This window comes from Phaethon aethereus, assembly GCF_964289735.1.
Source record: "Phaethon aethereus genome assembly, chromosome: 3".
Lineage (NCBI taxonomy): Eukaryota > Metazoa > Chordata > Aves > Phaethontiformes > Phaethontidae > Phaethon > Phaethon aethereus.
The window spans coordinates 96,793,746-97,082,103 of record NC_138576.1 but is presented as its reverse complement, the minus strand read 5'-3'; the positions used below and the strand labels follow the sequence as shown (position 1 = coordinate 97,082,103).

The 288,358-nt window shown below is 41.2% G+C and overlaps 2 protein-coding genes across 3 annotated transcripts; one reads left to right on the top strand and one right to left on the bottom strand.

Annotated features, from left to right (window-relative positions):
• Window positions 1-113,633: 113,633 nt before the first annotated feature.
• MOCS1 (molybdenum cofactor synthesis 1) lies at window positions 113,634-144,088 on the top strand (the record flags this gene model as incomplete). The annotated part of the gene is made up of 11 exons (XM_081997962.1): window positions 113,634-113,753; window positions 122,958-123,090; window positions 123,738-123,905; window positions 128,774-128,938; window positions 133,894-133,955; window positions 135,247-135,358; window positions 135,681-135,793; window positions 136,584-136,694; window positions 137,507-137,627; window positions 139,068-139,115; window positions 143,217-144,088. The coding sequence occupies 11 exons, from the start codon at window positions 113,634-113,636 to the stop codon at window positions 144,086-144,088; spliced, it is 2,025 nt and encodes a 674-aa protein (XP_081854088.1).
• A 20,924-nt stretch (window positions 144,089-165,012) lies between these two features.
• On the bottom strand, window positions 165,013-284,134 carry DAAM2 (dishevelled associated activator of morphogenesis 2; the record flags this gene model as incomplete). 2 transcript variants are annotated; one of them, XM_081998231.1, is made up of 25 exons in its annotated part: window positions 283,383-283,585; window positions 260,342-260,431; window positions 239,738-239,812; window positions 233,166-233,260; window positions 226,131-226,464; window positions 218,102-218,212; window positions 216,999-217,102; window positions 214,944-215,010; window positions 213,902-214,019; window positions 212,236-212,374; window positions 210,763-210,821; window positions 210,162-210,346; window positions 208,895-209,212; window positions 201,863-201,970; window positions 199,160-199,192; window positions 195,615-195,721; window positions 186,721-186,805; window positions 185,028-185,134; window positions 184,228-184,316; window positions 183,290-183,458; window positions 181,385-181,492; window positions 179,872-179,932; window positions 175,547-175,678; window positions 167,234-167,404; window positions 165,013-165,228 (listed from the first exon to the last, which is right to left on the bottom strand). In XM_081998231.1, exons 1-25 carry the CDS (start codon window positions 283,554-283,556, stop codon window positions 165,013-165,015), a joined length of 3,255 nt encoding a protein of 1,084 aa, XP_081854357.1. In that variant the 5' UTR covers window positions 283,557-283,585. The 2 variants fall into 2 exon arrangements, with proteins under 2 accessions (XP_081854357.1, XP_081854356.1); XM_081998230.1 differs by lacking the exon at window positions 199,160-199,192 and having other exon boundaries at window positions 283,383-284,134.
• Between the last annotated feature and the right edge of the window lie 4,224 nt (window positions 284,135-288,358).

Here is a 288,358-nt window from a genome sequence, read left to right as displayed (position 1 = left end):
TCACTGCTTTGCCTCTCAAGAAAAGAAAGTCTTGTGACCAAACTGAAGTTCTCATGAGAAATTTTGAACCATATTCTGAAGAATTCTCATCCAACATTTTTGTAAGTAAATTGGGAAGATTCACAGTTAATTCTACTTAAAACTCTTGCTTTATTGCCTTATGTTCTACTATTTTTATCTTCATAATAAAATGAACATCATAGAGTACTTGAAAACTATGTTATTTTTTACCTTTCATAAAAAAGGACCCACAGGACACTTACAAGAAATAAGAAGTCAGAATTCAATTCAAAATATTCTGCTAATTTCAGTTGCTGCTAATTTTGCTCAATTTCAATTCTGTTTATTATTTATTTTAAAAAAAAAAACAGATTATGACACTTAATACACATCACATTACCATAGCTGGTAAATGGGAGAAGGGCTGCAAGAGTGAGCAGCAATGGACTTTCATGTGGATGCTGTGTAGTCTTTTACAAAAGATGCTTTAAGAATTTTATCTAAATCCTGCAGAGAACTTTACCCAAACCTCAGGTAAAAAGGAAAGAAGAAAAAAAAGTGTTATATACGCTCATATATAAAAAACAGTCTGTCAGCCTTTCTCTGAGTAAAACTCCTGCATTACTAAATCTGTCAAAAAAATCTGTCACATTTTTGTAAAAAACAATATTTTAAATTTTTTGTCCAGTTCCTTAGCCCTATATCTTTTTCCAACCCCTTTATCGCTAGGGGGAGAATATGGAGACTTTTCCCAGCTGCTGACTTGCAGTAAATGCAGTCCTTTACAACACAGCTCAGGTGTTTACCTGTTACAGTTATGCCTCTACTGTTTGTTTATCTGGGGTCAGTGCAAAATCCTGAATGATCTGCTACCAGAGGAAAAAAGCAAGAGTAAAAGTACCTTTTATCCTTTGTTTCTTTCAAACTCTTGCAAACCTTGGGCAGTCAGAAATTCAGCTAGGAATAGTACTTGCTTGGATCAGCCAATACGTAATCCCAATATCCTTGCAAAAAACCAGTCAAGTAGTAAGATATAACTCTCCCATGCCTGAAAGACAGGACTAACGCTCTGCACCAAATGTCTTTCTAGCACTAGTTCTTTAGGTTTTTTAGGGCTGCTGCTGACACGTAAGTGCAACGCAGGATCAGCCAACATAGTACTGGGAACCAATTTGTGTACAGTAATGCAATAGTCCTATTGCTCATTTTATTGACAAAGCGAACACGAGGATCTTTCCATCTCCCAGTAGGTTATTCCTGACCTCATCAAAAAATATTTTGAAAGCCTAGTTCTCCAGGACAACAATTCTTCACTATGTTTTCATCACAGTAGTTTTTCTGATCTTCTGTGCTTTAGAGTTGCTCCTCAGCCTAACCATTTCTCCCTAAACCTCTGACAGCTGTAAGACTACATCTCTCTTTTCCTCCACCCTGTTTTCTTTCAGCTTTTCCAAGACCATCTCCCTGTCCTTCAGTTCTTATCTGTTCTGGATAACTATTCAATATATCTAGATATCTATTCAACATCCAACCAACACCTTTGTCTTCTTCCACACTAAGTTTTTGATTACAGATGAAAAAATTTCACTATAACTTCTTTTGAAAATCAGCATTTTCCTTAAAGCACTAAAAATTTGTACTTTGTCCCATAGACCAGCATCAGGAATTTTCTGACAATCAGAACATTTAAGCATGTGAAAAATAAGTCATTTAGTCCTCACTGTTGACCAACACTTTGTTGTGTACCCTCACCCCCAAACATGACCCCTTGAAAACATGAACTGTAAGATTAAAAATATAGATAAAGAGTAAGACTAACCATTTTATCTACTATAATAAAATGTTGTTGTTTTGAAACTAATCCCACAAATTCTGATGCCCAGAGAGTCATTTTTTAAAAACACTCTGGCCAAGACCAACATTTTTCATTCCCTGGAAATACCCTGTCACTCCCGCTTCTCTTTCAGGTTAGAGGGGCCCCTGCTAAGTGCCCCAGCTGCACCTGGTAGCAGCACTGGAACAGACTCACAGGTGGCAGCTCTGTTTTATCACTTATATGATCCCACAGTGATCCCATGGCAGCAAAGCCTGGAGCCCAGCTGAACATCTGCAAGTGAGTGCCTTCCCCTAAGGGAAGCTGAACCTTTTCCCAGCCTCTAGCTTCAGCCCAGCTGGAGAGAGAGAGAGGCTGGCTGACAGCTCTTCTTGCTGCCAGTGCCAGCTGTACCTGCCTCAACAAATCTCAGTGCTACAGAAAACAGTTGTGATGTGCTTCAGTACCAGTAGCGGTGTTGTCGTGACTCTGCCCAAGCCGACACCACTGCAAGGCACAAGCATCTGCTACAGATCTTCTAGCTTTTCTCTGCTGTTTGATGCCACAAGTGTTTGTCTTGTATGAGAATCACGTGGCAGATTGAAGTTTATCATTAGCAGCTCTAAGCTTCTAAGTCTGAACTTTCTGCTCCTTCAATCTACAACCCCAAGCTGCCTTGCTGACAAAAAGTGATGAGGGAACATGTGAGTTCTTTTCCATTTTAGCTACAATAAATTCTCAGCAATTCTGATTTCTAGGCACTGCATACAGCACCATGACAACGTCTCTTCACAAAGGCATGTCTTCTTGGGCTGGAAGCTTGTGTCCTTAATAAGACATGTTGAGGTGGATGTCATTTTTGTCATAAGGGGAAAAGATTCTTTGTCCAGATAAAGACAACTGCATCATCTTTGAGAAAGGCTGTGTCTCAGAAGCAGAGTCAAACTGAACTCTAGTGCTCTTAATGACATTCCTGTTTTCAGCATCAATGTGGCTGTCATCATTATCTTTGGCTTTTTAAGCCCTTGGGTCCTCGTGCTAAGCTGCTTCTCCTGTGGCCAGGGCTGGAGGGCAATTAGACCAGCAGTCAGTGGCGAACAAAGCCCAAAGTTCTCTACTGAAAGGTTCAGTTGCTTGAGATCCTTTACACAAAGTAGCAAGTGGAGAAATTAACCAGCAGGAAAGCAGAGCTCGGTGATGCTTTTTCCCTTTACTAAGTAGCAAATAACATGTAGAGATATCAGCTATCTCCTTTTTTCTTTTTTTTTTTTTTTTTTTTTATTGCCAGCTCCACAAATTTTTGGAGTCTTGAACAGATTTACAAAGCAAGGGTTAGATTCTAACCCAGCAGGGAAGCACCTGGCTCCAGGTGCAACATGAGAAAGTCAGCAAGGTGTTTCTCACACATCTGTGTTGAGTGACCAGAATCCCAAACTCTTGTCTCTCCTCACCCACGTGACGAAGGATGAGTAGAGGCAGCTTGTTTTTCTCACAGGGGTCGCTTGCCTTCCCTCACATACATATACCCTTTAACAATGCCCGAAAGTGCTCAAGTCCTGAAAAAGGAAAGCCCAGCAGCAGTTCTGATTTCATTAGTGGAATGGTGCCAGTTTCTCTGTGGCACTTTCATAACTCTCCTAGTGCATCTAAGGCACCCAAGACAGAACCTAGCTGTGAGTGAAACCACATGGATTTCACCACAAAAATGCAGTCAGCCCTGAGATGGTACAAAGCAAGACTACATGTCTTTGATTGTATGGAGCTTAATGATGATGACAATAGGGTTGAGTGTTTATGGGTAAGAATCAGGGGGAAGGCAAACAAGGCAGATATCATGGTGGGAGTCTGTTATGAATCACCCGAACAAGATGAAGAGGCAGACAAAATATTCTATAAGCAGCTGGGAGAAGTCTCACAATCGCTAGCACTTGTTCTTGTGGGGGACTTCAACTTACCAGACGTCTGCTGGAAATACAACACAGCAGAGAGGAAACGGTCTAGGAGGTTCCCGGAGTGTATGGGAGATAACTTCCTGACACAGCTGGTGAGTGAGCCAGCTAGGGAAGGCGCCCTGCTGGACCTGTTTTTAATGAATGACTTGTGGGTGATGTGACAATTGGAGGCTGTTTTGGTCACAGTGACCACAAAATGATAGAGTTTTCAATTCTTGGAGAAGTAAGGAGAGGGGTCAGCAAAACTGCTACCTTGGACTTCCAGAGGGCAGACTTGGTCCTGTTCAGGAGCCTGGTTGACAGAGTCCCTTGGGAGGCAGTCCTGAAGGGCAAAGGAGTCTAGGAAGGCTGGACGCTCTTCAAGATGGAAATCTTAAAGGTGCAGGAGCAAACTGTCCCCATGTGCTGAAAAACGGTCTGGCGAGGAAGAAAACTGGCCTGGCTGAACAGAGAGTTTGGCTGGAACTCAGGAAAAAAAGGAGAGTTTATGACCTTTGGAAGAAGGGGCAGGCATCTCAGAAGGTCTGCAAGTATGTCATGAGGTTATGCAGGGAGAAAATTAGAAGGGCCGAAGCCCAACCAGAATTTAATCTAGCTATTGCCACAAAAGACAATAAAAAATTTTTTTATAAATACATTAGCAACAGGAGAATCTCCATCCTTTATTGGATGAAGGGGGAACTATAGTGACAAGGGATGAGGAAAAAGCTGAGGTACTTAATGCCTTCTTTGTGTGTTCAGAGAAGGAAAATGAAGCTGGTGAGGGATCTGAAGAACAACTCTTATGAGGAGCAGCTGAGGGAACTGGGGTTGTTTAACATGGAGAAAAGGTGGCTGAAGGGAAACCTTATCACTCTCTACAACTACCTGAAAGGGGGTTGTAGCAAGGCGGATGTTGGTCTCTTCTCCCCAGTACTAGCGATAGAATGAGAGGAAATGGCCTCAGGTTGCTCCAGGGGAGGTTTAGATTGGATATTAAGGAGAAACTTCTTTACTGAAAGAGTTGTCAAGCATTGGAACAGGCTGCCCAGGGAAGTGGTTGAGTCACCATCTCTGGAAGTATTTAAAAGACCTGTAGATGTGGTGCTTAGGGACAGAGTTTAGTGGTGGAGTTGGCAGTGCTAGGTTAGCGGTTGGACTGGATGATCTTAAAGGTCTTTTGCAACCTAAACGATTCTATGATTCTATGTCCATTTAGGGTAAATACAAACATGGACTTCACAAATGAAAATGCTGGACAAATTATGTGGGTACAATGGAATGCTATGTTATATTCACGATTTTGCCAGGACACCAGAATTTATTCCTCAGTCGTGTTTTTTACGTCCATAACAGTAAGGAATTAATACCAATACATCTTTTATGAAAGATGGTGCTATCATTTTCTGTTCGTCATTCTGTAATGCCATATTTTAGACCTGGTAAGATATAAACTGTTCTCAGTTTATATTTAGTCCTCTATCATTTTTAGTCCTCTATCAAGACAATTAAAGAGCTGAGAGTAAGAACAAAAGCTGTCTGCATTTGCCCGTTCTGACGCATTTGCTTTCTAAGCTTATCACAATGTTGTTCTTAGCATGGAAGACATTTGTAGGATTTACCAGGGTTGAAGCCATTGAAGTTTTATAGAAATTAAAACCAGTTCTGTATTTTTATGGAATCAACAGAGAACTGCATATTCCCTGCCAGAGAATTACATAGCATCAAGGTTTTGATGACATTTCTGTCAGATTGTTAAGAAGAGTATCAACAAGTTCTCATTCTTCACTGCTATCTGTGAGTACTGCTCTGGGCAAAAACATATGGCAAAGGAGAGATCTGAACACAGGGGCATGGCTGTTTGGGACAACACACTGAATAAACATACAGATAAAGGTATATCCTAGAAGATCTCCATGCAGGCTTCCCCCTGAAGCTTTTTATTGTCCCCAGTGAACATGTCCTTACAGATGATCCTACGATCCTCGTCTATGAATGAAGTGAAAGAGTCTGTTCCATATGTTCCTTTGATTTTGCAGAACCCTTGGTAAGAGAGTATTGTGTGGGTTAACTCTCACCTGAGGCAGCCTGCAGTTATGTTTCAAAAATCTTTGAAAAACAAAAATATTTTTTACATAAAGAATCCAAAGCCACAAGCAAAAATTATTAAACAAACTTCATCACATAAATTTTCATACACAAACTAGGGTTGTCTACATATTAAATATCCTCCTAAAATCCAGTGTGGACAAATTTTGTTATAAGCATGACTTCTTAGGTCTTTGGTTTGTACTAACTGTGTCTAGGTTCTTGCAAAGAAGAGGTGTTTCCCTTCTCTCCTACTCTCCTTGCTGATTACAGAAAGTTTAGGGAGAACAGCTAACTTCTAAGTGCTTTCCAAATTCATTGTTGAGGTAAGTCTTGTCTACTGAAAAAAAAATCCCTATAGCCACATCCATTTCAATCCACCAGACAGACACTTGGAGCTAGTGTCACATGGAGGGAGAATTAGGGATGTTAATAGTCAGTATGGTACTATGTGACTTCTAGAGTCCCTTCTCAAGCAAAATTCCCAAACTCAGACTCTGCTTTACACAAAGAGTCTGTGAGGAGGCACCAGGACTCAGAATACCCCACACAACAGGTTTCTGCAATCCCTCTGGAAGGCTCTGCATTAAAATCCCTGTCCTAAAACAGATTGAAGAGGTATATGAACCTGTATCTCACAAACTGCAGGTAAATGCGTGCTCCAACAACTGGGCTTTTGTGTAAGAGACAGGAAGGCATTTCTTGCTACTGATTGTTCCTTCAGCATGCTCAAAGCACATCCACAAGATCAGTCCCAGAAGCTAAGGGAGGCAAAAGGATATCCAAACACTTACTGAAATCATAAACGTAAGTGTAAAGGTATGAATAGCTGCGTGCACAGTGGAAATGACAGAAATGTAGGCACCTAGAGACTTCGGTGTTAGGTTGCAAGTAACCACCAGAAATTATTAGAGTTCAGCAGATGGTTCAATTAGTAACATAACTTCCCCCATCACCTTTCTTCTTCTTATATGAGGAAGGGTTTTTAATACTTTGCCAGCTGCAGAGGGTTTAGAATAATACTATAATAACCATGTCTACTGCTGTGGTGATCATTATAAAATTAAGATACATAGCCAGAAAAACTGCTAGCTGTGAGCTATGCATAGGTGAACTATTGCTCTTTTATTTCTCATTTCTGCATAATATGGGGCTTTTTTTGTTTTTCACACTCCAGAATATAATAACACGGTAGAATCAGATACCCATCATAAGAATTTACCTGCAGGCTTATGAGGTGGCTACAACATGAGGACAAATAGAATGCCACCAATAGCAAGAAAAATTAATACACGAGCTAAGCCATTGCCTACAACAATAGATGCCATTCTGCTTTGTTAAGAATTCCCTCATTTCACTTTCCTTGCTTTTTCTTTGCTTTCTCCCAGTACAACATAAAAACATTTCAGAATGTGAAATAGAGAGAGGTGGTGTTTCGGGTTTTTTTTCATTCTCACTGGCAGTCAGTCTTCGGTTTACATAAGCCAGAACTGGATGATCTCTTTTGATCTCTTTCAGAGATCAACGGCCTCACTACAGGTGGCTGGATGAAAACAGTAAACATGCCTGAAAACTTCAATATAAGCCCTGATTTTAGCTAACTACAATTCACCTACACGCTGTTTGGCCACCAGTTCCTGGGTCATTTTAACGTTGTCCACTTTCAAGGTAATTTTTTTTTAATAGCCACCCAGCTCAGCTTGTTCCATTCTATTTCCATTTCAGATTCTACTCAAAATCAGCCCATAAGATTTTCTCAAATACCCAGTAGCTGAGGTCCAAAATTCACACCAACCTGTTGTTTGTATATCAGTCCCTTTCCTCCCCTACTTCTTTAATTTCTGGTCTGTAATCTCATAGTTGACAGATCCCCATTGCTTAACGAGCACTGCCTCTAGTCTTATATTTCTGAGTTTTATTGAGCTACCACTTAAGTGAAAATTTCCACTTCAGAGTAAGAAGTTAAATTAAACCCTGGTATAATTCTCAGCAAGTTTGGAAAAGTAGAATACATGGTCTAAACACACATGCTCCATGGTCCTCATGTGCTAGCTCTGCATTACCAGATAGTCACTTGGTCATGTTGCACTGGGAAAAAGTGATATTGACGAAAAAAGGAATATTTATTTGTAGAATCATTTCTTAAAAATAGCAACCTTTATCCCCTCATTATTTTCTTAATAATGATTAGATACAACATGAAAAGAATGCAAAATATAGAACTGGAGAAAAGTGTCCCATAATTTTCCTGATTTGAGTGCATGACATTCACCCATCCTACTGTGCAAAATGACAACTAAGTCCATTAGTACTAGTATATGTTCCTTTCAAATCACCTGTCTGGTACCCCTATGGCAAAGAACACAGACCACATTTACGCTTTGGTTCCCTCTTGTCCTCCTATAGATATTTGAGGAGATAACATTCACAGCATCATTTAATTATACATTATATTAATAATTGTATACCTCCTTTATTACTCAAACCTAAAGAAAACAAAACAACAAAAAAATACAGGAAAACCTGACTTTTATTTTTTATAGCAGAGATAATCAAGATTTGCACTTCTGAGGACAGGAAGATTGCAACAGTATAAATCAATGAAATAAGTACTAACATCTTTCAGGGCATCTGAGAGAGAATAACTTTAAAGTTGTACATATATTTTGAGATAAGAAATCGTTCTCTTACAAGAATTTGCTGAGAGTATTTTCACCTTGGCATGACTTTCCTCCATCTTCTGGAGGACCACATCTTCTGTATTTCCCTTTATACAAAGATTGTTATTAGATCAGTGGATTCAGAGGATGAGCATAATATACTGAAGAACTCAGCAGGTATTTTCCTCTGCAGTTGCTCTGTTATATACAACAGTTCAGCAATGCTGTTTACAGGATCTCTGTACACAGTCATTAGTAGATGCATTCTACCTGTATAACCTGTAAGTATTCAGGAGTCTATTTAAGACTTTTGTATTTAGATAGACCTTGTTCATATCAGTGTTGTCCTATAATATTCAGAATTATGCAGAGATAAATAGTCACATGGTAGAAATCAGGTTAGCTTTGAGAGGTTACACCAGACAGGGATGCAGGCCAAAATATATTATATCCTATATGCAGCAAGCCTTCAAAACTCTGTATGAGTCATTGCTATTTTAAACCCTCTCTCTAAAAGAAGGTATTGTTTTTACAGGAACTCAGTGTTAGCCAGTAGAACTTACACAGCACAGTAGGAAATATTCAAGCTGCAACAGGTTTTAAAACTTGGTAAAGCAGACATGGTTCACTCCACACTTGTCTGGTACATAATATGTGTGTTCTCCCAACACAATTGTCTGGATCCATCCACACTGCAGCTGTATTCTGTCTGGATGGAGCTGCTTCACACCCCAGTAAAACAGGTGTCTTATGAGTAGCTGTACCTGGTCCATCTGGCAGTAATTTAGGAATTATAACTTTTATTATTAGCAGTCTATAATCAGCTCATTGTGTGATTGCCAGTCTGTTCCCCCTGCCATTTTCTTGTGTGTGTGTTCGCATGTTTTCATATTTTCAATAAGAAACCAGTCTTTTGTACCTTATGACTAGCACACACAACTGAGATTTAGAGAATGGAGGCACACACAATGGGCCAAACAGCTGGCTTTGTGCTGCCTTAGTAGAAAATGTCTAATTACAGCAGACTATACACACCACCACTGATGGCAACACATTTGTATTAAAATGCCTTTGTTCTGCATAGAGTCCTTTCGTTTATCTAAATGACTATTATTTTCCATTTCTCCTCAGAGCTTTTATTAAATCTCTGAGCAATTTCAAGCTATTAGCCTACAGATACAGGCTTTATTCCACAGGAATGCATTACTAGGAGAAAGGCTGTCTGCCTAGCTGCGTCTGGCACTAGCTAGTCATGTCAGGAGTCCCAGAGCCAAGGGGCATGGCTCATCTCATTTTGATTGATGCTCCACTCCCCTAGTGTTCCTGCCAAGCGAGGTTGTAATTCATGCCCGGATGATTCTGCTGTCACTTATTTCTGCATACAGTCTGCCTTTTTCTGGGTGAATTTTAATTTCACAGAATCATAGAATCTTTAGGTTGGAAGGAACCTTTAAAAGTCATCTAGTCCAATCCCTCTCCAATGAGCAGGGACATCTTCAAATAGATCAGGTTGCTCAGAGCCCTGTCCAACCTGACCTTGGATGTTTCCAGGGACGAGGCATCTACCACTTCTCTGGGCAACCTGAGCCAGTGTTTCACCACCCGCATTGTGAAAATTTCTTCCTTATATCTAGTCTAAATCTACCCTCTTTCAGTTTAAAACCATTACCCTTGTCCTGTTGCAAGAGGCCCTGTTAAAAATTCTGTCCCCATCTTTCTTATAAGCCCCCTTTATGTACTGGAAGGCTGCAATGAGGTCTCCCTGGAGGGACTTTTCTGGGGTTTATTTCCATTACTGCCAAAATCTGCTTCATGCTGGAGAGGCTGTTTCCCAATGCAAACTAATTGGGAGAAATGTCTAGGTGGAGAAGGATCAGTGTGAGGAAGAAACTGGTGCAGCTGTCCCTTATACACGCCTCTGCTCTTCATCCTGTGACTGATGGTGAACAGGGCACATTTGCAGTCATTTCTTCTCCAGTCTTTGCTCTTGTCAGCCTGCCTTAACAGATAAGATCAATTGTATCATCTGTTTTTCTTGTCTACTTAAACTATTTGGGCTAGGGACTGCTTTTACCTGCCTGTATATACTGTACCAGGTATAGTAGGGCAAGCATAATGACACTGTTAAAATGCAAATATTCACTAACATTTTATCTCATTAAAGATCTCCTAGAATGTTTTGAAAAATGGCTGCAGCTGGGTCTACATTGCAGGGTCAAATACCACTGCCTCCAAGAGAGGTTAGCATGAGAGTTTTGAGAAAACCAGGTAAGACTTTCACACTGGGGACAATAGGTCCTCTAGAATGCATCTAGAATTCTTCTTTCAGCAATGCAGAGTATGGATACACAGACAGGACACTGCCAGAACCTAGTATTAGGGTTTGTGTTAGGGGAAGGGGTTAGCTGAAGGGAAGAAAATACTGAGAGGAAAAGGGTGCTCAAAAGGGTTTGTAGAAGTAAATAAGGGCACATCGGTATAATTATCCTGCTAGGAATAATTTGGGAATGCACACAAACTCAGTAGCAGCTGGGGATTATGTCTCCAACAAGGGTTAGGATTTGGAGAATGAGAAAGCCAGGACACCTGATAGGAACAGGGTTTGAACAGCCAGGAAGAGTAAGATTTAAATACGAATCCTTTGATGCTTCCGGACTATTTTTTTTTGCTCTAGGTAGAAAACCTAGCAGTAGCTTCTAGCGTACTGTGACAGGTTGCATTCTCAGTATAGCTCTGGGCTGTTTTCTTGTCAGAAGCTCCACTGTTACTTTAACTCTTCCTGTGAACTGAGACATAGCCCAGGACTCCTGACAAACACCTGTACTATTTAATGTTTGGAGGGGAAATGTCATGGTTTCCTAGGTGTAGGGTTAAGTTCAGGCTTGGGTCAGCATTCAGCGGAAGTGAAATCTAGCAGAGACAATCAGGTCTGCTTCCCAGCTTACTGGAGGTCTGATGCCACAATTCTCTGTTGTACAGTACTTTGAAGGATTTAGGGGAGACTGCCCTCTCCTAAATATCAATTTTTCTTAGGATTATGCTTCTGAGAAGACAGGCAGGACCTGTGGTAAAAGGAAACTAACTGATTTTTCAGTTGTCCTCCAAGCATCATCATCAGTCTTTTAAGATCTGTACACCTCGCTCTCAGACAAGGGATTAGGGTGTTGAGAAACACCTAAGCAAGAGACAGAGTAAAAATAGAGTTGAAAAGGGCTCATCAAAGTGGTATTTTGGTCTTTGACTCAGACACCCCTCCCAACCGTACATCATCCAGGCACTTCAAGATAGTCGGGCCTGAATCTCTGCTTCTTTTCCAGGTTCAGGTAACAGTGAGGGTTCTAAAAAAGGGAAATCCCTGAGCAACACCAGGAGCACAGTTGGCTGAAAAGGGACTGGCAAAGTGAAGGGCTGCAGCAGGAATTCACCTCCCAGCAGTATGTGCTCTCAAGACCTAGAAGAATTCCTAGCCCTGTTTTAGCTGAGGGCTAAGGTTCACATTAAGATCACTGTAGGAGAGACAGCAAGAACAACATTCAAAAAGTGCCTGGTAACTAAACCAAGAGCTTGTTAATGTCTCTTCCAGCCAGAATACTCAGGTATTGTGTCAGGGAGTAGTCTACCATGTCACAGTCTCCGTCCACTGTGGAATTTTTGTCTACACACTGATACCTGAGCTGTTGCTAACCCTTCTAGCCCCAGACAACTTCTTTCCTTAGTTCCACCTTCCTACAATGCAGTTACCAAAATTACATGTTCTTATAACCACTGCACGGACAAGCCACCCTGTTCTTCAAGAGCCTTCACATCTTTCCTATAATTTTTTTATTTACCCTGCTTACCCTCAGGCTTTGCAGAGTTCTCTCACACTGCTGCTACTTCTCTTATGCACCCAAATCCTCTGCCCTTTCCTCAGCTTATTTTCCTACTCTGCAGATACTCTCATCATGGTATCTCTGCTCACTTTCATTCGCAACTTATAACTCCAGAAGACAGATCTCCTGTCTAAAGAAACTGCTGGGAACATTTTCTTCACACCTGAAAGAGTGTGAAGTTTTATGGTGTGTCAGAGCTCTGATTCAAAAAGCTCTGACAATGGTGACCATGCTTGCTCACCATTGCTACACAGAACAACATGCACCAGAAGAGGATCTACTACCAATATATTCCACTGATTTTCATTAGTCATACCTCTATCTCTGTAAATGCAATGGAAAACTTAATTAGCTATGTTATATTTACTTACCTGTCCCCAAAAAAGATAATTTAAAAAAACCATGCACTGAAACACATTGAAAAATATTTGTACTTAATTTTCTGCAAGAGACTTGGATTTATAAACAAAGCCAGATTCCTTTCTCAGTCTTGCACGTGTTTGCTGTTCTTCCTGGACCTGCAAATATGGGATGGGCAAGTGGTCAAAGAGATATACTGGAGCTCAGAAGTCCAAGGCTGAGATTTGTGCAGTGTCATAGATGCCCTGTGTGACCTTTCACCCTCATAGATGAAATGGATAAAACAAAAATATACTTCTCTCTCCGAGATGACATGGTACATCAAGTACAAATGCAACAAGGGCCACAAAAGCACCTAGCAGAATGGTAAATTAAAGAAAAACATGCTGACTCATCCTTTCCTTTGACCTGTTTTACAAGATTAAAGCAGTTATCTTTCATAAATCTAAAGGGAAAATAAGACACACATAGGAGTAGGTTTTGCATCTGTAGTGACACTAGCTAGAATGAGATTATAATGGATGTAAATCATAGATACTCCAAAATCAGAGATACAAAAGATTACTTTATAGGTCATCCAGTTCATCCAATGGCAGGATTTCCCATGGAAACTATTCTCCAATATCTTTATCCAGCCTACTTCTAGTCTTGACAGAAGGTGATCTCCAGATGAGGTGATAAATAATTTTTTCCCTGTGGCACAATACAATTTCCTGAGCATGTCTAAATCAATTTATTAATTTCCAACAAGAGACTTTTCCATTTTTTTCCCACCAATTTGAAGCAGATGGCTTGAAAGCTAGTGACCTGAAGATAAGCATTTTTTTCCACTCACAGTTCAACTACTCATCAGTGACCTTGAAGAGAAAAAAATCCGAAGCTGAAAGAATTTGCTTTGCTAAAGGAAAACTGAAAACATTTCAAGTGACTGGTTCAAACGATCATTGTAAAACTACCCTGTGAATGAATTAAGCACTTAATAATGAAACAATGCTTTGTGTTATCATTTGTTACAAGGGATTTCAGCCCACAAGCCATCTGTAAGCCTTATGTGACAGTTAAAGCAGGCTGTAGCCTACTTCTGGATTCCCTTTCAGAGGTCTCAGTCTGAGCCAACAGCAGTTTGCAAAGGAGGATGTATTTTTCTGAAGGCAAGAGGCTACCTTCTCCCAAGCATCTTTTCCTACACCACATTAAGTGTTTGTGTGATTATACAATGCAAGAAGGATTGAGGGGACTGAGGTAAAAGAGCTCCTAGGCATAGACTGTTCTTGCATTCCGCTGCCTACTCCCTGTCCTAGTCCCAAAAGCAATCAAGAAATGTTGCAGCTGTGGGTGGGCTGTATGAATTACTTTACTCATGACATCCTGCACATGGAAACCATCTTTCCAGGTCACTTCTCAAGCCCTACTAACCATAGACAGGTCTAAATACAGTAGTTGATCTGCACATCAGCAGTACAACTGGCACCTCTCTCAATTTACTTTCTCCAAAATGCAAGGCAAAATCAGGTGCAATTTTCCTTTTTCTATTCATAGGACAATATTTTTGCCTTGAAATCCCTGCCTACAACTCATTTGTGTTGTTTTACCATCTTGCGCTGAATCCCTCTGCAGTGCTGATGGACTTCACTTTCATATCTATTTTCCATTTGCCGTGTGTGGTGTTGTTGCTAAGGAGCTGGGGGGTTTTATTTCTGATTTATTCTAGGCTACTGGTGCAGATTCTCAGCTTCCTGAAAAATCCAAAAGCACATGACAGTCTCTCACTGAACTATTTAGTCCCAGCTGGTCTGATTTCCAGAACAGTTTATCCAACTGTTTGTTGGAAGATACATTACCACAGGGCATAAGAAGAGACCTTCTCATGAGAGCACAAGATGGGAAAGAAGTAGGTATAAATGGTTAATTTTCACAATGGAAAGATATCAAAAGTGGTCCTAGTGTTTTTCAAGGTATTCGTATATGATGTGGCACAATTATTCAGAGCAGTGAAAACTAGAATTGACAGCTAAGAGTTTGCAGAGGGCTCTTAATGCTAAGTAACTGAGCAATAAAGCATTAGATGAAATTTAATATTAATAAATATAAACTGAGGCACATGGAGAACAACATTAATTAGATGTGTAAAGTGTCAACCTGTAAGTTAACTCTTACTTCTCAAAAAATGAACCTCTCATTCAATGAAAGCATCAGTCCAGTACTCAGCATCAGCCAAAGAGGGAAACAGAATATTAGAAAGAGGTGAGAGAGAAATACTGGGGAAAAGAAATGAGAAAGTGCAATATGCCGTGCTATAATGTCTTGGAGCAGTTAAATGAGGCCAATGAAAAAATAAGGAGCAGATTTCAGATGAGGAAAAATTAAAAGATAAGGGATCTTAACAGTGGAGATGAGACAGAAGAAAGGGATACTACAGGCAACAGCAAAATCATTACTGACGTGGAGAAGGTGAACAGGGAAAAATTTTTTGCCATTTCACATAACACAAGAGCTAGAGGGAACCCCATACAATGACTGAGCAGTAGTCTTAAACTAAAGTCAGTATTCTCTTCACACGCATTGCTTCGAGACAATACAGGGGTCAAAAGTATAAATGGTTAAAAAGGTAACTAGAGTTATTCATGCAAGAAAATTCTTCAAGGGTTTTTAACACAAAAATGAGGTTATAGCACCTGTCTCAGGAAATCCTTACACCACAGATTTCCAGGATCTGGATATAAGAATGGGAGAAAATATAATTTTGTACTGTTTTGTTCATATACTTTTTCATATTCGTTGTCTACTGGACACCATGAAGAACAGTGTACTGAGCTAAACGGACTGTTAAAGGACTTGATATGGTTCATTTACTAGTATAGCTATTCTTAGGTCTGAACACCTTAAATCTCATCCACCCCATTATGATTTCATGTTTAGCAGAGGAGATTTATCAATCAAGGGCTTTCATGCTAAGGCAGAATGCCTTTTTGTGGTCCCATGCAGCATGGGCCAGGAGTTCAGCCTACATAAATCCACAGGCATGAAGTTATATACCATATTCTTGAATTAAGATTGGGTACAGATTAAGTGGCATCTCTCCATGGCAAACAAATTGTTTTGGAATAGTTTCATAGTCTTATTAATAAATCTCACTCTCAGTAGGTAACACTCTCCACATGAGAATTCTTATTGTCTGTTCAAGTAAGGAAGTGCTATTACAAACCATCAAAAGCAGTAAAATCTGACTCAGAATAACTAGTAATGGCACTTTAGAAAATAAAAGAAAGTAAGCATATAGATCACTAAGTACTTCACTAAGTACAAATCCAGAATAGTGTTTCAATCTAAAGAAGGTAAATACAAACTGTTTTGCAAACTTCAAGAATGGTAAACAGACCTGTTTCAACTGTTTATGTATTTAGTTTGTCATCTCTGTTGATTTCAGTATGTGAGTTTGTTGGATTAAAGATAAGCTCTAGGCAACTGCTGCAGAGTGTCTTCAGAGTTGACTTTAATTTCATTAAGACCTGAAGACAAAGAGCTGTTAGCCCATAGTACTTCATGGAAAGTTATATCATTACATATTCTTGTAAGGAGTAGGAAAAAAAAATATATGTGTCAAGTTACTTTAGATGTTATTTGCTCACTTCTAAAATATATATAAATAATATGTAACTGAAGGGGAATATCACTCTGAAATAAAGAACTAATTCTAGATACCATCCTCAAAAGGTGTAAATCCATACTAGAATCAATACCACAGATCAGTGCTCCAACGTAAGTCACGTTTCCATTGCCGTCAATAGGCCAAATTATCTGCTGACAAAACATGAAGTAGCTCCATAAGGAAGAACATACATGTAAGGATTTTCTCCATCTATGGGTCTCCACAAGTGGAAAAAAGAAAAAGGAAAGAAAAAGAAGAAAAAAAAGAGATGCAAAAAGAAATATTTCACATTTCATTTCACACCAACCAGAGAACTGCACAGTACCACACCCTCCATCTGCTGTTACCAAACACTGGGGAGAGAAACACATTGTGTTGCTGACCTTAGAGGCCGCGATTCACCCACTCACTTTTCTTGCAGCATTCCCCATGACAGGTAGGTCACTGATTTACTAAAGCAGTGGTAACTCTCTCACTAGCAGGCATTGCCTTCAAACAAGCTGATTATTTATGAGCGCAGTATGCCCCTCAGTGCTAGTACTTGACCTCTTATTTGTTCCTTTCCTCCTGTATCTGGACCAATTTAGGCTCATAAAATTACTTTGGGCCTTTTCTATCCTCCAGGCTTGTACATTTCCATTGCATGATTACTTCCTTACATAATGGGATAGTAATCAGTAACTGATGACTTAAGATTTCCCTTTTCTAGCTAATTAGCTTCCTGATCACAGTGCTGTCATCAGGAACATTCAGGTGCCATAGATTATGATAGCAATCATGGCGCTCAGCCAGGAAATATCCAATGTTTTTAGTGTTCATATGTGTCATGTTTGCTGGAGGTGTGCTTTTCTGATTTACTTGCAAAATTTTATTTGCAGGTTTGACTAAATAGACCTGACATTTGAATCTAACACATGATATTCTTCCTTATCTAAGCTAGTATAAAGAATTGGTATGCGGTACAAACTTATATTCTGTGCTACAGAAGGGATTCAACAGAGGCTAAAGTGATTTTTGTTCAGAAAGTTTGCAATCTATCTCAAATGTTCTGTGATCTTCAGCTGACAGGTACTCAATTTTAGGCACTGTTAATATATTACAAAATTTAGACAATGAATATGAGTGAAACAAGAAGGAATCTAGAAAGTCCTTGTTAGTGACTGTCATAGAAGGTGTGGCAGAGAGGACACCCATGTTAATGTTACTGGTACAAACTTTGTAACTTCATCTACCAACTCCAAATTCTATGTTCCTGAACATGCCCCACCCTTCATACTTACTTATGTCTACATATGTACATTTAGTTTATGTTAAAGAAAGAAAAAGACAAGAAGTGGCATATTCCAGAAGTGGACTGCTCAACCTGGATTTTCCTGAGCAGAGAACAAGTTTCTACAATTAATATTTATGTGCAGGTCTTATGTATCACAAATTTATATTCTAGTGCAGATAGGTGGAAGATTTTGTCAGGAAGCACAACTAGAGAAAAAAGAACGAACTTTGCTGACTACTGACATATTGCTACAGGATTGGCAAACACCATATTTTCCAAGTAAATTATTCGATTGATCTATTTATTTCCAAGAATTTCCCATTTATGCAGTCTGACTATGGTACTCATTCTGATTGATGGGCCACTGATAGTAGAAGAGATGTTTTCAAAATTCAGGATTGAAACTGATCCTTGTAGAACTATCCTTGATGTGTCAGACTTGGCACAAATACTGGGCAAAATTCATTTCGTTGGGTCTGCATCAATTTTTGTGTGTGTTGGCTTTCATTTATGAAGGGAACTTGTCATTAATAAAATGTCTACGATCAAAACTGATATAATTATTCTATTTTTGATCAATGGTAATTTTATTTTCCCTAAATATAAAGATCCTAGTTCTGAAACACTTAATTTTCATGACAGCTTTGATAACACCGATGTTGATGGATTGTCTTTAAAATCATGGTCATTTATCTCCAAAATATACCCTAATACAAATTATTATGGCATTAGAAAGAAAGTTTTTTCCCATGAGAGCTGGTCAATATCCTTGATAATTTTCTTTGTAAACTATTGTTCAGAAAACTTTAAGCACAATAGCCTGGAAAAGTAGAAGACTGCACTAAGGAGGCTGTGCTCTATCTTCTACTTGAAGTCCTCTCACTAGTTACTTGGCAGAAGAGACCAACACCCATGTCACCACAACCCCCTTTCAGGTAGGGTAGTTGTAGAGCGCGATAATTTCATGTCTGTCTTTGTCTATTTTACTTGAAAAAGAAGGTGTTCAGGGCACCTGAACATTATCGTTTGCTGCCAGAAGCACATTTTATCAATAGAAAATAATGGGAATGAGTATTGGTAGAAATAATATTCTAGTCAGTGAATATAGCTTGCTCCAATAGGGAATTAATTTACTCAGTAAGACTCTTTCCATCTGAATCTGGCATCAATTAATTACTTCCTAGTATTCTTGTTTCTTTTGTCATGCTGGCAAATCCTCAGTCATAGCAGAGTTGATTTGAGAGTTCAGTCAAGGTAGAGAACCTGCCACAAAAAATATTCAACACACAGGTAGAAGACTGGAGTGTTTCTAGCTGAAACTGGTAGTGCTGACCAACAGTGCCTTTTCACCTCCACTCTGAAGTAAATCAAACATAGAAAGAGGATATCCATAGATTTTGTGAATGGAATAACACTTTTCCCACTTTGGAGCTTTATTTAAAGTTATCCAAAAGAGGTTAGAGGCAGAAAACTGCACTCTGAAAAGGAGGCTGTTCTGAGCTCAGAGCAGAGATGTAACTGCCACAAAAATATTCCTGAGAAATATATTATGCAAATAAAATAAAACAGGATCACCTGCCCATAAACCTGGGCAGAGACCATCAGTACAATCTCTTCCATTTTAAGTCCATTCATCTATGAAAATAACAGGTGCTACAGCTTCTGATCATGTTTTGCACCATTGTCAACAGTTTCCTCCACTGTTTGGAGAGGGATGGAATGAGTTTGGAACAACCAGACACCAGTACATGCTCTCACCATGGGAGAAGTGGCCAGTTCCAGCCTTCTGTGATCATGAAGCTATGATCTTGCACCTCAAATCGTTTTACAGACTCAGTTGTCTTTTCATAGTAAATCTCAAAGCTCCTTAGTCACATCAACTCCTCACCCCTGCCTTGGAGAGTCCCCTCAAGAAGCTTGATGGCACGTGTGACACAATCCCTGCTCCTCATTCCATCATCCCTTTTATAAATGTAGGAAGATGGGAGAACCCAGACAAAAGGAAAACTTTAATAATGCCAAACTTCATATATTAGATTGCAAGAACATTTTAAATTGCATTATCTCTGAAAGCACATTTCTATAGAGAGCAAGGAGCTACGTCTGCAGCCAGCAAAACTGAGTTTAGGATGAGTGGTGTGTACTCTGTGCCTCACAGCACAGCAGCTGGATGTACCCAGGGCGGAGAGCAGCACAGGACCTGATTAATCCACAACCTGAATGAAAAACTACAGAATCATGGTTAGTAACCTGCATGCCTCGGTGCAGGATACAAGATACATAACAAGAGGAACCAGCAGATATGCTGCTGGTGTGAATGCATTCTAGCTTCATGTCCTGACTCAAAAAAAAGGAAAAAAGTTGTTAATACCTATTACAAAACTGCATCTACCAAAAATATATGTACTTTCACCTCAGTCTTTTTTGTGACTGAGGCTGACTGGAAGCAGCAGAGGTTCCTTGGAAATGTTTATTCTTGGGGAAAGAGAAAAAAGTCCACTATAAAAATTTCTACCCCACTTTCAACCTGTCTGTGAAGAACAAGGGATAGGCCCCTTTCTTACTCCCAATGCAAACCCAGGACAGCAGAAGCAGCCTCTTTCAGGTACCTAAGCCTTGTCATGCCATCATGTCTCTTTGTATGCCTCCGATTTTCCTTTTGTGCAGGTGTATGAACAAAACCTTACACATGCAAATGTTTATGGAAAAGAAGACAGAGAAAATATTTGTCCTCAGCTGACTCAAAGTTGGTTTATTCTCGAATGGACTATTTATAGAGTATTTTTCCACTTTGCTCTGAGCTCCAATTTTAAGCAAAGCAGTGTGCCTAGCACTTTTATCTGAACATTTCTAGCAGTATAAGCACTGAATGCCTCCTATGACAGGATGAACAAGATGAATGAATTCATCATGTCTCCATCATTAATCCCAGTGATTTCAATGCAGCCAGACAGCTATTCGCCAGTGGTGGCAGCATCTCCGTGATGTGTTAGTTTCTCTGACTTAATGTTTTCCTTAATAGAAACATTAGAGGGAACTGAGCAGAGATGTGGAGCTGTTAAAGCAGAATGAAATTATGTCTGGGAAAAAGTTTAATCAAAATCCCCTCAGTTTGTGCATTAAGAGTTCATGGGAATCTTGTTAAATTCAACCAAAGGCCAAAAGAATTAAATAAACAAACAAACAAATTAATAAAAGCAAGAACAAAGACACACAGCTCTAGTTCTCTACTTCTCTAGTTCCTACAAAGTTTAATTGTTACACTACTGTCATTCAGACAAGTCACAGGAGACTGAAACTACAGATTTTGCCTGAGACATACCTGTGGATAAATTTAGCTAATGTAGTTTCTGGCTTTCTAATAAATCCTTTGTGTTTTCCATGGATCCCTACCCACTGGTGACTGGGAGGAAGGAAATTTAACCAGGAAATTTGTCATCTGTAGAAGTGTTTCAATATAAACCAATTAAAGATGTTATATAGCCAATTTCTGCTCTCTCTCCAGATGCGCAGACTGAGACTTCAGTGATACCGACAAAGGTATCCCGGTAAAGATTCCTACTGATATGGAGTCTTGCCAGTGGAGAACAGCAACATGAGATATCAACATGGGGCATTTTAGCGGTTCAGGGAGATGTGGACTGATCATGAATGTACCCAGAAAGTAAACATTTCCTTATTTTGTATGACAAAAAGGAACATTTTGATTCCCATCAGTCTGATGAAAAATTCTAAATGTAGTTATTATCCTGCTAGTACACCAGAGGAAGATTACAAGGCAGAAAAAGATATCACAGCATAGCAGCATTCGAATATCATTTAATGGAAACTGTAAAGGATTTCTAACAAGGGGGAAATAAACTACATTGCTCCATACGTGGGAGAACTAAAGAGATACCAACTCTCATACTCTCGTGCTCTCTGTTGGCTATTACACCCAGTGCCTTCCTTTACCCCTATGACCTTGAAAATCTTACCTTTCTCTGAAATACCTCCATGTGCCTCATTTCCTTCATCCCAACACAAAGATGAACAGCCTCTCCACACTCAGTCTAATCCCTATATGAGCTGCCCTCTAATAGACTGGGCACATGTGCTCAAACATCTTCCAGGCTTTGTGTGCAGTATTTTGCCAGAGGCAAGCCAAGCAGAACAGTTAACCATTGAGTTTACACTGCAGTCCTTGCCTCTGTGGGAGCTCTAATTCGGGCCTCACTCCTCTCCTCACCCACTGCTTTTCACAAAGCATATATGAATGCAATTACCTTTGATGCCTCTGCTTCCTTGCAAATTGTAGTTGAAACTGGCCAACATGTTTGACAGTTACTTAGGTAAGGATTGGGAGACAAACAGATGAACAAACAGGTGGAGAGCCAACATGATCACATAACCTTTGCTTCCAGCCAAGAAAATAAAAAATTGTGGAAAAAAATTGCATTTGTTGCTACAGAAAGGGTTTTGTGAGAACTCTTCCATGGGAATGTAATCGATTCCTCTACCAGCACTGGGTAGCATCTTAAACTCTTGAAAAACAGCTTTACTGAGCCCATGTCATGCAGGTAGAATTGAAGAATCTGATACTGCAGTCATGTTCTTGCTGATGAAGCACAGTGCATTAATGAAAGAACAGCCTAACAACATGGACCTAACAGAACTACTCCCTTCCCAAGACTAAACTGAGGCCCACTGTGGTGGATAAATGGATGCAATCCTGGATGTACTCAAAGCTGTTGCTCTTCCAACTACAACACTCATCCACATTATGTTAATTTGCAAGATGGAAAATTCAAGGGATTTCCTTTCAATTTTAACTTCTACACATTCCACTGTAAGCAAAATAAAGTGGTAAATGCATAGGAAAACCAGTAAGACAAATATTATTGTGTATTGAAAACTTCGTGGATCAAAATTTCATGATCATTATTCCTCGATCTAGCACTGACGTGCAGATTTAAAACATTTGCACTGGACTTTTACTATGCACCTTTCATTAGTGCTTACGGAAGGCTGATTAAGTGCTCCCTTGACATTCAGAGAGAATGCAGCATATTATTTTCTTTGGCACCAAGATTTTTCACAATTGTTGGGGTTTTAATTGCTTTCTCATACAAAATTTTATCTGCTTTCTTCGACTTTCACTAAAGTCGTCATCAACTTGCAACACTGTCTTCACATTAGGGAAATTCTATCACCTCTGAAAAGTGAAGGGTATTAAACTCTCTCTCCCCCAAGGTGAAATGAGATTCTTGACTTTGACTTTTGCATTTTCATTAATACCCTCTGTAGCTCTAAGCAGGAGTGTTTTTTCAGGTCTGAATGCTGACATGGAGAACTGAAATAATGGTCATTATTATAGTCATCAGTCACTTTATTCTGAGCTATGCCTTGGGGATGCTTCACACAGTATATGCAACTGTCCCTTGCAGTACATCTGAGTCTGTGCTGAATTCTAATCAGGGTTTCTAATATCTTTTTTATTTTCTTTTTAATTGCTGAAGATTAATTTCTCAATACCTCTCCATCCTTACATATACCTGTTCTCCTCATTCACCTTTTCAACTTATTACAAATCTTTACAAAGTACCTTCATTATTTCTTAGAAGGCTTTCACATTTGCACATTTCTCTTCTATATGGACTGTCTTCTGTTTCCTGCGTGGGTTTCTTCTCTTCTTTGTAATCACAGAAACAAGAAGGAGAGCAGACTGACTGAATTGCTCCATTGCCCTAGGTCAAGGGTGGGACTGAGCTTTACGATACACTTTCAAGATTTGTTTCTGGAGGCAAACAGCAGGTAAAGGTTATGCAAAGTGTGTGTTGCATCCGACATGCTAGGAGTTGTACACAAACCAGGCCGGACTGGTGCATGCAGATTGCTCTGTCTCTGTTAGCTGCAGTGGGAACTTCCTCCTTTACACAAACTGAGATTTTGCTCTACTTTGGTCCACTGTCCTCTCTCCTCACCCTGCCTGCTTGCATACTTCAACCACACCTTAGATACTGTCTTCTCAATCGTACATTCACTAAGTTATAGATAAGCATATGCTTACACATCTCGTACTAGCAAAAGACCTCACATAGTTTTATATTTTCTTCAAAACCCCCAGAATCAGGGGAATATATCACCCTTATACCTTGATAATATAAGGTTTGGGTTTTTTGATGGGAGAATAACATTGGACCCAGATCCACTTTAATCTCAAAAAAAAAAAAGGAGGTAAAATAATAAAGCCCTAAGGCATGTTATTATTATAATTTTTTAATTCATTATTTTTAACATTATCTCGTGATTTTCAAGGGCGTGACTCATCATTCTAGAATGCCTGGAATTAACAATAACCGAGTGACAGTAAAAACAAGGCTCCATCATAGCATAAGCTCTTAGGCAATACTGTAGCAATAAAACAAACACTATTTTATAGCTAGAAAGGTATTTCTAGGTCCCCCTGGGTGTCAGCAGGACTTAAGCGGAGCATAAAGAGAAGTGAATTTCACAATGTGTCTAAGCCTTTGTGATAAAACAGCACAGATTCTGTGGAATTAATTCTACTCACAAGGAGAAGTTTCCACCTCCACAGTACAGCAGATATCCAATTAAGAGTTTTATTACAAAGCCACTATCAGGTGGATTTCTATGCAGTGTTTATACCCTTCCTGTCACTATTGTGGCTATAGGCATCCCCTTCCCAAAGAATACATTGGTGTTTTCTGTATCTTTATGAATGGTGAATTGTAATGGAAAGCAGTTTTGTTGCTTGATAAACTAAGCATCATTGGAAGCTCTTACACTTTCACTTAAAAACTCATAAACACGTGTTTGTTTTGCTAGGACAATGAAATGCCATTTAGCTACTGAAATCCCAATTAACTAAAATTCTGTGCTGATGCTACTGTTGTAAATCAGGCTATTAGACAGGCAGTGCAAATGAAGGTGCAGAACTGGTTCCAACCATTTAGCTGCTGCTAATTGAGATGAAAGGGAAGGCAACACATTGAATTTAACATTGTCTGTATAGAAAGTTCAGTAGTCTTTTTTCATTGCAAAAATTTATGGACTGTGCAACGATAGCACCAGTGAAAACATGACAATGCAATAGCATGACGCATTGTAATGCCTTATCCTTTATTGTAAAACAACCGGGAAATATGGAGGTGATGGAACATTACCTCCCACATTTTCCAATGAACCTTTCCATATTACTGTATCTCATGGGACTGCTGAAGCTAAAAACAGTAGAAGACTTACCAGGGGAATCTGGTCACGCGGAAGAGGTCATACTATAGTCACTAATAAAAGCACCTCAAGAGTACAGATTTCCACAGAGGAATCTCCATGAATCTCCAACAGTAGTTTGTAAATGGCTTGCCATTTAGGTGCAGATCAGAACAAAAAGGCCTAAAAAATACATAGAGAAAGAAAAGTACCTAAAATTTAATTCAAGGAAGTTGATAGCTCAGCTGAGGAAAGGCAGAACTGAGCTGAGGAAAATGATTAGGGAAGAAGTAACTTAGACTCTGCATCTCAAAGAGATTTTTAACATCTGTGCTGACAGTACTTCCCCTGACTTTTTAGAGATGTAATGTCCAGCCTGTCCCTGTCCAGGGCCTAAACGCAGTCAGTCTCTAATTTTAAATAAGAAATCAACAACATCCACCATAAAAGAAACTTCCCTATTTTTTATACATATATATATATGCCACCATGTGCAGTTTGAAGTACAGCTTTCTCCTTCCCTCCCACAGAAGCCTTCCCATTTCGTATTAACAATATAAAGTGTTGTGTTAATGGCAGCATATATATGACTGAGAAGACCAGTAGTTAGGATCATAGGTAGTTCAGGTCCTGTTTCAGTGAATAGTTAGGTATTTCCAGTAGAAGAGTTTTAACGGGAGAGGTTCAGAGCACTTGACATCAGAGTGTCTAATAACCCATCACACTGGAGTGCTTTAGGGTTAAAACACTTCTCAGAACAGTAGAACATCAAAGCAGGATGAAGAAATTGTTGAACCAAACTGACTACATAGTGTAAACAGCTGGTCACAAGGACCTATGCTGATCACACAGATTATTATTTTTCTTTTGTTTTACTATTTTCACCAAGAATCTGAATTATGTTAAGAAAAACTGTTCTCCTAGGATTCTTTGAAGAGACAAAAAAGTAGATCTCCACAAGTATCTGGGGGTAAGATTAAATTTTATGCTAAGCAACTTGGTTGCTATTTTAGGTGTCCCTGGATGCCTAAACTTAGCTGTTCCCTGGCTGAGGTTTATGAAGTTAGGTCCTTCTACAGCTCAGGAAGTGTCCCATTTCTAGACCATGGATTCTTTTTTGAGGTTGGGTAAGGGGTTTGAGGACAGGAAAAGGAGCCAAGGAAAGGCATGACCTCTCAATATGTCTAGCTGAAGCTATACCATTCTGCGTAAAACAGTTGGCTCAGACAAAGAAATATGAAATAACTTATAAATCTTAGGAGATTGGTCAGTCATTGAAGATAAGAAGAGAAACCTAAATCTATTATCCATTCCAATAAAGAAAGCTTTTCATCAGAAAATTATTCTGCCAAAAACTGAGATGCTTAAAGATTTTAGGTTGTAACTGAGAAGGCCTTTGGAGAATCATAATTTTCAGTGTAGTACCTGTAAGTTCATATCAATGCACTTGTCTTCTGTGATCATTTCCCATAAGCATTTCTATGATTGAGTTTCTCTGAAATAAATATTCATACAAAATATATGTATGAGCCTGCATATCTGAATGCTTGTGCGAAAAAAATTCAAAATGTACTTTCTGCAAGCATTTACATCTGAAATTAATTACAGTCAGCCAACTATAAAGTGAAAGCCCGGTGGTATGAGTCATGTGATCAGACACATGAAGGTGACATGGTTTCTTCTGAAATCTGTGTCAGAAGTAGTGTGGCCAGCAGGAGCAGGGAAGTGATTGTGCCCCTGTGCTCAGCACTGGTGAGGCCGCAGCTTGAATACTGTGTTCAGTTTTGGGTCCCTCACTACAAAAAGGACATTGAGGTGCTCAAGTATGTCCAAAGAAGGGCAACGAAGCTGGTGAGGGGTCTGGAGCACAAGTCTTATGAGGAACAGCTAAGGGAACTGGCGTTGTTCAGTCTCGAGAAGAGGAGGCTGAGGGGAGACCTTATCGCTCTCTACAACTACCTGAAAGGGGGTTGTGGCGACGAGGGTGTTGGCCTCTTCTCCCAAGTAACTAGCGATAGGACAAGAGGAAATGGCCTCAAGCTGCGACAGGGGAAGTTTAGATTAGATATTAGGAAAAATTTCTTTATGGAGAGAGTGGTCAAGCATTGGAACAGGCTGCCCAGGGAGGTGGTGGAGTCACCATCCCTGGAAGTATTCAAAAAAGTGTGGACGTGGCACTTCAAGACATGGTTTAGTGGGCATGATGGTGTTGGGTTAACGGTTGGACTTGATGATCTTGAAGGTCCTTTCCAACCTCAATGATTCTGTGATTCTGTGACATTCTCTGATTCTGTGAATTGCAAGCTGGCATAAGTCAAATGGTTGAACTGCAGAAAAACACAGGACATTCAAGACACCTGGACAATTCACAAGTCTATGGGGCCAGATGGGATCTACCCAAGAGTACTGAGGGAACTGGCGGAGGAGCTTGCCAAGCCACTGTCCATCATTTATCAGCAGTCCTGGTTAACAGGAGAGGTCCCAGATGACTGGAGGCTTGCCAATGTGACGCCCATCTACAAGAAGGGCCGGAAGGAGGATCCGGGGAACTACAGGCTTGTCAGCCTGACCTCAGTACCAGGGAAGATTATGGAATGGTTCATCTTGAGGGTGCTCACAGGGCATGTGCAGGACAAACAAGGGATCAGGCCCAGCCAGCATGGGTTCATGAAAGGCAGGTCCTGATTGACCAACCTGATCTCCTTCTATGACCAAGTGACCCGCCCACTGGATAAAGGAAAGGCTGTGGATGTTGTCTGTCTGGACTTTAGCAAAGCCTTTGACAGCGTCTCCCACAGCACTCTTCTGGAGAAGCTGGCAGCTCATGGCTTAGACAGGTGTACTCTTCACTGGGTAAAAAAACGGCTGGACATCCAAGCCGAGAAAGCTGTGGTGAATGGACTTAAATCCAGTTGGTGGCCAGTTACAAGCGGTGTTCCCCAGGGCTCAGTTTTGGGGCCAGTCTTGTTTAATATCTTTATTGATGATCTGGATGAGAGGATCAAGTGCTCCCTCAGTAAGTTTGCAGATGACACCAACTTGGGTGGGAGCGTTGATCTGCTGGAGGGCAGGAAGGCTTTGCAGACCTGGACAGGCTGGATCGATGGGCCAATTGTATGAGGTTTAATAAGGCCAAGTGCCAGGTCCTGCATTTGGGTCACAACAACCCCATGCAATGCTACAGGCTTGGGGAAGAGTGGCTAGAGAGCTGCCTGGCAGAAAAGGACCTGGGGGTGCTGGTTGACAGCCGGCTGAACATGAGCCGGCAGTGTGCCCAGGTGGCCAAGAAGGCCAACAGTGTCCTGGCCTGTATCAGAAATAGTGTGGCCAGCAGGAGTAGGGAAGTGATCGTGCCCCTGTACTCGGCACTGGTGAGGCTGCACCTCGAATCCAGTGTTCAGTTTTGGGTCCCTGACTACAAGAAGGATATTGAGTTGCTCTGAGTGTGTTCAGAGAAGGGCAATGAAGCTGGTGCGGGGTCTGGAGAACAAGTCTTATGAGGAGTGGCTGAAGGATGTTTAGTTTGGAGAAGAGGAGGCTGAGGGGAGACCTTATCACTCTCTACAACTACCTGAAAGGGGGTTGTGGTGAGGTAGGTGTTGGTCTCCTCTCCCAACTAACTAGCGATAGGACAAGAGGAAATGGCCTCAAATTGCACCAGGGGAGGTTCACATTGGGTATTAGGAAAAATTTCTTTACTGAAAGAGTGGTCAAATATTGGAACAGGCTGCGCAGGGAAGTAGTGGAGTCACTATCACTGGAGGTGTTCAAAAAACATGTAGACATGGCACTTCTGGACATGGTTTAGTGCACATGGTAGTGTTGGGTTGATGGTTGGACTTGATGATCTTAGCAGTCTTTTCCAACCTTAATGATTCTGTGGTTCTAAGAACATTCTCAGATGAATAATGTCTAATGTATTTGTATTCACTTCTTATATATTATGATGCTTATTCCTTCAACAAGAATTTTTAAAGAGTGAAAATATCCTTGTGACAAAATTAATTTGGCCTTGCCAGGAGCCTGGCCCCACCTATACTTATGTGTTCCTCTTGGGCAGAAGTACCAGAAATTAAAATGTTATGGGGCTCATACAACAGGATGATGAGACTTTTGGCTGAAATAGGTGTTTTATGAAAAGGGATGCTTTCTTCTCTTTTATGTGTGTTGCCATGAAGAGTTGGAAACAGGATTCTGGAGGTTTACAAGATGTCTGTAGTTTAAGAATAAGGACTTAGGATAATGGATGCCTCAGTCTGAAGAAAATAGCACTCAGAAAACTGAGGAGCATGCCTTTACAACTTTTGGAGATGCCTGTTTTTTTCTTCTGGTCTCAAGACTGGAGTAAACAAACTTCCATATAACCTTTCCCATATCTTACTGTTAAATATCAGGTGTTCAGCATTAGGAACCAGAATCCAGTATAATTATAAAAAAAGTTTAAAAATCATGAAGGTTGTTTACATTTTAAATACGTCAGCTCACACTGAGTCTGAGACTTTACAGTCAGGTTTTCAGCTTTTCTAAACTAGAAAACTACTCTACGTGCGAATCTCAAGGCAGAGATTGGCTTGTCAGTTTTTTTGCCTATATTATATGTTTCCAGGTGCAGGTAGGAGCCTTAACAAGAAAAGCTAAATGTCAGTGATTCAACAGGTGGTAGTGCGCTGGTCACATAAACTAGGGAAAGGAGCGAAAAAGGCTTACAGTAAAACCTCATAGTAAGGAAGATTGTCCCACTAGCAGCAGAGGTGGCAGCTCTGGAAAAGAATGGTGAGGGAAAGTAGAAAAAGCTGACATGTGTATCTGGGCACCAGGACAATTACTGTGATTTCTGTTAATGTAGTTTCTAGAGATACTTGAAACAAGATTTTATAAACATGTCTTCATATTTTGGGTGGGGTACGATTGGTGTTACCTGAGTAGAGCATACAAACAGGCAGTGATGCACTTGTAGCTCAATCCTATCAACATCAAATTTTGAATACCCCATTGACTGCAGTGGAATCTGAACCTGGTTCTCTGAAGGTTACTGATCTTCTGTACCTTGTCTTGAACTACATAGCACACTGTTGAGTGACCCTTCAAAGAAACAATGGCAGGACCTCAGGAGGAGATTACATTTGTTCTTAAAATACTTGTAGGTTACTTTTGAAGTAAGGAAGAAAGAAGAAGAAAGCTTTAATGACTCAAAGACCTGTACATTGAAAGAACTTGAGAAGAAAATATGGCAGACTTCATGTCTGAAACTGTCTTACAGAAAAACTCTTTGAAAAGTCAAATATTTCTTTGTACCTCAATTTCTTTTTACTTTAATGAAGAGGGTACATATGCTGAAAGCACAGGGATAAGCTGTAATACCCCAAAAGAACAATACCAGAGAAGCTAAAGGTATTTGAAGTTTTCCTTAAAAGGTGACCTGGAATATGAGAGAACATCTCAATGAACCAACAGTGAAAAGTGCCTTTCTAATTTTCTCCTTCTTGTCTCTTGAATGATGTCCCTGATGCCTCAAATCAGTTACTGTTGCCTTCATGGGAAAATTCGCGTTTGCGTATAGCTGGAGTTCTATATGGGCCTGGATTTTATAAGACATGAATACTCTAAATTTTTGACATATGTTACCTTTGTGAGTTGAAGATGCTCAGAAAATTGACAGACAGGAATTGATAGAAGGACAAAATGGGCTATAGACACTTTTGAACTTCATTACCTGCAAACCTTGCAGAGTCTAGAACAATGAGATAAGAGAATTGTGATCATCTTTGTTTCAAAAATAGCAGAGTCTGCTGGTAAAAATTCACTTTGTTTTGTATGTCCTTATCAAGCAGATACAGAAAATGAACAGATGAACCATTTGCAAATATATCCTTGCTTTGTTCTGCTCAGCACTTTCTTTTACCCACCTTTCCATCCTTCTGCACTCAAATATCTATGCCAGTTCCAGTGATAGGAGCAAGCTAGGAAAGTGAGGGTAAGGATGGCAAGACAAAGCCTGTATCCATTTTTGCTAATCATGTGTGGTTTTGTAAAGTAAGGGCTCAAGCAGTGACAGAAATGGTGAATAGAAACTGGATTAACTGAATCCTACATAAAGACAAAAAGCAAAAAATTACAAAGAAACAAAATTAAGTAGAGGGGACCTGGGCAGATATATTGAAGAAACTATGTAAAAGCAGAGGACACTTAAGGAAGGTGATGTTAAAAAGGAAGAAAAAAGAGGCAGACTGTTTTAAAATGGATAGGTATGTATAACAAAACCTCACTAAGACTTTCTGGAGCTTCACAAGACAGCCCTGTTCTTGAACTGTGAAGTTCACCACCCTTGCAATCTGCAGGAGCAGCTATCCTGTTGTCATGGTTTAACCCCAGCTGGCAACTAAGCACCACGCAGCCACTTGCTCACTCCCCCATGGTGGGATGGGGGAGAGAATCAGCAGAGTAAAAGTGAGGAAACTCCTGGTTTGAGATAAAGACAGTTTAATAGGTAAAGCAAAAGCCTCACATGCAAGCAGAGCAAAACAAGGAATCCATTCACCACTCCCCATGAGCTGGCAGGTGTTCAGCCATCTCCAGGGAAGCAGGGCTCCATCACATGTAATGGTTTCTTGGGAAGACAGACGCCATCACTCTGAATGTCCCTCCACTCCTTCCTTCTTTTTCGTTCCAGCTTTATACACGCATCATGATGTCATATGGTAGGGAATATCCCTCTGGCCAGCCTGGATCAGCTGTCCTGGCTGTGCTCCCTCCCAGCTCCCCAGGCACTCCCAAGCCTTCTTGCTAGCAGGGCAGCATGAGAAGCTGGACTGTCCTTGACTGCTTAGCAGCAACTCAAAACATCAGCAAGTTCTCAAGATTTTCTCATCTCAAATCCAAAACATGGCCTCACACTAGCTTCTGTGAAGAAAATTAACTCTATCCTCATTGAAACCAGGACACCTGTCCAAGCATGTTTGATATAGTATCGCCCATGATGATAAAATCCCTTGCATTTGTGTTTAAAAAACCTTCATTAATTGTCACATAATACAAATGATCTCAGCAAAACAGCTTGAAGTAGAGGTAGAAACAGATCGAAGGAGTCCACTCAAAATACACACCATTGCAATACCCACTAAAACCTGGTGTTATCTTGTACATAGCAAATAGCAATGTGATTTTAATAGATTGGGAAATGATAAGGTTAGTGTGTGAGCTTGTGACTCCTTAAGATAACCATTTTCTATGTTTATTGAAGATAGAGTAACTTAAGAAGATATCTTCTTAAGAATTGCAGTTCATTTTTGTTCAATGCTTAAGTTGAAAAAATACCAGGTAAAAAATTTCCTGGACAAAAATAAATTATTAGTTTCAAAAGCAAAAAGCACAATAAAGGTGAGACAGATTCCATTTTAACATTCAAGAACATTCAATATTTTAATTTAAAAACTCACCAAGTCAGAGACTCATTCATCTGTTTGTGGTATGCTTTCCCTCCCCTTTCCACAGTTGGATGCTTAAGTACTGCTGTGCTTGAAGTATCTAAAATAGGATGCCTTGGGATCCCAGGTTTAATCTTTCTAAAATGAAACATTTTGTGCTGTTTTCAGATGTTTTCAGAAACTTTTCCAAGCCTGTAAGAAGAAGGTTTTGGAAGAAAACTTTGGAAAAATATTTATTTTCAGTTATTCTAGTTCTTGCCAACTGGAGAAACCATTTTCTTAATACAATAGAGTTTCCATTTCAGAGAAGATCCTTACTTTTTATTTCCCAGAGGTTGCATTACCAAGAGCCAGCATGCCAACAGATATGGTTCGTTGCGAGCGTATAGAGATGTCATTGGGTTCACTTGGCTACAGAGGAGCTTCCTGGAGCTGAGGCTAAGACATTGTAAGGAGCGATTTTGGATCCATTCTTTAATCTGAGTCAAATATTTCAAGATTCTTTTTTCCTTTTTTCCTCACAATAAATTTCTGGAGATGCAGATCAGATAAAGAAAGTCAATGCACTGAATATTAATACACATAGTTTTAATGGTATTATCTTAGGCTATATTTATTTGGAAGGTTGATTCATTACTGGTTGAAATGTTAATATAGGAATATTAACCAAGAGGCTTCAAGAGTGATAATATTATTTCTGATTAATAAAAGTGCTACTAATGTGCCTTAATTAACTACAATATGTGGTTCCTATAGCTCGAAGGTCTGACTCTTATAAGCAATTTATTACCAGTAAGGTGCAAGGCAGTGCCCATTATAAATTTAACTCAGTAAAATGCTACACTTAATGAGAAAAAAGTTATTCTACGGAACTCAGTCCAGGTGCATATATTACCTTTAGCACCTGATAGCCCTTTTCTAATCTTGCAACAACTTTTTAACATTAAATTCTCTGCAATACTTTCCTTCTCCCTGTAGTTTCAATCAAATAAAAACACACAGGCAAATCAGAATTAAATCACAAACACAAATGTGAGTCTGCCTCTTCTGCTAGAGGGTCTCTAGAAGGCCTCCTTGAAAGTAGTAATATATATGGTTTGGCAGGAGGAAGAAGTGATACTGTCCTCCTATTGTTTATTTGATCATCTAGATGATAAGATATGTATGTGTATAGTTTTCAGCGGGAAAATTAATAGTGTTATAGAGTATAAAATAATGTTGTAGAGCATAAAAGAACATGTAAAATTGAAAGCCAGGAACTACTGAACTGTATATTCAGGCCAGACAAGACAATCATCTAATTCATCTAATCCCCTGCATAATACACATCATAGAATTTGACCCAGCAATTTCTGGATCAAACTCACAAGTTTTTCTTTGGTTCTGTGGGGCTAACTGAGATGTCTTCTGAATCATAGACAATCCATGTCATGTGGTAACTCACCTTGCATCAGCAGATAGTTGAAAGACAGACTAAAAGATCTCAGCATCTTCCCTCTCTCTTCCTCCCAGTATGTCAACTGCCACAATTTTCCTTTAGTTTTTGAAAAGCTTATTTTCAAATAAGACTAATTAGACCAAATGAAAGATAAATCTGTCCCATTTACCAGAGAAGACACTGAGGCGCAAAGAAATGAAGCAAATTGTGCTACAAAGGGAATCTCTAACAGAGACAGCATTTGCAGGAGGGAAGAGCATTTATGGGAAAATACAGGGCTACTTAACTTTTGCGAGCCTGATTATAGGTTTGATACTGTTTTGAATGCTTGACACATAGGAGGAGCCTGGTCCTCCAGTCCCTGACACCACCACAGTTCTGGTAGGCTGTAGCCAATACGAGTTTTCTTACTCCTAAATGAGAGTTGGTCTTATATGTAGTTTCATTATCATGCCATGACAAGGATCAATGTCTTGAGATTAACTTGTGTGTGGAGCCAATGGGATGCATGAAGTGCTCAGCAAATATACTTCCAACCAGTGATATAGCTCCAGGAGAGGTCTAGTCTGTTCTGGACCAGTTGGAGTTTTATGATTCGTGTGTGCTTTCCAATACAGAATGAATTAATTGGATCAGTAAAATGGCCAGAGAGTGAGGTACAGGGTCTCTTTCCCAATCACAGATGGAAAAATGCCTTTCTGGCATCAGAATAAATTTGTGCATCAAGAATCAAAGGAGTCCAGAAATGTTCTCAGGCTATGAACCAATTTGACTTTTGGGAGCAGAAACTGTCAATGCATACAAATGTGACAACACCATCAAAACACTGCCTGCCTTCCTATCTCTGGTATTCCTTTGGATGGATTTAGGCTTAGCCAGTTTCTTCACAACCACTTGCTGATTTTAGCCAGACAGTGAAAAAATTGAATAACAGAGCGCTGGGTTCTGCCATATTAGATTTTCACTCAGACAGCCAACAGACCCAGGTGGTGAGACCTTGAACTGGGCAGCAGAAACATGTCTCTAGTTCCTCAAACTTCCTGGATTCTGACCACAATTACATAAGACCTAAATTGCTGTCCAAATGGCTTCCTTACAGTAGCACTACATGCATGCACTTGTTGAAGGAGACAAGGAGAAACTAAAATCCATATGTACCTAGGTAAATGTACAAGTTTATGCAACTTTTAAACATATGGTGTCTGCTGATCTTCATGCACAGCTCAGTACTGGCACCTGTGAGACTAGCTCTGAAGCCATAGGAAAGCCAGTAACAGTAGAAGATAGACAAAGTAATGTTCTACCATGTCTCCCTGCTCAACTGATTGCAAAATTAGAGGTTAGCCTTTTATTTCCTTCGTGCTATCAACCAGACCTTAGCCACTGTCACTATATCGCCAGACTTTTTAATATTTAAATGGGGTTTACAAGAAAGATGGAGACAAACTTTTTAGCAGGGCCTGTTGCGATAGGACAAGGGGTAATGGAATCTACCCTCTAAAAGAGGGTAGATTCAGACTAGATATAAGGAATAAATTTTTTACAATGAGGGTGGTGAAAACACTGGCACAGGTTGCCCAGAGAGGTGGTAGATACCCCATCCTTGGAAACATTCAAGGTCAGGCTGGATAGAGCTCTGAGCAGCCTCATCTAGTTGAAGATGTCCCAGCTCATTGCTGGGGATGGTGAGACTAGCTGACCTTTAAAGGTCCCTTCCAACCCAAACTATTCTATGATTCTATTTCTCAGATGTCCTTATATCAGGTCTGAGTGGAGCATGGGAAATAGACAAATGTTAACTTAATTGCCTTTACATGAGATATTGATTAAATTGGTGACTCATTTCACATTAGAAAACAGCTTCCTGACACTTCTACAGAGTAACTGGTTGTATTTTAAAAATATATTCCAGTGTCCACAATTGCAATATTTGCACCCCTGTGCATCACTTCTAGTTCCAGTGGAAAATAAAGATATGTTTCTGAAAATCTTACTGGCACCTAAATACCTTGAGAAACCTGGCTTTTCTGCATCAATAAACATTATCTCTGTTTCTTCCACTACACAATTAGCAACATGCAATGCCAGTAGTTGACAAGGAACACAGTCTCTGAAACAGATGGCCTGCTTATTGTGTTGTTGCTTTTCTCCTAGTCAGGCGAATTTGAGCCCGCTGTCTTTTTAAGAGACTTTTTGAGAGGTGCCTACTTTCCTGTTCAAACTCCAAAAGTTTTCTAAGAAAGTGAAAAGTCTGGGATAGAGTGTGAGTCAGATTTCCCCTTGGGTACAGGTAGAAACTGACAAAACTGTTGCTTTTAGTTAGTCTACAGCTCGGTCTTATTGAGCATGGAGAGAACAACCTCCTGACTCATCAGCTCACTCGATGTTAGGTTCCCCTGTCCCTCTTTTTTCCCCTCTCACCTTTCAGCAAGCATTGTACAGGTTGTGCATGTTATACTGAAGGACCTAAGAAGAGTAAACCAACCCTGGCACTTGATATGTTGAACAACTCAATAATATGAAGGAAAATGATTGACAGTTGGGTTGTGATTAGAGACAACTGTGGGCAGGGAGAGACTTGAGAAAAGAGAGGAAGTTTTAAAACAATGTTTAAATTCCTGTTTTCTATAGCACTAGGACAGCGTTAAGAGGAGGGCTAAAATTTGTTGATGTTCCCTCAGTCATGTGCTCTTTCCTGTGGCCACATCCCCTTGCTTCCTCAGAGTCCTCGAAAGATAATGTACTCTCATGTGGTGGAGAGTTAGGTTGCAACTAATCATTTTTGTGGGTATAAATTCATAAGTGAGGAACAGCAAGACAGGTGGCAATAGAGCATGTACACAAAAAAGGATGTTTATGCAGGCAGTTTTATCAGATTACATACCCTTCTAAGCAGAATTCAGATAGATAGAAAAAATGTGGTAGGTAAGAGAAAATGTGTCTGTGTATTATAGCATTCTCTCAAATCAAACTGAGAATTGCAATAAATTAAAAACAAACTTTCCAAAGACCTTCATCAGACACTGAGCAGAATTTTTTAAATGACTGATAAACAGTTATAAAGCTGCTGTCACACCTCCAGCATCATAATTCAAGTTGTGTGCCTAGAGTACTGTTTAAATTACTGGTTTGCGTCAAGAAAAATAAGTAAGTCTTGATTCTCATATGGCATTGAATTTTCCTCCTTTGCTTCATTTCTACCCAGAGTGTTTTCCCTCAGCTATTTGAACACTGGCTAACAAGTCAAGCAAGTTTCTCACCTACAAGCTAGAAAGAAATGGCTGGAAACCTCTCGGCATGCTCTCAGGATGGGCTGCTTAATTGTTGTTCACAGGTGTGAATACCCTAGGGAAATCCTTACCACTGAAGAGAATTTAGAACCAGCCTCCTGATGAAAATATTGACAGCTTCTTCCAGAGAAGCATGCAAAGAAACATGACATTTTGGGACTAATATTTATTGCTCAACAGCAGCTGGCAAATTGTTCTCCTCTCATTTGTCTGGCTGCTTTGCCTTGGAAATCAACAGCAGATTGGAGATATTTCACTCCATCTATTAGGTGCAATAAAAAAATATATATAACCATCATTAAAGTCAGAGATTGCATAAAAACCTCATTTAAATGTGGGTGGTATTCTATAAGCCAAGTTACAGCCCAAACACTACATGTCTGTAATGCTTGTCTAGCTGCTACAATAGGGAATGAAGTATATTCAGTCATCCAGCTGTGCAGCTGCTGCTGTAATTCTGGAAACTATTGAGGATTTAATTGTAGTAGTTTGTTAATGTATTGTCAGATTACAGCATGTCATAGCATAGCTACCACACACAGGCATCAGGGGGCAGCACCAATGAAAAGACCACACCAAGAACATGCCATGACTGAGCTGTCACACGTTCCAGGGAGGTGCATTATGGAAGCGATGGGATCCTAATACTCTTTAAACAAATTTACCCAGAGCTCAGAAAATCTAGTATTTGAATCTAGTAAAAAAGAGAGGGTTTGAGGCTGAGAGATGGAGGTTCTTCTTTCTAATTAAAAAAAAAAATCTGGTAGAGCTGTTTCATAGAAAAGTTGTGATCTAATCAACAGCCCTAGGGTCTAGCTTCCCAAAATTCAGAAGACCACTGTTTTGATGATGGCATTACCACAGAGTTTCTGCATACATAGTACTCCAGAATATGGTGAATGGAAAAGAAGAGGTTTCACAACCGACTTCTGCTTAAATAGCCAAAGAAACTTTTATTTCCGCTCAGAAGGGAGATAAGAGCACGGGAAAAGAAATTTATCCAAAGCAGGTGTATCTTATGCCTTCATTAAGTTAAATCCCTGTGATCTCCTTGTCTAAGCAGGAGGTTGGGAGTCAGGGCTGAAGTTCTCCTCAATCTTCAGCTACTTTGCCATTTGATCGATTCCTCTAGGAATCTACTTTGTGCCAAAATAAACAGGATTTAAGAGCTGTGTTCACCCTTAATGCCACAATTGTCTTGGACATCAATTAGAGGGGGAGGGCTGCTTCTGATTTATCTTGATCTTAATTCACTCACTGTGAATTCAGTCAATGAGATTAAAGCCAGCCCTTATACCTGTCCTTTGTTTCTTTATAGAACAGTTTTCCTGCAGAAACATCAAACTTACAAAGGTCTGAGACTTAGACAACAGTAACTCATCCAAGTTATTAGGAACCTCAGACACATTTCTTTCAGGGAGCTTTGAGAAGCAGTTCCTCAGATCTTAGCAGAGCGAAAATAGTGAATGCCACAGTGGTAACCAAGGATTAGGCTTGACAGCAAGAAAACAAGCTGCCGTACTGACAACTGTGAGTTAACTCAGTATGTAAACTGCACTCCTCTGGTGCAAAGATTTGATCACTTGGAATAGCCTTGTCTTGAGTTCTGTTTGCATTTCAATATAAAGTAGATGCAGACTGAGTGTTTGTCAGTGAGTTTGTATAATAGGTCATTTGTCTGTTTCCTTCCTCTTGGAGCCTCATATTTTTTCAATGATAAATGTATTAAATCTTTCCTGAAATGAGCAAAAGAAATATTGAAATGGGAAATAGAAAAAAGCTTGAATGAAAGAGGCTGTCATTCTTTTTCACATTCAATTGCCATAAAGATATACTGGATGTTAGGTTGCCAATTTTATATATGTTCTGACATGCTATTAAAAATATATGACTAAAACCTGCATTGGGTAAAACAACATATGGGTGTGACCTTACCATAAATTCAGTAAGTTCAACTTACCATCAAAAACAGCTAAATAAGTCATGTGCTGTGGTGGAGAAGTGCCCATAGTTCAGAGAAGTCTCCTATGCTGTCAACTGTCCATTCTGCTCTCTTCCAGTCTGGATTCAAATCAATGAAAAAGTAGCTTTGAAGGAACCTTTTATCCCTTCACACATTTCAGTCAGTCCTGGCATTATAATACTGAGTCTTAACTCTGTTGTCGAAGCTCATTGATTGCACTCCTTCAGCTGACAAATGAGGCAACCTTCTAGACACTGAATCTGCCTTACTTAGGCATTATCTAGTATTTTTACCTGCACATCTACAGTCTCCACAGTGATGCCTTTTAGAGCCCTCTTCTGAGTCTGAGCACAATTTCAGAGTAGAGCTTGTATGCTTGAGCAGAGCCTTTGGGCACTTTGTGCATATTTTGGTAAACACAATTAGAATGGATTTTCAAAATTAGTTTGAAAATTTTTTTTTCAGAATAGGAAACCTTAAAAAGTCCCTGTGGGATGTTTTATTGGCTGAAAAGAGGCAATTACAAACAATAACTGGAATCTAAATTGGAAAACACACAAGTTTGCAAGTACTTCCTATTTTTTAAGTGGAAAGAAAGGGAAAACATCTGGAAAGATTGAAACTGATGAGAGAGGATGTCATCAAACTCAGTGGAGAGACTCTAGGTTAAGTATCTTTTTACTGCTTCTGTGGCTCTAAAGGATGTAAAATGGTATTACAAGTGTCTGTCTTTGCTATCAGATAGTCATATAACTTATTCAGAGGTGAGATGAATCCAAAACAGTCTGTCTTCAAAAAGTGTTCAATGTCATTATGCTGTTTTGGATTTAAAAAAAAAAAAAAAAAGTGTGAGGAATGGGTAGAGAAAGGGTAAGAGGAACAAGAAGCAGAAGGGGATTTCACAGAGCAACTCATCATCTTCCAAAAGACCCAGTCACAGAGAGGTTCTGAAACTCTGGCATGAGTTGTATTCATTTGCGGTTCATGTGGTGAAGCTTGGCTGTGGATCCGAGAAACTGCGGGGTTTGCTCTGAAAGTTGTGAAGTCCTTTTCACTAGTCCAACTCATCAAATTCTACTGACAAAATTTTGCTTGTGTTCTGGACTAGCAATAGGGGAAGGCTTGACTCCAGCTTCTAAGCCTCTGGAAAACTTTTGGTTTTGCTCTGTTAATCTTCTTACTGCTATTGTGGCAGTAAATCAAGTACCCCTGGCAGAAATCAGCAGTACACTCAACAACTGTGCTAGTCACAGCTCTAAAAAGAATGTGGCTTATTATTGAGATGATTCACAACAGCATATTCACACTTAGCTCGTAAGCATTTTGAGATGTACACCATCTGTTCCTGCATGCCTTGTCCACACTTGAGAAATTATTGTCATAATAATAGTTTTAACAATAATAGATAATTAAATGGGCTAAGCTAGACCTTTCAACAGTGTCAGTCAAAACAATAAAGTCCCAAAGAAAGAGCAGCTTTCAGCCTCCTTCATGCCTCAAAGATTTCAGATTGCTGCTCACAGTGGTTCTCAGAATAATAGTCCTGCCTGTCACCATATTTGTTCCATTAGTTTTAGATCTCTGACAAGTGGTCTTGTCTTAGACGAAAGTCTAAGAGTGTTTTAAATATTCAGCTAGCAAGTAGAGTTATTTCATTTTCCAAGCCACTTTGTCTCTTTCACAACTCCAGATCATGAGGCTTTACAGCTGCAAAGATATCACAGGTTTCAGCTGGGCATGAGGAAAGTACCTCACTATCCACCAGAGTCCAGTTTCATTAAGTCTTACAATATCATTGTCACCATTTGGTGTTGTGTGGGTCTTCTAGAAACACCTCTCTCCCCCAACAGATCTTGACAGTTTTAGAATTAAAATTTTAATGGGACTTACATTTCCTAGGCAACTGTACTTTGGCAGCCCTTGGGTGCAAACAAAAAACCCAAACCCACAAACAAACAAAAAAAGAAATTTGCATTTAGATGGTGAAATTCTTTTTTCTCTTTTGTTTTGTTTTGTTTTGAAGAGTGTAACAAGCAGCAAACCATGATAACTTCCAATTTTTGAGATAATACCCTCTTGGAATTATGCCAGCCCTGATCAAATTAGGGGTCTGCCTCTTATTTAAATACATTCTCCCTTCCCAGGCACAATATGTTCCTTTTTTTTCCACTTTATTCTTTGCCTGTAGCATGTGGCAATAGAAACAAATCAAATCAGCTCACTTTGTGCCAAATCAAAAGAATTAATTGCTTTCAGTAATACACCCACACTTTCACACTTAAAAAAAAAAGTAAATTGTTGGCCCCATGACTTTTAAAGCTCTAGAACATTTATTTTGTTCATTAAGAAGCAGTCAGACCTATAAAGACACTCAAACTGTATTGTAAAGAAAAAACACACTTAGTTGCTAAATGATGCAGCTGTAAGTGAAATTATTACATAGACTGACAGTTAAATGCTTCAAAACTGGCTGTCCCAGGAGGTATGTCTGTTGTACAGATTTTGAGAGTCAGGGTAGAATGAACTGAAAACTCCTGCCCACTCTGAAACCACACCTTCACTTGCAGTGCAGACATATACTGAGTTTCATATCCATACCTGACAAGATTCTTGAGGTGTACAATCCAAACACAACACAAAGGCATTACGTACAGCAGAAAAGAGCTGATAAAGATTCCCCACATTGGCAAATTCTGGTAGAGAACATGAACGATGACCTGAGCTGGGGCAGTTAGCAAAACTGGGAAGGGGTCAGAAATGCAAATTCTGTGATCTTCTGCCCACAGACTACTCTAGCTGATCTCTAAACCAGAAATTAGTTTCCTCAAATGGCAATTTCCCTTCCTTGACTAGCTCAGGAGTAGGGGAAATGTAAAATGTAACAGAACCACCACAACCTCCCTTCACCCGATTGTGCCAAAGAGTAAGTGAGGGACAGCATAGCTCAGGCTGTGTTCAGACTGAGTACGGTAATTTCCAGCAGCAGTTTGCCTGGCACTGATACTTAGATAAAAGGGAGCAAAGTGCCAAAGGACAGTCTCTGGGTAAGTCTCAGAACACAGTCAATAGAAGCTGCATCTGAAACAACAGCACACTCAGTTTCACTGGGTGCTTCTGCACAAGCTTCAGTCCTGTGATGTCTTCTGCCTTTTCCAAACAACTAGTTCAGAAGGTAAAGGATTATTACAGTAAATGGCTAAAAAGCATTGTATTTTTTTAACTGTACTAAAAGAAGAAGAGATTAAAAGTGTTCCTAGCACAAAAATAATTATTTATAGCAACTCCTTAATCCTGCAGTTTATTTCAATTTCCTCCACTTATCCTAAAAATAAAGCATTTTCTCTGAAAATTGTATTCTTGGCACTGATTATTCTCTTTCCACCCTGCTCTAACCTCAGCTCTAAATTTGACTTAGGTCAAATATAATACTTAGTGCTTAAAAAATCATTTCTGTTTGATGGCTCAATTTGCTTTGCAAACATTAACAAACTCAGTCCATGTTATTTTTGAAAGTCAGGTACTTGTAGAGGAGTTAAGGAACTTAGCCACAGAGCCTGGAAAAGAAAACTGCTGTCCTCGCTTCCAGGACTCATATCTTAAACAAGAGACAATCTAGTTCTGTTTTTGTGTGGTTTGTTTTTTGGTTTTGTTTTAAAGGGTAGAAGATATATTGTGCTATACAGGAACAAAACTGAGCTAAATCATCTGTCATGCTGTTCTTGTAACTGAAGTGAAACTGCATACCAGTGCTAATCAGAAAGAGTTCAATAGTATTTCACTGGTAAAATGCTGTCTTGTCTGTTCTAAAATGTTTTGATTTTTATTTAATTTGTTCTATAGAAAGAATTTGGAAATTATTTGATGTGAAAATGTGGTATTTAATTTTTATTTTCTCATTTGGTTTTCTTCTGACTTTTTGGGGACAAAAGTGAATCTGTTTAAAATAGATGTTACCTCAGAACTATAAATTATTAAGATTTAGTAGTTAACTGGTTTTAATATAGAACTTTTGACATTTCAGGTTTTTTTTTCCTAAATTTTATAACTTCAAAATTTGTAATTTATGCAAACCAGGAAAACATCACTGCAGAATTGGAATTTTCTTTGGAACACAAGGTCTATTTTTGTGAAGACCATATGCTCATTTAATTTTAAGAGACCCTTGTAGTCAGGTCCAATAACAAGGTTGTAAGTGCTTTGCCTATCGTGATTCTAAACACATTGGTTACAATCTTGTACACACTGTCTCCATTCCAGACAGAATGTCTACAGTCTGAATAGCCTTTATGACATCCCCAACACAAAAGGATTAGGACAGGACAGGAAGAGGTTGAAAACAAAATGGAAAGTGTATATTTTTCATCTTCCAAGTTAATGAAACTTGCCTTCTACAGACCAAATAAGGATTTGCTGATGGTATGGACTGGATGATATGTGATCCTATGCAGAGAACCACTACAGAATGTAATGCACATGCAAGTATTATGTTTCCATAGGCATATGCTAAAACTCTGTAAGCTGCTATCAAGAAAATTTTCTTTCTATGTATTTTTGAGGCTTCCAGTAGAGTTGCTTCCAAATATAAACTTCTATTCATATTAATTCTATTTAAAAAATATTTGTACAATTGTTACCTGACAGTGTTTGGTTTTATAGAGATTTGTCAGCTGCACATGATTTTAACAGTTAAAGTATATGCAATGAACCAGGCTAGTACAGGCCTAACCCTAGTCTACAGGTGCTAAAAAAACATTGAAATGGGGTCCTATTTGGAAAAAGTATTCAGTCTCCACTACTCTTCCTACCTTTGTAGGAATTATGGTGTTCCATTCTCTTACAATTCCTACAAAACTGAAATCTTGAGTACTGTGTCAAAGACTGTGTCAAAATAACAGTTACTAAAAAGGAGGCTATTAAAGGCTATTAAAAAGGAGCTATTAAAAATTTCATATTGAAATATAATGAGCTGGTTGGTAGAAAAGGCAGATAGCACATTTGCTCATTCAAAAATCAGTAAATGAACACCAAGGGCACACTGACTTAAAAAAAAGAAAATGGCTTGAGAATGCAACTAGTAAATATGTAAATAAACAGGGTTGTCAGCCAGTTGAGACATTTTTGGAAGCAAGTGGGTCAGACAGCACCAAAACATATGGAATCAGTCTTAAGCATGAGGTATTTATAATCAAGTAAGAGATGAGCTTTCACAGCACCTCCCGTGTTCACCAGGGATCACAGCATGACTGGAACTGACACACTGATTCTTAACAGTTGGATAATACACAGTGCACCAAAATACAGCAGGTACAGATATGTGTGGGGAGACTAAACGCAAACCTAAATGGTGTGATTTTTTTCCAAAGTGCTGAATACTCACAGATGTCCTGAGAGTCAATGATGTTGAAAAACTTGGATCAGATAATAAAGGCACCTGGCTTTGCAGGCAGAGGAGTGGATGCCAGTTCTCTAAAAATTTATCTGATACTTCTGCTGACATATTTGGAAAACAAAAAATACACGGGGGGTGTTCCCTTGCAGATACTTAAAAAGATTTGCACATCAGAGTATGTCAGAGACTACTTTTCTACGATCATACTTCCTATAGTTTATTTTCTTTTACAACAACAGCTTTAAAATCAGAATAGGTTTTTCTCATTTAAATTCTTATCCAGTGTGGAACTATTGCAAAGTTAATTTTTAAAGGTCATGGTTTATCAGAGTAGTATCATGTGGACACAGTCAGCCACGAGGTATCCATAGAAGCAGCATCACTCAGGAAAGGTGACAGTTTCCTTTTTAATCCTGACTCTGACATCTCCTATTAATCCCAGCTAGAGACCAACTAATGCTCAGGTAGGGAGGAGCAGAAGCCATGAAAGTGCACAGACTTGACAGAACCTATGGTTCAATACAACACTCATTTTAGTGATGAAACACTGTTTTTCCACAATAAAGTAAAGCCTAAAAAAGAAAAGTGAGGAGTCATGGTAGGAGAATAAACAATGTTTACTTTGCAGCTAGAAGACCACAAACAGGGGTTTTGTATTCAGGTAGTAAAAAGGAATAGAAGAAATTCTAAACAACAAATAAGAAAACAAATGTGACTATTTCCTTTTTGCGTTGTCCTGTGACACAGCAATAGACATATACACTGAGCTCATCACCCTACAGGATGATTGGTAACTTGTATGCCAGTTTAGAATTTGAGAGCTTATACGGTCAGTATAAATCCCTGTGCAAGTAGTCAATCCTGTTTATAATGCCCTTTAATATCTGTCAGTTTTTGTTCAGATGTTGGGGTAGTGATATGAATACCTGAGGGTCTCTTTTGGGTGCTCTCACTTTGAGAGCAATAAAGCATGGAACGATAGCACACATTAGCTGCAGGTATGCCTGAGGTCTTCGCGAGCAGATCATTAACATAGCCTGGAAGAAACAGAGCTTCCCTTTGCAGAACATAACGCTACTGATGGAGGTAAACTTCTGGTTTGTTTTTGTCTCTGGAACTCTTCTGTACTCTCAAAACACTATTCCTTGGCCTGTCAACACTGTTAATAGTGTTCCCATATAATTGACAGAGGAAGATTACCTAAAGATGAAAAATAGCATTCCCAGACATTTTATTCATGTTGTCTTGAATAGACAGTTTTTAAAGACTTTGGTTCTTTCTCTATTGGATCTTAGTATTGGCTTTCTCGGAGGTGATCTTAATTTGAAGGACGGTATGAATGCTTTGAGAGATATCCAGATAATTTCAGCCTCCAAGAGAAAAATTCCTTGGTATCAACACAGCATGAATAAAATGTCTGGGGAAGAGGGGAAGCCCCATTAGAAGAGTTTGATTTTAATAAGAGGATGATGAAGTTAATTAAAGCTCAGTGCCCATGGGCAAAGAGAAGAAGAGAGCACTTTGGGGTTTTTCCTTTTGCTTTGCTCCAGCTGTTCCTATCTCCAAGCCAAATACATGAGCCAAAAATGATACGAGCTGGCAGCTTTTTATAGCAAGGGGATCATCTGTTAAATGGTTAGGTTGGTTTTGTTTTGCCATAAGAGGACAGGGAGTATAGTTTCAAAGTTTTCAGCAGGAATTTAGCCAAGCAGTTCTCATCGCTTTTTTAGCCTCTCTTTTCATTTTACTGCCCATAAATTATACAATGAAATCCCTCTCCCTCAGAGCACTTCTCATGTCTGGAGTTAGTCATCAGTTTTTCCTTTGCCTGTACCAACTTTAACCTTTCTAAGCATTTTGTGAGTTCTGTGCTTTCATTAATAAGGTCATTATGCATTAAAAAAAAAAACTGTTTGTGTCCTAGAAATTAGGCATTTGTGCATGCAAATTAGCTAATAATTGGCCAAGCCCTTAAAGATACTAAGATCCAAAATTCAATGGGAACATAATAAATCTTTCATTATTTCACCTATTATTAATACTTTCCAGGCTACCCACTTTCTAAAGATTCAGAACAGGAGCCTCAAAGCACAGGGTTTAACTCTTGTCTAAAGCGTAAACTAATCAGACTAGTGAATTTGCGCTTAGGCCCAAACTCTCCCAGGCAACCTTAGAGTCCCTTTTGGTTCTCAAACTTGGCTTGTTTCTGAAATATGTACCTTGGAGAATTAGTTCACAGTAGGACTTGTTCCTGTGGATAGTGAGAACGCAACACATGTGACTCTCTCAACAGCCAGGTCAGGTAGCCACATACTGTCCCTTTAACTAAATCACATCACAAACAGGCTGGCATTGCCTGGAAGTTTCAAATTACTCTATATAAAAGATCTGGTTCTCCAAAGTGTTGAGAATCTCTTGAAAAAGGTTGAATGTGCTGAGACTTACTTAAGAGAATCAGTATATTTACTCTCATGCTGCATGCACTTGGCCCCATAAACTGATTTGATGCTAAAATAAATTCCTGATATCAAGTGGGTTTGATGCTGTTTCACTTCAAACTATATAAGGTAAATCAGGTCTGTGATCTGTTCTGCTGCCTTTTCTCTCTTAATGAATATTCCTCTCCATCTATGTTTTGTTTGACCAAGACAGTTCCATCATAAGTTGGAATTCAGAGTCAGCACCTCACTTGCCCATGTTTGCCTTTTCTGCTGATTCACCTCATTCTCATACACTCAAAACTGAGGAGTTTCAAGTGCTGGGACACCAACCTATAGCCTCCAACAACTGCTGGGAGAAACACTTCCACTGGGCTGTACCTTCAAATAGAAACCATTCAACCAACAGCTGTACAACAAAGAAATTAATTTGTTTACAGTGGCAACATGACAGGATCTTTAAGGATTGCACAGTGAGGCACCTAATTCAGTCTTGACTAGGAGTATTCCCCAAGTTAATAACAGGAAAGGGGACAATCAAGAATTCCACTAAATTCTCTTCCTGGCAGTCCTCAGCTCCAATAGAACTCAAAGTGGAAAATAAATCTCAGACTAAGAAGCTGGTTGGGGAAATCTATAGGGATAAGATGATTCCAAAAGGATGGCAATCGAGAAAGGCAACTTCTTGTACACCCAGCTGTAAACAACCTAGCTAGCAGATTATCTTGCAGTACAACACAGAAAATCAAGCAGTTTCTTAATGCCTCTTTAAATATCAGAGTTGCTAATATTTGAAAGCAATTAATGCTGATATTGTGTAGGAAACTAGAAGATACCTTTAACTCCCATAAACTACGTTGGTATCCATTAGGTTTCTGGGAGAGGAATGACTAGCCAGCATGGGTGAAATGGCAAAAAGACAGTCTGTGCACTAAGTTCTCAAAACATTTGGAGCTCTAAAGAAAGTCAGTAGAAGTACTACTAAAGAAGAAGTAGTACTTTGCAGTGCTCAAATTACAAAGCAAACAAACAAACAAACAAACCAACAACAAACAGTAAACAAAAACCAAACAAACAACAAACTAGGCAGTATCCCGAGCATGCTTAAACAAGAAGTTGTGACAAAGTGCTGGAAGACAAGGGTATAAATAAGAAAGCCAGTGTTCTTTCCACACAATCTTCACTCTGAGATTTTAGATAAACCTCCTAGTTACCCTGTTGTTTTGTTTCCACTTCTGTAAAACAGACAGAGAGATCAATGAGACATGGATTATGGAAGGCTTCATCTCTGAGAGTTAATGAAGAGTCTGAAAAATAAGACATAATATCAGCGAAAGTGCAATATCTCATAAAAAGCAGTCTCAACTTTCAGACAAGCCTCCACTTCACCTCACAAATTGAAAATAACTAAAGTTTGAGTTAATTTTATCTCACTCGGGACATTGCTGAAAACATGGCCCATTCTGGAAAGTAAAGCAGGGAGGTTCTGGGTGCTTCTTTGGATACTTTTTTCTGGATAGTGAATGAAAGTTTGAATAATGTGAGAAGAAAACCCAATGTCAGGAACTCATCGGCCTCCACATAAATATTTACAGTATTTTAATAAGCCTATCCCCTTTTTGATTTTACATCAATGTTCAACCTTTTCAGTGATAAATTAATCATCTACCCTGAAGTACTGCAGATTATTCCAGGCAGTTATAAATAACTCTCTGCATGAGATTCTCAGATCATACGACATCACCAGGACCAGTAGAATCATGCCAACATTGGATTTGCCTGGTAATCCCTGCCCCAAAGAACACACAAATTCATTTCCATGATATAGCAAAAGACTGATCAAGGAGATCAGGACAGAGAAAGTCAGATGAGAGTATAAATAACCGAATTATAAATAAGTGGATTGGTTCGTCTCGTTTTTCTGTCACAATTATTAATGATTCCTTAATCCTAACATTATGACAATTGAGGGTTTCACTCCATATCAATCTAATGTGCTATATAGCTAATAATATTATTTGAGAACTAGTAATCCAAAAGCAGGAAGGCAACACCTGTTGGCATAGCTTTCCATTCTATGTTACCCGTTCTTATTTTGACAGCTGTATGAGAGAAATTGTAAGCCTCCTTTTCTCCATATCCCCAGATTTGGATAATTTTCTGTCATAGTTCCAAATGTGTAGGGCTGCAAGATCAAATGGTGTTGCAATCCCACAACTCATTTTTTGCAAGGTTGCCCTTGACCTATAATACATAAGCTATGTTCAGTTTACTTGAAGGAAAGTAAGACAGTTTTATTACTACAGAGGACTATATTTACAAACTTTCAGCCATGGATCCTCTAAATGGCTGACTGTTTCTATACAGAATATACAATTGAAACAAGGATCTAAAACAATTACAAGGTTTTAGCATGTGTCACTAAAAAACTCTAAGTTTTGCAAATTCCTTAATATATGGAAGGTTATCGATTACATGATTAGTTTGACTTTAGTATAGAATTCTTTAGCCTAATAACTATGTGATTATGTTTAATGACCTACTCTCATAGTTCTTAGGCTGTATTTCCTCAATGCTAACATTGTAACTATGTGTAAATGGTCAATCACAAGGAAAGCAGGCCTCATGAAAATTAAAACAAAGAAGAGTTAAGAGCAAAGACTGAGAGATTAAAGAGAACAGAGAAGATATCTTAACCTTGAGTGTAGAGACAGGCTGGCAGGAGTGCTCTAACAAGGATGATAAGAAGGAACCGCTTGGCTGGACAACAGAAGGGGCAAACATCCAAGGAGAAGAAATTATCCTCAAGAGACCTGTGACCATAAAAGGGAAAAAGGAGTAGGGGGCTAACTCCCCAAATGACCACCAACAACCACCCGAGACCGCCGCACATGCGTAGTGTAGTTTTGCAACGCCAGAATTATGTAAATGTAATAGATAAGCAAGGAGGCGGTGATTTCACAGAATCACAGAATCACTAGGTTGGAAAGGACCTTCAAGATCATCAAGTCCAACCATTAATCCAGCACCACCATGTTCCCTAAACCATGACCTGAAGTGCCACATCCACACGTTTTTTGAACACTTCCAGAGATGGCAACTCCACCACCTCCCTGGGCAGCCTGTTCCAATGCCTGACCACTCTCTCAGTGAAGAAATTTTTCCTAATACCCAATCTAAACCTCCCCTGGCGCAACTTGAGGCCATTTCCTCTTGTCCTATCGCTAGTTACTTGGGAGAAGAGGCCAACACCCTCATCGCCACAACCCCCTTTCAGGTAATTGTAGAGAGCGATAAGGTCTCCCCTCAGCCTCCTCTTCTCCAGACTGAACAACCCCAGTTCCCTTGGCCGCTCCTCATAAGACTTGTGCTCCACATCCCTCACCAGCTTCGTTGCCCTTCTCTGGACACGCTCCAGCACCTCAACATCCTTCTTGTAGTGAGGGGCTCAAAACTGAACACAGTATTCAAAGTGCGGCCTCACCAATGCTGAGTACAGGGGCAAATTTTCTTGGAAAATGTGTGAATATTCATGTCTTTAAGGTATATAAAGGATGAACTTTTGTTTCAGCGCACGCATGTTAGGAGGAGATATCCCCCATGCATCCAGTGCTGTAATAAACATACCTGCTTTATAACTCTTTTGAGTTGTGAAGTTTGTTTCCGCACATCACAATCTCAAAAAAATCTGTCAGAATGCAGGTTATCAACTCATCGGTTACCAAGAAAACAAAGCAATATCAACATTGCCATTAACAAGTTATATTTATACAGGTTATCAGTATTCTGAGTACAGCAAATGATGAAGCAGGTACAAGCTCTACTTTGTTACATGGATTTCTTCCCTCTATGCAGCTGAAGCAGCTAATAGCTAATGACAGTCACTACAGTGGCATCCCTTTTGAAGGTCTTCAAGTAAATAGTACTCAAAGGTAATAAAAGAGGCAAATAGTCTGTGTGATGAGGGAGCAGTGCTATCAACCAGAAAACATGGAGGGCTATATGTAGAGTGGTTAAAATGCTGACCAAGGAAACAGAATAAGGCACAAGGACCCAAAACCAGTCATAAGGATTCAGAATAGGGTATTTGCTTGTTCTGTGACCTTGTGCTTCCCACCGTTTACTTGTCATTATCTCTTTTGGGATAAGAATTGTCTTTCACTATCTTTTCACATCAGAGAGCACCAAGCACAATGGTGTTCCTCTTTCACGTGTGATCTCTTAACATCAATATAATATAAGGAGTAAGAAGCTTCAAGTCTTCTTGTAGGTCCTGCATCCAAGTTATAGGAAAAGCTTGCCCTGACATTGCTCACAATGTATATTTCCTGGAGACAGACAGACTATCTTTCATCATAATTATTTTTATTCTGGGAAAATGTAATAACCACCTCTTTCAAAGATGAAGTGAAATGACTGACCATCCTTTGAGAGCAGTGTAATTGATCCATGGAATGAAAGATGTAGTAGGGGGAAGACTTCAACAGTGATGAAAGAAGGGAGAGCCTAAGCATCAAACATGAAACCAGCAGAAGAAATACAAGGTCAGAACAACATGCAGATTACTCTGATGAGGTTTGTAACTCAACCCATAAATTTAAAAGATGGTGTACACCAATTATTTTGATTTTGAAATCAAACTGCTTTTTAAATGAAACAGCTAAGAACTGATAAAGGTGTAAACTCCACCCACTGCTGGTTGCAGAAGCATTTAATCAATGTTTTACTAATATTCCCACTCCAAACTGAATGCAGTTTGACTTTTCACAGTAAAATCAATGGAACACTTCTAACCTCTAATACTGACTCTCTTCCTGGAGTGAAATATTTGGAGATACAATTATGGTCGGGATTTCACTTTTCAATTTATGGTTTCTTCTTTAATGACTAGAAGATTTTAAGTTTGTACCAGTGGCCAAAGACAAGGACAGGACAAAACCACATAACAGAATACTTTATCTGGAAATTGGTCTGTCTACAAGTGTTGTCCCATAATCTAATCTTGACACAATATTATAATATCTGTAACAATATTATAAAATCTGCCAAAATCTTTGGAGTTCAATTAGACTCACCTCTGTCTTGACGTATGTGAAAAGACTTTCTGGTTAATTCTGTCCAGTGGAAGACAGATATTCCTTCTCCTCACTCTGCATTAAGGGGAATGTTGGTTTGGGTTTTTTTAATACTTTGACTAAATGTTTTGGAGCTTTGTATCAGTGGTCCCAAACCCCAGACATAAAAAGGTCCAGAGCCAGCAATGTGGAATGTGCTGATTCAAGGCAATTTGCTTTCAAATAATTAACTCTGGAAAAATGCAAATAACAGGAATTGAAAGGTCTTTTTAATCTTCCCACCTCCCTTTCCCTCAGGGTATTGACTGGCTACATCACTTTCCAGGTACCTTCTCTTGTACTTGATTAAACTATTACAAAACCTTTTAATCCTTTGCACGTTTAAGCTCCTTCTCAAAGTTATGACAACATGCAAATCCCAGACTGGTTTTCCTGTTACACTAGAAGTTGCATTTCAGATCAAACTGTCAGCTGATCTCATGAGTTAATAAAAGGGTATGAAATGAATAATTATTTTCACTTATTATGAATTCTTGATTGCGATCTGCCTGACTGAGTTTGAGGTGACTGAAAACTGCTACCACTTTGAAAATTACCATGCTGTTTGCCACGTGAAGGCAAAACCCACAAGAACCTTCAAGGCAAAGTTTATAATGTCAGGCTGATTACATTTCATCCAAAAATCCTTCATCTGGGATGTCCTCTGACCACACAGACTGGGAGACTTGCAGGAGTATCCTTGTTTTCTTCCTATCTATGCAAAGTATCTTTTTTTCCCAAAAGAAATATATGAAGACAGAGGCCCTGAACCTAGGAGCTGGGAAGTATTCCTGCACCCCACAGTTTAGCTGTAAGCTGTCTAAGCCAGTTTGATATGTAATAGCAACCCCAGCAGTGAGTCACCAGCTACTTTTGAAACAAAACTCTGACCAAGATTATAACGTTTGGAATAAGAAATAAAGGTCAGTGTTACTCCTGTTCATCACATTTACATTACCTACACAGGCACAATGAGATCATCAATGAGATTCAAAGTCTAGCATGAAAGGCATAAATCCTCACCATTTGACCTGAAGGAGCAACTCTACTGGATGCACTAATAGCAGGCTTTTATAATTCACTAGGCCAGCCTTTGGAAGTAAACAAAATCACATGCACTAAATCAGAGAAACAAATAATCAGAGAAACAAGCAAGCTCTGCTGAGGCATTCGCACTAGGCATTGCAGACTCACAGATCTTGCTCTGAAGATTCAGATTTAATACAGAATTAACGATGCCCACTCTAAGGGACAGAACTAGGATCTTTGTGGTTCCTTCAATGTTTAGGTGCTTTGGGAGTGCTTTGCTCTCCCTGATCAGACAAGAACCCCACAGGAACTGTACATTTTGTCTTTCACAAGGTGGAATATATGAGGTTTTCAGAACTTACATGAATAACAACAGTTATGAAACACAAATCACTGTTGAAGACAGCCAGAGCATCGCTCCGGTCTCTGTATAGATCCTCTGGCAACTAGTAGGATTTGAGCTCAGACTGGAATACTTTTCCCTTGGTAAGGAAAGGAGTGGAAATGCAGTGTCTTTGAGGCCTTCAGCAGCCTGTCAAATATGTTCAAAACTGAACTGCAAGTTTGAAAGTTATTGAGAAGGGAGATGATGCTGGACATATCTGTGTGCAATGGCACTTTTCTGGTTCCCAGGGCTAGCTCATAATAGTGTCACCAAGCTGATGGCCTCTAACTAAAAGTTTATGTGTATTCCTCTCAACCCCTCTGTCTTTGGAGGTCCAAGCCTTTAATACATGTATTTCTTTTCAATGAACAAACACTAGAGAAGTAGCCTTCAACTCTCTAAAATTAAGTATCACATAACATTTCCTCTGCTCAGCATCCCTCAGCACTTTTCTCATCCCAGAACTAAATCTGTTCTTGATCAGAGGTCACTGTTTTTGGCAGAAGTAATGCATTGCGCCCACTGAACCCCTTTGACACAATGCAGGGTTACCATGGAACATGTGGAGCCCATTTGCAGCAATGCTGATGCAGCCATAATAAATAGGTAATTCTTGATCAACACAGATGGGCCTCAGGAGCTTTCTCTCCACAAAACTTCAGTGTTGGCCACTCCATCCATTAAACAGAAAGAGTTAATGTAGTGTCCTCTCTGAAGAAGTGAGAGAATGCAAAACAGCTGTTACCTTCTTTCTCAAGACGCATATCTGGTCAACTCACTGTTCTTGGAAGAACATTCTTTAATCTCTTGGTGGATCTTATGGTCTTATTACTGAGCTATAACACCCTAGGCTACATTTTCTATGTCCTCCGCTGACAGAAACCACTGCTTCAGCAATCAAACCCTTGTTTTTATTTCCATTGCACCTATTTTGTGACTGTATAGTGAACACAAAGCAGAGATCAGACACTAATTCTGCAAGTTAAGAAACTTGAATTCCATTCTCCACTCTGCCACTAGTTTACCTCCTGCAAGTTATGCTTGTTCCTTAGCCACTCTCATCACTATTCCCATAAAAGTCAGCTTCTGTGTCACAAAGTTGAGAGCAAGCCTGCCCAGCACTCTAAGTCCACACAGACAGATTGTGAATAACTGGAGAAATGACACTTTGAGTTCATTAAACATTGGTGAGAGCTATTTAGCTCCCACCTTCTATATCTGTGACCAAGGACAGATTTAAACTGACATAAACAGTTCTTCCACTTTCTAGTATCATTTAACTTATGACACATTAACATTGGCTTTACATGCATGGCCCTTCTTTAGCATGAATAATTCCACCAGCTTAATGACACAGGGAAGGGGAAGATATCCACATGCAACCTGCTGCTTGCTTTTCAACAGTCACACATACCTGATATTTTAGGAAGTCAACTGATTTCGTATCTTTATTCTGGAAAAGATCTGTCTGAGTTTATTTACAACTGCCATAAGTAATGTGTTGCTTTTCAGTCCAAATCCTGTTTATACAAGCATGAAATACAGAGACACACATAAAGAAAGATTAGAAGTTCACATTTCTAAGTTATCTGAAGGTCTTATTACAACTGAAAAAAAGCCAGGAAACTGACAACTAAGAGTTGACACTCCATGTGTCATGTTCTGTCAGGTTTTATTTTGTGTGTGCACATGTGTGTATATGGGAGAGTGACTTTTCCTTTCTGGGCTTCTTTAAGGTTAATTTTAAAAATGGACTTATATGCTGGAACAAACTTGAGAGACAAGAACATGAACACAAACAGACAGTGTCCTTATAAACAATAAAGACAACACCATCAGGCACCATCCACTGTAATTATCTTGACATGATGCTGTGCATCTGTCTTTCAGGGCTACTTAAAATGACCTTTTTAAACACAGTGCCAAAGGCTTTCTCTTGCATTTCCCTGCTGCATTGGTACGACACCGTTCTGCCTTCACCCCACCTTGGGAAACGTGGCTGTTTCAGAACAGAGTGATCACAGACCACAGGAGACAACAGAAGATTATTTGGCACATCATGAGACAGAGAGAGCACAGAACACTCTTGTCCTGGTTTCAGCAAGGATAGTGTTAATTTTCTTCACAGAAGCTAGAGTGAGGCTATGTTTTGGATTTGGGATGAGAAAATGTAGATAACATGCTGATGTTTTAAGCTGTTGCTAAGTAGTCAAGGACAGTCCAGCTTCTCATGCTGGCCTGCTAGCAAGAAGGCTGGGGGTGCACAGGAAGCTGGGAGGGGACACAGCCAGGACAGCTGACCCAGGCTGGCCAAAGAGATATTCCATACCATATAACGTCATGCTCGGGATATAAAGCTGGGACGACAAAGAAGGAAGGGGTGGAGGGACATTCGGAGTGATGGCGTCTGTCTTCCCAAGAAACCATTACACGTGATGGAGCCCTGCTTCCCTGGAGATGGCTGAACACCTGCCTGCCCGTGGGGAGTGGTGAATGGATTCCTTATTTTGCTCTGTTTGCCTGCATAGTTTTTGCTCTACCTATTAAACTGTCTTTATCTCAAACCATGAGTTTCCCCACTTGCACTCTCCCGATTCTCCCCCCCGTCCCACCATGGGGGAGTGAGCAAGTGGCTGCGTGGGGCTTTGTCGTTGGCTGGGGCTAAACCACAACTCTTCACTGCTTCCTGTGAAGATCCTCACCCAAAGGCATCAGAATGCTTCACAAATACTATTAATTAAACATCAGAGGAACCTCTAATAATAAAGGGATTCTTTTGTACAGGTCCACAGTGCTGCCATATCAGTATAATTCCTCCCCCAACAGGAAGCTATGCTCCACAGGGAAGGTGGGGTTCCCACTGGCAGGGTGGGAGCTGTGAGAACAGGGGATAAGACCAGCATTGGCTCCTCTGGCAAGAGGACTCCCTTTCTAAGGAGTGTCAATGACTTACAATCTTACAGCTTCCAGAGCAACGTCCCAGTGTCCAAGGGCTTACACACACCATTAATGGTAAAACAGCCAGTGAACAATGAAGAAATTACTGTTTAAGAATACCCGTACTGCCACGGGTGATACAGCCTCCTAGTAATGACCCTCTTTTTTGTGTCTTATTAGGCACTTAACTTCAGGCTGCCTGGATATCTGTGGATAGGAAGATTTAACTAAGGCATAGATTTAAGAGTGAATAAAGCAGAAGAAGATCGACGGACTTGAAGTGATTCAATATCTCTGCTTATTCTTTCTTATTCTTTTTCCAGTCTGCTGATGTTTTTCTGATATTCCCAGGTTTAGAATTGAAAACAAGGTGGGACTTAACTGTTTCACAAGTGCTGAACAGCAAACAGCAGGCAAGGATTGATCTGAGAATTCAGCTTACCCTTTCTTTCTCCCTTTTTCTCCAAACACATTGATTCTTAATGCCATTGTGTTTCATTACAAAGTAATTTAATTTGTTTTCTATGGCCACCTCTAGGATTCTTTCAGCCTTGCTTCTTTTTCACTTATCTGTCTTCACTTGAATAGCATGGATTTAAAACATTATTATCCAGATAATTTAGTTTGCATGTTATTTTCTGCCCATATTTTAACCTGTAGATCCCTTTTTGTTATATCTGAGCCCTGACTGGCATTTATAATATTTTCCAATACATTTTCACATGTAAATTAAGATGTGAGGGATTTCTTTTCACTTTTTCTAGGCAGCACAGAAGTGGCCCTGGAATTAGATATGATGAATGGCACACAGGAGTATGGCCTCAGGAAGCTACAGGTGCAAGTAACAAAGAATCTGTTTTCAGATAATACTCCTTCTACATCTGTAAATATCTGCATCTTCTTTTATTTTGCCAAAAAGCAACGTCCACTATACAAAGGACACTGTGATACTTCAGATGTGCTTAGGTCCATTCATGTCAGCATTCTTTACAAAGTGTTTAAAATCTTTTCATCCTCCTCACACCTTTCCTGAAGTCTGGCCCAAAGTATCTGGAAATGATCACTTTTTTGGATCCCAACTCCCAAAGACTATTTAAAGGCATGGCAATTGCCTTACAATCCATCTGATAAACTTACTCATCCACTGTGCTACAGGAAGCAAGTGCTTGAAGTCCTGCCAGAGGACCTAATAACTCTTGCTCTGGCTCTCACGATGTTACAGTGGAACTAGCAACATCTAGAGTAAGGTGTGCCAGTAATCTCTATGCAGGGAGTATAGTAAATTTAGCAGCTACTTGATGAATATGGAATTTGGACATAGAGGAGGCATAAATGACTATCATATATAAACATCTTCAAACCAGAATACAAAACTAGTTTTTCAACATGAGTTTTCCCTGTTAATTAAAAAAAAAGATAATTGCAAAAGACGAATGCAAAACAGACGTGCAGAATAAAATCTACTCTTGACAAGAAAGAAAGTGAGAGGGTGGTCAGGCATTGGAACAGGCTGCCCAGGGAGGTGGTGGAGTTGCCATCTCTGGAAGTGTTCAAAAAACGTGTGGATGTGGCGCTTCATGGTTTAGGGGACATGGTGGCGCTGGATTAATGGTTGGACTTGATGATCTTGAAGGTCCTTTCCAACCTAGTGATTCTGTGATTCTGTGAAAAATATCTTTATGTGTACTTTTCAGTATTGCAAAAGGTAATTGAAAAAAAATGAATAGAACTTTCCAATAATTCAAAGACTGAAGTAGCTGAGTGATTTCAGTAATGTATTTTCAAATAATTTTTCCTTTTTCTCTGTTTGTGAGTAATCCTTGAGGAAATCACTGTTTTCTTGAGTATGTTGTTCATTTAAAATTACTGGTCCATTGTACTCCTTGCATGCATCCCACATTAAGTTTTTGTTCTTGCACTGGATGAATACCAGTCTTGGAATCATATTTTATCACCCCAAAAAGTTCATTAACATTTATTTAATTAATAAGGTCTTCAGAAATATTCCTTATCTGAGGTACCTATTTTTAAGAGGGAAGCAAATCCAAATGAACTACCTGATCAAATCACTTAAAATATTAATTTATTTTCCTGCAATTAAATTTTTTCCCCAGGTTTTCAAAAATATTTTATTGCACTAAAAGGAATAAGCAGCAGATTTTTTAATATTTCATGGGTGAAACTCATAGTAAATTATTTCACTGAAATTGGTGTTATTCAGTGGTATTGAATGCTTGGTAGTCTAGCATAGAGTGGATAGTGTAGTGCACCCTATATTAAAGAAGGATTCAAGTGATACCTATACAATTTTGTGAAGATCCCTGAAATCATTTCATGTAGGTTACAAAAGCAGTCAGGGTGAGCTATTTTTTCCTTATCTGCTACCTTTAATCTAGGAACAGAAATGTGATTGCAACACACTGGCTTATTTCTTTCAGTTCAATTCTTCTAGCATCTTCCTTGCTTAACTACATCTTGTTATTTCATCACGGCCAGTGGCATTTGTTCATTGCGTAAAGTTGGTCTGAGTGGTACTTTAGATCAAGTGGCATCTCTATGCTGTGATAGAGTTGTGGCTGAGAATTCTCATTTGCGAAAATCTTTTGGATTTCTGAGTGTGTCCTTGTTCATACCTGAAACAAAAATGAAACCTTCCATAAGTCATTGGTTGTTGTTTGCTTTTCAAAAACAGGGAAGTTGTATCAAAGTTTCTAGTTCCATACAGAAGCTTCGGGTCTGATTAGAGAAGAGCTGCTCAAAATGTCCAGACATGGATTACCTAGTAGCTAACACACCCTGCTGAGGATGTGACATCAATTCCAGACCTTCTTCTTCCTGAATCAAAGCAGCATTAAATCTAGTTAACATTTGAAACTGGGTGCCTTGTATCTCATAGATATTTTTAACTGCCAGATGCAGAGCAGGCAATTCAGGTTCTAATAAGAATAATTTTACTGAAGTTTATTCAGGAAAAAACAAAATGCGAGGCCAACCAGACACTCAAGTAGAGCACCTAGGAGCTATGTTATTGCACAGCATCCATTCCTTGAGTAAAGAAAGATATATGGCATCTTCTACAAGATGCTGGAGAGGTCACACATTTGGGTGCTCTGTAAAACACAGCCAAAATTTACTTGTTTTTTTCAGAGTGATAGATCTGGATCCGTCAGGATGAGAATTCACTATTTTCAGATGTCTTATGTGAAGATATGAACATCTCTTTTTCTTGCTCACTCTCTTTTTATATCTTAAACAAAGGAAAAAAACCTTTGATGTTTGGCTTCAAAATGGAAATGAAACTTCAGAAATAGCTAAGAAAGGAAAGAGAACTTAGGCTGTAGGTCACCCTATGGATCTTCTTTTAGCGAAAACAAAAGCAGAAATTGCAAAAAGGAACGTGTTTACCCTTTTGGCGCTAGTGTGATGTGTGTTTTGGGGCTAGCAAAGGTTACTGTCTTCTTCCAGAGATCAGTTTTGAGTCCTGGCATAAATCATTCAGTTTACCCCAGCTGAGTTAACGATTGGTTTTTTGGGTTGTTTTTTTTTTTTATTACTATGTGAATGTGTCAATCTTCATTTGGAGAACAAAGTTCCACTTTCTTCCTGACTGCTTTAATACTTGTCTCTCTGCTGGCCCTCACTCAGCTTTCAGCAGTATCTTCTCTTTTTATTCTGTGTGCACCAGCCATTGGAAGACCTGCTTTCTATCTGCGGAGAAATGTTAAAAGCATGAACTTCTTTGCACAGCTATGTGGTCAGAGGTGCAAGCTGGTTCATAAATGCCCAAAACAGACACATGCAGGCTATTGCTTTAGTACAAAGTCCTGTAAAAAATAGCATGTGGCAGAACAGCCACAGGGAGGCACAAATAGTACCCAGAGGACCTGCGGCATAACAAGATCAAGTAAAAAAGGTCATGCCAATTCAAGCAAGATTCATAAACTTCTCTTATAAAGTAAGAAGCTGAACTGTTGAGTCTCCTGGGGTTTCATGATGATTTGACTGGTAGTGGTCAGGCATGTTTCAAAAAGATAAACTTCTATCAGAAAAATGTCAGTCCATTGAAAGTGAAATGTTTTGCAGGAATGTGTCAACTTGAACAAGTTTGCTAACAAAATTCACCAATTCTCTGCCTCTTCTCTTCTTCACTCATCCACCCAGCTTCTCAGATGCTCCCTGAAGGACTGCCAAACAGCTCAGATACCCAGGGCTTTTAAACTTCTGGGATATCTGCTTCCCAGAATTGCTGCCCACTTTTTATGCTTGGGAAATCAGTCTTCATCAGCAGTGAGAAGAATTTGTTGCACAGGTTTTCCAGTCTTTCTGCCACATTGTTCAGAGCCCAAGTCTGGGATTGGCTCCTTGTCCCCCTGCAAGCCACCATCCAGAATGAAGTGCGAGGAACCCCATGTTTCCATTCCTCAGCCTGGCTACTGGCCTAGGGCTAGTGGCCTCACATGGCCCTGACTATGTGATCACAGCAGCTTGGGGAGCCAATTACCCCGAAAATATAGCAGTCATCTGCCCCTATAACTTTATGTTGTAGCACCATGAAATTGGCCAGAAATAGCCCCATTTTGAGTCAGTAAGCTTCGAGAACTTGGAGAAGCATATCTTATTTTAGGCATATCAATATGCAGCATTTCTGAAACAAAATACTTCAGAATTTTATTTTAACAAACATCTTCAAATTTTCAGTCTTTCTCTCTTTCTGAAGATGAAAAGGTGTCAGATAATACAAAATTTATGAAGAATGGGAATGTAGTTTTCTGACCTACTATAGTCTTTTCTAAAGGGATAGCTCAATATGTTGTAGAAATAATGAGTTACTTTACTGCTTTATTGCTACCCCCTAGCCCACTGCCAGTTGCTAAGGGAATGAAAACTCAGCCTTAAAGAGAATGAATGAATGCAAATAAAGGCTCCTACTACAAACAGAAGTCTTGGTTCTCTTCCCCTTACGTCAGTAAGACTCTCCTAAGCCAGTCCTCAGCCACTGACCACGCAAGATGAAGATGTGACTTGCATCAGCTCCCAGAGGAATTCACAGTGGTGGTAACAGACAAGAATTTCAAGGTTCATATGTTCCCCTCCTGGAAAACTATGTAAAGGACATGGAGTTAAAATGAAGATAGCTCTAATGATAGATTAGACAAATGTGACAATGTCTCAGGTGATTTTTCAGAAATATTAGCAGAGATATATTTTGCCCTCTTTACTTCATCTAAAAATACAATATGTTCCTTGAGTTGTGTGGGATCCTCCCTTGCTAACTTTCGATCTCTTCCTTTGTGCAAAGGAGAGCACCTTTCCTCTTTCTGGTCTGTAAAAAAAAATGAGATTACCACAGAACCAGATGATTTGGGAACAGTCTGACCACCGCATAATTCCAGGATGACCTTGGAAGGATATTCTGTGGTTGTTATTAACTAGGCAAAATGTTCTGCCTTTGCTCAGCCTGTTTCATAGAATCACAGAATCATTTAGGTTGGAAGAGACCCTTAAGAACCTTGACTCCAACTGTTAAACTAACATTGCCAAGTCCACCAGTAAACCATGTCCCTAAGGACCACATCCACACATCTTTTAAATACCTCCAGGGATGGTGACTCAACCACTTCCCTGGGCAGCCTGTTCCAATGCTTGACAACCCTTTCAGTGAATAAATTTTTCTTAATATCCAATCTAAACCTCCCCTGGTGCAACTTGAAGCCATTTCATCTTGCCCTATCACTTGTCACTTGAGAGAAAAGACCAACATCCACCTCACTACAACCTCCTTTCAGGTAGTTGTAGAGAGCAATAAGGTCTCCCCTGAGCCTCCTTTTCTCCAGGAGAAGAGAGTTTCTGGTTTCATTTCTACCATATTGCATTATTTTACTTTACTTCTATAAATGCTAAACCTTGAGGAAAAGGCATACTGATTCTACAACAATGCATATGTATTACCACTGAATCCTCTTTCTTCTCCCAGCAATAATCAGTCCCCAAAGTCTCTGAATTAGCTACTTCCTTCAGTCTTTCATTGTGCTCAACTTCAGCACAGCCTTGATGTTGTCTGGTTCAATTTGCAAAAATACAGAGGGAAACTCTTCCAGGAAGAACTGCATTAGGCTAAATATGAGTAGAAAACCCAGATGAAAAGAATCTGTCAAAAAATGCTGAAAATGTCAATGACATTTTTGTCAACATTGTGAATTGCTGTCTCCAAAAAAGGATTATTTCTTTTCAAAAGATATGGGGTTTTTCTACCAGACAAACTTCTGACATTTTGAGTGGTTTTATTTAAGTACACTGTCCAAATGGTATTTGAATAGAGGTTCATTCTATTCCTGGAATCTCTTCAGACCTAGAACATGGCTCTGATTGCCACAGCTTGAATCTCTCTGCTCACCTGAAAAACTGACATCGTTCTCACCATCATTATACACTATTTTGCAACTGATAGGCAACAGCTCTGTTTAATTTCAAAGTATATTACTATTTGAAACTTGGAGCCATGCCAAAGGATATAACAACAGTTATTCATTGACAGCTATCGTTCAACAACAACCAAGCCCAAGACAAACTGAACCAGAAACTTCAATTGTGAATTCCCTACATAAAAACATCTGTGAAATAAAGCAAGCAGCTCTTTCCAACAAACAGAATACAAATATTTCACCAGCGTTCTTGAGGGATTTTTAAGTAAAGTTTATATTGCCACAGAACAGTAAACATGATGATGGTGATATACATATCATACGTATGGTCTTAATGCTAACAGCTTCATTATTTATGAATTTCTCATATGGTCATACAGCAGGACGCCATATAGTTTCTTTTTCTACCTTGCCACTGAAGGTGAAGGTGCCCTAATGGAATTGACTCATTCAGTCAGGTGGCAAAATGTTAATTAGTTTTCATAATAGATTAATCCATTGAATTCTAAGTGAGAGAATTTATTCCAGAGTGCTGAAAAAGCATACTGTGATACACTTTGAATTAGCAAACCACATCTTTGGAAAACTCCACAAAGTAGTATGATTTCCTGGGCATACTGTTTTACATATGTCCCAGCAGTTAAAAGGCTAAAACACAAGGAGGTATCACAAGGAGAAAAGGATGCGATGTTACTGTTTTGGTGTAATTTGAACAGAAACCACATTCATACAGCTAATTATAATCAAAATCTAATCCAACAGTTTTTCTGAACTCCTAGTCTCTGTTATGGTGGTATTTCAGAGAATCACAGAATGGTAGGGGTTGGAAGTGACCTCTGAAGATCATCTGGTCCAACCCCCCTGCCAAGGCAGGATCACCTTAGGGCAGGTTGCACAGGAATGCGTCCAGTCGGGTTTTGAAGGTCTCCGGAGAAGGAGACTCCACAACCTCTCTGGGCAGCCTGTTCCAGTGCTCCGTCACCCTCACAGTAAAGAAGTTTTTCCTCATGTTGAGGTGGAATTTTCTGTGCTGCAGTTTGTGCCCATTGCCCCTCATCCTGTCACTGGGCACTACTGAAAAGAGACTGGCTCCATCCTCCTAACAGCCACCCTTCAGGTTTATATAGACAGTTATAAGGTCTCCTCTCAGCCTTCTCTTCTCCAGACTAATCAGCCCCAGGTCTCTCAGCCTTTCCTCATATGAGAGATGTTCCAGTCCCTTAATCATCCTCGTAGCCCTCTGTTGGACTGTCTCCAAAATTCCCTGTCTCTCTTGAACTGAGGAGCCCAGAACTGGACACAGTTTCTGATGACAACAGCTTAAAAGAAATTAAAAACAGTCTAACACAGAGAAAGGGGCTACAAAGATGAAATGAATACAGGAAAAAAAAAAAAAGAAAAGTTGATAGCAATTAATAAAACTCAGATATTAGCAATTACAGAAAATTGTTAGGGGGAGGAAAAGGATACCCAGGGAATAATCTGTAGCCTAAGAAATTTAGCAGATAAGAAAGAGCTTTTAACAACAAAAAGAACATGAATATAGTCCTGGCTTATTCCTACCCAGAAAAAAATAAAACTATTGATAAAAAGGTGCAAGGGACATATGCATTCAGTAAATATTTCTGTTCTCAGCTTGAAAAAAACTACTAATGTATTCTCAGCACCTAATGGTCTTTCAATACCTTCCTTTCTGTCAGTAATACAAAAGGCTGTAAAAAGAGCTGCTACTACTAAATATATTTAAATCAGCAGAGTTATATAATTAGTATGCACAGGTGTTTAAAATTAAGAAGTTCTTTTTGACATAAATGTTGATGTTCAACGAATCTTGGAAAATCAGCAGATTTCCAAAGGATACTTAACCAAAATGACTTGAGTCATTGTCAGTCTGACACTGATCACAAACACAGCCTGCTAGAAAACTGATACAGGTCTAGATTAAAACAGAATTAAAGGAGGAAGATGTAATTAACTCCAATCAACATGGGTTTATAAAAAACAGATCCCATCAAGATAACATCAGAACTTACTTTGAAAAAATTAAAAGCTCATAAATACACTAGATGAGATGTATTTCAATTTTATTTCAAAAGGTATGATATGACATGGAAGTTTTAAAATCAAATTACTGCTATATAAAATCAAGAAGGCATGTTTCACAAGAATTAAGAATTGGCTAATTGGCAAGCTTCAAAAGGTACTTATGAATTACATTTTTGTAAAAGACCAGCCATCAGTGCCATCCAGTCAGGACTCATTCTGTTTCCTAAGTTATCTGCCTGATGTAGTTGCAGACTCTGAAAGACTTATGATTATGGAGATGGGAGTAAACTGAGGGAAGATCATTTTATACATAACCTATTCCTTATAAGTTTTCCTTAAAAACTTTTTGTTGGCCACTGTTGGAGATGAGGCAATGGACTAGATGGTCTGTCCTTAACAGCTGCTCTAATGTAGTAATTCATTTTAACTGGTGGCTCAGAAGTAAACACAGAATTACTAATGTTCAGGTTTTCAGGTAACACAAATGTTGTTAAGGAATTGAAATACAAGTGAATAAAATGGCTAATTAGACCATTGTACATATAAACACATCAAGCAGTAGTAGAGCAGTTGTATTGCTTCTATCTACACTAAGCATCCTTATAGCACCGCCTGCAACACCATGTTCAGCTCGGGATTCTGTAAGGATGTAGGATATAGAATAGGACAAAGCTCAGAGAGTAACCCTAAGAACAGTTACATAAATGAAAACATGCTCTTCTAAAAAGGATTCCAAGACCCCCTCAAAAGAACGTTTACTGCATAGCAGTCTGTAAGTATCTTCTTACATCAGAAAAAGGGACTACAGGGAAAGTGTATTTTAAACAGTAGGTTATGTAAATACAGGTTAAATTTTATTTGGGCTGTTATAGAGTCCCCACCTCTGGCATTATTTGACTTTCAATTATGCTTGTTTTCTTAAACTTTGTGTCATAATTCCCCAAGACATTATAGAAAACAGAGAGAAGTTTAAGAAAGAAATGTTACAAAAGACTTATGAAGTATTTAGGCTTAAGAAATTCTATCTATTTCCATAGGGGGTTGCATGAAGACTGATGATCAAAAAGGGAGTTAAACTTTCAAAACATTTAGGAAATAAGTAATTAGCTCCAGAAATCCTTAAGGCCTATTACAGGCAGAAGATCAGGTGAGACGATCATAATGTCCTTTCAGTTCTTGTAATTTATTTATCTATTAATTAGACATTTGTAAGTGGTGATTTGATTGCTCCAAGGCACCAAGCTGGGAGCTTAATTTACCGGGTCTGCATGGACTTACTGTACCAGACATACATGAAATTGAACTTAGAGATTTAAATACATGTCAGTGACCCAGCAGACAGGTTGACAAATGGCAGGGAAGTAATAAGGCTTTATAAAAAGCAGATCTATCTATGATACAGATATTTTTGCACGTATGAGTCAGGATTTATGCCAACTGAGAATCGATTTCAAGCCTGCATGGGACAATACCTTCTGCTGTCGTAAATATGGTAGAGGTTGTAACATAATTAAGAATGGCTTCTGCAAGTTTAACATGCTCTCTAATGTTTATCTAAGTCTTTTGGACTGCATTCTAGCCCCTATGCGGCTGCAGAAAGTAGTGATGTTCTTTGAAATAGTTGTGTTCATTATAACATCATCAGTTTAGCAGCAATGGCTCAAATATGTATGGTGTAACTGGGAATACATGTTTAGTCTAATAATTCAGTAAGAAGGAAAGAAACAATGGATAGGGGTTTTTTCTGGAGGATGAAAAACACATAGAGTAAGTATTCATTTTAATAATTCAGCATTTGTTTTACTATTTCTTAAATATCTAGTTAGCATTTATATTATTATTTATAATGATCTAATCTGCAAGGGCTACTCAGTCCTCTGTTTTTCATGCCATAGCAAGTAATGGCTCCCACTGCTCCTTTAAACTAGGATTAGTTTAGTAAAACAACCAAGGGAGAAAAAATGCTCAATCTCCCATTATCTTGGCCATCTGTGTGTTTTCCTCATGGCTTCTCTCCAAATGCTTTAAAAAAAAGACAGGTAAAGTGTTAATCACTAATGAAAATACACAATAGACCCTGCTCCCCTATTCTTTATCTTCTCCTTGACCTTCGCTTTTTGTCCTTCTCCAAAAAATGAAATACAGAATAATTTACCTGAGGAAATGCAGTGTGACATTTCACACTGCTAAATCTGCTCAGTACTGAAAGCAACCAAAAATAAAATCCTAATGTCTGCTTTTCCTACCAAAATCATGTTTACCTTGCTTATGGATTGACATAAACCTACAGGTAATCCCTCCTGTTCCATGGTGGTGAGGTTAGCAAGGATGACCAGGTGGAGAGTGCTTGGAGGGCAGGAGACTGGCTGGGCTTGTAAGGGTTCTTGTGTTGGACCAGGAATCCAATCCACAAGGAAGATGGCTTTCAATATTCCCATTTCTGGAAAAAAGGAAGGAAAGGAGACTTTAGACTTGTCCCTCTTTAACTTTTCCCATTAGGTCTCACCTTCACCATGGGTTCTTTACACAACCTGGAAGAATAAGATGAGCCCCCACTTCTCTCCAGCAGATCCCTACACACTTGTCCTTAGGGTGCAGAGGCAAGCTGCAAGCCACTTCCTCCGGAAGCAGAACAACTGGTTGTATCATAAATAAACTTATGATAAAATAAAACTAATCAAATTATAATAAAGGAATAATGATGCACTGTGATGCATCCTGGATGTGAACAGACTATGCCTGCTAGAGATGTGTGCTAAATCTCTGGCGAGCATGCTATCCACTTCCAAAGAGATGGTTTCAAATGACACTTTTTTCCCCCATGTATCTTCCTCAGTATGTTTATTCACCTCCTTTTGAAGTCTATGAAGAGTTTTACCCCCAGCTGATGGAGGTCAGGTTAAGGGCTTTGCCTGGATGATTCTTGGGAGCAAGAACTTCATCCTCCTGTCCGCCCATAAAAGATCATGCACACGGGGTTAACCACAGAAGTGTCAGATCAGCGAATAGTTAAATTGTTTTTCACTAACATCATAGACTCTGATGATTTCCAAATGCAAGGCTTTGCACTTGTAAGCTTATTTTTGGAAACAAGAAACAGTAAACACAGTATGTTTTTTGTATGTATGTCCTTTTGTAAACACTTGATCATGGCAAGCTTCTCACTTTGTTACTTCTTCTTTACCTAATTTTATCTGAGTGAGGCTTCCCTCCACCACTGCCCTTCGCACAAAAATGAATTTGCCGTTGCACTTGACTAAAGTCATGGTTAGTTTTGCTGTGGTCATTCTGCAATGATTTGTCATTCTATAGACAAACCTTGTCCTGCAACTACCATAAAATCAAATGAAGATAAAGGAAATCCTCCAATCACGTAGGACGGATCAAGAAGGATTTAACCACATCTGAAATTACTAGCTTGTTGAAGGTAAACAGCATGCTGGAATGTGTAGAATTTAGCTCATTTCTCTTTTTTTAGTCTTAATTTTTATGTTTTGAAATCACTGACATCTCTTAATTTGGTATGTTTTGAGGTTAACATTAGTCTATTAAAAAAAAAGATAAAAATTGTAAAATGTTTTCTGACCAGATTTACATTTTTCAAGCTTTCCAAATTGAAATAGAGAAGCACACAAGTCCAGATTGTCCTCAGATAATTCTGTAACTCTTCTTCCCTCTTGCATGTGGATTTATTATCATGTGACATTGACTTTTATGGGACGGAAGTGTTATTGCTTTGATTTAGAGTCTTTCCAAATATCACAGTCTATTAGCACCAGTTCATCAAAGTCCACAGTATTAATTTACCAGGAATATCCCCACAGGATTTTTAAAAATAATTTTGTATAATGAAATCATGCTTCAAACTGAACTAACAGAAATCTAATTATAAATGGGAGCACAGTGCTAATTAAACCACCCACTCCAGCATTAAGGCCAACTTGGGGGTATTCACTTTGGTAAATTACCAATTTAAGCTAAATTGCAGGATATGATATCTCAGTATTGGCTAGCCCTACCTTTCTGCTTTCTTTCTCTCCTTTGGCCTGCTCTATAATAATAAAGTGTAGAAGGCAAGAAATCCAACCATTTTTCAACCCTGGAAATATTTTTCTGTGAATAACAATAGCTGCTGTAGTAGAAAGGGTCAATCTAAAACATAAGAGTTCCCAAGCCTGACTCTTCACATGGTTAAAAGTAACCTGACATGCTCTCTAACACGCCTGGCCTGTCCCAGTTGCTGCCCCAGATCATCTCGTTTGCCCAAGCCATGCCAAAGGACTGAGGAAGGCAGCTGTGTGCTAATCCATGCTTAGAGCTTTGCCATTTCCCAGCAGAAAGTCTCATTTCAGGAGAAAAGGGTCATCAACGCACAGTGGCCCCAGCCACAGCACTGATATGGCCCATCTAGCTTCTCTGCCTTGAGTCTTCATGATAGAAGGGAGGTTCTCCAGCAGAACAGACATAACAAACCTCTAAAATCTGTATGATTTACAGGCTCTGATAGTACAAAAGCCAAGTGCCATCTAGGCCAGGTAGCCCTGACCTTGTTTGATGTCGTTTAGACTGAAGGTCACCTACGTGACAAGCAGCCTGTGTATGATAAAATCACCTGCTCTGCTCTGATACTTTGTTCAGAGAGAGAGATATACATTAAAATTAGTGCTCAGAGCATTCATTTTAATGAGAAGGGAGATGACTTGATTCCCAGTAAGGCAGCATTCTGAAGAGAGATGCCAAGAAAGTGACATGACTTACTCAAGGTTTTGATTCCAGAGTAAGGATAGCGGCTCATATCTTTTGCTCTGAGAGAAAGGAAACTAGGTGATAGATGCTTTACCACTCTGATTAGACAGAGAGTAGGATGGATGGAGAAGTGTCATGGCAATCAGCCATTATTAAATAATGATAAACTGGCATCTAGGACAAAATAAGAGTAGAAGGAGAAATCTTAATAGGTCACATTTAGGACTACATATGCATGATATCTATTATCTTTCCAATAAAACTTGTTTTTCTATTTATTGCATTGAAATGTTTGGCTTCTTAGATACTACCTGGATGTTATCATCAAACATTAATGGGAATTTCACCACTTTAGTGGACAGACCCATAGTCACACTGGGAGCTTTCTGACCCACTGGCAATGTTTGCTTCCAATCATGTATGTCTGGAAAGATCCCATGGGTACTTTTGAAAGGCTTGTGTGATGTATCAGGAGAAAGACACATGGGACTATGATTTCATACAATAATTTACCAACTAAATGGTGTCAAGCTTGTTCACAATTTGGCTGACAAATCTCTGAAGACAGCCTAAGGAAGGAAGTAGCACTTTGCAGGTAGAAATGCCCAATACACAAAGAGCACTGAAGAACTGTTTAGTGCACTGGGACTCTAACCCAGCAAGAGGTAGGTTGTGTGACTGATATATAACATTTTTTTTATATTGGCTGTTAGATGTGGTAGTCATCACCTTTTCTTATGTATTTCTGTATCCTTTTAATCCCCTATGCTACTCTATGTTATTAACTGCCATAATTCATACCAGATTTTTGTCTTGTACGGAAAAAATTCCATTTCTTCTTTGTGAAGCTCTATTGTTTTGAAAGATGCTATTTTCTCACGTGCCTGCAATGGAATTCCTAGGTGACATGAAGTAAAAACAAGCATGTCTGGCCATGCCTTATAGAATTAGATTTGCTTGATGCTAAGACCCAGTTCTCAATTTCTTACAATTTTTCTGATCTTTGACAGTCCAGGCTGAGATTTTACATCCTGAACTTTATCACTGACCTGGAGGAGGTAGGGGGCACACCATCATGAATTTTGCAGATGACACCAAGTTGGTGAGAACAGTCAATATGCATGAGGGCAGGACTGCCATTCACAGGGACCTAAAGAGTCTGGAGGAATGGCCAGACATGAAATTCAACAAGGACTGTATCTAGACTACTGCATCCAGTTTTGGGGCCCCAATACAGAAAAGGTAACAACGAACTGGAGCAAGTTCACTGAGGCCACCAAGATGTTCAGGAGCAGGAGCAATTGTCCTGTGAGGAGAGACTGAGGGAAGAGGGCTTGTTCATCCTGGAGAAGACATGACTTTGTGGGCAGGTAACAGCAGCCTCCTAGTACCTATGAGGAGGTTATCAGGAAGGAAGCCAACCTTTTCACAGTGGTGCATGGTGAAAGGATGAGAGACCATAAGTACGAATTGAAACAAGAGAGATCCAGACTGGACATATGGAAAAACTTTTTCAACATGAGTACAGTCAAACAGAGATGTTATGCAATCTCTGTCCTTGGAGATGTTCAAAGCCACATTGAATAAAACCCTGAGCAATCTAGCCTGATCTAATGGCTTATTCTCCTTTGAGGAGGATGTCAGACTAGAGATCTCCTGAAGTCCCTTCTAACCTGAATTCTATGATTTTAAGCTCATTTTTTTAAAGTTTCAGTCAGGTGACTTCAACCACTTCCAAGAATGCATTTTTATACACATTAGAATACTACCTGCAGAATATTGTTTTGGAAACTCTAGTGCCCCAGGCTGTAGAAAGGTGACTTCCTTCGTATTTTCATTTGCAATGATCTCTGTGTTGGATATGTTCTTTTTGCAGGTCCATTAAAATCCATTCAGGCCAGAAAACTTTGTAAACCTCTTTTCAGCAACAAAGCAGTGGGAACAGGTTAGAAGTTGCCAAGAAAGTTACCTGAAAATGTCCTTCTCTCTTTGCACTGATTGCACAGGAATACTAGCATTGAGATTCACCTTGTCTACATTTAGAAGTCTACAGTGTAGGTGTTCGCTTCTAAGCTAGTCAGCCCATGCTTCTTTTATAGCACAGTGTAGGAGTTAACAGCTGGTTAGCTGAGTCCTGCCCTAGATGACTAGCCTAGACACAGAACTTTTAGAAGATTTAATTTAAATGAGATGAATCGCATTACTAACAAGCAGCTATTTAGTCTGTATTTGATTTTTTCCTCATTTCTGCCCCCCCCTTACATGACCAGAAAGCAGTATTATATTACTCATCAGGTGGTTTTCTGTAGTACCCAAATGCTTCAAACACAGGCAATGTTAATTTAATCTTGGTTTGAGTCCATTATTATTCCTACTTTATAGGTGGAGCACTGCACCATCTGCAATGACAGATATCCACAGATGTATTTGTCCAAAGACACCTTATATCCAAATCCCTGTCCTTGTTGGTTTGAGTTGATTTTATATGACCTTATAGGAGACCTTCACACCTCCTGAAATATGATTTCTGCAAATTTTCACTAAAGCAGTGCTTGACACATATAATGCATTGCACTTCTCTCTCTAACTTTACTCATGCACTGATCACAAAATGTTCCACAAATGATGGTCAGCAGTGTTATCCCCATTTACCAACAGATAAACTGAGACACTAAGAGTTTGTAGTGTGGCTTGTAGAAGGGTTCAAATTGTCATGTTAATACTTTTATGTGAATTGACCTCACAATTTTTTCTCAGCTGAGAGAGAAAATGCACTTGGAATCCTGGAAAGTGATCCTGGGGGCTAATTAATTTCTTAATAAAAAGGTAGAAATAAGCTGTAGGAGGAGAACTGAATCATTATTAAATATCTTTCTTTTTTACTTCCAGAAAAAAAATTAATCTTGAGAAAGATGCAGGGAGGATCCAATGGGAAGTGAATGGCATGATGCATCCTACAATGCAGTGTTAGTGAAATAGTCACAATCCACTGTGTATGCCATTTTCTTTCAGATCTCTGATCTGGTTTCTTCTCTGTCATACATCTGCATGAAAACCTAAGTCACGTCCTTGTTCTCATGCTTTTAGAACAGATGTGTCTCTGACCACATTGCTGTAAAAAGATGAATCTTAAAAATAGATAAAAACACAGATGTGGTTCCTTAAATTACAGCTTGCTGAAGTCTTCCACTGAAGCTTACTGAGTTTGTCCAAAGCTATCTTACTCTTGCTTCCTGATGTGTTGTTTTTGGGTTTTTTTTCCTGTGAGCCTAAAAACAGAGGAAAAGGTAACTTAAATGCAGGTGCTCAATACTGAGTGCCTTGTTAGTACTACTGGGAGATGCTGGAACCATGTCAGTTCTCCGGGGCAGAATATTCAGTAGCTGTTTACAGCATGTTTTGTTGTTGTCCATTTTTATCAGTTAGTTCCTGGAAACTCAGACAATGCAGCAAGTAACATTGTTACTTATTTGATGTTTAAAGGAGCTGCCTGTTTCACTGCTCTGGATGTCTGATGGAGATTTCGAGTGTGTGTAATTGCAATTTAAACCTCTTTAGAACATAAGGATAACCACGTGTTCCTGAAGTCCGCTGTCCTGTCACCAAGAGTGGCAAGTTACACCTGCAAAAGCAGAGCATGCCTATGGTAATAGTGCCTATGGTAATCATTCCTCCATTACATCTTTCCATCCCAGCATTACAGTTTAAAGAATTCCTGAGTCAGAGATCGCAACTCAACCTTTGTGTTGAATAGCTACCAAAAGACTTGGACAGCTTTCTGCAGTTTCCAGGCAGTGTAAAAAGAAAAAAGCATACGTAAAAATTACTTCAGCCATCTTTCAAGCAATATGGTGTGTCCAGACACCTGCAAGGTGATGGTGAAAGATACCTGGAATGGTTGTTGTTCATTCTTACTTGTAATCTGCAGTGGAGACACAGCAGAATTCCAAAGGCAGCTGCTGCTATTCCCCAGGCTCTGACAGGAGATGGTCTCACTTTTGGTTCATTTTAGGCTGAAAGTGTGTCACAGACTTCCCTACACAATTTCAAAACTTATTCCCTTAGGAATTCCAGCAATTCAAAAAGAGGAGGTGGGGGGTGAGTACATAGGGGTATCTTTCTTCCCTGAGTAACATGTATTGTATTAATGGTGAAGGGGGACATTTTTTCAAACTGCTGTAAATATGTAACATTTACTCATTGCCAGTCAGAAACATATGTTGTTTAGAGATAATAGATGTAAAGGTATTATATAAAGGAAATGGTAAAGGAAATGTAAAGGAAAGGTTTACAGGAATGAGCACAATTTATAGATAGTGAACAGAAGTGTGTAGAAAGGAAAAGCAGTCTCAAAGGATGTTTTATGTCCTTTGGAAAACCGTCAGTCCTAAGCACTGTATTTTCCCAACACAGTATACAAGGAAAATCACTAGGTCCAGGACCTGAACCTCTGTGCCTTCATAAATCACTCAGGTAATGGTCGATAGAATTAGGTCTTGTTACTTTCAGGCAGAGTGAATATTTAATGATTTATGCAAAGTGCAGCGTTTCCATACATGTAGAGACATACAGACATGTTCATATGTCTAAATGGACATATAGAGACATGAGGACATAGTAATGGTCAGTCAACCATTACTAATGAGTAAAACGTAAATTCAAAATCCTGTTTCTGATCAAGCAGTTCTGTAATTTAAACACTTTGTAGGTGGGTATAAGACTTCAGCAAAACAGCAGTTAGGGATGTCTCACCTGATCCAGTTGAAGATTACAAAGCCCCTTGTAACAGCAACTCCTTTTGCTGTCTGGATAGGAACTGACTGTCCTGTCCAAGAGCTCTGATCCCTCACATGAATGTTACATCCAAAAAATCCAACAGATTAGATCTGGTTTTGTTTTGTGTTTTAAATAAACACTCTGTTCACAAGTGTCTGTGCAACACTTACATATGTCCAGTTTATCAAAAAGACTCCTAAACAGATCATTCTCTGCCATGGGTAGTATATCCCACCAAACACTGCTATTATGTGCTACCACCATTTATGAACACTCATTTTCTAAACCGAGTTGGAGCTTTGATTTTGACTTGCATTGGTCGGGGGGAGGGGAGTAGAAGGTGGTGAACAAGTGGCTGAACAAGAAGAATGTAGAAGTTGTTAAGTTAAAAAAATGTCATTCTGTTCTTGCAGATATGTTTCTTCATCTACTCACTACTTTTTGCATATGCATGTGTGTGTGTAATGTAGGTTTCACTGCGTATATAAGTTTCTGGTTAATATACTTTAAAAGCTTCATGAAGAACATCATCATTTGAATTATTTATCATTACAGATGCTTTTAAGGCACTTATCACCATGATATCTGGATGCACTTTTTATAGTTTGTATTAGGCCATTAATAGCTAAAAAGAGAGAGAAAAATCCACCATCCTGCTCTGCCGTACCCTGAAAGGCAAGGGAGGTGGTTTTGGCCAGTCAGCTAAAAAAGCAGAAGCTTGTTATTTCAGATCAGGCCACACATAGAGGTACAATTGCAGTCCTTTAGCACACCCAGATATGCTCCAAAGTATTTCTGATAGAAGCTATTTGCAGAGGCAGGCCTACTGGCTGCAGAATGCCTTCACTCCAGATCCAATAGCCCTCATTCTGGTTCTACAGATCTTAGCATTTTACATGAGTAGAGGCCACATAATCAGGATAACTGAATCCCATTCCTTGGACATGAGATTGATGGGAATGGTAGAGCTCACAATAGCTGCGTCTCTGTTCTTGTGAGACCTATTGCCCAGCTCCAGGCTGTGAGTGGAATGTGTGGGTGTTATGGGTGGAATATGGAACAGGCTTGCTGCACGAAGTTATCTTCTGGTGTTGGATGGAGTTATTTTATCTATATTTCACTGAGATCTAAGCTAAGTTGAATTATTTTGCACCTGCTTCAGGCTAAGAGGATGCAGAGGCAATTACTGCAGACTAGTTGATGCACAATAACCTGTTAGCTATGTTACTCTGTTCATACATCTAAACCATTAGACAATTCTAATAGGAAGCAAGATAACCTGAGGTAATTCTCAACTGCCATCGGCTAAAAATAAAAACACAAGTGTCTTCCACAACTATACTGCTATGCTCTTGCATGTTACCCTAGAACAACATGTCCACACGTCTAAACCATAACTAAGATTTTCTTAACCATTAGAGAAATCAGTCTTTTATGGGCAAGCAGAGCAGGGTTCAAACCCCACATCTTGTGAAAAATGCATGTGTTCCTTTGTCCTATCTGATTCTGAATTTTGGCAACAGACCTTCAAAGCCACTGCTAAGCAGACTCTATGTTTTTCAGAGCATCAGGAATCAGACTGTCTAATGCAGCACTTTGCACTTTGCCTGTGTCTCTCTCATCTTATATACTGGATTTATTATGCACATCATGAAGCTTCCCCCGCAACTTGCTGGACTTGCTGCTGCTTCTGGTGAGTATTTCACTGATGCTTTCTTTTTTTTTTTTTTTTTTTTTAGAAAGCTTTCACTAGTTTTATCTTGTAGACACCCTTGTCAATCCTGCTCACTCTTCACAAAAGAATATGGTATTTCCCATTCTTAAACCACAGTAGAGTATTACCCCAGCTAGACTGAATACACTTGTAAAAAAAATCACACTTCTTGTATTGTTTCAGAAAATAAAAATACCAGAATAGCCATACTGAACCAGAACCTATCAGTAGGCAAGAGTAGAAACTTGGGGAAAAATATAAGATTAGGGTAAGTCTAAGTGACTCTTCCTCATTACATCATCCAAGATTTTAGCAATCACTAGTTTACAGATGTCCTGAGCCAGAGATTGTACGTGCATCTTCACACTTCATAGTCCTCAGTGGACTTGTCTTCCATAAATATGTCTATTTTTTTCTGAACCCACTTATACTTTGGAGCCCTGAAACAATCTGAAGTAGCAAATTCTTCAGTTTAATTCTATGAAAAATACTCTCCTTTTCATTTCTTAATTTAAAAACACCCACCTGATTCTTTCACTTGTACACTACTTCCTCTACACTATTTGAGAATGTATAGAGCTCTATCACATTCCTCTTTGACCATCTCTTCTACAAGCTGAAAAACCTACTGTGTTTAACCTTTCTTCACACAGAAGCCTCTATTCCAGCTTATTTTTCACACCTCATCTTTCCTTAGACTACACCTGGACTTGACATAGCATCTTTACCTCGCTATTGTAAAGGTTGGAGGCCAAATTTAGTTCTCCCAGCATTCAAGAAACTTGACATGTGGATGTAAGACAAATGTCTTAGACCTCAAAATTTGCTGAGAAAGCCTCAAAGAAGAAAAACACAAATATGTTTATAACATCCATGCCATGTTCCACTGCAGCAGTAGGTTTACACGAAAAAGAAAAAAATTTCTGCCAGTGGTTCCAGATTTTATTCCTTGAGATAAAGTAGTGAAGTTCTTTTGCTAGTGTAGAAATCCCTTCTTCAAAGGCATACTTCAAATTAACATGGAATTCCTTCTCAAAATTGCAAATGCAGATTCCATGATAGTATAAACTAAAGGGACTAAACCAAAAAACTCCCATAAGATCAGTGCTCTTCTATCATGTTGTAGACCCACGGCTGAAGTACCTATGGTGTAAATAACTTAAGTTACTTGGAAGCTAGTAACTACAATGAGGTAAGGCATTGGCATACATTTCCAGCTCTGGGCCAGAGGAAGAAGAGCTGCAATACTCATTCTTGTACAATGATCATAGAATCATAGAACAGTTTGGGTTGGAAGGGACCTTTAAAGGTCATCCAGTCCCAACCCTCCCCCCGCAATGAGCAGGGACATCCCCCCCCCGCCAATGAGCTGGGACATCATCAACTAGATCAGGTTGCTCAGAGCCCCGTCCAACCTGACCTGGAATGTTTCTATCTACCACCTCTCTGGGAAACCTGTGCCAGTGTTTCACTGAATGTGAAAAATTTCTTCCTTATATCTTGTCTAAATCTGTCCTCTTTTAGTTTAAAACCATTACCCCTTGTCCTATCACAACAGGCCCAGCTAAAAAGTCTGTCCCCATCTTTCTAATAAGCCCCTTTAAGTACTGTAAGGCTGCAATAAGGTCTCCTCAGAGCCTCCTCTTCTCCAGGTTGAACAATCCCAACTTTCTCAGCCTGTCCTCATAGGAGAGGTGTTCCAGCCCTCTAGTCATTTTTGATATCTGATGAAAAAGGAGAAATACTGAATTCTCTGATTTATCAATATCTTTGTTCACCTTCAGCCATCAAATCAGGACCCTCATTCTAGGAGTTACTTAATTGCAGTCAAATGCAGTTGTAAAGTACCTATCTAGTTAGCCTTTCCAAATACCTCTATTAGGTAATTTAAGGAGTTAACATCCTTACATGTTAGTACTGATGAAAAAACTATTTCAGGAGCATCGTATATGATTACATCATGTCATTCTTGCAAATGGATATTCTCTCCAAACACCAAACAGAAATATTTGAACACATTTGTGTTTTCCTGTATAACTGGACATTGTTTCCATCTATTCAAATCTATCACTTTCCTCTATTCAGCTCTAGTAAATTGATAAGGAAAGCCAAAGTGTATAAAGAAGTACAATACTTGGTCAACAGAGTTATATTAAGTATTTTAAGGAAAAAAAAGATTTCTAACAATGCATCAACCCGTGATGAAATTGTCAATAGTGATATAGAAAAATTTATTGTGCAACAAACACTATATTCTGTTTTGGGAAAACAGAATATGGATTTATGTGATATGAAGCTTTGACATGAGAGCTGAAGATGTATTTTTTCCCAGATTCAAATTGTGCAAAATTAACAGATTCAAGACAATATGAGTACTTCAAAACTTGGAAACTTAGCATAATGCAGCAATCCAACAGAGAAAATGCGAACTTTAGGCTCACGAGCATTGCTGGATAAAGCTCTATCAGGTAGGAAGAGGAGGAAAACTGACACCAACTAAAGTGTGATTTCTTTCTTTTTAATTTAAAATTAGTACAGAATATGTCTATTCTAGGCAGCTTGGGCTGCCTATCAAATCATGTAAAATCTTTTGCAATTGGCATCCAATGCGCTAAACCTTGGTGCTGAGTCTTCAGACAAAATTAAAAGCCAGGGAAATGTCATTCCATCAGAGATTCTTAAAATCTAAAAATTTGCATTTCCTTACTGAAAGTAATGTTTCAGTAGAACCAGAGAGGTTGTTGAAGGGTGGTACCTTTAACACCTATGATGTCTGTGTTGAGAGTATCCAGGTGCAGCACCAACTGGAGGAAACTTAGGAGTAACTTTTTAAGTGTGCAGTAAGAGGAAAAAACAGATGTAACTGCTCACCAAATAAAAAGTAATTATTTCTGAAGAAACCTCACTGTGAGGTCATGGAGACAATCCAAGACTGAAAATTTTATATCCATAAAAGCCAAGTCAGACAAAGAAAGGAATACACATTTCCTGCTTCCAGTTACAAGCTACTAGCTCTTACATTGCAGAAAACAACAAACTATTGTATGGAACTGGCAGGTCTTATGCTGAGTTTTGGCTAAAGTTTAACCCATAGAGGAGTTAATAGTCTGATCCATTTTTTAATAAAGCCTGGTTGGTAATTTGTGAGTCATTACCAAATTATTTAAATACAAAATACAGGAAGCTTGTGGAGACTGGAAATAAGAGGAACAATCAGAAAAGAAGCCAGAGAAGTCCTTATTTACAATCAGCCCTTCAAAAGCATCATCTTTGTCATGAGCCTTTAGGCAATAGTTATTCCAAACCACAGAGAATGTAGCTGGTGGAGAAATAGTATAAATAGAGAAAATAAAATAGAACACATTTGTGCATCAGTTATAACCAGAAAAATGGCTGCAAGAAGGGAAAAACTATGAGTAAGGAGAAAAGTCATAAAAACTGGGAGGTGGGACAGGCCTGACAACGATACTGCACATCATTGCTTTAGCAGGAAATCCCTCTGTCCCTCCTTTCTGATGACAGCCCTGACTTCTGAGTCATGGATGAATCCTGTCCTCACCCTCAATGATACCTCTAAAATTATCTCGCACCATTGAAATACTTTATATCTCAAGCAGGAGTTATAGAATTGATACAGAATTTCACTAGTGAACCGTATGGCTTGTGCTGTGCAAAAAGTTACATCAGATGGACCTAGCAAGTCTCGCTTCCAACTTTAATATCCTCAAGATCAGCTTCTCCAACAGCTTTATCTTAAAATAGGAAAGTGAAGTTGATTTTATGTTAGAGGATGGCTGAGAACCTGGCCGAGTCTCGTGACATACTGATTCCTCAGGATTCCACAGTTATGCAGTCTCACAGGATTGGGGAAAACTATCGGTTTGTTGTATGGACCATTGAATCTTAAAAGAAGTTATATGCAGTGCACCTGCAGGTTCAGATTTTACACTTGACACGTTGAGTGTTTAGTTTTCTCATCTTAAATTGTCTTTACGCTTCATTGGGAGTGGGGAGGAGGAGTTGGAGAGCTTTCACCTGCTAAAGTCTGTAGGTGTCAGGGCTATCCATTCTATCAACTCCCTCCTCTTGATGCTCTTAGCAGCTTAAAAATAGCACTTTGATCTGTTTAGGTAATGCATAAACGCAGGGATGTTCAAATCACAGATATCTCTCATAGTAAATACAAATTGCCAGAGGGGGAAAAAAAAAGTTAACTTCAAACTTAGTTTACAAGGGGAAAATGATTCTGCAATACATCCCTGGTCTTCAGGAAAAGCAGCAGAAGAGGGCTTTGAAGGACAAAATTGCCTCTTCTGTTATCATCTGTTTGTATTTGATCTAGACAATATAGACCAGGCTTCTGTATTTAAGAAATAAAGCCAGGTGGCTCAAAAGAGGACAACAACATTATAAAGTAGTTGTATCAGCTTCTCACATTTTCCCTGAATTATAGGGGGGGAAAAAAGCACAGGTAAAGACATCTGAGGATATTAGATCTTGTACTTTCCATGATCAAGCTTATATGACCCCTCCTCTGTAGCATTTTCCAGTAGCCAGCATGCTTTCCATGGACATCTCATTAATGGTTTGATACTGCAAATATTCATGGCCCTGGTGAAGGCATATATAGACTGATATCTCTTTAGCTGTACTATTTCTTTTCTAGACTTAAAATAGAATAAACTTAGGTCCGTGTGTCTCATCCCTCAATCCTTGAATAATTTTTGTGCTTTTCTTCATATTTTTTTAATCTTACTAATAGTTTACTTATTATCACAGCAATCTTTTGCTTCTTTCTGCACTTCTTTCTTCCTGACAAGCCACCTAAATCTCTGGGTCCCAATATGCTATTCAGTTTGACCACTTAGGCTTTGTTTTTTGCTGCCCTGCCAACATGCCTGATCCCAGACTCACTGCCATCATTGCAACAGCTGACAGACAGTTAATCATTCATGACCACTTAATCATCAGCTTCACTGCTGAAGCTGATGACAGGGGTGACAATTAGAGTGAATTACAGTGGACACTTGCTTGAAAAAAGAAATAATTGTCTTGGAAGAAATTTTCAACCAACATGATTTGGGGACAAAAAAAAGCAGCATCTGAAAAACTGCAGTGTGTCTAGCCCATGAGAACAAATAGATGTGTAAGACATACATTCTGTTCCTGCTCTAGAAAATATATTCATCACTACAGCACCCAAAGGAAATACAATTTAATGAAGGACACATTTGAGTCATTGCAACAAAGTGTTTGGATTTAGAAATATTGAAGCATCTTGTTCCTAGAGAGAACTGAAAACGAAACACTACACTGCATCTGAACTAAAAATGCAATGAAGTTTTGGTCATGTGGGAAAAGTTCAGTATTTCATCTTTTTATATATCCAGGAACACAAGAAGTACCAGAATTTAGTACAGGACTGAAGCCCTGATTTTTGTAAGAACTCTCCTGCCTCAACTAAGAGCTTCCCAGGAGTTCATTTCACCGAATAATTGCACAGGCATTAGTTAGATCAGCATGCCAGCACTCCACTGGCCTAAACTGAGAATCTATGATGGAGAAGGATTCTGCAAATTTATTCTTGCACCAGTAGTTCCTGGAAGATGCTCTGGACTTTTGATTAATACAGGGAAACATTCTTATCAAAAAATAACATATGATGTAGTAAAGGCAAAAACTTCTTGTAGAAAAAGGTTTTAAAATAAACTAAAGTTAATCTGTAAAACCTGCTACACCATGAAAATCCACAAAACCTAAGATTTTATCAGCACTGAAGAAAGAACTGGATTTTTACATAGATAATGAGGACATCCATATGCTGATTTGATAGCCTACATAAATTAAAAGAGGTCTATATAGCTTACATAAATTAAAAGACATAGAAAGCTTTATGGCTTTATTACCAGTTCTGAGCATGGGATAATGCTGTCTTGAAGACAAGTTGTTTACAACTGTCCATCATTCAGACACTTATTACACCGCTCACTGCAGAATCCTGTTTTACAGATAACACACAGTGTTAAATGGACTGACAAAATGATCAGGCAATGGTCTTCCTCCATTCAGAGAGATCATCTAGCTGGCATACCTCTGGATGTGTATGTGAGGACTTTCTCAACAGGTAGCTTCGGTCTCCCTGTAGATTTACCTAACAGATGACTGTAAAGGTCTGTTAATGAAGACCAGACTCAGTCAGGTAGCACAGAGTGGCTATAAAAATTGCTGTGCTTTCCTGGCAATTCCTTACATCCACAGCTGCACTATTCCTTTTCTGGTACTGACTAGGATATTAAAGAGAAGACATCTAGCAACCTTATACGATCAAGCCAGAGGAATGGCTTCAAACCAGGCATGCTGACTCCTGCTATGCCTTGCTGCCATGCAGCATGGATCCACCCTCCCGCAGAGCAGTAGGCTGACAAGCGCTCTCCTGGCTGACACCTCTGGTTAATGCAGAAGTCTACTCATGTCTACTCAACAAGTGATTTAAGCTTCCTGGAGGATCAGTGTAACTAACCCACTGGAAGCTGCTCCCTAGAGCTTTACCCTGTAAAGGTCTACACCTCTCTGACAGTGACTCTCTGGAAGGATTCCTGCAGCTGTGAAATACAGATACATAACTATCACTGTCAGGAAAACTGTTGCAAGTGCAGTCCCGTAAACACTACAGTGATGTTCCCTTGTGTTCATCACTTCTTCACAGAACTCACTTTTGTGAAGTTCTCAAAAAGGCAAAAAGAAAAGGAGTAGCCAGCGTTTCTGCTCTTCCATTGAGGCTGATCTTGTGAGGGCTGCACACAGTTAAGACATTCAGTAGTTTGCAGTTTTAGGCCCCAAGATGTGCCTGAAAACTCTACTGAATCCACAGTTCACCAGACAGAAGATATTTCTGGTGTTTAGACTAAATTTTCCTTATCTAGATGTTTCCTAGGTACCACCCAAACAGTGCTTTTCCCTCTTGCCTACTGCATAGTGTAGCCTGCAGATTGGCTTTACAGGATTATCTCAGGGAAGGTAGAGAAAGTAAGAAGGGAAATATATGGTAAAATTAATTTAGTTTCAGGCAGGAGCAGCACATACTACATTTTGTATAGCACGCTTATTCCTCCACAGAACTGTTCAAATACCATTGTGAAGGACTAGCATAAGAAGCCAGATCATACACATTAGGACATGCAGACAGAGAGATGAGAAAATCCATTTAGATCAGTTCAGACAGTCCCTTAATTCACAGTGACTGAATCTGAAAGCTCTGTATCACCTATTGACATTTTTTTAAAAAAAACTAAGAACCATTGTCCTTACCAGAAGCTCTTATTAAATCCATTTTGTAAACAGGCTGTACCAATTTCAGTGCCCCATGTTGCAATGGGAACCAGGCTATAGCAGGAGCTGCCAAGACAGATTTAGGTTGTAACAAAAGGAAATTGACTGGTTTTCATGATATTTAAAGTGCATAGCGAACCATCATAAATCCTGCGCTCTGTGTATATATATTGCCAGACAGGGCACCAGCAGCACATATTTTAAATAGCTCAGAAATTGGCCTATTTGTAATGTATTTAATTTATTGACTGTACTACAGATTCTATTTTTTTCGTTACCATGCAGGTGGGAAGTAATGTTGCTTAGTCCACAAGGAACCTGAGACCATATGTGCTAAAAGGAGTTGCATAGTAGAGTGGGTATATCTGAATGATGGGGGTCCTTAAAGCTGCAGGATCTGGTGCAAAGGATTTATGTAAAACCAAGACTATCTTCCACAGAGAAGTAAGTGTTAGTCAGGTGTTTTTTACCTCCAGCTCTCCTCCTTTTGCTCTGTCACTCAAGCAAATTAAAAGGGAATTAAAAATGGAGGTTCAAGAAAGACAATGGCTAAGAGAAAAGTGTAAGGAAAAAATCTGAAAAATTAAAAATTAACCTGCATGCTGGAAAATCTTTTTCCCTATAAAACATGATTGCAGCTTCCCCTGTTGCTCTAGTAAATGAAATTTAAATATTTAACTGGAGTACTGGCATCACAACGCCTGCAGCATGTGCCATCCCCTGCCCAGGAGAGGCACAGCAAATCTTGCAGAACTGAAGTAGTCCTGCTGCTCTCCGCTCCATGGGGCTGCTTGGCTCTGCAACGTGCCTACCTCTTCTGCTCATGGCAGCTCTACTAGCCCCAGGCATCTGCAGATGGTGGCTCAAATGCCATACAGATGAGGCAGGTGGTACCAGGTGCTTCTGCTGGTGCACTTTATTTTACCTCAGATATAAGCAAAAGCCAGTGGGACACCAACCCTTCAAAAGGAGTGCCATAGTCTATTGCAGACAGGAAAAGTCATGAATCTTCTGCACGTTGCATGACTAAAAAAATCCAACACAGCTTTCATGACCACAAAAATAGGAATGAAGTCATTGATGATCAATAACCTGATATTTTCTTGAAGAATCCAACACCCAGAAGTCTTGCTAAAGTCAGTGTTAGAAATAGCCACATGATACATTTAGAAAATCAGGCCATTAACCAGGTAACAGTCAGGCTGCCTGCAGAGACAGGATGGTTCCTTGGAGTATACTCAATAGCACTCGGTCTAGTCTGCTTTTTCAAATGGCCTATGTAACAGAGCCTCCATCACATCCCTTGGTAACTATCCCATAACCTAAAAGCTCTCATTTCTTGCTCTTCTGCTAAAGTGTTCCCTCTTAATGTATTCATCTTCAACCTACCCTCTTGTACTCTAAAATCACTCCTTTGTGAAACTATCTGGGACTCCCAAATACTCCAAGATTGTTTTTCCTACATTTGTTTAAGGATTAATTACTTCCCTTTTGTAGTGACCAGAAAGAGAGGCATCATTGTTCTCTCCTCTGTGCTTTTGCCATCCAGAAGGGATCAGGGTTGTGCTATACTTGGCTAAGGAACAGGCAAAAAAGACGGGCAGTATGCTTTACGCAGTGTATGTTACTGTGGACATTACAACTGCATCACAACAGTGCCTACTCCAGGCTTCTTCCAGGTAAGGGGTCCTGATCTCTGATTCTCAACTAACATTAAAGTTTGGACTCTGTCCTTTTATTTACTGATAGCAGACTTACCAATGCATCCTAAAGGAAGGACAAATACATGTAAAAATTGCAGCTATTTGTAGCTGAGAAAAACTTCTGTCTGAGCAAACCTCAATCAGGAAACACAAAACAGCATGCTCTAGGATGAGTTAAATGCCAATGGAAAAAAAGCTTTTTCTGAAGCCTGAGTGACACCTTTGAGAAGAAAATCAGATCACATGATGGCATAGTTTACTCTGATTCTGGCATTGCCTCACATTAGAGCAGAAGCCCAAACCCTCTGTGGTTTGGGACACAGAAAGACATGCAGAGCAACTATTACAGTCCATTCTGGTATTAAAACCTCTGAGAAGCTAAGGTCTGAGGTTCCATCTCCTTCTTCACAAGTGAAAATTATAAACATTGACCACTCTCACAAGGAAAGAGCTACAGTAATAAACCAAACCTTTCCTTCCTAGTGGTAAAGTGTATCAAGCAAAATTTTCCTCACTTTTGCTTCAAGTATCTGTCTGTCTGTCTGATGCAGAAAGCACCCTCTAACTCTGAAAGAGCCAATGCCTTTACCTTTGCTCTTATAAAATCAGGTGTCCATAGTTAAATGAAACCCCAAAGAGGGAACACCTGAGTTCACATGGTCTCTGCTCACCAGAACTATTAAATATATTATGTGGTCCTCTATGAGCAGCAACAGATTTTACAAGGTGATTTACATGAGGACATCAATATGATTTTCTATAGTGCCACATGAGTGAGAGATTCTGGAATAAGGTGAGTCTTTGTTTGCTTTTCTTGGTTGGAACTGCTAAGACTTTACTGCAGTGGCTATGAACAGAGGTAATCCTTTAGCTAAAGGTAGAAGGTATTTGGGGCTTAAGACCCTATCTGTGGTTCTTGCTGATGGTTCCACTTACAGAGCAATGACTTCGGTACAATGCTATTTGAGAACAAAGCTGCTAGTGCCTTGTAGCTCCCTTAAACTTCTATAGGAATTGAGTAATTTAAAAAGGAAAAAAATAAAAGGGAGCACACTAGTAAAGCTGGAGGAAGAAGTTGACAGTAGGATGGGGAGGGTTGCAAACAGTTGGCCTAAATACCTAACTGAGTATGAGGAAATGAGTGGGTCCGAAGAAGAGCAGCAAAGCTGATGAAGGGTCTAGAGAACAAGTCTCATAAGGAGTGGCTGCAAGAACTGAGGTTGCTTAGCCTGAACAAAAGGAGGCTCAAGGGAGACCTTATCGCTCTCTACAACTACCTGAAAGGGGGTTGTAGCAAGGTGGGTGTTGGTCTCTTCTCCCAAGTAACAAGTGATAAGACAAGAGGAAATGGCTTCAAGCTGTGCTGGGGGAGGTTTAGGTTGGATATTAGGAAAAATTTCTTCGCTGAAAGGGTTGTCAAGCATTGGATCAGGCTGTCCAGGGAAGTGGTTGAGTCACCATCCCTGGAGGTATTTAAAAGATGTGTGGACATGGTGCTTAGGGACATGGTTTAGTGGTGGACTTGGCAGTGTTAGGTTTACAGCTGGAGTCAAGGTTCTTAAGGGTGTTTTTCAACCTAAATGATTCTATGAAATAGAGTTTATCCAGTCCCTGTATGTGACAAGTATAAGGCCTCAATTTAGCAAGCTTTTCAGGGTATTTGTATTCAGGACTGAAGAACTCTTTAGGAAATAGGCAACATCTGTGCATCCAAAGCAACTTCTAAATTAGCTAATCACTCTCTGTCAAGTCCAATTTCAATATAACACTTCTCAAAGGGACAGTACATTCTGAGTCATACTGAAAATATACAGTTTTCAGGTCGCTAAGCTGCTTTCACCTCTCACACTCAGAAAGGTCAGACTTTGAGAAGAATCCAGGTGGGTGGGTGCATAATGTATAAACTCACAAGTGTAAGTCTGATTACAGTGATTATACAACAACATTGTGCCTGGCTGAGTTTTTTCTCTGTGTTAGCTAATTGTAAGACCCACTTACCTAGTGATTTATTGTTGGAGTTCCCTAGGAAAGTGAGGCCCCTGAAGCTGCAGCCTAGATCAAATGGATTCTAATACTAGAAAAATCAGAGAGGAGGAGAGGTGGTGCCTTAAAGCTTGGCACAGGTAAGCCTGTCTCAACATCTGTTTTTTACAATAGGAGACAAAGCTGCTTCCTATATGATGATTACTTTTGTAGAAATGAGGAACAACTGTTCAGATGAGAGCAGTTTTACCTGTTTTATCAGAAGAGTTTTATTCTGTAGTGGGGATCCCCCAAGCTGTTTCATAGAGCTCTTCAGAGAACCCAGCGAATAAAATGAGGTGATCTTTTGCAGGCATACTAATGTAGCAGGGTCATGTAGCACTCAAAGCAAAAAAGTAGGAGTCCAGATAGCTTTGCTATTTCTCCACCTCTAGTACTAATTTGCTGGGTATCTTTGAGCAGCAGAAGTGATTGGTGCAAGCCCCGCTTTTTTAAAAACAGGCTTCCCAATATTTTCTTACTATGTGAAAACTGCTGAAATTCTTGAGTAGAAGCACCTGTATTATGAAAGATGAATGCCCCCTCATTAAGTAGAGTGCCCAGATCATGGAAAAGCCAAGGGAAGTCCAGGAAGCTCTGTCAGCTTACATTAGTTCAGGCAGAACCCTCTAACCTGAGATGAAGGTGCATATAACAAATACAGAACCATAGAATCGTAGAACAGTTTGAGTTGGAAGGGACCTTTAAAGGTCATCTAGTCCAACCCCCCTGCAATGAGCAGGGATATCAGGGATGCGGCATCTACCACCTCTCTGGGAAACCTGTGCCAGTGTTTTCACCACCTTCGTTGTAAAAAAATTTCTCCCTTGTATCTAGTCTAAATCTGATTCTTAAATCTCTTTTCGTTTAAAACCATTACCCGTTGTCCTATTGCAACAGGCCCTGCTAAAAATGTTTGGCCCCATCTTTCTTGTAAGTGCCCTTGAAGTACTGAAAGGCTGCAGTAAGGACTCCCCAGAGCCTTCTCTCCAGGCTGAACAACCCCACTTCTCTCAGCCTGTCCTCATAGGAGATGTGTTCCATCTCTATGATCATTTTTGTGGCTCTCCTCTGGACCCTCTCCAACAGGTCCGTGTCTTTGCTGTGCCAAGGGCTCCAGAGTGCCGAGGGCTCCAGAGCTAGATGCAGTACTTCAGATGGGGTCTCACCAGAGCGGAGTAGAGGGGCAGAATCACCTCCCTCAACCTGCTGGCCACGCTGCTTTTGGTGCAGCCCAGAATATGGTTGGCCTTCAGGGCTGTGAGTGCGCATTGCTGGCTCATGTCCAGTTTTTCATCCACCAGTACCCCTAAGTCCTTCTCAGCAGGGCTGCTCTCCATCCCTTCATCCCCCAGCCTGTATTGATACTGGGGGTTGCCCCAACCCAGGTGCAGGACCCTGCACTTGGCCTTGTTGAACCTCATGAGGTTCACACAGGTCCATTCCTCGAGCTTGTCCAGGTCCCTCTGGATGGCATCTCATCCCTCAGGCATGTCAAGCATACCACTCAGCTTGGTGTCATCTGCAAAATTGCTGAGGGTACACTCAATCCCACTATGTCATTGATGAGGATATTAAACAGGACTGGTCCCAATACGGACCTCTGAGGGACACCGCTTGTCACTGATCTCCATCTAGACATTGAGCCATTGACCACCACCCTCTGGATGTGACCACCCAACCAATTCCTCATCCACCCAACAGTCCACCCTTCAAATCCACATCTTGCCAATTTAGAGAGAAGGATGTTGTGGGGGACTGTGTCAAAGGCCTTACAGAAGTCCAGAGAGTTGACATCCATAGATCTTCCCTTGTCCACTGATGTGGTCACTCCGTCATAGAAGGCGACTAGGTTGGTCAACCAAGACTTTCCCTTGGTGAAGCCATGTTGACTGTCTCGAATCACCTCCCTGTCCTCCACGTGCCTTAGCACAGCTTCTAGGAGGACCTGTTCCATGATCTTCCCACTCACAGAGATGAGGCTGACAGGTTGGTAGTTCCCAGGGTCCTCTTTCCAACCCTTTTTAAACATGGGTGCAATGTTTCCCTTTTTCCAGTCACCAGGGACTTTACCTGACCACCAGATGAAGTGATTTATCTGCAATCTTTAAATGCCTTGAGAAATAAATGATGTCTGATCTTTACCTTGCTCAAATCTACCCCAAGGTGCCTATTGAGTATATCAAGGATGAATAACTTAGTTTTGTCTCAGCTGTAGGACAGTCATGCTGCATGGTAGCTACTGATCGTCTAGATTTGGCTGTTTGGCAAGGCAGGCAGGGCCTGCTCGCTGAATCACAGCTCTTTCACAATTAGTGCTGCTGTGTGCTGAAGGGCTTGGTCATGTCAGAGTAAAGCTCATGCATGCTTAAGTAGAAGGGTACTCCTGCCACAGTCAGCAAGGTCCTCCCTGCAAAGAATTAAAGGCTAGCATGTACTTAAGAGCTTTGCTATATCTGGGTAAAGATACCCCATGCCTTGAGGGCTTGAGTTCTGATCCAGCACAAATCTAGTACTTGGAATCATATTCTGTTTTCACTGATGTGCTAGAATACTAGAATAACTCCACTGAGATTAGTGGCATTAGCTTAACTTACACCACTGTGCCATAATACCAGAATTTGACTGTATTGTCTCTTACTGTGTTCTGCACTTCTGAGGATACCTTTGCCAGAGATGCTAAATTTCTGCAGAACTGCCTATTTGGGGCAATTAAGAGATTTCCATCTCTGTAATATTAATTTCTTCACTTCTATCATCATGGCCCTGAGGAACCATCTTTCAATCTCTTTCAACAGATATTGATAAATTCCCTAATATGTATACTGCTTTCCTTTTCAGTGCTTGAACTGCATATATTTATAAAGCAGATGTTACTTTAATCTGGAAAACATTCCCCACCAGCGAACATGTTATTGTTTTCATGGCTTAGCTGGAATGCTGTTCCTTTCTTCTCCCCAGTACAGTTTTGGTTGGTGAAAGAAATGTTGAACCAAAGAGATCTCAGGGCATCTAGTGGTTCACAGGGAAAACTGCATCTTCATGCCAGCGGTTGAGGATGAACAGGCAGCATTAACAAGTGAGGACAGGATAAGGAGTGCTAGAGGTGAGGAGTGTCACCTATTCCAACCTCGGCCAGCAGCGAGCCTTTGGCCTCAGTCGTGGAAGTTCAGTCTCTTAAAAGCTCTGCATGTGTCGCTGCCCAACCTTCATCACCACGATCAAATGACAGTGACAGGTACCGGGCAGGCTGGAGGAATACAGGAATGGGATCGTTTGCCCTCTGCATCCTTTCACAGACCGTGATAGAACAGGCCCATCCTAACTGGGCAGTAAAAATGCAGGACTAGCCTTGTGATTAATGGCATACAAAGCCAAACATGGATTTCTGCATCAGTGTTCCTTGCATGATTAATGGCACATATTAAAAATTGAGTGTTTACGATATGGAAATGTTGTTTTCTCCCACAAGAACTGTCTCTCTAAGTACAGAAGCACAGGAGATAGAGTGTAGCTGCCATAGCCACATATGTATCATTCAAATCCTTATTCTTGTCCGTGTAAGTACAAATAGCTTGGCTAACAGTGATCATTTTGCAGACTATTAAACACTTTTCTAAGGGTATTGTTTGTGTGGCCTAAAGCTAGACTACAAGGGGCTTCTTTCTAAACTCTGCATCTTGCAGGCAACAGTTACAAAATGTAAGTTTCCAGGGGGCCCAGCTGAGATCAGAGCTTTGCTGTGCCAAGCATTGAATAAAAATTTAAGAGCGACTCAAGTCCAAATTAAAATTCTGAAAGAAACTGAGGTGAAAGGAAAGGAAATTCCTATGTAGAACCAGACATTTTAGTACAAGGAAATAACAGGACAGAGATGAGCAGGGAGGACAAATAAATAATTGGAAACCAATTGTCACTTCTATGTCCATCATCTCTCCCAAAGGCCTCTCCAGAGTTCCCCATGCTTGAACTATTGCCCTGTGTTTTTTGTAGCACAAGATAAAGCACAGGCTCTCTGATTTAAATGCCATAGCTGGGAAAGCAACAAGTACACTTCTCTCTTGATTGTAAATTAAGTTATATTAATTTTTATATAATCTTTGTTATATATAATATATCCCTTATATATAGAATATATAATCATATATTCACTATAAGAAGTGAAAGGCATTTTATTAAGGTTGCAACTTTGCAGTGCAAAGTTAGAAAGCGGCAGAATGATGGAAATACACATAATGTCGGTTCAGTCCTCTTGTGTCTCTATTACAGCACACTTCAGCTCCTTGATTATACACTATTTTTCTCAGCAGCCCCCTGACATATGTTGCAGACCTGGGCTGAACTGATCATCAAAATTCTGCATGACAACTAGCAGGAAAGCTATGAGCTACATTCTACAATGAATTCAGTAACACCAGTGAAAACGAGATGCCTGTAGTTCATTTGACCAAGGTTAGAGTTATGATCAGTGTATATGCACAATTTTCCAAAACTGCATTTGTGTGTCAGAAGTCCTCTAAAGCTAAACAAGGAAAAACCTATGCCAAATACATGATCAATGTGCTTATCAGACAGTGGATAGTCTAATATGTAAATATACTTAGAGCTCCTTAGCAAATGCATCATGCATTGACAGAACATATGTTTCTGTGTAAAGGAAGCCATGGGTAGTGCATATTGGATTCTAGCTACCCAATTAAATGCTGTTGGTCACTGTTTGCCCAGGAATATACAATTGCTGTGCTGTTTGGTGTTTGTCATTGCCAAGTAAAAATATTTAAATGGTGGTTCTGGTACTAATTCAAGTCTGTGGCAAGGAAGATCAAAGACACATAGGCTGAAAAAGGTAGGCAGAGTAAAGGTGAGTAGTAATGGCTAATTCTGCCACAGCTGCATTATTACCAGCAGTTAGTACAACTTTTTCTAAGGGCTATTTGTTCTTGGAGAAGATAGATCAAAGGTGTGTTTCTTCTCTGACATAATGCACAACAAGGCATCCTTGAATTCCCAAGTGATCATAGATTTTTCATTTCCAGCAAGTAATTTTAACAAATGTTACACCATTTAAATGTCACTATCAGTAGATTGCTCTTTGACAAGTTAAAAAAAAGCATGAGATGTGAGAGATGGAACATATCTATCTTATTCAGACTACAGAGTCCAGGTTGATGGCAAATCATGATACTGTTGATGGCAAATACCTCAGAGAGACAGCAGTGTTGTGCAAACCAAAGTGCTTGACTTAATTTCAAAGTGAAAGTATTCTGGGTAGTAGGAAAATTTAAGACTGAGAAAGACACATCATGACATAGACCTAAAAGAAAAAATTATTGTAGTTATGGACTGTTTAGGGATTCAATCACAGGAAAGCTACTTGGGGAAGACAAAGAGATTTAAGATACTGTTAGATATAATAAAGGACAAGATTATTCAGAATTATTACAAAGAATAGCATTATTAAGAGATGTTTTAGTGCTGAATGTCCCTGCTAAGATGAAAACTGAGAAGAGGGTTTGTGTCCCTGCTCCAGGATACTTAGAGGATAAAAGAAAAGGGCCCTGGTAAGATCACTGGACAGGAATACTCTACTCACATGGGTAGGAGTACTCATACTCATCCTACCCATAATCACCCATGCCTATTCAGGGGTTACGTGAGGAAGACTTGTGCATATCCTTATTATTGATATATTGCCCTCTCCTTGTAACTCCAACTTGACTACTCTGCTAATCAGTTTCCAATAATTTCAAATAAGATGCAGTGTCTTCTTATCCATCACTCAGACCTGGGTGAGGAGTTCAGGAAAAAAACACAGCATCTATAAATGTTCAAATAGGTGCTCTGCAGCACAATTTCTTACTCCTTGGGGGAGGAAGAGAAGGTTGTTTGTATACATGCAAGCATCTACTTTTCCATAAGATTAGGAAAACACCTATGAGAGAAGGAACTCTACAATGGCTTTATTATTAGAAGAGAATAACCAAGACCCATTTCTTCATAAAAAATGTTGTATTGTCTGGCTTGTAAAAGCATAAATGACATTATGTCTTGCCTTCTGATACTTTTTGCCTCCTCTGGAATATACGAAACTACTAATAATAGCATGTAGAGAGTGGGATCATAATGTTATTCTACAACTGCATCAAAAAAGATTGCTTAAGGTCCCCACAGCAGAACCTAAAGGGATGCCAGTGTTTCTTGATGGCAGGCTTGATTCAGGTGAATGGACTGGCACCAAACTTACATGGTACTTGCTTCAAGTGAAGTGACACCTACTCCTACATTATCCTTTAGGGAAATCAGGTAGATACTGCTTTTTTCTTCCTCTCTCTCTCTCTCCCCCCCCCCTCCCCCCCCCCCCAATCCTGCAGGCTTAATGACATTCAGGGCAACAGTTTGACTGATACATGGGGCAAAGATTCTGTCCAGTTCTTCTATGGTGTAACCTCATGCCAAAATCTAACCAGTTCATATGCTTACTAAAACTTCTCTCCCTGCCTTCTTTTTTAAGACACAGAAATTATCAAAAACGTTGAAAGGCAGAGAGGTTTGCAGTAGAGCTGAGTGTCAAAACTCTTTGGTTCTCTCCCTGATTGTGTTCTGATTTGCAGTGTTACATTACAAATAAGGTGGTTAGATTTCCCTGTGTTTTGTTTGCTTCTGCTCTGTAAAACAGAGGTAATTAAAAACACCTGCCTCATGGGAATGCCTTACACTGATACTTAATGGACTAACATTTGTAAAGCTCTTTGAAAGCCTTAGATGTGGGTCTGTATAGGAATTCAAAGCATTGTTATCTTGCAGGATAAACAGGCATTTCTCAAGGCCGATCCTGCTTTATTCATGATATGTGAAAGATGATAAAATGTGGGGATAGATATGTCAGTACAATTCAGATAAAGCAAAGCCTGCTGGCTTGCCTGTGCTTCTAATAATATCCTGTCTTCAACATCTTCTGCTTATATCTTAGCCTGAGAGCCAAAGTTCCTGTGCATGTAAGGGTGACCTAGGACCTCATGACACAAATGTATGCTTTTTGAAACTCTGATAGATGTTGCAGAAAAGGTATATTTTGGTCATAATCCAGGAAAAAAAATATGTGTTTTTCCTTCATGCAGTGGACAGGCTAAGAGAAAAAAATCTTTAGCAGACTTTGTCCCCATAGCCATGGAATGATGTCATCTTTCAAGTGACATCCCCTCCTAGTCCCTGGCACCAAGAACACTTTTAACTCTGGCCATCAAAGTTGTCTCTTGGTTCTGACAGGAAGGGCATGTACACTTTAGAGATAAGGGATAAAAGGTCTAATCCTAGTTTTCTGTTTGTTTGTAGATTATGTAGCATATTTGTCTGCTGTACTGAGAATAGGGAGGCCTTCACACAGTCTCAAGAACGTAACTGAGACGTCCTAACAGGTCAAATACTTAAACAGCACAACCAAAATCTTCAACACACATGAGATCACACAGCTGCAAAAAGAGGTAGATACTGTATTGTCAGACCATGCACCACTTTATGCATTCCCTCTACTTTGGTGAAGTGAAAGCTACCCAAATTAAGATCAGGTTATCCTATACATGTGCCTTGTGGCTCTTGGCAATAGTAAAATTTTGGAATACAGCTTTTAAGTATAGGAAGGTTTTTTCATCCCTGTTCTAATTCATCTGCTGCCTTCTTCCTTCCTTACAAAAATCAGTCCATTCTGTTTGTAATCCTGCTTAACACAGGCAAATGAAGTGAGTCAAGTGTGTTTTGTTGTTGTTTATAACAAACATGATACTCAGCTAAAATGTTTCAAGCAATTGCAAAACCACTGATAATCTTAAAACAAATAAGATAGTTGTGGAGAATAGCCTAAAGGAGGTGAAATAGAACAATCTCAGGCTGAGAAAATAACAACTATGAGGAAATCTTCGAAGATTTTCATTTGTTTTCATCCTTTAAAAAAAAAAAGTAGAGAGATATGAGCTTTCTAATGAATAAAAGATTCTCTTTATATACAAAGGATATCTGAGAAAAGTTGGCTTTATTTCTAGCAGACTTTTAGGCTGAATATAAGGAGTTACATACTATAAGGCAGACTAATGAAGTGCTAGACCAGGCAGTCTAGAACTGTGGAACCTGCTTCACCAGTAGCTTAAAGGAGAAGCTAAACAATACAAGGATGGTTTCCATCTAGTTGGTCTTGTATGAGAGTTTTGGTTTGGTTTTCCTGCCCCCTAATGTGTGATATGATAAAAAGAGTCCCATGGGTTCTTTTCAACAACAATAAGCAGTACAACCTGATGTAGGAGGTGTGATATTTGATAAAGCACACGAATCTCAAGATATGAGCAAAGATGCAAGATGTGTCAAGATATATTAAATTCTTATTGAAATAATTCCAATAACATACAAATAAGGGGAGGCTGTCTGTGCAGCTGTCTTCAGTTTTACTTTGGAATAAACAAATACTGCCAATGGTGGGTTTGGGTTGATTTTTTTAGAATGACGTACCATGAAACATTTAGCTGTGATCATGACCTCATTATAGGAGGGAAAAAGAACATGCATCCAAGTGTTTTATTGAATGCATTGCTTTTGTTAACTTATCATATACAAGCAGATTCAAGAGTACAATGCAAAAAGCAAATACATATTGTAGGTAAAATAGATCTGATTAGGGAATACCTAATCAACGTATCTATAGCTTTAAGTATTACGGCAAGGAAGCCCAGTGGCTTCAGTGATGGAGCTTAACCCTTAACATTCATTAAATGTCTTCCTGAATCAGTGCCTACAATGGGAAGTCTAGGGGGTGCTTTCTTTCCTTTTTGGAAAAAAGGTTCTGTGAATTCTCCTGATTCAAATGTATGTGCCCACTGAAGCCTTTGCAAACTATCTTTTGAACTTTGCACAATGGTCTCTAACTCAGTTTTGCACATTGCTGTATATTACTCAGTAAGTGTGCATTCCTGCCATTATAACTTGTGTTAAATCCTACTGATATCAGTGGACTTATCCTGAAGAGGAATCTGGACTGAGATGTCAACAAATAGCAGTGCAGTATACTCTGGGGCTTTGATCTGATGAGGAAATTGTCATTGTTAGTACTCTGGCATCCTGTTCTGGTTGTATGCTGGTTTTGCACAGGAGCCATTCCACTGACTTCATTGAATTTGTACCAGAATCAAGCTTCCGTCCCTCTCTTACTGCATATCTGGATACATTAATAAGTGTTTATTTTAGAGGGAGAATGTTGTTGAATTTCAGTTACTTCTAAACTGTGGTATTCAATGACTAACATGTGCTAGATCCTGGTCACACAGAGCATTAAAGCAGCACAAGCTTAATAGCATAGTGTTAAAAATGAGTCACTTAATTAACAAAGGCAGGGAGTGATTAGTATAGAACAGAATAAATGGTACTCAGCTAAAAATATTTTCTCTGCTTCATTCTTTCAATTTGTTTTTTTACTTTAAATTACATGGACCAAGGATGCCAGGCTGATCTATTTCATCATAGAGTTCCAGCCTGAATATTGTGGTAACAGATAATAGTGTAAGTTAAATATGCAACAAGCGACTCTACAGACACTCATTTAGAGTTGTGTTAGGTGAGAGTGTGCTTTGGCAAGGGAATTTTAAGTCAGCTGGAATACTCAAAAGTTAAATATATTCTCTACTGTGTACCTTTCATAAGTGTCAGCCATTTATCTGGAGAAAAACAATACCGAAAACATCAGCTGTATTAACATAGAAATAAGGAAATATTCCAAACTTACAAATTATGTTAGAAACTATCATATATCCCATTTCTGACCACCAAAGCTGAGTATTTTATCTTCTAATTATTAACTTACAGATTGCCTTTATACATACAAACTATTGTACTCTGCCTTGCACTTCCTGTTTTCTGTCTAAATCTAGATTACTCCCATACCATTCTGTCATGTCAGCTAGTCATTTCTTGTGCCATTCTTCCATTAAACCAAAAAGTCCGACTATTAGCAGGCTTTCCCTTTCCCTTATTTGCAGTTTTCATTTCTGCTGCCTCTTTTGCTGATCATCTCATTACTGACAGCACCTCACTGAAAACATTTTATTTCCAGTGTCAGCAAATTCTGTATACTGCCTTCTTGATGGCCTGTGCTTCCATGAGGAAGAAAACAGGACCACTATCAAGGCATTTGGTCACATAAGTCTGCTTTTTGGGGTTTTTTTCCTGGGTTTATAAGGACATTCCTCTGCTCTCCACTCTGCCTTGGTTCTCTACCTCTGAAATGGAGATGATAACTGTGATCTGCACGAGGGGAAAGTTAAAACAGCTTCTGGATTGTTACAGTCAGATGACAGGTGTTATAAAAGTACTACATATGGAACAGAAAAATAGAAATTGCAACTGAGGTATGGTAGAAAACCATAACAGAAATTCCCAGACTCAAATAATAACGTGCTGCAAGACAAAAATGGAAGATGCAGTATAGGGTAACTTGCAAACATCCCCATGCTGTACAAAGCTGAAGCCACACTGACCAGTCCTCCTTTTTAAAAGTAATATGCCATCAGTAGATGAATGATAATAAGAACACAAAGAACTGCTTCTGATAAGCTTCTTATGGACTCCTATGTACCCACAGAAGAATTACAGCAAAAGAGAATGTGATTGGAGGCAGCTGCCAGAATTGGAGGGTAGATGGAAACAAAACTTCAGACTTACATAGGAAATGAGGTGAAATGAAATGAACAACCCAGCTGAGATAATATAATGGTATATGCATTTGCCACACTTTATAAATAAAACGTTCACTTATTGTATTTCCATGTTGTACAGATCCCAGGGAATTTAACATAACATGATGCACATGTAGGGGCAGAAAGGAAGGACATATACAAAAATGTAATTCTGGAAATGGATTTCATGTAGTCTGTAGAGGGTGGAGGGGAAAAAAAAAAAGCAAGGAGCATTCAAAACCTGACTATTGTTTTTCTCTTTTAAAACAAAATTCTAATTGGGACTTGGGCATAGAAAAAATGTTAGACTTCTAGCAGAGTCATTCAAATGATAGGAGATCAAAGTGTCACTTCATTTATTGCTGTCTTTCAAAGGTTTCTATAGCTCTTTCAGTTTTTGTCACTACCTCAATCCATTGGATCTTGATGTTGTTTTCATTTCCAGTTCATGCAAAACTTCCTGATAAACAGAAGAAACCATCCAAATAATGCAAAGTGTCTTGTTGAAAACACACAAACATTTGGGCTTTACAAAGCAAGTTCTCTTTCTTTAACTCCTGGTGTTTTGAAAGGAAGGAGAAACTCAATAGTGTATGTTCCAAATGGAGTGGGCGAGTATTTGATAAATGAACAGCACACGAACACAATATAGTGGTATCCTGTGGAGTGTCTTTGATGTAAATGTGATCTCAAAGTGCTTTATGAATTTAAATTGGGTAGAAGAATGGAGAAATTAAAAGCCAGGCAGGCGAGGAAATTAGGAAACTTTTTTTCAGCTAATGAGATTGAAAGATACAGACAAGTTTTCAGCTCTCACATGATGGTAGAGAAAGGTCTTGCACTGAGGTAGTAGAGAGAGACTTGAAATGAATAAAATATATATATGGAGGGAACTTCTGATTGCATTTACAAAGTGTGTGTGTAAAATTGCCTGAAGGTTTTGTACAGTTCATTGGAAACCCAGGGTGCTAGTAGGAGGGGAAATACAAAAGTTTTATTTAAGAGAAATAACTTCATAGCCTCTCAAAAGGTGTGCCAGAAAGGCAGAAGAACATTTGCTGCTGTTCCAGAAAGATTTTAGAGGAGGCAGAAAAACTGGTTGTCCATACAAATTAAACAGTTACCACTTTTTATGCATGCTGTCATGCAAGCAACTTTTAGGTTTTTTTCAATATCTGTTTCTTTAGGACAGGTCGTTTGTTTGTTTGTTTGTTTTGTGTGTTTGCATACCCTCGTTCAAGCAGGAACTGCCTTTTGCAGAGTTTTGTTGGTCTTTCGAAGGACTATTGACACATGATTGATTCACCTGTGTCTACCTGCTTAGCAGTCATTCTCTGAAGTCTTTCAACTACTCCATTATTGCTGACTTCAAATATTTGTCCTCATAGGCAAAGGAGAACACAACAGATATGATATCATGTGCTATACCTGGATGATGCCTATTCCTACTATATTCCTGCAGCCTAGAAATACAGCCTGAGGGGTTTTGCCTTCAGTTAGTTTACCTTTTTGTAATAGTTCCTTGGTCATCTTGACAGCTGCCTCTGTTGCAGCAGACAAGATGTGATACAAAAACTCTTGAGTCTGAATTTTGCTTATGCAGCACAGTGTGCAGTATTCCCAAATGCTGGATGGAGCAAGGTTACACCTGTCATGCCTTGAAGCTCTTATGCTGGGGAAAACAAGTCTCTGATATTCAGTCATGTGGACAGCTCTTGTTTTATTCAAGCAATCTGCTTTCCAGTCAGGGTTTGGATTATTAACTATAGCAACTATAGCAAGTGTATCCCATGTTAGGCATCCACATGTTAGCTCTGAAGGCTTCCTAATATTTAAAGATATCCCAACCAATTGCACTGCAGAAGGGAAATGGGTATTGCCTACTCTTATGTTGAAATGGCTCAGTGCATTTGGCCAGCTCCACTCAAAACGGGCTAAAATTAATCTCATATCATATTAAGAGCAGCAAGGAAGTCATTAACAAGGCATATTTCCAGCAGACTTCCCTAATTGTTTATGTTATTTTTTCTTAAGAAAATAAAAAAAAAACATAGCATAGTCCATTAGTTCTTGAGCATCTTGAACCAACTTACTCTGTATTGACAGCTCTATGTCTACAATTAACTCTTTCAAACAAGCTGGCAAATGCCTGTAGAAAGCACTACATACCAGGCATAAGCAATGACCCAGCCATGTGATCAACACTACTGTGTGATAGTGGAAAAACAGTTCTGCTGAAAACCAGAGCACCATCCTCTGATGAACGGCTACACTGATACCTTAGTGATGAAAAGGCTCCAAGAAGGGCTCAATACATGCTCTGTTTGACACTTCATCAAACTGCCACCTCAAAGACGGATACTTGTGTAAGTGGGTCCAGCAGGAGGCTAGCATGCCACTGAAGTGTGTGTTCTGGCTGTGCTTGAGGACATTCTTGCATAGCTATTACAGAAGAGAGGTGGGGCAGCCTGTCACAGTCCGCAGGTGCATATCACATCCTCCTGCAACATGTGAAGGGCTGCATTCTCAGGTTTGGATGCACAACATCTCCAGAGGCTGAGTAAAAACCACTGTATTTGACCTTCACTAAGGCATCAAGGTACCTGACTGTCACACATTAGCTTGCAAGTGTGATTAGGATAAGTACTTAATGGAAACCTTCCTCAGTCCTATTGCTAGCATGCCTGCCTCAGGTTCTCTGTGATAATAATAATGGAGTTTCCAGTGGCATTAGTCATTCCTTTACATTCAGGGAGTTTTGACTGGTAAAGGCATAAAAATAAACAAGACACAGTACAGATAAGCAGTAGGTAACAATTTTCCATACAATTCCTCTGTAAACATTTTTCACTGCAAATGTCACTATAAGAACGAACTGTATAATCAAGGCACAAATAAGTAAGGAGCACAAAATAAACACAACAGCCCTCTTACTGCAAGATATACAACTTGTACTTACTGAAGTGTAAAGAGTGTACTGAACACTAAGGAACAGATCACCTGTGGTAAGATAAATTGGTTTTCTTCTCATGATATGGTTCCACATGGTGTGGTGACTCACGAGTGGGGAGAGGGAGAAAGGTAGAAGTGGAAAGAGGAGGAAAGAACACAGCTCTCCATCGCAAGAGGAGAATGAAACGCATAAACTAGTGGAAAGGCACCCTAGCTAAGAAGCTCAGTTGTGAGAGGTGTTTCTAGTGCAGGAGGAAATCCCAGATTTTAATCCACTCAGTGATTTCAAGGTTAGACAGTAAGGGTCCTTCTTGTGGCCGAAAACAGGAGTATAATTTTTAGGTAGCACTTGAAGACAGATGGTCTCAATAGCTCATTGAACCTTTTGGCACCTAAATTTCAGAGAATTCTCAATTCAGAGTCCCATTCCTAGTCTGTTAATACATAACATCCAAAGGGACTGTGATCACACAAACTGCAGTAAGGGCCAAAGTAACAGAGAAAATGAACCTGACTTCTGGAGAGATGCATGTATTACATGGAAAGAGATTCAAGAAAACCACACTGTCTAGTTCAGCTGAACTCTGCTTTCTAATAATTGTGTTGCTTTTCTTCAGATTTTGTTATTGGGTTCAAGCTGGTGAGCCACACAGTTCGAATGCTCTGTCAAATGCATTCATGTGGTGATAATGCATTTGTACTCAGTGTCATTTATACTCTGCTACATAGTAATGTAAAAATTAAAAGTTAACCTCAAAGCCTAAGCTGTTAGGAAGCACACAAGATTCAGCTAGAATAGTTCTGTCAATCTCAGGAGTGGTATGAAAGTACACCATCTGGAAAATAAAGCTTATAAATGTACTTAGCTGCTTGTTTCCGCCAGCTACATAAGATTTCTGTGGGAGTTTCTTAACAAAATAGTTGCCATTTTTGAGGAGTTTAGGGGAGTCAAGGAAAAGTAACTGAAAGAAATGGCTAACTATTAAGAGTAGAGACTAAAATTTGAATATTATATATTCAGGAGAGGATCACTAGAGCATGTATTTCCATGTGCAAAAATAGATAAAGACCCCAAGCATTAAAGCAAATTATTAGTGTCTGTAATTTCTCCTAGGATTTCATACCATTCAATTCCAGTTCAAGCAAGACAATCTGCCGCGTGTTTTTGGCAGATCTTATTTCATGTCTAGTACTTGCATGGATGAATTTGAAGAAAACCTCATACAGAGTTTCAGTATTTGTCAGGAAATGCATCTCTTCCTCTGTCACTGAATTGCTCATTATTACCTCAATTCTGCTGGTCCACAGAGGGGTCTTACTGTAATTGCTATATGATTTGGGGGGTGTCATGGGACAGGAAATAATTCAGAAATTACTACTATTCCTGCAGTACTAGAGACAGCAAAACAGACTTTCTGAAGCAATTTGACTCCTAGATGACAGCCTGCTTTTGTACACTATCATGTGTTGAATGGAAGTCCTCTTATAAATCATCACAAATTTGCTTGAGATTTCATAAGCCTGTGGCACCACCTAGCTGCAAACACTTGTTTCTTATTTTATTCCTTTGAAAAAACACCTTTTTATTTCAGATTTCAGCTTTAGGGTGGGCTAAGTATTTACTACAAACCTACTTATCATCTGATCTATGGTTCCCCAGACCAGTTCCAAGTCTTCTGCATGTGCTGGCTTATCTCACTGATCTGTTGTAGGAGGGCATATTAGTGCTTAGTTATGTGCACTGACTTGGTGGAAAGAACTTGGCTGCCTAGGGCTCACTTCTACGTACAAGACTTTCAGCCAAGGCCTTAACTCTTATTTCTTCCTTCTGAACCAGAACACATGCTGAAGTTATTTGTCTGTTAAATCACAAAATTGTGACATCACTACAAACAGAAAAAAGAATTAGGAATCTAAAGCCAACTACAAAAAAGAAAATACTTATTTTACAGTAAGAATTACAGCTGAATTTTAAAAAAATTTTTGACAAATAAGTGTACCAAACTGTGCTGTTTTGTGGAAACTAGAAGTGTTCGGGGGTTTGGATCAAATTTGGCAGTCTCTACTTCACAGAAAGGGGTAAGAAATATCAAGCTTCCCAAATGGTCTCTTTTCTGCAACTTCTTAAAAACATGACAAATATTTTTTTTTTTAGAAACAAAACTCATCCATATTTTCCAAGTTTAAATGAAAAAGTAAATGAAATGAAACAGTTCCCTTAAACCGGGGGGGGGGGGGGGTGTCAAAAGAAACATTCTTACTCTATACAAAATCGTATTTGTATTTTCTTTAAATAGATATTCATTTCTATGTTAATCTAAACAAATGTGCCTGCCTTTTCCTGGGACTTTTCTTACAGCCATTGAACAAAATCCAATACCATGTTATTTTGCCAACTCCACAGAGCAGGCTGGAGACACATCAAGATGTATTAATATCTTCATTGCTTTTGATATGTTTTCCAGAAACATTGGCATAAAAGAAGTAGAATTTGACATTTACAAAACGGGTCTTTTATGAACCTGGTGACCTTGGATGCACTCACAGTCAGAAAAGATACTTGAGTTTTAAGGGAAAGGTGTTCATGACTGCATGGTCATTATACCATTAATAGTTATTATATTTGGTGAAAGAACAGAAAGCTGATGTTTTTCTTTGTCAATGTTTATCTCAGGTAGAGTTCAGAGAAATGCCTTGAAGGAATATGCAGCACATGCTTTAGAGAACAGAGAATAGTTTGGGGGCTTTCTTTTTCTTAGAGGTGGCATTTTAGACATGTCAGCTTACTTGTCTCTTTGCAATGTGGATGCAAGATTCACTTATGCCCTTGCACAAAGTTACTTGGAGAGACTTGTAAACTGTACAGAATTTTCTTTCTATATCGTTATCAAAGGTCCTGCAGAAAAGTTGAAATGAGTGCTTTAGCACAGTCAGACGTGTGCTTTCTCAGCGAGCAGCTAGCTCCTCCACACATCTCTGGTTGGTGCTTTGTAAGATGTATTTTGGAAGCTGAAGGAAGAAAAGGCAGGTGAAAAAGAGATCATACTGCCAGCAACTTAAATCTCATGCTCCAGGCCTCAAAGAATGCTACCACAGACATGAGAAAAGATGCAAACTTTCTCTCCAAACATGTTTTCTATTAGCAATTAATCAGAAAGTTATAAGATTTTTATTAAGCACACTGAAAGGCAGTTTTTGTAGTATGGCAAGGTGAGCTATTTGAACCAGAGAGGTAAAGCTGGTTTGCATTTCATCATTTCCACTGATTCAGAAACTTAGAACCTGATTTCTGAGTTCCCGTAACTGCACTATACACAAAGCAGCTTTTCCAAAGCTTAGTGAAATTATTGCATCTTTCTCAATGCAAGATTGCATCCTGACAGCTCTGGTTCCCCAAGCCCTGCTGCTGAAGTTTCCCAGAAATGAAGAGAAAAGCATTCAAATAAAACATTAATTCTTCCTGATCTTCAGGAAGGTCTTGGATGAATTGCAGGACAAAGGTTTGGGACTGACTCCACTGTTCTTAATGGCTCACATTTCCACATTAAACAGGTGAGGGTAACTGCTAATAAGCAAACAAGCTTTTGCAAAACTTTCATGATTAGAGAGAAATAGAAAATTATTCCCTGGGTCATTATTCATCATTCATAGCTTTTCTGGTATATGTACACAGCTCACATCCAACTCCATCCAATGGATAGGTATTAATATAATTCTACAGAAAATAAAACTTTATTATGCGTGAGTTTTGTGCACTGGGAATCTGCCTGAGACTCAGGTGTCATTATCTACTGAACATAGTAATTATAATTACTAAATGTTCATTAGAGGGGCAAATGGCTGTCATGTTCCCCTTCTCACAGAAGGGAATGACTTAGCTGTAAGACTGAAGGGTCTTTTTTTCCCTCTGGCTCAAAAGCTAATTCTTTCATGCAAAGCATAGCCTCTTCAACAGAGATGGACTGATGTGCTCCACTTAGGAGTATTGTCACTAGAGCACTGCTAGAGAGGTGGACTCCTGCCTCCTCAGGCAGGGGAAGCAATGCGCCAGAGCACTCTTAACAACAGTACACTGTTGAGGAATAGAGTAAGGGGAAACGTGTCATGGCTCTCCCTCCTTTTCCTTGCAATCTATATTGTCAGAAAGTACTCGGCATGTCATTCCTTCCACGCTGCTTTACCAGCTTCTGCATTAAATTTATTAAAAAAACCAACCAAACAAAAAAAAAACCACAAAAGAGATACTTGGCCTTGAGAAGCTATTAATACAAATGAGTGCATAGATATAGAAAGTACACAGTCAACAAAGAAATAACTGACCCAAGTCTGGTGGCAAGGTTCTTTAAAAAGCTATCCCTTCTAGTCTTAAATGGTTCCATGAGATTTGAGGATAGGATATTATATTTTATCTTTAATATGGGAGAAGTGGTGTGATTCAGACAACAACTGGTCTGTTTGACCTCAGCTGGTTAAACGCTATCTAAAAATGACAAAGAACATTCTGCTGAAAGAGAAGGCCTAGAAAGAGGTGGCTAGTGGAGCTCTTCAGGACCTGTCTTTGGATTTTGCTTGTCAGATATTTTCGCTAATGGTGTTGGCTCAGAAATATGGTGCTCTGATAAAATTTGTTGCATTCACTTTGGAGACATTAACAAATCATGTGACATACTGAATATCAGGCAGGAAAAACTGGATTACCATGGGGCCCTGACTAACAGAAATGAGAGGAAATTAAATCACACAGAAGGTCATGCATTTACATCATACAATATCACTCGTTCCTTAGTGATGAAATGACAGAAGATCCTATGTTTACTAACTAGTCATAGTTTGTCTATTACCACCAACATGATATGGTCTTCAAAAAGACAAATACATCTTAGGATCACATCAGGAAAGAGATTTCCAGCAGCCAATGTATTTAGAAAGGATTAATTTTAATATATAATGCAGAGTTCAGACTTAAGCTGCTGGAAGGATGAATTTTAGAATGTATCTCTAGTTAACCACCCAGGATTTTCTTCCTCATTAATATCATAAAGGTGCAAGGACAATGTTGGGTCATGTAGAAAGATGATCAACATATGTCCCATGCCTAATGGCACTGGGAATTTATAGCATTGTTCTGTAGCTGAGGGCCTCCAGGAATGACTTTGACAGAAAGTAGCAACACTTTCCTGTCTCACAGCACCTAAAGAATAGTAAGAACAGATCTACTTGCCCAAGAGCAAAATGAATTACAGCAGAACAAGTGCAGAGAATGGCTTTCCATTTCCTTGCTCACCCTAACAACACATCTAATAAGAGAAATGTAAAAGAAGTGTGCTTTATCTGCTCTGAGAAGGGGTACACATGAATGGAACGCCAGGAATAGAGGTACATAAGACAGAGGCCAACTTGTGCATAAAGTACTGACAATCTTTTTTAGGTTGAAACGTAGAAGGTTTATAGCCATCAGAGCTCCTTGGCTCTAAACTGGCTTCTCAGCAACAGTAAAGGTGCAAGTTTGTGGCATGGCCATCTGCAACAGCAATGGACTCATTTCAATGATGAAACAACTGCTTGGATTATATTTTCTGTTTAAAGAAGGACTCTCTGTTCCCCCCCAAACATCAGTTGTATTAACAGATAGTGTGAGTCGTTAAATGGTTTCGTTCTGAAATAGCAGCTGAAGTGTCTGCTCAGCATTCTTCACAGGTATCACGAGTGCTGCATGTGGAGATGAAGGACTTGCACAACAGCAAGATGCAGAGTGATAGGCTGGTACTGCCAAACGTTGTTGGATGCCTTTTGGAACAGGATTTCATCAAGATAAAGTCATTTTCTTCTGACAGAGGAAGAAACAAACTTGTAAACAGCAGTGACACAAAACCCCTTGACTCTAACTGCCAGAGAGGAGAGGAGTAAAAGCATTCCACTGGCTAAGATGGAAAGACTTTCCAGCAAACAAGAGCCCATCCAGGTCAGCATCAAGTCAGCCTGTTCCAATTTTGTGTTTTATTTTATAATTAATTTTCTTTACACCCACAGCATTTGAAGTTGAAATAACTGGGCCAGGAGACTAGATTTCCAAGGCTGGGATCCTAATGAATATGTCACTATCCACGAGGAAATACAAGGCCAATAGAGTGTCCCACATGCCTTTTCCCTGTGAAATAAATAACCCATTCTCATTTCCCCACAACAGAGTATTTCAGAGGTCCAGTGGTTAGCCAGTCACAAGGTCTGAGTAATTACCACTTCAGTGAGTGAAAAGCTTTAGAAGAGCAACTACTATGGAAAATAAAACCTATGACCTCTCAAATGTAGTGGGCATAGTTGTCATAACCTTTGAAACCTCTAGACTGATGGCTTCTCTGAGGGTAAATTGAGTGCCATTGTTCAGATAGCTGCTTCTCAGGGGCTTGATTTTCTGTTACCTTACAGGCTATTTGTAATCATTGATGTGAAAGTGAGTGGCAGGAACCAGGAGAGCAGAATTCTCTTCTCCTCTGAAGATAGCATTTCAGGCCCACTTTTCCATCACCTAAGAGACTAAACAATGAACAACAAAGTAATGATCCTCTGTCAGAAAAGTCAAATAAAGTTCTTCCAAGGCACTGTCACATTTTCACCTTTTTTGGAAACATAACTTAGAAATTGGCAATACAGAAAACATTGGGAAAAGAAGATGAGAGAACAAGTGAATCTGCAAACAGCTCCTTTCTGGCTGTTTTTTACAAGATGATAGCCAAAGATGTGAAAGAGGGAAACAGTGAGATTCAGTTTGCTTAATCACAATTCTTTATTGTGGTTTGCAAGAACTGAATAGAACTGAAATGCCTAGGGGATCTGAAATGAGAGAAATATCTGTGGCATGCTAAATCTGGAAGTTACTTAACAGTATCTGAAAAAATATAGTCTTTGATATAAGCATCTACAAAACAAAAATGCCAACAGCCTGCAAAGATGCCCTGGTGTTTTTATTATTTTGTTTTATTTTGTTTTGTTCCATTTTCTGCCTTGTGACTTTCTAACTTGATAAAGCTCTTTGGATACAAATTAACTTTCTCAGAGTGCTGTTTGTTACAGTTTCACTTACCTTGAGGGGATGCTTAACAGACTGGAAGTTGGCTTGTTTCAACGAAATAAGTCAAGAAATAAGAAGAAAATAAATCCTATCCTAGGTAGACTAAGAACCCAGCTATAAACACTACCACCTAGTTTTGAAAGGGACAAGACAGGTATACTTGAGAACCTTGACAGAACTTAATCAATTTCTAAGTCACATCAAACTCTTCCAGCACAAAAATTCTTGAAGGTCTGTGCCCTGGCTTGTTGTTTTGCTGGGATATGGAGAAGGTTTTTTGTTGTTATTGATGGAATTTCTAGCTTCAAAGCAAATTAAATGGAAATACTCATCATATTTCATAAGATCATATGTCCAGCTGTTTAAATTAATTGCTGATCCAAATACAGGAGCTATCTCCAAGAGAGCAAGACAGGACCTGTATTGGAAAAGAGACTTTTGGTTTTTGTGGGGTTTTTTTGGTAATGCTTAAGAACAAAGCCAGTGTAAGGCTGTTTGGAGTTTATTTCTCTTCTCCCATTTTGAAGTCCAATACATTTATCTTGGAGCAGGGAAGGCATAATTCCTTCTCTTAGAGTAGATGAAGACTAAGAACTGGATCTACATTTTGAGGCAAAAGGGAGATCATGATTTGTTTTGTCCAAAATACAGATGAATTCTCAGGTCTGAGAGTCATCCTACTGACCCAGTGCCTTATGCCTGGAGTGTTGGTGGTGCTGATACGTAAGGTACCATCACAAACCACCAACACAATTAACTTCACTCCCTAAAGTTAAGCAGGATTTCTTTAACGGGGAGAGGAGGAATGGGAGTTCCTCATGGGAGGAGGCAGAAGGGCATCGGGAGTCCAGGTGATCTGTGGGAAAGGAAAAAGAAGTGTCCTGGTGTTTTCTAACACCCAGATATCTCCTTTTACCATGTCCTTGAATTCAGTCAAATATGAAAAAAAGTATGCATGCTAACAGATTAACCCCAAACCTACAACTGGAGCTGCCTGGGGCAGAATAAACCCACAAAGAGTTAAACTCAGACAATGTATGACTTTGTCTAAACTTTCCTTTGGTTATGTCCGTGTCAGCCTTATTAGAAGGGGTTGTTCTGTGTCACTATATTAATTCTACTCACAGTTCTCAGGATTAAACACGGTAAGTGCCCAGTTAGACCAGCAAAATTGTTGTGGTCAGCCTATAAACAGCCTGTTTACTGGGAACATTGTGTAAAGGGTGGAACTGTGCAATCCTGCTCCAGATAAACAAAAGGTCAGCAGCTGTCCTGCACAGAAGTTCTAGATAAAAAACAGGAGGGCACAAAGTTCTATTGTTCCTCAATCCTGTAATGCTGAAGGTGTGATGATGATATTTCATGTAAAGGAAGAAAGACAAGAGAGGAGGTTATGGTAGTACATAAACGATAAGGTCAAGCTCACAGCAAAACTTATTCTTCTTTCCTCCCTTCCCTCCCTTCCCTCCCTTCCCTCCTTCCCTCCTTTCTTTTCTCCCTTCCTTCCCTTCTATTCTTCCTTTCTTTTTTCTCCTTTTCTACTTATATCAACCTCTGGGGGTTTTTTATGCATTTCTTAATTCCCTTTCTGTAGTGTGGTTGTGCAAAAGTATGTAAGAGTAAATGTAGACTTAGCTTTAATGTGTAGGATGAGTTGGATTCCTTGTTATTCTACACTCCATTACTCTAGATACTGCTCAAACAGAGAATGCCAAATATTTCATCACTATGAGTTTAGTAACATTAAATGAAGATTTTGTCTTTTCTCATTGCTGTGAGCAGAAAAACTGGATGATATCAAATAAAATACAACAAAGGAAGAGGGTAATAAAATGAGGGAGGAAAGGGTTTCTCCAGCACAGATAAGGAGGGATAGGAGAAGACAGCATTGACACCTATTTTCTGACCAGTCTGGCTGTTTCCATGACAATGGTTTTCAGACCCATTTGATTAGAGCGGCTGGTCCTGTTCTGATTTCTTCTGCATCTGTGCGAGGCTGTTGTTTTTGTGGCAGCCTTGGCATGGATATTTGTGTATGTACTTGTAACTGTGTGTGGTTTTTGACACATGCTTTTTAATTCCACGGGAGCAGTATGTCCTAGAGAACTGTGGATGTTATTTTTTGCCAGCTACCAGGAAGAATCACCAGGAAGGCTTTCATGCCTCTTTCTAATGAGGAAAGCAAGCTATAGCAGAAGCCTCTGCTGTATCAGCTCCCTAGGATTTCTCAAGTGTAGATAAGAACAATTATACAGTGGTGTGCTTTGAACTGAAAAAGGCTACAATGCTCATGAGCAACTGTGAGATGTCTTAAACCAGTCATTCGTACCTCACATATGCACAGTGAATCTCTATCCTCATGGTATTTTTTTTTAAAGGAGGGCATATGTTGCTCACTAGTAACAAATGCAGAGAGAGATGATGTTCTGCTCTTGCAAGAAACAGACAAAACTGTTATCATGTCTTTGCAAGCTCTAACAGTTATTTTGTGCTTAATTTGCAGGAAGCTGGATGCAGAGGCTTTCCCTTGCTTGCCCTAGACTAGGCACTCCCGCAGTCTTTCCTACCTGCAGTCCCAACACAAGCCTCGACTGTGTGCCAGCCCCACGTGAGGACAGGATCAGATCTTCCACTTTGCCCTGGTTTTTGTTTAGGCATGTAGCCCAAAGTTTCAGAAAGCTGTTGAGAAACTCAATGGATGCCTAGTTTGGACAATGAGGCAATCGTGATTCAGTGTGGCAGATCCATCCAGCTCACAGGCTGTGCTCTCCCCTGAGGCTTTTTAGTTGTTATTATTATTTCACTATTAACAATTTTTTAAAACTTCATTCAGTACTTATTTGAAGCATGAATAGCACTGGAAGTAGTCCAGCACTTTGTATTTTCATATCGTTATGGGATAGGCTCACAGAGGACACTGGTGCATGGCCTGGACTCTGCCCTTCAATTGCCCACGTGAGTGTAATGGGTCAGCACATGGACTTTGAACGGCACAAGTGCAGAGTCTCTTGAGGAAAGCTAGTTAACCTCTGAACGTGCAAGAGTGCTGAATGAGATCTGTAAGGCGTTAAGTGTGAATTCAGCAAAATCTTGAAACAAATAAACAGCTAAATAAAACATGGCTAATGTAGGCTCCCTGCAAGTCAGAAAGGAAGGCAACAGCAGAAAGGGCAGGAAATTTATTTGTTTGGAATTCGGACTACAGAATTACTCTGTGCCAAATCCAAGTGAATGTCTGCATAATGTCTGACAGACTGGTGGCAAGAGTTTCTGTGGATCCTAAAACTGCCTTGAGTAACTGTTTGGAGCTTCACTAGAGTGACAGTGATCCCTGCAGATAGATGTAGATAGGTATTACTTTGCCACCGTTGAATACCACACGCAACTTCGGTTACAATGGAAAGGTGTGACACTGCGCAACATCTTGGCCTAAATATACAAACTTCAAACTTCTAATTCTTTACTGACTACTACTTCTTCAGATAGCTGCTGAGAAAAGCAAAGAAATCAAACCTCCAGCTGCTGTGTCAGATGTGTAAAAAAATCTTACTCTTCATGACCTATGACATGACATAAAATAACTGTATGTTGGTAAAGTTAAACTGGAATCATCTCTTTATGCAGATGCTCTTATTCCATTACATTTATTTTACAGTTTTATTTAATTCTGGGCAACTGTTTTTGTCAACCAGCAGTAGCTATTTCTGAGCGCAAGACGTTGCCTTTGGAGGTGTAAAAGCTGATTTTATGCTGGTTTAATGAGATATGCCTATATTTGTACAATCTGATAAAACTGGAAAAATACAAACCTTCAAGTGTACAAAGACATTTCATTTCTTAACTTTCCTGATATGCTCAGTCCCACCATATTGAGCTGGATTACAGATGTAAGTCAAGCTTAACATAGTCTTTAATTAAAATAAAATAACTATAAAACCATAGAACCAGACCTTTCACTGTAGGTAAGAACATTTACTAGAGAAAGATATTAGAGAATTTGCAGATTTTTTTTTCAGTGGTGATTAAGCAAATGATAATTTTTGTGTCTTTCTGAGGTTGTAAGAAATTTTGATCTTTATTCACTTTACATCTAATTAAATCCTTTTGCAATTGAAATGTTCACTTAATTGAACAATTACTACATTTAATATGAAGCTAAAATATCTTCTGTATTTCAGCTTTCATTATCACTTGCTTTTCAATTAAATTCAGGAAATCTTTTAATTACAGTTATTTCAATTCTACAGGGAGAAGTGACACTTCATAAAGCTACTGTAAATGTAAACATCAAGCTTGCTTCTGCATCCTTTGAAAATTGTAATTAAAAAAATGTATTTTGCTTTGTTATTTTCTCTATAGTTTTGATCTGTGTGTATATGTTACCTTGACATCATACTGATGAGAACGGTTTCAGAATAGATATTTGGTGACATCACAGGTCATTCAAGTCTGTACTTCTTTTCAAATGGCTTCAGCTTTGGGAAAAAAGGAGAAAAAAAAAAAAGGAAAAAAAAAGCAATGTTGCATTAAGTTTTCCTGTTGGTTTCCATCCAGCCTAAAGACTTTAGAAGTCTTTAGACTAAAGTCTAAAGTCTAAATGCTTAAGACTGACTTGGCCAAAAGAAGGTGTTTGGCTACAGAACAAAGATTTAAGTATAAACATCAAAATCTGTACCAGCACATATAACTATGTCTTCAAGTAATGGCTGACACAAGCAATTATAAGGCATAGTTACTCATACATCAACAAGTACTGTGCAGGTCAAACACTAAAGGATTAAAACTGTGCAGAGAATTGTTAATGTTTTTGCAACCATTAGTTGCAAATGCAAATATCCCTGGCACAGCAATTTGGTAATGGAAAATAAAATTTTTTAAACCGGAAGGGTTATCATAGAAGCAGCATGGTATATAAAGGTGTGAGTTTAACGGCTATAGCAATACAACAGGTGGACAGTTCTAAGGTTAAGAGCAGTAAAATTCATGTAAGGAAACACGTGTCTGTTGGAAGACTAGCTGACATGATCCAGGGAAGCAAATCTAGGTAAATTTTGGGCACCTGAGCCCTCCTTTCATGTGTGAAACAGGTTCAGAACAAGTGCCTCAAGTTCAGGTCAGCAATGGGCGACCATGCTCTGTAGACCCATTGCCCAGAGGAGATGGACAGTGGGCCACCAGATGTTTTGCCGTAAGGCTCCTTGTCTGTGAAACACTGAGAGTGTGGGCGAAAGTATATTAGGCTGGGAAACTCCAATATTGTTTTTTTATGCCCCATAAGACTCATTATGCCCCATTTAGTTCCTAAGCCCATCTTTTGACAATGTTACAGATTTTACTCGAGGCTCAGGCATGACTGAGGTTGAAGTTGTTGTTTCCACCAGAAATGTTTCCCAGCTGAGGATAACCATATTTCCTGGTCCTCTGCCTGTACCTGGGGACACGTACCCTGCGTGCGAGTCCTTCAATGCCTGTGTTTTCTGGGAAGGCAGCTGGTGGGCAGGGCTGGCCTGCAGGCCTTGGGCTCGACAACTGGCTTCCAGAGGGCCAAGGCAAGAGTGGGGGAAATCGGACAATAAAGGCTGTCAGTGCAGGTTTTGCCCTTGCTGCTGAGGGACGGGGGGCTCGCAGGAGCTGGCCGGGGCCCTTGCCCCAGGAGGGCACGGGGGCGGGGGGAGGCGAGAGACCTGCGGGCCGCTGACAGCAGCAGCTCCCTCCGCCCTCCCGCTCAGCTGAGGGGAACGGACTACAACTCCCGGCGTGCAGCGCGGCACATGCGACCTCTCTGATTGGCTGCCGCCCCCCCCGCCCTTCTCCGCGTGACGGGGGAGGCTGGCGGCGGCGCCGGAGCCCCCCGCGTGTTGGGGGCCGGCGGGCCGCATGGCGGTGGCGTGGGGGCGGCGCGGCGGCCCCGCGCTCCTGCGTGGGGCGCTGGGGGCAGCCTTGGGCCGCGCCTGCAGCACCGGGGCGCCTGTGAGGGCTCCCTCCGCCGCGGCTCAGGTAAAGCGGGGCGCTGAGGGGTCCGGCGGCGGGGGGAGGGGGGGGGGGGTGTCGAGGGCGGTGTGGTGCTGTGAGGCGAGGCCAGGCCAGGCCAGGCCAGGCCGGTGCGGCGCCGCGGGTGAGTGGAGGGTTTGGAGCCGAAGGTGGTTGGCGGCCGGTAACGGGCGGGTGCCGCTGCAGGGCGGGGGGGGGCGTGCGTCCGCCGGAGGTCGTGGTTGGGATTTTGAGTCCCGGGCCGGTGCCTTGCGCTTAAAATTAAAGGAAGCGTAGTGTGTGAAGGGCTGCGTGTGGTAACGCAGGCGGGGGTCCCGCGGGCAGCTTGGCTTTTGGGAGCTCCCCCTCCATAACCGCCTGCAGCGAGGGGTGTCGCGGCTGAGGCCGGCCGGGTCGGGCGGCCCCGGAACTCTGCCTGGTGCTTTCTAATAGAAATACTTAAGTTTGCAACCTGTCCCGGACCGATAGGCAGTTTGTATGGTGAACGTGGCTTGATTATAAGGGGGGAGGTGAACAAAACATGTAGTAATATCTAATTCTATGTCCTTACTTTGTTGAAATGTCACCCTTAGTTTGAAAGCAAAGTAGGACGTTCAGTCTCTTTGGCTGAACCAGTTCTGTGTTCCTTCCAAGTCAAAGGAGAGGCTACACAATGGCGTTTGATATGCCTAGGTCAAAATCGAGCAGTCTGGCAGGTTTCGGTGGTTGTGCTCCGAGTGGTCACGGGAGCTTTGCGATGAAGCTGTGTGTTCCGTTGCTGGCATGAGATCAACACAGGTGGTGTCCGGATCTAGCTCCTCCTAGTTTAACTTTCGGTCCCCTAGGTCGATTCGGTCTCTTGGTGTCCAAATGCAGGAGAAAAAGCTGCAGAGAAAGGCACAGGTTCTGTAACCGTCTAGCAGAAGTAGGGCATGACATGCCGAGTAGTCCCAGCTGGGACATGATTTATTGATTTACTTGTGATTGCATAGCTGGCTTTAACAAGCAGAAAATAAGCTAAGGCTACTAGTGACAGTCTTTGTGTCACCAGAATTGGATGTGTTCACTACCATTTACTCATTTACAGAAAGTCAAAAGGATTTGTGCGTTGCTTACTTGGCTCTGGAATCTAGAAAGATTATTGAGTTTCTTTTGGTTTTTTTTAAACCATGCACTTTTTTATAAATTCTGATCAGAATTACACTTTTAACTACTTTTATAAATCGAGTAGTTCTAACATACATTGAGGAATATTTTTGAAAGAGCTTGATTACAACATCCATCTCTGAAAGCCCTACTCCCTTAGGGAACAAAAGCCAGAGTGGTTGGAAGAACGGGATGGGTGGTTTGTGTTTGTGGCGTAGTCACTGTGACAAGCGTGCTGTCACAGGGCACTGGCTGATGATACCCTGCAGGGCCTGAGAAGCAAGCTAATGCAAAAGCAAAGACAATGCAAACTTAGCAACTGTACGGTGATAATATACTCGTTGCTTCTTTCTGTTCTTGGTCTCTCCTGGGATTCGTCTGAGAGAGGAGCAATTAGCGTTATAGCCATAGGGGAAACTGAAATGTGCTTTCAGATGAAAGGATATTCAAACATTCAAAACAACTGTGAATACTGCTTGACTGCCTTCTGGGTTGGATCTGAAAATGTTTGTGGGCTCTGTTTAGGTTCATGAGATTTCAGTTGGGTATGGAGGGTGCAAAGGGGATAATTGAGCTAGACTCTCTGCATTTCGTACCCTTTTAAAATGGTCCTTCCAGCCATGGAGGGAAGGACTCTATAATGCAGGAGCTTTGGGGGACAACAGAAGGGCTGTGTCCAAGGCCATCCATTGCAAGTGTTTAGGTTACGTTACAAACAGTGGGGTCAGTACAGCTGCTGTACTGGTATTGTGTGGTGAACTTATGTTCAGCTTACAGCCTTTTTAGCCTATTCCTACATGCTATTTTTGAGACAGTGGGAGAATGTCTGTGTGCATGTTATCTGTTCTGTATCCTGCATTTGCCATCTGTAACAAGACTTTCTATGAATACTTGGTAATTGACTCCCTCCAGCAGAAACACTTAATAGCTTTTATTTGTGTTGTGAATATCCATTAAGTCATTATAATATTCTCTATATGAAATATGTGGTGAAAATTGATGTGTATCTAGAAGTGAAATTATATTGACCAGAAAACCTGACTGGGCAAATCTGAGCCTGTGAATACTTATGTCAATTTTGAGGGTGAAATCAGATACACCTGGGAAGCTTATCCCAAATTGTGTACAAATTAAACCCAGAACTTCATCAGATTATTATTGTACTGGTTAGTCCACATGTTTGAGCCTGTTTGTATCTTAGTATTTAAGATACAGTTGTCAATCTCGAAGATGTGACTGTCATGTTTCACAGATGGAGTCCCTCTTTCTAAGACTAGATAAGCATAGGTAGCAACAGGCACTCTGAAAGCAGCATTCATCTACTTTTTTAGTCGTGTAAAAGCATTTCTTGACTAATTCAGAGTTAACAAAGGAAAGTCTGATGCCATCCTATCATCTTGTACACGTGATGATACAGATGATACATGTCCAAATTATTCTTGCATAACAAAAATATTATATGGGATTACATACTTCTGCTACAAAACTGTGTATTTTCCAATACAACAGAGAAAGGAATTTGAACTTTTTTTTAATTGTAAGCTGGAAGTTTACATGCAGAAAACCCAGCTTTTTGAAACAAAGGAGGAAGATGAGAGGACTCTTAAGATTGTGAGACTTGAGAGCAAAGAAGTTAAGGAAATTAGCATCCCTCTTGTTTTTTTTATTTGCTCTAGTTGTACCATTTCCAGTAAAGGGTCTTCACCATCCTGATACAAAGTTTCATTTCAGGTTCCTCCATCTGTTCATGTTGATCCTATAATTCAAAGGTAACCACCTGAAATTTTCTGTGGCCTCAGTGAAGTCTTCACCACTGGGATAAACAGGAGAGCCCAACTTGTCTAGAAAGACCTCACATGGCCCTTATTCTTGGGTCAGTCATGTCTGAAACTCCCTGTGTCCTGGAGCTCCATTTTGTGGGTAGCTGGTCAAAGTCCCTGAGCAGTGCTGTCTGTGCCAGTAGCTAGAACTGTAGCATGCTGTTTGGGGTCAACTGTTGGGCAGCAGCTGCCAAGCCCTCAGAAAAACATTTGTCTTGGACTTCTCAGCTCAGAGCTCATTCTGGCACTTGGCCTACTTAGACCCATTTCAGCCTCTGCGGTTGTCTAATTTCCAGGTTGAACGAGGACACTATGTCACCGCTTCCCTACAGACTAAGCTATTAAAGGTGAGGCAAGAAACAGAAGAGCTTTTGCTGAGTTGTGTCCATGATGCTGGCGCAGCAGCATTGGGGACTTCCATGAGGCGGCAGCACTGATGCGCAGACCCAGCAGGACTGCAGGAGCTGAAAGAGCCAGCGGGTGCAGGAGCAGTGCTAACAGTGTCATAAATACACAGGCTGTGGTGGTCCCCGAGGCCTGTCCAGAAGAAGTGTTTGCAAACATTACTGCTTCATAGTGCACAAATATCACTGCGGGTAAGGTGGAGGTGGAAGGCTAGAGCAAGTATAGTATTCAGTCTTCAGCTTGATAAATAGATAAATAAGAGCTCTGTTCTCTTCCCCCTTGTGTTTAACTGAGCCTTTCCAGTATCTGTCAGTTTGTGGTGTTCCTGGTGGTTATTAATACCTCTGGTGACAGCTTCCGATTTTGCTGCATTGTTAGAAGAGTTCTCCTGGAAATCACAGGTAAATTGGCAGGTCTGACGGGTTGACAGCTTGTCAAAATATAACTGCTGGGTGCAGTCATCTAAGCTCTCATTCTTTCAGTACTAGTATAGAACATAGGATTGACAGCCAGGAGACTACAACTGTTTTTTTCATGGATCAGATAAAGCACACTGTGTGACAGGGCATGCTCCTCTGATGTGCAGAAGTGTCTTCTGTCAACTATGGAGAGAGGAGAGTGGGGACTTCAGGGTTATAGCCATCCCTTTTGAGTGAAAAAGTTATGTGGTTGGGAACTGATATGTTAAAATACCAACAACCACCCATCTTTTCCAACTGCAGGGAACTGAATAACCCTTTCCCTGTAGCCTTGGAACTGTAGCAGGCAGCTTTTGCTTTCTCCCTGCTGTGACAGCTCTCACACAGGCTGCAAGTGACTGGGTCCACCCTCACTCTATTATTCCCCTTTGGAAAATCCTGCTTACATGACTACTTGAGAGAGTGCTTCATCCTTGCCCTGATTTCCCAGGAAGGCAGCTGAGTTTCCATCTCTGATATTTAGCCTTCCCTGTGGAATTGATAAAAATATGACTCAGTGCTGGGTGCAGTGGCAGTTTTGGTAATACAGGATCCATTCACAGTGGAGCTCAAGCTGATGCTACTGAACTCATGAGTGTCTCCTAATTCCTCCTTGCTGATATCAAACTGGACAGACACTGAACTAACAGCTTAAAAATTCCATTTCTAGTCACTCTTTCCTCCCAGACAAACCTACCTCTGTACATGACCAGCAGTTGATAGAAAGAAGCTCTAGTAGCTCTGGAAAACTTCTTTCTTTTCCCCATCCCAGCACCCACTATTTTTCAGCAAGAGAGCAAAAATGAGTTCTTTCCAACAGGAACTTTAAAGTATATTGACACCAACTGCCTGCTGAGTACTTACTTGTTCTTTAAATGCTGCTTCTTAACAGTTCACTTGAGAGTAATTAATGAAGGGCAGTATTATACCTCCAGTAATTCCTCTTACTTTAGTTTCCCTGTCTGTAACAGCCATGCAGGTGCATGGTAGACCAGGAACAGAGCTGCTGTCTCCTGCATCCCACTCCAGTGGTGGCTCCTTCCTGAACACAGGAAATTACTTTAAGCATATTATTGCCCTTGAGAACAAAGCATATAGTTTTAGCATCCATTAGATGCAATCATTAAAGTCTCCCTCTCTTGCCTCCCTTCTGGCAGGGAGGACAACTTTTCACTTCTTTTCCTTCCTGTAATGCGCACTCTAAAACGGTGAGGCAGGAGGTTCGTGCTGTTCTTTCTTCAAGTGGGGTGGGTAAGGAAGCCTGGTCCTGAAAAGGTGCAGAAGTGAGTTACTGAGAAAGAAACAGAAGGGGAGTGCTCCTACAAGAAGGACTAAAATAATTCTAACAAACATGGGAGTGCTTTCCCTCTGAAATGTGAACACCTTTCCAAAATAATAGGAAGGATAACGTCAGAAATCCAACCAGGCCAAAAAAACAGAGCGGTTTTCAAGAAAAAAATATTTGTGGGGTTTTTTTGAAGTTGGCAGTATTTAAAATATCTTCAGATTTAGTCTGTTCAGGGATGAGTTTTCTAACTGAAAGAAGCAGAACTGAAGTCTGAATATTTAGCTGGGCTCTTCTACTTAACCCTGCATATATTTGGAGAAACTCTCACAGTAAATGCAACAGAGCCAGCGCTTCTAACAAGCAAGCTCCCAACTTGGGATTTCCTGGGGCAAGTAAAGTCGCACGGAGCTCGCAAACAACCCGCAGGTTCCCAGGCTGGAGCGTTTCCCCGGTGGGGATTAAAACCCAGATGACTTGTTCAGCCTTGTGCACTTTGGAGAAGAGGGAAATCACAGAATCACTAGGTTGGAAAGGACCTTCAAGATCATCAAGTCCAACCATTAATCCAGTGCCACCATGTCCCCTAAACCATGTCCTGAAGTGCCACATCCACACGTTTTTTAAACACTTCCAGAGATGGCGACTCCACCACTTCCCTGGGCAGCCTGTTCCAATGCCTGACCACCCTCTCAGTGAAGAAATTTTTCCTAATATCCAATCTAAACCTCCCCTGGTGCAACTTGAGGCCATTTCTTCTTGTCCTATCACTAGTTACTTGGGAGAAGAGGCCAACACTCTTGTCGCCACAACCCCCTTCCAGGTTGTTCTAGAGAGCGATAAGGTCTCCCCCCAGCCTCCTCTTCTCCAGACTGAACAACCCCAGTTCCCTCAGCCGCTCCTCATAAGACTTGTGCTCCAGACCCCTCACCAGCTTCGTTGCCCTTCTCTGGACATGCTCCAGCACCTCAGCATCCTTCTTGTAGTGAGGGGCCCAAAACTGAACGCAGGATTCAAGGTGCGGCCTCACCAGTGCCGAGTACAGGGGCACAATCACTTCCCTACTCCTGCTGGCCACACTATTTCTGATACAGGCCAGGATGCTGTTGGCCTTCTTGGCCACCTGGGCACACTGCTGGCTCATGTTCAGCCGGCTGTCAACCAGCACCTCCAGGTCCCTTTCCACTGGGCAGCTCTCCAGCCACTCCTCCCCAAGCCTGTAGCGTTGCATGGGGTTGTTGTGGCCGAAGTGCAGGACCCTGCACTTGGCCTTATTAAACCACATACAGTTGGCCTCTGCCCATCGATCCAGCCTGTCCAGATCCCTCTGCAGAGCCCTCCTACCCTCCAGCAGATCAACACTCCCACCTAACTTGGTGTCATCTGCAAACTTACTGAGGGAGCACTCGATCCCCTCATCCAGATCATCAATAAAGATATTGAACAAGACCGGCCCCAGAACCGAGCCCTGGGGAACACCGCTTGTGACCAGCCGCCAGCTGGATTTAACGCCGTTCACCACAACTCTCTGAGCTCGGCCATCCAGCCGAGTAAATGTAAGAATGTGTGTGTGAGCAGCGCGCATGGCTGCAGAGTGGTTGCCACTGACACCTTTGGTGCTGCAGAGAGGGAAGGCCAGCCCTCATGGCCTCGTGCCCCACACCCCGCTGCTGTTGTGGCCACTTTTACAAAACAGAAGCTGAAAGAGATTGCTCTCTTCAGGCAGAAAAGCAATTACAATGAAACTGGTACTGCTGTTTTATCGGGGTAAACAGATGCTTTCTGGGCTTTGCAATCAGCCACTTTGCATCTCCTTTATCTTCTCTAAGGCCTCCACTGCCAGGGATGTTCCAAAGCTGTTTGGATCAAGAAGTGTAGTGGATTGTTCAAAGGCTGGTGGAAAGATTGTGCTGCCAAGAAAGGCTGCTCCTGCTTATAAGTTTAGTAGCAGCTGTGATGTTAGCACAGCTGGAGACAAAATTGCTGCAGCTGCTGATGTCTGAAGTTGGGCCTCTCCCCAGATAACCTTTGCTGTCTGGCCGATCTGGTCACTGAGGGTGTCTTCTCTGTCTTCCACCCACTACCAAACTTTCTTCCAAGTGCTTTCAGAATAAAATGTTTTGAGGAAGCATACCTGGGTTGTTCAACGTTTTAGCTGACTGTTTCCAGACTTCTTGCTAGGCCTGTTTTGGAATACTGTGCAGGATTAACTCCTGTGGTTACTAGTGATGACGAGAGTCAGGGAGATGATGGCTGCGGCTGTGTGTGTGTTTCTGCCCAGTTCCTTGGCATCATCCCATATATGCCAGTTTTAGTATGTCTAGAGATTTCTGTTTTTCACTAGATGGAAATCATGACTTTTGCTCAGTTAAGCAGTTTGAATACTAGCTAATGGGTCATTTTGTCCGGTTCCTAATTCTACATCTTAAATTTACATCAAAATGTTATTTAATCCTTTGCCTGCTGCAGTCTGTGAAGACTAGCCAGCATGATTTTGACTTGAGGCACAATTCTGCAGCTGATTTCCCCCCCACCTCGCTTTTTAAACTTTGTGAACACCATGTATCCAGAAATGGTTTTGTATGTGCTGTTTCACTGGAGATTAAGTTTGCTGTATGTCCAGGAATCCTTTAGCTTTCTTCGGTTTTCTTAGCTGGCTATTAAGTGTCTGTATGTCGTTTAACGAGGGCACAGTGAAGTTCCTTTAATTATTTTGATCCTGTTTTCTCTGTTTCATTTTGTGATGCTCTGCAGCTAGTCTCTGTCACAGTTATTACATTGGCCTCCTATAAAGTTTATTAATTTAACTGTAATATAGTAGATGAAAAGACACCAGACTTCGCAGGGTTTGGATGGTGTTGTTTGTGGAAATTTGTATGTAGTGCCTGAACCAAGTATCCACGAGCTGATTAAAGACTGTTGGTAAACTTTTTGCTTTTCTGCAGTACTGTGATAAGAATTGGTTCAGTTACTGTATACTTCACTTAAGGTATTGAAATATTTTCCAAAAGTAGTAGAGTGGTTTCAGCTGTGCTTTACAGGTGTAGAAAACAGTGCTAATTTGAAAGTCATGGGCGAAAGGCAGCAGTGGGACTCCCTGTTAGACCTTGCTATAATCAACAATGTTCTGGTGTTGACTGTAAAGGTCAGTGGTATAAGGTGCTTGGTATAAACCAGTGTTCCAGTAGCAGCTACTAATATAGGAAATTTCATTTGATACCTAAGGTGATCAGCCCTCATTCTGGAGCACAAATACTCAGTACTTCCTGAAAACTGTGTTGCTCTAGAATATGTTCCGCTGTGCTTTAACAAAAAAAAAAACCACAAAACACCAACACAAAACCACACACACAAAAATTGTAAATATAAATCACTTCTAATATTCACTTCATGACAGCTAATAAAGACGTTATTAAAATTCTGAATCTTTTTATGCAGACTTGAACAGAGTGTTTAGGATCATACCTGTCTCTTCCAGTCCCACTGTGCTCTGTATTGTTTATCATCGTTTATCTGAGACAAGCTTTTTAGACGTATTCTGTTATATGGGTTTGGGCAAGAAGACCTTTTTGGAAATGTTCTTGAAACAGACGTTGTGAAATATAATTGTACACAGCAATAATTTGGTTTTACTATTAACAGGATGTTAAGCCTTGCACGTGAAAGTTGGTAGGGAGACAAGCTGACATGCAGAGTTTCATCAACTTTTCATTCACTTGTGCTGAAGTACAGGAACCTTTATATACGATTTCATTTATCTGAGGGCTGTAGTGGTTCTGGATCATTGATTTTGGAAAGTGAAGAGGCATGCAATTGAAAAAAGCTGCTTCCTATTCTGCACAAAAAGCCTGAAGGACATGTGGCAAAGAGACTGTATCTTAAAATGCACAGGGAAAATTGTAGTACAGCTCCATGGAATTAAGTAGAGTCTGAAACTTAATTACTAAACAGCCAGTTTTGACCATAAAGAAAAGTCATGGGTTTTTCTTGTGCTGCTATCCCTGTGGAGAAAAATGGAATATTAACTTTGAACTCAACTGATAATTAATATTTATACAGGAGGTTGATAGTAAGGATAACTATTCAAATATTTAGCACTTGCTTGTTTTCATTACAGGAATTGCAAAGCTCAGGAAGAGGGCGCCTTCTACTGGAACATGCTGCTCCCTTCTCTGCTTTTTTGACGGACAGCTTTGGGCGTCAGCACAACTACTTGCGAATTTCTTTGACAGAGAAATGCAACCTCAGGTGTAAGTGTCTGCTTGCTTTCTTGCGCATAGCTCTCTGCACCATATTGTGCAATGGCTAAGAACTGAGATAGAGTACTTACGTTTCTTGTCTTTACAAAGTAATGGTAAAGGATAGATAGAGACCGATTTGGGGCTGAACTGCTGGTGGAATGGGGAAGCCTAGGGATCTTCCAGAGACAGGTGGGAGTGATGGGTCTTTCATCAGGCTTTGTGTGTTTGGATGATGGTGCCTGTGGATGTTTGCATGCCATACCCGAAGTGTGTGCTAAGCATGAGAGCTCGTAGCTAGGCATTCCCACAATTAAATATGCAAAGTTTGTGGCATTGTCCCAGTGCTTGCCAGATCAGTTTGGTGTCACTGTTTGAATGCTGATTACATGAACACAAGATCAGCTTTCCCTTCAAAGTGAATCCACTGTCATTTTGAGACCTAGCAAATGAATCTCGGGTTTTCTTTTAAAGGAAAACAGGAAATTGTTAGGAGATTGCTTTTCTGAAATACAGCTAAGATCATACATCAAATCTTGCAAGCAAAGTCATTTGACATCCATTAAAGACAGTTGCACTTGGTGCATTTTTCCTATAAATAATAGATTAACTGCTGCTGGTTATTTTTTTCCCATGTATTTCTGTATTCTTTATTTCAGGTCAGTATTGTATGCCAGAGGAAGGTGTTAAGCTGACCCCTAAATCAGAGCTACTTACTGCTCAGGAGATAATCACCCTAGCCAGACTGTTTGTGAAAGAAGGTGTAGAGAAGATCCGACTGACAGGAGGAGAGCCACTTATCCGACCCGATGTGGTCGATATTGTGGGTGAGTTCCTAATAAATACAAGGTGTTTCAAAGTGACTTGCTATATATGGATCCGAGAACTATGCTTATAACTATCTACTAATACAGTCCAGCAACCTGAAGAATAATTATACCTGAAATGATGGTGCTTTCTATGCAAGATAGTTTCTTTCAGAAAACTTCCAGTTCTGCTCTCCTGTTTGGATGGAACTTACGTCTCTTCTATGTATTATAACAGCTGAACTTAGCATTGTCTTCATATTCAACATCTACTAGAATAGCTTGCAATAACACAGCCTTGGAGTGAAAAATCAAGTTGATGTGATCAGGTCCTCACTGGGGAGGAGCAGCTGATAGATGCTTAGAAACAAAACAGGTTTTCTTTGGATTTGGGGGTGTGGTGTGTGTTCTTGTGCTTTTGTTGTTTCCTTGATAACAGATGTCACTTGCTTGTCTGTGTTAATAACAAATGGTGGAAATGCCTATGTTTTTACAGTTATTGATGAAGACTATTACTTCAATGGAAGATAAATTACTGGGTAATTTTTAGAAGTCTATCTCCTTTGATTGATATTGTATTGACTGTGCTTGTTTTTTTCTTGAGATAGGTGCTTTTTTTCCCTGTCCAAAGATTCATATGTTATGGACGTTACAATAGCTTTGTGTAGTGGCAGTAAGGCTTTGTAGGTGGGTGCACTTCAGTGTATTGTAGGCAAATAAATTTGTCTGTTTCTGCATGTATACTCTTACAAGTACTGAAGATAAGAAAGGGTTACTATGGAAGATTAAAAGTGGAAGAGGCTCTTAAAAGTAGAGTACCTGCCTTCTGATACACTGAGATTTGGTGCAGAAAACAGTTGGGCTCTGCTTCTGCTACATTTTGTTCAGGATTTGGAAGACCTTTATGGCCTTTTCCAGAGGAAGCAGCAGAGCAGTGTAGTATATAGAGCTGACCTGTTTATAGCTGGAAAAAGTATGGCTAGAGTGAGCTGGTTTGAGTCTCTCTGAATCTTGACTGTGAGTCCGGAAACTGCACTAACTTGGTCTTTTGGAACTCTGTGGAATACCATTCTCTAGGGCTTTTTGCCCAGGCATGATAGGTTATTTTTTTATTTAGGATTGAGCGAGCTATGTGCCTTTAAAGAGACCAGTTTCTTTGAAGAAGGCATTCCCCATTTCTAGCAATAATAGGTGTAATTATTTTTAGCTGGCTTTTGCCAACCAAAAGGGGGCAGATTTATAAAAAAGATTGTATTTTAAAATATAATAAAGCTTTACAGTTCAACATATAGCATTAGCATGAAAATGAGTTGAGATGAACAACATCATCAGTTCAGTGCAGAACTTTCTTTCCTAGTGTATGCACCTCTGATTTATCAGCAGTAGCTGATGGCTTTTTATACTCAACAGAGCTACTCTGATGTTGAGGGTGTAAGTTGAGTAGCCAGGTCACTGTGAAATAATTACCATATTGCTGCAATTCTGAAGTATTGATAGTAGATGGATAGAAAGGTTTCTTTTTTTAAAATGTTGTACTGCAGCGATGAAATTCTCTCAAAGGTTTATTTCTGTGGCTGAAGGAGGGAGATGGATCTTTTTGAGCCACTGGGCTTTCATTATTCTGCCTGTGTTCTTGTTCACAGCAGAACTTTGACAGATTCATAGTGGTCATATTCAAGAGTAGTGATCTTGAGGGTAAAGGTAATGGATGTTAAGATGATTGTCCTGTTGCATTAGTTCATTCTGTCATGAATTTGTATTAGCCTGGCTGGTTTTTTTTTTTTTAAAGAATATTGAAAACTTGGCAAATTAAGTCTATTAACACCAAAGTCTGAGAAGACAGCAGTGTTTCTCTGTGGTGCACAAGTTTGGGATCAAGGGAAAAGTCTCAAAACTAAATAGATCATGTGTAACAACTATGGGAAAACTCACTGAAGGGAAAACAAGCCCAAAAATGTCTTCTGCAGAATTTGAATTAGGCACCTTTACTGAAGCCTTTTTAGCACAATGTACTGGTTTGGGCTGGAATAAAGTTCATCTGGATTTTTAGATGCTGTATAGAAGCTGGCTATAATATCTCAGGTGCTGAACAGAGTTGAGATTTGTTAGGGTTTTTTTCAGCAAACCTTTCTTTTAACCATAAAAGGTCTATGAAATACCAATAAAGCTCAAAAATATTAATTCTAGATTACTATCACCATATTTTTCTCATACTCAAGCTCAAACTTTTTTTTGTTTCAATGAACAAATGTGATTTGAAGCTACTGTAAGAGACCATGTTATTCAGAGACCTGCTACAGTTCTTTAGATTACTTCAAATATTCTTTTAATGCATGCACATTAAAATAAACTATGATTCAGCAACTAACACTTGGTGAAAGCTAAATCATATCCTGGCAACTGCTGAAAACATATGGTTGAAACTTTTCTGAAGCAGCTGATAGTGGAATATAGAATCCATCTCCTTGGGATACTCAAAGTTTAAATTAGTACCAGATTTAAACTGTGATAGCTGTTTATTATTAATAGTCTGAGAAGTACAGATCTTCACTGAGAAAATAATTTTCCATGGGGTGGGGGACAGATGGTTGGATGACTTTTTATAGCAACATACATGTTTTGAGAGTGAAGTGGTACAGGGTAGACTCATTAATTCATTTACTAGGAGATATACGTACCTCTTCTGGACTCAGTGAGAAGTGCAATTGAGGAAATGGCTGGAGGAGAGTATGTAAGAAACATGTCTATTTATGAAGATGCTCCTAATCGTAAAGGAAAAAGTAATCCAAAAGTAAAATGCTTTACTTCATGGCTTGAGCCTGACATAAGCTTTTAGCTTCGTGCTATTGAACCATAGCATCTGTTCTGTTTCCTTTTCTACTTGATAGTTTTATCAGTTGCCTTTGCTTGTGCTGATTGTTGCTAAAGCAGTGACCAAAGGTCAGCAAGCAGACTTAATACAGGTACAAGGTGAGTTACAAAGTTATGAAATCTCTTTAATTCCCTTTGAATTTAGAGGTCAACAAGCCAAGAAACCAAGCAACTTGCAAATGTTCCACTTAGCTTGCACAGATAAGGCAGAGTGTACTAACTGATCCTTTTTAACTCGTTGGTGTTAGTGTTAAGTCTCCATGTCTAATTTCTCACAGTTGGCTTCTATCCAATTTGTTATTACAGGTGGTTCCACATATTAGTGCATTTCCAGTGCCTCATCCTGTATCTTGTCCTGCCAGATGAGGAAGAAGATGCATTAATAACAGCTGATGCTTGCACTGACCTAATCAGCTGGTGCTACTTTTTTTAATTCTTCCATTTTAGACTGCAGCATGGCTTTGTTTTTATTCTATGCCTTTATGCATTTTTACATTTCTAGCAAGGAAGCCTGTGTGGCAGCTAGTCTTTTTTTCTCTGTTGTTAGGTGGTTGAGCATTTTGTGCATTCTGAGGCTGTAAATAGAAGTAGAGGTGTTCCTATGCTATCCTCTGGATGCAGTGTGTATCCTATGCTCTCACAAAGGCTGGGCTGCTAGCTGTTGTCAAACTTGGGCCAATAGCACTCATGCTCTAGGAGAAAGTTATTCCTGGTCAGTGGGGAGGATTTTGAGAAGTGAATGTCGGAAAAATCTAGTTCTTAGTAAAGATTGTTCTTTCATTGCAACCTCAGGTTCCAAATGTCTTTGTAGGACTCCTAGTGCTGTTGCAAAATGCTGCTGCTGTAAGCTTCAGCATCTTGGTTATGACTCGGCTTGTCCCATTCCAGAGTTTTGTGCCCAGCTTAGGGTGAATATTTTGAGAATAGCTGGGAAATGAGATAAAGCAGAAGTAAAGCCCTTGTCAACATGAACAAATAGAGGTAAAAAAGGGAGGGAAGACAGGACTATGAAATATTTGTGCTGTAATTAAAGCTGCCTCAAGAGTAAGTGTTCTTCAAATATTTCTCAACTCATTAGGGTGGAGGCTATGTGGGAAGGGAGGAGGGAAAAAAGAAAATTACTTTGCCATGGCTCTGCTTCTGCAAGTGGTTTATGAGGGTTTTTTCCTATTTGTTATTGTACTGATAACTGGAGGTTTGAAAGCCTGCCCTCTGGAGATCTGGTATGTTGAGGATTTCTGCATTTGGCTTATGAGGCAGCAGCTATTTTCTAAATCTTAATTTCATGGTATTAACTGTTTCTTATGTGGTTTTCTTTTGTTAGCTATTTTTTAGTGTCTTGAGTAAGCCCTCTTCAATTGGCTGGGCTACTACTGTGGGTAATGGAAATATTTCAGTTGTCAAGTGCAAGCGTTTTGTCCCTTGGATGTTGTTGCTTTGGATTCTCTGTCGTGGTCTAATATGTTGACCTTTTTCTGTTTAGTTAGGAGTATATGTGGTATTTCTTTCAGCAGTTTAAAGTCACTACTGCTGGCAGCTACCTCTGGGTTAGAACTGGTTTTCAGAAAAGCATAGCGGGATAAATGTTGCTAGATAAACACAGCTAGTTCAGGTGTGAGGTGTGAAAGGGATGGCTTGCTCCTTATTATTGCAGAACACAGAATTCGGTTTGCAAAGCTAGATTGAAGACAAGAAGGTAAACAAAATCAGAGGCCTTCTTCCAACAATAAAGTAGCTATTTAAGAAATTGAGAACAAAATTAGTGTGCACATTCATTGTTCTTTATAACCAATTTTGCTTGCAATGAACTGCTGTCTTTCATACCTTTTGAAAGGAATTTGTGCTAAAATGGGTCTCATAAACCAATAGAGCTGGAAGAAGGCCAAAGCACTGAAGCCTCCATGTTTTCCACACACCCTCAGTCATGTTTATTTGTTTTACAAATCTTCTTTTGCGTTTTCTGGGTACCTTATCATTGAATTACTTCTTCTAAAGTGTTGTTGTTCTTGTTTTCCTAGGTCAACTGTACAAGCTAGAAGGGCTGAAAACCATTGCTGTCACAACCAACGGGATCAACTTAGCCAGATTGCTGCCCCGACTGAAGGAGGCGGGACTGAATGCCATTAACATTAGCCTGGATACTTTGGTCCCAGCTAAATTTGAATTCATTGTCCGGAGGAAAGGTACAGGCTTGTCTTCTAAGGCAACTGTGTTAATACTTGCCGTAATGTCGTGCGTTGTTTGGTACGTCTTTCACACTCGGTTACTTTGGGAGGGGAGAGAATTGCTATCCTTCTGAGGTTAGGAAAAGTAGTCTATACTAGCTTATTTGATAGTGACTCTTTTTCCTTCTTTCTGCAACTGTTAGGCAGGTAGAGCCCCTTTAGCTGGAGCTGGTGCAGTAGAAGATGCTCAACTTGCCACAGTCAGTGGGACTGTGACTACAGCTGCCAGTGACTGGCTGATTACTTGTTAGCCATGGATACCAAGAGGACTCTCCAAATCTTGTCTTGGTCTTGTGTGCTGCTCTTTAATACTGTTCAAGAAACAGATGTTCCTGCTATAGCAGCTGGGCCCTAAGATGCCACAAGAATTGGAACTTCTTGTCACAAATAGAGGTAGTTTCTGTAAGTTATATTTGGGGCATGCTAGCAGTGGTCTCACTTGTGATTAGTGATGTTCCCTACCTCCACTACTTTTTAACAGGAATAAGCATAAACAGTGCCTGAGGTCACTTGAGGAGGGGTGCTAGCTTTGTAACTTCTCTCCGATTGAGCTAGTAATTCCAAACGAATTTTCAAAAATGCATGGATGTGCCCAGTATTACAGATTCTTGTTTGAATGAATCTTAAAGCTCATCATGAAGTTCAGCGTCACGGCTGGGCTTCCTTCCAACTTAAAACTGATTTGATCTTGTATCATTCTATTTCTGTCCTGTAATGTAACTTTGGCAATCTGTGAATGTCTAATTAGGACAAAGCCTCCAAGTAGCCACTAGATGGTGCAACAATGTAAGATAAATGTAGGGCAAGGGCTGTAGAACTCTTGGGATGCTGTGAGATGCAATTTCAACATTTGAATCACTTCACTGTCAAATCAAAGTTCTGCTGACAGGTGCAGAAAGGTGTCCTTGTCTACAGGCTCTCTGGGAGCACATCTTCAGGTTTCTACATTATGGTGCAGAAATCTGTTCCTGTCAAATTTGACTGGAGCATTATCCTTCCAGTGTAGGCTATTGCATTAATCTAGTTGTGTCATGACGCAGTTGGTTCCCAGAGAAGTATCTGGGAGTATCTAATCACAAGCAGGTGTTGACTGTGCTTTTTCCTTCTGTTCTCTGCATTTGAATATTACCTGATTTGTGACATTCACTGGAAACAAGCTTTGCTACTGAAGGGGCAAACCTGATCCTCCAGCTTCCTGAATTATATGGCCACACCTCTTCATATCTGATTGGAAGCTGTTAGGAATGTGCTGCTTATAAAGTAAACTAAAAGTTATTGGGGGGTGAGTGTAATTTTTACTTATATAGATGTTCTTTTTCCCTCTTCCCCCTTTAAAGAAAAAAAGGTCTTTAACCATAAAGAGAGAAATTGCTCCGCTGAACAGCATAGAGAATGAACAGGGAAATTTCTATGACTCAATATTTTTGAGTAGAATAAAGTCTCCAAATCATAGATAATTTTTTTTTAAGTGGAGATCAGGTAAAAATAATAATGCTGAGTTGGGTTTTTTCCTTTTGTTAAGGGCTGAAATTATGTAAAAATACCTTTTTTTTAATTGTTTTTGAGGGTTTTTTATTTAATAGGAGATTTCCAGGTATCGAATGAGCAGAGAATAAAGTGCCTGCCCTACTGTGCTACCCTGTCTCCTGTGGCAGTTCCAGAGGCGACAAGATATAGCTCTATTAAGGTGAGAGGGATTCCTGGTCTTAGACTCCTACAGGCTGGTAACTTCTGTGGAAAGTAAAGGTGGCATCTGATTACAGAGCTAACCAGGAACTCAAGAAACTTGGAATCAATTTTTCGGCTCCTCTGGAAACTCATTCTAGGGCTTTAAGAAAAGGCTGGAATTTTGTATCTTTGGTGCAGGTGAGCTGCATTACACCTGCTTTTATTCCCAAATGGATGGGGTAGATGGAATGGCTGTGAGATGATCAGAGCTTTCACTGATGCGTGAAAGCACGTTAGAGGATTATAATATTTCTACTTTTCCCCATCTACCACATTCTAAGGGATGAACAAATGAAAAGTACTTTCTTGCAGGTAGCCAGTTTAACCTGTTTCACAGCCTGTCCCTTCTTTTTTTGTTCAGTACAAGGAAAATTAAATAATATTGTACTGTAATTGAATCATTAAACATTGGCTTGAAGCCTTTCTTCTTGCAAGGATTAAATGCTGGGAGGTGTTGTCCCACATAGGATTGTTCTCTGTGCTTTAAAGTTGGCTAAAGTTAGGATTTCAGAAGAAATCTAAACAGATGAAAATATTGAATTTTTTCATTGGGTGGAAGAGGAGAAGGGTTGTCATTTTGAAGTGTCAAATAAAAACTCAATGTTGAAAAGTTCTGTGCCTTGACAATATTTCCTGATACAACGATATCTAGTCATTTCATTTCTGCTCTAATATATTGAAAATTTGGGGTTTATTCTCTTTGTTGTTCCATTACTGCATAAGGACTTTGATCTAGAAGGGATGTTTCAATAAGTGTGGCAATACAAATGAACACCTAACAACTTTCCAAAAAGAAAAAACAGAAAACAGTTAACATCAAAATATGAAATGCAGTTAAAGATTTTTTTTTTTTACTGCTACAAATTTTTATTTTAAATAATCACTATGTTCCCCATATCTTTTAGTGGAAAAAAGCTTGTAGTTGTTGTTAATCAGAATAGCTTATTCGTTTGTTTGTTTGTAGAGATTTTTGATAGCTGTTCTAAACCACACTCTTGCACTAGCATGGCAGGAGGTCTCTTGGCAGAACTGGGGAGGACATTGAGTTAGATGCATTGCAAGCTGTAATCCTGTTCCATACCTCTGCAGCAAGCTGAACCCTAGCATGCGAGTATTCAGACGTGGAGCTTTTGATCTGCTGCTTGCAAGTGATTGCTTCCTGCCCTTTTTAGTTAAGTTCAGTTTTAACTTTCTCCAATCATGAAGTCTCACGTAAGGTTTTCTGGGCTGTTGCAGAGCTTTTTGATCCCATTCATAGCTCTGGGATGTGCTTACAGCAGTGTATCATCTCTGTTGCCACATTCAGCCTGCAAACTTGCTTAATTGGAATGAAGGCTTCCACGGGTGCTGCAGACTTCCTGGGCACATGAAAAACAAGCAGGTGGTGAAGGAGAAGGGTGACAAGTCATAACTCTTGCAAGCAACTGCTTGAAATTATTTCACAGTCTTCTCCTTGCTCGTCACCTCTCTTTTTGCAGGCATTAGGGCTAGCATTAGGACCTGCTTATAAAACCGTTAGCATCTTCTGCTTTCCTGTGTCCATACTTCATAATGCCTTTACTAGCCAGAAAGCAGTTAAGTGAAAATCTCATGTGTTTCTTCCCACCACCCCCCTTGCCCTGATCTTGAACGCATCCAATATTAAGTATGCACAGAGTATTATGAGCTATGTCTTATTTCTGGTAAAGCATCTACAGATTAATGAAGGTATGTCTTCACTAGAGAATATGAGTTTCCATATACGAGATAGGGAAAGGAGGGTGATGGACCTGCACAGAAAAACATGACCAGGAACACCACAGGGATTGTCAGCATAAACTTCTGGAAGATCTTGCCCTTTTGCTAGCGTGTGTGAAGTATTTGCTGTTGAAGACTACAGCTTTGGAAGGAGCATAGAGTGTTTGGTGTCTCATACCCAAGTTTAGCGTGCAGAACAGGAAGGCAACTTAGTCAAGTACCTGGCAGGGTAGGAGAGACATTCACACACACAGTGCTAGCAGCTGAGCACATCTGCTCACCAAAAATGTGTATCCAGGGCTCGGTAGCTTGCTGTCTCATTCTTGCTACTATCACCTTGTTTCTCTGCCGGCTCATGAGTGTGGCAGGGAAGGAATAATATGCCAAATCTAAAATTAGTATCTTGATGAAAGGTCTTAACTTTGTTTAAAGTTGACAGAAGGTGTGGTTTGAATGAGATGATTGATTAAGAGGCTTTCCTAAAGGCCTTTGGAATTCCAAAATTGCATTGCTGCTTTATTTTTCCTCCCAATTTAGGAGGTATGTGTAGGAGTGAAGATACTTGCCCTAACTTAACTATATCTCTGTGTCTGGGAGCAGCTGACAAGTGTAGGCCACACTAAATGGTAGGGTGACGCTGGGCACTTAATTCCTTGATGTTACTGCAGTTTTTGACATCTTTCATTTGTTTTCAAGGGTCAAAGGCCAACTGAATTGCTTTCCTAAATGCTGTAATCCCCCTGACATTGTGCTCACCAATTTCACATGTTTAAAGTAGTCATAAAAATGATGATCCTGTAAAATGCTGCCTGTAATCTTCAAACTAACGGGTAGTCAGTAGCTTTGGGAAGCCAACTGCATCTCTAGCCAGAGATGAACAGAGAATCAAGGGGTTTTTGTTTGTTCCTGTGCCCGCTCCCCTTCACATGCACTTTAGAAAGATCTTTCAAAATTCACTTAGCAATATTGCTGTCTGACTCAGTGAGATTCTGCCATTTTAGTGAGGACACATGTGCCATTATTAGCAAATAAACATTAATTTATTCTTTCTTTATTGCATCTGGGGGCAGTTCACAAATGCTTGCCGTTCCGTTTAAGAAAACATAACACAAGGCAAAGCTGATGTATGGGGAAGTGGAGAATTGTATGCTAATGACACACGGATGTCCAAAGATGCAGAAAAGCATACCAGTATTTCTGACTACCCAAATACCAGTTAAAAAAATTGATCTCTGACTTGACCACAGTAACACTGGCAGCCTTTGCGGGGGTGGGGGGGGTGTGTGTGTAGAATTGAAGTCTCTTTACTCGCAGTTCTTACTTGCCGCCCTGTCTACCGAATCAGATTGGGTTTATGTTTGTCATCTTTTTGTCTTGTACTTAACAATCTCCTTATGCATTCTGTTTTTAAACAAGAAAAATATTTTTTTATTCTTTTTGTATCTTAGGCTTTCACAAGGTAATGGAAGGAATCCACAAAGCCACTGAACTTGGCTACCGCCCTGTTAAGGTAAACCCAGTGTTTATTTACTCTGACACTGTTGTGGTTTAACATAAATTGTGATAAAACATATACAGCTCACCTGATGAAGAATTTATTATTCCCCTCCCCATGAATAATTTTTGGTACAACTGAAGAAAAATTTTAGTAGACTGCAGATCACATCAAGAGGTAACGGGGGAAATCCAGATAATCTCCTTGCACAGCTGAGGGTACAGGTTCATACTGCCACATCGCATATCAATTTCCTAGCTCCAGGCTACAGGGTGGTCCCGCTCTGTACTTGGTTCTTCCTACCCCTCTATTGATTTGGCACTTGTCGGACCCAGCTGTGGATTTGGCCGAGGGACTTAACAGGCAGAAAACTACCCTGCAGAAAGACATTAGTTTTCTCCTGGTTTATCTCCCTCAGCTGCTTACAGCAGACTGATGAGTGCCAGTGTGAGAGAGAGGGAAAGGGAGTCCTCCTTTGGGCGTGCAGGTAGACCAACTTAGCTGTAATGTGAAACTTCACCCCAACTCAGCTGTTTGCAGTTCTGCAGCTGTGGTTCCCTTCAGTTTCACTGGTGGTTTGGAAGATCTATTATGTGTAAGTGGTTTAGGCTACAGAGCTATAAAAAAAACCTTGAAATTAAACTAGGTATTAGGCTTTCCTGAAAGATTTTAAGAATCATGATGCACGATGCTCAGACATACAAGTCTGCCTTGCTGACAGGAAGCGTTTTAGCAACTGCACAGCGCTCTGTTGTTCGTCAGGTAAAGCAGAGGACCTGAGGCTCCAATGTAAATATTGCGTATGAGGAATGTGTGGACAACTCGATTTTAACCTCTTTTTGGATGAAGGCAGAGCTAGTCATCCTGCAGCCTATGGTTATGGAGTGTGCTGTGAACACTTCCTGGTTTGGGGCATTTGCCCATTGTCTTCCAAAAAGAGTGCTGTAGAAGGTACCCTGCCAGTACTTTTACAGAAGCCATACAACGTAGGACTTGGGAGCGAGTGTCATTTTAGACAGTAAAAACTGCCATACTGTAGGTGCCTTTGTTACCGAGCTTTTATTAGTTTTCCATTTAGCAAGGCAACTTCAACTTTAGTTAGATTGGATGCAACGACTTACAGGCAAGTTTGACTGAAATGATCATCTGTACCATTTCAATCCTGCCAACTACTCTCATCATCTTTTCTTTAAAAAAAAATGTTATTTCTATCTACCTTGCCTTCTGCAAGGACTATGAAACCTAGTGTAAGAGGGAAGAAAGTCATACTCTGCTCACTAACTTCAGATGTCTGCTTTTCCTGCAGGTAAACTGTGTGGTGATGCGAGGCTTCAATGAGGATGAACTGCTGGGCTTTGTGGATTTCACAAAGGATCTACCCCTTGATGTGCGGTTCATAGAATACATGCCCTTTGACGGTAAGCGGTCTTGCTTTGAGATTCTTCATGGCATGAGGTGTGCCTTGGACATAGGTGAATCTGGTGGTTATTCACCCTGTGGGTTTATCTCTAGAAGTGTTGGTGAGCTCTTTTGGGTAATTAGGAATTGCCTTAAGTTTTGTGTTGTATTTTTTGCAGCTTATCTGTCTTCCCTGGAGAAGCTTGAGAAGGATTAGTAGCAGGATTACTTGGGGACACCTACAGGGAAAACTGAGATTTGTGAAGAATGTAAAGGTGGTTCTCTGCTAATTAAAAAAATAAAATCGACAGTCTAAATTTATGCTGGTTTTGTTACTTCTAGGCAATAAATGGAACTTCAAGAAGATGGTGAGCTACAAAGAAATGCTTGATACAATCAAACAGCGATGGCCTGAATTAGAGAGATTGCCCTGTGAAGCTTCCAGCACAGCCAAGGTGGGGATAGACAAAACACGTGAAATGTGCCCTCATTCTTTCCCTGCCCTAAATCCCCAAATTCTCCCAAGTTCATCATTATATTTGACAAGCAAAGTAAAAATTACTCGGTGTAGTAATTCTGGGATTTTGGTCAAGCTGCTGCATGTGGTTTGACTCTAAACACTGATCATAATATTTACTTCTAGAGATACAATGTGTTTAATAGATGCCTCTGTCAGATGTAAAAAATGGCAGGCTTGTATCCTGTATTTACAGCTTCTGAACCTTTAGTCAGTCTATGTCTGTTTGTCTATGACTGCACATTAGTGAGCCTGATGAAACAGTTGTTCAGTGAAATAAGAGTATTGCTTTAGAGTGTGCAGTGTCACATAGAATTATAGGATAGTTTGGCTTGGAAGGGACCTTTAAAGGTCATCTAGTCCAAACTCCCTGCAATTAGCAGGAACATCTTCATCTAGATCAACCAGATATCTAGGCTACATAAACCTATAGCTCATGGCTGCCTGAGGAAGAACTTGCCTACTGGCATCACCTGTCATTTGATAACTACAAGAGCAAACATACAGCAACTTTGTGAATTTCTAGCAAACGGGCAGAATAGACTGGGAACTCCTGAAAAAGCTGATTTTGAGGGTGTTTTTTCTGGGGGGAGGTTCCCTCTCTCATGTGACCTTAGAACCAAGAAAACCCATGTTAAAATGTCTTCCGTTCTTTGGGCAAGTGGAACTTTAAAAGTGAGGAGTCTATATTTGACTTTTTTTTTTTTTTCTCCTCTGCATTTCTTTAGAGTTATAAGGTGCCGCATTTCCAGGGACAAATCAGCTTTATCACCTCCATGTCAGAGAACTTCTGTGGATCCTGCAATCGGCTGAGGATAACAGCAGATGGGAGCCTAAAGGTTGGTAGTGAAACATTATCCTCTTTGCTTTCCTGCAGTGAAACTAGTGTTGAAATTCTTCCCTTAAAAGTAGCTGGGATGTAAAGTAGCATGGAAAGATGTATGAGTATTACCAGCTAACTCCAGTTTATCTATCCTATATGAATTCTTATTGAAGTTTTTTGGGCTATTAGGGAAATGTTACATCACCTGTTTTTGGTTTCTCTGTTTTAACATAGTTAACTTGAGTTGTAAAACATGGTTGCAAGGCCGGTAAATATAAACGTTTATTTTAATCTTTGATTCAGAATCATCTTAAACATGTGACAAGCAGATGATTTCCTATTAAAAAAGGATCCAAGCAGCTGCGAGGGCTTGGCTTCTGTGTTCCACAAGCATCCTGTCTTGTTTCGCCAAACATCTTGCAACTCTTCTCCTTCTAATGCAGCTTGTACATTTGCTCAGCGGCTGTAGAAAGGGGAGGGATAACCGTTTCCTGCCACGTTGAAACTGGCGGTTTCTGGGGGAAAATTAAAGTTTTCAATTAAAAATTGGCACTTAGGCATTGTCACCTGATGTTGACAACATCTGTGCTGCTGTCTAATGTCAGATGACCCAGGCAGCCTGAAGGCCCAATGAGTTTAGGTTACAGAAATGTCCCAGACTGTCTGTGTGTACATGGAGAGATAAAGAAAACAATCTCCATAATGTTCTCTTTCTTCAACAGGATAGGCCTATTCAAAACTCTTTGCTCTGAGGTTAGTAAGAAATACTTGTAAAAGCCATTTATTTTATTCTTTCGCATTTCTCTCGTTTCTGTGGGTTGGCTGCAGGTGTGCCTTTTTGGGAATTCAGAAGTGTCCTTGAGAGATCACCTACGGTCAGGTGCCTCAGAGGAAGAGTTGGTTCAAATCATTGGAGCAGCAGTGGGCAGAAAAAAGAAACAGCATGCTGGTATGTTTGTTGTACCTGAGAAATAACAGCAGTGACTAGGGAAAACAATGCCCTGGTACTGCTGTGGGATGCATTGACTTGCCAGGAGAAAGAATTAAGTTGCATTAACTAAGGAAAGAATTCTCCCATCTCGTAAGAGTATTGTTTGGTAGAAAGCTGGTACCATATGCCAGTCCTGCAGTTACTCCAAAATGTGGATGTCAGTTTTCAGTCTTCTAAGCTTCCATGTGAGCTAGAATCTAGATGTTCTAAAAGTCTTTCAGATGGACTTTTGTCTTCAAAGAGATGCAAATACCACTGCTCATGATAACAACTGCAAAGTGTAAAGCTAAGCAAAAATTGATGGAGTTGTACTGCGTCCATTTTTTTCTTAAAATTAGTTTGCTGTAAAATAACAACTAAAGCTCAATTTAGCTGTTAGTTCCAACTAGTGCATTAACATGTTTCTAGAAGTGACAAATCTCTTTTATGCAGAAATTTGTAGCCACTCATCTAGTGCTCTGCATAAGGTCATGACACAAGGTCCATGATGATGCAGTTGCATCCTCAGGCTGTATTAGTCTTTTCTGAATTTATATTGATATAAACTATATTTCGGTCACATCTGAACCTAACGATATTCTTGTAATCTGGCTGCAGCTGGGAATGCTGACCTCTTGTACATGAACTGTCTTCATGATCATGGAATAGTCCTCTTTACACTAAAAATATGCTTTGGCCCTTTTGTTCTCTTGCAGATCCTGCCAGATTACTAACAGTTGGTTTTGCCTTTTTTTTTTGTGATGTGTAAAGCAAATTTAAAGGAAGCTTTTAAATCTTAGCATAGACTAACTTGCAAAGTATATTGCTCTGACCCAGATAAAATAGTTCCTTGTAAATGTAAGGGAAGGGGTGGAGGGATTGGTTCCTTTTCTTTTAGACTATTCAGGGGAAGGGGGGCAGGGGAGGAAGAGTGTTTTCCCCTCTAGTAAAGGCATTTTGCCATCAGCAGCATTTACCTGATATTGTCTGTCTTCTTCCAATTTGTCTTAATCCCAGTATTGTCTCTGGGGCCTTCTGTGACTGCACTTCTTTTGAACTGGAACACTGTTAACGGCTTATCCGTAAAACTAGTACAGTTATATGCTATTGTTAAGAAACAAGATAGTCCTAAGCTGTTTGAATTCTGTAGTAGGTAGACTGTAATTCAGATTATGGAAGGCTTTCTGGGAAAGAGTTCTACAGTGATAGACCCATAGCAGCTGGATGCTTGGAGACTGTGGCAGCTCTGGTTTCAAATAATTCCATACAAGATGCCCCCTCCTCCAGCTCTCGTGGTCTTTATTCAGCTTTGGTTTTCCTAGCATGCAGGTTGCACTGTGAAGAGCAGAAAACTAAATACATAGACCAGATGCATGGCTTAAAGCTAGGTTTTTTATGTGTTCCTTATTTTATTTCTAGGCATGTTTAACATTTCCCGGATGAAAAATCGGCCAATGATCCTGATTGGTGGGTGACAAATCAGTACGTAATAAACATACCATGATTTTGGTTGTTTTTTGTCTTTGGGGGAGCAGAGTGGATTGGGCTTTTAAGTCTAACTTGTGTTCAATTCTGGCTTAGGATTAGACAAAGAAGTCAGTTTCTTAAAAGGCACTTGAGGTTAAAATCATGCTGAAGTGGAAGAGGAGGAAAGATTTAATGTCACTACTAAGCCTTCCCCGATCTTCTCATTGACAGCACTGGTTTTGTTTTCTCTGCTTTTGAAAGTTCATTACATTTCCGAAGGGATCACTAGCATTCCTGTTATTTCCTATCTACTTCCTTTGTACTTAACAAGAATAGCATAGTAACTAAGGCAGTTTGGGGTGAGCTTTAGGAAATTGATCAAATTGCCATATAAACATAAAGGATGCGGGATGTATTTTTATCCCTGGATTAAGAAATTCAAATTTTATTATAATATATAGAGCCAGTAACCTGACAGAAATGCAAGTTTTCCCACCTCACTACTACTTTACTTCAGAATCAGAAACTTAGGGTTTCTTTTTTTTGAAATGTCCTCTTACTGCTGCAAAGTCTCAGAACATAGCCATGAAAGCTGTAGTACCTGGTATCTGACCATGCCTATGGGCAAGAGCTTTTCTTCTCCTTGTCTCTGCTGAAGATGTTTGCTAACTCTGCCTTTGGCTTGAAGCTCTGTTCATGAGCAATGTGGTGCTGCTTGGGTTCTCTTTCTTACTGATTTTTCACATCTCCTTCAGTGTGGTTTTACCTCCTCTGTGCCTATGTTTCCCCATCTTGCAAGATAGCTATCTATCTTCCCAAATACCTTTTTCTTCCTTAGACTTAAGAAATGCTTGTGAGAGTTGGCACTGTGAGATTTATTGGAAGCTGTTCTATTGTTTCTTGTCAACAAGGAGGGAAAAAAAATACAGCAAGGGTAGAAGAGGTAAACATTATGTTTCAAACCCTAACTCTCATCCTCCCAGTGATGGTCTGGAGCAGGTTAGCTGCTGTGCAGCTTAAAACACAGCTTTTAAAACAGGTACCCTTGGCAGGGAAGGGTAATGTGCATAAATTTGCAGGTATTTGCTACAGGTGATTGATATAAGTAAGTAAGTGAAGTGCTCTATTTTAAACCAAAACACTAGTGCTTGTACTTTTGTTACCTTTATTGGGAAATACGATCTACAGAGGTCTTTTAACATAATTGCTGTTTTCACTGGGAATATTTTTCACCTGATGCTCCCGTTCAAAAGGCCATCATTTTCCATGTTGAGTTTTAAAGTGAATGGATTCAGTGGTGCAAGATTGTCTGTTTTTGCTCTTTTGTATTTGGCCACTCCTGTGGCAAGATCCAGAAAAGGGAAAAAAGAGGAGCCTTTGTTTAAAGTGTGTATTGACTTGCTGCAAGAGGAAAACTTCTCTGAGTTTTTTAGAAGATGAAAAATACTGTATTAAACTCTTGACAGCTCACTGGGACCTACGTTAATTTTCAAGATGCCTTTGAAAGAATCCCCACACTCCAAAGTCAGGATTCATAGCAATGTTTGGGTGTCTACAGATCAGAGCCATCCAACTTCCTTTTGAAAAGTGCTTTAACATTGTCTGACATCCAGTGAAAGAGGCAGCCTGTCTGGATCTTCCCCTAGCTGTTCCATGTCCCTTCGAGACAAGTGCTGGCAGTCACTGCATCAGTGGAGAGTATCCCACTGTGACACATGGGGAATCATAAGGAGATTTCCTAATTGTGTTTTGAATTACTTGCACACCAGCATTATTTGAATTTTGTAAGCACAGTCGGGGCGGGGGGGGTGTATGGAATTAATTTAATGAAACTTAATGAATGCTGTGGAAGTCACTAATTGGTTTTGCTAGTCCCAGTAAGCCAGAACTGGCTTCTTCCCTGCACTGCTATTGTCTGATCCTTTGCTCTATGGTTTGTATCCTATTCTCCTTAATGAAAATATTCCTTTTGGCAGGTTGTTCTTCTCATGGGGTTGCTTCAGTTATGGGAATTTCCTCCTTAGTTTAAGTATCTATCTCCTGCCTGCCTTCTTTCTCTGCACACCCCCCCTCCTGATTGTGCTAGTTGGAAGCTAACATGGTTAAACTTCAGGTGCAGTAATAGAATAAAAGGAGATAGATCCAGTTTGTCAGATGGTTTCAGTTGTGTTATTCATAGTTCTGTAGAAAACCATTATCTGTTTTTTTGTATATATATGAACAATTTGGGTGGAGAGAGAGATGACTAGGTACAACTTGAAGAAAATGTATGTTGTTAGTAATGCATGCAAAGCATCTTTACTTTTCCTATCTGTTGCTTTTTACTTACCACTCTACTTGAGCAAACAGTATTTCTCTTCCCACCCATTTGTATTTACCCTGTGGAAGTAAGTACTTGTCTGCCTTTGCAGTCCAGCTTCTCCTGAAGACAAGACACCTTGCCAGGGGTTTAGCTTCAACTTTAAAGTTAATCAAGAAGAACAGACTACTTTGAGTTCGTGGATTTTAAAAGGACTATTCAGGTTAGGCCCTGCTGTATAAAGAGAGAAGGAATGAAAGGTGGTATAGCACAATTTTCTGTGCTCTTCTAAAGCAAAGCAATGTTACACTCATGAACATTTATGTTCATTTAATCCCATTCCTCTGAGGGTAAATGCATTACCACTAAACTTGCAGGAATCTTAATTTTAGTGGATAGGCCATCAGCTGTAGATCGAAAAGGGCCTTTGCCTGAATTTAGATTATTGCAGTGATTTCTAAAAAAAAAATCTATGGTTGATAAAGCTTTGATAATGGGTACTTTCAGATCAATGTTTGGAGGGTACTCTAGGTGAAAAAGCTGCTAAGCGCATCGGTCTTGTTATAGTAGAGGCTGGGAGTAACAAGGAAGAGGTTGGTTTTTAAAAGAGAGGGCAGGGGGCCACAACCAGTGCGTTGTCCACACTGTCTCTGTTATTGTCATGTGGACAGTCCAAGGTGACACCTGTAGGTCTGGGCCATAGAGGTGTAGAGGGGCCAGGAAGCTGCTTTGACTCACCTGTAGGCAGTCTGAAAACTCATGCATAAGGGTGTCCCTTAATACCAGAGCTGTCAAAGGAGGTTATTGAGCAAAACCTAATTCCAAGTTTCTCAGAGCAAGGAGAACAGGAGCTCCATAAAGAGAAACATGCTTATCAATGAGGCCATTAAACTAGAGTTTAGCCACTTACCTCTGTACTGCTTTCTCTTTACTTACAAAACAAATCACTTCTTTTATGTGAAAAAGACTCCTTCTGTCTTGATGCTTGGCATTTAGCCCTGCGCAAATGCCAAAACCAAGTGATTAAATGGTGAAAAGGGGCAGAGGAGGGCTTACTACTGCTCTACCAGCTGGGAGCTCTGCCAGCTTGACTTGGAACATACTTCTGAGTAGATTTAAAATCTATCTGTCAATGAGGAGAGTGTGGATTTTCCAGTGCTTAAACTTCAGCTGTCATTAACATGGTAAGAGCTGGCAGTAGTAAGTGAAGTTCCCATCACAGAGCCACCCTCTGAGCTTGTAGACAGTGCAGTACTTCTGGTCCCCACTGTCCTCAAGTGCTGGCATGACCCTTCCCTGCTGAAGGAGATGAAAGCAGGAAGTGCAGCCACCTGTGCTGGGAGGAAGGTGTTTGGAAAGGCAGAGTTGAGAACCTTGAGTGCAAGAATTTCTCATTAACCCTGCCAGGCTTTCGAAAGACGACTGGTGCTGGGACAGTCTCAAATGGATGCTGAGACTTGCTTTTCTTCAGAACTGATGTTTCTATAAGCTTTCCTGGCTGCTCTCTCTCAATAACTGTTGATACTTCTTGAAAGCAAATTGTTTCTTCCTGTCAAGAACCTTGAAATAAGTGTTTTGAGTCTCGGGGTTTGTAATAACAAGGCAGCAAATGCACAGAACTGATGAGAGAGAAGAAAAAGAGCTTGAGGAGAAAAGTGGATTGTTAACAGGCTTATTGAGGTTTTTGCAATACAGGAAGTCCCAAGCCATGCTCTGACAGGCTTCTCAGCTACTGCAGACTTAGCGTAGCTTTCCAATTAGTAAGATGTATTCTCATGTTACTTTTATTTTTTTTCCCCCAGAGCCTGCACTGATGTCATTCCCACTATGCCAAGATGCCCTACAGAATCCCCCAAATTCAAAACAGTGGGGCCACACATTTAGCCATTGGCTGACTTTGAGAACAAGTTTACCCAAACAAATGGGAAAAGCATTAATGAAAAACAAGCTTACAGGACAACTTTTTCCACCAGGATCTTACCCAGAGCAACAGTGGCACATAAGGACAGGAATTCTACAAACCCAGCTCAGAGGCTGCTGTGTCTTCCAGAAGGACCCAAGTTCCACGTTTGACACAAAGTGCCTTGAGGCTTCTCATGTTGGCCAAGTTTCTGTGGACTGTCAGTCCAAAGAGGCAAGTCCAGGATCTGAATTCTGTACCAGGGATTTGGGATCTTGCACTGAGGTACCTCATGGCCCTGACAACTTGACTCACACTGATGAGGAAGGACGGGCCACAATGGTTGACATTGGAGGGAAGCCAGATTCAAGAAGAAGTGCTGTTGCTGGTGCTGTGGTCCGCCTGGGTGAGAAGGCGTTTGGGATGGTGAGGCAGAACCAGGTGAAGAAAGGGGATGTGCTGGCAGTAGCCCAGATTGCAGGAATTCAGGGAGCCAAGCTGACCAGCCAGTTGATCCCGTTGTGTCACAACATCCCACTCAATCATGTTGAGGTGTCTCTGAGCCTGGATGAGGCCAGATACGCAGTGGTGATTCGCAGCTCCTGTCAGACCTGGGGGAGGACAGGTGTGGAGATGGAAGCTCTAACAGCTGCCAGCCTGGCTGCCCTGACTGTGTATGACATGTGCAAAGCAGTTACTCATGACATTGTGATCGAAGAGGTGAAGTTGCTTAGTAAGACAGGTGGGCAGAGGGGAGACTTCTCAAGGGTCTAGGTCATATCCAGACACCTCCAGCCCTCCACGTGACCACTGCTCATGTTCAGCCTCTTGCAGAACTTGGGGGTCTCAGCAGGTATACCATATAACCACCCTACCCCTCCAGGTTTGCCTTACCCTGTCAGCTTACTGCTGGGTGAGCAGTGGAGCCAAATATCCCTGCTGATAACCGTGCGTGTTTTTTAGAGGACACACTTCTTCGTTCTACCAGTACCTTCATGTCCGTGTCCTTACTGTGAGCTTGAACAAAGATTCCTAGTTAGACCACACAGGTGGTGGTTGTTTTTTTAGTTCTTGCTATGAAATACTCATAGCTGCTGTCATCATACCATGCAAGTGTGTGAGCTCTGGAAATGAAGCAAGTGTTGAAAGTGCTGTTATTTGGCAACTATGTTTAAGTCAAGGATTATGATTTCAGAATTTTATCTGTCCATCTGTCCCCCTGACCTCCTTAGCTGAATGTAGAAGGTGACAGTGAGAAGAACACAGCTTGACAACCTTACCATACAGCAGAGATTGGCTGTTCCTCAGTTACAGGGTCAGAGGGGCAGCTCCTACCCCTTTGCATTGCTACTGCTTCCCTTGCCTGCTAGTGGGAAATATCCACATATCAGTTTCAAAAGAAAAAAAAAAAGATGGCAGCTGCCATGTTCTCTGCCTTGAGTGCTCAGTAAAACATGATGTAGAAACAGAGGATTTCTGGGTTTGGAAGAATTATTTAGCTGATCTGAAAGATATACCTTTTATAACATTAGAAGCATGTTCCAGCATGTTGACCTTAGCACTCAAATACATTGAGGCCCTGCATCTGCATGCTTAAGGGCTTAATTATGCCATGCACAGAAGTAGGTGTCCGTTCTCCCTGACTTCTGAAATACATGTCACACCAAGCCCCAGAAGACTCCCAATTTTTTAATCCTACAGTGCAGCTCCTAGTAACCAGCAACCCGCGTAGTCCTGACAAAACAAAGACTAGTAGCCACTTGGAATAGTAAGGTAGTTGCTGTTGCCTTGGCCACAGTGTTTTTCTGCATGTTTCTCTGATTTTCTTTCATGAAGTCTTTTGGCCTGGGAACACTTAAGTTTAGTCCCCATAAATGTACCAGTGGCCACTGTCGTGTAGCATTAAGTAACTTTGATAATTGTCTATTAACGAGTGTTGAGTAATTTCTTATCTAGCATACTGATGGCTCCTTTTCAAATGTTAATTTAAATGCTCTAAATAGGGTGTTTTCAACTTTGGTTTACTTGTCTTCTAGGGCTTATGGCTAATGTGAAGTTGCATATGATTCAGGGTGCTCCCTCTCCATACGCACAGAGAGTTGAAGACAGCTCTAACAGTATCAGAGGCTACCAAAAAAGCATCTTAAACTTTACAAGTAGCTGCTTCTCATGGAATAAGGTTGAATTACTGTGAGCATCAGTAAAGCATACACCACACAGTCACACACATCCTGCTCACTTAGACCTGTGCTTCCTTTAAGATGAGGAGGAAATAGGCTTTACTACAGCTCCGTTACAATCTCACACGCTAGCTACCACAAATGGCACTTTTCCCATTACAGGTGAATTAATTTGATTCTTTATTCATTGTCATTGTGAGATAAGGCACATACAATGACACACACAGCAGCTACAGCTGAAAGGGGAAGGAGTCTGGAAAGCTTGGTGCCCAAACTCCATAAACATTTCAAATACCTACATTTGGTGTTTTAGCCCCGATGCCCTTGATACGGCTGATCTGTCTGTAAGCTAGTAGTAGGGGCACTCCTGTTACTTCCCAGGAGCACACTGCACATCAACAATCACCCCTGGGTCTGCAAATACAAGAGACCATGTTCATCTGTGGAGCTGCTGTGCCTGTAGCACGAAAGTTTCCTTAGCTTGGCATGGAAACATTGCCAGGAAAAGGAAGCACGTGTGTAGCCTGCTAAGTTAATGGATTTACACAAGCACTTACCCCATGCCCCCCATGCACAGCAGACCCTCCCCTCCCTGCCTTCACCCAGCCTCTAGATAGTTTTCAAAACTAAAAGGAAACTAGACTTATTCAGTAGTAATAAAATGATGCTTTGGAGCATATGATTCTTTGGCTTCTGAGAAGTTTGCTGTCATGCTGTAAAGCTTACACAAAGGATTCAAGACCATACAAGGGACTACAGAGCACACACATGACTGCCACGCACATCTTACTACTTACGCACATCTCACTACTTTCTTGGGTCAAGAGTGGCTGGAAGCTCTGGGCAAACAGTCTTTGGTGCCATTTTATGCTCATGTTACATTATCAAGTCTTGAAACTATGCACATTCATAGATAATGAACCAAGCATGAGTCAACAGAACATTTTGCAAGAGAAGTGAGCTGACAGCACTGTCAGTGGTGCTGGGTGGGCAATGGTGTAATATATGTTGATGAACTGACTACTGTTCGGAGGCTTGCTTTTTTTTGTCTGCTGCATTTTTAATAAATACTAGTTGTAATGGAGTATGTTTCTCATTACTTTGAATATTCTTTTTGTTCATTCAAAGGAACATTATGTTTTAATCCACAAGCTTCTATGAATAGTTAGCTCAGGACAAGCAACAAGACAGACTTTAGAAGTTGCAGTGATTAGTCAGCAATTAGCAAGGGATCAGTCACAATAACTTACTACTATAAGGAATCTATTCTTTCTTTTTTTTTTGTTGAGTGAAACTCATCTCTATCTGGCTGTTCTTAAATCGAGTAATCCTGTAGGGTTAGCATCATAATTTATCATCTCTCATCATTAGCCTAGCTTCCCTCACATGCTGTGTATAACAGCAGTGCTTTGTTTTGCAGAGTAACCTAAGGAACTGGTGCCTCCAGACGTGTCCCTTTTAGTCTGAGTGACCGTATGCTGAAGCTGAGGTCTGGGCCAAGTGCCTGTATAGGAGTCCATCTCTCCTGAATCATGAGTAAGTTTAAGGGAACTTGCCCTTCTGATCCATCTGAGCTCCCAGGAAAGCTCTCACCTCTTCTATATCGAGAGGGCCTGAGGAAGTTTAGTCGATAGAGCTGTTTGCTAAGCAGCCACAGTGCAGCGCAGGTGTTCTGCAAGAGGGCAGAGACAGTAGCTCCTGCCAGAGGGTTTCTCTCCAAGTACAGCCTCCAACTACTGCCGATCCTGGGATGACACCACAAGGCTTCACAGCCTTTTTCTAGGAGCTGCTTCCTAATTTGCAACCAGGTTTTTTAAGATTTAACCAAAAGAAATGGCGTAAAGTGCTTGAGCCCACCACCTCCTTCTGAAGGGTGCCATCAGAGCACAAGTGGCACCACTAATGCCGTGCGTGCCAAACACAACACTAATGCAAACACTGCAGATCGTGGCAGCCCTCACAACGCGTGCGCAGTACAGCTTTTGCCTGCTGGAAACTCTCACTCATCCCAGCTAACGTCCCATTCGTGTGTTACTGTCTGTTCACTGCTAATCCAGCCAGCGTCTTTTGTGGCGGCTCAGCCCATCTTTCCTTCACAGCCACAGCCTGAGGCTAGTTACCCCACCCTCAGACTGCCCTGGAAAAAATTTGATGCTGCATATAAAGGAGAAGCCAGCAGAAGCTGGTCACCAAGTATTCTTAAAGAGATTAAATCTATGTCAAAGAGAGCAGTGCTTTCAGAAAACACTGGGGGAAGAAGACCAGGGCATAGAGGGAAGATGTGGCTTGAAATACCTGGGGAAGGGACCTCTTCTTCTGAATGGGAACCACTCAAAACCAGACTCTAAAAGCAACAACATCTGAGCACTAAAAATGGGAATGAATTTTTAGCTATTCTAAGCCACTGGTGACCTGCGGTAATTCTCTAAGTCGCTGACGTTACTCAGCTTTACATGGGATTTGACTGAACAGAATCTGGCCCTTCGTCCCACCCCTTCCTTGGCCCTTCGCTAGTTTGCAGCTCCTCCTGGCTGCCTCAGCAGCAGCTATGCAGGCATGTAACAGCTTAAAAATGGCTGTAACATCGTGTGTGCTTTGGCCAGGACACAGGACTGCTAATTAGTTAAACGGAAACACAATTCACTTCCCTCCACTTACTAGAAGCCGTGCTCCAAGAGGAGCTTAGCATTTCAGGGAACCTAAAAGCAGCTGGAGGAGTTCTGGTTGCAGTGGGCTGACTGGGCTTTCATTTTTTTGAGACTTCAGGTTAAAGCCTCAACTTAGGTCTCACAACCAGTGGACCTGAGGGGTGCTGCAAAGCCACGACGATAGCAGGCAAACCCCTGACACATCTGGCACGCTCCCCGGGAAGGGACAGGGTGGAGCGGCCGAAGCCTTTTTCACAGGCTGGGCCTGAAGGCCTTTGGGTGAGCTCAGTGCACCCTGTCATAAAAGCAGATTCTGATTCTGGTCACAACAAGCTTAACCAGTGGTAGCTGAGCCACAAATCCAGCTATCTCTACCTTCCCCTGTCCCTCCACGCTGCCAGTGCCATGGTTAGAAAGCTTTCAGTTTAGCGTCTCTATCTTTGTACTTACTTCGCTCTCCTTTGGGGAGCGACGGGTACCCAAAATAACAGTGGTGAAGTGCAGTGAGTGCACAGCAGGCATCGCTCAGTTTCATGTGCACAACCCAACTGCAGTGGCATGGCCATGGCCATCACGCAACCTGCCTAGTGTCCGTGGCTCTCCAAGGTGCCATCCACAGAGCACTGGCTCCATGGAGCAAAGCTTCCCACTTTGTTATTGCTTAAGGGTCCCTTCCAGAACCCCAAATTAGCAACAGTATTACAGAGACAATTGCTTCATCAACAAGCTCCATCAACAGAGAGGGCATAGAGCTTATCCTCAAATTCTGGAGAGCCCACTCAAACAAGAAACTCTCAGTGCTACTAAGCTGTTCCTGCAAGGACTTAGTCTTAAAAATAAATGCAACAGAAACACTCTTTTCTATAGCCACAATACTTTCAGGGTGCACAGCTGAACGGACACAAGGCCAGTGAAAGTGGAGTTTCTAGTTGCCATGTCAAGGGCAGCTTCGCTGCAGTGTGACCGGAGTGACAGGAGGCAAGGGAGCAAGAGGAGGAGACAGCAGGAGGGTCAGGCAACTGTAAAGTTGTGTTAATATTATGCTTGGAAAATAACACATGCCATCTGATACACAGCTGCTCCATTAGTAGTGCCCTAGGCCAGTTACCAGCTGGTGCACATTGTGGAAAAGCTCCATCAACATCAGCAGAGCCACGTAGCATCGCACCAGGCAAGGACCTGGCCGGTAGCATCTGCTCCGGCGGGCCTGGGAGAGAGGGGTTTCAGCTGCACAGCTCTGACCGGCCATTACTGCCACCTTCCAAGGCCTTAATGAAACAGGAGTTCATTAACGGGGTCATTTTGGCACTCTAGCCTGCTCATGTGCAGAGTTCCAGCGAGGCTGGAATTGCTGTGGTCTCGAGGCAGCACGTGGGGCTGAATCCCCCATCCCACCCCACCCCATCCCACCGCCTCCCCAGCTACCACCCACAGTCTCCACGCTTTGGAGAGCTGCGTTTCCCCACCCTGGACCTGAATGGAAATGTTTTAGCTCTGTGTGGCTCATCTGGCTTCTGCAGATCAACTCCTGGGGCCATCCTCAGCCCGGATCCAAGAAATGAGCCGAGCTGAGGGAAGGGAATAATTTCTGCTGCCCCTGAAGCCTCATCTCTGCTATTGCAGCTGGCAGCTCAAAAGGCTCTGTCCTGCCAAGACTGAATCTTAATTGGGATCAGTGGAAAAGACAAACTGCTGCCAGGGCCGCCCTGATCCCCGACTTATAGAGAACACGGGCAGAGCTTGCCTGGCCCCACAGGAGAGGGCCTTCACCAGGGTTTACAAAAAACAAAATTCCTTCCAGACCTATGGTATCAGTGGCCTCAGCCTGCTGCTTCCAAGGAGAGGAGATGGCTTAGCCAGGTAGTTTGTGGAGGAGGAGCAGGCAGAACCACAGCACATGGAAAATCCTCCTGCCCTCGCAGCCTGCGGGGAAAGCAAGCCACCAGCAAGGCCAAGGGGCAGCTGGCCATCCCCAGGCCCTGCAGAGAATCCAAATACTACGACCAGCCCTGAACAAACACGCAAAACTGTCACAGTCTTGCCCGGAAATGCTCCCACCGAGGGCTGTAGGAAAAAGGAGAAGATAAGCTTGTCTTCTTATGAGAAAAAGACCAGAGCAAAACCTCTTCAAGCATCCTGTCTGCATGTGGCACCAGGATGCTACACGATGCTTTTTCCAAGCCACAGACACCGATTTCAAGCCCACTAGCTACAAAGCCAGAGCTCACTCATACCTCTGCAATTAGGCACAGTCTAGCCACCCCTTTGGCTTTGAGGAGGCACCCGAAAGCGCTACTGCCAACTCCTAACATGCCCAAGATGAGTGCTCCTGACCCGATTTCCTTGTAAGCGCAGTGTCCTGTCATCTCAGCCATTGCCTTGTCCCAGCGGCAGCAGAAACGTGCAGCGGGGGCTGAGCTACGTGAGTAGCCAGCAGGCTGGGTGATTTTGACACCATTTGTTTCACCTTGCGATTTAGGTGCATCTCCGAAGTCCCTACATCAGAGGAAGGCCACCATGGTAAGGTCTTTTTCAGACTGGGAGCCTTAGGAAGAGCTCACCTTGCTGGCTCGGGGCACCAGCAGCTTATACAACAGGTGCCATGCAGGCGTCTCAGAGCTGCTGGACCTGAGCAGCAAAAACGGGCTCTTGCTCTAGTAAAATGGCTTTAATGGGATTTTTCAGCCAGCAAACAGGCTTTGATGGACACACCCAGGACGTTCAGCCATAAGCAACACAACTGCGTGCAGAAGGCTTTTGGCCAGCCAGACTGGGAGGGGTATTTAAACACAAGTTTCTTGCATTCATCTTTATAGCCTGCTATTTCCCTCCCAGCTCGCTGAAGATGCCTCAGAGCACATCCCTCTGGGATGTCCCAGATGCAGCAAAGGCATGGCCAGTAACACTTAGCCCATCGCCGGTAAACCGTAGCTTTTGCAAACCTACGCCAGAGAACTCTAGCTGAACCCCAGCAGCTGGAGGGGTTTTCATTTCCACTTCTCCGAGGCTGGTATTTCAAGGTGTTTTTATTTCTTTTTAATCAATGCACATGGCCAGCTCCGGAGGGGGCTGAAGGAGGGGAGGGAGGCGGCGCAGCCACTGTATCTGTGCAAAGTAGTTCCACATGCAAGCGAAACGGGGCTCGACTCGCTCGGTGCGTGTTTTGCAGTGCGGTTACGGGCCGTCATTCCACCTCCACAAAGCTGTTATTTATTTACTTAAAGACTTGCATTCCGTGGAAAAAGATGCCCCAAGATAGCACTGTGTTTCTAAAATTAAACCCAGCTGGCTGGAGCGGGGAGCGAGCGAGCGAGAGCTCCTGTGCTCCCACCAGCAGCGGGAACGCGGCTGCCCGTGTCCCGGACTCGGCCACCCTCCCCGAGCTGCAGGAGAGCCTGGAAAAATGCCTCCTGTGTCCTCAGCCAAAAGGGAGGCAGCTCTCCAGGAAGCCAGACTCGGACCAAGCACCCTACCCAAAACCAGGGGTGCCACCGCTTCCTGTGACGCAGGATGAGGGTTTAATAACAGTGTTTAATAACGCTTCCTTCCCCAGCAGCCCTGGGAAAGCCCTTGCCCTGCCACAGGAGAGTGAGCATCCCACCAGGCATCTGACACAGGTTTGAGTGTGGCCAGGACAAGTCCTTTAACACTCTGCGGGGCTCATTCCTGAACCTCATCTCCTGTCTAAGCTAGACAAGATTTTCTTCCAGTTCGCATGTCACTGGTAGCTTCCTCCTTACAGCGAAGCTCATTTAGCCCTTGCTGTTGTGACCTAAGTTAGGAAACCTGTTTTCACAAAAACACCTTATAGAAGGGAAGGAGAAAACCCAAGTGTTCCTCCAACCTCACATGGCACCAGCAAGAATTCCAACCCCCCCAGACACGCTCTTGGCACCTGCTCCCCTGCCCGACACACATGCACAGGGGCTGCCTCTACCTCAGCTCGGCCATGAGTGCATCAGCTCATCGGAGCAGCCGGCACCACAGCTGCTGTTCAGGGGTTTTACACTGGCCTGGATTTAGCCTCATCCCTCAGACAGAACGTCTCCACACACACATGGCTGAAGCTCTCCAAAGGACCGACTGGGCACCGCTGGAGCCCCTTGTGCCCGTCGGGGCTGGGAGCGCCTTGGAGACACTTGGGAAACAAAGGTGCTGGGAATGGCAGAGGTGGCTCCGCAAGGGCCATGGTGGGGATGGTCAGGTTCAGTCCCAAACCTTACTGTTCTGCACCAGAAGGCTCGTGCGGGGGTAGGACAAGGAAAGATGGTAAAGAAATGTGAACCAGGCCCAGAACTAGCAGTGGAAGAAATGGGGACGGCTGATGGGGACAGGTGAGCAACAGGGAAAACGGTGAAAATGCTGCTGCGGCCGGGGGTGCCTGCATAGCTCCTGGCCCCACGCGCATGTACCAGCTCCCCCGTGGCCCGAGGACCATGCCCTGTCCTGAGCACAGGCAGGAGCTGCTGCTCCCCCAGCTACGAGCAAAGAGACAGTCCCTGGCATCCCATGGAGCTTGTTGCAAGGCAGGAAGAAGAGAATAGTCCCACCATTACAGGCCTGGACTGCGACCCAGGAAGACCTGACCACAGGGATGTGGGCCAGACCAACATGTCATGCTTGGTAAGTCACTCAAATTATTGTTTGCAGATGGAGACACTAACCCGGCCCTCGCGTTGCTCTGTGTGCTCAGCAGTGAGCACTGGGAGACAGATTTGCAAGCCTGACGTGCACCCAGAGAAGGTAATATTTGCAGACTGACGAGGTTGCTTTTAGCGATGTGGCTTTTGTCCCTCAGTTTCTCCCAGCTGTTAGATGAAGATTTTACTTCCCTGCCTCCCAAGGGAAAACCTCCACCTGCGCTGGTGACACCCCAGATGTGTCAACAGCTGCGAGAGGTGCAGATGTTGAGGAGTGGCAAAGCTCATTGCAGAGCTGAGGGAAAGCGTGGGCAGGAGCAAGAAGGGAAGAGAGCTGGCCACCACTCCTGCAAGAATCTGTCAGGAAAGAGTCTGCCCCTCATCAGAGCTCAACTATTTCTGTGATCATGTCCATTTGCCCGTAATTATACTGGTTCTGCTCTGCGCAGCACTGTCAGGTCTACTGATCCCTGTCCAAACTCCTGCTGCCTTCCTGTTTGGATTTAGGGTGCCAGCATGGGTTAAAAATTAGAGAGTAAGATTGCCTCAATATCTGATTTATCCCCTTCCTCCTCCCATCCCACTTTGGGATGTACTGGTCAGCATCCCTCTGGGAGAAGATTAATCAGGAACAGAGAGAGAACTGGCAGCTGCCTGACAAGGACAAGATCGCGGCTATGGGACAAGCTACAATTTCGAGTCTCTTTCTTTGACCCTGGTGCAAGTCCAAGACATGCTTGCTGATGCATCCCAGCACTGACACCCCAGGAGCTGGCACAAGATCAGCATCCCCAAGGCCGCAGCTAGCTCTGGTCCCACTGTCGCATTGCCTCAGTGCTGGAGCCACCTCTGCGGCGAAAGGCTGCCCGTCCTCGCTGCCTCCAGAGGCAGCTTCAGCCCTCCAGCTGCGGAAAGGGCCTCCTCTCGGCTTAGGGAGAAGCTTTTGTTTCAGGGACCAAAGCAAGGGAAGATGTTACCACCATTCTAAAAGGGCAACACTACATGATTAACATTTGCTCCCTGGATGAACAACAGCTACACCACCAAATCACACGAGGAAAATGACGGGAAGGTTCGAAGTGCCATCTGACCCACCTGCCAACTCCTGCCCTGTTGCAGCAGCACCTGCGTGCAAAGCCAGGCTGAGGGCAGACCAAGAGGGTTCATACCAGGGACAATCCTCTGCAAGGGCTTCACCTGGAGCCTGATGTGCCCAAGCTCCAGCAGCTGTTACTGCCATGGAGAAAGGGCAGCAGATCCTCCCAAGGTAGGCAAGCAAAGGGTCACAGCAGCAGAAAGGGCAGGTGAGGCCACAAGAGGGAGGTGAACAGGGCTCAGATGTTGAAGCAAACCAGCAGCAGAAGCAAGGGGTAGCTTACAGCAGAACAGGGCATGGCTCCGAAGAGTTATTTTCCTGTTTGGGAGCACAAAAAGAAGGAAAACCTTGGAGTGGACAACCCTGGGGAAAACCTGCCTTTGCGGCTTAACCAGCTCCTTCTACAAAGCAAGAGCAGGTCCAGACTTGCCTGGGGACACAAATGTAGTCTGTGTTACCTGAGAAAATCCTGTTATAACACCTTACTGTGAGACCAAGGGTGGGCAAACACCAGGCTGCTTCCTACTTCTCTCCCTGGAAGCACCTCGTGACTCTGCAGGGGCCAAGATGACAGTTCCCATCACACCCAAAGGCCATTGCACACAAAGAACAGCCAACAAGGCACAGCCTGCATCAGGCCTGCTCACAATCACAGGAACACGCAGAAGCAACAAGATGCTTGAGAGCTCCGTTTCTATTGCCATAACCAAATGAAAAACCACTTAAGCTTTAAGTAGATGGACATTCATTTTCCTCCTGTTTGCTTGTGTGGGCAATGGAGCTAACAAAAGCTTTTGATCTTTTTTCCCTTCCTCAGCTACTGTCCACAGACCACCTTCTGATACCTTTACAGACCACCGGCTTTCCAGGAACCACAAATTGCAAAACACTGGCAGAGTATGATAATCAGGGCACGAGCTGTGGGTTCAGCACAGGCAAGTACTCAGGTAGTCTCTCCTGCGGCGTCCAAGCCAATTCTTACAATACTGGTGCTATTTTAGAGGATAAAGCATAAGCTTTGCCCCTGCAGACCCATTACAGAATCACAGAATCATTAAGGTTGAAAAAAACCTTTAAGATCAACCACCAACCCAACACCACCATGCCCACCAAACCACATCCTGAAGTGCCACATCTACACGTTTTTTTGAATACTTGGTAAGGCAGATCCGATACTTACGAACAGACAAGTAGCAAGTATCCCCATTTCCCAGGTCCCTCAGGCACGGGAGCCTATTATCTCAAGAAATCTGACAATCATGGTTCCCCCCCAATCTTTTAAGACCTCCACAAGGAACACAGAGAGAAGGGAGCCTTCCTCTCTGCAGGGACAGGCAGCAACATCATATAGTCCACAACGCACTCGCCTCCCTCTCTGCCCCACGGGGAGGTGTGTCCAGGGCTAATGTGCGCCCTGCTCCCCAGGTCCCTGCAGCATGATGACTTCTGCTTGCCCTGGTTAGCAGCTGCCTCAGTAGTTGGTGGAACTGCTCTGAATAGCAGTGCCCGCTCTATCTCCATGAAGGGAGAGGACTGCAAACATCTTGCTATAACGTGACAGGCCGAACCACTATTGGTCACAGACATTTCAGCCAGACAAAAGCCTTTTTCCACATCTCACAGCGTGCAATAAATTCTTAAGTTCTTTTCTGCATTCCCCCCCTCCCCTCGCCCATTTTCTGGTTGTTATTTTTGTAGCTCATGTAATTAGAGACATGTTCTCCTTTCATAAGCCCTGCAAGGAATTGGCTCAACACTACAGTTCTCCACATCTAAAACAAGGTGGGCAAATGACACTTCCTGGGTTCCCACATTAAATTAATCACAGCATTTCAGACCCCTCTGGACCCCCTGGGTTCAATGCAGTCATGGTAGGAAAGATGCAGCAGCTGTCCCAAGGCAAGCCTCCAGCTCACCACAAACCCTCCAACTCAAAGATTCTCCAAGACCATGAAGAAATGTTGAGTTGGAGTGAGAGAGGCAGCAGCACAATTAATTGCTCATTTAAATTCCACCATTTAAAAAGAAAGAAAAAAAAAAAAAAGGGAGTCTACAGATACCAGTAGCTACCTGACATGGTATTTCTAGGAAGAGACTGGTATGTGGGGCATAGAAATAAGGGCATATACCAGCAAATGATTCATATTTACCCAAGCATCTTCTAAGCTCTCTCCCTGCAGAGACATACGCAGCCCTGGTCAAGCAAGCTGGCACCAGCTCACCTGAAGGAGGGGCTGCAGAGGCTGGGGCTGAGATCAGACCTTAAGGTGCTCCGTTCCCCTGGGCAGGCCAGTTGCTAGGGGATGTCCAGCACCCCTTTCCTTGCCCCGAGTGACCACATGCAGTGGGCAACCCCAGGAAGCTTCCCATCCCTCAACTGGTTTCCTTAGCCCATGCACTGGGAGCCACCTGCAGCTCCCACACCCACCTGCAGCCCCCACACCCACCTGCAGCCCAGAGGTCCCGATCTCGCTCCTAGCCAGCATCCAGCCCAGCAGCAGAGGTAGCAAATGAGCTGGAACTCCTCAATACATTCATGACATTTTTCACGCTTTGATCATGGCTGGAAAGGTTTTTGTTAGCCAGATGACTCCTCCTCATTAATTAAGCATAGGAAGGAAGAGGGGAGCTCAGCTTTGGAAGAGGGTAAATACTTGTCCCTAGAAAGCAAAAGTTAACCCTTTGGAAGAATCCTAGTTGCATTTCCTTTCAAAGACACTTTTTAACAAACAACAACAACAGAAAAAAAAAGCAGCAGAAACATATCTTGCCAGGAAACAAAAAGATTAAAACCAGGTACCCCAAACTGACAACCTACCCCAGGTTATTTGTCCTCTGCTTCATTCCCTTTCCAAGGCACATACGAGCAAGGCATTTTGCTTTCTTAATGCATCTTTACATCACTATCTTATATGAAAATTCAGTTGGCCGTGCTGGTGCTCGTACAGAAGAGCAGACCTCCAAAAACGGATTAAAAGCAACATTTTAGCAGAGTTACATGGCTCCACAAACAGCATCACCCTCATCTTCCCTAAGCAACCTGTGCCAAGACTGGAGGGAGAGGGTTAGGGAGGGGACTGGAGGAAAAAAAAAGGAAAAAAAGGACACTACCTCCTGATGAGAGTCTGACCAAAGTAGAGATAAACAGCAACTATGTCTCAGAGAAAACAGCAAGAAGCCCATTAGCTACAGAAACATGAAACAAACAAACAAGATCTATCACAACAACATTGAAAACCAAAGTTTTAGGCTGTGGGAAAAAAGAGAGAAAAAAGTCTTTAATTATTTTGTTTTCTAGCAGTAGAAATCTGTTCCCAAAGGGCCAAGCAGATTTCTCCCAGAAAGTTCCATGTCTGCTATGGCAGAGATAAAAGTCATCTTTGTTTAAACAGAAGCCAAAGATTAAAGAAAGGGAAAACCAATGAATAATAGATCCTTAGCCCTTCCCAGTAAGAGCGAAGAGCTACCCTTACCCTCCTCCTCACTCCCAGTCATTCAGGGCAGCTAAATCCCAACACTAGTTTTGCTCAGAAAAAGCCACAAGGCACTTACCTTGCTTCTGTGTGGTGATGACAAGGACAGGGAGGTCCATGACCACAGGGAAGATGCCAGACAGGAAGACGGAAGGAGGCTTCCGTGCTGGACCCATCCTTCAGGGCAGAACACCAGCCCCTCGCTGCATGCTCCAACCCCAGTCAAAATATTAAAGAAAGAAAAGAATTCAGGCAGGACTCCTCTCTGGTTGTTCAAAGCAGACAGAATTCAAATGTTTCTGGGTTTCACCTCTATCAAGAGGAAAAGCAATGACTTGGCCTCCTCTACTAAAACCCAGCTGCTAGAGAAGACAGGGAGGTCCCTGCATTTTCATCCTGCCTCTGCCACTCATGTGCTGCACGGACTTCAGAAACATCGCTGTGCCTCTGCCCTCGCATCTGTAAAGCAAGAACCTCATAGCCAAACTTTTAGTCAACCAAATAAATCAAAACAGAGAAACTGAGAGCCCTTTTAAAAAATATAAACCAAGCACCAAGCACGCAGACTCCCATCTGCTGCCTGCTGGTCCTCAGCCTATGCAAGCAATTATCACCTGATTGCTTTTGCTCGTTGCCACAGCCCTTCCCACCTGAAAGCCAGAAGCAAGCTGGGGCTTGCTTTGGGATCTGTGGGAACCCGGGTGCTGCAGGAACCTGCTGCACAGCCAGCAGGGCCCCCACTCAAAGCTAGGCATGAGCTTCTCAGGAGCTCACAGTTAAAACATTGCCCTTTGATGGGCCGAAGATAAACATGAAAAGTTGTGGCTTAAGGATGAACTTTGTCAGCAGGCTATTTCTGTTAACAGAGACAGGGAGATCCATGTGTAAATGAAACAGCTGCACACACTGCATCGAAGATGAAAACAAGGTTCTGCCCCTGAGCTCCAAGGAATTCCCCGGCATACCCCTTAATTCACCCACAAACTAGTCCTAGCCCTTACATGCCTCCTGCTTGCTCTGCTGTTCTGTGTCTAACTTCTCTCCTGTCTCCCCTCCCACAACCCTGAACGCTTCAGCCCTGATGTTGGCTTCCCTGGCTTCTTTTCAGCTGGCCTTATTTAACTCCTTCCTTGGGAGCTATCTTCTCCTGCCCCTCCTCCTCTGAGTCACACTCTTGCTGTCAGGATGTTGCTCAGTTAAGTAAGGGAGCTTACAGCCAGCGCAGCAGCCCTGCACTCGCTTCTTCTCTAGGACTAGTTATGTCCAGCCATGGATTATAAACTCTTAGATAGCAAGAATTTTTTTTTTTTTTTTTAAGTGAACTCCTGCGTTCCCTGTATTGCTCTGAAAGACCAATGAGAGAGTGCTTTCCTCACGGTCTTTTTGAGAGGACCCTCGGATATGCTAACCTGGTGGCTCCATGATTACCTCTTCACTATTGCACTAAGGTGTGGTGAGGACATGCTTCTGTTCCACCATGTTGCTTGTTCCCCCAGACCAACTCATGAAGTTTCTCACCAGCTCTGCACTGACTTTGTCACCTAAAGAGCTGCATACTCTCAACCAAAGAGAAAAACCGAGAGCCTAGCAAAAAAGTGAACCCAGACTCCAACTCACCTTTCCAGCAAAAGACTTTCCAGCAAAACGTACAGAAAATGCAACTACAAAGAAATTTACTGAGGCACAGTGGGGGCAATATATCTTTAATTTTTTTGTTGTTGCTTTTTTTTTTTTTTTAGTATTACAGTATATTCTTACAAAAAGATACAGATAAAAAGGACACTACAGGATTTGTACATTTAATTCACTTATAGTCTTAAACTGACTAAGAAATGAGGATACGCCAAGGCATTACAGCAGCACACAACCTCCCACTTCAGTAAGCCACACTGTACCTTCTAGCTTGGCGGACAGGGACATCTCCCAAAGTGACCTGCAGTTTCAAGCTGAGCAGGCTTGCAGGGGAGGAGAATGGCTGGAGATGGGGATGGTTTGGAGAGGAGGTGTTGAGCACAGAGCGGCTCAGGTACCTGACAACCCCTTACAATTCTCCTAAAAATGGCAAAGGTTTTTAAAGAGCTTGTTTAAGGGCAAGTGTGAAGATGGGGGAAATGGCTTGTCATGGAGGCTTTTCTAGATCACTTGGGTGAGAATTCCTAGGTGGTGGACTGTTGAAAGGACCAAGTCCTTTACGAGCTCTCTGGAACATCTTGTAAACAGCCAAAACTGCCTAAAGGGGAGTTTTGATGCAGATGCTGCTTTGAATTACGGCTGGTTTAAGCCGATAGCAACTTGCACTGGTCACACTAGATCTCTTCTACATTATCACCAGTAACAGAATACTGGTTTGGAAGATCTATTAAGCATCCAGACTCTCCTGTGAAATGAGGTGCCAAAACACCATGTTAGACTAATGGCATCCTTCTCAGCAGGCACAGTGAGCAAAATCTGGCCAACTTCAGGGGTTCTGGTCATCAAAACTACTACTTAGAGTAGTAGATAGCTTTTATATATATATACACACATATATAAATTCTATATTTTCAGTTGGCCAAACTGTCTTACCCAGGTTGGCCTCTTCAACCTTTGATACCAGAAACTAAGGTGGCCAGTGGAGGCTACCTGTTTGGGTGATAGGCAACCAGAAATCTCCTGTCAATTATAGAAGCCAAGGAGCCATGGCCAGACACCTGGTGATTGCTAGAGACTCCACAAGCAGAAAACCAACCAGTAGAAAGATTTTGTTTACCCTGAATAATCTGAGGAGGTGGGATGGAGGAGGAGAGAGGGGAATTAGATGAAATCCTTCTTCCTTGGCCTTGAAGATAGAAAGGAATATTAGCTCTGAGGAAGGAGAACTGCCCCAGTCTGTCCCACCAGCATGTTAACTATGGTGAGAAGCTACAAGGCATGAATGACTTTTGCCCATCTGTCCAAGCTTCTCTGGCATTATGGCCAGAATTTGTACGGAAGGGTGAAGTTTGAGTGAGCAACTGTGCAGCTTAACTCTTCTCAATCTTCCCACCATGATTCATGATGAGAAACAAACAAGTTTTATAGAAAGTGTTCTAAAATAACCAACCTGCATCAGTTTACCACATGCTTTAAAACGCATGCTTTCCCAGGACCAGAGTGATTATGACAAAAGCAAAAGGAAAGTTTTTTCTTCCCTCCCTCCCCACACCAAGACTGCTCACATATACCCCCTTGCCTAGCTCAGCTTGCTGCACAAAAGCCAAGCCAGCTCTCTAGCTGGTGTAATGCCCTGGTACGGTCTCAATAGTCTTTGCTGTAATGAAGTGTATACATACAAACATAGCAAACTAAAATAAGGCAAAATAAATAGAGGTGTCAGATTTACAGGTTCCCCTTAGAGATTCCTAAAGCCTTTTTTTTTTTTAAATCATTTAACCCCCAAACAAACAAACAAAAAAACCCCAAAACAACCGACCCAGAAACGAAACTGCATATATCATGTACATCATCAACTGTACAACTGATCTCCTTTCCCCTCACAGAAACTCCTGACACAAACTTCTCCCATGCAACCCAGCTCAGTGTGAGCTTTCCTTAAAGAAGAGGAAAGATTCAGCCAGTGGGGCTGACCATTACAGAAACACCTGCCCCACAGTGTCCCACCAGGGCCCCTCGCGATTCCTTTCCCTTCCTCAGACATCGTGAACACATTACAGAAATGCTTCTAAAGGACTCCCAGGTCGTCTCCCTAGTGGGGAGTCTCTCACCCCTGAACACTAGTCCTACTTCTGCTTTTGTAGGGAACCGGTGCCCGGACGATAGCTGTGCTGCAGGGCATGAAAGGGCCTTGCTGCTCTGAAGTCACTTTACCTTGTAGCATGTACAGAGACTTATGACCGACTGAGAAGAGTGACCCAGACCAAAGGGAGTAGGAGGGAGTTCTTCAGTCTTTTCTGGGGTCATCCTAACATAACCTGCTTAAGAACAACATAGAGACACAGAGGTGAGTGAGCACTAGACCTCTAGGGACAAGGTCTGGATAGTTAGACAGTACCTCCTCTTCTAGGTGTGAAGAACTTCTTCATAAAGTTAGCAATGACTACATTTCTGCAGGAAGCAGAACAAGCTCTTGATAATATCCTTCTTTCTCACATCTCTTCCTCCTCCACTTATTTCCAGAGATAGCGTGATTTCACTTAAAATGCTGGTGCTAGGCACAGCTGCAAGGACAACAGCAGACCCGAGCTCTTCTCCAGCTCTCAGTGCGATAAAGAGGTTATGCCTCAATGTTATGGCTCACAACTGCTTGCTATACCTGCTTGGGCTCTGCTAGCACTAGAGAACAAGGAATAAAATTTCCCTTTCTCCTTCAGCGCTCAGCAACTCTACTACAGCTGCTGGTGAAGAACAGAGCGTAGATGCACTCACAATACCCGAGAGATGACAAACAAGGACAAACTTGGCTTCAGCAAGAATCTGACGCCCGACCCTAGAGCACAGCCAACTTTTTTCCTTATCTTCTGTGTGGCCAGCCTCATCTCATACAGTAGACCTATTAATGGGCCTCTCTGCTTGTCACCGCTTACATGAAATCACTGCTTGCCTCAGTGTGTAACTGAGCTTTTCCAAAACCCTCTTTATGAACATTCACCATGGAGTCAAGAGCCAGGGGGGCAGTCCAGCATGCTGCACAAAGCCTTCAGCCACCATCACAGATTCAAAACAAGAGTGGGGGGCACTGGAACGCTGAGAAAGTTGAGCTGCAGTGAATCAGGGGCAGGACTCTAAGCTTTCTGTCCATCCCAGTAAGTATCCCACAGCTGATTTACCGGAGTTGCACAATCTCTCATTATTTGTGTATGAATCAAGGAGGTGGGAAAACGACAGCAGCTTTCTTTGACTCAGTCAGTGTGCCTGGAGCGCCCCGTATCATTAGATCGGGGTTGAACTGTGTACACAAATGGACAGAGGGCTTATCACTCGCTCTACTTTTGCTACATTTGTGGCCTTGGCAAAGTGACTTCAGTTTCAAAAAGCACAGCACAAACCTGGCAGGGGGGAATGCTGTATTTATATTCAAGGGGTTTGCCCTGAGGTGTTTCTTCTTTCACAGCACTGCCATGCTGACAGCCTGCCTTATCAAACAAGTACCTGGGGAGCGAACAAGCAGCCGTAAACTGTACAGAGCCATGAGTCACATCATCTTGCACCAGGGCTGACCTTGGCACTACACCTGAATTTCTGGGTAAGTCCTAAACCCAGGGAGAACAAAGAAAGGCGGGGGGAAACCTACAATTTTCTAATGCCTAAAAGCATCATCTTTGGAATTCAGGGATTATCCAAATCTAAATTCAACTGTATACCAATTTGGCACATATTACCACCTCTCACACGGCTTACATGGCACAGGTTATATGGCATGCTTTAAAACAAGACAAACAAAAAGGGCTGGGATATAGCATGTCTACTTCAGAGAGCAGCAAGGAGCTTGTTAATATAATTTACAAGAGACATTTCTAAAAATCCATTTTGTAATTTAAAATAAAAATGTTTAAAAAAGTGAGAGTTTTTCTTAAACTTTCAAAAACCTTTATGAAATACAGTCTTTGCTCTACAAGGTGCTTGTGTCCACTGCAATAGGCATTGCTGTTAATAGCTAATCCCAGAAGGGGAGTGGGATAGTAAGGGAGGAGAATGCACCCAGCTCTTGTAAGATACCAGCTCTTTACGATGAGTATTATACAGAGACGCGGCAGTCTGGAATGTCGTAAATAGGGAAATACTGGGGTGGGAAACTCAAAATTCAGTAAACAATGAAACATTAGAGTTTAACAATTCTGACTTTTTTGCTTCTTTCCATAGTTTACATAATTATTTTACTCTCAAAGTGTTCAGAAAACCACCACCATTTGCTTCTCCAATATTGGTAGTGTGTAATACTGATCAGGCAGCGTTCATGGCAGAGGAAGTTCTGTTCTGCAGACTCGGTGCAGAGCCTGAGGTTAAGTGACATTCAGAGAAAAAATCAAACCAAACGATTAAAGTGACAAATAGAGCTTTTTTTCACTTCCCTGGGATTCCTTGATGTTTTGTGCTGTTGACTATTGGTGCATAGTTTGTAGATGGTGGGTCTCTTCTCAAATGTTCTCTCTTTTCTTCCTGTCTAGGAGGAAGAATCTATCACCATTTCTTTTCCTTTTTTCCTTCTCCAGGGAAGATAATAAAAAAGGAAGACACAATTAAAACAAATTTTAAAATCCCATGACAGCCCACACAATTCAATCCGTTTCCTAGAGCCATGAAGACAGACAGAATTCAGCCCTCTTTCTTGGGGTTCTTTGCTTTTTCGCTGTGTACTTCATACATGCATCTTAAATACAAATTAATTTTTTTCTTATGAATTAACTCATCTCCAAAGCCTGCTTGGCTTACACAATTCTGTGTCCTCCTGGAAAAATTCTGTTTTCAGTGTGGGACCCTCTGTTGGTTCATCCCAAGTGATCCCTTCAAAATGAAAAAGACTGTGGGCTCCAAGGCTCTCCTTCAACACCATTCATATCTTACTGAGTTACATGATTCTCCTAGGTAGGAGTGGGGTGTGTGAAGTGAAGGTCAGCCTGTTAGATAGAAAGACCAGTTCATGCCAACAGCAATCACAGCTAGGATGAAGTGGAAAAGAAATCTAATTTCTTGCAACCAGTGATCCCGTTTGCTTTTTGCTACTTGTGGATGATACTAAGGACATCCCGATTTCCATTGGGCTGTACTAAGAAATCTTGCACAAACAGGTAAGAAATGTTCCGCTGTTTCCCTCCCACTCTCCAGCAGTGACAACAGGTTCCACAGTCATCTACTCATAATCCCAACCTGGCAGTGGCTTAGTTTTCTAAAGAAAAGCCAGAGCTTCTTTCCTAGAAGATGCATTTCATAGCTTCGAGGCTCAACTGTCAACAAATTCCAGAAAATTGCTTCTAGAAAAGCAGAATCCAAAAGAATTCTGCAAAAAGTATTTTATGTTGACCCTGATTCTTGAATTTCAATTTGGTCCAGAACCTGATGCTTCTGACTGAGCATCACTTGCTTTGGACAGTGTAGGCCACACAAAAATACTACACAGAACATAAGATCAGAAGCATTTTTCAGGTGCTAATCAATGGCTTATAAAATCCAATTCTGGAAGGGAATTGGAAACCTTGAGAACCACATCCTGACAAGCGCCTGAAGGCCAGTCTAGATCTTGCAGGAGTGACAGGTGTTTACAGAGCTGCTCTGAAATTAGTCTTGCTTATTATCAGCAAGATGGAGATCGTGACTAGCGTTCACTTTGGCACACAGAAAATTATCTTTCTCCAGCTGCGAGGCAGTCTGCAAGGCCCAAGTACTCTCTGTCATCACCATGAGGCCTTTGATGACACAATAAAACTCCCAGAAGCAAATCTGTCAGCTCTGCATGACCCAGTCACAGGCCCTGCTGGCTCCACAGAGGCACTTTTATAATGGTTCAAATTAGGAACACAGAAGAGGGATGAGAGGAAAGCTGATCATGGAAAGGTAACGTCTCTAGCCACAGACCAAAGAAATTCTTTGGGTAGCTGTCAGCCAGGCGCCATCGCACACATTCATCTTCCTTGTTTTGCACTTTTTCATCACCTTCTTTTGGTTGATTAGTTTTCTTCCTCTTGTATTTAATAATTTAGCTTTGTCACCACCCGTTCCCGGCTTGTCTCTAAGCCTTGGTTCCCCGAACGCTTGCGGTTACGCTTGAGCTTGGATAAGTCTTTGTCAAAGACTTCACCCGACCTTAACGCTGACACCAGGTCATCAAACTCCCCACTCTCTTCAGAGATGCTTCCAGCTTTTGCTTTCTTTTGTCGCCTCTCTTTTTCCCTCTGCTCTTTTAGCTGTGGAAAAAGACACAGAGCTTTAGGATTAGCTAACTGAGGTCCCAGATCACTAGGTACACTGCCAAGAAGCAGCTGAGATGCATCAATACAGTTTAGGGGAAGGGAAAAAAAAAAAAAAAAAAAAGAAGAGAGAGAGATCAGGAGCTTATCCACAAGGCCAAGAGCAACAGGTGACCATGCTGGGCTTCCCTTCTTCTGCACAGGCAAGCAGAGAGCAGGAGAGATGAGGAATGAGTAGCAGCATATGTTTGCCTCACAAAGCACTACCACCCTGGAGCAAAGAGGATACATGGGATCTGCCTATGCTGCTGCTGTTCTGCACTGATTTTACAGTAGGATGGTGCCAGCAAAGCAGCTGTGCCAGCAAAGCAGCTGTGCCAAATGACTGTCTACAAGTGATGCTGACGCAGGTAATTGCCCAGCTTCTGGGACCAGGCTTGCAGTGACCTTAGTGTGGCAGCACCTACTATGCCGACAGTACCTAATCTAGTGAGTTTAAAGTTAGTTAACAGGTGTCTGTACAAGCCACAGTCATTACTATAGCCACAAACAGTTTTGTGCTTGGGGCATATCTAGCTAAATTGACAGGCAAAAAGGCTGCAGTCCTGCAGAAGGAGGAAAAGAAGGAAGGAAAAGCTAACAAGCTAAACATACTGGAGAATGAAAATTGTGTGAAAGATCAAAACATCAACAGACAGTCTTTCCAGCAAACAGCTCATGTGGATGGAGGCAGTGTGTTTGCAGTGCTGGGAAGAGGAAGGCACATTGCCTCAGCTCTGGAAAGAGGAACTGGTTATAAACACAAAGAGCAATGAAACAAAACTGCTGATTTTATAAATCATTAGATAGGTCCACATGTCAATGTGATGCCCTTGGTCTCCCTAAGGTAGCTCCAGGGACCTCAGTTATAACCCCTCTACTACTCAGCTCCAAGATCAGTGGAAATGGCAAGGGATGGATGAGGCTGTCAGGAAGCAAGTTGCTTGCTCTGCATGCTAGCCCCACGTTGCAGGAAGACTCTTTCCATAAGCAAACTGCAACCTCTCTCGCGGTGTATTAGGCCTATGAAAGCCTCCTAGTGCTTTAAGAGCAAGCTCCTGCACTTTCCAGGCTGGCTGAGAGGAAACGTGAGCCTCAGTTCTGGCATTTTATCCCTGTGTCCAACAGTAAGGCTGCTGGCATCCTGGCGTTTTACCTCTCTCCTCTTCTGAAAGGCACAAAATGGTGCTTTTGGCACAGCAAACATTTAAATCAGCAATTCCCCACAGCGAGGCCTGGGGCCATGGCGGCAGCTGGGTTAAAGTAGCGGCAGGGGGGAAGGAAGCAGGGGACTGCTGAGTTGTTCTCAGGCCTCAGGAAGGGCTGAGGTTAGAGGGGGAGGTTGGTTCACACGAACCCCTGGGGACACACACATCTGTCTCCCAGCAGCAAAATCAACGATGCACAAAAGCTCTCTCACCACGTCCAGGTCAGATGCGGCCCCAGTAATCAAGGCGTTAAGGCTGGCCAGAGAGAAATACTGTCAGTGCAGGCTGCAGCAGGTGCCAGGGCATTTGCTGTGTCACTGTACGCTGTCAGGCGACAGGCACGCAACAGATGATGATGGAGTCTGAGTGAAAGCTGACTAGCTGGCAGGACCAAGGGAGATCTGGGTCCCAGAGCTTTTGCACAGAGCCTGCAGCCTGAAAGCAGGATAGTCTGGTGCTGGGCAGGGGCAGCACCATCCTGCAAAGTGCCAGAGAGAACAGACAGGGCTAGATTTGGTATCTGAATCCAAAAGAGGGTAATTTAGGAGCCAAACAGTATGCCTTTGAGAGCTGACAGGACAGCCAGCAGGTAAAATGTCAACATTTATGAAGAGAATGATGCCGAAGAGAGGTGGCAGGGAGAAGGATGTGAAACAGTGACAGGACATGAGCACTGGAATTGGTTCTCTCAACCTTTCTCTCTTGAGACATGAAAAGGCAATGGAAGGAACACCTTCCTGTGCCCAGGTCCTCACCATGGCCTCCATGCGTGCCCTGCGCTCCTCTTCTTCCTTTTTCTTCCTCATATTCTCCAGATCTTGCTTGGCCTCTGCAAATGACTGTAAGAAAGTGTCGAAGATGCCAAAAAATTCATCTGGCTGCATCTTGCCCTCACTCTCTCCAAAATGCTTCAGTGCTTTGGCATACTGTCAAGGGGGTAGAAAACACAAGAGCAATAATTAGGCAGGCAGTTTGGTGAAGACAGTGAGGAGAGCTTATGAGCAGCCACACATGTAATTCAATACCCTCTGAGCATTCATGTGGCAAGAGCAGAAACTACTGCCCGGCAACAGAAGTGCCTCTCCTTAAGGCAGGTGCCTCTGTCCCAGAAGAATCTGCTCTCCTGGATATCCTTTGGGCAACACAGAGCAACGGTGCTGGAGAGGACTGGCTGTCCACTTACAGAAAAAAAAACATGTTCGGTGCCTGAGGTTGATGGAGTAATTTCAGAGGACAACTGGCCAATTCTTAGCTGCAGCTGTGGGACAGCAGGGGCTCAGAAGACAGTGAGCTAGCTGGGGAAACAAATAGTTTTAGTCCATCTAACTACCAAACAAGTAGTTTTAGCCCATCCTTTCCCCCTTCCCCTCAAATCTACTTGTAAAAATCACTGGAGGTAGAGGCTTTTTTGCAATAATGTTACAGTCTGTCCTCTCAGGAGCCTTTTGCCATGTCATCCATCACTCCGGAGTCCTCCGAATCAGGGTGTTGCCTGGGAGAGACACGGCTATGGACAGACATGGCCTGAGAGAGGGGCAAGGAAAGCAGCCAGGGCTCCCGGGCAGACTTAAAAGAGAATGAATACATTACAAGTGGCTTTTACTTTAAAAGGCAAATGTTGAGGCTGCAGGACACATGTGGAGGCAGCCAACTGGCAGGACTTCAGTCACAGGGCAGTCCTGATCAGGATATGGTAAATTCACAGCAACTCCTGGCTCTTGGCTATCAGTCCTGCAATAGTTATACACTTTATACACTCTTCTTTGCTCTCTCACACTCACAAACGTGCCTCTGTACGCACCAAAATGCACATAAATGCATGCACACATAGTCTGTCAACAGCATGTACGCATGTGCCCACTAAGTCCTATATAAGTGTATGCATCCAAAAGCTGTATCATTGTCCAACCACCTTCACTCACAAACCTCTGTATCGCAACAGGCAGCACCAGCGACACATGCATGACGGCACTAGTGCCCTGATCCACAACTCCTCTAGCATTCCCTGCTTGCACTTTAACATACCACCGAGCAGAAGAGCATCCTTACAGACATCAACGTTTACCAAACCCAGACTCTCCCAGGCTGAGAGACTGCCTTCAAACCATCTTGTGCATGTATTCAGCTCATATGAACACAGCCCAGCTTCCCTCTCCTTAGGTGGGTGCTCTTGCAGAATGGAAAAGACAGTAAGAACAGTTCAGGCTTTGATCCCAAGGGCAAAATGAGTTTGGAAGCAGGTCTTATAAACCCCTCTGGCCCTGCACCAGGTAAAGCATAAACAATGTCTCCCAGTCAACTGCAGGGGGAAGAAATCTCCAAGGAAAGCAGCTTATTTCTGGCACAGCCTGAGAGATTCAGCATCTCCCCTCCTCTACTTTCCCTGCCAGGCCCACAAAGCAGCTTGAAGCAATAGCTTCTTTTTTCTTCAAAAAGGCTGTGTTCTCAGCCAAAAACAAAGAAAGAGACCCGAAGTATCGGGGAGGGGGGGAAGTATTGGAAGAAATGCAAGTTGCTTTGAGCTACCAAACATGGCAGTAGTTGAAGGAAGCACTACAGCATAAACTCATGGAGTATGGAAACAGCAACAGATTACTTCTCTGTTTTAACTCCTTTTCTCCGAAACCTCTGAAGACACATACACACACATACGCACAGCTACTCCCTCTCCCCACCCCCCTCTGTAATGTATGCATAGTCTGCTTGAATATTAGGAAAGTGCAGCAGTCTCACAGTAATCCCCACTGACCAGCACCAGCTCTTCAGCAGAGAGGATATAGGCTGTCAATACCACAGAGGGATTGCTCCAGCGTGCCAATCAGCCAGGGGAACGTGAGTACCAGAGAAAGTCTTCAGCACAGGCATTGCCACTGCTGCTTGAACTCATAAAGCACCTAAAGCTCATTGCTTACAGGAGATGTGCTACCCGGAATCTTCTCCCACTTAACTTGTGGTTAATGCCCATGAAATTGAAACTAAGGCACAAATTAAGAGCAGTGACTAGAGCTGCCAGCTAGAAGGAAGGCTTTTCCACCTCCTGTGAAGCCTGAAGTCCAGGGGCAGTCCACAGGAGATGGCTGTTGTACCTACTGATGCACCGCCTCCACCCAGTGTTCCTCCTGAGCGCAGAAAAGGTAAGTGAGGGGGTATACAAGAAGCGAGCTGATTTGAGCCCATGAATGCCCATTTTAGGGAGGCTGGGGGTTGAAAAGGAGGGGGTCCTTGCTTGGGGCTTTTGGATCCTACATACAGGGAAGTGTCCATTAAAGAGTGGTGGTGTCTGCAAATGTTCTGCACATAGCCTGTCATCCAAACACCAGCACCAGCTAGTTTTTGTCACGCTGGCAGAGGGGTTTTTGCCACTGCCTCCCCACTGCCACTCAGAGAAAGAACAGTGTTGCTGTGCTGTGCAGCAGCCTGGAGCCTTCCAGAGACACTCGTAAGTATAAGGTGTTGTGGTCTCTAAGCAGCAGCGAAGAGGGCAATCCTGAAAATAGCCTGTCTTCAGTACCCTGTAATACATCTCAGCAGGTCACAATCACTTAATGTAAAGCAGTGAAAGATGAAAAGCAAAAATCTGTGAGCTAGATGTACCAAAAATAACTACAAAAGAGAAATCTGCAGTTCACTGAAGTAAATATTTTCCTTCTTTCTCCACCCCCTCGGGAAAAAAGCTGACTGAGCAGAGGAAGGCAAGTCAGGAGATTCAGCCTCCACTGCCAACTCTGCCCATGATGTGGCTTGGGAACTCATGCTCCCTCTCTGAGCCTTCCTTTCTCCATTTGTTACAGAACAGGAAGTGTTGCCCCACTAATCTGATACAGGAAAAGGCAAAAAAATCAGTTGTTCGCATCTGTAGGGCACTACCTCAATTCAATGCACTATTGTAAAGACAGCCACGCTGTCTTTTCACTGTTTAAACTGCAACAGACCCCTCTGTTTTTATTACTACTATTTCCCTGTAGCTCTGGTTCTGTGACCACATGTGCTTTTTCAAAGCACCAGTGCCGCAATGAGGGGCAGCGAGCTGCTGGAAGCAGCTTCCCCAACCCTGGTACAAAGCTCAGGGTCCTACCTGCCCACAGTGGCTAAAACCATGCTGCCTGCCTGGCTCAGAGCATGAGAGGCAGCATGATGCAGATCAAGGTGCTCTGGATCCCAGCCCTCTCTTCTGCTCTCTGCTGCAGGATTTGTATCACCCTGTACAAATCACTCAAGTGCTCCATGGGCAGATTCCCTGCCAAACCAGTACTTGCTCTCATGCAATCTGCAGTTAAGTCCTTGTGCACACAAGATGCTTCCCAGAATTTTGTGACATGCTGTAAGATCGCGGAACAAGGGCTGAAACTTGCTTATTCCTGAAGTCATTTGGGGACAGATGACATGGGCAAAAGCAAGATGGAAAACTGTGTTTCAGCAGGTTTTCCATTGTAATACAGGATGGTATCTCTTTTTTCATTAAAAAATTCATTTCCACACCATAAGGGCCCCCAAGTTCCATGATATAACAGGTCCACGAGCTCAGTGCCAGCTCTGCTTCCTCTGCCAAACTTTCCACTGAATTCATCCTCTTGCCAAAGCAAATCGTTTAGACAGTTGTTTATTTTAAAAAGCCATTTTAGCAAGGAGAGGGAGAGCGGGACAGCAGCACATACGCTCTCTGCTGTGCTTGCCAGTGAAATGTTAAACAGTGGCAGAAGAGCTCTGGAAACGGCAGGAATGGGGCTCTATGAGGAGGAGGAAAAACAGCCATGATAAAGATTTCCTGCTGTCTGTGCTGTCTGCTATTGCAGGAGGAGCCAATACACAAATGAATTACACCATGTAGCCATGCAACATGAACTGTCTTCCCCAGAGAAGTAATCTTGAGTTTGCTGTTATGAAGACTCCAATCCTGTACCGAGGCTGTTCAAATAAATGCCTCTTCTCTTACTGGGACAGATTCAGATCAGTTAACGGAAAGAACCCAGCTGATTTCAGGTAGGGCTGGACCCAGCTCTCCTTGCACCTAAATGATCTTATAGGATTATCCCAGGAGTTCAAAAGTGACTCTGGCAGACCCAAAATTGAGATACAGGTGCTGTAAACATTTCTGATCTGTTAGGTGCCAACCTGCACTGGAAGCATCTGCAGTTCTAAGTTAGGGTACAAGAGCTACGTAATTTATTTACCAAATGGCTGTTCCGGACAGCAGGCTGTGGTGCCTGCCCATGCCCTTTGTAACACACACGGTCTTGACTTCTTCAGTCTCCATCCTGATCCTTTCCTCATTCATTAGCCCCCATTGCTGACAGAAAATACCTGTCCCCCAAAATGAATGACTGAAGTACACAGCCTGTAACTGGCACTTGGACTGCAGTATTTCTGTGTGCTTCATAGCATTCTTCCATTAATGACTATTTTCTTAAATGGATTTTGGCTTTCCCTGCCTTTCTGTTCTTCAAAACAGTTACTATATGTGGCGAGCATTAATGCATGTGCAGAGTCTGAACTCCAGTCTCCATGATGACAAATATAAACACCCTGCTTGACAGAAGTTGTTATGACAAAGACTGGGGATGGACAGTTTTTCTACCCTCCTCATCAGCCTTGCCAAGGCAGTGGCCTCCTTTGTGCCTCTGTAGAGAGGCTTAAGTTTGATATTCATCACAGGTATGGCAATACCTGACTAAGCAGACTTTGTTCTTCTAGGAAGATCCAGAATGTTTTAAAAACAGGTTTGTTATAAAGCAAGCACAAAGTAGAACAGTTATGAAGCAGTCTAGTGATCTAAGTTCATACCTGTCAACACTGAAGTATGTTGTAAAGCTTCATATAGGGCAAATGTCACCTTTTTCATGTAGGAGAATAATGTTTACATGATGGGAGGTCACTATTCCTCTGCCTGGGCATTTTCATTCTTTCCCAATAGGAAACACAGGGACAAATTTTCACAAACAAAATTCAAGCCCATTCTGTTCTTTCTGATGTGAAAAAGTCAATTTTTCATCTGTTTGAACACATAAAAACTGGTGAAGGATTCCAGGGCAGAATTTCACTTTCTCCTGCCCCCACCTTCCAGTTTATGGGAAATGGCATAAAACATTATCCCTTGATCTAATCTATATATTCCCTTATAAAGTGGTATTGAAAGTGAGAAAAACACAAAAAGAACAAGAACCAGCTGTGCTAGAGAGCCTGTTTAAAGAGTCGGTCTAAGTTTTCAATCAGTTCTTAACCAAGCCATCTGTTTACTGCATGAAGACAAGCACAGTTGCAAGGCCTCCTCTGCAAACATGGATGCCTGCATCTGGCAACCTCACCCTTTAAATTTAAAATATCACCTCCTCCCCATGGCCACTAAGTGTAAATGGTCCTGTTTAAGCAAAAAGGCTAAAAGAAAAAGTACTTCATGGGATTATGAAAAATATCCTCTACAGAGAAGGTCAGCACCACACTTTGGTAATGGATTGTTTCTGTAACTTAAAGGAATAAAGAAATGACATTTGCTAATACTAAAGACATTTAAAAAAATAAAAAACTTCTCAGGTTTGAAAAGATAATATGTATTGTTTTAAATCCCAGCTGAGGAAACATGGCTCTGATTAACTCATGGCAATCAATTAGCCACATCTATATTTAGAAGAATATCCAACTCCAGCTGTTCAAACTAGGGCTTCATTATTATTAATAAGTCTGTGAACCAGACCAATTCTTCTCAGGCCATTAGGATATTTTTAAAAGTCCTCCCTCTCCCACTACCTTTTTTTCAATTTGCTTTGCTTTGAGAAATCAAATAACAATAGGGTAATCAGATGTCTTGGTCCCTGTCTTCCTTTAATTGGCTAGTTATAGTAGGTTTCCATGGTAAGAAAAAAGTTTGCAATTCAACAAACACAGCCCATTGAGGTTGGAAGATGTTACAAGTTTTGCAAAGCACATCTGGTTTGTTGAAAATTTCCAGCTTTTTCCTTTTTCTTTTCTTTTTTTTTCTTTTTTAAGAAAAGAAGAGGAAAAAGAGGAAGAAGAGAGGGGAAAAAATAATATGAGACAAACATGAGAAATAGCTCAGCATTGGTAAGGACAGACAGTTCTCTTTTAGAAGTCCAAAAGCAGCTTTTTGCCAGTGGAAGAACCAAAGCCATAGGTTGAGCCAAAGTTGGAATGGTATGTGTTCAAACATAGTAAGGGTGTGTGAGGAGAAGGTAGAGAAACGTTTCCTAAGCATGTTATAGTCATTAAAATAAAACATCTCTTTATGTCGAGTGCTTTATGTTGGCTATGTCTAAAAAAGCATGCAATAACTTCCAGACACATTGGTCTGTCTGCAGGGAGATTCTCTGGTTATTCTTAAAGCAAAAGAACGGCATTTTTCCTGCAAGTGCCTGATCAAGAAAAGTTACGTTGCTGTGCTGGAAATGTACCACTTGCTGGTTTTTAACCCCTGGGTGACCTTGTAAAGAATCTGCATTGGGCTTTTGTCCTAGTGTGAAAAAAGAAAGGACCACCACCATCTATAACACTAAACCAAAAGCAGGCACTTTAAGCCAAGGTACGGAGTGAATTTGCTTCCAGAAATGTGCACCTAACTATAATGAAGTTGAAAAATTCACCCAGTCATAAAACAGAAGCCCCCAAACCATCGAAAACGGAGCTTTTCTCAGGAAACTTAGTGGAGGCATGGAATGTAAAACATTGGTTTTGTGATTATAAAGCCTGTATGGTGTGAACATTACTATGTTGGAAGAAGTTTGAATCTTCTCAAGCAACATGGCAATAATGAAAAAATTAGACACGTTACTCTCCATGAAATGTTCTTACAGCATTAGTAAGTGTTAGACTGCCCAGCTTTGCCTTCAGAGTACTGTAATAACTACTTCCCCACTGGAATTTGCCAGGGCAGCTAGCTCTAGCTGACAGCCAGTAGCTCCTGGTGCTTGCAGCTGCAAGTCAGTGTTACCAACATCATCTCCACAGCAAGGAAATGCTTTGGAATTACAGAATGACGTTACTGCAGAGTGACTGGATGAGTGAGGAGTCTTACTGTTCAGATCCTCAACCTGTATTTTGCCTATCCTTCAAAATCTAAGGCCTACGAATCCAATGGCACAGGTTTCATTAATAATGCACTAGGTCCCTTAACGTTACAAGGACTGACACCAGCAGCGGAAATAATTCAGTCCAAAAGAAATAACACATTTGCTTCATAACGCCAAGCACTTTTAACATGCCAGCCAACAAGGGCAGATTTGCCATTACATATCGTTTACTTTAGAACTTGCTCTTCTCTAAACATTTTCATATGGTTATGATCTTTTCATATAAATTCTTCCTCATTCGGCTGAGACACAGAGGGATTAGTGCCAGACTCCAATCATCAGCAAAAGAACAAGCACCTCCTTCATTGTACAAATCTGGTAATGGGGATGCAGACAGTGAAAGGACCAAATGATCACAGCAGCACCTGAAGAGTAACAACGCACATGGTGCTGGCTGTGTAAGAAGGATCCAAGAACATCAGACAAACTATGCATGTTTGGGATTTCTATCCTTGCAATGAAATACAAGCAGTAACAGAGAAGCGTAAGTGGAAAAGATCAGGTATTCAGAGTTACCAAACTACCCAGAGGAGCATTTTTAAAGGAAAGAAATTAAGCACAAATGTCCCCAGCTGAATGACCAGAGTGGGATGAAGTCAAAAGCAGAAGGTAAAAGATATGAGGTCACTATCACTAATCACCAAAGGACCTCTTTTTGAGAGACTGCTTAAAAGGCAGTCCCTTCAACACCACAGCATGGTGTGGTACCCTGCTACAGACATTGCTATCGCAATTCTATGCCATATGTGCAAAATGTTAAGGAAGTTTAGCAAGAAGTGGGCAAGAGCATTAAACCTTCTTTTAATCCTAAAATATATTCTAAATGGCTTTAGACCAGATTCAGAAAAGTAAGAAACTTCATCCTAAACCAATTCTAGTGCCTATTAGAGTTTCCACTACAGTCCCAGCATCTGAAATTGCCACTTCCATTTTGATTCAGGCTTTTGACTGAGCCAGTGAAACCCCAAACACTTCAAAAGGTATTCTTACCTTGTCTCTAGCCTCATTGAGAAGGTCTTCTAACTCTGAGAAGCTGAAACTGGCCACAGTGATGAAATCACTCATGACGGGAACGAACCTGTCACCTGATTCCCGCATGCGTCTCTTCTGATAATCCAGTTCCTGAAAGAGAAGAAGTAAGAGATGTAGACAGGCAACTGTCAAAGATTCCTCACTGACACCGAAATGCTGCATTTTTTTTCCTATGCAAAAGAACAAATAACAGAACTTGGATTGTGTAGCAAGTGAATTTGATATTTTTAATAGTGAGTTTCCCTCCATCTTCTTTTCCCATGGTGACTCAAAAGGCTGTACACTTGGGGAAACGTGCACATGTGTGAATAATCTATATAGTTCCTAGCTCTGGATCTCCCCTTTAAGTCTTTGAAAAGAACTAGGTGGGCAGCAAAAAGACATAAAAATCAGTTCTCCCACTGAAGACCAAGCAGAAAGGTATCAGGTGCAACATTTGCTAGCATCCTGCTAACCAATAAGCATGAGTTTAGATGTCATAAAAGTTACAAGCTGGGCTATTGCAATAAGAAGATTTATGGGGAAAAAAACCCGACCAGACATAAAATGATAGGAAACTAAGCTCTATTTGTCTGCTACCTACAGAAAGAAAAAAAATACAATATTGCAGGATTCTTTCCTTCTGGCTCAAGTTTTTTAGTTTTAAGCCAAGGTTTCTCATGCTATCTCTTCCCTTGCTCTATTCACCATGCTTATGTCATGGAAAGACCTACAGATCTCCTCAAAACGACCAAGTTATAGTAAGCCTAGCAGTCTCCCATGCCTGTGCTTGACTTGTATGCTGTTGACAGTCTCATGGGGACAATGAAATTGTAATCTGGGCCTTATCTTTATTCTCAGCTGAATAATCAGTGGGAATGATAAAGCCTTACTTTCTCTGTAGGGAAAGCAGCATGAAACAGCAGGTCAAGTTACAATCTGACCCTCTGTTCCCTTTGGAAAAAAATATTTTTGTTCTGGCTGCAACTCCAGCTACACACGTGTTTGGTGCTCTCTGTTACTGGTCATCAAAATACTGGTTCACGGAACCAAAGGGGTAGGTTTATAAGCATCTATAATGAGAAACTCCTTGGGATTTGCTCCACAGTACTGCTGAATGCAAAGAATTACTTTGGCCATCAGCAATCTAAAATCAGATGTGATATATCTTCTGGTCTGATGTGAGTTGGAAAGAGAAAGTAACCACTACAAGGAAAGACCACAAGGCAGAAAAGGGGCAGGAAAAGCAATGAGCAGGTGGCTAGAGAAAAGTCTGCATTAAAGAAGTGCTACTTCCCCCACTTTATATTACACCCTCTTCTCCACTGGTTTTCCTAACACATCACAAAGGATGGTCCCGGGAGCACTACTCAGTTACATCACTTTGCAATGAATTGTCTCTATGTTACAATCACTTTGAATTGGACCTTACAAGTACAGGAAATGTCACTTCACATGCTTCTAAGAATTATGAATATTTTTTTCAGCCACTCTTTCCCATTCTAATTTTTAAGCTAGTTTTAGTGGAAAGTTGCTCTACTCCCTCTCCACCCGCCCCCCAGCAGGTGAGTATAACAATTCTGTCATCTTACTCACTGTTGAAAGCTATGGCATTTGGGACTGTTACTGGAAGGCAGTGTTTTTCAAAGTAAAATTAAAATCAGGTGATCCACCCTTCAATTTCAAATTCAGTCCTTCCCTGCAGAATAATTCTTCCAAAATAATAAACCCCCCCCACAAAAGTAACCAGCATGACTATGTAATCAGATCGAGCGGCATGCCAGAGAATAAGAAACTCCGCTGTATATTCTAGAAATGGTCTATACTAGTCATAACGGCACAATAGCAGAAGCTAGCCCTGCCCCTGGTGGGCCGAGCTGCTGATTCTCTGGAGAGATTAAATGATTCAGCCATGGCAGTGGTTTCTCACACAGTGGTTATGATCTCCTTGCTGCGTGACAGAAGGGCTCTGCTGACAGAATTCACTTCCTGATTTGGAGAAGACCAAAAACTACTTAGCTGTCCTTCTGGGAGCATCCTACACAAAGGCAACAGCTGCATGCATGTCTTGACAAAGACATTTTTACAAAAGCTGCAAGTCCAGGAAGGGAAAGGGTTAGTAGTACCTTTAAGAACATCTGACTGTGAAACTATTTTTAGCTTTCTATTCTTAAGGGGCCTTGAAGAAACTTCTCAGTCACTGGAGCCAAGGCTGTGGTGAGAACACACTGGAATGGAATCAAGAATCACACCTTCCCCTCCTCCCCCTTTCACCTGACAGTGATCTTCTATTGTTGCTATAGTGCTGCTTTTTACATGCCAGAAAACCACGAATTGAGCAAGCAGAGTGGGAGGTGCTGGCCGCCTCAGATGAAAAATACCATGGCAGGGAGAAGACTGAGGAGGGAAGATGGCAATTGAATGGGATGGAGAGGTTGCCCATGGAACCCATGGATGGGAAAGAGAAGAAAAATTGGCTGTAAAGGCAAAAGGATAAATGAGCTGATCACAGAAAGCAAAACAGAAGTAGGTACTCACATTTCAATGGGGGGAATTGTCTGTCCCAGCCAAAACTGGGCCTCTCTTCATGTCATGAACTCCATGTCAGCCTTCCTTTTACAGGTGCTTTTAATTCCCAAACATTGCACTGCATGTATGCAGCAGTATCTCCTCCCATTGCTGTGCTCCCCCTTTCCCCAACAATCCAGAAATAAGGTTTGGAAAGTTTGTTTTTTCACGGGAGAGTCACTGCCTAATTACATGATGAACTGCTGGAGACAGCCAAACAGCCTGGGGGTTGCTGACAGGACAAAGATCCCTTCCTCTACCCCCAAACTCAGGCCAGGTGAAAGGAAAACAAAGTCATCATTGCCTGTCTCATAGTGGATGACAAGGACTGGAGGGTCATATGTTAGTTCCTTGTAGATAGGTAATCATTGCACAGGAACCACGCAATGCAATTCCCAATAACCGGTCCCTTTGCCAGGAGTCCCAGTGCAGAATATTCCCCATCTGGAATGCTCCACTAGCATTAAACTGACATGAGTTGAAACAGGTGAAACATCCTGAAGATGGAGGGGTGCTGAGAAGTGTGGCTAATAAAACCCTGCTTGAAAGGGCAAACAGCTAAAGACAGCAAGGACCTTCCTGAGCGTCAAAGACCTCTGCCTTATCTCTCAGCACTACCTTTGCCTTAGTATATCCAACAGGAAGGAGATGCCAGCACCAACCTGATCTTTGGATTTTGTTCCTATGCTTGCAGGAAGAGAGAATGATGTTCTTAGGGACAGAATATATTTATCTGTGCAGATGCTGGGAGACGTTAGGGGACAGAGACAATAGAGTGACGTTAGCCTTTAATCTTTACTTACTCAACTGCTGTGCAAACACTAAGTTGACATTCCTCACATCAGCCGTTGTGAGAGGTTGGTATTTATAGCTGCCATTTCACAGAGGCGGCAAACGCATGGGGTTGTTCAAAGCCCCACATATATATCAATGGCATAAGCAAGATGCAGATACCTCCTGCTACTGAACACAGTGTCCCACTCTGTGCTTTCCTGCCTCAGGAAGGCTGGAGTCTTTCCCCAGGAACAAAACTAACGTTAACTAAAGAGGGCTTCCAAGTAGGGGAACCACAGCTGACACACAAAGTTGTGACTCCAGGGAGCATTTAGGCCCATCGCTTATCTTTAACTCTTATAATTTGGTACACACAACTGCATCAATGCACCATTTGTACTGTTCTTTGTTGAGATGAAAGGCTCTGCACTTGCTAAATACAAATTCAACACAGGTGACTTAAGTCCAGCTTAAAAGGCTTTCATCAATAGCAGGAAAAAAATGTCATTGTTGCTTTGCTTGCCAGATCAGCTCCTTCACCTTTAACTATCTTTTCTTTTGCCTTCCCAAGGAGTGCTTAGGACAGGTTAGGGTTGCATATAACAGTGCACTACCTGTTTACTACTACTCCAAAAGCCGTGTGAAACACTTGCTCAGCAGCCAGCCATCCCTCAGTAAGAAAGAGAAAGAATTTTATTTCTTCTTTCAGTGCATGCCATTTGTCAAACAGTCCTTGTACTTTCCAGGCTGAGATCAAACAAGCTTTTCATTAGGCTTAAGTCTGCTAAGATCACCAGCAGAAGCTCCACATGAGAAGCTTTTATTTGTTTTTTCTTGGTCAATGCATTCTGGAATGGAATGGAAAAAGAAAGCCCACTTTCTCTTATCGTAAAATATATAGTGCCCCTGATTCTGAGTGAGGTATTTTAAGTATGGCACTTTGGAAACCTTAAGATACTTACAGCTTCAACAGCTTTCAATCCGGTCTTTATATTGTTGACTTCTTTCTCCAGCTCTACCAGGCTGCACAGGAGACAAAGCAGATAAAACAAAAAGAGCAGTGTTACATAGGAATACAGGGACTGTGCAGCAGAACAGACCACTGGCCCATCAAGTCTGGTATCTGGCCTCTGGCACCAGCCACGCCAGATGATTAGAAATGAGGGGAAGAGGGTCTGTTAATGCTCTGTGCCGTTTTTGTACGATATGTACAATGAGGCAGACCCTGCTCACCTGTGATCACACTGAAGATCGGGATTTTCCTAGGAAGAGGGGGGTAGCCCTCAAACATCTACCCTGTGAGTTGAGCCTGACCCTCCAGCAAGGAGCATGTGCCACATAGCCAGCTTGCAATAATCGGCTGACGCATAAGCAAGCTTTAGCACATACGTTACTGTGGTCTCAGATTATTTCTACATATGATTTTTGAATCACTTAACTGATAAATCCCATTAGCAATACATTTACATGTGATTTTTGTTTTCCTCACAGTCCAAATGTTGTTTTTATTCCATCTGCATTTCTGCCATATGGTAGTCCTTGCAAGCTTACATTGTAACTTGCATATAACCCTGCTGTTAATGTTAATACATGCTTCCCTAGACACAAGTGTTATACTGAATTTCTGCTCATCATATACAAACGAGGTTTTTTTCTAAGACTTGTATAAAAAAATGACTTTTCATTTCCAGGTAACTAGTTAGTACCTATTTGTGAGCCAGCAAGCATCTCCTCCAAGTATTTGATGAGTAGTAGTTTACATCTCAAAAACACCACTAAAGCCTTAATAAATGCCTTTAAGTGTGAACCTACATTTAGTTTTTACTGGCCTTTCATTAGCTGGAGTAGTTACCTATACAAAGAATCATGGCTGGGCAAATAATATGCAAAGGTATTTTTAAGCAGTACTTTGGAAAGAAAAAAGTGCTAGTATTTTGGGGGGTGGCTTGTGTACACATTTTCCACAAACACCTATAGAAATGGCAAAAAAATCATTGAAATTTGTGCAGAAGTATGATGCTTTCCACATTTCTGTGCAAGACTGATTTGTGCAAAAGTTTGAACATTTTTCCTGAAAAGGGTTTACTGTAGCCGCTCTGCCTAATCGACTCTGCCCTAGAAACAAACCTTCAATTATCCAGAAAAAATAGCACGTGACTTAGATGAACAACCATAGCTTATGGTGAGTGAATCACAAACAATAACCAGCCTAGTTACAATGTCTGATTCAGAAATAAAGTAGATGTAGGCATATCTGAGTAAAGCTGTCAATTTAGTTACCACCTACGAATGTTTTTGGACCAAAATACTCTGTTGATGTACATCTGAATAACGTCAAGGATGTGAGCAAAGGCATTTCAGCCGAAAGGCTGGCCATGAGTTTAGAAGACAGCAGTGAAAAAACTGATGATCATTAAGTTAACAGAAATCACTGGGAACTCCAGCTCTGGGAACAAGCAACAGCACTGGACTTACTTGACTTTTGCTGCTTCTGGAAGATGTTGCAACTCAGACTGAATATCTAGGATATCTGGATAATTCTTTTCAAAGATCATAATTAAGTAGTGCAACAGTGTAATGTTCCTAAAAAAGAATAAAACAAGAAGGGAGAAATGAGAAGGAAGATGGTGATGAGAAGGAAAAAGATAGTGGGAGGATTGTGACAAATCAGTGAAAAATATTGGGGTAGGAAATGTGCTTGAATGAACAAAACAAACAATATATCAGCAGTTAGCAACTCTGTTATTGCAAGAAAAGTATCACAGACTGAAATGAATTTATTAGCCCTTTATGAACCATCCTTTCTAAAACCTCAAGCAATATATAGCGCCTTGATTTATTCTGGAAGCAACAGCATGCTTCCATCCATCTGTGCAGACAGTGTAACAGAAAAGAAAATTGGGTAGCACAGTATGCTATTTGTCCCCAGATACTTCAGAGAATAGACAACTGATAGTACTAAAGTGACATTAACTCGTAAGGGAGAAGTGAGCTGTTCTCAGAGGCAACGTGGAAAAAAACTAAGAGTTAACTAAGAAGAGGAAAAGGTTCTTGAAGATTGAAGAAGCTGCAAAGGAAACTCCTATAGTAATGAAACAGATATATTTATGAGTAATGGTCAGGCTCACTACTACAAAAGCAAGGGCACCTCAAGTAGGAATGGATAGAAATGAGATGTATGAGAGACGCAGGAGAAGAATTAAGAAAGTTTGTAAAGTAAATGATGAATTTTGCATCAGTGAATTTTGCATGTAGAGAGAACAGCCAGCTGTAACTGCTACATCAGGTGAGCGTTACATGGTTAACTGACAGGCAAGACAGCAGATGGCCACTGCTTCCCACAGACTAGAGCCTGGGAGCTGGGAACTGGTGAGAGAACAGAATCTGCACAGGATATTTAATATATGGAAAATCAAGCCAAGCTACATTGAGGCAAAAAAAAAGTTCAACACTAGCTACACAAGTGTTAGCCTTGGAATACAAAAAGGACATCGTGGTAGTCAAAATAGAACTCTCTTAGTGCACACTATTAGGCAGGGATGAATTTCCTATGACTTCTTACTGCCGTTATTCATTCTGTCACAGCCCGAAGTAATTTCACCACAACTGTTGTCTCAGCAGGTCTCATAAGTCAAAGAAAGGTACAAGTTAGTAAGAACCAGTATAGGACATCTCCAAGGAAAACCGTAGTGCTGCTGGAGCCCAAAAGTGGTATTCTCTCCCCAGTCACAGCTGGATTAATTTCCAGAACCAGTATGGGGATGTGGGGCAAAACACAGGGTAGCACTATAAAGACCAGCAGACCATGTCCATGAATAGTAAGCTCCACCTTTCCAAAACCATCTATTTTCCTTAACTGCTCTAGATGCAACCAGGCTCAGTCTCTCTGAGTGGTTCTGCCTTGTGGTTCCATTACTGGTGTAGGTAGACTGACAGTTTATGACAGTCCTGCATCAGAAACATATGCTGTGTTTCACAGGACACATAAAACTGTGGTCAGAGTTTTCTGTGTTTTCTTTTTTTGCAAAACCATGGCCATAAAACTTTGGTATAAAGGGCAAATTCCATAGAAATCCTTCCTCCCCCCTTATTTCAGTTATTTGTGAAATACTACATTTTGTCATCTTCACACAGTGTTGCAGAAACACAATCCAACAACAGACGTGCATTATCCAAAGAAACAGCAGAATTTGAGTACTGTGTTACTAGCTGGTCTTAACTGCTGCAGGATCTTTTAGAGTGAAATGCACTACTTAAGTGACAAATAAGACATTATTTTATATAGTCTACACAGCTAAAAACAAACAAAACTCACTTTCATTACTACGGTAAGAGGTACAGCAGCACAGTAACTAACTCATTTACAGCCTTCTAGCCTACCTGTCTATGCTGGATTTGGTGTCTGCAATTTTGTTCAGGCTGGAGACTTTGAAGCCATATGCACTTCCCCTTTGGCCCTTGTTCATGTAATTCCCAAAGGCCAGAACTACCTCCAGGAGTTGCCTCAAACGCTTGCTTCGGATGAGTTCTTTGGATGCCAGAAGAATGGCTTGAAAAGAGAAAAAAAAAATGAACAGGTTATTGCACAGTGGCTGTTTACAAATATATGGGCCCAAGCATGTTGAAGTACCCTAAAACGCCCATCAGACTATTGCCTAGCAAATGCTGCAAGACAGTCTGCGTGTGTACTGTCCTTCCCGCACCCACATGCTCAGAACCAGTACAACTGGAAGGAAGATGCACTACATCTAGCCTGTAGGATGCTCCTGTGAACCCAGGAGCAAGGCTATTCTCCTGGACCTTACACTCTAAAAACACAGACAGCGAGAACAGGGGGAAGGCTTGAGCTCATCTGAAAACACAGATTAGAACACACTCATCTCTTCTCTGCGATAACCATGGATGTGGCACAGAAGCCATGCCCTCCCCGCCCACCTCCTCCTTGTAAGTTACACATACCCAGAACAGCACCATCCTGTGAGGCTTCTAACTGCCGCATGGAAAGGGAAGGTGCAAGCATTTAGGGCTGAGAAAGGAAGGCTGACCTGCACAGAAAGGCCATGGAGCTTTTGGCAGCTAGCACAGACCTCGTAGCACACTGTGACATCTGTCAGGTAGTATTTACAGTGTAACAATCATGAAACTGACTATTAAGTCAATAGGTGCAAGAAGAGTGTCAGGCAGAATTAATTTTTTAGCACATGACATGGCTTGGACTCACTGGCTCCACAACCATAGCATGCATATCCTTTGAAGACAAGCCTCTCTTGACCTTCCCTGCCTGTCTCCCCAACTCTTAGCAAAAGCTTTAACCATACCTTCCACTTTTGGCTTTGCTTCTGCCAGCCTCTCTGGAAACTTCTTCTTAAAGAATAATGCTTGCAGCCGCTGCTGGTAGTGGTCAATCCTGCATGAAGGGTAGAGGAAAGCCAATACTGAACAGGAACTGTATTTTGAAGCCCAGGACCAGTATGCTGCCTACATAATGTAATGGCCGGATGTTGAGTCCCATAAGGCCTATGCAAGGGATTACGGACATAGTTCAAATATCTAACACTCCATAATCAACCTACTTATGAAAATGGGGGACCTTAGGGCATGTTTTGATCACAACTGAAAAGGAGCTGGAAGAATTCCCATTCCTCTCAAAATATGAGAGTCATGGGAGATGCCAGCTGCATCTCGATTAGCAGAACAAGATGTTAATCCTGATTGGGGGTGTAGCAAAACTGGAAAAAGAAAGAAGGTCAGAGGATGAGGAGATGGGATAGCTGAATGGAAAAAAGGTTCTATATGAAATCCTGACCCGTGGGTACACTACATCTGACAGTTGGATCTGAATTCCTTTTTGTGTGAACAAGTTTAGGCAGAGGAGGCAGATTTCTGCTTTTCATCAGGGGACTGGTCCTTAAATGACAGCACAGAGAGAGCTTATCATCAATAAAAAGTTTGTGTAATGAATGGAAACATTTGTGGGCTTCTGGCAAATGCAGGGCATAATGCTGGCCCACGATCTCTTGCACATGCCCCCTCAGTGCCAGATGACCCATTTTCAATAACAATTACAGCTGCTTCCAAAAAGCCCTCAGTGCACTGTCCCATAATGTATGAAACAGACCTGCTCATTTCAAAGAGGAAACGATCCGCCCGGGCCATGCGCTCAATTTCATGTTTATGCTCCTCCAACAGGTCGGTATCGCTCTTTTCAGGAACAAACTTCAGCAGCTAGAGTGACAGACACAAACCAAACACCGAGATGAGAGATCCAGGGGAAAGGAGAGAGGGACAGCAAAGCACAAACAAATCCTGATGGAGAGAGAGAAAGGGCCCTCAAATTGCTCTGCTACCATGGGGAGGCATTACGTTGACCCAGCCGTGTGACTATGACTTCAAAAAAGTGCAGCTGTGGCTACAAAACTGACCTTTTTTAAACCTTTGCTTGCTGTTCTGTCTTTATCCCTCAATGACCCCATAAGATTAATTTTTAATTCCTTGGGGAATTTCCCATTTCCAAATCCTAAAGGCCAAGTGCTACTGCAACTTACCCAAGGGGAAGTACAGAGAGAACTTTGATTCCCACAGCATTACTTGGAGTTTCAATTGGTGTAAACAAGAGCAGGATGTTTCCCACTCAGTGTGAAGTACCCTTCATGCCTATCCTAGAGTACACACAAAGCCTCATCTATCTCTCTCTTGGGTCTGCCCTACTCTGCTGAAACAATAAACAATAACCAAGCCACTGGATATGTATCTGACATTGACTGATATTCATATGCTGACCTTAAAAGCTCATACTTTGACAGATTTTTGACATATCTTGTGGTAGTTGTGCTTCAGTATGCTTATAAATATTGCCAGGCACACAGCCTCAGCGCACACCCACAAAAACTGCTCACAAGGCGTATCAAGCACTTTGCTTTTCACCACTTTTTTTTATCCCACTCCCCAAAAATGCGATATTCAAAGATGTGGAACATCAGAAGCTTGCAGTGACTTCTAGAGCTGCTGTGAGCATTCAGATAACATGACAAGTAGGCTATATATTTCTAAAATGGAAAAGCTTGTTGTACATGATTATATACTGTGACTGCACAAAAAGAAGGAGTCACATTTGTCAATTTAGAATTATAACATTTTGCACACTCCTAGGGAACTTTATCATATGCATTGTAGGTCAAAGCATCATCTTTCACCCTCTATAAATGGGAGAAACAGGGCAATGGCTGTTAAATTTTTTTTTTTTTTCCCCACAAGCTATGCAGTGAACCAACTGCAGGGCACAGAAGTCCCCAACTCCCTTTCTAACTGTTCTAGTTAGAATGCACGATACCTTCTAGTCCTGGCTCTAACCATTGACCTACATGGCCTGGTTCATGACATTTCCCAATGAAAAAGCTATAGGTAGAGAAAGGACATTAAGAAAAAGGAAAAAGAAAATAAGAACAACAACAGAAAAAAACCAGCAGTATAAAGAAGAGATAGGAAAAATTACAGAAAAGTCACAGGTGAAAAGAGAGTATGTGAAAGGCAACCTCGTATCAACTGTAAACATGCATATTTTGCATAAAGATGAGAAAACTGTTACAGAAATCAACCTGATACAAATACACTTACATGAGGGAGGTATAGTTGACAACACTGGGAGCAATACTTTTCTCATGCTCCCATGTGCAGTTCCACTGACATGATAGGGCCAAGTTTACATCTGCAGACATACCAGCAGGGCCAGCACACATATCCACTTACTCAAGGTGAAAAAAAGGCAGTGAAGGACATAAGAATAAGATTTATCTGACTGTAACCTTTCTCACCTGCTCAAGCATATCTTTTGCTAGGTCTTCTTGTTCATCCATCTTCAAGATTGCTTGTCTGATTTCTTCATTAGACAGCTTCAGCCTTTCAACAGTATAAACATTGTACCATTAGTGCAAAGCCTAAGTGACTCAGTTCAGAAAGTAGAAAGCCTGAAAAGCTGCACTAAAAAGGCACAAAAGAACCATGGGAAGCTCCACTGTGAAGCTGCTATTTTAGGCCATGCAGTAAGATGAATGAATCAGTTCCAAAGGCAGAAATTTTTCTAGATCATATATTTTCATCCTGTTCAGCTAATCAAACACACATGAAAAATTAGATGTTGATTAAGAACAATCAGGTCCTCATAGATCAAAAGTGCTTCCAACTTCCCCCATATCCGATACCTCCCTCATCAAGTTATTTTGCAATAGTAAACCCCTTCAAATCCATGTGAGTTGTAAGTGACTGTGAGCCCACATAACACCCTGGCTTGTGAATATTAAAGGATCTCCCAGAGTAACAACTAATGGGACTGATCTTTCCCTTACAGATCTGAGAAAAGGGTTTCTTTTAAGAATACTGGTTGTGCTAGGTAAGCTCACTCTGTCAGCAGCCACAGGAGGAAGGAATTGACAGCATCTACATATCCGTGTTTCATATCCAATATTAAACAAGTTCTGAGAACAAGAGCTTATTAATAGTATTAAATTACACTCTCCTTCCCACTTACTCCTGTCCATCTGTGTGCAATGAGTAGGGGTCATCAGTTACAACGAAACACAAAAATCAATAAAAAAAACCCTTTCAAGGTCTCCACTTGAAATCCAGAGCAGACCAGGAAGAGTCAAAATTTGTGATTACTGAGAGGTTGTTTGATAGACACATGAAATTAACTTGGTGGTTCTCAGTGCAGATGTTAACAAACAAATGCACAAGTGACAAATTCTACCCCACCACCCCTAAGCCATGACACCCTCATCAGTCATTTCGGGAGAGGAGGACCACAGGAACCATAAAGGAAAGGCTATCCACAAGAAAATCTCGGTTTTGGGACTGAAACAGGAAAGCGTGAAAAGAAATACTTGAGGAGTGAAGTCTGCAGTTGCCATGGCCCTTCTACAATGAAGGCAATTAATTAACAGTAGAAAGAGAAAATGCAAATATAAATGAGAGACAGGCTGATGCATGAGGCAGAATGTTTTTGTCTTCAGCACTAAGAAATTCCATGCTGAAATTTCACATTGCTATTGCCATTTGGATGGAATCATATTTTTGGAACTAGGTAAAAGCAAAAGAGCGAGCTTTATTTTTACAGACAGGAAATATTACTAAATCTAAGAAACTTAAAACATTTTAATATTGCCCAATATAACCAACAGCTGGAAACTAAAATATGAATCAGCAGACATTCAAAAGCTTTTAAATATCACACCTCTTAACTAATTACTCTTACTCTGCTCCTAGCTGGTCATCGTGTCTGCTTTTGAGAAGGAGGGCAAACTGATACCAGCTAAGTAAGATAAGGCTACTGAATTTCCAGAAAAGCTACAGAATTGGGCCATGCTTGGATGAGCTAGAAGTATTAGAAGTTTTACAATGAAAAGGCTAGAAAAATTTTACTTCAGGTCATCAGTTTGATTCAGGATCAAACCAACAAACCTCAGTACATGGAGTTCTGCAAAAGTTCTACAGTCTCCATCAGAAAAGTGAAGCGTTTCTTTTGACTTTAATAATCACGGATTGTGAAGTCCATCATTGCGTGACCCGGAATTGATCAAACCCTCCGGCCACATGAGGGCTGAGAAGCATATTGGTGGGTGTGGGCCTTGCTCCTAGCAGACGCATATGCACATGCCCAGACAACTTAGTGAGTGCAGTTTTTAAATTGCTACATTTTGTTGGTTATTTTTCCTTTAAAGAGCACCTTTACATTTTCCAGAGTCTGGAGTCTGCAGATTAGCTGTATCTTGTGACACAGGCACACAGTCTGTCAGAGGGGATGCAGTAAGCCAACCCATGAACACTAGGGTGGGTTTGTGTTTTTGTTACCACTTTCACAGAAGATAAAAAGAGGGAGGGTGAGTTTTGTGTTTTTTTCCATGCAAATAACTTGAGCAATTACTACACTGACCACCCCATTACACAGTGCAAGTCTCTGTGTGTGTGTTTGGGGATGCAGTAAACAGAACCAAATAGACAGGTTTGAGGTACATCAACACAACAGAAGGTGTAGCGCGTATTATTGCTGATGTTGTTCTGTCCAGGAGCCCGAGGACTCCAGGCTCCTCTGTTTGCTGCCATTCATCAGCACTAAATACCCTTTAAAACATCTTCTGTTCAAAAATAATTGAGAGCCCCAAGGACAGACAGTTACACAAACACTTTGATTTCTTGGATGATTCTGTGCCCTGCCATCAGCAGAAAAACATCTGGCTTGAATGGTTTAGCCCACAGTAGAGAGGAGCAGAAAGCTTGCCAGCCCCCTGCTGAGAAGCAGTTTAACTTAGTCACTTACAGGCCTGTAATGGGGTCATGGTGCCTGCAGGTGTGCATCCTAGATTATTACCAATCCAACTATGTACAGAAGGATTTACAGCAAAACTATCTTACTCTTCCAAAGTAGGCTTGTTCCTCTTCTGGGGCAAGACACATTTCAAGAGCTGTAAGCAACAACAGCACAAAACAGGGATCTTCCCACTTAAAAACTGGCTGAATAACTAGTCAAAGAATTGTTAATCAAGTGAGTCTCTTGTATTTTCAAAACTCATGCCCAGCCATGCAGTAGATCTTAAAGATGGCCAGCAGTAATGTGAAACAGATGTGCTGCTTTTAAACAGAAACAGGTGAACTGATTAAAGAGGAACTTAAAGCAGATGTGTAAAATCTTTCCAGTTAGAACTGAATAGAGGCATCCCTCAGATCCCAAAACTCATATGGGACAGACAGCAAATTAAAGTGGAATTATGGCCCAAAAATTGACACTACAGAAATTACATTTCAGTATCTATTGGAAAGTCTGCAATGGCTTTCTTACAAGCTTTGCGGACCAGGCACTCTTCCCCAGCTGCTGGAGACAACTCAATTCGGAACAGTGTATGATTCAAGCTGTACTCTCTCTGCCTTACACTTCCCCAAATCACAGATCCTGGCATCAGAACTCAGGAAGTAAATGTGACCAGAAGAAAACACTGCCCCTTTTCTCAACTGCAGCACATTCATTCACAGCGCAGATACTGACTGTTTTTTGTTCAACAGCAGCCTGACACTGGTCAGATGAGGAAGTAAAAGGATCTTTACTGAAAATACTCCCTCCTTCTTTCCTCACCCGTACATCTGGTGGCAGCATATGGAAGTCTAACTGCTTGAGTCATCTTCAAGCAATGTTAAAGCTCAACAAGTACCAAATAACTTCTGATATGGTACTTAGTCTGCCTCCCTCCATCCCCTCCGGCTTCATAAATAATCTCTATTGACTCTGTAGAGTAATTCATCACTAATCTCCCCAGGACACCTCGGCTGATTTAACACCAGCTTCACTTGCAGACATCAAGTGGTTTATTGTTTCGTCCTATTGGAGAAAGCCGTCAGCCTGACTCTGAACATGCCTGGGAGACATGTTGCAGTTTTACATCAACTTCCCGTACAGACATCCAGTGCTCGTTCATTTTTCCTCCTTAAATATACCCATTGATTTAACTCATAGTAACCTCCCCCCTTCATTCCTCCCTCCCATGGATCAAAGCAGAATACTTGCTACGCATTAACCAGTGAGTTACTTCATGGGCTTGTTCCTTGGATCTTGCTTAGCTTTTGAGAAAGAAGCATGCTTCCCTACTACCAGAGAATGCAGAATTTTGTCGCAGCTACATTAAGCTCCCATACCACAGGGACCACAATCCCACTCTTCCTTTTACTTTGGAGAAGGGGACTGATATCATGTATCAAGGCCATTTTCTACCTGAAACTGAACCAAACCCCAGTGCTTCCAAAAGATGCCAACAGTAGTAGCTGTGACAGTGAGAGGCACAGACTGATACTTACCTGCATCCTAAGGCCACTTTGTATAGCTCACCCAAATCTTAGCTTTTACTGACTGCAGAGTTCTCCATCTCCACAACTCATTTCACACAGGCTAAGAGTGAATTCAGTCCCAAACTTTGTGACTGGGACATAATCCTTTTCTAACTTCTGCGTTCTCCTAAGGCTCTGTACAACTGCCAAGCTGCAGGCTGTTAATATCTATGTTTTGGGAATACTCATTGTCACTACTCCATAAAGGTAGGAAAATGAGATGTTTTCCTGCTCTCAGAAGCAGTATTCAGGAGTCAGGCTGGTCTAACTGCATGTTCACTCAGAAGACAGAAAGATGCAGCCACTCTTTTCACATCCTCTTACCTGCCAACTCACCTCGTCAGTGAAGAAGACAGTGCCTTAACCTTTTGGGGACAACAGTTGGGACATTTTACCAGGTACATCTTACACCATTATATGGTGTATGTTGGGAAAAACATGTTGGGAAAAAAATCCACCAGTGCCTTTTCAGCCCTTCACATTGAAAGCATTCTGCCAAGTACATAAACAAACAGGCTTTTCTTTTCCTCCTTCAGAAAAAGCTAGAAGTGACCAACCCATTTTGCATCCAAATACTGTCATTCTCCTACCAAGAAGGATCTGCAGATGGCTGTCTTTCTGAGCCAAGCAGGGCAAAGCAGGGCCAAACTTGGGAGTCCCCAAATTACAGTGACATTGATGAGGCAGTGGTTCATCTTTTATCACAGCCCCACCTACTAGTTCCTTGTTGTGATCTAAGACAGGATAGCACTGACATGTTCAGTTTAAGCTTGGGGTTTACCATACTTGGAATAGCAGGTAAAGCCATTGATTGTGGACCTTAACTTAAAACCAGAAAATCTCTCCAGGAACCCAGGAGGCACTGTTTATTGCCTAGTGTTTTTCAAGGCAGCGCACTGAGGAACTGAACTGCTGAGTCCAATGAACTGTTTCTGTATCAGGATATGATCTGTACCTCAAAATATCATACTGCTTGGAATCTACCTTATGTTCACCAATACAGTGAACACTGTATTGTCACATGGCAGAAAGGCACACAGGGTCTAGGGGCACAGCAGAGGCAGTACATAGAGACTGACACTGGCTGAATAGTTTGTCCTCTTCATGTCTGCACTGAAAGGGTTTAGAAGCACTGAAAGGGTTTAGAAGCACTGAAAGGGTTTAGAAGCACTGAAAGGGTTTAGAAGCACTGAGGAAGCACAGTTATGCGAGAGAAATACTAGGTCTCCTTAGTATTCTGGTTGGAAATGTTGCACAAGTCCCTTTTCTTCTCCCTTATTGATAGAAGTTTAAATTGACAATCGTGAAAGACACAAATATTTGGTAAAGCTGCCTGCTAGTATCTATCTACTGTCATATTCACAGTTAAAACTATTTTTGTGTAGTCAGATTCTGCCTTCTGCCACTACTGGTTTAATGACATGTTGCTAGCACTCCTACTGTTCCCAGCCTCTTGAGAGGGTTACTGCTGACTAGCTGGGCCACAGGAATAACACACACATCTCAGAACACTGACAAAATGATTTTGCTGGAATTCATGCAAAATAACGTGCACAAAAAAGTTCCGTAAGCATACGTTCAGATGTCTTCTGAGCAATGTATCTCATAGAACTGGATCTCTCCAGAGCATTTCACAGAGCAAGACAGTAAGCGATACATGTCTTAGGCATGTTCTGCAAGGACCATTTAATGTTCTGCAAGAACATTTAAAGATATGGTACAACAAAAACACTAGAGCAGGGAAAATACTACCCGTTACTTAAGTAATGGAGGCAGGGAGAAGCCATACTAGTGAGCGGGGTCAGAGAAATTTCCATCTGCTAGGTGAAAGCAGGGAAACACAGGGATCTGGGATGACTCTTCCAGACCACACAAGTCTGACAGTAAATCTCCAGCCTGGTGGAAACCGAAGACATCAGGAAATTCATGAGGGATAGCAGATTTCCAGTGTGACAGAAATAACTGCATGTTGGAAACACTATTAAGAAGGCCAGATTTGAAGCTGGTGGGCGCCTGGACTCACCACAGACATATGGTTCCATGGCCTGCTTGAATTATGGCCTACTGGAAATACTGTGAGATAAACTGATCTTGTGCCTATTCAAACCTTTACAGTCGGCCTATGGGACAGAGGTTCATTTTGGATCCATCAGACTCCATTAAACAAGGACAATTACAACCTTCCACTGCAGGAAAACTGAAAGATGCTGCTATCAAGTAGTTGAAATAGAGCTTTTTTTATGAAAAGAGAGATGAGAATGAGGAGGAAGGCTTATGAATCTGTTAACTGTCAGCAAAAAGCAACTATCAATTCAATTTTCACCTCTTTTCAGTCTACCATCCTCCAGTCTCTCTGCAAAAGAAAGTAAGAGGCATCTATTTCTCACTCTAGCTAGATTTTGGCTTGTTGGACCATATGAAATATGAGCTCTGCCTGACCCCTTCTAACACAGTGTTAGTAAAACAAAAACATTTGAGTAGTGGAGGGAAAGAAAACCCAACCCATGCAGCTATTTTACTTTAAAGGACACGACAGTTTAGTGTAAACAAAGGGGGAATAAACTACAGGGATATATGCACAGCAAGAGTCAATTGGAAACAGCTGTTGGCAAATACTGTGGCAACCTGAAAGCTGGGGCTGCAGTTCAGGGTTGCACAAACTCTTTGTCACCAGTTTTAAATCCCCTCTCATTGCACGTGTGTGCACACCCACATGCACACAGGTGTAAGGTGCGCTGCAGGAGCAGCAAGGGCACGGCATCAGCCAGAGATGATTTGGCTGGGGAGTCTCCCTCCTTCAGGGTTTAACCTAAAGGAGGAAGAAATGGGGTAATGAAAAAAACTGCACAGGGGTTTTAATTATTGTCTGCAGCCAATCCTCCCAATTGCTGTCTTGAATAATAGAACCATATAAGCACAAAGAGCAGAAAAAGGCATGAATGTAGAGGTGCCATTTTATCTCCCAAAGATTTTGCTTTTCAGGTTGCATTTAAAAGGGAAGTTTGGGGAACAATAGCAATCCTGGGCCAAGCTCTAAGATATTTCTGATATCCTGGGTGTAATACTATCTGTAACAAACATTAATGATCTAAGCCAGTGATAGCCTTGGTGACTGGTGTTTCCCATAGTGCAGTGAAGTTAACAGGGCACAATGCAAACTGGCAGGCTCCTTAGGGACAGTGAGCTCCAAATCTTTATCATCCACGTTAGGCCTGCTAACAGTAACACCAGGGTATTTCCTAGTGGAGACGTTGACAGTCACAAAACACAGCTTTCCACCTCTGGTTTGAGTCCAGACTAGCAGCTTGAGGTGGACTGGCTTCATGGTACACCTGGAGCAAACACACGCTGTGTACCCTGAAGTTCATGCTTCAGTGCCACTTTGCTGGAGGCAGAAGAAGGGAAGACAAACCACAGAGACTGTCCTTTCTCTTTCTCTCACCATTTAAAGAGAATTCCTCTTAGGTAAGAATGGGCCAGACTTGCACGGCAGAAGAGGTGAATGGTTAAAAAAATGTACTGGTGCTGTCCACACTGCTTTTGTTTTGGAGATAGAAGATTTTTACGAATAAGTATCTAGTGCCATACCAAGTCATGGACCACCTTCCTGGATCCTCCTCAGCCCAACCACCTGCACACATTATGTTACCACTTTCAGGAAATGTTCCACCTGGTTACATGAGTTAATCTGAACCCCAGACACATTTTAGCTGGTCTGTCAAACAGCATGAAAATCCTGTTGCCCCTATGTCTCCCCATTCCTCTGCCCCAGCCTGCAGTCAGCTGCCAACACCAGCAAAGACATGCGTTGGCAACTGCTGCAGAGAGAGAAATGTAAGACTTCCCTCAATGCTGGTTTGGATGGTGGGGGTCCTGCTGACATGCAGGCTAATGCCACATAAGTAGCATAATGAGAGCCTCCGTGGGTTTCACTAAGCAATGGAAAGAACTCACTCCAGTCCTGGTGGTCTGGCTACAACTTTGCTTTTGACTGTTAGCTTGGTAGAGCAGACAAGCAGTCACATCCATATGAACCCACATTTTCTACTGATCAATGAAAGAGTTTAATTGTTCAGTACTGCTACAGCTTTCCCAGGTTCTGTCTCCAGCCCTGATGTCCCTCCTCTGGTAGGAAAGGCAACTTTCTCAGGTGGATCAGTGTCAGCACAAATTTGATATTTAGTGAGAGACATCCAGCCCGGTACTCATGTTGGTAAAAGGACATGAAAAGCATATAGAGGGCCCTGATGTCACAGCAGTTGAAGGCATTAGTCATTGCAGGAGCATGCAAAGGCAACTCTTGGCTTCCAAAATATAACTTACAAATACCAGACCTAAATTCTTGAATATATCTTCTTACATTTACCACTTCTCTCACCAAGAGTCAAAAATGACAAAGATGAGCATCACTCTCAGCTCTGCTGTATTCCAAGGAGATGCTCAGAGCAATATTTAGAAAGAATCACACAGAACAGAGACAAATGACATACACAGAGCATGGGGGACACATCACTTAGAGTGAAGTGTAAGCACTGCCAAAGAGCTGCTTTCATCTACCTATGAGTATTGATAGTTTTCTGGTGATGAGCCTTCAAATACATCCTGGTGTCTATCTGTTTAATGCACAGAATGTGCACGTGCATATGTTTATTAAGTGAGCTAACACTTCAGAAATACATGTGCTTTTATGACACTGCAAGAGAGGTTTTTCTGAAGCTGTGCAGGTATTAGACAGCAGGTCTAGCTGGGAAAAGAAACATGTCCATTTGTTTCATTCCATCCTCTTTTGCCTCTGCATTGACCATGGCATACCCTGTGAGCTAAGGCTTAGCATACTTACTTGGAAAGGAGAATTACACAATTCTGGGCCCTCCGGCCATCAATCACAGAAAGCTCTTTCACCTTTCGTGTGGACAGGTAAAGGTCTTCTGTTGAACCCATCTCTTTCTGCATATAATTCAAAAGGAAGGAAAAACAATTAGTATTATGTTTCTCACCCAAGACTGATAGACTTAGCTGAGTGTAATGAACAAAACCCATTCCAACCTGGGAAAATCCACCCACATAGTGTGAAAAGGAGACATGAAGGGCAGAAAACATGTAGGTAGATCCTGTATTATTAGACAAACAGAAGTCATTCATTACCACCCATGAGATCATCTTTGATTCCAAATACTGAACCTGATTCTGACCTATTGGATTCACTCTACCAACAGTTATGTTATGTTAATGTGTGAAACTGGCATGACTGGAAAATCGGGCACATTATGGTAAAGCCCACTGATATCACAGCATATCCTTCAGCAGATGCCTCCTGCAGGGGTTACACAGCATTCTTGAAAGGCCGCCACTGGACCAGCCGAATTTATATTGTACGAGAGATGCAAACAGTAGCACAAGATGGCATTTATCTTCCTAAATATATGTTACTAAATGGTCTAAAACTAAATCTACATCTGAACTATGCTCTCTTTTTTTAAATTAATACCTTTAATCATACAGAAACTACCCTTTTTCAAAGTTCTCTGTATATCCCCATTGCCAAACTCATCACCTGGAAAAAACCTGGAAAATCCCCATCCAAATGTTTGTCACAGCACACAGAAAGAAACTATTTGCAAACCCAGTCTGACCATCCAGCAGTCTCTGTCTTCTTGTCCCTATCACTCTGACACATCAGAGTCATAGGATTTGTTTCACTTCCAGAGATTGACTTTCTGTAGTTATCTTTTAATACAATTTGTTAGTGGGGAGTAGAGGTAATGATAAAAGGTGTTAATCCTGGGTAATAGCTCTCTAGTTACCAACAAAGAAGATGGAATTGGAAACAGGACAGTTTTCATTTTCCTAGCTGACTTCTGCTGGAACCTCTTCAAAAATGCTTTTCCATGATATCCATATTGTCACGCCTTGAGATTTTGAGATTTACCAGTATAACCTAGCTTTGAATGCACCCATCAAATTAGCAACGTGACTTCTTTCTTAGGACATAACAGCAAGCATGCTGAGTCAGATCAAAAGGTCCATCTCCCCCAGTATCCTGTCGCTCAGAGTGGTCAACAGCAGATACCCAGGGAAAGGTGTAAGATCATGGCAAGCATACAGTGGTGCTTCCCAGAATTCACTCCCAGGACTCAAGGTTCTGCAGCTCAAGGCTTACTTATATCAGCATGACTAATCCACTCCAAGAGATTTTGACACCCAAGTATTTGAGAGTTAAATGTAAATCATAGATTCATATTGCTAGTTGTCATTTGAGGTCTTGGTACAATCAGCTACAACGAGCCTGTGTTACTCCTGGAAATACAAAGGATTCATACAACCACATCCCAATGTGCTGCAGTGAGCCACTACCAATACTAACTGGCATTTATAAGCAGGTACAATGCACCATCTGAAGACATACACACAATAGTTCTGCTGGATGTGCCTGAAGTGTCTAGCTTGGCAGAAAAAAATTGCAACATAATACATCGAATAGTGTTTCAAAAAAAGCAAAAAAATGGGCATTGGGCAAGTTTATTATTTCTGAGAGAATAACTAACAATACCAAAAGCATGGCACCCCCAGTATAATCTGGCATGTAGAGATGTCAAAGTTTTCTTGAGTTTCCTCAGTTTGTGGGGAGGAAGACAGGGGCACGGGGAGATAGGCAACTACTGAAGGTAAGAAAGGTACTTGTTGGTCTGTGCTCTTGGTTTAAAAGCTTCACTGTCCCTCACAGTTTTCCCAAGGAAAAAAAGACAAATTATTTCAGAATTTGGCTGTGTATGTGGGGTGGGGGTTTAGATGGCTTCCCCTAAAGCCATGCAGCAGGGATTGGTATTATAGCCTCCATGCCATTTCCAATTCCCCAACCCACAAGGTTCAACAGAGATGAATAACATGAACTCTTCAGATGTGGCCTGCTCCTTGGTCATAAGGAGTGGGCTAGTCTCATCTAAAAATATATTCTCTTCAACTCATATTGAGGAGAGAGATATTTATAGATACTTGGAGTTGTGTGTAAGCAAAAGCACATGAAGCCTCAGGTTTTACTGAAGCCAGATTGCAAACTTGTCTGAAGGAAAACAGATTGCATATGGGCTATCTGCATTTTCGTAGACACAGAAAGAGGAGCAAGGGGGCAGTAGTGAGTAGCTTTTGTGAGATAGGGCAAGCACACAAAGCAAGAATAGTTGGAGCTGTTGTCAACCTGACAGACAAGATCCCTAAGTTTTATCCCATCATTCTTTACCAACTTTCTATCTGGGATAGCATTATGTTATGTGCTTAAAAGACTATTTCAGATTTGAGATTTTAATTGGAAATTCAAAAATCAACTAAAATTTTAGTGCTGGAATGACTAGACATGTGGAATGTGTTCATCATATTGCTGCCCTGTTTCAAATACAGTTTAATTTTGGTTAGCTGCAGAACTCGTGGTCTGGTACCATGGCAGCACCTTAGGTTCTAGTTATTATCAATACTTTAGCAAACAATTTCTACCATATTGACATGTTTCATGGTGCACGCTGCCACAACGAATGCCAGTAAACGGCCCAGAGCCATGTGTTAGCCTCACAAAGTGGCAGAGGTCCTGACTAGACTTTCCAAATACAGTTCCCTGAGCACTCATAGTGAGGACTACTTTCTTCTGAAACTACCACAGACACTTGAGATGACATCTGTGCAACCCTCTTCTGAGAGCATTGCTCTTCCCAAAAGTGTTGCCAAGAGTTTTGCTTAAGATGATGAATAAACTGAGAGGTAGTCAGTTTGAAGACATGCAGGCAGCGTGATATGTCTTAATCTAAACATTATTTCAGTCTTTTTCTGAACGTTCTGAGTCTGAAATGAAGTAGGCTTTCCCTCAGTCTAACTCTTCCGCTCCTCAGCTGGCACAAATCCTTCTGCCCAGCCAAAGTGCCTTCCGGTTCTACAGAAAGAAAAATTTTCTTTATCAGAAAGTCTGTGGCTAGTGAATACGTCTGGAGACTTCAGTACTGTCCAAAACAGATGGACCACAGATGGGTACAGTGGGATTGAAGGCTTCCCAAGAGCCCTTTTTGTTCTCCACTAGAGAGACTGTTACTTTGGTTAAGGAAGAGTTTATGATCCCTTTGTCCCTGGTCTTTTTCCTCAGGATCATCAAAAAGGGGACTACAGACACCATCAGAAACCATGGTGAAGTTGTAGCTAAGTGAAAGAACAGGAACTACTTCCTATTGCAGAGCTAATACAACTAAAGGAATTTTTTATACCACCTACCCCACCCAGAAAGTGGAAGTGCAAGGGCATATGAAAGAGTAGCATGAGATGAGTCATGACCCCAGAATGGCATGGTGCAGGACTTCACCTTCCCACATGCTGCAAGAGGATCAGGAGGCAGACAATGATACTCACCTGCTTACAGGAGGAGGGGTTAGTTAGCAGGTCCTATGCAGGCAGCAGCCGCAAATAACGAAGAAGGAAACATGCCAAAAATTAGTCACAGAGAAAGATACCAAGTTTAACAAGGCAGCTAAATTCGGACACACACTGTTTTCTAAGAAAATAAAATGCTTAGCAAGTAATACTAACACAGATGGTTCAAAGGTATTTTAGCATTTCTTTGCATATTTTAATTCAGCAGCTGTTGGGGAACTAAGAGTTCGAGGTCTTTTCTGAAAAGAATAAATTCAGTCTCCAAAGCATAAATCTCTTCAGTCTTGAAACATTAACTAGGATAATGCTTAAATACCTTTACAAATCTAGTCTGGAGCCTTAATGAAAGAACTGCCAAGGTTAAAACTTGAGGGTCAGTTCTCTTCTCCTGATGCACAGGCACAGTTTAGTAAAAACTTATTTCAATGGCACATTATACCCTTTAAGAACTTACAGCCAAGTATTTTGAAAGCACTCTGTAACCACCAAATAAGCCTTATAGCACTAACTGGGTGACAGACACCAACTATTTCACAACATACTCCATACTCCAGGAAAACACCAGATATACTGAATCAAAAGGTCAATATTAGACAGTAAGCTTGAAGCACAGTCAAAAGACAAGTGTAAGAATTCTTGGTCCAGCATTCTGTACACTGGACAATCCTGCTTTCCCTCATAGCCACCAAAACCAATACACTGGGCTTGAGAGAGGAGAAGAGACCCATTGTCATTAAAAAAATGAAGAAAAGCTGTTTAATGTAAATGAAACTGGAAAAAATATGAAGATTATGTTAATAACAGAAAAGAAAGAAATTTCTTTATTTGTACTCATTCAACATTTCAGATGCAAAAGAGCAGGGCTTTGCGTTGACATTTTTCTTTAGAGACATTTGGATGGAGTTTAAAAGTCACAAACCCAGGGTAAACACATACTTGGCCAGAGTGGAGTATTTCCAAAAATAAAAGAGGAGAAAAGACTAAGTATGAATCAACTGGAAAAGTTCTCATAAGCTTTTGATTCAAAAGCAATTTTGGTTGCCTGGTCTTTAAAAAAAAAAAAAAAAGAAAAAATTGATGAGGACTTGTTAATTGGAATCCAGTTCACATTGGAGTGAGTATGGATGAAAAAGAAAATATTGTGTGAAGTAATAACAATGAAATATTTAAGGGACACCCCCCCCCCAACCCTTCAGTGAAAGCTGGAAGGGCAGCAATACACCTAACTACACAAAAACACGAGTAGCTTACATAAGTGATATTCTAGTGTCTGGAGCCACTGTCATAAAGTGTGTTTAACAAGGATGGAAGAGAACTATTCTGAGACCCATGGAGGTCACCCTGAGATGATGGCTCCATTCCAGTGGGCAGGGGTAAGGGTCAGGTTACTTTATGGTTGAATAGGCCAGGCTGCTTTTCAGTAACACAGCCATAAATATTATGATTCTAACTGAGAGTCGGCAGACCAGGACGGCTTTGGATTTTGGGCCCAAAGGAAGCAAGGCTTTGCAAGGTCATTTCTAGTGAGGAAGCTGCAGTGTTTGCACCAAAAACATTGTAATGGCACTCTGATGCTGCAGTGGCTACTCATGTGCATAGATGAGTCTGGCTGCTTGCAAGACAACTGGGAGCTCACCACCATAGCTAAGCTGTTGGCACAAGGTCTAAATCCAGTCTTGGATGAAACTCACTGAAGTTTCATGTGCCTTTCTTCCCCTCTGTGAACTAAGTTCTTGTTTCAGGGAATATGATTCACAGAAAGAGAGAGGGACCCACTGAAACACGAACAGCTATTTGCAGGAGCAGAATGAGAAATGAAATCTCATCATGCAACATTCTCATCATCACATTCTTCACAGTTCAAGTTGGGATGCTTATCTATGTGGCTGTGAACTAGTAAATCAGAAAAGTTATTCTTTAGGTTTATTGGATTAGACAGAAAAATCATAAAGGCTGCTTATGGCAATCATGTCTGTGTCTGCTACCAAAACTTAAGAGCAATGATCCAGTTCTGCAGAGTACCAAAGATTGAATTTCTCCAAACATATTCCAAAAGCAAAGGAAAGCTGGGGGAGTTCAGGGAGTGCAAGTACAATCCCTCTCCTGCTAAATCTCATTCAGCAAAGACAGACAGATTGAAGGTGACTTGCTTTCCAAAAAACAGAGGAGGAAGAAAAAGATTCTGATAAATGGCTGCTTTTAAAGTATGCTGTTTGCATTATAATCTGTAATTCAGACAGTTTCTGTCACCTAGCCAGTTGTGTCAGTTGACCGTTCAGACAAAGCAAAAGACAGCTAATTCAGTCACCTTGCTCAGTACTCAGGCAACTACAGACTTTTCCTCTGGATGAATGGGAGAAAGAGAGAGATGGATATCAAGCATGAATGTAAAGCTCAAGAGCTTTTGGAAGCCAGTGGCTACTGAGATCAAATAGAGCATTACCTGTTGGGAGCTGTTGTCTCTCACAGCTGCCTACTAGTATGAAGTAGGTCAATAACAGAAGGTTACACTCTGCCCTTTATGTCCTCCCCACTTCTTTTGGTCTTGTGATTTTTTGAACAGTGGCAGAGCAGCAAATGATGCAGCCTGACTTCAGGTGGGCAAGGGCCCAGACCACTGTCGTATGTTCTTTCCTCCTCCAGAAATTCAAAGAGGACGAGGTGTGGAGAGTTCACTCCTACCTGGTGTCTCTGATATGCGGAGAACATCTTTTCAAAATCTTCTAGATCCAGCACCTTGAATGCCTTTAAATCATCAATTTCATTCCAGATTGTGCCATGGATCCTTTCCTGAAAGAAAAGGTCATATTTTAATGAGAAACCAAAAGTTTTTAGCTAAGAACATCCAATTCCATTTGGACAGATCATTCTCTCCTGCTCACTGGCCATATTCCTATGTACTACTGCTGTCATTTTAAAGGGCACGCTTTGTTTCAAGAGTCAAAGGAGAAAAAAAAACAGTGGTGTGGTTTGGTTTTGTTTTTTGTTTTTGCTTTTTTTTAAACATACTGAGTATTTTGTATTTTTCATCACAGCAAGCCTCTGATGAAAGGGCACATTCCAAGACTAGCAGACTACATCTCAAGCAATATCCATGATCCCACAGTATGTTTCCTTTCAAGAGTGGCCATCTGTCTAACACAATGATTGTGGTCATGCTGAAAGAAGTGTTACCATCATGAGGAAAAAGCTTAGGAAGGGCACTGATGCATGACAAACCCCAGACACATCTTCCCTTCTGCAAATTTTGCCAGGTTCTGTTGTAAAGCCCAAAGGGTGTGTGGTTTTCATTCTGCCTGCCTGTGAAAGTAGTTTAAGACTTTATTTTACTTTACTTTTAAGGCTCTGAGCCTTTGAAGTCTAATTGTTTCCCATTACATGATCTCCTCTGTCTACATGAGTTCCTTGTTGACTCAGATAGACACAAACTATACCCAGATCTCTGAAACACCATCATCTACACTAACTGGAAATGTTCACAACCCATTATCCTGAATGCCAGGGAATCTGTCTGGCTGATGATTAGCATGGAGGGAGACAGGCATAGACAACTCCTCCAACTTTGCTGTCCACCAATGCTGGACCAAATAAGCTCTTACAGTACATGAATTAGTTAATCAGCAGTCATCCTAAACTAGGCCTTGGGGTCTCCTACTGACATTCTCAGGACAGATGTCCTTGCCGGCAAAGACAACATGACGATTGAACTACCTTCTCCTTCCTTCTGACTGTGAAGGTGCATGTCGTGTGGGACAAGCTTTGGGCAATTACCCATTCAGAAAAGGAAAACTTGCTCTTCACACTTGACAACACTTGTCTTTCAGTTCATTTAGTTGATGAAGTGTACATTTATTGTACTTCATTAACTGGAAAAATAAGGAAGGTGTTGATTAAAAGAAAAAGGAAACGGACAGAAAGGTTTGTAAAAAGACCTAAGCGAACTCCAAGAGATGAAGGGCCAACAGATCACTGATGCAGAGAAAGCCAAGAACAGCAAGCAATAGCAATGAAATCCTCATACAGGCTCCAGCTCCGAAGTACCTGACTTGTACCTACACAGCAAGGTGTGTTAACACTTCATTATCAGAACTAATTATGAACAGGCTCTACTTCCCATTCACAGTCATCAAAGAAATGAGGGAAATGTGCTAAGCCACAAGGCTCAAGGAGCAAGAAAAAAAACTGATGGAAGGATGAAATGAGGGGGAAATAAAAGTGCGAAGTGTTCTGGAGGAAATTCCTGGCAGGGCAGACACTGTGGAGGAAAACCAACACCCTCCCTCTAGAGGCAGCCTGTGAGTGCCTGAGGGCAAGGAGGGGTGTCTGCAGTGCTATTTACAATGAGAGCATATATTAGATGGGAACAGCACCCATCCCTGAACAGGCTCACCAATATCATTGTGTCATTCCTTGCAATCAGTGTGGCTCTTCTTTCTATAGTAGGAAAAACATCATGACCCTGTGACTGTAACATGACAAACAAGTTTGGGAGGCTCATCTCAGCCAAAGGAATAGGAGACAAAGTTAATTTTAATTTTAAGCTAACCCTGGACTCTACTGCCAGTCTTAGCCAGAAGCATCCAGGCAGAGTGTTCATTCTCATTCAATTTCCAGTCTGGCTTTATAAACCTTGAATTATAAATCCTGAGGGATGCATTTGAACAGCAGAGCAGTTATCAGAGTTCCTCACTGTTTCAGGTTGTCCCATCAAACACTGAAATGGAAGAATATCTCTTGACAGGAGCCAGTGGACATAACTTCAGGAGCAGTACTTAAAGAGTCATCATTGGGATAGAGCCCTGAGGATGCCAAAAAGCTATATGTTGCGTTTGGCAGAAGGCTGGATGTGACTCGAGAGAGCTACTCATGTGAGTCTTGCCCATCTACCTGTCCGGCTGCAAAACTCTCATGGGAATGAAGTTTCCCCACACATGGCAAGAACAGTGAAAACATGCTACAGAATGGGCTAGTCTGAATTAATTGCAGAGGTGCCAGAACAGGCAGTTCTGAGACTCACAAAGGGACTACAGAGTAGTTCTCATCCATACTTCCCCAGAAAAACAACCCAAGGAAGTGACAGTGATTCTTATTTTAATTCAGATTCATTTCAAGACCCAGGCTGAATCTGGTCCTCTACAGGGTGGTTTGTATGCTACTTGTAGCAGAAAGACAAATTCCAATGCAGCACCCATTACAATGGTGTGCACAGAATTTTGACCCAAGGAACCCAATTTTAATGCTTAAAAAACAAACAGGCTAAACCGTCAAAGAAAAAAATGAGGCAGGCAGAGATATAAACAACCTTTGTTACACAAAACACTTGTAATGGGACTGTCCCTTCTATTTCTACCCTAAGCTCTGCCCTTGAAAACTTTCATGTTGCTGCCAGATAATTTCCTACGCTGAGCTCTTGCTACACAGTTATGGATTAACTGGCTGATAGTTCCTTGTCATCAGCCAGAGAGACTAAATGTTTTAAGAGAATCAGACTTGCATAATGTGGTTGCTATGATAAATGATTCCCTCAGCACCATAAAAAATATTTATGGTCCCTAAATAACAATTTAAAAATAAAGTAAATTCTTTATTTCTTCTTTCCTTTTTTCTCTCTCCTTAAAAAAAAAAAAAAAAAAGAAAAAAAAGAAAAGAGAGGTCACTTCATCTGATCTGTAACATGCTTTTCTCCCCATATTTATTTATTTATTCATTCCTTCATCCACAAGTCTTCCAAGATCTGTGGTTCCTCCGCTTTGCAAAGTCTTGGCCCCCTTTCAGAAGCAAACCCTATGAACTACATTTCCCAGTGTCCTCTAGCAAAATGGCAGTACAAACTAGGTAAGGAAATCTCTTATGAGAACAGATATTGACAAGGCATTTGCTCCATCAAGCTGTTTTTTTAGTTTGTTGCATTTGCTTACTGTAGCTGCTGCAATTATATCATTCCACCTTTGTAATGATGCCAAAATTGCTGAGAGACCCACCAAGATTAGAGTACGACAGTGTTTCATGGAGCTACAAATCATATCAAGCTGTCCTCTGCTACATGTAACAGATGATTTTATTTACCCTGAAAGAGAAATAGTGACACTCTTCAAGCCACCGAAGTCCATCATGCCTCAATAACCTCACAGCATGAGTGAAAACTTAGAGTACTTTGGGAAAACCTTTTATTTGTCCTGCAGGTCCAGAGAAACCATGGAAAACTCTTGAGTGTCCTGTGAATACTGGAGCAGGCAATCCTGTATATTAGTAGGTTAATACTTGTAAATATTAAGCATCAAAAAGTGAAGCAACTTAAAATTTTAATTCATAATTTGATTATGAATCTGAAAAAGGGATATGAACCGAGTGTTTTTTTCAGATTTCTTTCTTGATATCAGATCCTTTCCTCAATGTAAGAAAAATCTACTTTGACCAAAAATTGTATTTCTAGCATGTTTGTTAATTGAGACAGCTGTTTTGTCTCACTGTAGGACTAGGCACCACCAAGGCTATTATGAGTAGCTTCACACTGAGATTTTGTAGGAATCTTTCCATTAATTTTGAATCTCTGGCAGCAGTCCTGCATCATTGTTTGCCATGGTCCTCAGGCTGCTTTTAGGAAGAAAGTTCCAGCAATCAGAATCATCATTAACATTACAGAAATATTTTTTTTTAAATTAGTGTCAAAATGAACATTTTCTGTTTATGTGCTTGGTTTTTTTGTTTTGATGGTGTTTTTTTGTTTTGGTTTTTGGGGTTTTTTTGGGGTGTTTTTTTTTTTTAAATCCTGTGTGGTATGTAGAACAAATACCTTTCTTCTGAGACAATTTCACCTAGGTCTGTTTAGGGCTGGTGAAAGAAAGCCCTTTTCAGATCACTGACTACAGTCATTACCAGCCTGACTCTTAATGGGAAGCTGCTTCTCCAGCCGTGAGATAACAAGTAGCACAGTTGAAGGGTGAATTGATTTATTCTGATTAGCTCTTTAATAAATATAAACATATTGATTTGAAGTTATTATAGTAATACATACTTCCAGTGTGCTTGCAATCAGTCCATCATTTGGATTAACCATAAATGTCTGGTCCCTCCTCTACCTTGGGTGTTGTGTAAAATTCAGAGAGAGCAAACTCCACTTGCAGTCCAGAAACAAAGAAAGGAATCTTCCCAGGATATTACAGTGTTACATGCAATATCTTTTTCTTAAAACACAGAGATCCTTGGAACCAGCACTGCTGTAGTGCTGTGTGAATGGAATTCACAGACGATGCTACAGTGCTGTATGAATGGAGCTGTGGTGTGGAAGGCCCATCCATGCATCTAAACGGCTTTGCCACTGATCGTCAGCTCACATCAAAGCTAGTTCAATCTTTAATTCTCAAAGGAAATTAGTGGGTTGTTGGAGTTTCCTTGCTAGAAGCACAAATACTTTCCAGTCAAACCTTTTTTCGTGGTGCCCATGGGAACTGTGGACAATCTGTTATTGTCAACTGCTAAGAGTTTGGATGTATTTGATCATTCTCCTAACACCCAACAGCTCAGTCCTTTTCTTCCAAAGACCGTATCAACATTGGGAAAAAAGGTGACATATGAATTGCCCTGGAGAACAGTCTTGGTTCTGCTACTGAGAAAGTATATCGCAGACAAATCCCTCTTGGCCAGCCCTGTCCACACTCAGCCTCTGTTGGCTTTCTCTCACTCCCTTGAGGCAGGCTGCGTGGACAAAAAGGGGTTTGCTCTCATGTGGGCTGCCTCAGTCCTGGCCTCATCTTCACACTTACTTAAGAAAGCTTGGGGGAGAGACTCTGTACTAACTGCTTTGAGAAGGATGGTCTAAACTGTAGGCAGAAGTACCCAAGAGCTGGATAATGTATTTGACCTGGCTGCAGCCCTGGGTTTGTGTGCAGCTCTGTTTTCACCACTGTGTCGCATGGTGCAGAAATGCCTGGCTCTTTGCTAATTAGACTAATATTTTAACAAAGAAAAACATATACATTGTGTCAGATGTATTTTTCCTCAAAATGTTTTTGTGGGGAAAACTTGTATTCATGTGAACTGGAAGTTAAACCCTACCATGAACCACAGTAATACTATGGACACTTCCAGGCCTCAGTTTCCCACACTCAAAAACTCGAGATATGCTGCTCCCAGCCAGCGTATTTGTTGTGAGTCTTCATTCATTCAAGTATGGATACTTTGACAGTTCAGGAGAACACCACAGAAGTGCTGCAATGGTAACGAAAGGCAGGATGAGGCCATCCAACCCACTCGTGACTTTGCATTCAGAGGATTCATATCCATGTGAACAGAAAGAAAGTGCCTGGTACTGAAGCAGGGAATTTATGATAACTGATAAAGATGGCAAACATTTATCACCTCCTTCAGCAGTCAGTAGAATTAAATAATTCCATAACAAAGTGCAATCCAAATAACAAGGCAAGCCACTTGTGTCTGCACCACAACCTCTGCAGTTTTGCAGAGGACCTACTAGGTCAAAACGCTAACACTGGCAAACACCCCAAAATGAAGCCCCTACCCCTTTTCCCAACTATTCTGCTTTCCTCAAAATAGCATCTTTTACCCACGTCACCACCCAGGTCTTCAATTTTATTAGCACAGCTGCCTTCACTCCTAACCAGAGGGCAGGATAAGCCTACAGTTACTGTACACTAAACAGAAACACCTGTGACTCTCTCCTTTTCATATACATTCATATATATACATATATTACTTATTATTTCTTTTCTTCAGAGCACTAAGTCCCATGTTCTGCAAAGGAAAATAAATCCCTGTCCTTACATTCTCTCCCACACCCCCCACGTGGCTTTGACAGACAAGCACAGACGGTGCAGCAAATATTTCACTTCACTTCACTTTAAAGAAAAGGAGAGAGGGGGAGAGAGAATTCTTGTGGCATTCCAGAGGTCCCTGGACACTCATTCCAAATGCCGGAGTTGGGCCCTGGGTGAGTTTCAGTCTAAAAGAGAACCTGGGTTTCTAGGCAGCCATCCAAACTCAACACAGACACTTTTTTTCTTCCTAAATCAGTTTTTAAAAAAAATTAAGACCTAAAGAGAAGGGGCGGGGGGGGGGGGGGGGGGGGAAGAATGAAGAGAGAGAAGTGGAAGGGAAGGAGAGGCAACCAAGCTAGCAGAAAATGAGTGCCACAGCAAGAACCCAAGTCCTCTGTTTTTATTGCCAATTTGGAGTCATCATCAAGAGACAGAATTATAACCATGCAGGAAGGGCAACGTCCCTCATGGCCATGAACAAATGGTGAGGAGAATCAAGCCAACTTTCTCTCCTTGGTGACTGTTCCTGCCGGGGTAGTAGAGGCTGGTTTTGGAGCTGGTTCTCACCATGTTTTGCCCACATTGGCTCTGGCCATCCCTTTCCCTGTTGCACAAGTGAAGGCAGCTCTGGCACACCAGTCCTGGAGATACCTGGTTCTGGTTTATGTAATCAATCCCACTACAGCTTTGCCTAACCAACAGCATGCGCAGATCTCTACTGCAGCTCAATCTAACCAGCACCTTGATCACCACAGGAGATATGCTGCACTGCTGGAGAACTGGCGAGACTCCCTCCAGACAGTTACTGTCTCCTACTGACGTCAGCCCATGAAAAGACACAATATCACTCGCTTCTGTCACCTTGCACTTCATGGCATTAATCAACACTGATTCATACTTAGAAAGTAAATTAATTGCTGAGGGTACTGCAATTTCTTACCTCACTCAGCTTAGCCCAGTTGAAGGATTTCAGTGGATGTGAAGGTTGCGGGATAGATTTCTTCTTCAGGCTGGTGCCACTGCTGCTGAAGGTGGTTGTTGAAGGAGGTGGCATCCCCATGCTGAAGAAAGGTGGTGCTCCTGGTGGGGGAGGAGGTCCTCCTGGAGGAGGTGGTGGAGCAGGAGGAGGGGGACAGCTGGAGAAAGGCAGAGGAGGTGGCAGTGGTGGCAAATTCTCAGGCATGTGAGTCGAGGACAAAGCTAATGGGCCACCTGGAGGGGGGGGTGGAGGGGGTGGGAACGAAATGCTGCCCCCTTGCTGGAAAAGAAAAAACACACAGAAAAAGAAAGCAGTTTAAAAGGCATAACAACTCTATGTTGCCAGCTGATGTGATTTTATTACGAGTCTCAAAATATTTGATGTTTTCTTTAAAACCTCTTGCACTCAAAGCCATGCAATAAAGGGAGGAATCTCAGCTTTCATTTAGGAGAAAGTTTCAAGCCCTTGAAGTTGTGGAGAAGAGCTTGAAAAAAGGAACCGTAAATGGCTCAGAAAAACAGAAAGCTAGTAAAAGAAGCCAACATGTATTATTTTCACCTTATGTATGAAAAAAGAGAAAAGTTCAATCTTATGAACTTTTGAACTCCTGGGTTTTAAACCTTAGGGTTTGAAATACTGAATACCTGTCATTAGGCCCCGCTAATGCAGAGTGGGAGAGGGGAGGAGGGACTGAATCTGCTTTCTGCCATGCCTAACTTGTCAGGGCTGTATCCTGGTGAGTTGAGGCTCAGGCACTTCCGAGACAGAAGGAACACCAAGCAGGAGGGAGCAGCTGCAAGTGTCACTTCTGTAGAGCTCCAAGGCAGTACAGACACTCTTGAAGCATGACAGGAATCCTGTTTCTTCACTAAATTTACTTTTGTATCTGGGAGATTTCTCTCTTTTCCACTGAAATAACAGCCAGGGCCACCCCACTCAGTAGTAATAATTATGGCTGGAGGAGGACATGTGTGCCTCAGCAGCTCCTGCGAGGAAAGTGGCTGAGGAGAAGGAATGGAGCGGCCCATGCATTATCCATTCTATACTACCAGCTCAGGAATTTTGGTCTCAGCTAAAAGCTGACCAGCTTCTAAGTATTCATCTTTGTAGCCAGCTAGACAGACTCTCTCTGTACTGACCATAGAAAGTGTTTCACTCATAATGTGCTTTTGTTTATCATTCCCTAGTTAGCAGGCTTTAAAGGATGGGAAGAGTCCCAGTCTCATACCGCAAACTCATTAAGTTGAGCCACCAGGTCATTCATCTGGTCCCGGGTCTGGCGCAGCTCCAAGGATTCCTTCTGCAGCTTGTCCTTCATTTTGTTCAGTGTCTTCATCATTTCATCTTTCTCCTGGGTCTTTGTCTCACATTCCCGCTCCTTCTTCTCTAGCCTGCTCATCAGCTCAGCATGATCTAGGGGGAATAGGCAAGTGGGGCTGATGAAATAAAGCTCCTGAACAGTCCCTGAAGAGATGCAGGTTATGCTGAAATAAAGCTGACAAATCTGTCAGTTCAACTGGGGATGTATACTGAGAGTAGGAAAAAGAAAAGAGAGTCTGATTATCTTGACAGTGATCTTCAGTGATCAATACAGCAATGCCCAAGTTTCACTTAGACTGTAAAATGACTTCATGTGAGGACTGAGGGAAGCCCCATCCTATGAAACACGAACGGATCACCATGAGACAAAAATGTACTGGAGGGAACAAAGCAGGATTTGTCCACAAAAGGAAAAGTTGTGCCCAGCTCTGCTGCTTGCTGCTCTGTGACTGAATCAGGATCAGTCTTGCCTCCTCTTTTGCCTCCCCAAGCACACAGGATGCACTCACCTTTCCGAAACTTCTCTGCCTGGTCCCTCCACTGCTTGACTTCATTTTCGTTCACCAGCCTGGAAGATTAAATCAGATAATTTAAACTTGTTCTGAGCTACCCAAGCTGAAAGGAAAGTGGCCATTATGTGTAGTGATCAGCAAAAGGCATCCTGGTGAATTTACATGTTTATACAGGATCATACCAGTGGTCAGTCTGGTTCCAAATCCTGATCCTTAGGCTTGTTCAAAATCTTGAAAAGGGATAAATGAATGCCTGGGGGAAAAGTTCTGATACATTCCTGTCTTCAGGTAATGCCCTCAAAGTGCCAAGCCTACTTATTTTGAAAGAGAGAAGTTATCACTAAATAATCATAGCTGCTGTGGATTACAAATTACCCCATCCTTAGTATGAGACCAGATTGCCATCTTTTTCTTTCCGCTTTCTGTGGTCCTATTTTTTCTTTCTTACAAGGAGGGAGCATGCTTATGTATTGGGCAATATATCAGTAACAAAGCAATGCTCATATCTCATACTGGCACAGCTATTTCCTATTACTGACAGAAAATATGCAGGGTGTGATGGGGATTGATTAGATATGCAGAATGAGGAGTAGCTATGAAAGTAGAAAGGGAAGATCAGGCATGAGGTCTACAATGAAGTCAGATATCCAGACAGACAGAAAGAGATCAACACCACTGTATTTTTCCATGATGAGAAATCCATTTTGATTTTGACTCATTCCTGTAACAGGAGGGCATGTAAGATTTTTTTTGTACAGGAGAATCTGGTTTCATATGAGGCTTATGTTCTAGAAAATGCTCTTTTCAGTGGATAATTCAGAAGGGTAATGGGCCATGAATTACCTGCAGAGGCAGATGGATGGGATGAAGAGTCCAAAAGTTTGGCTAAAAAAGGACTGAGAACAAGGAAGTTGAGATGAGAGCCAGCTCATGTAGCTAGACTGCTCAAATGATGCATCCTATGGGAAAAAATAATCGTAGTGCCCTCAGCCAAGTCTGTGGGTGAGAGCATGCAGACATTTTATGGAGAGGTAAAAGGTTTTGTGTGCTAGGTTGGGGCTGCTTTGCATTATTTGAAATCTTTCTAACCTATGTGCTCATTAGTAAGGAATGAAATCTAAATAGTGATGACTGCTTTTTTTTTTTTTTTTAATATCAGTGAAAGCTTTCATCAACACTCTGAATGAAAAAGGCACATGAGGAAGCCTTGTTATAAAACCATGGGTATTTTTTCTGCTCTTCTAACCAGCTTAATATTTAATAGAAATTAGAAGCCAAAGGCAAGGACTTTGCTAGAAAATACTGTCTAGTTAAGATGTCATTAAAAGGACACTACTTAGAACTAGACAATGAGAAGCTGTAAGTTAAAATAAGAAACTCCTCAGATATGAATTTTTATTTCCTAAGCACCTGCATATTTATGATATACTTATACTTGCAGAACAGAAAAACAATAATAATGCAGCTTACATTTTAATGATATTTTTGACATTGAAGTTTTCCAATGGAGCTATATCTGGATCATCTCCTCGTTCATCCTGAAGAACAATTTGTTGGAGTATTCTGTCCAACAACTGCCACTGCTGGAAGTTTCCTCCATTCCTCTTATCTGTACAGAAAAAAAAACAACCCATGAGAACTTCCATTGCCATGCCAAAGTGCACAGACCTGCCCACAGACTGGCATTCCTTTTCACCTTCTATCTCAATCTTGTATATAGTAAGTTACAGAACACAAAGCCTAAACCCAAACTGTTGCCAGCAGATTATTTACAAACACCTAGCATACTGGAACAGCACTTAATAGGCATGGCCATCTCTGCACCTGATTTGCACATTCAAGCTGTGCAGCCCTTTTTGACAGATTAGCTCTAACTTGCACTTTAAACGTCTACAGAGGCGATTCCTTTGTCATAGCTGTTACTCAGTATATTCTGAGGCTTGATGTTGGGTTTTTTTAATGGTACCTACCATCATGACCAGGCACTGTAAAACAATCAGATTTTCTATCTGCATGCTCGGTTATCTGCAGGTCAGCGAAACTCAACTGATATGAAAAATTCATAAACACATGACCAAAAAGTGTGGAGAGAAAGAACAGAAACTGAACCAAAGGGACTGATCCCATGGATGTCAAACAGAAGAGCCAGAGCAACATAAAGTTCACCTCGGCTCCCTGAGTAACATTACCTAGACATGTAGATTCTTTAAAACTGCTTCAGTACAATCCTGTCTTGGCCTAGAAGGATTTAGCCCTTCTGCAACCAAAAATCCAGGTCAATACCTAAAGCTCAAGAACTGTCTTAAAGACTAGTATCAAGGAGACCACTGGGACAAACAACTGCTTGAATTTGTGCATGGCAGTACTTGAATCTAATGACTGTCTGAAAATATACCACATTATTTTCTGAAAAAGCACACCACAGTGCATCTCCCTCATGTTTCCTTCTCAGTTTGACTGCTCAAGTGTGGCTGAAAGTAATGAAGACCAGCACCTGATACCTAACAGAATCAAAGCAGGCAGTTCTTTAGTGATCTTGCTATTCCGTTGCTCAGCTGCTACACTCTGGCAGTATAACTGTATTATTTTATTACAGTTAACAAGAAGATTCCTATCACTTCTTTTGAAAACAAATGCTAATATTATTTTTCAGTTTGAGTTCAGGAGCTCTCCACTGATGCATTGCCATGAGATAGCAGCCTGAAGATTTACTGTGGAATTTCCCAGTGACAGAACAGCTTTCAGTACTGTATTGTTTCACCAGAAAAATTCCTCAGTGCATTTTGTTAATATTCAAAATGGTATCTATTTCTGGGAATTCCATGATCTAGAGCACAAGGGCTCCTTCTTATTTAAAACTTCTAATTTAAAATCTCTAAAAGCTCTGTCAGTGACTAACTGGAATATCTCAGCTTCTTAATTTTATTTGCAAGTGCAGAGAGGTCAAGCTGCTGCTTTAGGTATTGTGACAAAAATCTGCTGAATTGAGTCAGCGTAAGATACCATGTCCCTTAGCCACTGCCAAGTTCTGAATAGAAGACAAGTGTGTGTCTTCATACCTGTGACCCTGTACCTACACCAAAGCTTCACCTAGTTATTCAATACACCTTGCTCTGGAAAACTGTGATGTACTCACATGGCATCTGCAAGCAGTGCTGGAGGATGGATAACAAATAGGGATAGGCATCTGTGTGCTTCAATCTCTTCTTGATCAACTCAAACATCTGAGAGGCACTTTTTGTATCAATGTGGATCTGAAGTGAGAGAAGGTAGTGAAAGAACAAGTAAGAGAAAACCTGTGCACAGTGAAAGCCTGACTAACTGGGAAAGATCTGATCAACACAGAGACAGGCAAATTTCCAGCAACTGGACCTCTCCAGAGTCTCCTGCAATGTCCAGCTGCAAGTTCCAGTGAGGAGCAGGCACATGGGTCTTTGAGACCAGCATTGCCATCCCCACTTCAGTATGGAAAAGTAAAGGGCTAGAAAGATGGGAGACATGCAAAGCCACCAAGAATTGTTCTGGAGAAAGCAAAACATTTGGGTCCTAGAAAGTAGTAGCACAAACAGTAGAAGCTAAGCAGGAAAGGGCTATTTGTTCTGTATCAGTGTGTGGCAAGAGCTGGTCGTGAAGAAAGAGGAAACTATAGCTATTCTGGACCTTACAGCCTCTTACTGTTGCTAGAGGTTGTGGAAACTGTCCTTGTTTTATGTTTGTCTTTAAAATCCACCCAATGTAAAATACTGATCCTCTCCACAGGCTCTGAGGTTAGTCTTCAGGAGAGTTTCCTGTAATCTTGGGAAAAGTATCAGAGAAGAGCACAAGCTTCACCTATAGTGCTGTAAAGGTGATGTCTGAAACTAGAATGCATCTGAATCATCAAGACTGAGAACATCAGAGCAGGGCTGAGAACCTTCTCCACTCCTGAACCTTCAGCCAAACAAAAGAAAGAAGTCTTTGTCAAAGCTACTTCACAGAAGCCCTGTCTGTGATCGCTGTTCACACATCATGGACCCCACACTTGCTAAATGAGAAACAGTGAAAACAAGCACCAGCCACTCTCAGCACCGAAGTCAATCATTGTTTTCAGGGAACACAAAGGGAAGTTGCACCAAGCATCCAAAGTGGATGTTCAACTTTAGCAAGTTCAGGTACTCCAAAGAAAAAAAAAAACTTACCAGGTCAAACCGCTTGGCAAGTTCCAGGTCATCTTCGTTTCGGACCATCTCAAAGAAATCTAAATGCCTAAGAGAAAACAGAAAAACAAAGCAAACAAAACCTGCCAGTGTTCATAGCATAATTCAGACTTCAACTAAGCATGTCACTATGGAAGCAGCAATACCTCATTTCCAGCTAGAAAACTTGGAAATTAGCAAGCCTTTCTTACATGAAGTGCTGGGATAGGTATGCAAGGCAACTCATGGGGGTCAGCCAAATATAGGCCAAAAGGAACAGCTGGCTGTGGTATACATGCTCTTTAATCCTTGTGCTAACTCACTGTGTTGAGGTAAGGCTGCTAAAAATAAACATAAAATAGGATCTCTGTTGGGATCTGGGGGACCTGGTGAGAGATATGTTTGACCCATGCATCTGGACTTCTCTTGCATGGAGATCAGAGCACAGCAGATGATGTGGAGAAAGGCTATGGCACATCCTCCTGTATAGACCTAGCATATAGTCTATGTACTCCAGGCATTCTGTGATCCTCTCAAACCTCTGTTACCATTCTCATGGCTGTAACTTGTAAGATCCAAAAGTGCCCCTAAGCCCCTTCTAAACACTCCTGGTTACTGACTAAAAGAACATGGATTGCCTACAGGACAGATTCTTTTCTTCGTTATAATGTTGTAGATCAAAAGTAACATTACTGGTTCCACCTCTGCAGCAAACTGTAGACACATACAACTGTATGCAATCTTTCCCCATGACATTAATGCACAGGTGTTATATACCTCCACCTGCTCAAAGATGTGAGGCCAGTCTTTATGACAGGCAGCTGATGCTAACTTGGTGCTTATGCAGAATCTCAGACACTTTACATTTTCCCCCAGGGACAGCTCTATCACCCTATAGCAGTTCCTGACAGTGGGCTTTTGAGAAAACAGTGCCTTGAGAGCTGAAGGCATAGACCTGATCCATAGATTTTTCACCATGTGCTTTGGCAAACTTGACACTTTTATCTAGGAAATGCCAGATGTCAGATACCTACAAATCAGCCCTGCTCTGTAGGAAGGGCTTGGAGTAGCAGGCAATAAGGAATAGCAGCACATGAGCAGGTCAGTGCCTTTCCACAAAGCTTAATGTGGTCACAGGAGAAGGTAGACTCCCATGGCTGCCTGCTCTTACACTTTAAAATGTTTCATTTTGTTAAGCAAATGGATTTTACCAGACTCCTCATTGGTTCATCAGTCTTTTAGCGTCTTGAACTGTCTCAAATTGTTCAGATTGTTTACTCCAAGTTTATTTCAGCATGTGGCTTTGTGAAGGGTTTAATTTAAGGTCATTACCAGCTTCAATTACTGTGGCAAAATATGGAATTGCTAGTGGAGAAAACATTTATTATCCATATAACTTTTAACACAGTAATTTAAAGGTGCCATTCAGTGTTACATTTTGTCCAGTAGCAGGGCTGTTTGTAGATGCTCCTCATTCTTCTCTCTTTCCCCCTTGGCATCTCTACCCCTTCGCCCACCACAGGTGCCTCTTCTCTCATTGTTGTGCCAGTACTGCCGTTTGGGAGGTTGTGATACAAGCTAGATCACAAAAAAGACTGAGCTTAAAGAAAAACTTTGGGAACTCAGAGCCTGCGCTTTGACCTCACATAATCAGTCTCAATAAAGTCAATGAACTACTGGCTTCCCTCCCTCCTACCAGGACGAGTTTCTTCTTCCAGTTTTGCTACAAGTGAAAAGAATTAAACACTTTTTTTTCTTTTTTTCTTTTTTTCTTTTTTTCTTTTTTTCTTTTTTTTTTTTTTTGTTCTGTCTTCCCCAGCTTAGAAGAAAAGCAATTCAGGAACTCCTTGCCACAGCCATTGCCCATTTAGTATGTACAGTTCCTACTTCATCTGCTGATTTTAATTTTAAGGACAAATCTCCTTTTTGTCCTTAAAGGGAGTCAGTTTTAGGAAGAGACAGAGACAGCTTTGCACTTAAATCTGAAACCCAAATGGAGAAGAGCTTCTAAGAACTCTTTCTGTTGATCAATAACTGTTCTCAGAAAACATGTCTTACCTGTCCAGTGTGGCATTCTCATGTCCTCTTAGCTTGTCAATGACAGGCTGAATTCCCAGCATTAGAAACTCATATCGTAGATGTAATCGGAACTCCAAATTGTCCTTAAAAAGTGGAGGAAAACCAAGTTATTGGGTTCCAAAAGCTTTTAATCACATTTAAGAAAAATACTTTACATTGCAGTTCTTCCCTTTTTAATATTCTTTATCCTGACACCAAATTCACAGGATGATTAATTCCAGTAAAGTTAAAAAAAAAATTAATGCCTTTGTTTCACTTAAAAATATAGTCCTCATTTACCTACAATGAGTTCTGCATACCCAGACAGAAGGACAGCACACCCCATGTTGTTCCATAAAGAATAAAAGTTCTTAGTGTTTGTCCTGCTAGTCCGTTAGAGGTCCGCCTTCTGCTTACAGATGAACAGTACTGCTGTCTTCCTCCTATTTTTTATGTTTATTTGCCATAAAATCACCATATACTCTGGCAAACTTGATACCTATTCGGTGGGATGTTACAGGACTGCTGTAGATAGAGACAAATACATTGCCAGACAGAGTTTGTTGTCTGTTGTGGTTTAATCAAAAAACAGAAAAGCCAATGTAACAAAAGTAACATTTTTAATGAAACAAAATCAGTTTAAACTATCCTCTAGATTCAAAAGGAAGTCTTGTTAATTAAATAAAAACAACAAACTGTCTTTTCTGAAATGTCTCCCTTTGACATTTTTAAATTTAAATTTAAACCTTTTGAGTTTGGCTTTGAGTCAAAACAACTTAACATTTCAAAACGTTTCTGAAGGTAAACCAAAATGTTTTCTAAAAGGTTGAAATGAAGAGGTAAATGCTTTGCAGTTCTTTAAAAAAACCCCAAAAATGCCAAAGCAATTATTTCAGTGCAAGCAGTCTATGTTGTATTAGAAGAGGCTGGTAATTAAATAATATGGAAGACATTCTAAGACTGATATTAACAATTAAGCATTATTTTCCACAAACTATATCCACTCAATAACACAAGATTTGTGACTTAATCTACTAGCCATTTCCAAGGTAAATTAATTCAAGCATAACATTTTAGAAGGAATTTCCAGGGCAGTGACTCACCTCACCAGCACCAGCATTCAAAACAGCATTGATAAAGGACATGATGGCTGTTTTGAGATTTACTTCATCTCGGTACCGCCCCATGCTTCGGTCTAGCTCATTCAACAATGTCTGAAACAGAACAGCAGGCTGGGTTAGAGGATATCATCTAATTTCTTGCACCACTTTGCATACTGCTCATGGGATATGCACAGAGTCTTCTTTTGATTTGCTATATATTTGCTTAAAGAAATATTTTTTTCAGTCAAGATTGTTAGCAATTTTGGGCACTACAAAATAAACAAATGAAGAATGGCAATAGGATTAAAATGCCACCTGATGCTAATGAAAAAAGAAGGTTGTTTTTTCTAACAAGCTATTATTTGAGAAAAAGCATTTGCCTTTCATAGTTCTTGCCAACATGATCTAAGAAAGCAGCAGAATGATGTCCTTCCTTGTTAGTTAACTCTGTATGGTGAATATGACAGCGAGTTTATACACACTGAAAAATAGCATCAGATTCATACATCCTTTCTACTCACATCACTCAAGTAATTTTTATTATTTTCTTGGATGTGAGCAGGATAGATTGCACATATGTATACAGGGGGAGAGAATTCTAAAGAGAAGCTGTCTTTTGAGGAATAAAACCTATACCTGAACATTGGAAGATTTCTCCTTGTTCCTTCACTTACAACCATTTCACATCAAGCAGACAATTACCTACCTCTCAGTAAGCTCCTTTCAGGGATTTGCAAATAACAGGAATATCCCCGGTGCATACAGCTCCAAAGCTCAAAGGAGAATTACATGGCTCCACTGGAAGTGCAGTTAAGCTCCAGTTTCTTCGTTACAGAATCACAGAATGATTTGGGTTGAAAGTGACCTTTAAAGATCATCTAGTCCAATCCTCCTGCAATGGGCAGGGACATCTTCAACAAGATCAGGTTGCTCAAAGCCCTGTCCAGCCTGACCTTGAACACTTCCAATGATGAGGCACCTACAACTTCTCTGGGCAACCTGATCCAGTGTCTCACCACCCTCATCATAAAAAAAAAAAACAAACCTCCTCTTCCTTTTATCCAATCTAAATCTAGCCTCTTTTAGTTTAAACCTATTAGCCCTTGTCGTTCACTCATAGCAATTTTTTTCCTGTGCTAGTCATCAGTTTCATAGGTCTATCTTGTTTCCTGTAGAAAATGGACATCACCATGGAGATACATATCAGGAAACAGGGGGAATATCCTCCTGTGCATTCCCTAGGGGAAAGAATACTATCCCGGCTTCATGCAAACGTTTTGTTTGTTTTTGTGTAAAAATATTTTGATCTATCATACAACTGTTACTGACAGCTGTTCTTACAGCTGAGCATAGTATGTTCACTATCGAGCAAGCTTGATTTCATAAACTCCTTTTCTCGCATCTTCTAAATTGCCCTGGCTAGCATTTGTAAATGTTCCTAGCATTTGAACTTCCATCCCATCCATGATGACCAAATACTAAACCTTCCCACATTTTGTTAGAAATGCGAATGAGTCTTAACGTAAAAATACATGAAATGCCCTACTGAGCCAGACTACTGATGGTCAGTCTAGTCCAGCATCCTATCTCTAACAATGATGATAGGGGACTATACAAGAACACTTTAAATTCACCAACAAAACCAACTCTTCAACTTGAGAAATAAGCAGAAGTGAAATAAATGAGACAATTTAGTTCTGTTATTGTCAGATTTGATGCTGAAATTTAAAGCACATGTGTCTTCTTGGAATAATTTAAGTAGCTATTAATACAGAAACATCAAAACCAAGGATGGTTTAGCTGTTTTCTTCAGAGGCCTCATTCCTACCATATATTCTCACAGGCTGTTAGGAACATGCTAGAATCTATACAACAACATATCAGATACAGCATCTAGTCGGGTTGAAGGAATCCCCCATTTCAGAAGGCTGGGCTAGGAGCAGAATGCAGTGGGGCCAAGCAAAATTCAGGGCAAGAAAAACAAAAAACTCTGGGTTGCACTAAGCTAATTGAAGAGCAGCACATCTTCATGGGATTGTTCAGCTCTAGAAGGAAACACTATCAGTTCATGCAATTCCTAAAGATCAGAGTCAACACCCACACACTGTGGCCAAACTCTAGTATCTCCAACCCTTTGCAAATGGCTGAGGTTCAAGTCTTCACTTGAACATTTCCTGTGAAAAAGATTTCACCACACCTCTTGGCAGCCAGCTCTGTGGCCCAATTGATCTTACGGTTGTAAAGGTTTTTCCTACTATTTAAGCAAAACTTTCCTCACTTAATCCCATTATTCCTCATCACTGACATCTAGCAGGGTTTCATTCAATCTGCAGCAAACCTCAAAAGGCTTTGGATGAGCCCTGAGGGGAAGCAGCAAATCAAGTGGGAATACAGGATTTTAATTTGTTCCTTGTTAGCTCCTCTACTACCGTTCCAAATTGATCAGATTTCTCCCTACAGATTATGGTCTGTACGGACGGTGTTTAACACAAACCAGGCAAGGGGGCTCTGGAAGGCATGCTCCTAATCTCCTCATTTTCAACTGACAATATCAAGCTTCCTTTATTCCTTCACCTCAAGCTTCAAAATTTTTAGCAGTATTAAGGAGGAAAACAAGAGTGTTCTGCCCAAAGAAGCCCAGGTAATATTTTCATTGGCAAGTGAAATCAGCTCCTTTCAGACAGTATCTAACACCTAGGTTGTCTCAAGACTAAAAGGAAAAGTCTTTCTCCCCACAGGGGTCCACAGCTGAGTGTGTGTTTCAGATAGCAAACCGGGCTGGAAGGGCACTGGAACATCCTCATAATACTTTTCTGGGCCAGCACAGCATTGTGATTTTGCAACATTAGTTTGACTCAAAATATGGCATGTTAAAAAGTACAATGTGTTAGAATGTCATAACACAATGCATTCACTCCACATGAGAAAAGAGGGGAAGCTGCAAGCATAACAATAATCAGAAAGGCAGCAGCTTAGGGAAGAGTAAGATCGTGTCCCTTTCACAAAGGAAACCTGTCATAAATAGGATAATGCAGACATGAACGACACTGAAATCAGAGACTTTTCCTTTTCAGTTTTCATAGCATTTCAGAAGCCTCCATCTTCACAAGAAAAGCACCTAAGAAATTCAAGCTAAAGGAACGTTTTCATGGACACACAGTAAGCCAGTGACAATTACACTAGTACCAATTTTCAATACAGCAGATGGAAAAGAATCCCAGCAAGGATACCAAGGGTTCATCTCCCTAATTCCACATTTCTGCTTTGAGGGTTTATTGTCTGGCTTTCCAATGTTTTCTTTCGTCTCTTTCTTTATGGGGCAGAGCAGAATTTGTATGCAAAGAAGCACATTTCAAACAAAAACTGGATGAAGAAAAAGACAGAGCTTTTCCAGATTGCCTCAGGAAGGAGATCGAAGGCATGCCTTTATATTATTGTGGTATTTGAGTAAAGATGGAATACTCCTCTGAAGAGGACGGTTTTCAAGGAGTATCTTAAAAGAGGAACTGCAAACTGCCTGTTGGACATTAAAGGGAGAGTTATTCCAGGCAGAAGGGCAGCATGAAAGAAGGGTCAAAGATTAAAGCAAAGAGATCAGCTCAGTCAAGAAGCTGTAGCAAATGTCAGAAATTGGAATAGCCACAATATAAATTCAGACACAAACATAAAGTACAGAATCTTGTTACGAGTGCCAAGACAAAGATGATCCTGGTAAACCTGTGAACACACTGAACAGCAGAGATATAGGGTGAAGTTGTAGTACCAAAAGACATTCAAGTGAAGACTGAAGTCTCAACAAAGAGTAGCTTCTGGGGAATCTCCCATAGCTTTAAAGTGACTCTTCTCTGAAGTTAAGGATTAGATTGATAATTGCAGTCAGTAGATGAAATGCTGGCAATTTAGAAAGAGGCAATATTTTACATCAGAGTTTCCACTCAGAGCAAAATAGGACATTTTGTTAAGTTAATGAGATATTCATATATTCATTCACTTCTTATTCATAAAAGTTCTATTTATATTTTCCATTAACTTCAATTAAAAAAAAAAAGAACACATCACAAAGTGAAGACATCCTTTCCAAAATATTTCAGCACAGTTTGATTAGTGGTCTTCAGTTGGTACTACCTGGTGCAATTTAGATAAATTAAAATTTAATATATATAAATTAATCCAAAATAGTTTATAATATATAGAGAGTGATATAAGTGTTTATATCACTCAGGAATCTCACTGTAATTTGTATTTTGATTTCAGATACACTAGTATAAAACAGTTTCCTATTCAAATAGTAGGAGTTATAGCAGGACAGAGCGAATGCAAGTTTAGTAAGAACCATATATTAAGTTGCACCTTTCCTTCTCTACTAATTCAGCAGTTGCTGCATCCTCTTATTACTTTTGGCGAGCTGTGCCAAGTAGCAAGAGTTGTGCTTAGAACACTGACCAGCAAGAACTTCTGACATTCAATGAAACATGCCACGTTTTATGTTACCATGTCAAGTACATGATGTCTACATCAGTCCACCACATTTGAGCACATGCAAATTGGAAATAATCAGTGTTCCAATCTAAAGTTGTCAGCAGCAAGTTATGCACAAGCTCAAGTTTTAGGTGGTTGCCAGTAAATAATTCTGAGCCTCTCTTCCTCTTTCTTACAAATAGGAGTAGAAGCAGAACTGTGCACCTCAAATTTTTATTAATCACCTGGGGAAAAGTAGATCTGAAGCAGTGTTTCTTACATTTACCTCCTGATTCCTCAAAGTACATAGTGCTGATGATGATAGAGATGAGTGAGACACATGATGATGATATGAGAAGAGTGGGACACTTAAATTTACTGCAACTTGCAAGAGGGGAAAATAAATCCAAACACATAGTGTACAAAGTGCCAGCTTTCATAGATGACAAGGGATAAAGTGACAGTGAGGTGGCTGAAAGGGATGAAGAATATTATCAACCACTGTTGTCAGGAAGGCAACTTAATGAAAAGCAACAATTGCACTGATGTTGTCAGAGGTCAGCATTACCTGTAAGTTATTTATCGGACATTCCAATAAAAGTGAGCTCAGTACAGCTTCCAGAAAGCCCTATGATTTTACTTCACAGGAACTGAGTTTGATTTCCAAAACTGAGAATCTGAAATTATTCTCTTCTTGGCTATTGTCTCTCTAATTTGGCCATTGTCTTATGGAGCTAGATCTAGAGAAAGACTGAGCAGTGCCTTTACAGTTCCCAGCTTTCCTTCCCACCACCCCCCCCCCATTAGAATCAGTCTGCAATAATGAACCATAGAGACAAGGGAATAAATTCCTATTTGGCACATTCAAAGTATGTTTGTCCTGTTCCTACTGTTTAGTTTATTTTTTATTACTTTTCACAGAAGGAATTCTTGTTTCTTGGTTCTGCCAGGCCCCAGTTGTGGGGGATCATTTTCAACATAACAGTGATTAGGTGTGGCCAAAGTCAACCTAAAGCTGCAACCTCTAAACTGTTCAGAAACTAATACACTGAGTGATGCTGCTAGCTGCTCAAGCTACAGGAAACACATTGCCAAAAGAGTTCAGTTTGAAACCTAAAGGATCTCTTCAGATACTTGCAAACTCTGGGTTACAAAGATTACACTCAGGACTGGGATAAAGGAAAAAAAAAGCTTTCATTGGCTTTCATTGTACACCGTATTTTTGAGGTTTACAGTAAAGTTATAGGATAAGCATTGTCAGCTCATCCTTTTCTTAAAATGACCTCCCATAGTCAAGTTACAGTGGATGCTTCTCTTGATAATGAGCTGCAAGACCATTCTGAGACACAGGTATGGGAGCGCAAGAGGCAAAGAGATACAATGCTCTCTTAAACAACAAGTCCTAGAATATCAGAGAATCTTCCACTAAAACGTAAAGAAGACCACAATTCTTTCATCAGCATTTAAAAAAATCCCCAGTCTCTGTGTTAGAAGAAAATGACTGAAAATGAGGATGAAGAATGTCTTTGGATGAACCCTTACCTCCTCAAAATTAAGCTCAAGCTATTGCTGAGTCTAGTGGAAAATCTCATTCCAGCATCTAGACACAAGTGTTAGAAATTGCAAAAAAAGAACACATCCCTTCTGATAATAATTTTGGGGTTTGGGTGGGTATTTTTTGTTTTAAGAAAGAAAAAAGAGAGAGTACCCATTTATCTTTTATTTTTTCCCCACTGGAAAAGCATTTTGACAAAAGCAAGCATTTATGCAAAGTACTCCTTCATGAATGTGAGAGTTGGTAGGCATCTGCAAACCATTACACCAGATTCCTCAAAAGCTCAGCAAAAGCACACACAAGACCTGTGCTACCACACTTTGCCCAGCAATGACTTAACTCAGTTATTCAGTAAATTTTAAATCAATATAAAAAGAGACAGAGAGAAGACCTAAATAGGAGACATTAAGTAATCTCAGCATCTATCCCCCATATGGGCTTATTAATCAAAGTCACTCGGTCAAGCAAAGATAAATTAACATGGGACGACAAGTGTTGTGAGGGCTGTGAGCTACCACTCCTTTTTGCTGGGCACCTAAGGTTATCCCCACCTGCCTCCTGGGTATACAATAATGTAAAATTCAGGAAGGATTCTTTATTTCAGGTAATTACTAGAGAACAAGCTGGTTTTAAAGTTTTTCCTTCTCTCTCCCATAGGCAGTCCACATTACCCTGCACATCGTAACTCTGTACATGGCTTACGTTTCTGCTTCTGCATTAGTCATTCCTATCTTACACCTGTACCAAAGAATGGTGACACATTCTTAAGATTGCAGCTGTAATCTCTTCACCTTCCAACTTTTACTCTAATTACTATTTTCTCTATCAAAAAAGCCTCAAGAGCTTCCAACTGAGATCAAAAGGCCCACCTATTCTGGAGTCACACATCATGTGTGTCATACCTGCATATTGAAGACATGCATCAAGTTTGAATAGACAAGCAATGCAAACAGGGAGATGCATATAGAGGGGTGACCTGCCAAGACTACATACAGGTTCATACCAAGCCAAAAACTCCTGCATCCCAGTCTCAGGTCTGAGTCACAGTCAGTGAATCCCATAGTGAATACAGTTCTAACAACAAGCATTGGCAGCTACTGTTCATGAGCACAGACTGTTTCCCAAATACTTTTACAGTCAGAAGATCACTGTAGCACAAAATCCACTGACGCATTAGCTGAGGAGGAGACAGGAGAGAGTGGCTGACAGAAACCAGCATCCAGGGCCTGTTGGATCATCACATCAACATCACCCTTACTATTTCACCTAAAAGAATAGTAAATGAGTGAGGTTACCCTGAAGTTTAGGAGCTACAGCTTCATACACAGCAATAGATTCTGTTACATCTTTTTGTAAAGGTGCTTGGTTCACTAGGAAGAGGAAAATTGTAATAGCAGCCAGCAGTATCCACAATAAAAGCCTGTCAGTGATCTACTGACCTACCTCAAGGTCTCTGCGATTGAGTTTCCCTTCTCTGTTCCAAGTTGGAGTTATCTGAGCCAACAATTGCTAAGCAGTGATGATTCACAAGTTGATTGCGAAGTGGCAACTGAAATTGCCACTACACAGTGGAAATTGCCACAACTATACATTTTTTAATCCATTGCCTCCATTATTTACTCCACAAGTCTTTTATAACTAAATTAAGGGCTTTAAAACCAGGACAGAGGCTCCTGGAATTCTGTGGCTTTGGCTTCTAGGGCAGAACAAATCATTACCATCCCAGAAATGCTGTCAGGTTAGAGCATGAACAGATTAGCAGCTTTCATTTAACATAGAAAACCTGCATTTTCTGGTAAAATATAGGGGATTTTAAGTTAACATTAATGACAAGCAATCAAGTCTTGAAAAAAAAAATAATGCTGATAATCTATTTGAAAAAGTGCCCTTTCTAAAACCAAATGAGAAATATTGCCTTTTTACTACCTAGTAAGTTTGCAATACATGGACCGTAAAAATTACTCCTTGCAGAGATTCATCATACTGGGTATTTCTGGCAAAGCATCCTCCTTGTACCTGAAATCTTGTCCTTTCTGCAGCATAGACTTGGTAGTGAAGCATGGCTTGCAAGACTTTCTTGTGACCATCTGGTACCAAGCAGACAGCCCCTAGGATCTCCAGCACAGCAATCTTGGTCTTAATGTTCTCAGTCCGTAAGCTCTGGGAGATGATGTTGATACTCTCCGGATGAGCCAGGACGTGAGCCCGTCCTTGGGAGTTGTTCATCAGTGCCTTGATACACCCTATAACGGATGTGTGTATACGGCTCTCTGAGGTCTCATAGTCCATGCTCTTCAGGAAGTTCAGCAAACAGCTCAGGCCATCGAGCTCAATAAACCTGGTCACAAACCTGGGGAAAAAAAATAAATAAAAAATTAAAAGAAAACAGGTAGGAAAAATAAGGAAAGCAGATCAAAGGCAATTTATTCAAAAGATACCATATTATTCAAACCTGCATTTATAAAAGCTGGCTAGCTTTTAGCCTAAAGTTCACAGAATAATTACCAGGTATTTAAGAAAAACAAAACAAATCATAACAAAATAAACAAAACAAACAAAAAAGAAAGAAAAGAGACTAGCTAATAATGATGTGTCACAGTTTCAGGGTAATTATATTCCATCACCTTATGACCCTACTGTTTGGTCGCTGTGTTCTTTGTTGCAGTTATCACCAAACACCTGCTTTGGTCCACCCCATAAGTTGCTGCATTTTCCAGCTGAAAGGATTCTTTCAAATTGCTACATGTTACTTACATGCTAGTATGCACAAGATACATTTTCATACAGACTCATCACCACACTTTTAATTACGAGTTCAGATCATCTTGAAAACCATTTTTAGACGTAGGTCAAACTTTTAGCCAATACTATTTGTAGGCTTCCATCTCCAGGAGCTGGGTACACTAACAGAGGCAAACTCATTACCACTGTGTCTGTCAACTGTACTTCTTCATGCTCTGATCACATTTTTTTTAATATATATGAACATATAATATTTAAACAGGACATGTTCTTCAGTAACAGGCAAAGCTCCTATAATGGCCTTGGCTGCATTTTTTTGTTTGTTTGATTGGTTTTGGTTTGAGGAGGTATATTAAGGATGGAATAGGTCCACTGTCAACCTGTAGTAGCAAAAGGTACAGTAAAAGCATCACAAGTAGTGGAAATATAGAATTAATGAGTTACCAAATGACACATCAAATTTTGATATTGACATCACTAGAGTTCTGTTTTTAGTATATTCTACCATAAAATTTGCCTTTCTTCAAGTTAAGATTATGGAAACTGAGATAAAAACAATATAGAAGATACTCCTTGGAAAAGTTCAAGGTTGTGTTGAAAACCAGGGTTAAAAAAGTCCAGATAGATCAAATTAGACCATGTAGACAGCCTCCTAGACTAATCAATAGAAAAGGATGGAATTACATAAGTCAGTTCAAACCAATCATTCCAGCAAAGTTTCATTTAGAGTTCTCAGGCTTAAAAATAGGGATTCAAAGAGATTAATAGGGCTGCAAATAATTTCTCTAGATCACTTTTCTTACCTCCTGCCTCCTCTAACAGGTCATTCAGGTAAGTGAACTTTTTTAAAATATCTGAGTGCAAAACCGTGTCAATTACATTTGAATTTTCTGTCTACCAAAATGTACACCAACAATAATATGTCCATGACTATATTCTAAACAGTGTAATATAGAAAGATACCTCAAACAAATGAAAAGGTTGTTAACAATTGCCACCTGTGTAACCAATTAAAAATACAAAAAGTCTGTGTCATTGTGCTTTTACCCAGACCCTCTGCCTCTCTGGTGGATACTTCCTAATGTACTGTCGTTCTCTTATCCAAGTGAGATGCTGTTCCTAACAGGCATCAGTAATGGAAGCACCATTACTGAAAGACTGAATTTCAGTGGTCTCTGTTCACATCTCTGCACCAGCAAGACAAACCTGAGCTATACTTATATATCTCCTGGATAATATGGACTTGACATATGTATGGTCTTCTGATGGTTACACCCCACACCACATGGGAATTTTCAGGGCCTACCTGAAAGTTATACTCACTATGTTGATATATTTGCCAACTTTCAACTTATTTGGGACAGCTATTTGACCAGAAACATGGCAAAGCCTGGTACTTTCAACAAAGTTTTGGTCTGAGGTTTGGGTTTTGTTCAAAATTGAATTTCAAAGTGAGTATCAGAGCAAGGGAAAGCACACACAAGAACACGTGCGCACCAAAAATGAAAACAAGATTTAGTTGAACCCTGCTAAGACAATCTGCCAAGTTTCACACGGGTCTGATGGCACATTCTTTGGATGCATCATTTTGTCTACCCCTAACAAATCATAGGAGCAAAAGCCTCTCTGCCTCCAGGCCAGAGAATGAGATCAACACTGTGCACCAGGAATTTGGTAAGTCACTCAAAGCAGTTTGTTATTTAAACTGATTACAGAAAGATTAAAACTTAGTTAAGTTTCTGTAATTTAGCTGCTAGCATGCCAAAGACGACTGAAATAAATGCACTCATGGCTAAAAGTTGCTGCTAAGGATGTATTTGGAACCAAAATAAGCACAAACTCAACTTGCTACCAAACAACGTGATGCCAATGACTTCTGAGCATTTCTCTAACCCTGAGCCTAAAGAGCGTAATTGCTCTTTGCCTCTACTATGGAGGGACTGGTTTAAATTCTCCCCCTGCTCACCTCCAAAGTTCAGTTCTATGAATCTGTCCTATACCTTAGCTATTCCCTCCATCTTTTAGGGGAGGGGGGAAAAAAAAGGGGGGGGGGGGGGGGGGAAGCACAGATTTTTGCTATTCTTTTCAGTTCCAGGGCTGAGGGAAGACTTAAGATGGATGCCTTTCTGAAGATACCGAGTTCTACTGACAAAAGAAAACATCCCGAAGAAACAGCTGAACAAAGGGTCCCTTAAACATACTTTCAGATAGATGGAATACCTGGTTTTATGACAAGACATACAAGGCACTACAACTTTCATGTATTTTAGCCTGCTCTAATGATCATGTGAAAAAAAAAATGGTAAATGCACAAAAGTCACATTGTCCCAATTAAGTACAATCCCTTACTAAATTCATTGGCAGAGCAATTTTTCTAGGACTGTTTGGATGAGGTCATTCCAAAAAGGAGGCATGCGCAGGAAAGTGGTGCGTCTCACAGACCTTGATTAATGACATGATTTAAAACAACATTGGGATTTTCCTGTACTCTTCCTAGTCCAGACAGCAAACAGTAAGCTGCGTTACCCAATAGGAAGCAAAACCAAGTACCTTCCCATTTCAGCTGACATCAGAAGCAGGAATCAAATGATGATTTTTACCTTACTTTTCCAAAACACTTAGCTCCCTATTTTCCACAAAAGCCAGAAATCATGCAAGAGGGAGATAAAGAAATGGCAATAGCAGTTTCTGGGCCAACAGACACTCTCAGTATGAGGATTTGCTCGGTGTGGGGAAGTATGTGTGTAAATGTCTGTACAGGAGTGAAAAAGAAGTGGGAGATTAGCTCACAGGGTGAGCACCATGATCTTCACACTGTTTGGTGTTTGTGCATCTGTATGTCTGTAAGCAGGGATGTGCGTGTATGTGCAAAAGCAAACCATGAAGTACCTTCTTCCTCACAATATACACATGTGTAACTAACTGCCATCCTATACCTCCTGTAAGCTGCAAAGTAAGGTCTTGTTCTGGACTGAAAGGTGTAAAGTTAAGCATACTTGCCAATGCATTCTGGCTAACACATTTAAAAACTCAAGTGTAAATAAAGGAGGATGTGTTTTAATAGGTGCTAAACAAGCAAATTAAAGCCCAACCTCACCTCAGACTCTCACTTGACCAGTTTAGCACACTTTAAAAGGCAGGGTGCCTCTTAGCCTTTCAAGTTTTAGTGAGTGCTGATCAGAATGAGTTAGCTAGCTCTAATAACAAACCTTTCATCCAAATACAGATGCGGTGGCCTAAGAAATAATGAGCCACTGATGGATTCCAAGTGTAGCAGGGGACAGCCTCACTGCGAGGCTTGATCCAGCTCAGGAAAGACAGAAAGATCATATGCTGTGGGTGTGCAGAGAGCAGGATGTTCCCACCCTGCTAACAGCCAAGGCTACACTTCCCTGCAGCATCAGTTTTTGAATCAGGGGGCCCGCATAATCCTGTCAACTACTGAACTGCTGAAAAATTCAGCATAATGGATTTTGCTGGATGCAAAAATGATCATTTCCAGTATGTACTTGAATGCAACATGGCTAAATCAAACAAAAACAATGGGAGGTAAATCTGAATTAAACAAAAAAAAGAAAAGTGGGCAGAAAAGGGAGTTGCTGAAGTGATGCTTCAGACTAAAGGAGGTATTTTTCTGGGATTCCAAAAAGTGATTTTTTTCCAATCCCTTCTAAGTTTTTACTTTTGCTGCACTTCTGAACCTCCATTTCTGGGCACTAAAATACCAGAAGAAAAGCTCTTCTCTCACTACTTCTGTCCAACAGTTTGTCACCACACTTGTTTATAGTCATAAGTTCTTACAAACCTAAGAGAAAATGCATTTCCTTACAAGATGCACACGTGGGAGTTTTGTTCTCTAAGGACATGTATGCTGGGATATAACCCAGCCTTATTATTTCAGGGCAGCTCCTAAATACCAGAACAAGATGCACTTGCTCAAAGAGGGCAAACTATCTGCCCTCGGATGCTTCTATCACCTTTTCTCTAAAGAGTAGAGGAACTTCAGTTTGGGTGGGTTTGCTTCAGTTTTTGTTGCTGTTAGAATTGGTGGGTTGGAATAGAGGCACAGATTAGTACCATTACTCTGCATTTTCTACTGGAAGAGACACAGTTCTACAGTAAAATAAAACACAGTGCCAAACACACACATTTTTCTTCTTTTGATTTCTCTAGATCAGAGAATTCAAGCAGAGGAGCCTATTGATAAGCTGTCACAGCCCCAGTGCACCCTACCATCACAAATGGATTACAGACAGCTCAACCTGTGTGAATTTAGGTCTCTATTCAGAGGCCTGATGAACAGGAGTGGCAAGGAAAATAGGATTCGATGTCCAAATTCAACTAGAAAGACTAGTATTTTGAAGGCTTGGGTATTGTACTGCTTATGAGAGGGATTTGATGGAGCCGAGGGCCTCTCCACTGCAACCTTTCCATCAAGAAGAAACTGGCTTGTTGATCAGGCATTGGCACTCAGCCCATTTGGCAGCTAACGAATTGAGTCGCTGGAAATTAGTTGAGACATAGGTCTTAACTCAAAAGTTGGCTTGGTTTAACTATTAAAAAAAAAAAAAGCCCCATAACCATCGCCAGCAATTTAGAAGAGAACACTTTATAGGGCAGCTCATAGATGCTTATACTGAAGCTTGTTAGGGTTATTATAAACAGATGAAGCAACAGGCTGTTGTCAAGGGGATCCAGCAGAAGCAATATAGGTCTGAGAAGGAAAACCTTGCAAGGCTTTCAGCAAAAGACATTTTTCCTTTTTATTCTTTATTGCCTAGCTCTCAAAAAGGAGGCTGGGCTGTCCTATTTGAAATGATAGCACAGAACAACCAATGGTGGCCACCAAAGTGTTTCAGATGGACGTAGCAGAGAGGCCTTGCTGCTGTGGCTATGCTCAACGAAAGCTATCACTTTCACCAAGTAAGCATCAAATCAGTTCCACATTAATGTAATAGTGTTGCTACATCAAGTCTCAACAGCACAGGACTTTGTCTTAAAATCCTTGTGAGAGTTGGGAGTTTGGTAGTTGTCTTAGCTTCCATTTTAACATAAAGTCTGGCTGTGTTCTCTGCTTTAGTTCACTGATAGACAGAATCAAACAGTCGCTTATTGCCTTGGGCTAGGTCTCAACATAGGCCACTCTTCCTTCACTTCCATGTTAAAAGCACTCACCCTACCCACATGCTTAAGTTACCGGATCCTGATGAATCTTTATGCCTCAAAGGAGCATCAGAATCTGGCTTTGTGCTCTCTTACAGACCATCACAACGGGGTAAAAAACTACGGTTTAAGCTGATATGTTCTACCTCACACTTGCCATGCCATGAAAAGCTGCATGCAGTCAACTTTTTAAACATTGTGAAGGGGAGAACGACGATCAGCACTTAGCTCTGCAAGAAGTCCCAGTAATATCTTCAAGTCAATGTAACTGCAATGCAAATTCTTTGAGATAAATAAATACAAACAAACAAAAAAATTAATTCGTTTGTTTGGTTAGCTTCCCTCCTCCCCCAAAAAACCCCAAAACCCCCAGCTGTTTTCTTAGGAATTACTAAAGCTCTCTGAAACTATGACTTCAGCACAGTGTGGATGCAAACGCATTTGGCTTATTTTGGACCCAACACAAAGATATTCAGAAACTTTTTGACCACGTGTTTCCTGAGCTCATATCAACTATAGTTATTGCTTCTGCACAATGCTCTTAAGTGTCAAATGGAAAAGGTTTCCATGCTAGTTAGTTTGCTATTGTGCAGAGCTTTGTTCCCAGAAAAACAAAGATAACCTTACCTTCAAAGACGTAGTACACAATAAAGTCTCTTAACATTTCTCTACACCACAGTTACACATTAAACAGGAAGAATGCCAAACCAGGTGATGTCAGATGGATTAGCTGCTTTGTACCAAACAGTTCACATTACTAAAGATAAGAGGAAACTTGAATTCAAAGTTCAGAGAAGAGGCTGAGATTTTGCCTGACATGAATCAATTTACATGGGACATTCAGAAGGCTATGAAGACTAAAATCTGATCTTCATAGTTATTACTTGTGTTTGCACGTATCTGCCATAGGTTTTTCACAGCAGACTTTGTCTTTTATTTTCTTGAAGCTACGTGCTTCAGCATCAGTGTGCCCTCCCAACTAGGGTAGTTCAGACCAGGGACTGTAAGGCTCTCTATGGATTGTCTCAAACATCAGAGAGGCTTGTGTGAGGTGAGACAATGAGGTTTCTGTCCTTGCAACTTTTTCCCGTGTCACATCTGACCAAAGGGAGGCAGTGAATTGTGATGAAAGACGAACAACATTACCTCATGGGCTGAGTCCGCAGAGCTGTCTTCAAGTCTTCAACTATTTTATTTTTCATTTCTGTTTCTTCTTCATCGAAAGCATACAGAGTCTGCATCTGTTCAGAAAAGAAGACGACAATCAGGAAAGCTTGGGCTGCCTGGAAGCTAAGAGACAGGCCATGAATTATGAAAAACAACTGTCCCATCAACCCACGCAGAGGTGCCTGCCGACCTCTCACCAGGAAAGCAGCGCCTCAGCTACAAAACTGAATCCAGATGAGGCTGCTTATGTGGACTGGCAGCAGCATACTGCTTTGCCACACTGGCTAAACTAGGGTTCTCAGATTACCCCCCAAAAATCACACTTGCCAGTATGCCCTCAGAAAACTGTACCTAATTTGGAACAGTGATCTGCTGTGGTGATCTATGGATATGTAAGGCAAAGTTTGTAAGGAGAGGTAATATCTTTTATTAGACTGACATGGCTGGAGGGATTGGGGCGGGGGGGACAGAAGGGAAGAAAAAAAACCCCAGACTTGTGTGTCGGGTTTCAAAGCATGAAAGCTTTTTCTTCAAGTGACTAAAGAGCCTGCAAGTACCATGAATTACAGTTTGTGTACATACAAGTTTGACTTTTCTTCCCCTCACCAAGTATATCACCTGTTTTAAGATACTGATTTTCCCTACACACCTTGCCCTTGCTAATTAGGAACATTTATTGAAAAAAGCTGGAGCATCATAAAATCCCTGTCCCTGTTTTTTAACAAGTAAACTGATGCACACAAAGACTAGATTTTCCCCAGTATGCAGCTTGAGATAACTAGAGCTTGCAGTCAACTGGAACTGAAGATGCTGTGGGTCACTGTAAATTATGATGAGAGATGATGAGTGGAATACATGCAAAAAATAAAGTCCTTAAGGTCAGACAATGACATTTAAAAAAGTGGTATATCAGGAACTCAGGGTTCCGGATCTACACTGAGCACCACTGCAACCTTGTGATGTGAAGCAAAACTCTTCAGTGCCCATTGCATATACCATTCAGGCTCACAACTTCAATGTGTAACTTTTTAAAAAGTCAAGACTCAATGCTGGAAATTCTTAGCCTATGGCTATGTCTTCTCAGTTGCTTTAATTGTAAAAAAGAGAGGATAAATATCTCACTTATTGGCAGGACTTCTTGGGGATATCACTCAGTGGTATCTGGAAAGCAGCTCTGAATCTCCTCTCAAATGAATAACCTGATTAAACTCGTATCATCTATCAGAGATCTGATATTATACCTCTCTGTGGTGGAATCTGAGAAGCTACAATTATGGCCCATTACACCAAAATATTTAAGTCTGTATTTTATTGTTTAGCAAGCACCAAAGAAAACCTTCTTCTCCCTGGAACTTCCTTTAAACCTCGCCCCTGCCACCAGCCCAACACCTCACTTCCCTTGGAAGTGCTCCCACGTTGCTTGCTTTTGCAAACCATGTGGTGCCAACACGTCAGATGCTGAGGGTGGTCACTTGGCTACATGCCGTTGCTGTCTTATGCTGAACAGCTGGCACAGGGAGATGTGTTTAACTCTAGGGGTCCTCCCTCTGATCCACGCTAAAGTCAAATTCACTCAGTAACAGAGCAAGCTATTTCCTGCCCTAATGGAATGACAGAGCGCTACTGATGGAAAATGAGCTGATGATGTTTTATCTTTTGCCAGCATCCCCCAACAGCCAGAAACATAAATTGAAATGCTTAAGCCAAGCCATATATGATCCCCCTCTTCAAAAAATAAACAGAAATCCTGAACAGGCATTATGGAATCTCAATGGCAGAGTCCTGGAGTGTGATCTGGGCCTTGATTTGTATTTTCTTGGGTGACAGCCCATCTGGTCATCTTTCCTTTGGCCCATAAATGCTCCTTTGAAAGGCTCCCATTCCTCCAACAGCTTAATTTCTCCTCTGAGCCATTGTGGGGGGAAAGCAAATGGATGGTAGGAAGGTGCTCAACAGTATTTCGTTCAGAGTGAAAAAGGCCCATTTCCAAATGAAACACATACAAATAATCCTGCCTTTACAACAGCGGTTGATTATAGAAAACCCCTTTTCTAAAGCTGCAAGCAGCCAAGAGCCCTTCACTTCTCACTTCTGTGCATGGCCAGGAACTCAAATCCTCATGCCCTCTCTAAAGACAGACTGCTCACGCGTTTGCATTATGAAATAGCTTTCTTGGCAAGAGTTACAGAAAACATAACTGTCCCTGGGAGTCAGAGGGGAGGGAACTGTCATTATTTTAGGCTGGATTTCCTTAATGTGGCTGACTGATTAATTGCTTCCCTGAACTACAAACTGCATTCGAGGACTAACGTCTGCTGTGCTGAGGATGCAGCTAGTTATTATCAGTTAACCAAACATACTAGGAAGATGAAGAAAATAGTGCCAGGTCCTTATCTAGTCCCTAAAAATTGGTATTCATAAGGCCCTTTTTTACAAGCACATTTTGCATATTTAAACTTTTCCAAATTTAAGTGCATCACCCAGGAAAGTATAGCATTTAGTTACTTTATTTGCCAATTTGAAAAAATTCACTAATTTGTGAAAACAATCATTCACAAGGAATTTTAGGTGTAAAACTTCAGGTAGTCCAAGAAATTACTTTTGAAAATTTGGCTCCATTTAAAATGAAATATTTTAGTTTTATTAAAAGCACAGATTAACTCCCACACCTTATCTAATGGCTAATCATTCCCCTAAACTGCTGGGAAGGAAAATACAGGACCATAATGACAGTACAGGTGAGAATAAGAGAGAAAGAAAGAAAAAAGAAAAGAAAGGGTATGAACTAGCATCAGCAATACACTGTAGGATGGACCTAGCTTTACTTAACAGTCTCACACAAATTAAATGAAAAAAGAAAGATGCAAATAGAATAAATAGTGAAAAAGCAACCTGGATGTTCTGATTTCTCATTATAGTCAGAGCTCTTTCTTTAGATCTTGTCTAAAATCATAACTAAACATAGTGTTATCATTATTGAAATCACTTGCAGTTCATAAACAAATACAAGTAAAATTAAAGTCAAAATTTGATTTAAAAATATTGTATTGCATGCCTCCTATGACATACCTGGACAATACTACTTTAAAACATTTCTTCAAAGAAAACATGTCAGTTGAAATTTGAGGTGGATCAGATCTCTAACTACATTAAGGCCTAACTAAGAGAATAAACTATGAATCATAAACTATGAATAGTTGTAATTTAAAAAACCTGAACTTTTAAGCAAATGATTTTAAAGTAACATAGATGTCACGTAACCCAGATGGAGGAGAGAGTTATCATCCACCCGCTAAATTCTGCTGAAAGATATATTTTTAACATCCTATGAAGCTGCTCTGCCCTGAACAAATGCTTTCTGAGTCAAGGAAAAGGGCTTGGTCACAGTTCTATTTATTAATCTTGACCCTTGTCTCATACTCTTGACTGAGCCATCTCTCCAGAAAAGCCGGGTCTGCAACTACGGTTCACCTGAAAGTCTCTCTGTGGAAATGCATACACAGCCAAGCTCATAAAAGCAACACAGCGCTGTCAGAAGTTCCCGTCCCCAGTAAAGTGAGGGCTGTGTTTATTTGTGCTGCCAAACAGACAGTATCATGGGGCGAGGAGGGCAGGAGGAGCATAGGGAGGTTTCTTTACATCTGATATTAACAGAGCAGCTGCTCCATTTTTAAGAAAAGCAGTTTTGTGTGTTGATGAATCAGCAGAAGATGACAACGACCTTGACAATGGAAATGGTCTCTAATTGTGGGCATGCAACCTGTCCATAATCACCAGTATTATTTATAGCATGCAGACATCAGAGGACTGGACAAATTTGGAGGCTACTCTTTCTAAATTAGACATCATGAGCAGCTGTCCCTTTCTTTTAAGGACTGGTCTAGAAGACAGTCTACTTTGTCCCCTCCTTTCAGCCAGGCTACCTGAAGGATGGGACAGTCCCTCCACAGGAATTGCACTCTACAGACTAGTAAAGAGATCCAGTTTTACTGTCATACACTTTTGCAAGAACTGGGTTTAAAAAGTATTAAAATCTAAGAAGTCACAGCAACAGAAACAATTGTGGGAACAGAACTGCGCCTAAAATGTGTGGCTTTGAACTGGATCAGGAATCTGTGACCTGAAGTGCTTCCTAACATAGTGGTCTAAGGTTACAAGTAGGGAATGTCAAACATGTCAGGAATCACCACATTGCTTTCAAGCATAATCTATGACGGGCAGATACGATGGGTAACACTGTAGCGGGTCTTCTGAGAAAACGATTTTTGAGCACAGGGGCCTTGGCCTGCCGAAATCCACAAAAAGATACTTAATGATATCAGCAGGATAAAGGTGCCATTCCATTTTATCAGCTGGTTGGAAGAACTATGTTCCCAATCTAATATATAAAAAAGAACTTCATAATTAAACAAAAGGATATAGAAAAAGATGTGAAAGCCTCATGTAAAAAGATTCTTATGCAGTTAATTCACAGGAGATGCAAAGATTAAATTTTATTAAAAAAACAGGACTTAAGGCATCTTAAACTAACACTTCTGTGATTATTGCTACCATTTCAACTCTAATACTTCTTGCAGTATTTCTAATTAAAATATTGCAATACCTGATAGTGCCCAAGAGACGCAAACTGAAATAGACTAGACTGTGTCAGGAAGCAAAGTGAAACATGTTTTTCTTTCACCACTTCTAAGCCAACTCCACTTGGATGCAGTTTAAAAAAGAAATTTAAAAAAACCCACCACTAAATTTAGGACTGAAATTATAAGGGACCCAAAATAACTGTTTGGAAGTTAAGAATCTCAGAGGTCTGAATAATAATGAATAGAACATGTCTTTTAAAGTGTGTTGGAGCTGGTTCTCAGCTGTATTACTCCAGTTTTCCGCTGATACAATTCCTATGAAATCAAGTCAACTAAGTTTCACCTGCCTAAAAGTGAAGCAACTAAGTGGTAAATCAGAAGCAGGGGTTTTAACCCTAGTGTGTCTTCTCAGCAGTTCAAGCATAAGACTAAAACATGAGGCTTGAAGCCAAATAAAAGGTTATCCATCATTCAGTGCTGAGGCATGCAAACAACGTTACCAGGACTGGTGTTTATTGGTGCTCTTAAAACATGTTTAAAATTAGAAACATAGGCCAAAATATAGTCTCATTCCATGGAGCTGCTCCAGATTTACAATAGCGGCATGTACATATTCACTCCAGGTTTACATCAAGATCATTTAAAGACTAATCCAAAAGTCACTAAAGTCAATGGAAAAACTTTCAGTAGATTCAAGAGGCCTTGGATCAAATCCTACCAGAAGTATTTGGCTCAGTGACATTGCAAGGTTTCATACTTATTTTTCTCCTTAATGACCCCTGTAGAGCAAATTTGTTCAGTCAGGAAATCAACGCACAGTGCCACGCCAGTCACAAAAGCTCAATCTCTTTTCTCAGAACAAGTCCATATTCTTTCTATTCCACTACTCCACCCCAAGAAAATCTGGCATGAAGGAAGGTGAACATTATGTTTATTCATGACTCACAGTAGAAAGCAGCTTTTCTTTTATCCTCTTTCAGTGAGTTAATAACAATTTGTAAATCTTGATTTATTTTTTTTTACTGAGCAAGACATATTTCAACATGAGAAATGCATCAGTATTGACACATTTAGCATCCATTAAGGTATTATTTTTATGAAATTATTTTATAGCTCATAACCACTATACAAAAGGTGCAAAGAAGCCTTTAGAAATCAAACACAAAAGCATAAGTAAACAAACAAGGTGTTCTACCTAAGATGCTAGGAACAGAATTCTATCATCACTTCTGCACAACTGGCAAAAAAAAAAGCTGAGTAGACATTGCACATTAATAATTAGAGGCAAAATTTTACTATAAAATCAGTAGAAGGATCAAATTTCAAAATACAAGATCTACCACATGAAAAGAGATCAGTGGACACTATATACAGGTGTTCTGCTTCTGCTAGTGACCAGCTCTACTGGATGCTTCAGAGGAAGAGACATATTAAATAGCTATTGAACAAGGACAATTAAAAAAAAGTTTTCCTCAAATACCTTTTGGCTTGTATCTGATGTCTAAGGTTTTATAGCCTTATGTCCCTCTATTTATCTGCTCTTATGTAAGTGGATATTATCTTATGAAACAACTACCTTCTCTTTAATTCTTCTATTAAACTAATAATCCCAGTGTTATCTAGATTAGTTAGAAATCAATTTGAAACCACACAACAAAACAGAACTTTACCTAGTTTTCAAAGAGTTGCTTTTCTGATTCATCAAATATTCTCTTGAATTTTCATTCCAGAATCTAACTTGATTGCCTTCAGTGCTCAGTAGAAATAAAAACTGGAAATGCTTATGGTGCTATCTATTCTTCAGCTAGAGCAGGGCTTTTTCTTAATAAACATACTTGTCTTCTTTCAGAAGTCCTATTTTAAATCAGTCATTCACTTGGGCTAACATTCTTCTCCTTTGGGGACTTCTTCCTAAAGAAACACATCTCTATGGTAGGAAATCTTCCCTGCTTTGCAGGAGAGTTAACTTACTGCTGCCATGGAATTGATGCGGTCAATGTAGTAATCTGGCCAGCTGGTAGCAAGCTTATTAGGATCTTCTTGTTCCTGAAACAGAAAGTTAAACAAGGTTACACAGGGAGACTTTACAGGATGAAATGCCACTGTAGAACCATCTGTGATTCTCCACTGTGCAGCTCTTTATTGTGGTATCTCCCCCCATATTCTTGTATAATGCACATAGATGTGTGGCGTTTATTACAAACATTTCTGAAAGTCTAATGTTAGCACTGTCACCATGGTGTGTCAGATAAAAAGAATCCCCTTCAGCTAAGGTTATTAAACATAGAATAATAAAGTTTGGTCAAGACACAGTTATCTTTGGCATCTAAGCAGCAAACCTTGGTCCCTTAAACATACTAGGTTTACAAGTAGAAGGATAGCCCATTTACAGATAACATGTTTACATTTTGTAGCTTTATATTGACAGATTTTATAAATTATTTTGCCTCTCTACTGCTAGAGTGATGATGGGATTCACCAGCTAAGGAGTTTAACATCTGCTATGGAGCGGGGAGCAGAAAATCAAGTAAAGGAACCTGAAGAGAAGCCAAAAGACTGCCTCATTTTGACGTGATAAACCAAAAAGAGGCTTAGACTGGACATTAGGAAGCATTTCTTTACCAAGGGGGTTGTCAAACACTGGAACAGGCTTCCTAGGGAGGTGATCGATGCCCCAAGCTTGTCAGTATTTAGGAGGCATTTGGATAACGCCCTTAATAACACACTTTAGCTTTTTGTCAGCCTTCAATTGGTCAGGCAGTTGGACTAGATGACCATTGTAGGTCCCTTCCAACTGAAATATTCTATTCTATTCTAAAAAGTTAAGCACAACCTCAGAAGATCTAAAGAAACAGAAGAGCATCCCCTCAGTTACAGTAGAAGCAGTATTAATCCTTCTATCCCTACCTCCCAAATAATGCACCTGAAATAATCATTAGACTAAGCTCAGCTTCTAAAAGCAGACCTACCTCTACTTATGAAGCAATTCTTTCTTGTTCCTTGTCTGCTCAATGAAAATGAGATTTCATTCTAGTGCATCTATTTCTAGATGGGTGTAACAGTCACTGGCAAAATGAGGATCGGTTTCTAGGATACTAATCTCCCATCATAAACTACAAATTAACTCATATTAAGACACCTAGCATATGGCAAGAGATTGAACCGCTTGACTCATCCTAAGGATGTCCAAAGATCTATGAAGACTACGTTGTCTGTGTATGAATGCGCATACTAGAAAGGTTACTCTGGAAGATATACAGAACAATATTACATATGTAGGTCTATCAGAGTACCTCCATTACTCCAGAACTGTTTGGTTTAGAGATGAGAAATAGCTCTACATGCTCCCTCACATTCAGAAAACACCTTGCTACCTGACAAGTTCCTGCCAGGCTACATATGAACACATAGCAACAATTCTGCACAAATCAAAATCTTCATATTTAGAATTAAAGACAAAATCACGACTGAGACTTGGATCTTTCCTTCCCCTCTCTTCAATCCACTGGTCTTTCAACATGTAAACTAAAGGAGTTTCTGCATTCACAATACCAGCAAAACAGCTTTGTCCCCATCTAGCAAAGGACTGCAGTACAGAAACATCCTAGACAGATCACAACTCTTTATTCAGTCCTTGCATCCAACTGAACAATTAAGAAGAGCAGAAGATTTAAACAAAGCATCACATCATAGACTGGCACTGTGTGAAAAATACGGGAGACTGGCAAAGTGGCAAGAGATACCAATTACGTCCACAGTTGCTATGCACCCACCACCTCACGATAATAAATGGTGCAATTAAGAACAAGGAGACTTTTCTCAAATTGAGAGATTCTGTTGCTTTTCCTTACTTCCCTTTCCTGGCCACAACCGGCAGGAATCTGATGGACCCAAATCCATGTCAAGTGGCACGTTACAGAAATATGCAACTCCATACCGATCGCCAGTTAGAATTGCCACACCACATGTTATTGGTAGACTGCCTTTTGCTGCCCCTTTTCTGTGTAGAATACATAGTGGCCAATCATAACCCTGACAAACGTTTCACACTTGGCAGACCTTAACCTCCCGTTCAAAAGTCAAAATATTGTCTTGCTGATGGAAAAATAATTAAGACATACAGTACATAAATACACCATTATTTTTATAAGATAATCTTATCATCCCCAAAGAGAACAGTAGAGATGGGGAGCTAATCCAGAGATAGTGAAGTAAGGTCATTCTGCAGGGAACCAGGTTGAGCCACCAATCTGAAGTGCAAGGTGTGCTCATACACCCTTCTGAAATTTTTCTCTGCATAGAATTATAAAAGACCAAGTGGCAGCTATAATTGTTTGCGGAGTACAGGTGACAAGAACACTGTGTGTTCGCTACACTTCTCCTGCCTCCATTATGAACTTCAAGTAAAAAAAACCAAACACATGTAAAAATTAAGGACTCATTGGATCCATCCTTCATATTCCAAAATAAACTACAATACTTTTTCTCCCTAAAATTCTTTAGGGAAAAAAAGAAAATATAAATGCAGGAATACTGCAACTAACCTTTCTAGATGTCTAGTTTAGACATGCAGGCTGAAGAGCATCGGGATAGATACACTAAAAAAAAAAAATAAAAATCAGAATTCTGAATAATTTCCTACCTGAACCCAAACCATTACAAATCAGAACCAAGGATAAAAAGACTCCGATCCCCTAAAATATATCTGTATCTGTAGTTACCTTGGCAAATGACAGAAGGTCCACAGTGTCGCCTGCTTTTGACTATTCTCATCCACTACAAATTGGTCTGAATTCTGAGCCTGTAAGTCTTAATGTTTTGGTTTTGTTTTTAATTAGAATTGGGAGAAAATTGGTTTCAGGGGAACACAGCAAGTGTAAGATTTTTCCTGAACTAAAGCCCAAACTGAAGGTGTATGTTGCTGAAATTAAAAAAGTTTTAGTAGATACTCCACTATGCAATCCCCACTTTCCAAAGCTGTTTTGGCCGAGCAGCATATTAAGCATAAATATTCATCTAATTTCAGTGGTCCTTCCCTGTTCAGACCAGAATTTTATGGCTGTCAGTGTGTGTTTTACTTCACTAGAACAAATGTGATTATGTACTTAAAATCTGGCACTTTGTTTCTATTATGAAGACCCAGAAATCTACTTATATTCAGGGTGAACATACAGATTTTTATCCAGCCCCATCAAATCATTAGGTGGCACAATGTTATTTATAGCAATCACCTGGGCAACATTTTCAAAAGAGAGACAAGTGCACAACTGTAGCATCAGAGTCATTAGAAAAAAAAACATTTCATTGCCCAAATTATGAGTTCTGCCCACGGTAAAAAATTGCTGTACCATGTTTCCTCTCAGAGAGGGGAAGATAAGTCGAAAACGGAAAGCAATTCAGGGTGTGGGGTGTGGTGTATGGTGGGGGGGGGCAACAACAGGGTGCTGGGGTTTTTTGTTTGGTTTAATGTCTTCAGGGTTTTGACCGTCAAATAAAACCAACTTGATGATAACAGAAAGATCCTTCCCTTGCTCCAGGAGACACAGAGAAGGAAAAAAAAAAAAAAGCCAAACCAAAAACTGAGGCCCTAATATACAAAGCCACATAGGTATGAAAAGCTGGAAACAATAACCCATCTGTATAAGGGAAAACATTAGCTGAAGGAATCTATTAAAGAAAAGCCTTCTTTTAGCTCCTTGAATAGTGTAAATATTGCATTAAAAAACAGACGTCAGCTTGTGGACTTTATAAGGGGCCATATCATTCTTCACTAGAGTAACAACTATGTAACTGCTGTGAAAACAGGATCTTGATACTATACAAGCCTGCAATATAGCCAAGGTATTATATAGGCTTTGACACTAATTTGGACAGGCTCCATGCCTTGGTGGAAAGTGGAACTTATGACTTCATCCCAAATAGGACTTAATGGAGTTCTGCAAATATTTGGACCATCTGAACCAGTCAAAATGAAAAAAAAAAAAAATAAAACAAAGTATTGTGTGCATAGCTCAGCTGGTCCTGAAAGCCTTTTTGCAAATCCTGGGAGACCTTGTCCATCGGGCAAGCTGTTCTCTAGAGAGCAGAGACCTTCAGCAGCTGCCACGTCAGTGAGACAAGCATTTGCGATACAAAGACTGCCATCTTAACAGACATAGTCAAGAATTATAGACCACTGCCTTTGTTGAGAGACTTTCTATGAAGTACCAAACACTAGTGTTACAGAAGTGCCAGATATTCATGGCTGAGTGGGTCATGAAAATGAAAGATGCTGTTTATATGGTGGGTGCTTCTTTTCAAGATGGTTTCAGTTTTGAAAGAAACAGCACAAGGAAAGCCTGAGCAGTTACTGCCTGCGTTGAATCTCTTGCGGCAAGCACTAGGTTTCAGTTTCCAATGATGACACACTGGTATTTTACTCTGCACCAAATGGGGCCCCAAACAATGTTAAGCAGTTCTCTAGAGTGTGTCCTGAATATCAGAGTGTCAGAGCATTAATAAATACATCCACAAAATTAGCAACTTTACAAGGCTTCTTTCCTGCAGATGGAGACAGGGATACATATATGGTGACATGACAATTAAAACTCATCCAGGAAATCACTTGGCAGAGTTAGGAACAGACATTGATCTGACACTGAATCCAACACTCTCTTATTTCCACCATCATTTATATCAGGTTGTTTTTATACAATGTAGACAAATCCCAGCTCCCTGGAGCCAGCAGGTGCTTGGCATCCCTACGTGTCCAACCATTACATGGAGTTTGCCACTACCTGCACAGAGACCCCTGTGATAAATTGCCAGGGATGATGACTCATGAAGCCTTCTAACATGTAAACTGAAACAACACACTTCTTCCCTGGAACAGATGCATCAAGAAATACACCATATGTTATGGATGTCATACAACAAGGATGTGTCCTATTGGGATGACATTTATTCACTAGCAACATGACTTCCTTCTCAAACCTGTCAATTCAGAACTGCAGACAGCTGACCTTACCGCTTTGTGCTGTTCAGAACAGCGTGGGAACAAGCCACATACCTGACGCTGCAAAATGTGGGTATAAAATCTTTCTTGAGCAAAGAACCATGATACCATTCCTTGAGCTCCTCTCTATATCAGTAAAAATACAAACACAGATGAAGAATATGAGATGAGGCTACTGTAATATAAGTTCCTGTTCCAGCTTGTTCACTGTATCGTGTCCAGACACCGCATGCCCAAGTTTATACTTGGGTCACAAAGAATTGCATTTATTTGCAAAAGCCACATTAAGGTTAGTGTGGTTCCTCCTTGCAATAGCCTGCATGCATCATTCTAGTGCCTCAGAGAGCTGAAAGACAGGTTATTTTACCTGGTGTGAAGGGTCAGCATCATCACATATAGCTCAGAAAATTTAAATCATGGAGTTCAAGTCATTACAAGAACCTAATACCTTTTAAGAAAAAGTGAAATATATTATTTGTCATACTAAGTCCCTGTAGCTTTTTTTTCATATTTCTCATTAAAAGGCAATGGGAATCAGGATCCTGATTACAAATAAGTGGGGATTTTTCAGTGAATATTTTTTCTAATGCCAGTTCACTGAAACTTCAACTTTTAACATGACTTACATCAATTGAGATGAAAGCTTTGCTGGATAAAGGTTCTGTTTCTGGATAAAGCCCTCTCACACTCTTCAGAACAGCCTAGATGGTAAAACATTCATCTGAGATGTGCAGGATTCAGACTCACGTCCATGTTCTGTTTCAAAGTGAGGTGCATGACCCTTGCTCTTCATACAAACATTCTGGCCACTATAAACAAGGTAGGGTTTTTTAATTTGCTTGGCGGGTGGAAGATGGTTATCACTTGCACTTCATTTCCCACAAGAGCTACTCTTCTCCCTTCATATGCTTTTAAAAAAGACTCAATTTACCACAACATCTGCTATTAATGCTGAATACAATACAATCTTGTAACACCTTGCACTCTACACTGTCAAAGGTCCTAAAAGAAAATCACGTATTAGGTTTTCCACTGTCTCTTTCAGTGAGATCAGCAAAAACAGGGAAAATGGGATGCAGACAATTACACAGTTCCCAGTTACACAGGAAATCTGCAGCACAGCCAAGAATCAATCCACACTGAAGTTGTACTGCACTCTTGTCCAAATCACCATTTTCCTTTTTTTTCCACAATTTACTGACTTTTCTTCACTTTAAGGAGAAGTGCAGCTTTCAAAGAAACATTTACCTGTTCATTAACACACTGCCCATCCTATTGGCTAAGTCTTAGTTCAGAGCAGCGAAAGTGGCATAAATAAAAAGCACTTCCATTAAAAGACGCAAAATGTGTTTGATCTGCTATGGGATGAAATAGTAATTCAGAAGTGGAGGTAAAATGCACCTAAGCTTTTCAGACAGTCTACACCTCCAAAAAGCCAACCATGTCCCAAGAGATGCTAATTTTGAAACACGACAGACCATAGGACTGAGCCATTCACTAGACAGATGTGGTCACTGCTCCATTTCTCAGGATCCATGACTAACATTTACACAAATATTCTCAGGGTTTGGGGGAGGGAGCTATATCCAAGCCTTTTAAGCATAATTTATCTAGAGTGAGAAAAACAAACATTACTTCTCTCCCTGGAATTAAGCTGTTGATATGCAGATGATAATCTTTCTGCCACAAAAGCAGTCTACTGTATAACTTGTTGAAAGGGAATATTCAGGTATAGCCATACATGCTTGCAATTCACTGGATTATGACACAGGAATATTTTACCTAAGAGACCACAGGGTTTTGGGTGGGTTTTTTTCCTTTTTTTTTTTTTTTTTAATTTTTTGCTTCATTTAACCCTATCTCTGTCCTACTGCCAGTAACTTGATGGACCTAATAATGACCTCTGATGCTGGTTACTAGCCAGCCTTTCAAAGGAAGAATCAAAGGCTTCATATTATTATTTATATCACAAAATATCTTATACTGCCGAACTGTGGAATTCACTGCCACAAAATATGATAAAGTCTAAAAGCATAAAAGTGAAAAAGGGATACATTTATGAAGGATGAGGATTCTGTCTTAGAAACCTTTTCATAATAGAGAGAAGCTTCAACCCTGCTGAAATTCACCAGACTTTAGAAATTAAAATGGACTATCAGTCATTTTTGAAAGATGGTTTGCCCTACCACAGGCTGAAAAACTTTCCAATAAGTTAAATGTATGCTTTGTTTTGAACTGCTTATTCCATCCATCACTTTTTTTGCTTCCCAAGCACCCATAGATACAGCAACTTTAGTTGTACATTGTATACACACCATGTGTCATTTCCAACCTCATCTAACAGGTAAACCCGCTTCAAATTAATTACTTTTAATTGGTATCAGTCTAACGGAGATGAAGGCTATGCTTTTATTTCTTATATTCCAGAAAATGTGCCAGATGCGTTGCAAACACATACAGATACATAGTTTCTCACTGAAAATGGACTGCAATGCCATACCTGGCAGGTGGAAAAGTTGTTGGTGCAGTGTTATGAGCTGAAGATAAGAGTTAGGTTTTTTCTGAATCCTCAGAAGTCTCAACTACTGATTTTAATGAACTGTATAATTGTAGTGTTTAAACCAAGATGAAGTTTAACAATAATCACGTCTGGCACAAGACTTACTAAAGATTACTGATGGAGAGAATCTCATTTTAAGGAACTTTAAATTATAGCAGGGTTGCATAGTACACTTTTAGTTTTAAGACCCTTTCTTCTTTTTCCTCTTCAGAGAATCACAGAACACAGAATCACAGAACCACCAAGGTTGCAAAGGACCTTCAAGATCATCAAGTCCAACCATTAATCCAGCACCATCGTGTCCCCTAAACCATATCCTGAAGCGCCACATCCACACGTTTTTTGAACACTTCCAGAGATGGTGACTCCACCACCATTCTTCTGTTGGCTTGTTATCATTCTCCTCAATACAGATAGATGTAAACTTGCTGCCAGCACTGACTGCATCAGCCTCCTCTTATCATTTACAGATCATACAAGTGTGCTTGTCCCTCTTCAAACATATTTAGCCCTGCCATAGGATGGGGATCCCACCATCACCAGGCATTAATTTATGGGTATAGTGTGTGACCACGAAGACAACATGTCCCTCTATTTACAGAACTACTTAAATGTACAGCTGAGGCCACACTGAATTATCCAGTGCCTTCAGCCCTCAGGACAAAACTTACTTGCCAAATTGAAGTCTACTGGTTCTACGCATTGTTCCTCTGCTGAACCTTTGTCATGGAAGTTGCTCTCGTTGGATACGTTCCCCTGACCCTGTTGCTGCCTAAAGATCATTCTGTCCTATTAGCTGAACTCCATACTCATGTTTAAAACCTCTTATATGCACTACTATTCACAAGCCCCAGATCAATCAACTGATATTTTGCAGCTGATAAGTGTATAATATGAATAATGAGCTGCCAGGTAAGGCAATTCATGAATTCTCTGCACTTCCAGTGAAGAAGTTCTCAGAAGCCTACCTTCCCTCAGCCCATTCTGTACCCTTCTTTTGGAAGTGATGGGAAATGTCCGCTATGGAGGATCCTACCAGTCAGGAGGTCAGTTCATGATTGTTCTACTCAGGGGGTCTTCAGGAGAAGACAAAACATTTCTCAGGGACACAGCCTGCTCTCCAAGTGTGTGGCTATGGACGTAGATTGTACTCCTGAACCACAGGTCTGTCCCCACAAACCTGCAGCAAGCTTGAGGTCAGGGTGAAGGTTCTGCAGTGATTCCTGTGGCAGGTGTAGTCAACAATCTGTTGCTATCCCAACAAATTCTAAGCAGCAGCGGTGGGACATACTCTATTGTTTCATTAACATCCAAGCTCTGCATTGTCCCTACTATTTTTTACTCTGTGTTATGTATAAGTATTGTGTGTACATTTCCATTCTAGCATTAAGCCAGTTCAGATTACAGTCAATATGCTGTGGATACAGAAAGGGGCTTTTTCCTCACCCATCCAGAATCCCTTGTTCCCTTTCCAGCAGCACTATTTTCAATTGTATCCCTACCCTGCTAGTATTTATGTAATTTGGACTGTCTCCTTCCTCACTTCCTCTCCTCTTCCTCCCAGAATTCTTTAGGTCATGTGAAAAACCAGAGAAGAGCCCAGCCTGCGTAACCAAGCCTCCTGTCTGTCACATGCCTGCACTGAAAGTTTATGTTTTTGTCCTACTCTGTCTATCTCTAGCATGAAACCACTTACAATCTTTTCTAAATAAAATGAAGTCACCTACCATTCATGGCAATCACCCTGCATGTCGCATGATGATGGGAATGAAATGTCACTAACAGTGCTCAAAGACACAAGGAACTACCTAGGACACACCTACTTAGAGCCAGCACAGCTACCTAGGACAAGTCCCTCTGGGAACACACACACAGGATTTGTTAATACCAAACACCAAAAGGTTTCTCTTCACTGTCCACTGTCCATTTTTCCAGTGACACTGCTACTTGCTCCAGTCCACTTCTGCTCTGGGCCCTTTACTAAGAGGAATTACAGTTGAGTAGTGAGAGCAGCCTCTTGTTTTCTATTTGTCTTCCTCCTTTAACCCCAGTCAATATTGAAAAAACAATAAAGTTAGGAGCTGTTGGACAGGTGAACAAAGGGAATGAATAGAGGCCTACGACTTTTAAGTCGCTAACCCAATAGTTGAGTGTATCATTCAGTTGCTTTCTTTCTCTCCCCTTTCCATAAACTCAGGTAAATCTGTTTCCTTTCTCCCAGTCTTCATTTCTCTCACCCATTACATGTGAAAAAAGTTTGGGATGGCAGATGCCTTTCAACAGATGACTGAATATCCTGGAAAACAATGTGATTTTCACCTCAATTCAGGTATGTAGCTGAAACTGTCACATCTGACTAATGAAAACTAAACAATTCTCCAGAACAGTAGAAGTAAAATTATTTATCTTCATGGCTGTCACTAGATCCTTGCAACAATTCTTTACTGTGCCTGTTTCTAAACTTTTCATTTAAAAGATAGGGAATTCAGCAACTCTTCCTGCTCAGTATCCACTGGCTTTTGAAAGGCTGGTGAGCATTTAGTGAAATTCCAAGTGCAGAGAAGAGTGAGCCCTGGCCTGTGCCAAATCTGCTTCTCACGTAACAGAGAAATATGCCAGTTATTTACAAATTCTTTGCTCTTGCTTATCCACCTAAGACTAACCTCACTAAGAATGGTGAGAACTGCATTGGACACCAGTATATACTATTATTATTGCATACCACCAGCAGGACTGACTCATACTTGGACTGTTGAGATCCAGAACTTTTGCAAAAGGACAGACAAGGACACAACATAATCCAGTGACAGCAATTAAATCACACAATCAGCATTTACATGTACTTCCCATACAGCAGAACTGGATTGTTCACCATTATTTTTGTTCTTGTACAGCAAATTACACCATCTTAGTAGGATGACAGCTGCATAAATGTTGGGGGGTTTTTTCCCTCTCTCTTTTTTTTTTTTCCCCTTCTTTTTTTTCCATGGTAGGGTCACATCTGCTCCCACTGAGCTCTCCCAAACTCCCACAGAATGCAAGCCAAATGCAAAACACAGCATTAGGCATGATGATGACAATTTTCCAACTATCACTGTATAACCTCAGAACTATTTTGGGCCTGATTTTTGAGAAGTTTTGAGTACTAACTTCAACTGGAGCACTAGTAGCAGACCTGAAAAATGCAGAATTGCAAGATGGACACCTAAATTCTAGATACACGGAATACCTATAGCAAATATCATGGCAAGTTTATGGCATTTATGTCTTCAGGAGTCTGAACAGAAGAGTTGGGAAGGCATTTTCCAAGCAACAGCTAACCTTTGCTGTTGGAGAGAGAGGGGGAGAGGGAGGAAGAAACTAAAAATATTCCAGGCTGTTCCCATAGTGGTGTGGGGAAGAGAAGACTTTTCAATTATACATAAATAAATATATAAAATTTCAAGGCTCTGATGCAAAAAAACCTCTTATACCTGGATAAATAAATGAGTCTGTAACTGTTAGCATTGCAGCATGGAAAATATAAACCAAGTAAAATGAACAATTTGGAAAAAACTCCTTATCTCCTCTTATGTCTGCTATAATGTGATATTTTAGGTATCATGATTCCAAGCTGTAATAATGGTATATCAGCTGAATTGTGCAAGCATTTTTGCCTCCTTGACACCAAATTCATCCTTCAAACCACTGCAAGAGCGACTCCAGGAAAAAAACAAAACAAAACAAAACATATTTTTAAGAGGAGTCTCCCACATCATTAAGCCTACCATATTGTTCCTCAGAGTAACCTCTTCAAGGTACTTGCTATAGAACGGAAAATATCAAGGAAAAGAAACATCAAGACAAATTACAGGAACTTAGTGATAAACCATACAAAAAGGCTACTACTTCAGCCTTAGGACACACATTAACAGGTGCCATTAATCAAACAGCTCTTTCACACTGAAAAGACCTAATTACACCACTAAACAGGAAATGTGTGCATTTGCTGCATTAGTGGCACTCGCTGCATTTTGTTGTTTCCCATTCTGTCCTGTGCTTGTCATAGGCCAGAGTTTCTGAATTTACTGCTCTAAAGTCTACTTGCATTTATAACAGAGTAATTTTTGAAGCCACGTGCCTGTCTTCCATACCTAGACTAAAGATACTGGAATGACCCAATGTCAGCATCAAGCTAACAAATCATCCCAAACATCTGAGCATGAAGTCATTCTGTTAACAGAAAAAGGAACAGATGCTGGTGGGAAAAAAGCAAGTTAACTCCATAATTGCTGGCATTTTCCAAACATCCAGCTGAAGGAATGCCACGGTTTGCAAAGGGCAACATCCTCCCACTGTGACTTACCAGTGTTACAAGATTTCCACTGAGCCATAGGCTAACTGAAAGCAAGTCTATATTCAGAGAATTCATTTGAGAAATTCCACAGTTCAGACTGTTTCACCAGCAGTCTTCTTGAGCTAAGGAAGTCACGCAGTCACTCAGCCAAAAGCAACCATGGATCCCAGGCACTGGGAGGGAACCAACTAACAACTTCTGCTACAGCCTATTTCAAGGAGCTGGTCTCATAGCAATAATACAGGAGACAGTACGTTGCACAGAGCCTTTCTGTTGCCCCCTTCTTTCTTTATAGGGCCATACAGCTGCTTTCCTAGTTTGGTTTATGGTTAGTTCAGGGAATCACAGAACACTTTAGGATGGAAGGGGCCTTGGGCAGATGGGACCTGCTCAAAGCAGAGCTAATTTCAAACTTAGATCAGGTTGTTCAGGTCGTTGTCAATGTTTGAAAACTGAGTTAAATTAAAATGTTGACTGAAGAGCTGAACTCCTGCCACAAACTTCTACAGCATCAGTAGGAATAGGAACAGTTTTCCAATGCACCAAAGACTTCATGTGAAGTCTAATTCTCCATCTCCAATGTACAGGTGGACTTTGCCCTGCGGTCATCAGATATCCTCATTGTTTAGCCAGCAATACACTTGCACTAAGCATTCCAAGTCCTACACAGCTTCTTCAGCTTCCTACTGTCTACCAACTGTTTTTGCTTTTAGGCTATTTTATGTGCTGTGAGGTTACTGTGCGTTTTTCAGATATCCCAGGGGAAGAGAGAGTAGAAGCACCCACCCACACTCCCCCTAAACACTTCATGCAAAGCTGGGAGAAAAAAACTCTCATGAAGTCACATCCAAACCTCGTCAAAATGGGATTCCTTACAAATGGCATCTCAAATACTGCAGCAAATCATCTTGTGTGTTCATGTCTGCTGTTCCCACATGCAGCGTGTGGAATAACAACTCTAAAGAAGGCAACTTATAAGGGACACATTAAATGCTCCTTATAGCTATAAATCCATAACCAAAACAGTTTAGCATTCCAAATCAATAACAGACTCTAAGAGCATTTCAAAGAGGAAAAAATACTGCAAGAAGATAGAATAGAAAACAATACAACTTCAAACCACCCACTTCATTTGTTATGAGACAACCACGTGCTTGGCACTCTTCATACAGAAAGGATGAACCCCAAAGGGCTTTCATAGCTCGGATCAGACAATACAAAACCAAAAACCCACACTCAGACAACACAATGGTGTGATCTTCATCTGGTATGTTGTATCACTAAATAAGACCAGATGAAGATCCGTTTTCTCTTCTTTAAGGAATATCTATTTTCCTCTGAATATCTCTACATATATCTCCTACTTTAAAGTAGGAACCTGAAAAAATGAACACTTTCTTACGGCAAGAATTGCAGAACTCCTATCTAAATACACCAGATGTAATGCAGCCTCCTGCTCTTAAAGGCTCCATATGACGTCTTAAATGCACAGAAAAGACCTCAGGGTTTTGGAAGATAAGCCCTGCCAGTTCACTTTAGCTGAGAAGTAACTGCCTCTCCTTCTTAACCAAGCTGAAACTACACTTCAACAGTGCAAAACCACAGAACAAAGCAACCCAAGAATAAACAGTAGGTACAGGAACATTCACCCACTTCAGAAACTTTCCTCCAAAGGCAATGAGGACTCAAGGTATTATATTTGCATCCATCTTCTGCTGCATCCCTGGCAGACTAAGGTAATCATATAAAAAGCTGCAAAAGCAGCTTAGATTTCTCCAGCAGGTTTCATATATTTTTTATCAACACAGACACACACACACATATATATATATATGAATTTATATTATACATATGAGTTAATTTTTATAGTTATAGTTTTAATGGAAGGAAGAATCCACAGTATAGGTGAATTGCACTCCCTAGAAGCTGGAACTGTAGCTGGGTTTCAAGCAGGGTTTATAGCTTATAGTAATACAGCCTGGTTTTGGATTGGAAATTTTGCTTAGAGCTCTGCAGGATTCTGAAGGCAGGCGTGGGCATGGGGGTGGAGGACAGCAGTATCTTACTCTATATCCAGATGCACAATATCAAGCTATACTTTTTATGGTGACATTTTGCTGACAATGAAAACGTCAAGGGCAAAGCTCAAAGAGAAACTCTCAAAGAAAATAAAAACCCAAAACTTGACATGTAGACATTATCTTCATTAATGTTAGACAGCCAGCATGGGACCAAAGTGGGAGTTTGTGAAATTGAGCTGCAAATGGTATAAAAAAAGCAGTAAAACTACTAAAACTTAAAGTCTGATTAAGGCTAGGATTCCCCAGGACATTCTGAAACCTAATGTTGGGCTGGATGCAGCCCTCACATTAGGAAAAGGGACCTGAATGCAGCAGTATTTGCTGCTGCTTTGTAGGAGAGGTGTAAACCTTCTCTAGAAGGGCATCTGGGTTGCTCTGCACCTGGATTGCAGCTTCACTGGTTTCAGCATTGATCTGCGACCTCACTCCAACAGACTTGGACTCCTGAGTGATTGTGTAATGCGCAAAAGTGCCTTTCACTCCATCCTTCCTGCTCCTTGCAGTGAGCTATCCCAAGTCTGGAGGCTTCACCACAAAATCCATTCCTACCAGAATACTTTAAAAGACAGATAGGTGCAGCAAGGAAAAAGAATGAACAGCGCTTGAACTGAAAATACATTCAGATTTTTAAGACCGTACTGGAGGGGGGGGAAAAGGAGGGGGGGGCAGGGGGTGAGGACAGGGGGAAAAATGCTGTATGCAGACAAGACATGTATATAGTGCAGGGAAAAGGTATGAGAGGATGAGATGGCCAGAACATTGCCACAAAGTTTCCTAACTTTGCTACTCTTTCTTTCAGATAGAGAGAAATGCATTAGATATAAACATAATAATGAGAAGTTCTTTGAAGCTATTCAACAGTTTAGATCAAAGACTTAGAACCAAGGAGTTTCCTGACTCCTATTCTCATATTCAGTTTAAGAGGGTTTTTTTATTCATCACGTAGATGAAAAACATAATTAAAATATAGTTAAAAAATAATTGCAAGGGATGGAATCATAAGGAAATTTTCTTTTCTGCACATGGGCTGTTACAGCATATGCTTCAGATAAATTTTCCTCAGAATTTTTAAAGCCTAATTTGCTATTGTGGAGAAGCCTTTCTCTACATTTGTTTCCCACAGTAGAAAAAGTACAATCAATTTAAGGATTATAAGCATGTACTCTTTATTTAGATGCCATAAATGCCTCTTTCCAGAAAGTTGCAGTGTGCTGATTATTGCTTCACTACTTGAGCTTGAATAATCTCACTTGAGTAGGTAAAGCACAATCAACTCAAAGCAGCCATTCTAGGGTACAACCAAAATCAGAAGAGTACAAACTAACCCCAAAATATCTAGGAGAGCTCAACACAGTTATTAGAATTGAGCTTTTTGTTTATTTTGTTTGTTTGTTTGGAGAGAAGCTGTATGATACAGCTAGTCCAGATTAGCTGTACTTTGGAAAGAGCTTTGCTACCATTTTTTCCCCCTCAAAGAAACACAGAATTTAAAAAAGCCCCAAAACTAACTTGTTTAACTCTGCAAAATGTGTGTGTTTCCTACTAAAATCTGCTCAACTGAAGGCTTACAAATTAGTCTCTGGAGGCAGGAAAGGCTGTAAAAAGAAAATTACTTGCTTTCCAATAGTAGTAAGTCTAAGAGCTTGTAGGATTGTACAGAAGGCAATAAGCTATTGCCTGCACAATGAGACCTCATTCTTAGAAATGCAGACTGCATCCAAAGCAGCGTGTGCCGAAGTAGTGCAATCCCTCCATTTCCTACCCTTTTTGGGATACCAGTATGAACTCATTTACAGGTGAAATATTTGAGATGACAACTTCTTCTTTCCATATGATAATTTGATCAGCATTTAATGAAGTCATGCACTTTAATACCAGCTCCTGGTAAAACAGCACTGAATAACATCAGTTTTCTAAACCTTGACATCAGAAATTTACCATTTACAAATAAATACATCTGAAAGCATGGTTTAGTGCTTGATCTAATTCCTGCAAAACATATAACTAGTAGGAAATCTAGAGATAATTTTACAGGAAGGAATTACAGCAGTGGATTATAGGTTTTATGTATTTCTAAATTTCAGATGATGGTGAGACATGAAGATTGTCCTAAACAAAACGAGAATAAAGCACCTGAACTGCGAGAGGATGTCACCATTTGCATTTTGCCTAACATATGGCTTTACTTATAACTCAATATGGTATCAGGGAAAATTCATACTACCGAGAAAGAGTCAATCTAAAATGTGTAGTACTGGTGTTTTGGGTCAGGGTGCTGTCAGTGGTGACTGATTAATGATTCTTCTGATACAAATTAAGACAACTGCATCTCTGTACTGATTAATGGCAAGGTAGAAGACAGCTGAGAACACATTAACATTTTCCAACAGAACAGTCTTTATTCCTTGCAAGTAGGTACTCCACAAATGAGAGTGAAGCATTCACTATAGATGCTAGCTGAAGCTTCTCCTTTAGATCAATTCATTGGTGATTTGTTTTTAGTACTAATGGTTTCAGATGCAAGCCTAGAATGACCAAAAGTGACCAAAGCAAGCATGGGTGTATAATACTGTGTGAACGCTCCTCTGTAGATACCACCCACAATCATGACATTTCAATCCAGACCTGAATCTCCTTTGAGTACCGTGGAACACTGACTGGCAGCTGTGCCCCTGGCATATAACTTTAAATGCACAAACATACATGACTTCCCCCATTTCTTCAGAAAGGCTTGGTATCAGAAACAGACAGAATGAGTTTTTTTGATACAATAGTGACTTTCTGCTACAACATTGGGAACAAGTACCGTAGAAGATTATATCCAAAGTCTAACTGCCAAGATGAATGGACAGTGTGCCTGCAGCTATGACCGATCTTCATTTTTGCAAGCAACATTTGTTTACTTAAGACAGTCCACTACCCTCACCATGTTTGGAGCAAATCAGGAAGCTCTGACCTTCCGTTACTTTTAGACGAGAAAAGGCACCTGAGGTAAATGATTGTAAACACTTGCCTCAACCTGCACTTCCTGACCTTCTAGTTCATAGTGTTTTCACTTGCTGCATTTCAAAGCATAGAGCCATCACTTCCCAGGAAACTCAAAGAACCCAACATCAGCAAGACAGAGCTCTCTGAGGGCTTGTCCTGGATGGCTGACAGCATTCTGCCAAGTGAGGAATTGGGCCCTTTGTAGCTAAAATTAGATTACAAGTTCTTCAGGGAAAAGAGAGCTTTCCTCTAAAGGGAAGCCTGCAACAAGCTTCTCTGTCACTGTAAAACAATGCTGATAGGTGGATGAGGTAGTAGGCTAGCGAGAGAGATGTCATCACTGATCATCTGACTGCCTGTGAGGGAAACAATGAATAACATTGGACAGTTAAGGTTTCAAGTAATTGAAAGTATCTACAATGTAATGAATAGACATCTGGCAACAGTATCCTGTTCCAGTTAGCACATCATTTTGGATAGCTGGAGTTCAGCTAACTGAGGTTGCACTATAAATGCATTATAAAGATTTTCCAGTATGCAGCTCCTTTAACTCTGGAGCTCTTCAAGATCCTTATATCAAATCCACTGCTTAAAAGAAAGAAAAAAAAAAAAAAAAGTGTGATGTAGGGAATCCAACCAACATATTAAAATATATTAAAGCCTGAATCATCCTGCCAAGGCTGTCTGGGAGGTGGAATGTGTGGTTCTCTTAAGATGGCTACAAACAGATCCTCTCCCACCAGAGCTGAAAAAGCCAGCTGAGCTGGCCAGCAAAAGTGTAAAGCAGACATTAATCACAGCAGTCTGCACCTTCCCTCCACTTGCAAGCTTTGTGTACCAGCAGGAAGGAGAACGGAGAGAGCACCAAACACAACTGAGCCTGGACTGCTCTTATGCACCTCCCGAATTATTGCTAGCTCAGAGGCACTGTAACTAATTTGTTGCTATTAACTTCCCTGTGTGATGCATTTCAACCAAAAGCAACACACATGCAAAGCACTCATCTGACTGATTTGACTGAGGTTTTCTTTAATTACATGATAGGGAAGATAATTCCTCCTCCCACCCCACGAGGAAAGGCAGGCAGCAAACACAACTCAGAAGGACCATGCTCAGGGTTTCGATCTGCCATCTTCAGTATTGAAACCTAAACCTCCTCTTTCAGCTTCTGTTATGCAAACTTACATATAAAAACTGATGATCACATAACATGACTTGCACATTTGGGAAATAAAACTAGCCAACATGCTCACCACACCTTTTCTTCCCCCTAACACTTTTTGTTAATGAATACATGCTATTGGGGCTATCTTTGTTTCTGACTGTTTTCTCCTAGAGCAGCAAAACATTCTCACCACACCAAACCCGCAGGAATTCCTCTTTTACAAGTTTCGCAACAGTGATACAACTTGTCAGTTCACTTGGCCATCATTCTGCCAGTGACAAAATACCCAGTGTGATACATCAGCTTCTGATTTACTGCCCCTCTTGACCGGTTTGTCAGAACTTTGAAGACCCTGAATGGCAAGCATTACACAGAAATTCATAGGAACAGGTTGTCTTCACTTTCGAGTGTAATATGGAACATTTTGTATGAGGTCCTGGGTATATCCACCCAAGAGTACTGAGAGAGCTGGCGGAGGAGCTTGCCAAGCCACCCTCCATCATTTATCAGCAGTCCTGGTTAACAGGGGAGGTCCCAGAAGACTGGAGGCTTGCCAATGTGATGCCCATCTACAAGAAAGGCCAGAAGGAGGATCCAGGGAACTACAGGCCTGTCAGCCTGACCTCTGTGCCAGGGAAGATCATGGAACAGTTCATCCTGAGAGTGCTCATGGAGCATGTGAAGGACAACCAAGGGATCAGGCCCAGCCAGCATGGGTTCATGAAAGGCAGGTCCTGCTTGACCATCTTGAGTTCTTTCTATGACCAGGTGACCTGCCTAGTGGATGAGGGAAAGGCTGTGGATGTTGTCCACCTGGATTTTAGTAAAGCTTTTGACAGCATCTCCCAGAGCATTCTCCTGGAGAAACTGGCAGCTCGTGGCTTAGAAAGGTTTACTCCTCGCTGGGTAAAGAACTGGCTGGACGGCTGAGCCCAGAGAGTTGTGGTGAATGGAGTTAAATCCAGCTGGCGGCCGGTCACAAGCGGTGTTCCCCAGGGCTCGGTTCTGGGGCCGGTCTTGTTCAGCATCTTTATTGATGATCTGGATGAGGGGATCGAGTGCTCCCTCAGTAAGTCTACAGATGACACCAAGTTGAGAGAGAGTGTTGATCTGCTGGAGGGCAGGAGGTCTCTGCAGAGGGATCTGGACAGGCTGGATCGATGGGCAGAGGTCAACTGTATGAGGTTTAATAAGGCCAAGTGCCGAGTCCTGCACTTGGGTCACAACAACCCCATGAAACGCTACAGGCTTGGGGAGGAGTGGCTGGAGAGCTGCCCGGCAGAAAAGAACCTGGGGGTGCTGGTTGACAGCCGGCTGAACATGAGCCGGCAGTGTGCCCAGGTGGCCAAGATGGCCAACAGCATCCTGGCCTGTATCAGGAATAGTGAGTAGGGCCAGCAGGAGTAGGGAAGTGATCGTGCCCCTGTACTCCGCATTGGTGAGGCCGCAGCTTGAATACTGTGTTCAGTTTTGGGCTCCTGACTACAAGAAGGATATCGAGTTGCTGGAGCATGTCCAAAGAAGGGCAACGAAGCTGCTGAGGGGTCTGGAGAACAAGTCCTATGAGGAGGGGCTGAGGGAACTGGGATTGTTCAGTCTGGAGAAGAGGAGGCTGAGGGGAGACCTTATCGCTCTCTACAACTACCTGAAAGGGGGTTGTGGCGAGGTTGAAAGGGGGTTGTGGCGAGGTAGGTGTTGGTCTCTTCTCCCAAGTAACTAGCGATAAGATGAGAGGAAATGGCCTCAAGTTGCAGCAGGGGAGGTTTAGATTGGATATTAGGAAAAATTTCTTCACCGAGAGAGTGGTCAAGCATTGGAACAGGCTGCCCAGGGCGGTGGTGGAGTCACCATCTCTGGAAGTGTTCAAAAAACGTGTGGATGTGGCACTTCTTGACATGGTTTAGGGGGCGTGGTGGTGTTGGATTAACGGTTGGACTTGATGATCTTAAAGGTCCTTTCCAACCTTAATGATTCAGTGATTTTCTACAAGGTCTGGAAGACCTTGAACTACCAAGCTTTAAGGCATCGCTATTATTATGTAATTTACAGATATTTGAAGACATGTTGAAAGATTTCAGTAATACATTTTCTAGTCTAAGAAACCTACAAAAGTTTTTAAAAATTCCTTAACATGTTTCCATGATAGTTTTTCCTCCATCTCACAGAAAAAAAACCCAAAAAACAAACCCAAGACCAAACATGTAAAAGATTCAAAATGGGACAAGATAGGATTTTAACTTGTTAACATTCTCTTCAGAAATCACACATGAATACACTACTTTTAAGAAGGTTGTACCATATTCATTCTGATAAAAATCCTTACATCACTTAATCATGTTCTTGAGTAAACAGTAGATAAACACATAGTTCAAATCTAGATGTATATCAGTAATTATGTGCAGGCACACAGAATTTATTGGTGAGCTATTTCAATCAGGACAACAGTAGTACCTTCTTTTTGCTGCAGTAAATCTGCCATTTCTTCTCCGGAGGGAGTGCAAACATAGCCTCTCTGTTCTTGTCTGTGAGATCCAGTTCATCCTGGAGATTGTGAAAAAGAAAAAACAGAAGAAAAACAGTCAACAGCTGCATTGGTAACTTCTAATAGGTTGAGAGAAATCTGGACCAGGTATGTTGACTAGTCTTCAGTCAAAAGGCAGAGTGGACTTAGTGCCTCCCAAAGACTCCAGAGATTATTGCTGCTATGAGTTCTCCCTGGCAGAGAAGAATCTATGAAGAGAGGCAGCCTGAACAACTCCCATGTCAAACTTCCATTACTAATGATTAGCCAAGGATGGGAAAGATCACACGTAAGGCATGAAATGAAAAACTCAAAGCACAGGCTTATGTGATACTCCTCACGACTCTAAGAGAAAGGCTAAAAATTCAATACACCTTTTTCCTGGCCTGCAGTACCAGCTTGGCCTTCCATAGAAGGCGAACACTGAAATCACTGTACCTTTTAAACACAGGTCATGAGACAGTTACCTAGTAGCAGTAATGTCAACAGCAACCTACAGGTTGAAATGTTTGTCCAGATGTTTCTAACCTCTGAACCACACAGTTCCCAGCAAAAGACAACCAGTGTTTCAGACATAAAGGACACATCTCCACACAGCGTCACATCAGGTTGAACAGACCAGCAAATTCAGTCTCTATTATGAAAAGTGAGTTCTGTGGCACGCTTCCTTTTAGAGCCTAGCCAACCTTACATTTGTAAAATGAAGGATAATGCTGTGATCTGGAACTGACTCTCAACTCTGTCACAAGGTGCCTCTGGATACATCACCAAATTCCCCAGCATTGGTTTCTCTTCTGGAAAAGATGGATAACAACAGACTTTTCCTATACGTGTCTCAAATCAAAGCAGAGACTGCTACTTGCTGTGTGTTTATTCAGCACTGATCAGAACAGGGATCCAATCACAGCTGCCAGTTTCAGGTGCTAAAGGGAATTAAAGAAATAAGAATAATCCTCATAGGAAGCAGCCAGCATGAGCAGGGGCAGAAGAAGATGTCTAAATGAGAGTTTCAGTAATAAAAAGACAAGCTTCCAATAATGTTTCAATTAATCAGTTTTGGCAGGTTTTTCTTTTTCCTATATATTTGAAAGTGTTTGGAGAAGGAATTGTCCAGGGGTCCAATATCAAGATGACATTGCAGCACTAAGAACGCTGCATATGCAGATTCTGGCAGCCACACTAACCTAGCCCAAGCAGAGACAATACCTCTTTAACTCAGCCCAACAATGGCTCATTTGGAAAGTGTTCAGGGCTGGGAAACTTGTGAAAACAGTGAGCTAAATTGCACACTGAGCCTGGTAGCGGCTGCTGACAGATTTAAAAGCCCACAGAGATTTCAGCTGCAAAAAGGTACAAAAGAAATGCAAACAGTAACAAGGCAAGGTCAGTGCCAGCAGCCCAAGGTAGGAGAAGCTGGAGGGTTTTTTTTAAACAAGAAAAAGTTTAAAGGGAAAAAAAGCCCAAAACAAAAACCAAAAACCCACCAAAAAACTTCAGCTGTGGAAAAAAAGTGCAAACCATGTGGAAATGTTTAGGGTGAGTTTTCAAACAAGGGGGCAGCCAAGCGAGGCAAGGAGTTTTATCCTTGCTACACACAATTAGAAAGCTCAGGCCAGGATCACATTCTTGGGGGGAGAGGGAGAGTGAAACGACATGTAAGGTCTTAAGACAAACGAAGGAATGCTGTTGGAGGTCAAGCATGTGGGAGGGAAAGGAGGGGCAGACAGGGAATCAGAAATGCCAGGTTTGGAAGAACCACCAAAGAGGCCAGAATACACATCTGAAATGAGCTGGCTAGGCTCAGCTAAATTCTTAGGAAAAGCATGATTGTTTTATTGAACTGCTTAATGATCTTAGCTTTTTCTTCCTTTTTTTTTCCTTTTTTCTTTTTTTTTTTTTAAATAAAGAGCGACTAACTTGGTTTTCTAATCCATACTGCTCTTTTTGGAATCTGATGGCACATTAGACAAGCAGCAAAAGCTCTTCCAAGAAGCTGTGAACAAAATTGAATGATGATCTCAACCGATGTCTCAAGACAACCATTTCACAAAAAGAACGCTCCTATTGACTAAAACAACCCAGAGGCAGGATGCTGCCACTTGGCAGCTTCTAGACACTGTCCTGGACACTGGCAGCATCAGGGACATAAAGAGCACTCTGCCTTCAATGGGGCAACAAGAATATGCAACTTCCAGTCATGTAATTTTGCATCCTGATAGCATGACTTTCTTTTCAGAATGGAAGCCTAGAAAGGTAGTTTGAAGGGATAGAAGATCCAGTGGGAACAAAGTGCATCCACGCCCTACTTTGTTGTGGCTCAGGAGGGTAGATTAAGCCAGAAGAACATTAGAAGTCATCACATTAGCTCAGGTAACACAGTAAGAAGGAAACTGCTCAGGGTTCCAGGCATAACATGATCACCAGAGGCAGACCCAAACACACCTGACTGGAAAACAACACATGGAAGATGGATTACCTGTCCTTTTGAAACAGCTAGTATTTGTCTTCATTAGCTGGGTTCTAACCCCCAGGTAAGATGGGCAGGTAGCAAGCATGAATATTCAGCAGTGAAAGAGACACCTTCTCCAGAATGCAAAGCAGCAGTCAGGCTCTTCAACACCCCTTCCTGAAGTTAGTCTTCAGCAAGTGAGCTCCTTCACTGAGAGGAAGAAAGGAGTGGAAGGAACTGAAAAGCCCTACATGCCCTCCTCTGCCTATACCATTAATCAAACACCACCCTATAAGAACCAGGAAATCCCTGCAAAATACAAGAGACATAAACTCTTCTTCTGGAACCCTCCAAATCATCTTACCTCTCCCATCCCCAGCCCCTTTCTATAGAAGATGATCAGAAGACCACCATGACCGCACAGGAAACCCCTGGATCTAGCTAAGAAAGAAGATCCTGGATCAGGTGGACCATTTTCCTATTCTGACTCAGGATCCTAACAGACAGCACATAAGGCAACTTGCTGTTTTGTAGGGAAACAGGAGGAACAACAGAAAGAATAAATTTCAGAAAGGTGATTTGCTCCACGAATAGGTCATTCTGACACAACGACAGAGGCAGATCTGTCAGTATGTAGAACTTCAGACCCTAGAGTTAGCTCAGTGACAGCAAGCAGCTATTGAAGGAGAAAGGAATTGCAAAGGTTGGCAGGAAAGGGGAAGAACTACAAACTCTGAATGCAGTAATCAAGACTGGGGTTGGAGCCAGGCTAAGGAAGTCGAAGTGACCGAACGTCCAAGGAGCAAACGTAAAGGGCAAGAAAAAAGGGTTGGTCAGAATAAAGAGGGGAAAACGCCCTCCTACATCACCTGTGCCATTTCCCAACAGAAATGTAGCAACTCCTTTTCTATGCTTTGGATGGACGGCTCGGTTCCAGCAATTCACGCCAGCATGACCCTGCACAATGGAGCTCAGCCTCCTGGCTCTTAAAAATACTTGAAGTTGCAAGTGTTCTCATGAAAGACAGATTAAAAAGGCATTTGCCAGGCTGGCTTGAGGGAGGTGTAAAGTACCTCCATTTAATATTCCTCATATTTCTCTCCTTTATCTAGCTATTTTTTTTTTTTTTTTTTACTGAGAGAGGGATACATTCAGGTTAATTTCACTTTCATGTAGGCTTTTTTTTTTTTATTTACACAGATTCAATTTCAATGATAAAACATTTAAAATGTACTGGAGCTGGACTTGAGATTCAAATATTTCCAATCCAGTCCTCAGGCCAAAAGGGAAGATGGCATCCTTTCAAAATCGCTACAACCCAAGGAAATAAGAGACAGAGAGAAAGAAAGGGAACAAGAAGGAGGAATGGGTAGGAAACAATAAAAAGAATATTTTGTGAGATTTAAAACCACATTATGTCCCTTGTTTTTGAGAACATTCATTGAAGTATGAAAGCTGGATTTGATGCTGGGTAGCCATCAGCTTGATAATGATATCACTCAAAGTCCCAGAAGAGCTGGACAGAAAAGCATTTCTCACCTAGACTGGGCAGCACTTTTCTTAGTCACGTGAAATGAAATTAATACAGAGAAAAAGTAATACCTTGGGAATGTAGAAGAGTGGTTCTCTTCAAGAGAGAATCATTAAAGGAGAGCCTTTAACGCTTACCAACATCTCTGTACTGAAATGAGTATTGCATCTCCACTATTCAGTCATCTGTGGAAAGGTGGGACAGAGACACAGGACAGCTGCTCCTTCACCAGCCTACTTCATCTGGCCTTGCAAGAAGACTTGTAGAGTTCATAGGAATTTTGGAATTGAAATGGGGAAAACTTAAAATAGTTTGAAAGTTAAACTTAGTAAGATACTGAAACACACAATAAGACTTCGCATTTTCAACATATCAATGCTGAAGCCACAGCAAGGGTAGGATGGAAACCTTAAGACTTTGAGGTTTGAGCACACAGAGTTATCAGGGCTTCAGGGCTCCAGGACCTCTTGACTTCAAGTCAGAATGCCGGAGACCAAGAGCCCCAAACTTGGCTCTCCAGGGATATTTGGACCCTCATGGGAGATTTCCTGAGTTCCAGTTTCTCATTCTACTTGTTCCACTTCCACTGGCTGATGCACTTCCTGGTCACCAGGGAGCTTCCTAGTGACTTAAGGTCAAACAGCAGCTTCATTGTGTAAAATACAAAAGAGCAACCACCCAAAACAACCAACCATCCAACCTTGGTGGAGCATCCTACCCATGGTGGGGTAGGTTTTTTGGGTTGCTTTTGTTTGTTTGGTTTGGTTTGCCTTCATAGAAGTCTAATGAATCATGCATAGCAGTTCCAGCATAATCAAGCACAGAACTCTGACATGGTATGTTTCATTTACTGCAGGCAATAATTTCATTAATATGGGCATAACACACATTTTTCCAGGAGGGAGAGGATTTTGTTTATTTTCTTATGGTTGCCTGTCTTGTTTCATCAATTTCTTATCATTTCAGCTACAGATAGTTGAGTTATACTTTTAATTTTTGTCTGGAGGTCACAGCCTCTCTTATTTCATGTTCTTGAAAGCACATCCTTTCTACATGCATCTATCCCAGGCCTGTGTTTCACATTTAATGACTCCTTTTATGATTGAGAGAATTTAATGACATCTACAAGCATATTGTCTTTTTTTAAAATGTTTATTTCTGCCTACAAATAATTGCCTTCACGCAATTATTACAGAATTACTAAAGAATTAAATCCTTTTACCACCCTCAGAGGAAATGGCTTTGACATGAAATCAATCTTTATTTTACACCGCAGAATCTAACCCTAAGACATAATACATTGGCAAATAGTCTTTCTGCTGTTCAGAGATGCCTATTTTGACTACCCAATTACAGGTCTATTGCACTATTTGGTTCTTTAGCAGTGGATGGGTACTCAAGCAAAAGGACAGCCAGGTCTCAGAATCAACAGGCACCATGGGAACTAAATCGTCAGATGGCACGAAGTGGCAAAGCTCCCCAGAAAGGTTTAAGGAGAGAGAGTAAAGTTTAACTCAAAATGGAAACTTAAGAACTGCCAGAACAGATGAGACCGGCAGTTATCTGACCTGTGACCAGCACCAAAAGCTTCAGAGGGCTGTGCAAAAGCCCTGCAAGTACAAAGCCATAGAGCAAACTCTGTAGATGGTCAAACACTTCCCAACGCCCTGCCTCAAAGAACTGGCTGATTCTGTGATGCAGGTGAGGTAATGTTCCTTTTAAGATGGGGATAGCATTGGTATTTGCAAATATTTTTTTTGCACAGCTACAAAATTTTGCTTTTGCTTAGTCACACCAGGATTATCCTTAATGGTTCTTTGCGAGTTATCCAATAGGGAATAAAGCTGAGAAAGTAGGAATAATATTAAGATGCCTTTACATCCTCTAGAAAACCTCCGTGATTTGAAGGCTTCTTATAACTTGCTTACATACTCGCTTCAGAAATTTAGATTCCAAGGGTATTTTCATTTTTACATTATGACCTTGCATAGTATGAATTTTAGTTAAATGCACCACTCTTATCTTGCTTCCTGTTCACATCCTCGTTCCTTCTTTTTCCCCTTCTCTTGCAAACGCCTACTTTTTCTTTTCCCCCCCTTCTCTGATCTTTTTCTCATTCCCCTTGATCCTTTTTTCTTGTCATGCATAAATGCACTCTCCCTTATTCACTTCATCAATCACTCTCTGTCTCTTAACAGCATCAAACACACCCAAGTTACAACATGAAGTATAATACAATATTGCCAGTATAATAAATACCCTCTACAGTATGATACCTGTTGCCTCAGGTTCCCCAAGGTCATTTATATAGATGTCTGTCACCATTTTCCCAAAAGGGCCATATTCCAGTTCCACTGATGCTCCTAAGTGGATAGCACAGCTGACGGCCTTACATCCTAGATGAACTTACCTAAATCTTGTACAAATTAAACAGTGATTGTGACACACCACAGGATCCTATCCAGCACCCACTGGCAGGCCCCAGGGAAGTTTAATATTCATGTGCAATCACTTTGAGGGAATAGTTGATGGTGGGTTAATCAATGCTGAAGTACAACTCAAGCTGAAATGAGATAAATGGCACTGACATGTCTGGGACTGTAGAGGAAGGGGAAGCAGTGGAAGGAGATCTGGGAAGAGGTTGTGATCAGCATGTTACAAGCCTTTGCAATAGAGAATCCAATCCAGCATAACTATTATAGCTTTAACAAGTGAACTGAGCAGGACCACATTGCTAACACGTGACATATATTGCCTGAAAGCTACACTTCTACATTAATAATGGTCCCTAGTCTGGTGGCTCACATTCAAGCTGGGCCTCTGCCCATCAGGGAGGTCACTTGGAGAGGAGCGGAAAGAGAGACATTCTCATCACAGGTCCAGAGACAGCAGTCCAAAAAGCTGCTTCTGAGATAAATGCAGTGAGTGAATAATAATTAAAAAACACCCAAAAACCAATCTTCTTCAGATCTCAGTCCCTTTGCAATCCTTGAAGTAGAAGAGAGAAACCTTCCCTATTTAATCACTGTGTCCACCTCCAGGGGACAGTATAGGATTGTTCCCCTACAGTTTTCCTTCCATTGCTTTGTTCAATCCAGCTCACCAGGCTGACATGTAAGAGGCAGCCTGCTGGAATCGTGTGCATTTCCAATAGCGAGGAGGTCGATGAGGCATTCTGAAAGATTGCTTGTCAGAACAGCCAGTGAATGAGGTTCATTTGACTGCACAAACTACCACACTCATGCACAAACTGGAGCAAAGAGCAGAGCAAAAATAGTACTGCTTAGCAAAACTCCCTAAAAAGAGAAACATTTCACAGGCTTCACCTAATATCCAACTGCAAACACCGGACTGTGATTGAGGCAGGTGTTGAGAGGAATGAAACAGAGCCTCCTTCTCTAGACACCAACCAGTTCCCATCCTTACCTTCTCAGGGCTGTGCCTGGCACAACTGCTAGGCTGTACCCACAGCAGATCTTGATGGCAGATGCTCTTTCAACAGGCAACAGCACTACCACCCACACAGCTAGTACATCTCCAGATGCAGCACACTGGTTAAGAGTTCCCACTTGGGCACCTTCCCAAGTTCACTGATAACTCAAGAAGAAAAAGCAAAACAACCTCGAAACAAACCCTACTGCCCCCCCAAGCCGTTCCACCTCATCCTGACCCTTGGAATTAGAAGCAGCCTTTGTAAAGCACATAAAACAGCACATCATATGAGGCTGGAGAGTAACATTTTCATCAGTTTCCCAATTGATAAGAATTAGGTGGACCACTGGAAAACATCATTGGGTTTCCATATATTTGCATACACATAGTATGTGTATGTGGAGATATATGCGCCACTCATACCTTACATACACAAGAACTATATACATAAGACATAACACATAACATCTGCCCATATATACAATGTCTTATCGTTACATTTGTGCGTGATGAAACCACTGTGCACACAGGAGTTGCTCACACAGCCTGCTGGCATAGGAAGCAATGTTTACATTTCAGCTACTGACACAGGTCTGACTGTAAAGCAGAAAAAGCAGACAAACAAAAGGCTGTGATTCCCATTATACTTTATTTCCTTCTTTCACTTTCAAAAATCTCTCTCATTCCTCAAAGTTCTCTGTGACTTGACAGCAGTACAAGTACATATAACCAGCAAGGCTTATTGTGGCAGTCCCCTTTCACAGCCCACTAGAAGCATCTGCTGTTCATTTTTCTGCCCTTTACAGGCAAACCACATGCATGAGACAACCACCTGCTGGGCCAAATAGAAAGAATGAGGAAAACCAGTACCTGTTTATGCAACAACACACACAAATGTTTATCGAGAGAGAGATCATGACTTAGATACGCATTCTCCTATATGCAGGGCTACAATAAGGGTAGAGGAAGAGGGATGCTCTATGGATATGGGTGGGCATATGAGGACAATAATGCAAGCAGTTGACTATCATCACTGCTTTTTCTGTTAAGATGGGCTGCATGTCCATGTCAGTGAATTGGAATGAGCCCAATGAGAGGGATGGGGATGAAAACTGAATAGTCAGGCTCATGTCTAATCTAAATCCCTGCTGCTGCAATTTAAGCCTATTACTTCCGGCCCTATCAACCACAGACATGGTGAGCAGATTTTTTGCTTCCTCTTGATAACAGTTTTCAAGCCTGTTAAAGGCTGTTGTAATGTCCCTCCTCAATCATCTTTCTTGAGGCTAAACAAACCCAGCTCTTTCAGTCTTCCTTAGAGGTCATGTCCTCTGGACCTCTCATTCCTCCTCTAATTGACTTCCGGGCTCTCCCCATCAAAGTACATCTTTCTTGAAGTGCACTGTTCAAAAGTGGGGACAATGTTGCAGCTGAGACCTTACTAATGCTGAGTGCAAAGATTACTTCATGTATCTGCCAGACTGCATTCCTGATGATATATTCCATGAAGACAATGACTTTTTTTTTTTTTTTAAATATGAAACCTCAAAACCTGCATGACTTATGTTCACTCATGATCCACTATAATCCCTGGTTTCTTCTCTGAAGAAGTGTACCCTCCTGGCTGCTTCCCATCCTGAATTACCAGACTTGCTCCTAAAGGAGCAGGTTTTAACTGTCCCCATTGAATTCCATAATTTTTCACATAATTTCTCTGTCTTCTTTTAAGCTTGTCTTTTAACATATCCACAGTGTTTATGGCCTAGTGACATTTGGAAAGTTAATAGGTATGCTCTGTATTCCACTATCCAGTCAATTAAATGAAAACACCAAACAGAACTGAAGACATTAAACCTCTGCTTGATACATCTTTTCACTGTGACAGGTTGCAAGTCCTCGAGGGCAAGTACCACATTTACTTCCACATTCTGATTATAGACAGTATATCAAATACCTCTCTCAAACAGACCTTCTAGTATCACCATATATAACACTAAATAACAAGAAAATCTGCTGTTTCAGCACAGAGCCCATTCCCCGCCCCTCATTTCCTTTCCTTCTCCTCCCCTCACTTCCCCCTCCCTTCCCCCTCCCTGTGCCAGGGTTTGGTTTTCATGCCAAAGCCCTTTAGATGAGACCCTGTATAGGAAGGTAGGTGTGGGAAAGGTTATTAGGAAACTGCCGTTCTAAACTGCTACCTTTCCGGCTTCCCCACCCTCTCCCTCCCTACAAAGTCTCCTCTGTTCTGTTTTAATACTAATGAGTTCAGAGGAGGTTCCTAGGCTGGAGCAATTCACCGCTTGGACTGTGCCAAAGCACACAGGCACACACCTCTCTGATCGCTTCCTGCCCAAACACAGTCCCTGCTGTGTCAACCCTCAAAATGTGGGCCCGGAATTGCTGCTGTGGCCCCATGCCAAAGGCAGGCTGAACTTCCAGGGGTGTCAGTGCCACCCACTCCTCTCCCCCCAGCTTTATTCTCTTGTGTGTGTCCTATTTGCCATATGCCCTTATGGAGGAATACAAGGGTAAGTCAGAGCTTGGCTGAACTTTAAATCTCTGATAAAATATAACGTAAAAGGGCAGGAGGAACTGAGAGGTCAGTTAAGAATTTAATGAGCAAAATTAACTTCTTATCAAGCTTTGGTTGTACAGCTGAGACACATATGCTCAAACTTACATGCAGGGTAAACTCAAAGGAACTCCAACAAGTCAACATCATTTCTGGCATGAGTTCAGGTTTACACAGATAGTAGTGAAACCAGAAGCTGGCTTTAGTTCTTCTCTTGCTCTCTGAATAATTACTCCAGATTTAGTAGTGCAAACCAGAGATCAGAATGTCCCTAACTCCATTAAACTGAGTGGACTTACTCTGGATTTACACCATTGCAAAATATTAATTGAATTACCTGCCTTAAATTGTAACAGAGACTAAACCTCTCGGCTAGACAGCCTATAACACAGGCTTGTTCTACAGTCTACAGCACAGACTTCAGACATAGAATAGAGTGAGCAGGCTATCAGTTCCCTTTTCGCTGTTAACTTCTAGTTCAGAAGATGGAGATGAACTGTATCAACTACTAACCAGGCCAGATCAGCTAGAAGAACACCCACATATGAGACTGCTGTTATATCTTTTGGGGTGAGGTGGAGGGCAATTCCACAATGTTCTTCACTCACATAAACTGAGTATTTCCATAGTGAAACATGGAATTGAAGGCAGGACAGTATATTTGGTGATTCACTCGCACCCTGTCCCATCTCATTGCTCAAACATTCTGATAATCAGAACAACAACTACTGCACTGACATCACTGGGCTTAAGAAAACACCAGCCAAGATGTTTTTCTCTAAATATTTCTAAGAAAGAAATTATGAGAAACTTTCACAAAATACAGCAAAAGGAACAAGAGAAGGATGAGCATTTGCCTTGCAGAATGAACTCATCTCTTAACAACGAATTGTAATTGCATTTATTATCTGGTTAAGCATTTGAAATCCAAAAGTTCTCTCACATCATTGATGCGGAAGCCAACAACTTTACACCGACTGACAAATCCATCCAGCTGTTGCTCTCTGTATAAGATGTAATGCTGAAACACAGCCACTAAAGCAATCCCAATGGATTTTCCATGACTCAGGGATCTCCCTGGACACCTTCCAAACTGAGAAACTGCAATCTGCTTTCCCCTTGTAATTTCCTTTGGAGAAGTTATCCGTCAAACCTCCACCTAGGAAACCATTGCATAACATTGTTGTGCACACTGCTAAATTCTTTTCAGAAGGTGTTTGTGTTATTAGTCTGGGCAGCCTTTCCTTTTATGTGGTCAACAAATGATGGGAAACTGCAAAATTAAAAGATGCCCTTAAGTGTTTTTAATATAGAAGTGCATAGAATATACAGTTGTTGACTAGGGCCCTTTTGCATACAGCACTGGGTCCATACGTGAGAGAAAGAAGAGTCTGCCCAGGAAGGCTGTAGAGTCTTGTATCAGATTCTCCCTAAAAAAAGAACAAGTCCATAAGAGCAGGGAAATGTCTATGACAGGAGGCAATAGTAGAGATTTGCCCCAGAGATCTTCAAATACAGTACATTTTGCCACTGGAAGACTCCTGTACTACCTATGACCTACATGGGCTGCATCTTTTCAGCACCTATTCAATCTGACTACAATTCTGCACTAAACCCATTTTAATAAGCACTACTATTTCCTGTTTCACACCAAGGAAACTCACAAATGCATGAAATGAGTTGTACAAGCTTGCAGAGGTACCTAGGAAAAAGATGTAATGCTCTTTGAAATGTTTTCCTTCCAGCAAGCTTACAGACATTTTCTTTTACAGAAAACAAGATACCTAACATTAAAAGCTCTGGGTCAGTGATGTTCCAGTGCCAGGTGTAAGGCATCTATCTGTACTTCCTCTAGACAAAACATGCCAAAGTCAGAGCAGCTGTGGAGGCAGCCTGGTGCAATAAGTGACAGAAGCAGCACCTTCTGATGCTTGCCTTCCATGTGCTGCTCCCACTTGGTGCTGAAGGGATGAGCAGAAGGGCCACTCCTGTATTTAGTAACACCAAAAACTCCCCTTTACCCACGGCAGAGAAAGGTGCCAGGGAACTGCTGACCTGAAAAAAAACCTGGTACCCTAAAAAGGTGCTACTCCATCCACCCAGCCTCACCTTGTGTTCCCCACTTGAGAGTCTTGCAGACCAGGCACATGCAAGAAGGCACATTTCCTTCCACCACTGGAAAAAGCCATCCCAGATTACCTTAACAGTTTCCCTGAATGATAAACAACCTTGAGCACTGTTTGAAGACACAGTCCAGCTACAGAAGGACACAGAGGCATGACATAATTACAAACCCTTTTCCTCCACTCTTCTTCAGGCTATATGATACACTATCTGAGCAATGACTATATAAAATGTATGTATAAATAATAAATGATAATATAAATTGCTACTAGATGAGCAAATACAGTCAATTTGAGTCAATACATTAAACAGATGATTCTTCATGATTGTTATCTACTTCTCCATTCAATTATCTTGTTAACAGTTCCTCCTAACTCCCAGCTACACTCTACCTCAGTAGAGATAACTCCTGCAAAACACTTGCTTCCCATTCTCTTTCGCTACCTTTCCTCCCCACTAGAAAATTTCACTGCTTTCCCAGCTTGAGGTGGTTACTTTTATATTGCTATTTTGTTATAAATTCTATAAGGTCTTCATCATCTCGGGGACCCGGCTCCCCCTTTCTTGCTCAAATTAGGCTAAATGACACCACCTACACCTCAGAGCTGGCCCTTCTTCTACGAGCTGCAGAAGAAACAGATGTCTGTCATTCAACCTCCCTTCATCAACGTGCAAGCTCTCTCTCCAAAAGCACAGCCAAAAGATCACCTTGGCCTAGCATTCATCCCATGTTACTCCATCTTTGCACCCTGTCTTTGCTCTCGCTTCAGCGCCATAGGTCCTTCATTTGTTGTGTCTTTTTCTTCAACGCTTTGGAAAACTTTGTCCCTCCTTATTGCAATCTCCTGTCCAGTTACAATCTGCTCCTTGCATCATGTAGTACTTTCTTCTGCCATTTTTCTCCAGATGGAATCTTCTTATTCCAAATGACCTTTCTGACCTAATTCGTAACAGTCTCCTACCTCTCCTCATCAGACCAAATCTAGATTCAAATACCGTCTCTAGAAGGTGAGGAATAAGGTCTTAATAGATTTGTAACTCATCTAATACAGCTCTGAACACTGTAAGACACTAATAAAGAGAAGTAAATAAAGGATAGAAACTGTAGAAGGGCAGGAATCATACTCAAAGAAACCACTGAGCGGTGGAGCAATAGGACATCCCTGTACTGCTGCTACTGGCTCTTTTTCTACTAGAGTAACAGGCACTGCCCTCTCCAAGTCAGGAACTATATGAAAATGCTGGTTCAACTCGAGAAGGAAGGTAGGAAATTGTCTACTCTGTATCCATCCAAGTGGAGCTGGAAAAGCCTCAGCAAGTTGAAATAAAGATAAATTAATTTGATCCTTCCAGATAGCAAATATGAATCCTATGATCAATATCATCCCAGCAGCAGTCTTCAAACTCAATCCAGAAATTTCCTTACTCTTTGTTATAGCCATAATGCAACACAAAAAACATTCAAATATTAATGATGTCTTACTAAAGAAAAAAGCCACAGTAGGGCTTTGCATTATTTTTTTTCTTTTTATGTCATGCTGCCTAACACCTGCAGCTATACCAAAACAAGATAGTGTTATCAAACCAGCTGATAGGGTATTTGAAACATATGGACACAAGATTTCTGAACAGTAAACATATCCACCCTATCCATGGCTTAGGGGATAGGATATCGTGACAGTTTCCAAGCATTCAGTAGAGAGAATACACAAGATTGACAACTTGGCATATCCATTTTCTAGTGGCAGGATCTGTTCTTTCCCCTCTTTTTGCATCCCAAGCAACATATCTGCTGTGCTTCCAAAATCCTGTACTTGTCCCTCTTATAACCTAGATAGACTACATGCTTTTCCACAGTCAGGGAACATCAGTATTATCCTGTTGAAAACATGTAGTCCAGTAAGTAGGTCTTTCTCAGATGTTTCATGTCTACTGTAAGTAAATTATACTCAGAACACATTCAAACATTCCCTTCAGGTATTCCCACCATGATCACTACCTTCCCCACCATTTAGAAAGGTGGCCGGTATGCTCTGCTTGGAATATTCAGAAGCTAACAATCACCACAGCCACTGAAAATGCCACATAGGACAAATTTCAGGTAATGTAGAATGATGTAACTCCACTATTGTCTTCAGTGGAACTGAACTGCTTTACATCAGATAATGATCTGTCCATAAGTTTTAGAGTAAAGTAACAAGATCTTCAAAACAGTGTTATCCCTGCACAAAAGCCTTATAACTACACAGGTACTTTGCTTACGCTCCCAGCTTCTTTACACCCAAAATCTGGCATGTAAGTCCAGTTCTGAATTTGCATTTGTTTACACAACCCTATTGATTCTCAGACATGGAGTGTGAGACCTGGCTCCCATCTCATGCTCTTCTCACAGCATCTGGGTCTCACACATTTGCAGCATAGTGACTGCTGCTTCTTACACAGCTGGTCAGGGAGCTGGGAGCGGCCAACCAGCTGCACCTACTGGAAGGGAGCCTAGACAGAGAAAGCACTGGTGCTGCACGTGGTGCCACAAGCCTGTCCCTATCACCGCACTCCATGGGTGGGTGAGTGTCTGCCATGAAGCCTCAAATGTAATACCTCTTATGTATTGGGACTTGAGTAACTCTAGAAAGCTGCTTGTAGCGACATGCACATTAAAACCAGGGACCTGTACATATGTATTGCACATGGGACACGTGTAAAGCAGACCTGACATTGTGAAAAATTTTTCTTTGAAGAGCAGGAAGACAAAGAAAACAGGTATCCTGGGTATGTAAAATCTTGGACTGAAGAACTGTGCCGGACATAAAGGAACATCTGTGCATAACTGGACAGACTATGATAACTTGAAGAGCTTTTGCCTCCCAAGCCTCAGTCCCCTAATTACTTCAGAAATCTTAAACCACGCAGTATTTTTGCCATTATTATAATAGAAGACAAGTGCATCCAAGAGCATAAAAAATGTTAATCTGACAACTATAAACTAACCCAAGAGAAAGGAAAGTTTTTGTGGCCTGGTCCCCATCAGCAAGGAAAGCAATCTGCTGCCTCAAAGCTTTGCTTTTTTCTACCTTCAGAGACAGTGTTTTCTACTCATATTGTGATGCTAAGCCTTATTCCCAGATATGAGCCTCTGGTCATGAAAAATCCAGCATAAGTCTCATCATCAGTATTGTCTTACAGCTTCCACTGGCACATTGTCATTAAGAGCAAGAAAGGAAGCAATAATTGGCATGAGGAGTCTCCACTGAGCCAAGGCCAGCAGAGCCTCCTAGTTTGCTGGAGTCAGAGCTCATCATATGCAAATAAAAATGAAGGACCTCTCCAGATTTGGATTGCATTTGGCACTACATAACCTTTCCAACTGATTAGGTACAATCATTCATTACAGAAAAGCACAGAGGGGATGGGCACAGGGAATAAAAGAACTTCCTCTTATGGGCAAAACAGCACACAGGCACTTTTAAATTATGGTCGCAGAGAAATTTGCATTCATCGACAACTCAAAGCCACAGGCCTGTCAGAGGTGTAGTCTGAAACTATGATTAACATGCAGGGCAAGTGACACAGAAATTAAATCCCTGTATTAAAAAGAATTCAAGAAGAGGATAGAATAACTCAAAAGACTGATAATTTGAAACTGAAATACTCAAATCTTGGCAACAAGCCTGAATTTAAACGTGGTTAAATTCCGTTATCAATACACACGACAAGTGTTTGGGGTTTGAAGTGAGGACCTAAAATGCATATCTTTCTAAGCCACAAACTTTCAGTGAGAAACTAAGGACTAAATAAGATTCAGATATGGAGGATACTTTTCTGAGAAGGTGGTGCTCCACGCTGGCAGCCAAGAGACAGAACGAGCAACTCCACGTATCTGTTCCCCAGAAGTATTACAAGGCAGCTGCAGGAGAAATTGAGAACTTTGTTCCCCAGGCCCATCAACAAACAGAGAAACACAGCTGATGCCCTCTTGTGCCTACATACATTGACTAATGTTTAAGGCAGTCTATACTCACATGAAAGCCCACAATGGAGGCATTCCTTGTACTTTTTACCCCATAAATACTCCTGCAGGTTGCAGAGCCAAAGAGGGGCCTCACGAACACTGCCACAGCTAGGACTTGGCAAGCTTGAGTGGGACTGGTGATATATGGGAGTACTTATTCAATGTGGTGAAGACTGGTTTTCATCTGAAGTTTATGTTGTATCCATTACATTAAATGGCCTGCAAGGGAGAACTAAGCATGAAGGAAGCTTGCTACTTCCAAGTCAGCTGTTTGCAGTTGGAACCACTACTACAGTTATTTAGGTTTGGATCTCATCTCTCTGTGGCTGTTGATGAAGGTGTGTTATCCAGTGTGCCAAACTGATGCCTTGCTCAGAAATTGTTTTGTTTCCTCTGATGAAATAAATAAATGAATTCTCAGATACTTGCATGCTATACCTTCATCTCTTTCAACATAAGCCTCCTTTTTCTTTCTTTTCTCCTCAACTTTCCTCTTGTAAAAGAGACTATAATCACTGAATTTTAGCGAAGGAACAGATGTGGAGAGGGACAGATGCCACAGAGTAAGCAAAGAGCCAAGTATTCCCAAATCTTCTGTTATTGATCACTTCAACCAATGCTACTATAAATGTGTCTCTTGTGACCCTACTGTTCCTTTGTCTCTGTCCTGAGAGGACTAGTAGAGATGCCAGTCATGTAGATGGCTCATGTGCTCAGAGCAGACCAGCCAAGTCCTTTCACATTCTTCAGCATTCTGGCACTGAAGTGCTGCCAACTACTAGCCTGGACGGTTAAGAAATCAAGAGAGCACAGCAAAATATGTGACAGCAGCAAATATCACACTGAAACAGAACTATGAAATTAGTAAGAGATGAAGACACTGATTTACTTAGGAAAAGATCAGCTAAATGGGCAGAAAAAAACAAGTGAGACCCATGTGGTGGGAAAGGACAGAGAAAAAACGCAAAAGAAAAAGGTACAGTAAAGCAACAGGCATCTTGCTCTAGATATCCTCCTTCCTCAGGTGGCACAAGGCATTAAAAGTTCTAGTCACAGTTACAGAAATTATCAGAGTATTCAGAGGTTACCAAGTTGCTGTCTCTGCTGCTTAGACGCGCCTGCCACATCTCCTCCTCATATTTTTCACCTTCATGGGAGTTCCCCTGTACAGCTCCTATTCCAAGGAGACTGAAGGAGAAGGAATTAACAAGATCCTCATTTTCTCTCTTTTCTTTACTGTCATAGTCACAGTCATTCCTTACAGCTTGATTCCTGGGCTAGCTCATCTTTAATTCAGAAATTGAGCCAATTGTGATGCGTGGAAGCCATTACTAAATATTATGGGATCAGAGGTAACAAGGTGAGCGATTAAGAGTTGAATTTAGGGTTATGTCAGGAAGGGACATAGTTCCACGTTCTTGTGGTTGATGTCACAGACCACTGCAGACAGAAACCAAGGTTAAGGTTTTAATCATGGTTCCCAGCATGGACTGAACACACTTGAAGTTTCTTGATCCTGAAGGAAGGACAGAGCCCTTGATTCAGCACTTGGTTCCATCTTCATTTTATTGCACTTGGGCAATACTACAAGGGAAAATAATTTTTTTATTTCCAGCGGCCTGATTGTTCAGAAACACATAGCAGTTCTGTGTGCACCTTCTCTACAACAAAAGCTGAGGTTTCACAGTAGGCTCAGAAAACTAGATCTCCTCAGAGAGAGAGGAGAGAGAGAGAGAAGACTGTATGTTGCCTCACCCAAGCAGCAACCTACCTCTTTCGGCTACTGAGGAATGATGGGACCTCATATGGAGCTGTCATTTCAATGGACAAGAAGCATAAAAGCAGGCCAAAAGAGATGCTGGGTAATTCTGAAGTCTTCAAATACAGAGAGTTCATAAGTACTTATGCTGGTCCTTGACTGTAAATAATGTAACTTCATAGGTACTTTTGGTGACATAAGTAGAAAAGCCTGGGAGGATGGTAAATATTAATATGGATAAAAAGCTTTTGTCAACAAAACCCCTTATTTAGGGACTCTGAGGAAAAAGAAAAAAAAAAAAAAGGAAAAAGCCAAAACAAAACTAAAACAGAAACAGGTTCAAATACAATATAGGAGAAACAAACCATGACAGGAGAACCCAGTCAATGTCCCACCTGAGCTAAATGCCATAATGCTTCAGAGGCAGCCAAGGCTAAGAGGGTGTAATGGTAAGCATTTCTCAAATCTTTCCGAGTGTAAGAATCTAATGTGGTGTGGGTAACTCAGAGAAGGTTACTATCATTCAAGCATAGAGGCTGTAATAACACGATCAACTTTGAAAATGGCAACTCAAAAGACAACTCCACTTCTTCCCCATGAACCTTCCATCCTTAAATAGACAATCTTGAACTCCACCTTCTCAAATACCACGACCATCTCAAAAGAGCCACTAACAAAAGAAATGAAAAGAGAAACAACAAAAGCACAAGCTCTTTCCACTGATTTTTCCACTGTGCTAGCATTCTTTGCATTTTCCTGCTTTCCCTGAATTTCCAGCATTTAAGTTACCCTTCTTTGCACGGTCTGAGTTCACATCTGGGATCAGGTTGCTAATGTAAGAGAGATTAGAGGGCAAAATCTTTAATGTCAAGTGGCACATCACCCTTAAGCAACAAGAACAGGACTCTAATATTGAGCAACAGGATTCAGAAACCACTGTGACAAGAACATACCACTGCTAACAAATATGAACAAGGACATGAAGAAGTTGTTTCATGAAAAAAAAAAAAAATTTCCCCTTGCCTTGCAATAGTTCTTCCAGATTCTTCTGCAGTTCCTGTTCAGTCAATAAATCTGTACAAGGAAAAACACATGTGCTTCGCACAGCCCTTTTTGCCAGCAGGCACAAAACCAGCTTGGCGCCCGCTGAATAGACCACCAACTGCAGCAGCACTTTACTACTTGGTAGTATATGCAGTGCTAGCTAAGAAGAGAGACTGAGGGAAACAACAGAAGTGATGCTGGCTAGAACAGACTTGATGGTCAGGTAGGGCCAGTTTTACAATTTATGAGGTACAGGACCATTCCACATACCCCACTTCCTAGAGCTTCTTTTCCTTGCCTGTTCATTGAAGGAGAGATCCTTAAGCCAGCTGTTCTGTCCTCTTTCAGTTGGGTGCACAAAAGCGGCCCTTTGAGGGGCAAAGCTTGTGGTCACAAGTATTTGTTTGCTTTGCGTCTTGTGCATCTAGACTTCTGATAAGGACTTACCTGTACCGTTACCACTGCATTAGTCCCAAGGCAATCACTGCCAGCAGTCAGCCTGAGAGCCAGTACATCTTCTGCTGTCTTAGCCCAAACAAAATCCGACCCAATCACCCTGACCCATAGTCTTCATTCAGACCTACCCCTTGCACATGCTCCTAATGAAATAAATCAAGACTGAATTTGGCCCGTATCAGGAGCAACTCTTTCTGTTTTCATTTTCTACTTGAGAAGACAAGGCCTAAACACTGCATCCAGCTCAAAGTAGCACAAATGCCTAGGATCCATCCTGAAACTGTTTTTCTGGTTGAGCAGCATCAAGAGCAGACATTTCATCTGAAATCAGCATCAACTTGTCATTTGACAACTACTGCCTTGGTCAGAGTTGTTAGGCAGCTGCCATTACTCAGCTGGTCTGGGTGCAGCTCCCAAACAGGGCAGCCTATTCTTGCCTCAGTGTGGAGTCTATACGAGCAAGTTTGCAAGCTGTGGAGGGGTCTTGTGACTGCATCACAAATAAAGGATCACAATACATTCCTAATTCTTCCTCTTGGAAAATGGACATCTCCAAATTCACTTTTCATCATACTGATTTAAGGACAACAAGAACAAGAGAAGACATGCTTCTGGCCCTCAAAATAACCATTTTCCTCAGAAAGGCAGGTAGAAACATACCAAATATTTACTGGACTGGAAAATTCATCACAAGGGAGGCTTTTCCAGCACAGCTTGGCTTAGCTCTTCTTGTCATTAACTCTTATGTGGGAAAATGCCCCAGATTTTAACTGCAACAAGGGGAAAAAATAAGGCTTTTAAAAATGCATTCAAGCACACCGATGTTTCATTATACCCTTTGTAGAGCAGATGGCAAGATGAGGCTATACCCCCTGGGCCTGCTTGAGGGAGCTAACACAAATGCTCTTCTCACTACAGATCTCAGATGATGTTGGTGTCATCATTTCACTTGGGGATTTGGGTCAAAAGGCTTTACACTCAAATCTGGTTTTTATATAGTACAAGTGCACCCAGTCTAAACCCTAACGGATAAGCAGCAGGGAGGCTAGTACACAGCACAGAGTCCTCTCAGGCACTTCCAGGTCGCTGATTTACACTGGCACATTTACAGACTGAATCTTTCTAATCCAATTAAAATCTCATCTGAGCTGTCAATACCAATGTAGCCTGTTTTATTTTAGTGTCTAGTAGAACATGCATTAATCCAGACCAGTGGACAAACTAGCCCTTCTAGGCAAATTTTGCATTCTGCCAGCCTGGTTTCTAGCCCAGGTTATTTCACTCATAAAGCCCTTATTACTCTCATGTTACCTGCCTACCCAGGAACTCTTATGGACATGCATCACCATCTTATCCAAGTGCTTTATAAAAATGTGCCATATACACGATTAACCTTCTGAAAAATAGCACTTTGCTCTTCCAGCTCAATTCTCATGTAATGATGGCTAGGGTACTATCATTAAATATATGAACATGAATATGATCTATTTTCATTTCAATGGCTTCATTTGTTTGAAATGTATATGCCAGTTACAGGCTGTCAGCACATTTAATAACTTATAGTATAGACCAACAACTCACAAATTTCTGGGGCCAAAAATTTTTACAGATCATCATGTATACTTGTCATTAAATTTTGTACCAAAAACATTATAAATCATACTGTTTAATAGACTTCCATAAGGCAGCTGTGAGCAGTTTTGCCACAAGCACATGCAACACTAGTACTTGTTAGGCATAGAAACAAAAAGCTAAAAGCACCCTAAATACCACCACAAACTCTCAAACTCCTCATAGAAACTGATACACTTCTCAGTAAGCAAAAGCCCAGCAGCAACAACAACAGGTCTTTCACTGTGACCAGAAGGTAAAAAAGTTCAAGTTTTAGCAAGCACATCTGTTGGTGACGTCTTCAGGAAGGCTGGATTGAATGCTTCGACAGATCTTGGTATTGCATTGAGGTGAACTTTGATACAGCAACGAAAGCTTTGCATGTGGAAACCAATACTTAAGCAGCATCCAGAAATAAATTTTCAGCAGAGCAGATTACAGATGACACTCTTACTCATGAGAGATACCTGTCAGTCAGCTGCACTTTCGGAGAAGATTTTAAGTAGTCTCACATAAAAGGCAAACTGACTTAAATATAGACCAGGTTTTTGTGAGATATCTGTGAGAGGATACTCCTCATCTGCTACTTAGTCAGAAGCAGGTAAGACCCTCTTCTGTTGCACACTCTATTCTTCCCGAAACAGCCGCAAATCCTCCTGACACCCTCCCACACCCCTGGCATAGAATACTGCAAATGCTGCAAGACTGTCATGGGTGCTAACGAAGGTGGAAAGGGTTGATGGAAAAGAAATCCATACCAATTTACTATGTACAGAGAAAGCAACTTTGGCTGAGGAAGTCCTTGAGCTGAAAATTGTTAAAGGGTTGGAGAGTATTCTGGAAGAAACCACCCTATGGCCACATCCTAGATTCTTCCCTAGGCATCTGCTTTGCACCCCATCTTGAAATAAGAGCTTGGGCTAGGTTGTCAGATCACTGATCTGACAAACTATAGCTGACCCTACGTTTGGTATGACATACTATAGTTGCCCATATGTTAACCTCCACTTGCATACCCAAATTAGATTGTTATTTTCATTGCTATAGCACATTGAAGCCATGGCAACGGACAAGAAGTTACCAAGCTATTATTGTTAAGTGTAATGTAGAAAGATTACTGGCAAATTTCTCTAATTCTGAGATCTAATATTTTCTGTTCTATTCCTCATCTCAGTAGCACCACTCAGCATATATACACTTACAAGTACCTCACTTTACATCACCTCCAATCTCAGAGTGGTAATGAGATAGCTAATCGACTGCATCAAATGGGCATCACTTTTATGATGCAGACTGCAATACAGCGCAGCCCTACGACCTCTGCCTGTGTTTTGCATGCATGCCCAACAAGAGGGCAAAGACAGAGAAGTCATTTGATGCCAGGCATGAATAGCAAGTGCCCACTACTGGAATCCACAACATTTACCACAAAAGCAAATGACAAAGTTAATCTGAAAACTGCTTCCTTTCCTGTTTATGTCTGTTGCTGCAATAGCACCATCACATAGTACAAAGGCAGCTGGCAGATGAAACATAATTAGCATGGTCACCTGATTCTTATACCTCACCAGCAGTATGTTACTGATCAACAGGCCCGCAAACCCTAAGATTTACCACTGTACTACATTATACAGCAGATTTTATCTCAAAGTTGTTAACAAGAAATTGACTCTCAGGGATTCATTCTCTAGAAAACTTATGAGGTTCCTTCTAATATGCCCAATCCTACCTCTGGAGGACTGAACTGTGCTGTGAGAATAAATCAGTATATTTAAGCATTTTGTTGTACAGTGCCACTGTCATTTATCCTGTCATTTACCACCATTCTCCCACCAAGGAACTGGCCATAAAAGAAGGGGGGGGAGGGGGCAAAAAGCTTCACCAGAAGTTTTTTTCCTATCCCTAATAAGTCCCTTAACTCCTCCTTTGAAGGGAGGAGTTCATCTACCCCCTAAAATACACCAGTCTGCCAGCAGAAACTTACCACGAGTTCTGAGAATCTGGCATTGAGCTCCTCTGCTGGTGGGATTGGGACGGAAAACTCAAGGAATTGGAGGGGGTTATTGTCCTTGAGGTTGATTTCAGGGAGGTCACTACCCCCAAAACAACAGAGAAACCCCAACGCATGACGATTCCTCTTCCGGGGGGCCATGATCATGGTGTATGATGCTATCTTCTGATCATGTTCTGCAGGAAGAAAAAAAAAAAAAAAAAAAAACAAAAAAACAAAACCAGACATTAAACGATAAATAAGACTGTTGGGTCTGTGCAGCTCCCTGCAGTTACAATGGTTATCACTAGTGTAACAGCTGTAAGTGGACTGAAGGATATGAGACACAAAACAGCAAAATCAGCACTCAAATTAGACAAGGTAGCTAAGCTTTAATATGGTATTAGCATGTTCTGTGTTAGTGTAGTATAGAATGACTTCTCATGAAGCTTCTCAAAAGGTTTTAAAAACTCAGTGTGGGATTTCCCAGCTGGTAGATTTATCAGTAAAGCTCAGTTAGCCAAAGTTGAATGCTAGCATTGAATGCCGGTATTGGCCTTTCTTTCACTACTACAGTAAAGGAACTAAAGTATCAGATGCAAAAAGAATATGCTGGAGAATTTACCCAGAATAAATGGAAGAATCAACCAAAAGTATCTCATTTGGTCAAAATAAAACAAACAATGAAACAATGAAGCAGAAATCAATTTTCCACCACTCTGGACCCAGACCACCAAACATCCACTTATCCCTTTATGGCCAGAACAATCACAGTAGGACCATTTTGTCTATCACATTTTCAAACACACGTAACTAGTTTGGGCTGCTTTGTGCATCCAGGGGAGAAACCGCACGGTGCCAATGCATGCTTTCAGATTTACATTTGAGGTGCCAGATCCTATTTTGACAGGACCCAGGTTTGAGTGCCTTTGGTATCAGAAGTGTAAAGGGAGGGAAAAGGAAGCCTGAAGGAGGAGCCGGGAAGTGCCCAATTTCACCATACAACACTGTCTGTGAGCAGCCCATCCAAACAGGAAGCCTCCTCCTAGCAGTTTGAAAGGAGGGATCTGTGCAGTCCACAGAGCGCCGCATATTTTGCCCTTTTAAGGGACTTGTTGTTTGACAGCTCAGGGGCTTATTTGTGTTATATTTTTTAAGGACTTAACTTTTTCACTTAATCTGCAGAATAAGCCATATCCTTAGTGAGTAAATAATTAAAGCCTGTTGTGAAGCCCAGCTCCCTGGGCGCAGGGCAGGGGAGCAGGGAGGGAAGAGGCAGGTGAACTGAACCACAGGATGCTGTATCAGCAGCAACACAGCTGAGCTTTGTTGTCAGAGCAGCTGCTGCCCTAACCTGCCCCACAAGGTTTTGGTCTGTTTGCTTGCCAGAACAAGGCTGCTTTTGAGCTCTCATAGACACTAAGTAGCTGTGCTAGGAAAAGCACCTTTAGGACAGCAGTTGCGTAGTGGGACTTAACATATTGCACACAGCCAGAAGCTCTCCAGGGACTTTTTGTGTAGAAATCGGCATGCTCACTTAAGAAAAAACTAAGCAACAAATAACAATAAAAAAATCCCAAACCACCTAAACCTCCACCCTTGTGGCACTACATGCTTGGCAGGTATCACCTGCCTTTATGCTGGGATTAATTTATCTAGCACCTTCTCTTATGCACTGGAGGAGGATCAGCTGCAACTCTCATGCAGCTGAAAGGAAAGTGAGCTGGTACCAAGCACTGCCTTCTGGCATGCCCACTTTCCTCTGCTCTCCGTACACAACTCTGCAAAGAGCTGGTATGTCTCAGCAGGACTCACTAGGGCAGGGTGATGCTGGCTTCAAAAGCACGTTCATAAGAACATTGGATTCTCACTAGGAGATGCCAAAGACCAGCTTAACCCTGTAGCCAGTCTCTGACACCGTTTTAGTCAGCAAAATCAAAATGCCCTCAAATCTAGCACAATAATGTGCACGGCAACTTCTGTTTCCTCTCAATGGTGGAGGCTTAAGAGATTCGGTTTTTAAAAGATTTCACAAGAGAGCCTCAGAAGAAGTTGAACTTGTTCACCACAGACCATCTTCTAGGGACTACTCTGAGTGCAATGTCCTTTATGGCAATCCTCAAAAGGAGGCTAGAACCCATTAGTTTGACAAAACTCTGTTTTGGAAGGAACTCAAATCAATGAGACATACCTGATTTACATTGATAACTACATTTGCATCAATTCAGTTGTAACCGAGTTCCAGCCTGCTGTCTAGAGGCTTCCTCACCAACCGTCAAAGGATCAGTGTTTTCTGGGGCATGGACAACGAATTCTCCTTGGAAAAATTGGCTGAGACATTGAAGTGATAGGACCATAATATCGTCCTTTATGAGCTCAGGTCAAGACTTTGGTAAGCACTCCTCCAAAAGGGGTACCTTACCAGGACATAAGTACTACATGAACGGATATGAAGGACAGCATTTTCTACAGGGTAAGTACTGCCCTGTCAGGGCACCACAGGTTGTCCTGTACTGACATTTCATCGCTCAGCTTTCATCTTAAGCAGGTTCACCTAAGAGGTGAACAGTGAGTCTCCAGGCCTTCTTCATCCATAATGCTGAAAACTACACAAATTAGTGCTTGTTCCTGTGGTGTTTCTACAAAATCAGCATCCATTCCTTGGGACCTATACTTGAGAAACTCAAAGCTACGCAGCTTTTACTACTCTGCAAAAGCATGCAGAGCTCACAGGAATAGTAACCTTGTATTGCCTCACTTTCACAAAGCATCATTCCATTGTTCAGCTCTTACTCTTAACACCAGCATTTTCCAGGTCCGTCTATAAGCAGCATGCAGGAAAGTCATACTGACACAGAGGGGTAAAGTGGCACTTTTGTATTGCTACAACACTGTAACTGTAGATAGGTGAGGTGTCTAGATGCTTTTAAAATAAGAACAATTGAGGACTACTAGAGAAGAATCCAGCACAGATTTGTTAAAATTGAATCACTGAATGTAAAGTGGGAGCACTGGCTTTCTAAAGATTAAGCCTGCCAGTCACAGGACGCTGAGGAGCATTTACTTAAGTTGCACTGTTTATGCTATTTAAGAACTAATTACAACTCCTTGATTTCTGTTGGTGGACATAGTTTTGACAAAGTAAACATTTTCTAATTGCCTCCAAATTAATAATATTTTCCTGTTCTTTCTCTCTCTGTTGCCTTTTCCTTGTCAAAAACCAAATCTGAGGAAAACATGCTTCCAAAGGACAGGGGGGGAGATGGGGGAGAGACAACAAAGAAAATGAAGAAAAGAGCATCTTTCATTTTTCTGAGTGGTAATTTATTAACAAAGCTGTCATAAAAATTTATGGGGGAAAAGCGGTTTTTTTAGTCTAATATAATTTCTACTGCCTTTCAACTTCTTGCAAGTAAAGTGATGGTAAAAATGAAACACGTGCAATTATCCATTTCTATATATACCTCCAGTGAGAATAAATGCGAAATCTCTGGAGAGAATCCTACTATTACACATAATTCTCTCCCACAGCCCTTCTCAGTTGTACTGTTTTACCCTTTGGCACAACACAAACAAGTTGCCATCATTTCAACAGCTAACTGCACACTCGCTCCTCATAGCCATCCCCCTCCTGTTTCCCAGTCCCATCTGCAGTTCGGCTCAGGTCAGGAGTCACTGTCTGGAACTTTGCCCAAGATCTAATTATAACAACGTCCTCTTCCTCTGACAGGGCGTACGTGTTCGTTTCTAAACCATTTGGCCCAGTGACCAAACATAATTAAGCTAATGCAATTTTTCCAAGTCTTATCATAAGGTTTAGCCACATGGGATGGGATCCATGCTAACTGCACACGAGGATCCTCTTTCAATTGCATGTCCTAACTTGTTTCTTCAGTCTCACTCTTTTCTTCATTCTCATCTCAGAAATTATAATTTTCATGCAAACATATCCTAAATAAGCAATGTTCCACAAACAGTAAGACACCTGAAACAACTGCTATGACAGCAGCTCTCCTATGCAAGTGAGCTGATTATCATAGTTTTTAGACCTTCATAGTGAACAGCCAGAGCACAACTATAATTAAAATAGAGAAAATTATTTTTGTATTGTCACCTTTGGAAAAACAGAAGAGAGAGAGACTCTGTGGGTTAACTAAACACACACAGTCCTGCAAAACCAGTTTGCAACGTAAGGAAGCACTAATGAGAAAACACTGATGAGCTCACTTCCAGAGCTGAATCTCCACTAATCAGCAACACACATACAATGTCAGTGGATGTAGCCAGAGCTCTCACCTGAGTGGGAAGCATGGGGCTAAGTGTATGATGCAGAATCAGTGTCCACACTGGTTTATGCTAATAAGAAAGGAAACAAAGTAAATCACTTCCATTTCCCCATAAATCTGTACCTTTCTCTATGGCAGGATAAAACATTTAAACGTGATGTATTATCACAGAAGTAGAAAGAAACCTGAATTTGGACTGGTTTGGAACATAAGCCAACTCACTCAGATGGTAAAACTATGAGCTACACAGCATGTTACAGTTACCATGGGAATTTTCCATGTATGTCACATGTAACGTGACAGATGTCAGATGCAATATAAGGCAATTGCAGCATGTGTGATGGGGAAAGGCAGCAGGCAAGTAATCCATTTGCTGAATCTGCAGTAGTAACCCAACTCCTTCGGTTTGGATTTGTCACCAGTTTCCTGGCCTCCAGGGGACAAAACAGCAACAAAATAAACAACCATTTAAAATCCACAGTTAAAGCTTTTCTTTCAGGAAGGAGGGTAGTCCTTCCTGAAGAGCACACCTGCTTGCTATGTTGGAAAGAAAATCCTGGAAAATAAGCAGGGCCTTGTGCAGTGATGGCCACTCAGTCCCTGTGAGCCATGGCCCACACTTAACGGTTCCACCAGAGGAGAGAGCTCAACTCAAAATGCACTGTGTGTTTTGAAAGCAGGTCA